The sequence below is a fragment of the Scardinius erythrophthalmus genome, assembly GCF_964197995.2.
Source record: "Scardinius erythrophthalmus genome assembly, chromosome: 11".
NCBI lineage: Eukaryota > Metazoa > Chordata > Actinopteri > Cypriniformes > Leuciscidae > Scardinius > Scardinius erythrophthalmus.
The window spans coordinates 11,099,393-11,319,083 of record NC_138231.1 but is presented as its reverse complement, the minus strand read 5'-3'; the positions used below and the strand labels follow the sequence as shown (position 1 = coordinate 11,319,083).

Sequence of the window (219,691 nt, the reverse complement as noted above, 5' to 3'; positions counted from 1 at the left end):
TTTTAGAAATTTTCAGTGCATGTCTGTGTGAGTGCAAGCTGTTGAAGCTCCGTCCCCTGTGCCGGGAGCAGCTGCTCATTTGCATTTAAAGGAACAGACACAAAACGGTGCGTTTTTGCTCACCCTCAAAAAGTGACAATATAAATATATCTGTGGGGTATTTTGAGCTAAAACTTCACATACACACTCTGGGGACATCAACGACTTATTTTATCTTGTGAAAAGGTTATTACACCACCCCTTTAACAGTTTTTGAATGGGACCACTAGATCAATATAATTATATGAAACAGTATAAAAATATTTTACTTTAGCCTATCTTTTATCGAAGTACTTTTTAAGCGGTTACTGAATCCTAGTGAGATGTGGCAATGACAGAAATCACAGAAGACAGTCAGGAAGACATTTTTATTTTTATCAAGATGAATTTTATATCACATTCTCATTACAAACAATTCATCAAGAGGAAAAAATGAGTGTTCATGGTTCAAAGTAATGCCCACTAGAGTGGCTATCGGTTCCTCTATTCTGCATTCATCTATTTAAATAAAATGATCATCGCTATAGACGCTCTGCAGGCCAATGCAACTGCCTCTTTTTCACATAAAGGAAAGTTCTCGGCGGGAACTTTCACGACCAATCAAATAAAGAGACACTAAGTGAAGGCACGCCCAAAGCAATCAAGCTGGTCAGACTCCATTGCTTATGGTTTTTTGGAATGCATATTTGGGAAAATAAAATAGGAAAACTTTCATAAAAATAAATATTCCCATAATATTTATACAAACATAAATATTACGTATTTAAATATTTATTTTGATATAAAATGTTTATTAAAAATGTCATAAAAAAACTATTCTCACAGTAGAGCTCAGTGGGGTTTTTTTTCTCCACATAGGCCCCCCAAGGTTGATTTTCTTAGGGTTACACAGTTTTAGATTGTAGGACAGCATAGCTTATAATAGTTCAGTCCCTGCCTGTGCCTTAACAATTAGTCCTGTTGTAGGCAGATTTAAAGTGTGTCTGTGGTGATTTATTCCTTATTTCATCGCTCAAAGGGGAAATGCATTCTGAATTAAGACACTCTTAGGAGAGAGAAAAAATCATCAGTGGAACAATTTAGATGCAATATTCAGTCTGTAAAATCAAGTGCTCTATACTTTTAAAGCATTTTACACACATAATTCAAGTAATTTCAGGTATGACGGATGACAACTCAACACGCAATTGATTCAGTCTTACACGTACTACATTATGACACTAGTAATGTTAAGAACAATGTCTTTTACACAATGAATATAACAGGAGAACATGAGAAATCAGTGTTTACATTTTACATTAAAGGGATAATCTCTATTAGACCTTGTGAGTGGAATGCTCAAGTTTCTAAATCCCAAATGAATTTCTTATTTCCATTCCTGAAATAAATGTCATTATTAAATCTAAAAGCTTGAACTGGATGGATTAAAAATAGTGTCAAGAATGACTGAACACTGAACACACATCGGCTCCGTAGCAGAAGTTTGAAAACTAGGCTAGGCTAAAAAATGTATGTCGTAATTCATTGCTGTGAATATATTTCTAAAGGCGGGAAGATCTTATGAAATGTAGAGTGGTCATTATAACTCAAGTAACCCTTGGGGCCGTTAATTCACACAGGACGTGTGCACTTGCATTCAAAAACAAAGGATTGCAATGGAATGTAAGGATGTGTTTAAAAAGTTAGAAATAGTATAACTTGAAATGCTGTCCTAAAAATAAGGTGTTCATCGAGCAATATGTAGAAAAGCCTTGACACAAAGTAACTTTCAAAACACAGCAAGATGGATCGTAACAGAATCAAACTGAATACAGGACAAACAAGAAGCAGTGCAGCAAAAGAGACATCCGAGACACAGCGCTACAAAATGGAAAGAACGCAGGATCTCGAGCAGTGTTGGGGTAATGCACTAAAATAACGTGTTATGCAATTGGATTACTTTTTCAAGTAATGAGTAAAATAACAAATTACTTGAAAATTTACAACAAAATATCTAAGTTACTTTTTTTGCAAATTACTTTGTTTTCCCATTTACTGAACGACAGCTCTCCTGTCTGTCCCCAAGTTGAGAGAAATCGGGAGTAAGTGCAGAGGCGTTATGTGTTAACATGATGCTTATTGTAGTTCTAGACTAAATGTGAGCAGGCATTTACTCATCTCACTTGCACAAAAACAGATTCAGTATTCCTCAATTAATAAAAATTGAATTGCAAACCTAGAATACTTTGCAAACCTGCAATAATTAAATATGTTAAATAATACAAATATACTTTGGGCCCTATCTTGCACCCAGCGCAATTGACTTTGTACACTGACGCATGTATCATTCCTATTTTGCACCCGACGCACAGCAGACTTTTCCCTCCACAGACGCACGTCGGTAAATTAGGAAATGAACATGCGCTCCCGGGGGCGGTTCAGCGCAAAGAGGAGGCGTGTTCTGGCGTAAACGTTCCCTGGTGCTATTTTGCAGGTTTAGAAAACAATTCCGCCACTGACCAGGAAAAAACTAGTCTAAAGTCAGTGGCGGGTTGCACATGTTATTCATATGCTATTTTATGCTTATCTCATCTACACACAGACGCAGCAGTTCTCATTTTTAGAAAACCATACATTATTACAAGGAAAAATATTAACACACGAGGGAAATCATTGTTGTGTCCATGAAGATGTGAAAAAATAGGCATAAATCTAGCTTTTACCCAAATTTTTATACGCCTGTTTAACCGAAGCTAATTTGGGTGGGTTTCTCCCATCCCCATACAATGTCAGTTCTCTGTCTTTTACGGCGCTGACGAGAACCTCAGTCTCCTCAGCTGTGAACCGCTGCTGGCGCGCGCCTGGCAAATCCGCCGTTATAATAGCAATCCGCCATGGAACAAAAGCGCCTGCTCTTAAAGGGAATGTGAGATGATTCACGTTACGCCCAAACACACCTATGAATAATGAAGCTACTTCAGACCAACCCATTTTAGATTTGCGTCGGGCGCAAGAGTCATCTATCCCGCCGGTATAATAGCAACAGCCGCCCAAGACCCGCCCACAAAGTTACTTGCGTTTCGCGCTTGATACTTGCGTTTCAGATCGTTAAAATAGGGCCCTTTATGTATTTAATCTCACTTTAATAGCCAAATGTCTATGCTTCTGACCTTTGATGATCTAATTCAACCATACTAATAAGCTAAAATGGTTGAAGATGAACATCACATTTGTGTTTAACATTTTAGTTTTTATTGTTTAAGTAAGAGTGCCGAACTTTCTTTTCCTGCATCCTATTCTTCTGCATTCCAGAATGGCAGCACAGCTGAAATGTTTGTTTGAGCTGCGCCCTCTACTGGTACAGGTGTGAATTTACATTCCCCTCAACCTGAGTCTTATTTATTTCATTTTTTTTTTTGTCTAATGGCACTTTTCCACTGCATGGTACGGCTCGGTTCGGCTCGGTACGGTTCGACTCGGCGCGGAACGGTTCGGCTCGCTTCGCTTTTCCACTGCGTGGTACTACTCGACTCGTTACGGCACGGTTCGGCTCGCTTTAGCTCGTTTGCTTTTCCACTGCAGTTAGTACCGCTTCAAAGTGGGTGGGACTGATCGTTATATAGTTGCCGTCTCTACTACCATGACATCATATTAAAGTCCCCGTGAACCGGAAGTTGCAAACGACTTTTCTCCAGTGTTATGACGTATTTCCCAGTGAAACGGAATATTGAACAGAGGGCAGGGTTTTACCCTAGCGCTCCTCCTCTCCATCTCTGCTCATAGCAGACTAACGGTTTGAGGGGAGTGGTTACGCGTTGCCCAAACCAATTCCTCAAACCTACGTCATCGGAGAAGGTCCTCCAATGCAGAGGGGAGGGGCATTTTCAGATTTTGATTAAAGATTACCATGGTAAGAAATTTTTTTTTTAAATATTTTCTTGCACGGATTAATTGTTCACCACAAGACTAGTAATATGCGCTAACAAAGTAAATAGGGTCAATTTTGATTTCATGGGGACTTTAAATGCGAATTTTTCATTCCGTGTTTCCCCATCCACTCCTCGGCAACCAACGAGAGGAACGTCTGCACCTCGTCCACTGACCACGATTCAGCCATTTCTTTTTTTGAAGTTTATACTCTTTTTTTGAAGCAAATACTTTTAAAACAGGTTGGCTGTTGTCTACTGGCTATTTAAATCTAGCGGGTTTAGTGTCTCGTGTTGTAAATACAATGACGCTGGTAGAGATGATTCTGTCTGACCAATCAGTTATCTGCAGAGTTTTCACGTCACATTTTAGTATCGGTACGGTACGCTTGGAACCTCAACAGAGGTGGTACCATTTAAAGCGAGCCGTACCGTACCGTACCATGCAGTGGAAATGCGCCATAAGTGAGCTGTACTGAACCGAGCCGTACCGTACCATGCAGTGGAAAAGCGCCATAAATAGAGCCTTTACGTGTGCCAAAAATAGAACTTTTTTGTTATTAAAAACAAACTTGCAAGCCCAGCCTAGGTAAGAAAAAGTAACACAAAGTAACGCGAAATTAGTGAAAACACAATGAGTTACTTTTTAGGGAGTAACACAATACTGTAATGCATTACTTTTAAATGTAAATGTCTTCAACACTGGTCTCGAGACCCTTTAAAAAAAATTATTATTATTTTTTTTATCATGGCATGCCATTTTAGCGCTCATAAGCAGGATGCTGAAAAAGCACGTTTGCTTAAGAAATTAATTTTAAAGTCACCATGAAACGATCAAGATTCCACATAGGATGATTCTTTGAAGACAAATGTAAAACTGTCACCAGACCAAGATGAGACACCCACAATAAACAAACACAAAAACTGCAAGACTTCCACAAACTGTTGACCCAGAGCGCACATAACCTGAATATATAATAGACTATAATACAATATCTGTTTGTGAGATTGTGACAGGTTCAGAGAAAGTTCTCGTTCCAGTCATAGGCACAATACAAGGACCTAGGAATCCTATAGCAACTACAAATGGTATGGCTTAGACTGAGGTTTGAATTTGGATTAGACAGCAAAGCACAGAAAATGCCACTATAACATCAAAACCGAATCAAATTACAAGAACCTAAGTGCAACCACATCAATTAATATGCTAATACTGACAATTACGGTCAGTAACCAGCACTGAGGTTTCAATTCTATGCAGTTAGTCTTCATAGTACTCTTGATACTATAACAAGCATCTTTACTACTAAATCTAAAATCAAATATGTGAATAATAGGCTATTGTAACTTTTAAAGAACATTTCTAAACATGACCGTTTCCTAAATAATCATCTATACCAAAATAATATGCAATCTAGGCAAACAATAAAATTTATTTTTGAGATGTTAAAGTATAGTTAGCCAGGCTCTCACAATGCAAAGCATCATGGGAATTCAATAAAGGGGCATCCAGATGCTTAAAAACCATCTTATCATGGTCACGGCCATGCTCCATTTGGGTTAGACTACGAAACGACAAACTAAAGAAACAATCCAGTCACAAAACTACATCATACATTCATATGAGGAGGCACTTGTCACAAACAATGGGCTTCAATGAGGTAACTACAGATTAAACATGCATTAGATTCATTGGATCGATCACAATATGGCACTTCTTCACTGCGGATGACGCGCTGAAAGTTCACTACATTTACATTTTTCAATACTAGCCATTCTTCATTTGCTGTAAACTTAACTCGGTTTAGTGAACTCATCTGTAGTGCTTTCAAAGGCAAACAGAATGGAAAGGCTAATGGTAGTGAACTTTGGACGAAACAAAATCTTTGGGAGAGAGAAACCCCGAAACTTGAATGGCAGTGACATTAAACGACTAAAGATTTGTGCAAACTGTGGTCTTTCTTGTAATAAACCATCCATCTTAAACCCGCCGTCCAGCATGGTTTCTTTGATTTGTGCGTGTGAGACGCGTATATCACGACCCAGCATTATTCAAGCAAGTAATCTTAAGATTAAATTTAGGACTTGTAAACTAAAAGATTTAGATGATCACATCAGCTCGACACATCTCAATTTGTTCAACAGGATCTCAAACACAGTACGATTTTTATGACAGACCACTGACATCATAAAGCATCACATATAAACAAGACAACCCCTCACCTCCATCGCTGGCATCTGTTGACATTCAAACAGATGTTTTTCTCCTTGAGCCTGTGGGAAACTAAGTGTCTTTTAGGTCTGTCATAGCGTAGGAGATTTCACAAGGCTGTTTCCTGCACCGTATGGGCCAGGTTACAAGTTGGCTGGGCGGTTATCTGTTCTCCCTCCTCTTCCCTGATCTTGTCTTCCTCAATAGTGCAGGCAACACCGTTGCTATTTTTCTGGGCCATCAGGTAAGGCTGGTGGTCCAGACCTTTGGGCTATAGCCCATAATGAAAGTAGGAATGTTGTAAATGAAACTGGATATTGTAAGTCATGTCAACCGAGCATTCTATTGAGTTACCTTGTCTTCCAGTGGGGTTACACAGCAGAGTTTCTCCTTGTACCGTTGGGGCAGAAAGAACAGCAAAGTGCCAAGCACAGGGTAAATAGTACCTGGGTTTAAGTCCTTCTCCTTCCATGGCCCTGAGTGGACACACACCACAATGTGTTTTACTTATTTTTTTGCAGCATAATGCACAGTGTTGTTAGTTAACTAAAACTAAACTATTAAAGATTGTGTTCAGTAACTGAAATAAAGCTGAAATAAAATAAAATATAAATATTAGATGAAAAATTCAACAACAACAAAAAACCTTAGAAATGTTGCCTTGCTAATGAACTGGGAAAAAAAGTTAAAATTCAATGAAAACTGAAACTAAAATAAATTAAAGATATATATAATATATAAAAACTAATAAAAATGACAAAAGCACATAAAATTATTTAAACAAACTAAACTAAAAACTAATTCAACATTTTTATAAATACTAAAATATTATATAAATAATACCAAAATACAACTGCTAATAATGTCATTGTAGACCCGGGGTTTTCAAACTTTTTAGCCCTAAGGACCCTCTTATATGATAATACTGTTGTGATGGACACCTTTACTAAAATATAAAGGCATCTATGTATTTTTATGTGGTCATTTATGTGTGCAAAAACAGTTCACTAAAATATTATTAAAACAACATGTTTCCAAAAATAAAATGTCGCTACTAAAGCAAATTACCAGGGTATCTACCCAATATTTACAGTGCTATGCATAAGTTTAGACACCCATGCTAAAGTTGACTAAAAAGAGGAATAAAAAAAATCATCTTTTGGAAATTGAGCCTTAATTAAAAAAATTAGGAAAAATACAACCTTTAAGGACACCAATTTTCTTTGTGAATGAATAATGTATCGTAAATAAATAAATGTTCTTCCTTAAAATACAGGGTGCGTAAGTTTGGGCACCCCTATGTTAAATTCCCATAGAGGCAGGCAGATTTTTATTTTTAAAGGCCAGTTACTTCATGGATCCAGGATACTATGCATCCTGATAAAGTTCCCTTGGCCTTTTGGAATTAAAATAGCCCCACATCATCACATAGCCTTCACCATACCTAGAGATTGGCATGAAGTACTTTACTGAAGTACAAGATCATCTCTCAATGCAAATCAAACCAGCTATTAGGCTAACTGAAATAAAACCATGCCAATCTCTAGGTATGGTGAAGGCTATGTGATGATGTGAGGCTATTTTAATTCCAAAGGCCAAGGGAACTTTATCAGGATGCATAGTATCCAGGATCCATGAAGTAACTGGCCTTTAAAAATAAAAATCTGCCTGCCTCTATGGGAATTTAACATAGGGGTGCCCAAACTTACGCACCCTGTATTTTAAGGAAGAACATTTATTTATTTACGATACATTATTCATTCACAAAGAAAATTGGTGTCCTTAAAGGTTGGATTTTTCCTAATTTTTTTAATTAAGGCATTACGTTAAATTTCCAAAAGATGATTTTTTATTCCTCTTTTTAGTCAACTTTAGCATGGGTGTCTAAACTTATGCATAGCACTGTATATAATATAAGAGTAACAATTTTAAGTTGAAGTGTTTAGAAACACACTTTACCTGTGAGAAAGCTGACCAGTAGTCCCACCACCACAACCGTGGTGGAATTATGAGCACTGTACCACATGTATGATAAAGAGTACAGAGCCTGAACTCCAGAGGGCCTGAAAAGACAAAGACACAATAAACGGGCCGGTTTAGTCTGTAATATAGCTATCATTTTTGTTTTTATGAATTGTAATCAGGGGCCAGCTGCACTATCCCATTATGATAAAGTCAGCATGAAACGGAAGTTCTGATAGTCTTTTCTTCCCTATTGTGACGTACAAGTGTAAACGGCTTCTCAAAAATGAAAGAAAATGTAGGGACTTGATTTTGTCCATCAAGAATTGACTGGATGGTTGGATCATTGTGGTTTGCTATTGCTGTGATCTCATGTGAGTGACAGGTTGTCTCGCACTAGTTTTCAGTCTCAAAATAGACCAGTCTATGTTTTAATGCAACAACAGACTTCAAAAAAAGTTACGACCAGTCTTACAGAAACAAAATGTATAACCTGTATGACCAGTTTGTGCAACTGGCCACAGAAGCTAAAATAATCAGTTTCTGATTGGTCTAAAGTAATCAAGCGTTTCAGAGCAGAAAATGGATTCTTGAGCACTATTCATTTCTTATAAATACACACCTGGGTTTAGTTGTGATGAGCGCCGTCATGACAGCTGTTGTCATGTTTCCTACATCAGGCATGATGGTGGCATTTATCCCAGGTGGAGACATACGTGAAACAAAACTGCCGATACCGATCCAGAAAGCCATGACCAGCCCTGATGCCAGTCCAACCAGAGCACCCTGAAAACACACTCAGTCCATGAAATGAAATCATACCATCAAATCATTTAATAAATTTCAGATTTTTACAAAACTGTTTTGGGTCAATAAACGCGTTTCTTGATTCTTGAACACCAAATCATTATGTAAAATGATATCTGATAGATCATGTGACACTGAAGACTGGAGTAATGCTATCACCATCACATGAATGAATTATTTTAAAATATATTACTATAGTAAAAAGCAGAGCCCGACCGATATATCGGCAGGCCGATATTATCGGCCGATATTAGGCATTTTCAAAACTATCGGTATCGGCATTTATAACGGCCGATAAATGAATATTTCAAAAATAAAATAAAAACGGACGAAACACCCTTCAACCATGTTATGAGTGTTGCCGTTGTATAGTTTGTCCACCAGAGGGCACTCTACACCGTCCCTGTTGGCAACACTCGTGTATAACGCGCCACACATTCAGCAACCTGTTGATCCAGCCAGAGTCGGGCAGAGAGAACCGCGAGTGAGATCATCGGTGAAGTGTGTTCATGGTGAGTTGGTAACGACTCACGAGACATACATTGCTTGAATAACAATTAAAAGAACATCCCTATCAGTTCTCTTAACTCAAATAAGGATGACAAAATTCGTGACTCATGTCCAGTTTTGCTGCGGTTAAATAAGCCGAGAGTGAAGCGGAACAACGCGACGTAGGCTATATTCACATAAAATGTTAACACTGCAGTTCACAAAAGTTCGTAATGTGCATGTGCTTTAATGCTTTGTCGGTTAAACACTTAATTTTAAATGCTGATGCGCTGTTCTAACGTGTGCGTTTCTCAGCGCGTACATGTGAAGCTCACATGCACTAAAAGCCTTTCTACCAGCGCCTGGATACTGGACTAAGTTATCTTTCGAGTATTATTGTGCTAATACTGTTAAATACACACAAGATTTACATAAACAATGTCGGTTGTCTAAAGTGAAGGTAAAATTGAGAGAAAATCTGCTTGTCAAATGCGTGTACATTAGACGTGTCGTGCTCAGCTCTTAAAGAGACAGTAGCAATTGTGAACACATTGCCGCTTGTCCTTAAAGGGATAGTTCACCCAATAATAAAAATGATCTCATTATTTACAGGCACTCTAATGTTGTTCCAACTGTATTAATTTCCTTCTAATATTTTTCTAATATTAATAGTTTGAAGAATGTGGGTAACCAAACAGTAGCTGGTCCCCATTGACTTCCAAAGGAGAAAAATATACTATGGAAGTCACTGGGGTACATCAACTGTTTGGTTACCCACATTCATCCAAATAACTTATTTTCAACAGAAGAAAAAAACAACTTGAGAGAGTAAATTATGACAATTTGAATGTGAAATTGTTGTTTTTGTTCAAAGGACTAAACATTTAGTCTTAAAAAAAAATCTTAAGTTTGTATTTTTATACATTTTAATTATCAGAACTTTAATATATTTTGATGTTCCTCTGTTCTGTTGTGACAATAAAAGAAACAAGTTTCTTTTTAAAATGCATTATCATATTATTTTAGTTAAAACTCATAAATAACTACAAATAACTAATGTTATGGAAATTTGTTAATGTTTTGTTTCTGAAAAAAAAAAAAAAAAAATATCGTCCGATATATCGGAATATCGGATTTTAAAACCAACAAATATTTGTACCGGTATCAGCCTTCAAAATCCTTTATCAGTCGGGCTCTAGTACCCATCAAAAGTTTGTACACAACAATTGTAAAGTGTGTCCAAACTTACTGTACTATAATACACATAAATAATATTGCTACTGTATTATAATATACACATAAATAATATCGGCCGATATATCGGTATCTGGCTTTTTTTATCGGTATCGGCATCGGCGCCCAAAAATCCATATCGGTCGGGCTCTAGTAAAAAGCTATTTTAAATTGTAATACTATTTCACAATATTACTGTTTTGCTGTATTTTTGATCAAATAAATGCAGCCATATGTATATGAAACTTATTTTAAAAATCTTATCGACCCCAAACTTTTGAACAGCTTTGTGTTTTGTTTGAATACTTTGCTTTTTGACTTACAGTGGAATTGGCACATGGAAAAAACATCCCAAGACAGAAAAGGCCAAGAAGAGGTCCTCCCACCATCCCAAATATACTGAGTGCCGCCTTAAGGATTTAGAAGGGAAAGAAGGGAAAAAACACAGAGATAGACAAAGATTGTTAACTGTATAATTACTTTTATAATTATTATATCCATGTTATGATAATCATGGACCTCACCTGCAGCACAGAGCCCATTAGGGATGCGAGGTACGCCATAGCTAGACACACAAGCCCATAGCCAATCGCTGTGGGGGAACATAATGACAAAAAAAAAATCCCATGAACCCAGGATGGGCTTTCAGTTTAGTATGGACAATATCTTGTTTAATATCACTGTACTATAACCAGGAACATAAGGGGAGGAGAAGGACCACTCATAGAAAAATATTTTAAAAAGCTCTGCTTTTAAGACAGATATTGAAAATTCACTTACCCAACATTTTCGATAACAGGGTGGCACGAGCCTCCGTCATGGCTGGGACATGTGGTTTGATCAAGTCCTCCATGGTAACTGTTGCCAGAGAGTTGAAGGCAGATGAGATTGTGCTATAAGATAAAGCAAACACATTTAAAGAAGAAAATTACAAAAATGTGCAAATTACAATAAGATTATGTAAGAAGATTTGTTATCACAAACTCTGTTTGATACCTGAGAGCTCCACTAAACAGGCAGGCAACAAACAGTCCTGGTAAACCAGGAAGATCTCTCAACACATCCATTACAAAGTACAGTACCATCTACAGAGAGAGAGAGGTGGAGAGTGACTTTCTCATGATCCCATTGATCAAATTAACATACATTACTACTCAAACGTTTGAGCTCAGTGGATTTTTTTGAAAGAAGTTCATACTATTATTCAGCAAGGATGCATTCAATTTATTAAAAGTGACAGTAAAGACATTTATAATGTTACAAAAAATTTCAGTTTCAACTAAATGCTGTACTCAAAAAGAATCCTGAAAAAATATGTATAAAAATTTATTTTTAATGCACCAAATCAGCATATTAGAATGATTTCTGAAGGATCATATAACACTGAAGACTGGAGTAATGATGCCGAAAATTTAGATTTGCCATCACAGGAATAAATTGCGTTTTAAAATATATTAAACTAGAAAACAATCATTGTAATAATAAATAAATAAATCATTAAAATATTTTTTTATAAAATGATTGCAGCCTTGGTGAGCATAAGAGACTTCTTAAAAAAAAGAAAAAAAAGAATTAAAGTTAAAATCTGACTCAAAACTTTTGTACGGTAGTGCAAATTCAAAAATGGTGTGCTGGATAACTGGAAATTATAAACTCACAGACACAAGATAATTATAAACGCTATAACACTTAAGAAAAAAAACAATAGTTGTATAAGAATTAAACTAACAAAATGAATATTTTACTCTCTTTTTTCAGACCTGGTCATTTGTTTTGACGTAGCCCTTATCCAGGGGGCTCTCCTCCCCATATCGAGCGTACATAACAAGACCCATTAAACAGCCCAACGTGAGCACGACCTGTTGGCATGGAAACACTGCATAGCAGGACCTGGAGAACAAGACACCCCAAAAACTTTTCAGAATGTACTGGTCACTTTATGAAAACAAATATTAACCACCAAAATGCACGTTATAACAAAGAATGTCACTGTGGTGCTCTGAAATCATAGAGTTTTGTTGCAGTAATTTAATATAACAAATGTGCAAATGGTACATTAAACAAGTTTACAGTTTCAAGTTCTATTGACTTAACCAGAGCGAGGTGTTTTCTTACATGATGGCCTCTTTCTCTGTGCGGGAGCTGAGGTATCTCTGGACCTGAGCCTGATTCACTCCATACAGGGCCAGCATGAGGAAAACGCCCCCCACTCCTAGAGTCCAAAACGTGTGCCTCTCTAACGGGTCAGGGTTCAGGCTGCCACAGGGGACCACAAAACAATGAATGTAGGATTCAATTGCAATTCTGGTATGTGGATCAGTGTTTGTTAGATAATCTTAAAGGAACAGTTCACCCAAAAATGAATGACATGAGGCTGAGTTAATAATGACAAAACTGTAGTTTTTGTCTAAACCGTTCCTTCAAGTCAACTCATATCTGAAACAAAACGATATAAAATCGCAACACTCACTCGAGGCCTGAGATCCGGCTGCCGTTTTGTGCTTTCCTCCATACTTCGGCGATGCCACCTGCCTGGTGGGTACCCACCACGATCACTGCCAGCTGCCCCGCAAACATCACGATTGTCTGGAACACGTCTGTCCAGATCACTGCTTTCAGACCCCCCTGGCACAGAGAAGAGAGGAACAGGTGAGTTAGAATGTAGACTACCATTCAAAGGTTTTTCAAATGTAAAAATTATTCCTGTGATGGCAAAGCTGAATTTTCAGCATCATTACTCCAGTCCAGAGAAAAACATCTTATAAATCATACTACGTGATTTTTTTTTAATGTAAAAATGCAGAATGTTTTCTGTGATGGGTAAGTTTAGAATAAATGTCACTTCTGATTAATTGCCTCTCCAACTTACCAATGCTGTATAAAGCGTGCTCACCAATCCCATGGCTAGCACTGCCCCCCAAAGGTCAAAACCTGTTACTGCGATCACAAACAAATTCAAAGAAACATTTACCAGAGAAACAAAACATGAAATAAACTACAGATCTGATATACAGTGACATGCATTTCTAGTAATGCATAAATAGTCTCATTTACCTGCATTCAGTGCAAGTGCGGGAGCATACAGAACGACTCCCATATAGATAACCTGCGGAAAAACACATAAATAGACAGATGTAACAGATGCTTTTCTGCAGGCACATAACCTTTTTCTCTGAATTTCCCCATCTAGTAACTGATAGTTTTGAGAATCATTAAACTTTAGATCCATAACACTGAGTAAAATATTGTCCATATCAATGGGGGGTGTCAGAATATTGTTGTAGGTGTAAGTTCAAGTTTTTATATTGACAACAGGGCGTCTTTGTGCCTAGCAAAACTGGACTAAAAGACAATATTACTTTAGATTATAAGATTATTACTCCTTCAGGTTTTAATAACTTGTTGCAAACACCCAGGTTCTACTCATAACTCACCATCTGAAAGATGAAGGTCGCAGTGCCACATATCCGAACACTTTTACAAAAACGAAGCTCCAGATACTATGAGGAGGAAAAAGAATGCAATTTAATACAAATAGAAACACCATAGAGCAGTGTTCAGTTTGATCACTGCAATTTACAAAAATGACAAAATTATGTTCAATCAACAATGATAATAATAAGAAATGTTTATTTAGCACTAAATCAGCATATTAGAATGATTGCTGAAAGATCATGTGACACTGAAGACTGGAGTAATGTCTGCTGGAAATTCAGCTTTGCCATTACAGAAATAAATTACATTTTACAATATAATAAAATAGAAAATATTATTAAATTGCAATTATATTTAACAACATTGCTGTTTTTATATTGTATTTTTGATCAAATAAATGAGACTTCTCCTTTGTACTACTACAAAGGTAGTGTACACCTTATTTACTGTCATAAAACAGTATATTTGATCTCTGGAATGCTTGATTTTGATTGGTCAGAAGAATCATGCTGTCAAATATATTTTTTACATTGTTGGGGTTTATTTTGCTATGATGACTGATGGCAATTATTCATTTTAAAACAGTCTGAGACCACTAGTGAGAGAATGCTTCCATTTTGCACTTTCACAAAACGCTGCAAGACAGTTTATAGGGATCTCAGCCTTTTTAATAAATATCAATAGCTTTTCCGTGAACTTTCCAGTTGTTTGATGATTACTGGATAATGATTTTTAAAAAGACTACATCACTAATGAATCATTCATTGACTGAACCGGTTTAATTGATTCAATAAAAGAAGAACCAACTTCGATTCCTAAATTGTGACTGACTCCAGTCTCTCAAACACACTAATAAAGTGAATTTCTATAGTGCTACCTCATAGGCGCTGCTGAGGCGGAGCCGATAGAAAACCGGAATGAAAATGTGTGCAGGGATGAGCAGGCCCAGGAAGTAGGAGCAGCCCAGGAACCAGTACTGCGTGCCATGTGTGTAAATCTCCGATGGGGCGCCCAGGATGGCCACCGCTGATTGAAAAGTGGCCAGCAGCGAAAGAGACACCGGAAGGCAGCGCATGCTGCGGTCGGCCAGCAGGAACTCCTGCGTGGTCCTCTGCCGACCCCCTGAGAAGGCGTAGAAAAGGCCGATTCCAGCGGATGCCACTAGCAGCAAGACGAAAATCACGTAATCCACCGTGCTGAAGTGCATTTGAACTACGTCCCCCATGGTGCCGTGAGCGATGCGGCCCCTGGATGATCAGTGAAGGGTCAGTAGATAGTTACACTTTGGGTCATCGTGAAGGATTGCAGGTGACGAGCTGTAAAAAATTAAAAGACTGTTTAGGCCAAAATACAAACAGAATATCCAAGTTATACTTTGCAGGCAAAAAGAAACATTTACACTAATGCATTACAGAACAAGTGCAAAATGGCTCAAAACACACACAATATATTTTAAATCACTATTTTGTTGCTCTCAAAAATCAATGCAAGCTTGCAGTCGTTTGTGGAGGGGTGAGATTTAAGTGAGAAGTATGTGAAATACACTGTTGCTACAGCTGCCAATTTATTTTATAGTATCAGTAGAATTAATAGAACTGCTGCTGCAAAGACAGTAATATCACTAGAGTTAAAGCTGAAGCACTGTTGGCTTGCCTCCATTTGATAAAAGCTCTACATTATGTTTTCTGAGCTGCTGGTAGGTGACCTTAGGACGCAGAATGATTTTAGCAGTCCTTTAGTATTTGACATCAAAGGTTCAATAAAAATAAAAATAAAACACCTCATCTATGCTAAAGATTAATCTGATTCTGATTGAATCTGATCCACTCAAAACTTATGCAAGTGCATAAAATCATTTAAAAGCCATGCAATATCATTATCACCATTCTATGAAGTTGAAAATTATGAAAAGTATTAATTTTCTTTTTTAAATAAAATGAAAAAGTAAAACCCCCAAAAACACCAGTTTATCAATCACACAACCTACTGGTCTTGTGAGGCACATTATGAGTTATCATGTGACTTGGAGATTTTTTCTTTTTAATTGAATAGGCTCTCGTGCCTCTAGTGCTTCTTGTCTATTCAAACCAGCTTACAACAACTAGTCTGACAAATTTTTACATTCTGTAAGGTTCAAGCTCATTCACACAAACATGTGCTGAATGCAAAAAAAATGTATTCAGTCCAGAGAAGTCACACATGAATCATGAGGAATGAAAAAAAAAAAAAAAATTGTAATAGGTGATGCTGAGAGGATGATGCGGATGACATATGAGACTTCTTTCAAAAACATTAAAAAATCTTATCAACCCCTTTTTTCTGAACAGTAGACTGATCAGAAGGGAGAACTATTCCATTTTATTGAACGTCTCCACTGTTTAAGTTCATCTGCACACATTTAGTAGCAGGCAAGTTACATAAGATCCCGTAAAATGGTTAAAGGTCAAACATGATACTAAACTTTCTTGCAAATGTGTAAGTTTGCTAACTCATTTACTGATTACAAGTGCAAAAATCTGTAAACTAGTTGCATGCAATAGAGCCACAATCCTGTCATGTCCAGTGGAACAATACGTCCTACAATGAGAAACCATGTGATTCTAGTAAGCTGCAGGCAGGGGACCGCAGCAAATATGGCATTTTTCATTTTTAGGTAGAGCTGCACGATTCTGGATAAGTTGAGAATCACGATTTCTTGTTTCAAATAGAGATCACGATTCTGAACAGACAAACTAAACAAAATAACATGTAATTTACTAGGGGTTCTGACAAAATATTACTTGCTTTGCTGCAGTCTATTTAAAAATGTTTGAATACAAAAAAACTCACTCATTAATACTTAACTTGTCTCACACACACACAAAGTAAATGAATTGGTACTCTAACAGCAGCCAGTGAGTACATTGTACAACCAGTTCTCTGGAGTCTGAGCAAATAATAATAATAAAAAAGATAACAGCAAATTTTTTATCATTTTATTGGATTTGATTGTCAGTCGTTTACAGTATATCAAGCATAAAACTCAAGCAAAAGCTCAATTCAAGATTCATTTTGTGTGATCAAAGCTGTTGCGTTGGCTAGTTTGCTAAAAGATAAGTCTCACATACGGCATGATAAGACTCTGTGGCAACTCCGATAACAACACCACACAAGAGATGTTTGGGCTAGGATGGAGGGTTGCACACCAATTTAATCTTTCTATTTTCTTATTTGAAAGAAAAGAAAGGACAAACCTGTTCTTATCTGCAGAACAGTGAAGAAAATGCAAGGACACAAAGGCCAAGATTTGTCGACCCTTCTTTCTTGTCATGGTGGAAAACCATTGCTTTTTTTGTAAAAAAAAAAAAAAAAACTAAATCTATTATGGATATGTATCCAGGGCAAAAAAAGAGACAAGCCTGAATCCTTTCTATGGTCACACGGCTTTTCATGATCAAACAGTGGGATAAATGCGCAGCAAAGTGTCTGTCTGATTTTCTTTAGCCTCTATGATCAAGCTCTGCTCCTGCTTATTAAACACAGTTTATGACTCATGAACAGCATCAGAACTCACTGTACAACACAGCATGCCATGATTAAGACGATCAGATAGTAAACATCAGCTGTTCTAACCATCCAATCAACTAACAATCCAACTGTCCCATTATTTGTGCTAGTTCACCATGGGTTCCTGTAAAATTTAGGCATAACTTTAAAAAAAATCAGTTTTATTGAGTGGGATTAACTCTAAAAATAAAACAAAAATAAATCTAGCTCTAAGTACAACGGTCAATTTGTAGCTCTAGTTACGTGGCGAGGCTGTCATTCAATAACCTTTATTATTATAATAGCAAAATCATTTTTTTAAATGTTTTAAGATTTTATATAAATTGTATATTTTTATATTTATTTTGACTTTTATAACAGGTTCTAATTTCTAATGTTCTAATATTACATATCTCAGAAATGAATTCTCAAACTGCCACCTGAAGGTACGTGTCATTCAAGTACATAAAATGACATCTACTGTAAGGACCTAATTAAACCAATTAAAACTGAAAAACTAATAAGGTCAGCTAATAATAATCAGCTAATCAGATGTATCACTGATAGACAACTTTACAATTAAGAAAAACTACATTTAAAAAAAAACCTTAAACTCAAGACAATGACTCATCAGCAAATTAGAAAACAGGAAATAAAACAGGACAGTGATTTTAATAGAACAAGTTCTGACATGAATTATAGCACTGGTGAAAAGAAGTAAATGAAAAGCTGTCACGCTACTTAAAATACCAAGCTCACAGCATGCTAGAGGTCCAACCAACAAAAGTCATTGTTTCGCCACCATCAGGATTAGCAACTTGAGAGAAACCGGCTGCATGTAAACTGCCAAAGCAATGAAAGGGAAAATTCTGTTATCATTTACTCATCCTTGAGTTGATCAAAACCCATAAGACTTTAACCCTGAAACCTAATGCTTTTCCTATATTAACTGTAGAGCATGTATGCTTTTTTTTTTTTTTTTTTACTTGATAGAACAAAAACTCTTTGAAGTCTTGACATAGTGTTCAGACAAAAAGTATCGGTTTCTGATCGCCAAACATTAGTGTATGTAATGTAATACTACATTTTCTGGACAGCTGTGTGAACTTGAGGGGAGCTTCCACTAAAATGGCCAGCTGGTTTTGGTTCAGAAATTGCAAACAATAAATAAATGATAAATTCTGATAAATTCAAGCACTTCGCTGTAATGACATTTACTGGCACATTGATTCATAATGACAAATGTTCTGGACACTTTTTAAAATTATATAAAAGGCATTGTTTTCTCATTTTATTAAAAATAAAATACAACCTGGATTCATGCTTAGTTATTTAAAATGAATCATCTTACAGATAAAGTAGCCCATTATAAATACTTAATGAAAACAGTTCTGCAAACACTGGCATGTCGCGCGTTCAGTCAGTGACACCATGACATTTTCCGTTTTAATGGCGGCATACGACAGTTTTTTTTAATTATTATAATCTAAGCAAAAACGACATTTAATGTACGTATCATCAAAGAAAATGGCGTTTATAATGAAAATCGTTCACTGTTCCCGGGCGGTCAGTGTGTCAACCATGGTCTCAACTCACGCGAGCAACAGAGCCACGAGCTCGATAAGGAATAACGTTAGATTACGCGCGTGCAGGCTAAGTTAACGTTACTGAAGAGCGGCTAGGGATATTTGATTTCATAGTTAGATAAGTTGTATGTTTAACCCGATGTTGCGTAAAGCTACGAAAAGCTGTGTTACTGGTTGCCACAACGTGCTGTGAACGACCGTCCTTCACATGCAATCGGAAAATACCACTCTGTCTAAAGGAAATGACATGCTGATGTAAAAGGATGACACCATTTCGTCACGAAAAAACGCAATGTGCGCAGCCAAGTAAAACATATACAGTGACACCGCAACGTATATAAATAGAAATCTCCAATTATAATAAACGAAGCTGCCTACGCTGCAGCGCGCAATGTACGCTTGAGTGTTTTTTTTAGCGCCCTTGTTATTCATTCTGCTCAGCTATCATGTATGATCTTACCTTGGTCAGAGTTCATGCGATGAATGATGAGTGATGAATGGAGAAAGGTTAAAACCAGTCTCGGTTCAGACCACCCCTACTCTCCTTGACATCACGCAAAGGTTGCTGCTGCTCCATTGATGCACATGTGCTTCTGACGTCACGCTGTAACGTCATGTCACCACCTCACTCACGACCAAAACATTTAACCCATAATTAATAATAAAAAAATACTTATTTTTTGAAGAGATATGACGAGATCTTTCATGTACCGTAAATACTTGTTTTACCTACATGTGTTACATTGTGCAATATGTTTGAATGTGTATATGCTTGAACATGTTCAAAATCCTCTAAAAGGTACTGTTTTCATATAGTAATTTCTCTTGCAATATTAATAATAATTTAAAAAATGAAAACATATTACAGTTTGTGGAGAAATTAATAGTCTTGAATGCAATACAACCTCAAATATTATGGATCTTGGTTTTGTATTTTTCTTGTCAGAATATTTCATTATTATTCATTTTGAAGGGAATTTTATTTTTCCATAAAATTACATTTATATTTTTACATTGAATCATTTAGCGGACGCTTTTTTTCCAAAGCGAGAAACTTGCACAATTAACTTACTTCCGCGTTTTTCTTATTACTACACTGTAATTTCCAGTAACAGCGTTCATCTCAGAGTTACTCATGATAAGAACACAGATTATTACAACGTTTTATGCCTGTCAGTTAATTAAAACATATTGAATCATGTTCTCTTCTCTGCATTAACCAAAATGATCTTGAACCTGCTGAAATGTTCCCATAAATATATTTTCTTTCCAACTGTGCATTTCTGAATAATAAAAAAACTTGTAGAACGCAAGCTTCGGAGCGAACATAGAAGTCTGAAGTACAGTGAGTTTAGGTAGGGAGTCAGTGGTGGTTCTGTAGGCAAACTTTGTGTTATGTATTCACGAGGCAACAACCAAATGCTATCAAACATGCTTTTACTGGTGTTCAGGGCTGCGTTCAGCCCCGACAAAAACGTTGCACATGTTTTTTAAACAGAAACGGTGATGCGTTGAATGACGCAAGAGTTGCAACTATGGCAGCTGAGAAGGCCATTCTTTGTGTTCTCTGTGAAGAATTTTCTGAGCCTGATGAAGTCGGTATAAATATGTGTTTAATACTACAAAATATGCCCGATGTTACAGTTACTACACTTGCTGCCCAGAACAAAAGAGAACATCCCAATCGAGTGAAGGGATTGCTGAAACTGAAATGGAAGCACACATCTTACCTAATTCAGACTAAAACACATCCATTTAGCCTCACATACTGACTTTATTTGTAGTTCATACTGTTTTAATACCCTCTTTCTTTCTCATTTTTAGGAAAAGCACTTAATTACCATTGTTTATTTCTATACCAAATGTCACACTTGCAATGAAGCTAAAAATATAAACAACTACATCATTATGTTGATATCCTATATTTTTACAAAAAAAACTTACGACAAACATGTCTTCTAATATCCTCAGTTGTTGCGTATACCGAGCTGCATCGAACACATTTGTAAATTACTTTCCTTGAACCCATTGTGCGAGTTCACTTTAATACCGCGTGCTTTATATACATGTTGCTGCTGATTGGACTGCAGTTCTGACACACCCACCGAACAAGAGAAAACGTATTTCAAACCCCGTTGCACACCGGTGCACGCCGTTTCCTGGAAACATGACGTTCAACCCGGAAACCGTAGCAAAACGTTGCGCACCGTTTTGAACTTGAACGTGCCCCTGGCAAGCGTTTGCTCGGTTTGAGCCTGCGCGTCAGGAAAGGAAATGCTAAGAAATTGCTAAAAATGGGCTTAACTTCAGAAGTCAGAAGTAACTTTATTGCCAAGTAGTGTTTTACACATACGAGGAATTTGTTTTGGTTAAAAGGTGCCACATATAGACAGAAATACAGTTGACATAAATAAATTATAAAAATATACAAATATGAAATGGACAATATAAAATGGACAAAAATATAAAGAAATAATCAACATCATTAAAAATTCATATGCAAAAAAAAAACAAACAAAAAAAAAACATTTGTATAATTTGCAAGGGGGGACGTGTCAATGAGGGACCCTGGGTTTGTTAATGAGGCAAACTGCAGATGGGAAAAAACTGTTTTTGTGGCAAGAGGTTTTGGTCCTGATGGACCGCAGCCTCCTGCCAGAGGGGAGAGACTGAAACAGTTTATATCCGGGGTGGGAGGGGTCAGCTGCAATCTTACCTACTCACCTCAGAGTCCTAGAGGCGTATAGGTCCTGAAGTGATGGAAGATTGCAGCCAATCACCTTCTCTGCCAAGCGAATGATACGCTGCAGCCTGCCCTTGTCCCTGACGGTAGCAGCATTGTACCAGATGGTAATGGAGGCGGTGATGATGGACTCAACAATGGCGATGTAAAAGTGCACCATCATTTTCTTAGGTAAGCTGAATTTCTTCAGCTGCCGCAAGAAGTACATCCTCTGCTGAGCTTTTTTGATGATGGAGGTGATGTTCAACTCCCACTTAAGGTCCTGGGAGATGATTGTACCCAGGAAACGGAAGGAATCCACCACAGTGACTTGAGAGTCACACAGAGTAATGGGGGACGGTGGGGCTGTGTTCCTTCTAAAATCCACGACCATCTCCACTGTCTTCTGAGCATTAAGCTCCAAACTGTTTTGGCTGCACCAGGTCACCAGATGGTCGATCTCACACCTGTAGGCAGCCTCATCACCACCAGAGATGAGCCCAATGAGGGTGGTGTCGTCCGCAAACTTCAGGATCTTGACGGCCTGGTGACTGGAAGTGCAGCTGTTGGTATACAATGAGAAAAGGAGGGGAGAAAGAACGCAGCCTTGAAGGGACCCGGTACTGATGGTCCTGGAGTCAGAGGAATATTTTCCTAACTTCACATGCTGCTTCCTGTCCGTTAGGAAGTCAGTGATCCACCTGCAGGTGGAATCAGGCACGTTCAGTTGAGAGAGCTTGTCCTGCAGCAGGGTTGGAATGATGATATTAAAAGCACTGCTGAAATCCACAAACAGGATCCTGACGTAGGTTCCAGGGGAATCCAAGTGCTGGAGGATGTAGTGAAGGGCCATGTTTACTACATCGTCTACAGACCTGTTGGCCCTGTAGGCGAATTGCAGGGGGTCCAGGAGTGGATCTGTAATGGATTTTATGTGGGACAGCATAAGACGTTCAAAAGACTTCATAACCACAGAGGTCAGAGCTACGGGTCTGTAGTCTTTTAGTCCTGTGGTCCTTGTTTTTTTGGGGACAGGGATGATGGTGGAGGCTTTGAAGCAAGCTGGCACATGGCATGTCTCCAGTGAGATGTTAAAAATATCTGTGAACACGGGAGACAGCTGATCAGCACAATGCTTTAAGGTGGATGGAGACACACAATCCGGTCCAGCTGCTTTGCGGGATTTCTGCCTCCTAAATAGCCGGTTGACTTCCCCCTCTGAGATGGGGAAAGGAGGAGAGGAGTCTCAATTGAGATCCAATGAGATGGCTCTGTCCACTTCTTATACTGTCTATGGCCCCTGGTCACACGCAGATTGCATCACATCAACACACGTGCAAACCACATCACGTGACTTAAATACCCTCTCCCAGGCATAGGAACCAATGAATGCACATCATGCATATATACCATTATCTCAATACACCACATTACCTCCCCCATTAAAACCAATACACCACATTTTATCAGTTCAAAAGCACCACATTAGTTCAAATTCTCAATTTCTAAAACGCTGTGGTAATTTAATAGTCCGTTTAGAGCGACACAGACCCACTGGACTTGGAACCAGAGGTTCCTTTGGTTCGAAAGGTACCTCAGAGTCAAAAGAACCTACTGACGTTCCAGCAAATCCAGAATCTTGACCATTGAGTTCAGCATATTGAGCAATCTCCTTTTCATTCTGTGGCATTGGAATCTCTGAGGACGAAGTGTGTGGTCTCAGTTGGTCACCATGCCGTCTATACACAGTATCCGATATAGGATCACGTACCTTGTACGAAACAGGTCCTGTCTGTTGTGTAATCACTCCAGATAGCCACTTCGGATCTCCTCCCACTGTACTTCGCAGGAAAACAGAATCATCCACAGCAAAGGATCTCTCTCTTGCCCGATAATCATGTTGATTTTTCTGCAAATACTGTTTTCTGCGAACAGTTTCATGAATGTTTGGTTTCAGGAAGTCCAACCTGGTGCGAATGTGTCTCTTTAAAAATAAATCAGATGGTGACTGACCTGTGGTACAATTAGGCGTTGTGCGATATCACAATAAAAATAAAGATAGTCTATCATCAATGCACATTTGTTCATTAGACAATTTCTTCATACCCATTTTAAACGTATCTTTCTGCCAATCCATTGGTTGCTGGGTGTTTTGGTGCACTCCTGGTATGCATAATACCATTCTGCTTCACAAATCTTTGGAATTCATCAGAAGTAAAAGTAGTTGCATTGTCAGTCACTATTTGTTCAGGTAATCCATATGCAGAAAACAATCTCTTCAATCTGATAATTGTAGCTTGAGAAGTAATCTGAGGCATACGAAAAGCTTCTAACCACTTAGAATGAGCATCAACAACGATCATAAACATGTTGTTCAGGAAAGGACCAGCAAAATCAACATGCAACCTTTTCCAACACTCACCCGGGAATTCCCATGGATGAAGAGGGACGTGACTTGGCATTCTTTGTTCCTGTTGACAGATTTGACACTCTTTGCAAACTCTTTCTATATCCGTATCAATTTTTGGCCACCACACATATTTACGAGTCAGAGCTTTCATTTTGACAATGCCAGGGTGTCCTGAGTGAATTTCATGCAACACTGGTTTTCGAAATTTGAATGGTACAATCACTCGTGTGCCCCATAATAGACATCCCTGTTCCATTGACAGTTCATCTCTTTTTGCATAGAATACTTTCAAATCAGCTGACACTTCAATTGGCCAGCCTTCCATGACAAAACTTTAGAAAGTTCTTGATCTGTTCTTGTCATTCTGGCTATCTGTGCTGCATTTAGAGGAGCTTCTTGAAGATGGTTTGTCAAAAGAGTGTTGATATTTGCTGAAATGGCTTCTGTTTCTACATCCGTAATTTCAGGTAATGGAATTCGTGACAAGCCATCTGCATTTCCATGACTTTCTGCCTTGCGATATATGATGTGATAATCATATGCCGACAAAATTATAGCCCACCGCTGAATGCGAGCGGTAGCCATCATTGGGAAGTGCTTATGTTCACCAAACAGAGTGACTAATGGTCTATGATCAGTTATCAAATTAAAGGATCTTCCCCAAAGATATTGATGGAATTTTTTAACTCCATAAATCACACTCAACGCTTCCTTCTCAATCTGTGAATATTTCTTTTCAGCAGGGGACAAAGTATGTGAAGCATATGCAATGGGATGTTCTTCGCCATTTGGCATGATGTACTGAAGCACTGCACCACTTCCATAAGCTGAGGCATCACATGCTAAAGTCAAAGGCAGTTGTGGATCATAATGTACTAACACTTTGTCACTGGTGAGCAGTTCTTTACACCTGTTGAAAGCACCTTGTTCTTTTTTTCCCCAGCACCAAACAACTTGTTCTTTTAACAGTCTGTACAGTGGTGCCAACACTGTGTTCTGATGTGGTACAAAACGTCCATAATAATTTGCCAGGCCTAAAAAGGCTCGCAGTTCCTTCACATTTGAAGGTGCTGGTGCATCTTGAATAGCTCTCACCTTGTCTTTTGTTGGATACACCCCTTTTTCATCGATCACATGGCCCAGGTATTCAATTCGTGTTTGTCCCCACTCACACTTACATTCCTTTACTCTTAAGCCTGAGTCTTGAAGACGCTGTAAGACTTTGCAAAGGTTTGTTAGATGTTCTTGCTCATCTTGACCTGCGATCAACAAATCATCCAAATACACAATCACTTTCAGATCTTTCATCAAATTATCCATTATACGTTGAAAAATGGAAGGGGCTGAACTGCAAGTGAATGGGAGAAAATAATTATTTTCTGGTCCCGTTTGAATTATGCCATGAATGTGAACATATGTTGTCTGTGAATGTTTTATATAATTTTTCATGTTACGAGTTTGACAGTATATGGTATGATTCTTCGGCTAGCAGTTGTGGAAAAGACATAACGAGAAAGACTACGTCGCCTATGTAGTGGCTGTTTGTCAACGAAGTAACAAAAATCTCAAGTGAAAGTTCAGATCAAACAAAATCAAAAGGCCACTGATGCACCGTGGGTTTTGGTGTACGCGGGTGGGAAAAACATCAGGTCCAAACAAGTATTAAAATTCAACAAAGCGTGGTTTATTTTTTGACTGAAGTCAAACAAACACAGAACAAAGCAAATTTCCTGTGCCTCTCCCGCTCCGGTAAAAAACCATATGCCTAACCTGGTGCATACTAGTCCCTGCCGTGCGCTTACCTAAATAACCTATAGTGCCCCCTAGCGTGCATGAAACAGACAAAACAAATAATAAACTAACAAAACACTAACAGAAATTTAATCATAATTAAATCAAAAAATGAATAAATTTATCATAATGAAATCTAAACACAACACTAAATAGCTCCAACACTCCAGCCCCTAATTGTGCATTAAATCACAATTACGTAAATCTCCCAAAGGAGCTATTCACTCAACCCTAACCTACAACTAGATATAGCATATCATACATCAGCTTCGGTTTCTGGTCTTCCTTGTGGTAAACCTAAAACAAAACCAAAGAAAGACAGAGACAAAAAGGGAGAGAAAAAGCAAGAAAGAGAGAGAGTCCATGAAGTCACACCCCTGCTTCCAGCAGCAGGCAGAACTTGGTCACTGGCCTCTCCAGAATGCTGGTTCTTGTCCGAAGGCGCACAGAACGCACCAGGCCCCTTGCATCTGCTTTCACGTCCAAAATTTTCCCCATCAGCCAAGATCCTCTTGGGGCGGTGGCATCTGCAATGAGGACGATGTCTCCAGGAGTGAGACTTCTCCTTGGTCTTATCCACTTTTGTCTCTCTTGCATCATTGGTAAGTATTCAGCAATCCATCTTTTCCAAAAAAGTTCTGCCATGTATTGTGCTTGCCTCCACCTCTTCCTGATGTACAGGTCACTGTGGTCAAATAATCCTGGTGGCATGACTGGCTTGCCTTTTAACGTCAGAATGTGACTAGGTGTGAGTGCCTCCAGGTCATCTGGGTCATCAGAGACCTTTGTAATTGGTCTGTCATTTAATATGGCCTCAGCCTCACAGAACACAGTATGGAGTCCTTCATCGTCCAGAACTTGTTGTTTGAGAACTGAAGTGAGAACACTCTTCACTGAACGAATCAGGCGCTCCCACACACCGCCGTGATGGGAAGCTGCAGCTGTATTGAAGTTCCACTTTATGCCATCCTCAACAAAAGCTCTCTGAATGTTTCCATGATTTAACCCAGCCAGACTTTCTTTCAACTCCCTATTGGCTCCGACAAAGTTTGTACCATTGTCAGACCTGATGGAGGAAACTGGGCCTCGTCTGAATCTCCGGACAGCATTTATACAGTAATCTGTATCCAGCATATGTGCCACCTCCAAATGCACAGCACGGCTGGTGAAACATGTGAATAACACTCCATACCTTTTAAGAAGACTCCTGCCTCTTTTACACTGATAGGCCCAAAATAGTCGACTCCTACGTCCGTAAAAGGGGCTCTATCAGGCAACACCCTTTCCTCAGGCAAGTCTGCCATCTTCTGTTCAAGAAGTTTTCCTCTATTGCGTCTGCAGACCACACATTCAGATATCACCTTCCTGGCAGCGGAATTTGCATTAATGATCCAATACCTCTGACGCAGCTTAGCCAGTATGTGATTTCTTCCTGCATGCCCCAGTTGATGATGAATATGGCGCAGAATCAGTATGGATACATGCAGATCTTTGGACAGAATGACAGGATGTTTGGATTCTGCTGGCATTGCTGCTCGACCCAGCCGACCACCTACTCTGAGGATTCCATCATCCATCACAGGATCTAGTCTGTACAGCGGACTCCCCTTGGAAACACTTTTGCATCCACTCTTCAATAATGCAATTTCAGCTTTAAACTTATGTTCTTGTACATACTGAATAATTGCATGTTCTGCTTTCACAAAATCTTCAGGAATCAGACTCTGTCCTTTGAGCATGGCTTTAAAGCTCTGAACTTTCCTTTCCACTGCAGGTCCTTGAGTCTCCAGCTCGTCCTTGTTGAAGTCTGCAGAGGCACACAACTCCTTCCTCTTATGTCCCAATAACACAAGAGCTCTCTTAACCCTCAGCAACCAAGCAACAGACCTTTTTATTTTTTTCCAAGATGAAAAGTATCAAAGCAGGCTATCTGTGGCACACTCAAAATCCACAACAACAGAGTTTGCTGTCAAATCCCTTTTGACCTCTGGGTCATTTACAGGAATCGCATCGAGCTCAGCATCCAACTTAGGCCAAACCTCCTCTGGCTCAAAAAGAAACTCTGGACCATTTATCCATCTCCTGCCTTTCAGGAAAGCCTCTGCCCTCATTCCTCTTGATGCATCATCTGCGGGATTCTCCTTTGATCCAACATATCTCCACTGATGAACACTTGCTGCATCTCTGATGAAGGAAACTCTGTTTGCGACAAAAGTGTGAAATCTCCTGGTTTCAAAAGTAACAAAGCAGGCGATCTGTGGCACACTCAAAATCCACAACAACAGAGTTTGCTGTCAAATCCCTTTTGACCTCTGGGTCATTTACAGGAATCGCATCGAGCTCAGCATCCAACTTAGGCCAAACCTCCTCTGGCTCAAAAAGAAACTCTGGACCATTTATCCATCTCCTGCCTTTCAGGAAAGCCTCTGCCCTCATTCCTCTTGATGCATCATCTGCGGGATTCTCCTTTGATCCAACATATCTCCACTGATGAACACTTGCTGCATCTCTGATGAAGGAAACTCTGTTTGCGACAAAAGTGTGAAATCTCCTGGTTTCATTACAGATGTATTTAAGAACAGTTGCGCTGTCGGTCCAGAAAACTGACTTCTCCAGTTTCAGTTGCAACTCCTTTTGAAGCATTTTATCAACTCAGACTGCAAGAACCGCCGCTGTGAGTTCCAGTCGAGGAATCGTTGTCTGTTTTAGTGGAGCAACTCTGGCCTTTCCCAACAGAAATGCAACCTGAACTCTGTTCCATATCCGACTTGGCTGGCGTCAGAAAAGTGGTGAAGCTGTGCTGTGTCAAATCTGTGTAAAATCTCTGGATTTAATACAGCGATCCACATTGAACTCAGCCATCTTCTGGAGATCCTCCAACCATTCAAACCACCTTTTAGAGAGGGAATGAGGAATGGCTTCATCCCACCCCAAGCCTCTTCTACAAAGCTCCTGTAACAACAGTTTGGCTGGAATAGTAAATGGGGCTAAAAATCCTAAGGGGTCATACAGTGAGCTGACCACCGACAAAATACCTCTTCTGGTCTGTGGCTGTTCCTGTAATGAGGTCCTAAACTTGAATTTGTCGGTTTCAATGCACCACTGTAGTCCCAATGCTCGCTCCATTGGAAGTTGGTCCGTGTCCAAATCCAGCTCCATCACTTCCTTTGCTCTACAGTCTTCAGCAATTGACAGCAACACTGTTCGGCTGTTGCTGATTCATTTGAAAAGATTAAATCCTCCTTTGTGACAAAGTGCAGTCAGATCCTTAACCAGTTGCACTGCTTCCTCCTCTGAGGCCACTGATTTCAAGCAGTCGTCAACATAAAAATTGCTTTTGACTGTATTTACCACTTCATGAGGGAAATGTTGGGCATTATCAACTGCAGTTCTCCTCAATGCATAATTTGCACAACTTGGTGAAGATACTGCTCCAAACAAATGTACTTTCATGCGATGTTCTTCTGGAGAATGTGAAGTATCTCCACCAGGCCACCAGAGAAAGCGGAGAAAGTTGATATGCTTTCCAGAAACATGAACTTGGTGATACATTGCTTGAATGTCGGCCATCACTGCAACAGGCTCTTGTCTGAATCGAACAAGGACCCCGATTAAAGAGTTTGTTAAATCAGGGCCCTGCAACAGCTGACAGTTCAGTGATGTCCCTCTGTATGCTGCTCCACAGTCAAAAACAACTCGCAGCTTGCCCTTTCTGGGATGATAAACCCCATGATGAGGAAGATACCAAACATTTCCATCACTCTGCTTTAGTTGATCAGAAGGCACAAGCTCAGCATATCCTTGCTTCACCATGTCATTTACAAATGTGATGTATTGTTCCTTGAACTGACCATTCTTGACAAACTTTCTTTTCAAGCTCTGGAGGCGCTGTTCTGCAACGCGACGATTGTTTGGCAGCAGGGGATTTTCCTCCTTGAAAGGTAAGTCAATGCAATAATGGTCTCCAATTAACTTTGTGGTGTTGTTCATGACGTTCATAAACTTTACATCCTCTCTGGACATTTCAAGCTGCTCATCCGATGACCTCTCATTAAAGTCGTAGTTAAACTGTTTAACCAGCATTTCCTGAAGATGTTCAACAGAGATTCTGTTTGAAGTTACAGCAGAGTAGTCACTTTTATTCCTGTTGCTCCCACCACGAAGTGGACCATTAATGACCCAACCAACTCTGGTTCTGACAGCATAAGGTCCCTCATCCTGGCTGTTGATTAGCTCCCAGGGCTCCATCACTTTTGGTGCATCCGTTCCAATGAGCAAATCAATGCCTTCATCAATGTCATGAAGCTTAACAGCCTTGAGATAAGACCACTGTTCCAAATCTTCTTGTCGCGGAATATTGAGTGTGGAAACAGGCATATGCTTTTGCGTTAAGACGCCAGGTAACTCAATAAAATCATTCATATTTATCCCAGACACTTCAAGACCAGACAGCATATGAGCATTTACAATCTTCTTTTGACCCATTGTTCTTAACAGAATACTTGTCCTTTTACCCTTTACATTCAATCTTCTTGCCAAACTATCTGTACAAAACGTTCCTGAACTCCCGGGATCCAAGAAAGCATATGTCTGCACAGTTTTGTTGCTCCTCTGGCTCTTGACTTTGACTGCAACAATAGAAAAAATTGAGGCATCTTTGTGACCAGCCCCAATATGGCCACAAGTCTGAGACACTGAAGGTGAAGCATTTGTTGAGCTCACAGACTGTTGATTGGAGGATGTTCCTTTAACCTGCCGCTCTATATGAAGGACACTTGGGTGATTTTGGTGACACGCATTGCAGTCCAAACGTTTTCTACAATCTTTACTCATGTGGCCCACTTTCAGACATCCAAAGCAGATTCCTTTTTCTTTAATAAAATTAATCTTATCCCTGTGTAATTTCATTTTGAACTGTGAACATTGATCCAATGAATGATTACCTTGTGTACAAAACAGGCAATTAAGAGTAAAGTGTCTGGCATTGTTTCCTGTATGTTGAATTATAACTCCTTCTTTGACTGCAGTGACATTGGTGGCAAAACTGCTCCCTCTTTTCCTTTGTTTGAAGTGACCGGTATTGGATGTTTTGGAGTTGGTGAGCTGTAGGTCTTGGATGTTACCAAAGACTGGATCAGAAGCAATCTTGACTTGTATTTCTATAAATCCTACCAGATCAGTGAACGTTGCTCTATCACCTCTTCGTTCTTGCAGATAACAAGCAACATTTCTCCACTTTTCCCTTAATTTGTAGGGAAGTTTCAAGATGATACTCCTCATGTTTGATGGAAAATCCAGCTCTTTCATGTGCATCAAGTGTTCTGTTAAATTTGCACATCCACATAGAGACAAAGAAAATGATTGCAACCCTTTAATATCCTCGCTTTTAACAGGTGTCCAGTTAAGTATCTTTTCCATATATGCAGCAGCAATTTTGTGTTCATTTCCAAAGTGCTCTGCAAGAAAACTTTTGGCTATGTGGTATCCCTGCTCTGATGGTAAATGCTGACAACTGTGCACCAGGTCCTTTGGCTGCCCCCTGGTGTACTGTTCAAGAAAATGTAAACGATCACTCCATTTATCTGTTTTAGCCTCCACCCCATTTTCAAAAGCTCTGATAAAAGATCTGTATTGGAGAGGGTCTCCATCAAACACAGAGATGTTCCTAGATGGGAGGACAGCACACAGATTTTGTTGGACAAGCAAAGCAGCGATGTCATTTTGTTTTTGCATAATGTTTAAAACATCATTTTGATAGTTGTCAGTCAAAGCTTGGGTCTGATGGTGAGCATGTCCCATGTGCACTCTGTTTACAGTTTGCATCACATGAACTGGAGCATCAGCCTTTAATATCATTTCATCCATTTGTTTACTTTGTCTTTGTTTAGGCTTAACAACTGGTGGTTGGAGTCCAGAAGCAGACAAACCAAGAGCATGATCATTGCCATTCATGATATCTGGGACAAAACTGTTGGCGTCGGCATTTAAATCACTCACTCCTCGTGGCTTATTCCTTTTATAATAAGAATTCATGCCGTCTAAACATTTTGAGCCACACTGTGACCTGGTTTCCAAAACATGAAGCTTTGCGTTTGTTGCTGCCAATTCCGTTTCAAGCTCAAGTTGCTCCATTTCTCTCCTTAGTTTTTCCTGTTGCACTTCTATTTGATGTTTCCTTTTCTGCGCAGCGATGCGCTCCTCGAGAGCTGCCTTGTCGGCCTCCGCTTTAATGCGCGCAGATGACGTCGAAGAAGTCCGTGATAGTTGAGAGTGTGCCTTTTCAAAGCTCGCTTTTACACTTGAAACGTTGGAGACACTATCTTCAGGATTTATTTCATCAGCATTACATTGATCATCAGGAGTATCTTTATTTTGCTCAGCACGTGAATCATGCACATCAGAGAGCCATCCTTTTACCTTCTCAGTGAAATCACGATATTCTGTCATTTTGTCCGTGAAATATTTACTTTGTCTTTCAACTTCATCTTTGGGCAAAGGTAGACTCATAAAAGATTTATGGACATCATGTGCATCTTCGCAACACCTTACAAACACAGAAAGCTCATTCTTTATTAAATCAACATTTTCCTTTGATGTCATTAACTCATTCATGTGTTTCATACATTTTTTGGCATGTTTGCATTTTTCACTCCTTTTTTCCTGGAGTGTCATCACACTATATTCTATACCTTTAGCAGACATTTTAACAGTTCTTTTTGGTAGACGTGTGACATTCAACCGATTCCTTGTGAAATACTGTCAAACTCCACTCGTTTGGCCGTTTTCCATTACGGCTCTAAACAGTTATATCACTGACTTACCGGTTTCTTTTGAGAAGGTTGAACATCTTGTGTGGTCAGGGCCAGAGTGCGTCCTGTCGCCCCCTCGGCTGAGCGAAGATATGCTTAATGCCTTTTGTCCATAAATCCACATCCAAGCGATCCGATAAGTCCAGTATTGAAGAGTTCAAAGGCGGGTTTTTTACTTGTATGTAGTGGCCGTTTGTCAATGAAGTAACAAAAATCTCAAGTCAAAGTTCAGATCAAACAAAATCAAAAGACCACTGATGCACTGTGGGTTTTGGTGTACGCGGGTGGGAAAAACATCAGGTCCAAACAAGTATTAAAATTCAACAAAGCGTGGTTTATTTTTTGACTGAAGTCGATTAAACACAGAACAAAGCAAATTTCCTGTGCCTCTCCCGCTCCGGTAAAAAACCATATGCCTTAACCTGGTGCATACTAGTCCCTGCCGTGCGCTTACCTAAATAACCTATAGTGCCCCCTAGCGTGCATGAAACAGACAAAACAAATAATAAACTAACAAAACACTAACAGAAATTTAATCATAATGAAATCAAAAAATGAATAAATTTATCATAATGAAATCTAAACACAACACTAAATAGCTCCAACAGCCTATGTGACGTCACCCCATAAAGTTGACTTACCCGTGGTTTTCGCCAACCTCAACAATTTTGTCCTCTCCCTGAAAGAAGGCGGTGAAGTGCACCAAAGACACAGCCATGTTTAGCGGGATCCGTGAGCTAGTGTCCGTGTGCTAGTGGTGTTGACGTTTTAAACGCGTCGAAAGCAGCGAAGAGTTGTAGTCCACAAAGTGCTCTCACACAAAGTCTAACCGTATCAAACTTCTACCCGCTAAATTGTAGCATTCTTTACATGAAAAATTATATATAAAATTCACAGACAACATATGTTCACATTCATGGCACAATTCAAACGGGACCAGAAAATAATTATTTTCTCCCATTCACTTGCATTGACGATTTTTCAACCTGGAGGTCCAGTGGGGTTAGCGGAAGGGGCGGGACTTACCAGCTCTATATGTTCATGTTGAAGAAACCAGTTTGAGATGATTTGAGCTTTGTGACATGGTATGTTATCCTGCTGAAAGTATCAGAAGATGGGTACACTGTGGTCATAAACAGATGGACATAATCAACAACAATCAGGGTTTGAATTTGAATGAACACCCGCCAACTCGCCAAATGCGGGTAAAAATCAACTCTGGCGGGCAACGCTGTCAAAACACTAGCGTGTTACTACTATGTTTACTTTGCTGGGGTTCGTGTAAGCCACATCTGCGCGAATTTAGCGCAAATACTCAATTCGTGACGAGTCATCATTGTGATCATCCAACGCATTCTCATCCTTGGGCGTCATATACTGACGCTTTTGACATTTCGTCGACATCGAACGCACATGGCACCCTTTAGCGTCAATATGACACGCACAGAGCTTTATTCGGTTATGGGTAGGTTTAGGTCTAGTGTAGGGTTAGGGTTAGATCGCTAGGAGGCGCCTTCTGGCCTATTTCTATCTGCGTCTCATATTGACGATAAAAGGCCTCGCCGACGTTTAACGCCTCGTGACTAAACAAAGGGAGCCAATGTGAGTGTGCACACCGACGCGAAAAACGCCACGCGTAAAAGCGTCATTTTTTTAAAAACGCCTCGGGTTCGTTTTTTTGGTTTGACGCGCCGCGTCAAAAACTATCCGATCAATGAGATTGGCGCTTTTGCTCACGTGTCTGGAGCTTCTGAAGTTACAGTAAAACACAACTTGGGGGCGCTCAAACACAAAACGGTCTTGCCGAGCACACATACGTAACAGCGAAGAAGATATATGCCGAGTAGCGTCTAAACACTGCCGGGAAGAAATAAGACAAGGAAGATGCAAGGCAAGATGAATGTAGAGCTGCTGGTCTCGTTGGTGTCGGAACATAAAGAACTATATGACAAACGCGACAGCGACTACAAAAATCTTGATAAAAGAGAACTGTTATGGAGTGGTATTAAGCGCCATCTAATGTCAGGGAATGAATTTGCATGTTCACTCGGCTCATCGTCAGCGAAAATCGCTTGGGTGTGAACACAAAAAACGCGTTGAAAAGCGCTGGCGAATAACGCGCGCCGATATTCGTCCCGGTGTGTACGGGCCTAACAGTGCGTGTCCACTGGCGCGGTGCGAGCGGAGCGGAGCGAGCGTTTTCAATTCATTCCTATGGAAGTCGAGCTTCACGCTCGCGCAGTGCATTTTGGGATTGACAGCGGACCGGAGAAAGCGTTGAGAGCGACCGAGAGCGTCAAAAGGTTGGGCAGTTCTCGACTTTCTGCAAATATCAAGCGAAAAACGCGGTCGGCAGCCAATTGCTGTGACGTTCGGGATGTGACGTCTGTTTTGAGAGTTTAAAAACGTCTCTGTCCATGCGGGGGCGCTCGCAGGCGAGTGCAGAATGAATGGAGGTCTATGGCGAAAAACCTTCAAAATCCACTTTTCTCAGGATATAATTTTTTGTCTAGTAATTTGAATGTTGTATTTGAAAGGAGATGCAAAGAAAATACACATTGCTGGGTGTTAGATTTTTTAGAGTCACTTATTTGGTTTAAAAAGTCTTTTAAAATGTCAATGACGTCAGAATGCTAGCGTGTTATGGGCAACAACAACTCAACCTGTAAGAAATCGAAAGGACACAAGTACTCGTTCATTCAACTTTCGACCTATAACCCATGTTGAACTTCCAAAACCTACAATAAAATCTGAGATTTCTCAACGGCAATCGGGTGAAAGAGAAACATTTAGCCGTCTAGCCCCATAGACTCCCATTCAGTCTGCACTCGCCCGCGATCACCTCCAGTGGAATTCTAATGGAACTGCAACCAAGATCAATACAACGGGGCTGATAGGAAGTGCCAAGGCTCTCCGTAGACGGGCTCTGGTATTACACAGAATACTGGCGAAATCAAAACGTCATCTGTGTGCGACCAGCGACGGGTCACAGCAAACAAATCTTAAACAATCTGTGATGAATTTCTAAAATATCCTTTCATATTTTTGATTTTTAGTATCCATATAATGTCACTATTTTTGTGGTACAATTATTTTTTTTCGGGTAACACGATATAAACTGAAGAATAGAGGATTAAGTAGAACATGTTTTCACATGGAGCATCTGAGCTGATAGCAGCTTACCCGAAGCTCGTTTCAGCGCGCGAATACTGAATTAAATTGTCTTTCACGTTTTGCGCTTGTACAGACAAATTCACACAAAATTATGTAAAAACGCCCGCACTCACTGCCGCATTCTGGGTCAGTTGCAGAGGTGTTATAGTAGGCCTACATGCTTCAGAGCCTGAATCACAATAGAGACAGAGCGCATTTAGGCCACGCCCACACCGGGGGGGGGGGGGCAAACCAACCCTCCACTTTTATGTCCTCAAACGCTCGTTTTTTGGGGTCGACAGCTTATGAAAACTTATTTCTGGGTTTCTTAGCTTGTTTGCTGTACACCTTGTCACACAGCAGCTTTTAGGCATTATTCTGTCTTTTCTTAGAAGCAAGAAATGACAAGGAGGCAGCCTCTCGCAATGCAAAGTCAATGGAGACAGTTGGTTTGTTTTCCACCTTGGTGGGCGTGGTCTTCAGATTATGACGCGTTGCGCTCTGTCTCTATAGTTGAAATAGAGATTTTTTAATTTTTTTTTTTACACTAGAGAAAAACTTATGGAGAAAAAAAAAGATTGTAACAGGGTGAAACAATTGCATTGTTTAATAAAAATAATGCACAATAAATTTTACAATTAGAAACAAAGATTGTTTTGAAATACTGTATGCTTTCCCATGTTATTTCAACTATTCAGAGGTCAGTATTGGCTCTGTTCTCTCCTTTTTGATGGTGCAATCTGGAGGAAGGCAACAAAACAACAGTCCATTAGCTCAGTTGAGTTTCCTGATGACTTTATTTATATCCTCAGCTCTGGGTCCCGGGTCTCCAACATCTTTCAGTAGTCCAACTTTGTCTCTAGCAGCATGTCTTGGTACTGACAAATGGAATGGCAACAGGAAGTTGTTTGCCACCCTGAAGTTCTTTCCAGCAGAATAGATCTCATGTATAAGGTCCTCCAAACAGATGATCCCATATTGTCCTTGAGAAACAAAGAAAAAACATGTTCAGACTGTTCATTTTATTTACATTTTTAATTGCTATTAAGAATATGAACACTATTAGACAATCATGCCATTACAGAATATCTAAGAATATATTTTGCCACTGTGTCTTTCAAACTTAAGTAGAGACTAAATTTACAAGCGAGTAAAAGGGATTGTTGCAGTCAAGTCCATCTTAAAAAAATAAAATAAAATTCTTTGCAAATGGTAATTACACATTTCCTATTCCTTGTTTAAGCTGCTCCTTACAGTTTTATGTTATGCAGCCCAAAATGTCTATATATCTATATACCACATCATTTACTTACCGAGATGCTTCTCTATAAGTGCATTGTCGGTCAGAGGAATCTTTCTCTTAGCAATCTTTGTCTGACCTCTTTTTAATATGAGCTCACGGACTGATTTCAAATTGGGATACCTGTTAAAGAGATCACAACAACAAATCAAACCAGTAAAAATCAAATTAAAGAAATACACCTGTTTAACCCTAAAACTGGCAATGTGATCTGGGTGTAACAGTTTTTGTTGTCTTTTTTGGGGCGCAAGAATGATTTTTTCATCAAATCCTTTTATCATTTATCACAGCCTGGTCTGTCTTGAGTATGCTGGTCACATGATTTGTTTAAAAAATTGTGATCAATTAGTCAGCCTGACCTAAATCTAACATGGCTGCCAGTGGTGCAGGACATTCAGATTTTGAGATAAGTAAATATATATTAAACTTACTTTTCTTTTGAAAAAATAATACTAACACTGCTAACATTAATTATGAACATTGTCTTAAGGTGCTGAAAAAGAAAATTTATAAAAATGTTGTTCATGTTGTTATTTGGCATGTTTTGAAATAATGTTACACCTGAGTCACATTGCCACTTTTGGGTATAAAAAAGGGATTAACAGTGTATTCATTTTTGTAACAAGCTTTGTATTCTGAGTTATTTATTTATTTTTACAACGTATAAAATTTACAGGTTAAACTGATACAGCCTGTTTGAGTATGCTGGTCACATGATTTGTTTCAAGTGATCTGTGATCAATTAGTCAGCCTGACCTAAATCCAACATTTTTTACCATTTTACCAATTTTTTTTTTTTTTTTACCATTTTTATGGTAACGCAAGGTCCGATTTCAAAATGGTTTTCACAGGCTGAATCTTGAGTTTGTAAGTTTTCCAATGATATATACTATGTCAACATTATATGAGTTGAAGTATAGGATATAATTGTTTTAATCATGAAATGGCAGTTACAGTTATAGATTTGGTCCTTTTTTTATACCCTAAACAGACAATGTGATCTGGGTGTCACAACTCATAAAATCCAAAATACATAACATTTTTCAAAATTTCTTTTGGATATGATTTACTAAGTCCAGATGATATAAAAAAAATGACATGAAATTATTTGTTGCTTATTTTCTACTCTTGCTTGTTTAAGGGTTAAATGTATTTAAGGGGTAATAATGGAACAACAGTAATAGACTGTAATTGGTCCCACTTTATCTTAAGTGGCTTTAAGTACTATGTACTTACATTGAAATTAATAATTTGATACAATGTACTTATTGTGTAACTACAATGTTTTTACATTGTACTTATATTTTAAAAATTCCTGCATGTAATTACAGCTGTAATTAATTTATGTAATTACATTTGTAATTACAGTTGACCCTTCCCTTACACCTTAACTCACCCTTAAACCTACCCAATCCACCACACCTGTCCCTAACCTTACCCGTATCACACCTCAATAGCAGCACAAGTGTTTTACAATACAACATGAACACAATAAGTACATTGTACTTATTTTTTGATGTAAGTACATAGTACTTAACGCCACTTAATATAAAGTGGGACCAAGTAATTTTTCACTAGTATTTACCACAGGATCTGCATTTTCATCAGTTTAAATAAAAAAATCTGTTACAAGAGACAATAACAACAACTCTGTGACTGTGCATCAAAACCACTCCTTTCCTGGTAAATAAATAAAGTCAACGGATTTGCAACAGCGGAATGTAACTTAAATTTAACCAAATACTTATTAAATCAATCAGAATACTAGACTGTTACCAATCAAATTTTATCATTAACAAAAGCCATCTTTACACTGAAAAGGTGGAACAAAAGCTGCATCTGAAATAGCATAAATGTTTATTTACACAGACTGTTTAATGTTACTCATAAAGCGCCGCCATAACTTCTGTTTCATGCTGTAGTGCTTTCCAGCCTTTAGTCGTTATCTGCAAAAAAGGAACATTATAATACTCACCCCCAGGCAACATAAGGTTCCACAGTCTTAAGCATTTTTACGGAAGTCTTGTTGACTTTCACAAAGGTGCCACTGAAGATCTTTCTCAGCCTCAGCATCTGAACGACCTTCATCACTTTGGGGCTCACACCTTTGATCCTACAAGCAATCATACGGGAAAATTAAACCACCAAGCAGATGTAGAACAGTACATTAATTGACCCCAAAACTAAAATTCTGTCATCATTTACTCACCCTCATGATGCTTCAAACCTGTATGTGTTTCTATCTTCTATAAAACACAAAATATATTTCTTTTTTTTTTTTACTTTTTTCTTGGTCAGGTTTGAAATGGCATGAGAATGAGTCACTGATTTAAATTTTTTATTTTTGGGTGAACTATACTTTTAATGTCAATGTGAACGATGCATAAGTAGAAATTACTCTCTGATGCGGGCAGCGAACACCAGAGCGTTCTTCGCTGGCGGCATGGCCGGCGGAGGTCTTTCTTTGAGTCTGGCGAGTCGTGTGTCATCTCGATGCTTCCTCTTGCTGTTTATCAAAAACTCCTCTAAGCGTTTAAATTTCAAGGGAATTCCTTTTTTGTCCTGTGAAAATGACAATTTCAGTTTTGTTCTGAAACCTTTATTGAACTATAAACAAAAACTGGTTACAAGGGAGGAATTCTCACTTTTCTCTTCTGCTGTAACGCAAGTTTGGCTTGAGTGGCTTTGATAGCCTGGTACGCTTTCCGTTTCTTGAGGAGATTCTCAGGAACAAGCTTGATTACTTTCTCAGTTCTGTACAAGACAAAATATGAATAAATCATTTTAAGTACACAAAGTTAAATTCGTATATTATTTTTATTGAAGTTTTCAAACATCAAAAACAAAAAAATAACAGACAAAAAGACCCTGCATAAAACAAAAATCTGTGCAATGTGTAAAATGAAACAAAGTACTATAGAAAAGGAAGACGTACACAAAGCCAACCTCTGTTACAAAGTGTAATCACAATAATTACAGAAAGTGATTATTACAGATCAGGAAAACATGTAAGCAATAAGGTACCAGAGGCTGTGCTGTATCGTGAACAAGTAACGGCTGAAGGGCGTTGTTAGCCGTTATATAAGCCGTTACTTATTCACGATACAGCACTTGCGTCGAGTATCTTACTGCTTTTATAAAACGGTTACCATACAATATTAAAGTAAAAAAAAAAAAAAAATGTATTAGTGCAACTTTCATGAAGTTAAATTAATAAAAGCATTCCTTCCGCTAGAAAAAAATAGTCCCTGACCGTGAACAACAACGTTCCAATGTGTAATAAGCATGAAAGCTCAAATAAAAACAACAAACCGTTCTCAAACTTCGTCTCATTCTTTTTATTTTTTACAACACAATATTTGTGAAATTTCCTCACACAAATAGGCATAGCTTATCTCTCAGCATGAGAAAACGTTAATTTTTTTGTTTATTCCGTTATTTTCTCTCTGCACTAAACTAAATATTTACATAGCCTAAATAAAAACACAAGGGCACATATTTTGATAGATAACAGTTAGGTCTTTAATCTATTTTATTAATGTTATTAATTAAGTTGCTAAAATGCTGCCTAACAAGAGATACTTTTTTATTGTTGTTTATTTAAATTTATTTGAGCATCTCCATTTATTGTGCACGCATTAAATATTTTTCTCATTTCAATCGGCTCCACTGTGGTGATATTTAACGCGGTTCTCTTTAGTTGGGGCACATGTTTATGTTGATACGTGTGGTTGCTAAGGGCGCAGTGATAATAAATAGAACCGTTGGGTGAAGCGGTCATAGCCGTGTTTTATCGTGAATAAAGCACAGCTATTGACCAATCATAATCAAGGATTGGAACTAACCGTTTTATAAAAATAAATAATTAGTCCTTCTGGTTTGACAAAAAAGTAAAAACTGGTTCCCACATCTTATCGAATTTTGCAGGGTTCCCAGATATGGAGTATCTAATTCTTTCAAGATGTAACGTAGAAGTGAGTCCAGTTAGCCAGTCAGAAAAGAGGGGTCTAAGTTTATGGCAAGCCGTTTTAGCTTAAATTGTACCCAGCGTTACTCGTCGTAATTGCATTTTTACTAGTAAGAGTTCAATTAGAGAGCTCTACAATTCAATTATTACTAGTAAGAATTACAATTACAGAGCTCTAATTCAGTTCTTACTAGTAACAATTCCAATTAGACAGCTCTACAAATTAATTTTTACTAGTCATATGTCTCCATTGACTTCCATTCATTTTTAATTACAGAGCTCTACAATTGAATTGTTACTAGTAAGAATTACAATTAGAGAGCTCTACAATTGAATTGTAACTAGTAAGAATTACAATTAGAGAGCTCTCTAATTAAATTCTTACTAGTAAGAATGCAATTACAGAGCTCTCTAATTTAATTTTTACTAGTAAAAATACGAATTAAATATATGTATAATTGCAGAGCACTGTAATTGAATTAAAGAGCTCTGCAATTGCATTCTTACTAGTAACAACTGAATTAGAGAGAATTGTTACTAGTAAGAATTGAATTAAAGAGCTCTGCAATTCTTACTAGTAACAATTCAATTGTACAACTCCATAATTAAAAATGAATTTAAGTCAATGGAGACATATGACTAGTAAAAATTCATTTGTAAAGCTGTCTAATTGGAATTGTTACTAGTAAGAACTGAATTAGAGACCTCTGTAATTTTAATTGCTACTAGTAAGAATTGAATTGTAGAGCTCTCTAATTGAACTCTTACTAGTTAAAATGCATTTACGACGAGTAACGCTGGGTACAATTTAAGCTAAAACGGCTTGCCATATAAGTTAGTATTTTTCTTCCACAAAAGCAAGATAACTTTCTTAGCTATAATCACACCATATTGAACTGGTAACCGTACCTTTGGCCTAAGAGCCTGCAAAGAGTCTGACCAACCAAGAATTGCTATGAATGGGTCAGAAGTAAAGCACAATTGTAGACTTTGGCAAAAAACTGAAACATTTCTATCCAAAAACTCTGAATTTGTGCACAGAACCAAAAAAAGATGTGCCAGGGTACCCTCGGCAGCTTTACACTTATCGCATATAGGAGAGACAGAAGAATAGAATTTACTAAGCTTTGTTTTAGAGTAGTGAAGTCTATGTAGTACCTTGTACTGAATAAGTTGGTGCCTTGAATTTATAGAACAAGAATAAATAGATGAAAGACATTTACAAAGTTAAATTATTATTCAAACTCCTAATTATTAAGAGTGACCTGCTGAAAAGCTGCTATCAGCTCAGATGCTCCATGTGAAAACATGTTCTACTTAATCCCATATTCTTCGGTTTATATCGTGTTAGCCGAAAAAAAATAATTGTACCACAAAAGAGGTGACATTATATGGATACTAAAAAGCAAAAATATGAAACGATATTTTAGAAATTCATCACAGATTGTTTAAGATTTTTCTGTCATCTTAAATACGTACCCAGGTTCTGCCATCGCGTTAGCTGTAGCCCGTCGCACACAGATGACGTTTTGATTTCGCCAGTATTCTGTGTAATACTGCCGCCTTTCCCTTTGGAGTGACTATTACACATTTCACTCACTAGGATCCGTTTCTCACACTCACGTTCACCACCATGTGATTACTCCACCGATATCAAATTAAAATTTGCACACATGCTGTGAATTTTAACAAAAACATTATGTTACAAAGTCATATAAAAAAAATTAGGCTATCTATTTATTTTCTTCAGCACTCTTTTAATTAAGTCACTTAAAAAGCTGTGAAAAATGTAAAAGGTACATCGTTTGAGAAAAAAAGCTATGAAATATTTGTATAATATTAATTATTAATATTTTTAATCTTTGCTTGGAGTGACTTGGCGCCTGTTTTATGTCACTTATTTAATAATAATAATAATAATAATAATAAATTCAGCAGCAATAATCTCTGTCCAAATGCTTCCACATACCGTCTGCAGACTGTTAATCAAACATTTATTTAACTAAAATACTACATTCTTACCTTTCAGCATCTATTTGTGGCTATTTTAATGTCCTCAGCGTCCTGTGGCCAAAATTAGCTAAGAAAATCTATTTATCTAAAGATCTTTTCTGCATTCTTTAGTCAATTAAATTAATTATAGCCTACACAGTCAGTATAGATTTGTTAAATAATTGCCTATTTCGGGGATTTATGTGGAATAAAATTTGAATAAAATTTGCTAAAAACAAAAATCATGCATAGCATTTTTAAGTGACTGAGGCTTTCAACAGGTGTTGAGTGAGAAATATAAAATGGGACATGCAGTAAAACTGTAATTGGTCATGTAAATTACCTATACTTGTTACTTGTTTCATCCTTAAAGTCGACATGAAACAGATGTTGCGGTAGTTTTTTCTTCCTATTGTGAAATATATCAGAGCGAAAAGGTTTCTTGAACAAGAAAAAATGACTTGATTTTGTCCATCAGGAATTGATTGGATGGTTGGATTGTTATTGCTGTGATGTCATGTGAGTGACAGGTTGTCCCGCCCTCACGCCAGTAAACATCACCAGACAAGATGTTTAATTTAAAGGGATAGTTCACCCAAAAATGAAAATGTTGTCATAATTTACTCACCCTCAAATTGTTCTAAACCTGTATGAGTTACTTTCTTCTATTGAACACAAAATAAGATATTTTAAAGAATGTTGGTAATCAAACAGTTGATGGACAGAAAAAATCCTATGGAAGTCAGCCATCAACTGGTTGGTTACTGACATTCTTTAAAATATCTTTGTTTGTGTTTAACAGAAGAAAGAAACTCATACAGGTTTGGAACAACATGAGAGTGAGTGAATGATGACAACACTTTCATTTTTGGGTAAACTATCCCTTTAAGTGGGAGGGAAAGTTATTTTGAATAAAGACTGCAAGGGTAGCTACATGAATTAAAAAATGTGCAAGGATAAATCTTAATAAATACTGCAGTATTTCATAAAAAAAAAAAAAATAAAGTGTCAATTTTGATTTAATGGTGACTTTAACTCCCTTTTCCCCCTGTGCCACTCAAATTGTCCACGTGGGAAGACAAAATAAAAACACTAACTTACCTGCCACCCTGTAAACCCAGTGTTATCAAACATAATCATATTAGTTTCAGATATAGTTTTTATACATCGGAAAAAGGAAACATGAGGAAAACTTGGAGCATGATGGGCCTCCCGTCATTGTACGTTCATGCACTACGTACGCAAGTTACGCAACTCAGCGATTCCTCAATCACACGCAAACCTGCCTAGCCTATCAGATCTCCAAGGCATGCGTCGTTATGCAACCGCCTCCAACTATGCCATAGAGATCAGCGCAGTCGCGTACCTTCTGCGTGACGTGAGCGATCCTCCTGTTTGTTTGTGTAGCTCGAGGATGAAAATGGCGGTGGGGAGAGATGAACGCGAGAATTAAACATACAAATGACCACTTGACTTGGATGACAGCAGCACTGCAGCTTCGCGACGGAATAAAGAAGTAGCTTATCGTCAACCAAGTGCATTTGCAACAACAAACATCCAGAATTCAACGAGGAAAAAACTGCGTCCTGGATTTAAAATAGCTCCTGAAATTAGCCCGCTAACCTCGTTAGCTTAGCTAGCCTTCAACTGGAAGGTTTAACGGACACCACAGCACCACATTAACGGAATTATTCTGTCAGAGTAAGATGAGCTCCGCTTTTCTCGACTTTCCTCTCAAATGCAACCTCGGTTGTAGACGCTGGGCTTGTAGAAATATTTGCATTTGACTGAATGCATAACTAATCGCTCCATCTGGCAGTGTTTGCCAGAAAACATCATCCTCCAGCCTTCTCAAAGTTCAACGAGCATCTGTAAGAGAACGGACTGAAGAGGTAACTGGAATGCATTCATGTTGTGTATTTGTTGATGTTGAGCGGAGAGATCATGTGGCAGGACTGAACCAGCTAGAGGTTACTTGCACTGAACAGCCATAATAAACAAAGTGCACAGAGATATGGTCTAGTTGACCAGACAGGTGGGAAAGATGTGGCGTTTACACGGACAGCTTGAGTGATCAGAAATGCAAATGATCATTTCTACCTTTCATGCATTGAAATATAGATCCGCGATCAAAGGCTTTGAATTAGATGCGTTTCTCATTTTTCTCAGTGCTTGAAGAGCAAGCTAATGTCATGTCAAGGGATTCTGACACTTCAGGTTTGACAGCGTTTGAAACTGAAGTGCTTTGATTTAGCCTAGTTGAGACTGCAGTTAGATCTTTCAGTAATTTGATGTTTAATAAGAGGAATTTCTGATAATATTCAGCTTCTATTATTTATTTCTATAATAATATACGAATAATTTTTGTTTTTAATAATAACAATTATATATTGTTTATTATATATAATAATTAATAATAATAATAATTATATTAATAATAATATATATATTAGTGTTAATATAAGTGTTGTTTTTATTTTTGTCAATAAAATAATCAAAATAATAATTGTTGCAATTATTTTACCTACCAATTATTGATGTTATTATTGTCTAATCAGATGCATAACATCTGCTTTTATCCTGCCATATATTATTCTGCATGCTCCAGTGCTTTTTTTAAGTGCATTGATTTAGATGCAATATAGGGAGAACTATAACTTTTAGTACTAACTATAGATCTTTCAAATATTTGAGTTTAATGAAAGTAATAAGAGTTTATAACAATATTAATATTAATAATAAAAGTAACAAAAATAGTAATATAGTTATGAAGTTTAATATTATTATTATTATTTTTTACTGAGAATAAAATTATAATTATAATAATTGGTTGTCATTATTTTACCATCCTTGATTGATCAAGTGCATATGCTTTTATTCTGCCATAAATGATTTTCCTTGCTCTAGTGCTTCTTTTTTTTGCCACTGGAAAATGCTTTAATACTTTTTGAAGACCTACAAATATGTAATGCTTGTGCATGGTCAGAATTCACAGCTCACTGTCACCCCTCTACATTCCAGCAAATATTCATTTAAGTATGTCCTTTACATGAACCTGCCAGGGGAGGGATATACGATGTGAACTTGTTTTCAAATTGCACTGCGTTTGCTTTAGTTTGACTAAACAGGAGTTCGTAGCTGCCTTATAACTTTGTTTCAGAGCGGTCGACTCACATTCTACAGTGGAGTAGCCTGGGAAAACCCAGACAACTTCCGGGAAATTTAGATTTGCTCTGCAAGTAGTCTGGCAAAGAGCTCATTCAAGCCCATTTCTAATCCGTCGGAATCGCGGCACCAATCAGAAACGTTGTGGCGGGCTTTACACAATGACTATCGCTCTGATTGGTTTTAGGTCTATCCAATTGAGCCCAGAGGCATTTGAGCGACGTCTGTCCGTTCAACTTTTAAATGCATTATTATATTCAAATTGCAAACATATGAGGACAGTCTCCATGAAAGACCCAATGGCAGATGAACGTGCTACTACATTTCTCTCCGAAACGGTAGGAAATTAAATTAGATTTAATAGAGGATTTTAACTGTGACACGATGATTGACAGGGCAGTTTAAGTGACAGGATGCACGCGACAGATCCGTCCGATAAAGATGACGAAGTAGTATGTCCCAAAGCTTGCCTACTTTTTTGCTACACATTCAAATACCTTTTCTTCACAAAAAGAGTACATACGTTCATGGTGTAGTGTAACTTAGGCGAATTGGGACGCAGCATATGGCTTTACACGATGCCGATCTCTCTGATTGGTTTTAGGTCTATCCAATTGCGCCCAGAGGCATTTGAGCGACGTCCGTTGGTGACGCCCCTTTGGAAATGATTTATTAATGAAGCTTTGCCAGACCATAACTCAGTTACTACTGAGAATGGTCTGGTTTTAACCAGGCTAGTGGAGGATATGAATGGTCTTTGATTTTAAGGAGCCATGCAAATAGTTTGGTAGCCATGTAAATATTTATAAGGAGTTGAATGCATTGCCCTGGCTTTCAGTTTTTCTTTGTGTTTTTCACTTCGGGTGTGTTTAAACTTGTAGTTGTGTTTGTTTGGACTGGACCAAAAAAAAAAAAAGTATTCCTGGTCTGCTTAGCGTTTACACCGAACCTAAAGGTACAGGTATATGTTCACAACCTGATTGGTCGGCTTTTATTATGTGTACTTCACGACGGAACTTACCGAACATCCAAACCAATGCTGTGTGCAGGGCTAAATGCGCTCGGATGAGACCCATCTTTTCAGCGGACTCGGTCCGCTTGTTTTGGTGCGCACCAGGGTTCGGATGGAAAGCGTTCACACTTATTCAAATGAACCACACAAACGGAGCAATTTCACCATGGGTCGTTTTAATCGAACCAAACATGCCAAGTGTGATGAATGTTTTATCTAAAATCTCAAGGCAGGTAATTGATGTAACTAATACAATGCAACTGTTGATGATAAGTTGCTTTATTGTCTTATAAAGCTCCCTAATGTTTTTGTTTTCATTTTCTCAACTAATCAGTAGTCAAATCCAGATTACAGCGTGACCAAAAGACGACGATATCGTGCGTCATTTCCTTCCCTGGGTGTTGGTGCGAGCGTCTCTCTGCCGCAGCGTGGAGAGGGGCGCTCAGCTGTGCCTCCCCAGATGTCAGAGAGCTGACCTACATCTCTCTCGAAAAAAAAGCTTGTGCAGCAGCCTGTGAGAATGTGTGGGGGTAGGGAGAGCTCGCCAGAGTGAACTAGCAAATGAACGAGTGAGGGACAGGAAAGCAAGCCTGCTCAAGCCAGCTATCAGAAGCCCACACTGTGAAACGTGAACGGCGAGAGGAGATGGAGACGGATACCCAGTGCTTGTTATCATGCTTAACAACGACTCGGCGGACCGTAATCGCACGGGACGGACAAACTCCGCTTCCCCTTTGCATGGAAGTTTGGTCGAGGGGCAACAGTTTGCGCAAGTGCAGCATCTGCTAACTTCTTCCCTTGCCTCAGGAGTTGTATTTACAGATAGCAGAGGTGGGAGGGACAGTCTCGCCCCTAAAGTTCAGAAGTACAGGATGTTGTAACAAGCTCAGTGTGAGTGAAACATCAGTTTCTCCACGGAGAACATGTGCCACACTCTCTGCTGTTATTAACCTTGCAAATTTTTACACCCCTTTTTCACTCTCTCACTTTGAAATTTCTCAGCTGTCACTTTTTAAAATAAAACATTTATGCAGTTTTTCTCCAGCTTAATTTAATCTCAAAAAGTTTGACATGATTATATGCAGTATTTACAACATAAAAATCATTGCATTATAATGTCCTTTGTAATAAAATAATTGTAAGGCAATTCCCCTTGATATTATTAACTATGAACAAACTTTCTTGTTTTCTCTTAAATTATAACTTTCATCTTATTACTTCAGAATCAATTATGTTTTTTTTTTATCTGTCATAGGGTTGTTGTGATTCATAATGAAACAACTTTTTGCTCAACTAGTCCAATTACTCCAAAGATGAATTTCACTAATGCATATTGCAGACAAAAATAAAACATTTTTACTCAGAAATTGTTTTCTTGTTTTCCAGTACAAAACATTCTTAAATCAAGATATATTTTTTACTTTTATTTCAGACTTAAAGGTCCATATAAAAAAACATACAATCACATAAAAACAGACATTAATTACAAAACCTTTTGTTCCAATGTTTCAAGAAACAAAAAGAATACCTTGTGTCACTTGTCACAAATGAATCGTTTAAGAACATTATAATTACTTTTTTTTTTAAATTAGTAAACGACATAGAATTATACATAGCATTTAAGGTGTGGACATTATTTGATACATTTGGCTGGCACTTATTGAATATTCACTGTGGGAGTTTTTAGCAGAATTATTAGTGCATCATTAAATGCCCCCTGAAGCCTTTTCATTTTAGCTTTACTGTACTTGCACTACAAATGCGCTGTATACAGTGGATAACAGTATATTCTGTAACATTTTATCTTCATCTGTGCTCTGCTCATGTTATGAAATCTGCGAACCAGCATATTCGCTTGTGCATACACTGATGCTGCACATCATCATTATCATTTAAATCACTCCTAATAATATGACCCAAGTATTTCACTTTATTCACCACATTTAATACTTGATCTCCCATAGAATGAACATTTTGCTAATAGTATTCCTTATTTCAATCCAGATATAGTTACTTAAAAAGCAAAATAACAATATTAAATCTTAAAATGTATCAAAACAGTGCAAAAAAAATATTTCCTTAGTATTTTGTAAGTCAACAATTCAGATAGGGTTTTTATTGTCACACTCTTCAACACTACTAATCATATGGATGCAGTAGTGCTACATGATTATTAATGTCAGGATATGCTAGTTTACATTTATGCATTTGGCTTTTATCCAAAGCGACTTACATTGCATTTCAAGGTACACATTTACATTCTTATCAGTTCTTGCTTTTCCTGGGAATCGAACCCATGACCACAGCGTTACAAGTGCTGATGCACTACTGTTTGAGCTACAGGAAAGCTTGTTTCTTTAGGGTTGAATGTGTAAACCAATCACTAACAATAATTGTCTGGAAGCCACGTGACGGTAGTATAAGACAAAAGTTGCAAGCCTTTGCAAATAATGCAGAGATTGGTTGAAAATGTATTGAGATTGCAAAATCTAGGTGGACTGACTGCTGTGGGAACTTGTCAACATTGAGCAGCTGTTTTAGGACTCTGGTTGAAAGTCAAGACCTTCTTCTAAATATTTAGCATTTTACCCTTTCCATCATTTTATTTGCAAAATACTTAGCTACCTGTGAAGCATAAGCATAAATAAGCCAACTTTTTTCACTAAATTTCCAACAGTAATTTGTTTCCTTGTAACAATTCCTGTATTATAGATGTACATAAATTTGTCTAGAAAAGATATCAAACTTGCAGTCAGAAAGAACTTACATTTGTTGAGGTCAACTTGTGTATAGAGAATAGCATTGTCTCCAACAGGCAATGGTCTTTTTATGAATGTCACACTTCACCAGTACTCACAGTTTGTGACCATATTAAGCAAATTAAAAGATTTTATCACTAAGTTTATTTTTTCAGTTTGTAAATTCAGAGGTTCTTGCTCTTATAGCAATGAGAAATGAGGAAGTAGACTATTTTCAGATTCTTATAACTACTAATCAGTTAGGGAATGATTTTGTTTTGCACGTAGTCCAGATCAATGTCTCTTTTCCTCTATCAACAGAGTTTACACATGGAAACATTTAGAGAAATCTGCTTCTATGCCCTAATTCATTGTTTCTCCGGAGGTTATTGTCATTATGCTTCTTGAAGTGTTTTGAATTTGAATGTTTCCTGAAAGTGGTTTCAGTCTATACACAGATGTTAAGTGAATGGAAATGGTGTTCAGAGTTCTCATCTACAGATGTTAGGTAGATCTATCATTGTTTGGAGATGTTAGTAATTACTAGACAAACTGTGGACGCATTAGTAGTCAGCGAACATCTGACTAGGGCTGTCAACGAATATTCTAAATTCGAATATATATTCGAATAGTTTTAAAAAACAGAAATTCGAATGTGAAAATTAATATTCGAATGTGGAAAAACGCCCGCGGTAGCAGAGGCGCGGCTGTCAGCTTTGCGAGTGGGCGCGCTGCCTGAGGGGTCAGGGACAGGTAACAGGAAGAAACGTTAACGGTAAACAGAAACATTACTAAAGAGTACTGACTAAATAGATATTGCGCAGCATGAATAAGGTAGGTTAGATACAGCAGTTTCATGCACTGCAGGCTTCCACTGGTTTGATTATTTACCGTTGGCGTTTCATGTCAAGGAAAAGTTAAATTTTTACCACAGCACAGCTCGCTCGGAGCGTTCAATGTCGGATTCGCGTCTAGTTGGACTCTTAAACATTTTGAATTTGCGCGTCAAAAGCAAAAGTTTGATGCTCGGAGAGCGTGACGCCTCATTCGCGCCACAAGACCTCCAGACGCGCGTAAACGCGTCTTTACATTGACTTAACATTGAAATCACTCGCGCCAGCAGACGCTCTATTCGCGTTTGGTGTGTGAACGCAGCGGGTGAGGGCGAGAGAGAGAAAGAGTGCTTGCGAGTGAGCGAGCAAAAGTGAGTGAGGTCTGCGGTCTTGGTCTTGGATTTACTTGTTTGTTTTTGTGTATGTAATACGTTGTCAAATATGTTTAAACTTAAATAAACTACCTATACAAGTAGTTATGTCTCTTTGTATTAATTTGTCCTGTTATTGACGTAATGTACGTCATTGACAAAATGCGCAACCAGATGTTCGAATAGTTCGAATATTCGTGTGTTTTTTAGAGGGAATATTCGAACGTAATTTTTGAGCAATTTTGACAGCCCTACATCTGACTTATTATTTTTTTTTTTTTCAAACAAAGCTTTAATGCCTTGCTTTTGAGAATGACAACACACACCCTTTCCCTTTATCCTTTTTTAAATTTCTTTTCAAATCCTCATTCATGTGCAGCACAATGTATTTCTTAGAGATGCTCTAAACAAGGTGTGCAGCGTCCTGCTTTTCCAGAGATGTAGTTTAGGCCTGAAATTTTCCTTCTCATATGTCTCTGTGTTCCAGTCAAATTTAGTTATGTTAAATACATTACATTTAACCTTTTATTAACTATTAAATAGTTGATCATTTGAAAATTAGCTCCACAAAAGTCCCTATATATCACATTGGAGTTTTTGGGTGCTTTACTGGAATATTTAAAAACCTCCTCTTTCTTCTGCTGTGTCAAGAGACAAACTATGGTATAATATTATACAAAGTAATGAAAGCTTTGTTGGAATTTGTGTGTCCTCATTTACACACTATATTTACATAGGCTAGGCTACTTTTTCTGTATCACTCCTTCGTTCGGCATTTATGCTATAGTAAACCCTTTTCTACCAGATTTTTAGGATCTTTCCAACTTTAGCATTTGCTTCTACTTAGCTATATTTTCCCTCTTATCTTTACTTTTTCATTTCTTCATCACTGTCATGTGTCTTTGAAATGCTTTATGAGTAGCAGCATAGGTCAACATAAAAAAGTTCTCAGACTATTTATGCGTTATTATTTTGCCCTCATGTCACTTGAAATGCTCAAATATAAGCATTCACGTTCAAAAGTTTAGGGTCTGTAAGATTTATTTTACAATTTCTTCATAAAAGAAGAAAATGTATTCATAAAATAAATCTTTAACGCTCACTATCTGCATTTATTTAATTGAATTACAGGAAAACGGCTATATTATGAAATATTATTACAATTTAAAATAACTGTTGCCTATTTTAAAATATTTTAAAATATAATTTATTCTTGCGATGGCTGAATTCAGTCTTCAGTGTCATCATTCTTATGCTTGGTACACATTGTACGATTTTGACTAAAGATTAGCAATCGTGGTGATTTCTGTGGTCATGGCTCCTAAACGGTGGTCCTACGTCGTACAGCGAGAGAGGTTCAAAGATGACTGTTGTGACAGTGTTGCGACCAAAGACATCCTGCAATAATTTTCTGACAGTACCATAATGTAGCATGATCATCTCACAGTGTGTTTGCTGCTACGACCTATGTCTACTGACTAGCCAATAAAAATGCAACATGAAATGGCGTATTGATCAATGCGACATGGTGCTTCAACTTAAAACTACTTTCTTCAAGTTCCATTTGCAAAATTGGCATGCCAAGTTGGCCTATTTTCCCTAGCCATATTCTCCTCTTTCACTCACTCCTCTTTTTTTCAGTGCACATAAAAAACACAATTGCCAAAGTGTGATTCATCTTGCTCTATTTGTTTACCACTAGCGCATGCTGATGATGTTTTGTTCTTCTATACTAACTTGTGTCATAGCCTACGATTCAATGGGTATTATCATCGTACAGTCTATGTCATACCCAAGTTTATTAGATCCATGTCATGCAGTGTGATTGGTAGTGATCTTAGAATTTCTGAAATCGCACAATCTGGTGCAGGCATAACATGCTGATTTGATGCTGACACATTTCTTAAAATTGATCAATGTTGAAAACGGTTGTGCTGCTTAATATTGTGAAAAGAACAGGGATTATTTGAAAGCATTTTTTTGTAACAATGTAGTCTTTACTGACACTTTTGATTAGTGATCGACCGATGTATCGGTTTACCGATATTTTTCCCGATATTTAAGCATTTTCCCATAATCGGGTATCGGTTTTGTAATATCGGATTTGCCGATAAACAACGCCTTCTTGTGGCCGTTTTGAGAATTACGCCATTGCAGCCCTCCTCTGAGGAGATCAGTCAACAACAACTCTGTGCACATGTAAAGTATATGTTCTGCTTGCTTTGCTTTAATTATTCAACTTTATTTAACATAACAAACATGCAGAAATGAGAATTGAGATATAAATGCCTGATATAGTTTATTTATGCAGCTTGGTTCTAAAACATTGAGACGAACTCATGGAGTCATGTAGCGTAATCCGACCGTCATGTCCTGCCCCAATAAAGACGTAACTTTACATGAATTAAATAAAACAGACATGAATGAGTGCATGTTGAAAATAAAAGCGCTGAATTTAATTCTCTATCTGTTGTATTTGATCACCATTAGTCTCGAAAAAAAAATTCGTTCATATTGCTGAGCACTCACTGGGTTGATGATCAGGAATGCTCAAGCACGGCCACGGAATGAAACTTTTGACAAGATTATCTCGTTTAAATACCCTAAATTATATTATCATTTACTACATAACCATTATTTCGCTAATACACATATAAATAAATACCGCTCTGTGGAAATTAATTATTTATTATCTCCACGCGGTTGAGTAGCCTAAGTTATAGTTCTGTGTAAATGCATAGATAAACAGCACTTTGTCAGAAAGCATTTCATGATCTAGACCGACAAAAAAATGCAAATATGCTGTTTTGTTTGTTACTTTCCTGACAATGTTTTGATACATTTACGAATCCTTGCTTAATTAAAATATTAATGTAAAAAAAAAAAAAAAAGGTTTGGTAGTGTACATGTTTGATTAAATTATTCTGTGATTAGCAAAAGAAGACCAAATTTGTTTGGGAACCAAACTGCATTATTTGTGGTGGTAGTCTGCATTTGCAAAATTGACGCATTTCACTCATTATCATAGCTACTTGCATGTGTTATAACCAATGTGGTTTAATATCATTTCCAAATCAAAATGTACGCTTGCATGCACTGGCTGTGCACTGATGACTTGTTTTGATTGTCTTGAATTTCTCATGATTCTGTTTTATAGGATAGCGAAGATTTTGGTGTTTTGAAAATTAACAAGACAATGCTGACATCACTGGTTCTGTCTTGATATTTTCATAAGAGAAGCATTAAGGGAAGAGACAACAGCCACATACAGTTGCATTTTGTATTCTTTAATCATGCTGACATTTTAAAGCTGAGATATTTTCTTTTCCTGCCTGATCACTTATCACATGGCTTTCTGAAAAACTTCAAATTGATTGATAATGGCATTCTGAGGTCAAATATTTTTGTATAATGATGAGTCTAATGACTACTAAATTTTTATAAATTTTATAACTGACTATTATTATCCCAGACAAACAATTTTCTGTATAGCTGTGCTAGTTACACAACTCTAATATCACTCTGCAGTCTCACATAGTACAGAAATCTGCGTCCATCTTGGTAATTTTGTATCTTGCCATGGAATAAATGCGTAATTGATACTTTTCAAGTTATAACTCTCAGCATTGACTTTCAAGACCTTCATTTTGTAGGTACTCTATTGGAAATAATGCTTAGCTTCACTATAATAGCTAAATGCAGCCCATAGATTTAGGCTTGTAGTTCTGGGGCAAGAAGACCATATCAGGTAATAGAAAGTTTTGAGGTTGCCTTGTGCTGCCCATCTTTCTCATAAAGACCATGTGATCAATATAAAGTAGGTCTAGTGAGTGGTTTAGAATAATACATTAATTTGCAATAGATTTATTTTAAAATAGGTTTTATTCATCCTAATGAGGGCTAATCAATAGTTCACAAGCATCCTAAAAGCTTTTTTTCTGCCTTGTTTCAGTTTTCTCATTGACTGTACCATTACGTTGTGGAAAACTTGTCTATATAAGCAGATTTAACTCCAGGCAGTTATTTTTGTATTAAATACCGAATGCATTTTAATCTTATTTTTGGCTTGTGTAGCTTAATATTACAGTTTTGTAGTACATATCTAAATTGTGTTTCAAAGTAATGAACAAAGCATTCAGTATTAATAAATGTAGCCTTACATATTTGTTTTAAATCTGTTGGAAGCCTTGTTCTTTCAAATATGAAAATATATGATCCGACTGGTGCTTAAATTGATAGCCTACTGCACTTCAACTACCTTAAGGGCCCCATGAGAATCAATATCGTTGGTAGAGAATACTGGTCTGGAACAAGAACAAAGGCCCATCTGAAGTCAAAAGCTTAATGGTGTCCTAGTTGCTATAATCTAGAACGTGTACACGCACTTGTCAAACCATCTGTGATCTCTGCCCTAGGTCACACATCAGTTGAGGTGAAGTAAAAGGTTTGTTAATTAATGCAGCAGGAAATGTTCTCTTTCATCTTCTCGCTGTATACAAATCGTTAGATTTGATCACAGCTCAGCGCCGATCAGCTGCTTGCCCGAAGCTGGTATGAAAATAGATAAGATCATTTTGTAACCTCTTATGTGAAACTTCATGGCAAAGCTTGAGACGGTGTTAGACTTCATCACTGTTAGATAATGTGTGCCTTAAGAGGCATTCGCAATGACGGCGATTTGCAGATGTGTTGTTAATTTTTTTTAAATGGATTTTGCTCCCTCAACCACAGTTAATTTTCTCTCTGTGATTCATCCACAGGTTGCATTGAGCACCAATTTCCTCCTGCCTCCCTTAGTGGGATGGTTCTGCATGACAGGGAGGGTATGGTTCTGTAACCCCCCTCTCTGTCCTCCAGTCCCCATCCCATAAACCCAGTGGACCACAGCCATAGTGTTCCCCTCAATGTACATCCCACTGGAGCCCTAGATCAGGTAAGTCATCCACACTGGGCTTTACAGACACAGACTCTCAGTGACCCCAAGTAGGGCTGCAATGGTTAAAATGATAATCACGATTATTTTGCTCAAAATTATAATCGCGATAATTAATCACGATTATTCTCATTTGAGAAACTACAGAGAAAGAGTCAGTTAACGGTTTTGCACGAGTATTTGCGCAAATCCGCGCAGATTTGGTTTACACGAATTTCCCCAGCAAATGAATAAACATAATAACATGCTAAATTGGCCAGTGATTTGACAGCGATACCCGCCAAAGATCATTTTTAGCCACATTTGGCGGGTGTTCATTTCAAACCATCAGACTTCATTTAACCAACTACAACTTCCTCAGACAGCAAGCCAATACAAATGGCATGATTTAACGTTAGATGAGCGCTTTGTGATGCGTCTTCACATTAGATCTTCTAAGCGACACATTTCGGTTGAAAATGAGACAAAAGTAAAGATCCAGATCGCTCAGCAAATTCGTACAACAAAGAAAATTAGTCTACTTGTTGATACACACTGAAAACGGTCAGTGGCTGCCGTTTTCAACTGATTCACATCATGAAAACTGGTAAAAACTTAAACTTAAAAAAATAGAACCGTGAAACTCATTTAGAAACAGATTAAGTCACACAAACAGTACAAGTGGCTTGTGAAGAAACAGACGGGCTGTGTAACAATTTCATGCAAACAGAATATCGGTGTGGAGATCAGTGTTTTTTCCGCAGTGTAGAGCGCGCGCGCAGGGTTGCCAGATTGCACCGATTAAGTAAAACACGGGACATAACATAGGAAAAAGCTCTGTTTGGCTAATTTGGGAGATTTAAGCTATTCAGATCTGGCAACCACAAACATCAGTGCTAGTGGGGACTTGTTTACAATGCAAGATAATGCAAATGTCTAATAAAAAAGCGTTTTCAGGATAAAAAACGAGCAGGCAAATATCGCGACGATTTTTTCAAATTAATCGAGAGAGGCAGATATCGTTATCGCGATTAAAATACGATTAATCGTGCAGCCCTAACCCCAAGTATTATCTAACACAATACTTTGCTTCTACCACAGGTTACATTGGGTGTCCATTCTCTGCTGCCTCCCCCCGGTGGGATGGTTCTGCATGACAGAGAGGGTGTGGCGCCATAGCCCCCTCTCTTTGAGATCTCTCCCACCTCATAAACCCAGTGGACCACAGCCATAGTGTTCCCCTCAATGAGCATCACTCTGGAGCCCTAGATCAAGTAAGTCAGCAGATCATGCTGAAGCTCAAAGCTGTATTGAAATAACCTGAACCGGCAACAGCTGAGACTGTGGGTCCAGCCTTTTTATGTTTCATCAGGTGTTGTGGAGTAACTCACTAGAAGTTGTGATGGCACTGGACTGCGTTCTTAGTAGCGTGACAGTAGCTCAGCTGTTTTCAAAATAGTCTAGCACTTCTTCCAGTAACAAGCTATTTTCTCCAACTAGTGGTGGCATGACTAAAAGTTACATCACCGTTGTTTATGTCACATTATATCACGTGCAGCCTCATGTGTACCAAGGCAAAAATCAAATACTTGTAACATATTATTGGGTATTAATTTTAGTTATTCGGACCTTTTGTTCATGCATTGTTTTGTAGTGAAATAATTTGTTTGTTTGATTGTTTTCAAGCTGTTGTGTGCCTAGTAACTTGTCTTGGGGCACACAATAGTTTCGCTGCCATTTGTTTTCTTCTCATTTGGATAAAGGCTTCTATTAAATAAATACATTTAAAGTTAGAAGCAGCTTCTAAAACAGTAGTTAAAATAGTCCTCTGAATGTTGAAGTCACAACTGTCAACTAATGTCATCTCTGCAAAGGTAATCAATGAAGTCCATAAGTTGTTTCTGTTCAAACAAGGTAAGGTATTCAGCACGGCACAACTGCTTTAAAGCGTTTCAAACATGACAGGTATAAAAAAATGTCAGGACCCACTGTCCTTTTTTTTTTTTTTTTTTTTTTTGCATCTGCTAAAACTAGATGTGTTGTGGTTGATCAACAGACTTTACAGTTGTCATGGTAATGTAACCTGATTGTGCCTCCACTTAATCTGTTGCTGTTTTAAATTAGTTTAATTTCCGCACTCAAACTTAGGTGATTTAATTAACAGCATAGATTTAATGTATGTATGTTTCTTGACCCTTGTTAGTTAAAAAAGTTACACATAGGTCCATAGAGGACAAAAATGTCCATGTACAAAAACTGGCAGATTTTTGTTGAAGTAAAATAAATTTAAAGAATGATTTTTTATATATATATATATATATATATATATATATAGAGAGAGAGAGAGAGAGAGAGAGAGAGAGAGAGAGAGAGAGAGAGAGAGAGAGAGAGAGAGAGAGAGAGAGAGAGAGAGAGAGAGAGAGAGAGAGAGAGAGAGAGAGAGAGAGAGAGAGAGAGAGAGAGAGAGAGAGAGAGAGAGAGAGAGAGAGAGAGAGAGAGAGAGAGAGGTTTAAATTTATGTAAATTATTTGAATAATATTTTATATATATTATGAAACATGTTGAACTCTAAAGCTGCTAGAAAATCAAAGCCTTAAATCAAAATAAGTTGTGTTCCAAATTTGAGGGTGATATCTAAAAAAAATAGATTTTAGAAAAATTAGACTTTGTTTGGGCACAGTATCAAATTTTCCTCATTCGATGCCAGCAAAGCTCCACCGGTACACACAGTGGTTGGATTTGTGATTTGCAGTACAGTAGAATTTTCTCTCTCAAATATTACACACACACACACAATTTATTTTTATTACACACATACAAACCACACTCTGACATCCATATTACCAACACACCAACACAATTATACCTGCATAATTTATCCATTTGGCTCTAAAATATGCAGAATCAGAAAACAGCAATAAAGCGAGTATTGGTTGCAATAAACCTGAGAAAATGGCACCATCTGGTAAAAAATAGTAAAAAATAATAATTTTGAAGCCTTGCCAACAGAATGAAAGCCTATTAACAAAGACTGCATTATTTTATAGTAAAATGGCCCTAGGATTAAAAATTGCATTTGACCCCAATTTCAATGGGGACATTTTTGGTCCTGAGTGTAACTTTTTTTTTGTTACTACTAAATAGATTTATAGAGGTGAAGTAGTAAAATTCCAATAAAAATGTATGCACTTGTGCCAAAATGTATGCAGTTGGCATTAACACAGGCAAAACAAAACAAAACTGAAAAAGACAAAAATATCCATAAGGACACTCAAGGGTTAAATAACCCGTTTTTGCTGTTTTCTGTATTGTTGTCTTTAGACCCCTCTTCTTGGCTTGCTTGGTTTTTTGTTTTAGTTCCACCCACACTGAAATCTAATTGGGCTAAAGTACCGATCCTCATGCATATCAATCATCAAATAAAATAGAGGTTGATTTAAGGAAGTTAGGAAACATTTACCATTTTATAGAAGAGAAAGTCATAATTACTGGAGGAAATTAGCGACCTGTCTTGCATAACTGTGTTGGAACTTTCCTAAAAACTCCTGGACCTCACCTAACAGCATTTAATGTATTAATTATGAGTGCAGATCATAATTTTTTTTGGTCTACGTCAGCTGGGAGAGCATTGTGATTGGTTTCATTTTTAATGTATTAATTCTGAAAAAATGTAATTCATTCTGTTTTCACAAACAGGCTTATATTCTCAGTATGTAGTAGTCCCGGTTAATACGATTATTTCAAGTAAATCCAACCAGCTACATTAAACAAAAGATTTACCATGCCACAGATTAGAGGAGTGAGAAAGAAATGGGTGTTTTTTTTATTCTTCCACACTTTCACTTGAATTACATTGAATTAAAGCTCCAGTATGTGATTTTTTTTTACCACAAGAGGGCGCAGTTTCCAATAACAAAGGCGAAGCTTGATGACGCTATGAAGGAGGTGACGATGGGAGATGTCGTTTTTAATGCGTTTTCACCATCTAGCGATGTATCTAAATGGAATTAATGAATCATGATCACGGATGAGGTAATTTATTCGTTTTTGTATTACCTGTATGTCTGATCGTATTATTTTATGTCATCATAATTAATGAACTGCAAGGAACGTGAAATGTTATGCTATATTATCCCGTTACAACTTACAGCTATTTGTCAAATGATTTGTTGGGTTAATGTTGTGCAGTTTTACGTTTTTATGGTTAATGCCGTGTTGTTTAACGTGTTCAAACCAATATCTAAAAGTAAATTTGAACGAACATTTGCAAGTAATGACTAAATATATTTTTTTAACAACACATATCCGATTGTATTTAATTGTACTGCCATAATCTCGGTCACCACACGTGATAAAAAGCCTTACCGAAGTACAAAGAGCAATATAACTTTGTTTATAAGTGCTATTATTGACAGTTGCATCATGTCTTACCTGTCTATCAATACACTCGCGAGAGCATAGTCTCTGTCAAGTCCAAGATAGTCGCGCAGCTCTCTCCATCTCAAAAACGCCTGGCCGATATTTATCCAGGTTTTATTCCTTCGTTTGTCACACAGTCTGCGTGTATCAGAATATGGACGCTTTCGTTTTGTTGGCACTTCAATACTCGCCAAAGAGTAATCGTGATCCATAACAGCAATAACCATCTATAACCACCACTTCCGCATTTGACCATGTGATATTCCGGTGTGGTGGGTCATATTTTTTATTTTATTTATTTTTCTTCTTTGTCAGACGTCGTTATTGTTTATTGTGATAAGAAAAAAAAAATCAAAGTTGTAAAAAAAAAAAAAAAAAAAAATCCGGTGTGGTGGAATATCCGATCACATGGTCCACACCGGAAAACAAGGATAGAGCGGACATTGCGTCACTGAGAGGCGACGTTTCTTTTCCGGGACGGCCAGTTATTTAAAATCGGAATTTCTCTGAAATAAAAAATCTTTGGAGACTTTTGAAATATTGTAAGTACACAACTGGAGGAAATATATCACACTGTGCAAGTTATTTTCGGAAATTTTATTACAAAATTCCTACATATTGGAGCTTTAAAGGAGCTAAAAATGCAATAAATTAGTAAAGCACAAAATTGCAGCAGTATTTAACTCTGTGCACATTTTAAGATGCAGAGCTTACAATATATGCACACAGATGTAGGTAAAAGCCATCAGATGGTATACACAATAGTCATCAATGCACACGAGTCGAGTCATCAATATTACACAAGCTGTAATCACATGCAAAAACCCACGACTAAAATATAATTTGCTCCCTTTCCTAATGTATGGACAAATGCTCATGCTAATCACTAAGTTGCTTGGAAACCAGCTGAATTGACAAACCGACCTCTTAATATGAGGGTAATCACTGACTTGCATGAATTAGGTGAAGACCCTAATGGCTTCTCAATTCAGTTTGGAAAAAAGGCAGTTTGTTTAGCTTATATGATGATTGCATGAGCACGGCTGTGTTTTCTTTCAAAGGGTTTGTGCTGATTGTACGGGGCTCTGACACCTGCTTTCTTAGCTGTAGTCATCAGACTTTTCTTTACTGCTTCCGCATACTTAAGCTGTACTCTCCCAGCAATTTTCCCCATAATTATCGGATTTTGTTTGACATGTGTTTCGTGTTATGGAAACTGTGATCTTTTTCTGATGTCAACAGTACAGTGTTATGCAGTAAGTTTTGTGTAATTTAATGCTGGTTAAGCTCATTAACAAAAAAACAACATCAACAACAAAAAAAACATTTATAAATTAACAAACATTGATTCTTTATTTCCCAAACTGCATAAGAATGCACTGACCTTAGTTGAAGCTAGACTTGTTTGCATGCTACCGAAGCTAACACTAGCTATGTTTTCCATCCACTTATTTTTATGCGCCTTTTGGGATATTGCATAAAAAACACTGGATGGAAACGGCAAAGTGCACATAAATTGAGTCGGATAAACTTTTTATCTGATAAGAAAACATGCGCATAAACTACGATGGAAACACATTTACCATATAAATTACTCTGCGCATAAAAAAAAAAAATCATGTGACTTTTGGAATGGGACAGCAAAGCTGGACTAACCAGCGGACCGATCTCGTTGCACAGCATCTAAATTGCTCTTTTGGTTGTTCTGAAATGCCAAAGGAAAGACTGTTGTCTAAGTGGTAGATTATAATTATCTCCCAGAACTGTCTTACACGACTGCATTCCCAAAAAGCAGGCATCCACCTCCGAAAGCAAGTTAACTTTATTGCGTTTCGTCTGTACGCTCTGAGGCACAGGTCATTTATTATAGGCTATACTAAATCATTATATACAGTGGCTTCTCCTACTGCAGAAACTTCCATTTTTCTTAGTGATATTTAGTGCCAGTTTATCAGGAACGATTAATTTTGCTCTCTTCGGCTCACTGGGTGGAATCGGTGCTTTATTCGTAAAGGTTTTATGCTATATTCCAATTTTGCGCATAAGATACATTAACAGCTTTGGATGGAAACATAGCTACTGTGATTTAGAGCTGTTCAGATTCTCTCTCTTTGTTTGTAGTTATGTTACTTAGACTTAGTGCATATTGATACTGTAGTAAAGATTTTACAGCGAAAAGATATGTCCCATGACCTAAGGTTGTTGTTTTTAGAATAATACCAAAAGGTCTATTTACTTGCTAAAAAAGTGTAAACTATCAATGAGATGAAATAATGCATGTAGTAGATTGTGTACAAGAGTTTCTCTCAGCAACATTTGGAAATGTTGATAATTGTACATGCCTTAGAAATGTATGTATCAAATATGATAGAGTAGGCTTTATGGGGTTAAAGTAAACATCCTGAATCAAGGCATAAACAATGAATGTGTCAAACAATATGCTCCCATCCCATAGGTCCTTTATATTCACCAACCTCCTGAATAATAGATTTTAAAAATGTAGTTTTGCACATTTTGAGTGTGCCTTGAATCATGTCAGATTTTTACTAATAACTTTGGTTATATTTCTGCACTGGGAAGCTCACGAATCTTTAAATAAAAAATTGGATTAATTGGCACATCTTCAAAGAATGAGTCACGACTGTTGCTTCAGCCTCACACTGTGTTCAGATTTTCAGGCAGAGCCGTATACATTTTCTCTCTCCTCTCTATTGCTATGGGGAGGTAGACAGCAACAGTGACTCCACGGCTTCTCATGGAGCAAACCATTGACAGATCGAGGGGGACGGCTGTGTGCAGTCAGGCGTGGGATTTGTCCGTTTTGAAACTTCCTCGCTCCGCCGTTGGTCTCCTCTACGAGGGCCTCTCCCCTCTACTGTTGAACTGTGCCTCATTAGCTCACTTTTATGAGAAACCTTTTCTCTTTTCGCCTGGCGTGAGTGCTGATAAGAGTGTGTAAACAATGCTTTTCATCCCCTCTCTTTCAGTGCATGGTGGTCTGTCCCTCTCCCTCAGTGACATACGTTGCTGTCCTGTCCGCGCGCGAAGTGAAGTGATTAGTGTAGCTCTCGACGAGAAGGAGCCCTGTATCCTGGGAAATGGCGAGACACGCGGCCATAGTTCGTGCTGACAGAGGGGTTAGCGCAAGTGTCGTGGACTGTTCTCTGACCGGACAGGCTGTGTTGGCCAGCTTCATAGGTGACAGCTGAGCCCTGCCTCAGGTGCGTGAGTGAGCGAGAAAAAGAGAGAGCAAAAAGGAAAATCCCTCCCACTGTTTTTTTTTCTTCCATAAGCAGGTTGTTTACCTTTAGGCATACTGTGTGTGTGTGCGTGAGCATGCGTGCGTGCACATACGCGTGGGAGAGTGTGTGTGCCGAGCATGTGAGGGGACTGCAGGCCTCCCAGAGTTTCGTAGTTTGTTTGTGTGCTCAAGGAAGTGTGAGGAGAATGTACACATTAACATGGAGAGTGAGTGACCAAAGTGAGCACAGATTAAAATGTTATTGTGGATGTTGTGAGGATGATTATGAGGATTTTTGTGTTTGTACTTGTAGAAAGGGTGAGATCCTACATTTATGTCTCTTTACTTTGAAGTGTTCTTCACATTGTGATCTTTAGGATATTTCATCAGTGTTAAATAGGATAAGATTTATGTCAAATTAGGGTTAAATAGTTAGCTTTTCTGGGTTTTTCCTGGGTCAACAATGGTCTTCAGTGGTGGCGGACGAGTGGTTTTGGTTATTTCTGGTATCACATCTGGTTATATCTGGTTTTGTGTGTGTTTTTGAGTTTTGTATGTATATGCTTCTATTGATAAATCAATAGACCTTCAAGTTTATCAAAGTATCTGGGTAAACCCTTGTGATAATGGGTCTCTTCATACTTAAGATGAAGTCTCATTATACTCATGATATTCTACTGACAGGAAATGCAAAGATGTTAGATGTGTATGAAAAGAAAGTTTATTTAGACACAGTCACATGATGGCAGTGCCTCTTGGCAAAAAAAATAGGCTACCGTGTGCTTTTATCCACTACTTTCACTGATATTTAATTATAGCTCCGTTAAATAGCCCCACAACTTATTAGCAGATATACTATGAAAGCATCAGCTTACATGCAAACTTTCTCAACCAAAGACTGATGACTCAGAGTTTATAAACAGGATCAAGCTGACCTATAGACAAGATTTATAACTGTTCCGTCAAGTTCTATAATACAGCTTTGCAGTTAAAGCATTTGGTGAGGGAATTTGAAATCTTGATTGGACTTTGCCAAATATTTCTTATCTAGCAAGAAATATGAGCTTCAGCAAACAGCAGACAGTAAGAGAAAGACTAACTTCTCAAAATATTTTTCTTCTTAAAGTACAGTGCAGAGGTGTAAAAATGATGTCAATGTGAACATACATGCATTGATATATTGAAATATCAATCCTCTGGAAGATTAGGGCACACAAACATTATCTTTACAAACTGGAAATTTTGAAAAATGTGCTGTAAACCATCCAAAACATGTTTCAGGTAATTTAAGGTAAATATCTGTGTCCCATGTTTAAGGGCTATGACTACGGTTCTGCAAATGTTTTTGCACAGGTCACGCATCTGTTTCTTTTGACGTTAGCTTCAGCTGATGTGGTTAACTCGTGCAACATGAGCAGTGCGACTGGTTATTCTCAAGTCTAAGCACAGGGATCTTCATTACCAGTGTGGGTTGGTTTTACTCGGCACTTGAGCAGGGCTGAACACTGAGCACATTGGGGCAAGCTGTTGATAATAACAGTAAGGGCCGCACATGCACGGGAGTCATTATGTCCTGGTGGATTTTCTTAAGGATCTAGCCTAATTTCTGAACAATTTTGCTCATTCACATGCATGATCATGTTTCACATTCTCCAGAGCTATGAAGTGAAAGCTTGAGTGCCTCAAAATATGGGGAAGTAAACTCAAAGGTGCCTTTACTCCCTCCAAACCTTCTTAAAGAATTCTCAAATGTGTGAATTAGGGATTTATAATGGTATTGATTGTTTTATTATTTTCAGAAGATCCTTCATCAGTGATTAACATTTTGAAATGAGAAATTTGCTAAAGCTTGTTGTGATGCAAGTAAATTGCTGTCTCTTTCTACTATAGAGGCAATTTTCAGGTTCAAGTGTTTAAATGTCTGGGATTTTTATTTTATTTTATTTTATTTTTTCAATTTAAATGGGCCTGTTTAAGGCAAATTTGCTGGAAATGGAGCTGCCAGGGATTAGGGGCCGCTGGAGGTTTTCAACAGACCCACAATAGCAGCCTGTTCAGGCCTTGCAGATCAAAGCGCACTATGCCTGAGGAGCCAGCGCTGGTCTGGGTGGCGGCCTCCCCGAGTGGAGAAACAGAACACAAGATATGGCGAATGATCCTCTTCAAACTGAAGGGATTGACAAAGTTCCAGATTACTGATAGAGCAGGAATTACTTTGGAGTTCAGTCTTAGTTTGCTGTCCGAGGTTAGCATTAAATCATGCTGTTGAGGCACCAAATTATTGGGTGGTGTTAGTGGGTAACCTAGTGGGTAAACATCTGAACTTATAACCAAAAGGGTTATAGGTTCGTTCAGCTATTGAGATACTTGAGCTAAGCCTTAAAGCTCAAGATGCTCCAGGGAAAATCTGGTGCCATCATGTGAAAATTAAAATCTATCCATCAGCTTCTTTAGCTTGCATTTCTTTTATTTGAACATCACGAGTTAACATCTGGTGTTTTATCTGGTGTGCTGTCTTAAGTGTGGTCTTGCCATTTAAGTGCTGTTAACCTGGGCTCAGATCAGCCTCAGCCAGGCATTTTCATTCTCTGTATTGCAGTTGTGATCTTGTTTTTCATCATCATTGAAGTCTTATTAGCTGGAATAACATGCTTTTTATCCTTACCCAATATACTTAATACCCAATATATCTGTATACCCAATATTAGTATCAACGGGAACTGTAGTCTTTTGTTATTAAGTTTTGTTTGTAGACAAGTAAACGGCTCTGTTGGTTCTGAATACCCTTAGTGGTATGTTGTGCAATGGTATGTATGCTTCTATGCATCACTATCACAAAATGCTGCATATGCTTTGGTATTCCTTTAAATGTAAAGCTTGAATGTGTCCTGTTTCTATGGTTACATTCTGCAACTGAGGACACCTGATTCTTTTAGGGAACATTGTGCATTTGCCTGTGGTGGATGGATGAAGTACTTAAAAGCCAAACTTGAGTAAAAGTACAGATATCTTAACAGAAAACGACTTTGGTAAAAAAAAAAAAAAAACAATGTTGCTGTTACTATTACTAATGGGCAGAAATGCACTGGTCGACTGGCCTAAATCGGAACCGGACGGTTTTTACTCCAAACACACAATCAGCAACCGTTTTTTCGTTTTATTCTGGACGATCTTTATACCGGACTTGCACACATACTGCATTGCAGTCATTTCCCAAATTGTCGTTTGTGTGGAAATATTATGAAGTCTGTAAACAGGATGTTAACACATGCAGGCCAGAAACGGGACACGCTGTAGACGGATGCAAAGAGGAGAGGCAGCAGAGAAAATGCTGTACCAAGCACAGCGAGCTCACTGTTCAAGATGTTTGAAATATAGGTGGAAAAATGTAAATATTGAATTGGGGGTGGGGGTTTATATGAATGTATATCTGAAGGGAAACTGACTGTCTTCAGAAAAGTTGACATTTTCTTTTATCTCCGTATAAAGGATTTTATAAGCTGTTCCATAAGCGCCACCTACTGTAGAGAGTGATTCTTCATTCAGACTGTCTGCTGTTTTTGTTTTGTGCAGGTGTCTTATGTGGCATACTTTACTGTTTACAATATACAGTTTGAGCAACAATTAAAAAAAAACAGCATCAAGTTTGTGTTCAGTTTTAGCTGTTTCTTCCATTTGAAAATGAAATGAAAAATGGCAAAATGTTAATGTTTTTTTTTTTTTTTTTTTTTAAGTAAACAGTAAAAAATTAAAATCAAAATAATCAAGTTTCAAATTGTTTCATACTGTTTAATGTGAAATCTTTGGAAGACTCCATGATTGTTCATTCAAAGATTTAGTCAAAATTACAATTCTGCTAAATTCTGTGTGGTAAACAACACATGCGAACAAGCACACAAATGATTTGGAAATGGTACTTTGTCTTCCAAAATATCTTGCATCTTTGCATAATGCAGTCTAGCACTTCTTGGGCTGCGATGCTGAATAGCCTTTCACAGGCCGCTGAGGCAGGTAAAGGAGTCCATGTGATCCTTCCCAAATAAGATTAATATAACATCATCACTTTCCTCCTGATTGCTCTCCTCACTATAACAATATTTGTTTACTGTAGAAATTAAATATAGGTTCACAGATAACAGCGCCTGGTCCGTATGGATCACGGATCAACTGTGATCCGTTGCACCCCTATTAACCCTCTGGGGTCTGGGCTGTTTTTGGGGCCCTTGAGATGTTCTGGCATGCCCTGACATTTGTGCTTTTTTCAGTTGCTTATAAACATTAATGGCAAAGGTGTAAATTCACTCTATAAAGCACAAACAGGGCTACCATAATATGTGAGCCACGTGTATGTACATGTTTTAATTTTTGAGAGAATAATGTTTATGCATGGTCATTAAAAAAACTAAAAACTAAAATTTCTGAAATAAGGCCACAAAACACATAGTAAATATGTGTCAATAAGACTTTTGACTAATGGATATCCTCGCCTTGAGTTTTTTCTTCAAAATTATGTGAAAATAGTCTTGCTTTATCGTTCACATAAAACCATACATTGATATAAATTGATGTAAAACAGGTTTTGCTTGGAAAGCCAATATGCGAGGGGGCGTGAACGAGGAGTGGTTTACATCTTAGAATACAACGTCCCACCCACTCTGCATAATGACTCTGCATAATGAGCCATTCATTCAGGTGTGACACTGACTGAGCCACAATGCAAGGACAAAAGATATATTTAGGAGAAGACTTATATTGACCATTTAAGATTTTGCTTGCATCTATCTTGTAAATATGTTTTGCTATTTTATTAAAAAGGTTACAATTACAACAATAATTACAATTTCAACAATATTTCAAGTGTACTCTTTCTTTGTAAAAAAAAAATGATTATAGGCCTACATTTTATCTATGTATTCATTACTTTCATATTTCGCCTGACTGTAACGTTGTTTTCATGAAATATTAGGGCATATTGTTAATTTGCAGTTTAATACGTTGCTTATACAAATAGCCTTCATTTTATTTCAACATATTTCAGTCGATTTTTACTCATCTCAGTATAGCAATACAGTTTGCTGAAACATCATCATTCATTCACACACGCGATTTAAATTTAAACTGTCTTTGCCAGCTGTGGTAAACAGCGCGCATCTCTGCCGTTCATTCATTCATAAACAGAAACCCACGTGAAGAAATTCACGTGAGAAGGAAAAAACTTACTAGTATTCCTCAGCTCGCTCCTCGATATACCCGCACTTCTGAGGGACATTTTCCATTATTATTATTATTCCTCACAGCGCTGCAAGACGGTGTAAACAAGTAATGATCTGAATAAACTTGTGTGTTTTCTCGAGCTGATATGGGGGCGTTCACAGGATTGTGCGGATTGCCTCAGCCATTTGCGTTTGAATAGCGTGCGCTCTCCGTGGGCGGAGTCACATTACATCTGAATCAGCTGTAATTAGGTCGACTGGAATCGCTCTCTTTTAATACAGATTTCACAAGATGAGAATATTTGTTTTTTATATAAATTACTTCATTTAAAAGGAGAGAATTCAAGCTTCATGCCTGTGCGTCTGTATGCCTGTTTGACTGAGTATTCGCTGAGTTATTGTTCATTTTCGGACGCGTTTCAGAATGGACTACACTGGCAGAGAGAAGGCAGAACTCGCCTCGTGTTTATTTTTCTTTATTTGGCAAAAAGCACAACACTTTGTTTTTATTGTGAGTATACACAAAAATAATACACATTTAACAGAATCGATTGATGTATGAAACTTGTTTTGTAAAATCAAAGTCAAAAGAGTATTTCGGGTCTCAATTCAACTCATAAGGAAAAAAGCGAGCAGATCACGCCGGCGTGATTGCCGACCTCAGAGGGTTAACAACTAATAATTAATGAACACACTTATCATGATTGTTATCTTACCAGAGATGGACAAAAATCCTGCTCCAGTAAGTAAACATGTCCCTGTCCCCAAAAATATTGGTACTCAATAGCACTTCCCTCCATGTTTTCGGCTGTGCATCATTTATTTTTACCAAGCATGCGCATCCCTGCTCATGTTGTCTCATACCCATTCAGATTGTGGCATCATCCTTTGTCCAAGTTTTTTGGAAGAATCGTGGCTGCGATTAACTTAAATGGGACCTATTATGCAAAATTCACTTTTGTATGGTGTTTGGACATAAATGTGAGTTGGTAGTGTGTGTAATAACCACCCTACAGTGATAAAAATCCACTCACTCCTTTTTTTTTAATCTCCATAAATCAAAAGCAGTCTCTCCAAACGACCCGTTTTCAGAATGTGGCTTTAGTGACATCACTAAAGCCACAGGCCCTGCCCACGAGTGTTGACTGACATACCGTTATAACTTAGACCCGCCCTGATCGAGTTCACTGTGAGTTGTACACATCCGCCATTAGGGTTGTAACGGTATGAGATTTTCACGGTATGATAATCGTCTCAGAAAATATCACGGTTTCATGATATACAGTAATAAACAATCATTATTATTATTTTAATCATCTGCTACAATGGCCCTTAAATGAATGAAAACAGATAGGGGTTTTTTGGTTGAACATATGGTTTATTAAAACAAACTTTTTAATAAAAAAAAACAAAAAACTTTTTTGTATGAGTCTACCTTTTGAAAAAATAAGAAAGAAAGAAAAAATAAATTCCCATTTGAACAAACACGTCTAATCAATTGATTTCATAAAACCTTAACTTATTTTTATTCTTAATTTATTAATTATTATTTAAGATAATTATAAGATAGTAGAGTCTTATGAAATGTATTTTATTTCCTCAGAAATTCTGGGTAACTTGTCTGATATAATTTGTCTGGATTCTATGATTTAATACAAATATATTATTGAAAATGCAATCAGATGAAAAGTAACAACTTTTGTTTGTCTGCATACTCTGCACAACACTGTTTACTAAATTAAAACAGATAAAACACTGTATTTCTTAATGTTTAAATAAACTTTATTATTATTGTTGTTATAACTTTAAGTTAGTTTAAGTTATTATATTGTACAATAGTAACATATTTCTTTAAGCTAAATCGAACTTTTATTTTGACAGGTTGTACTAAACACCTATGAGTTTCAGTCAGAGTGTATTTGATGATGATTCTTTTAAATAAAAGCAGAGCAGCTCTGGATATGTTCATGTGTTCACGTCCTCATATAGTGAGTGAGACGGCAAACGCTTTAAACACCATGAGCGTCACCCATACTTGAGTATGTACTAGGCGAAATGGCGCTGCTCATTCACACAGACACGCAGAACAAGCAGAATATAGTTTTACAGTATAGCAGTTTTTTTTCCGCTGTATATTAATAGACACACTCATATAGCGATTTGATTAATTGCGCAGCTATATTTTAGATGTATTCATCTATCTATCAAATCGAGCATTTTACGTGACATCTGTTATATTGTAAATTTCCTCAGCAACACGGAAATAATATGGCCTTAAGTTATAAATGGTAAATTTACCATTTATAAATTTATCTGCAGGGAGGGATGGTGTTCGCGAATAATAGGGAGAACATGTTCGACATATTTCCTCCTTTTGCAGCCACTCTTCGTCCATATTTCTGGACACGACTGGATATCCATCTTCAAGGAAAATCCCGCGTTCGTTTTTCAAACAAAAGTATTCCCACACTGCAGATTTTAACTTTGTTTTCGGCGGGGGATAGAGATTAGAATTCGCAGCCACTGTCTCAGACATTTTCTCTGCTGCACATGTATGGGTGGAGTCTAAGCAGTCAAGTGAAAAGAAGTTGCATATGCGCAGGTGAGATCTGGTTTAATTTTTTTTCCAAAACCGTGGATTAGCAAATGTTTACGATATGATAATCGTACATGCCAATATCGTGATAAATCGACATACCGGTATACCGTTACAACCCTATCCGCCATTGCTGCAGCAATGCACTCACGAGAAGCGTCAAAGCATCTCCCAAGCGTTGAAGGTGTTGTAGCTGGATGTATTCATTCACATAGCTCTCTCTATTTACTCTTGAAATCTGCCAGCCACTGAAGACGAGGTGGATTCATTTTGTTTTCAAAGAAAATGCTCCCTCAACTCTACAGAAATTTATGTGCGTTACTTATGCACTTCTTATACTGTTTACTCAGCTCTAACAGTGATTTTCTGAAGAAAAACTGATGCTTCATCTTTTGTGTGACATACAGTAAACTTTATTAAACTCATCAGTATATTTTGTGTCATCATTCAGACAATTCAGATCGTCAGACGGAGTCCTACAGCAAGGCTTGCATTAATAGTGTATACAAGCAATGCCAAATAGGTTATAATCGTAATTAAACTAAACTATACCTGTTCCAACTCCATACAGCATATATTCTCTGACTCTGTAGGCATTTTTATGGTCAAAATGAACACCATTACTGTGACTGTCTGTTTTATTATTATCATCTTCCCTGCTCAAGCTCTGATCGCGGGATTCGCGGCTGCTTAGGCTCCGCCCCCTGTGCCGTGAACCAGCAGCTCATTAGCATTTGAAGGAGAAGCACTAAAACAGTGCGTTTTTCACAGACCCAAAAAATGATGATTTAAACGTGCTGTAAATAAAATTATGTTGGGTATTTTGAGCTAAAACTTCACATACACACTCTGGGGACATCAGAGAATTATTTTACATCTTGTGAAAAGGGGCATAATAGGTCCCCTTTAAGATCAGAAGATTCTTTATTCCCACCTGTAAAGCATCCACCAGAGGCAGTACTTCAATAGTAACTTGACCTGGTCACGTTTGACGGTCAGCAGGTTGATTGTTGGAAGTAGCTACCCCATCTGGGCATTTGCTTCTGCTTGCAAGATGTTGGTTGCCTGGGCGACTGGGCTCATGGCAGCAGCATACTCTGTGAGGAATGCAAGCTCATCTGGATTAAACCTGTAAAACAACAACACTGTTTTATAAAACTATAGAAATATTTATCTTACTCAACAAAAAATTGCTGGATGAGTAATTAACTAAAATTGACCAATGATAAGTTGGGAATACAGTTAGTGCCTAAGAAAGGGTTGGAAAACACATTGACAGCAGTCTTTCCACTGCCTTGAACAAGGAGTTCCATCTAGTAGCATTCAGCACAGCAGCTGGAGGAAGCAAGCATCTTCAGGGGAGAATCTTTTTTAAGGGGATAATCACACTGGATGTGTTTTTGATCTTAAAAACACAAGGCGCATAAGTTACTAGTAAAGAGCTGCAGCGCTGATAAATGGAAAAGAAGGTGAGCATGACACGGGTCAACGGTCAGACGTCCATCTAGCACGTGTTTACATAGAAAAACAATTAAAAGCTGCAGAGCTGACTGATTGATCTGACAGAGCTTTGTAATTAATAATAATAATAATTTGTTGCATTTATATATAGTGCTTTTCTCTGTACTCAAAGCGCTTTACATATGGAAGTGGGGAATCTCCTCAACCACCACCAATATGCAGCATCCATGGCAGCCATAGTGCTCCAGAACTCCCACCACACACCAGCTTATTGGTGGAGAGGAGACAGAGTGATGAAGCTAAGCAGTATATATAAACAGTAAATATGGGGATGATTAGGAGGCCATGATGATGGACAGTGGCCAATGGGCAAATTTGGCGAGGATGCTAGTGTTACACCCCTACTCTTTTTCGAAGGACATCCTGAGATATTTTATCACCACAGAGAGTCAGGACCTCGAGTTGAACGTCTCATCCGAAGGCCGGTACTTTTTGACAGTATAGTATCCCCAGTATAGTAATCTTGTGCTTTGTTTACACATAGTATCGTAATGGTAATTTACTGATAATGTTACTACTTATACCAAAAAAATTGCCAGCTGATTTATTTGTATTTTTATCCTGTTACCAGTAAACACTGTATGTGTAAAAGGGGCTATTGTCTTCAGAAAGCTTGATTTTCATTATAATTGAATGCTTTTCTATGTTGTAATTCTTTTTATCCGAACCGACTTTCAAAAACGAGGAAAAACACAAGCCAACAATATTAGCAGTACCACTCTGAGATGTTCACAATTCTTTCATCTGGAGTCCAAGTCAAGTCTGAAGTCTTTATCACTGGAGTCTGAGTCAAGTCTGGAGTCTTTTGTCACAAGTCCGAGTCGAGTCGAGTCTTATGCCTTACACAAAAAAATTGTTCTCATACTCAAATCATATTGTTTGTATTATATAGACAAAATATATGATCTTTCTATTATCTGTTTTGTTTGTAATAAAGGTCCTAAGATTTAAGGGATAATGTAAATCCAGCTTGTTACTTTTGTTACTCCATTACAATGTATAAAACAATCGTCTTGGCAGCAAGACAAGTAGTTATTTTCAATACAATCGCTAGTGGACGCAAGATGGCGCCAGCCAGTCGCAGTTTGTTATACAGCAATGTTGTTATTGACGACAGTCATTATCTGAAAATACAAAACCTCGGAATATTTCAAGTCAATAGAAAACTGGACGCATGCTGATTGCTATACGTTAATATATTCGCTTTAAGTAGGCCTAATAAATGGATTAACATCCTTCTGTCTCCTCTCTCTCATAGACATACATTAAGAGAGAGAAAAGCTGCATAAAGCCTACTTCGAAAAGATCAATAAAAGTAAAACATAGTCCGATAGGTTTAAAGGTCCCATGGCATGAAAATTTCACTTTATGAGGTTTTTTAACATTAATATGAGTTCCCCAAGACTGCCTATGGTCCCCCTGTGGCTAGAAATGGCAATAGGTGTAAAGCAAGCCCTGGGTATCCTGCTCCGCCTTTGAGAAAATGAAAGCTCAGATGGGCCAATCTGGAATCTTACCTATATGTCGTCATACGGGGAAAGGTTACCTCCCCTTTCTCTGCTTTGCCCGCCCATGAGAAAATGAACTACGACCGTGCAAGCGCGATATAGGTTTTTCCTTGAGAGACATCATGGCTTGCAAATGAGCAAAGCATTGCAGTTGCTCAGTGTTTGGATGTACAAATGAACACAAAAGTCTTTTTTTAGTTCCTTCATATCTGTGCCTCTGAAGAATACAGCTTTAGAACAGTAGCAAGTTAGAGCAACATGGAAAGCCAACAACGTAGGCTAGTGTTAGCTACATAATAACTGTAACAGCATACATAAACAAACCAACTAAAGTACCGTATCCATATTTTAAACTAACCTTTCGGAGACGTCCTGCTGTAGCCGCTGAGTTGCAACTTCTTCAGGTGCTTCTCCATCCGGATCAGATTCTGGGTCAAACTGGAAAGCTTGAACGACTGTGTGTCTACGAGCCATTGCGATACATTCACTGTAAACATTAACGCATGGTACCGTGGCCGCAAGCTGGTCAAGGCCACACCCCCACCCTCCACCTTGCCCCGCCTCTCTCCTCCTCATTAGCATTTAAAGCTACAGACACAGAAATGGCACGTCCTAAAGAAAGCTCAGTGTGGGACTGGCTCGTAGTGGCTGTAATTCTGCACCAAGGCTGAATTTCGGGAAAGAGACTTCAGATACAGTATTAGGGGACCACTAAGGCTTATAAAAGCATCCAAAAAGCAGCATGTCATAGGACCTTTAAAGACTAGATTTTATTTGTTAATGTTTTAACAGGCTTGCAGTCCAAAGGAGCCAGGCAGATACATACACCACAGTATAATAATGTGACTTTCCTTTTGTAGATGCAAAAAATCTCATAAAATTTGATGTTGTCATTCTGGTGTCTTTAATTATTTTCACACATTCCTTGCATTTAGTCGATTTGACATGTTAATAAACCCAAATGAAAGAACATACGGCACGGTTTTCATGGAACTTGCATTATGACATTTCGGAGTTTACGCGCAATATACTAGCCTGACTTCGTCATACTCATATTCTAGGCAGAATGTGAGTCTGATACTGCTCCATAGGGCTTTGATTATGAGGCGTGTCTTAAGGGTCCCGTTATATGCCCCTTTTCACAAGATGTAAAATAAGTCTCTGATGTCCCCAGAGTGTGTATGTGAAGTTTGAGCTCAAAATACCCAACAGATCATTTTTTACAGCATGTTTAAATTGACATTTTTTGGGGCTCAGAAAAACGAGCTGTTTCAGTATGTGCCCTTTAAATACAAATGAGCTTCTGCTGGACGGCACAGGGGGCGGAGCTTCATGAGCTCGCGCTCAGTCTGTCAGGACAAATTCATCTCACGGAATGATGATAATATCAGAAACTCTCAGTAACGGCGTTCATTTCGAGTCGGACAATAATGCCTACAGAGTCAGAGTGCTGTATGGAGATGAAACAGGTATGGTTTAGCAGTTTAATTACGGTTATTATAACGTATTTGTCATCTGCTTGTATGTATCCATTATTTATTAACAGCCTACAAGTCTGCTGTTTCGGACCAGGTCCGAATGATGATCAAACATGTACTGATGAGTTTAATAAAGTTTATTGTACATCACACAAAAGATGAAGCGTCAGTTTTACTTCAGAAAATCACCGTAAGAGCTGAGTAAACACAGTAGCCTAAGTTATAAGAAGTGCGCAAGTAGCCAGTAGAGTTGAGGGAGCATTCCTGTGGGCGGAGGTTAGTCTAAACACGGTTCTGGTGATGTCACTAAAGAAGGAAGTAGAGGGGTGTAGTCCAATCGAGCCGTTTTATGTAGTCAACTTCTGTTAAATAAAATATCTCGCTTGGCATTGAACTTTGAGCTTTATAATTTTACAGATATTATTTATACTCTAACAACAACATTACACACTAACTAAAGTTTGAAACATGGGATCACGTAGAACGGGACCTTTAACCGAACCAAGAAAAAAAAACCTCTGCACTCAATTGGATAGACCTACAACCAATCAGAGCAACGCAGTAAGTGACGTATGTTGGCAACGACAAATGCCTTGATTGCGGTTCTCTGTTCGTCTTTTAAAATTAATGCGCTGTCGATTTCTTTTATAACACAGGGTTTCCGCGGGGTCTTAAAAAGTCTTAAAAAGTCTAAAATTCTGAACTTTAAATTTAAGGCCTTAAAAAGTCTTAAAAACGGCCAGATTTTCATCCTAGGTCTTAAATTTAATTTAGTCAGGTCTTAAAGTGTTTACCCTCGTTCATTTCCATAAACGCTGGCCGCAGAAAGTTATTACAAAGTAGCAAAAAAGTATGGGGTTGTATCCTACAAGCGGAGCGCTAGATCAGGGGTCTCCAACACGTCACTCGCGAGCTCCAGTCGCTCGTGGCTTGATATGAGCTAGTTCAAATGTAGGCGCACGCAAAGGCGCTCATAATTGAAGCGACGCGCTCATGTTTTTACCAGGTGCAACGAGATGAAAAAAATCTAAACTTTTCAGAATGCCGCAAACGCACCGCAGGTCATGTGACAGGAACCAACCAATCACCCCTTTCCATAACAACATTGAAAGCTCAGTCAACATGAAGGATGGGGGTGCACCCAAACACTACTAATAAATATAAGCTAATAAATAAATGTCAATAAGATAAATGTCAATAATTTATCTTTTTTGACTCATTCTTTTTATAAAAAAATATTTAAAGGCTGAAATATGAGGTTTATCTTTGCATAAAACCTTTTTTGTCAAAACTTTATTTGAACTTGTTCATGTTAGTAGATAACATGTTGCAAGACACTCTTTTAAAATCTGGCCATCACTTTTAATGGCATTTTAATGTTCACGTAAACAGAAAGTGCATATTGATGCTAATCAATTTGTTGTTTGCTGTTTTTCGACATAAAACTTGTTGAATTGACTTCATTCTGTAGTATTAGTACTTTTTGAACAGGATTCTGTGATAACCGTGATCATTTTGGTCACTTTAAACATCTCATCATTTCCTCTCTAGTTATGATCAACTATGATCAACTAAAATCAACAATAATTGTGTTTTTACAGTATAATATGCAAAAGTACAATTTTCTATAAAAAAAATCTACCTCTCCCTCTCTCTCACACACACATCAGATAATCCTAGATAGATAGAAAGATAGATAGATACTTTAATGATCCCGAGGTAACCATCTATCTAACTTGGATAATGCGTCGTGTAGGTCTTAAATTTCAATCTTTATGGTCTTAAAATGTCTTAAAAAGGTCTTAAATTCGACTTACTGAAACCTGCAGAAACCCTGTAACAGACGCGATAGCGGAATCTAAACATCTCAATTCTCCAGCTGCAGTCATTGTTGAAAACCAATTCAACCCAAGCGATCTTTGGTGACGTGGGTGATTACGTAACCGCAGATCATCTGTCCATCATCGATTAAAGCCCGCCCTGGCAATTTGATTGACTCGGCCTTCTGGGAGCCGAGCATAATTACTCCTCAACGGATCAAGTCCAGACCGAACTTCCCGACCAAAAAATGTTGTGGGCGGGGTTCGGGCTGGCACCCAGGCTAGCAATATACGGACATATGTAATAAAATTCTATGATAAGGGCCCGAACTACTGCTACACGTAGGGAAATATATGTGACGCAGATATTATAAAACTATTCAAATAAAACACAAATTCTTTTTTTACTATATCAGTAGTTAAGGATTAAAGACTTGAGTCGTTTTTAAAATATTCACGAGTCCTTTGGTCGTGTCCGAGTCAAGTCTGAAGTCTATTAAAATGCGACTCGAGTCCGAGTCTCTAACTCGAGTGGTCTCTACCACTATACCGAACAGTAGAGTAACCAGAGTAGTTACAGAAGTTAAAGCAGAAATGTAACAGCAGAAAACGTCCATGAGATGATGGGAGAAAAAACCAAAACCCAATTGAAAGGGTCTTCATTGGCAGAATGGCCATCTTTGGCTGTGGATTCTTCCCAGTGTCACATAATAGTGGTTATATGCACGCAGTATCCTCACAAATGGGATTTTCAGCGGTTCCTTCTAACAGCAAGAGTTAGATCGTAGTGCTGGGTGGACAGCGCCACAGATCAAACAAGGCTTTCAGTTAGCAAGCCCTTTCACAGCAGATTTACGATTCCCCTGCAAGGAGCCATTGATTATGTGTACTGCTTGCAGGAATGAGCTGTCACTTCAGACTGTGCCTGATATGGAGTCATCTTACTGTCACGCTCAATCCGGTTGAGATATGTTGCCTATCATGGCGTTTACAGTAAAAAGGGACCTATTTCAGAACTGGTCAGACTTGTGTTTTTGCTGGTTTTCCAGAACCAACTTCAACTTTACCAACTTTTTCTGTTGTTTATTCCATTGGATGACTTAACTTTATTGTCCTGCTTTGTGTTTAGTTAGTAGAATGGTTCCTTCAAGCTTGACTGTGGGCTGACCTGTGACTACCCTGTTTTGCAGGTGTGCAAATGCTCAAAATGAGTGCTGCAGGAGAAAATGCCCTTGACCCCAACACCCCAGAGTCACGGAAGAGGAAGGGCTCTCCATGTGATACCTCTGGTCCCAGGTGAAGTATGAGATCATATTTTAGTCTTTCTTTCAGTTCACATTACTAGTGAGTATTTTATAAGATCTTAGCAATTATGTTATTCATGTAATACGTAAGGGATAATGTATAGTGAGCCGGTTGTTATAGTGAATAACAACCCCGACAGGCTGAACGGGATCCCGACGCGAAGCGGAGGGATCTTGAATCAGCCTTTATTAACCGGCTCACTATACATTATCCCGCTTATTACATGGCTACCTACAAAATGAATAAATAATTTGACACAAATTCTTTATTTAAAAAGGAGTTTATTGATTTAAAAACGATTGTATTGCTTCCGCTAAAGAAAATAGTCCATTCCGCGTCCATAGCAACGCGCTGTTTTTCATGGCAACGGTCTGTTATACTTCGCAGCGATCTGTTATCAAGAAATAACAGACCGCATTCTACATTGGAATTCAGCCAAGCCATGTAATAAAATGCTATACATGCAGGCTGCTGACAATGGCGTCAAGGTGTGTCAGAGGAAGTGCAGGAAATGTTGAATAGGAGAAAAGGGTCTATTTTAACAATTGTGTTTGTTTAAAGTGTAAAAAAAAAAAAAAAAAATCTTTATTTATTTATTTGTATGTTCTTTTTAGTTTTCTTTTTTGTTTACAAAATCCAAAATCCAAAAACCATAAATACGATATTTAAAAAAATGTCTAAAATAAAAAATATAAAAAAAATGTTTGATATAAAAAATATTTATTCATTCATTTAATTTGTCAAATATACAGTGTGTATATATATATATATATATATATATATATATATATATACAGTGTTTCCCACAGAATTAGATTCTATTTGCGGTGGTGTGGTATTTGGGGACCGGGGGGGGGGGGGGGGGGAGGTTAACTTAAATATATCATATATATATATATATATATATATATATATATATATATAATGACAATATATATATATATAATATATATATATTATATATATATATAATGACAAGTATTTTTATTGACAAGTACACATTCCCATTGCCAACACTTAGTGTCAGATAACTTAAAGACTTTGCCATTGCTACACTTTCTATGCTATGACTGCTCCACAGACTTTTTGTTGCAAATTTTGCTCACACACAAACCTAGAACTGGACACACACACACACACACACACACACACACACACACACACACACACACACACACACACACACAAACTCACAAACTTACTGACACACTCAAACACAGGCTCACACACACTCACACATTCAAAAAGACTCACACACACAGATTCAAACACAGACACACACTCACACACACTCAGACCCACACACAGGCTCACACACACACACCAAACTGGATCTGGAGGTGGACACACACAGACTCAGACACACACGCACACCTGGAGATTGAGGTGGACAAAAACCAACACACACCAACCTGAACCTGGAGATAATAATAATATAATGTCTAGTCTGGTGGCTGTGATATGAACCTAGCAACGTCCGTTGCAATGATTTTTGGAATGACTGATCGCGAGAGGAACAAATTACTTTTTAGTCGCATAACATCGGTTAATGGAAACGCCGTCATTTCGCAATAGTTGTAACGTTAATTGATATTTAGAAAAAAAAAATCGCAAAAGTTTTGCGCGAATCTGTAATGAAACGCGACCGCGCTTAACATCTAGACAACTTCTCAGAGTTATGTTGAGCAACAGTGTTCATTATACTAACCATTCAACTCCGGATTGATTCTGGAATCTTCGCTGGGGAATAAGCATTAAGCACCGGCAACAATCCGCCCTCTACATGCTCATGTTTTGATTCAGATCGTGCGGTAAGAGAAGGAGGGGCTAGTCGTGCCTCCATTGTCAGTTTGTGAGAGAGAGGAGGAGCAAGCAGCGCGAATAAAATACAATTTTACCCATATTAAATAGTTTAAAAATCTGAATCAATCCGTGGCGGTCAGCGTTGATATGTGGCGGGCCGCCACAAATTAATGAATGTATGGGAAACCCTGTATATATATATATATATATATATATATATATATATATATATATATATATATATATATATATATATATATATATATATATATATATATATATATATATATATATAAATGAATACATTTTTTATATCATTAATATTAGAATTTTATTAAGTATCGTATTTATGGTTTTTAAATAAAAGCCCCCCGGCTTTTACCAGTGTTATAAAGGTCAGTGCGATGGGGAATGTGTGTTTGGGACATAGCCCAGACTGGATTCAAACCCCAGTCACTGTAAACACAACAGCTCTGTCATGAGCGATGCATGATAGGTCCAACAGTGGGTTGTTTTTAGGTGTAACATAGCTGGCCAGCGTGTTTTTTTGTTGCTATTGTTGAAGGTATCCTTGTGTCAGGGTTGGTTGGAGGAGAACAGGTCTTTCTGGCTGAGTGATACTCTTCCATAGGGCCTTGGTGGGGCTGATGTAACTGCCTGTTTCTACAGCAACCCCACACAGCGCCCTGACCTGTGTATGCAGCGCGCTTGCGCACTACCTTGGCAAGCCGCTGACCTACTTTCTTTGCTGTCTTCTCCCACACACACACATGGTATCATGCGCTCACACTTGGAAGTCATTTGTACGTACGTTCACTCAGAAGCAGCATAACCTCAAACAGATAAGCACTTTCCTCCATCCTTGCATACATACGCCAGCCATTGGTCATGCTGGAGCAAGGGAGAGCTGATTGTTAGTCCCTTTAAGATTTGTGTATTGAAATGAGAATTAATTAATTTCTAATTTCTACTAAGCAGATGATCCATGTTATTTAGATTTTTTTATGAACCAGGCAGATGTATGTTTGTTTGTTTATTCTTAATTATTTATTCCCCTGGCCTAGACTGAGCCAAAATGAGTGGCTTACTGCGCTTAAACGGTCAAATACACACAAAATGATGTCGAAATACCCGTATTAGTGAGTATTCAGTTAAATAAAGTCAGTTTTGGAACCTAATTATTTGAGGAAGATAACGAAAGTTGTGTAACAGTATTACACTTACACACGTATTACCTTCAGTAGTAGTCCATGCATAAACTCTTAAAGTGACAGCATTCTAGTATTCCTGCTGTTGTCTGTCATGGTAATCAAAAAACAAAAGACAAAGAAAATCACTCTAACTAATTGTAAGCATTAATCTGTATAAATTTTTTTACAATGAAGTCTATCCAGTGTTATTTTACATTTGATTACTTACATTTCTGTTGTCATTCATACTGTATATCCACTGAAAAACTTAAAGCCTTGTTTATTATTATATCTATAGTTCTTTGAAAGAAAATCGGAATTTGCAAAAATCTGTATCGGCAAAAAAAAAAAAAAACACAATTGCAATCGGTGCATCTCTAGAATTATATAAATATATAATAAAAAATAAATAAATAAATGCTTGTTACTATATGTTATTTTGATGTTATTATTCAGAGTTAAGGCCCAGATATAGTCACGCCTGTTCTTTTTCGTTCTTCGCTTTGCTTGAAATACGCGAACAGCGGTATACTGTTAGGGAACATCCCGATGACGCCTACACTACTGAGAGTGGCGTTTAAATGAATATGTAAATGTGTGCTGCGCTTTCCTCTCAGAAAGGCAGAGCCTCAGAGCACACCCACCTATTATGTAATCTCCACGGACCAATGGTAGTTTGAAGGTGTTTATCCGCCAGAGCGAGCTTTTTGGAAAGTTTGCTTTGGTGAGCTGTTTCGAACTCCTGAAACAAACACAAAATGAACTTCGTTTTAGGCAGATTTTTTTTCTAAAATGTCACCCAAGTCTGTTCTTTGAATCTGCCTAAAGCTTAACGAGTCTTTATGTATTTAAAATGTACATATACACTACCGCTCAAAAGTTTAAATGTATTTGAAAAAAAGTCTTGTATGCTTGCCAAGGCTGCATTTATTTAATCAAAAATACAGTAAAAACTAATATTGTGAAATTGTTTTACAATTTAAAACAACTGCTTTAATTTATTTTAAAATGTCATTTATTTCTTCAGTGTTGCATGATTCTACAGAAATCCTTCTAATATGCTAATTTGGTGCTCAAGAAACATTTCTTATTATCATCAATGTTGAAAACAGTTGTGCTGTCCTACACTCTGTATGCGTTAGCCAGTTTAGCAGGGATTGTTGAAGAATAAACAGTGGCCACTGAAACTCTCTAATTCTGCGTCTTTAGAATCCGTGAACTTTTGTGAAATTTATTTCAGTTGCTTTTAAAACAGTGCACGCTATTATAGGACTCTTGTTTTTGACTGGATGATAAATAGGCTCAGATCTGAAGCCGTTGCATTCCATTGATATCTAACATTACTTCCCCATAGCCCCCTGACCATCTGTCTCTCTGTCCTATTCAGCCTCTCTCTCTTTCCGTTTCTCAGCTTGATAACCCATGTGCAGCATAAGCCTTTGAGGAATGCCTTCTAGTGCAAGGACTGTATACACCCCAACCCTTATTAGCTCTACAATGATACGTCTGTGTAAAAGTGTGTGTTTTAGCCTCGCTCTGGTTCCAGGCCACCCACAGTTTGTCCTTGAGTGCACCTATAGTCTCCTCTCGCCCAGCATTCTTCCTTTTAACTGCAGAATCCTCTGCTTCTATCAGGTGGCAGAACGCTGAGACCGCTAAAGACAGGGTTCAGGGCTGTTTGTGATCATAGTGTTCTCTGAGCATCATGAATTATTCAGTCCCCAAGTCCTTGCAGAATGCCCACTTAGTCTCTGTGCCAAACTTTACCACTTCAAGGCTTTGTCTTAAAAACATCATAACATAGACCAGCAGCAGATTGGCTTTTTCTTTTGTTTATTTTTTCCCCCTTTAAGTGCTGTTGGTTGTTCATGTGCCAGCAAAGGAAGGGATATCTGATTGTTAGACTCTTTAAAGCTGCAGTCCGTAACTTTTGGCGCTGTAGTGAACTGAACTGCATGCGTCTTGAGGAAGAACATTCTGTAGCCGGAGCTACTTCTCTTTGTTTATGTCTATGACGAGTCATGTAGGTACTGGGCTACTCCGCAGCGGTACGACCCGAACCAGTCTAAAATAGCCCGAATATATATTTTATTTTTAATTTACTGTATATATGTGCCCCCCCCCCCCCCCGCCATATTAATTATATATTTAATATATAAATACATATGAATAAATTATTATAATAGTCATTTTAATTGTATAGAAAATATTATTAAAATATTGAATATTTACATTTTAAATATACTTAAACATGCCTAATTGACTCTATTGTAAAAAAAATTAGGGTTGGTAAGATTATTTTTTTTTTTTTTTAAACATTGCTCACCAAGGCAGCATTTATATATAAAAAAAGTGATATTGTTAAATATTATCATTTATTATTATTTAAAACATTAATATATTTTTTAGTAATAACGCAAGTAACTCTTAATCAATTTAATGCATCATTGCTGAATAAAAGTATAAAAAAAAATCCTACTGACCCCAAACTTAGTACTGTATTTTGTAATAGATAATATTTTATGTACATTTAATATTTTATTGGTTTCGTTTACATTGTAAGGTACAGTGCTTTAGACTTTAATCTTTCAAGTGAGTGCTAAAAAATGTACATTTCTCTTTTTTTGTTCATGTTTGTGTGCACATATGGTAGTGTGGAGAAGCGACGGCGGGAGCTGGAATGCCGCTACATTGACGAACTGGCTGAGTTACTATCGGCCAACATGAGCGATATTGCCAGCTTGAACGTGAAGCCGGACAAATGCCACATCTTAAAGAGCACCGTGGACCAGATCCAGCAGATCAAACGGCGCGAGCAGGGTGAGTAGCCAGTGTCCGTGCTTTTCCTTTGGGGCTGTGTGTGGGCTGCGTACAATTTTTTCCATTCACTTCACAGTACAGACAGGAAATTGACACTGGAGATGATTTGATAGTACAGTTGACTGCAACAATTTTCGTCAGGTTTTTTCCTGCGTTCAAAATATTTTGGCTGCCGCCAAAATGAATCTTTGTCCCGCCAAAGATTTATTTGAACATTTCATGTGCCGTTCTGCAGTACTGGTACCCGCTGATAGCCGTCTGCTTTAAAACACTCGCCTTCAGCGTTGAGCTTTGTAGCCAATCACAGACATATCTGTTGCGAGCGGGAACACAATGGCCAATCAGATGTATTTAGTCAGAGTCTGCAGTGTTTTTGTTCAGTGCGAGTTCTGCACGCTCACAAATCCTTTCATTATAACCAAGGATAAACACAATGTCAATAAGGCTATGCTTAGAATGCAGGGAAAATGTGGGCCAAATCCTTTTTTTTTTTTTTTTTTTTTTTTTTTTTGCTCACATGTGACTCAGATCCGTTTTTCTCATAACAATATGAACAGCAAAAACCACATGAAATCTGATCTTTTCAATTCCTATTTGGGCCACTTTCATATGTGGAACTAAATCTGATGCAGGTCAGATGTACAAAAAAGACCCAGGAAAAACCCTGTATAGTGCATAGAGCACTTGATGTTTGGTTTGTTGACATCCCTAATCTGATTAGAACTTGTGTTCCTTTAGTCATCTTAAAGACTAATGGGGGAAATAAACTGAAATGTGAAACACAACAAAAGGTTTTTATCTGGTTGTGGACTGGCTGTAAATTATAGTGGTGAGATATTTTTGGGGGGCCCAGAGGATGTGATTATTTGCTTGCCTTTTTGGTTTGTTTTAATCAGTAACTGGATAGAGCTCTCAGACAAAGCCATAAAATGAAGAGAACACATATTATGTCCAAGACACACTCAGTGGTAAAGTAAATTTTTGAAGTTCTGCTGGGATGTTGACTTCCTGTATACTGTTCAAAAGTTTGAGGCCAGTAATGTTTGTTTGTTTGTTTGTTTGTTTTTATTAAGAAATGATGACTTTTATTATGCAAAGATGCATAAATTGATTAAAAGTACAGTAAAACATTTATAATATTACAAAATGCTGTTCTCTTGAACTTTTTATTTCTCAAAAAATCCTAAAATCTTCGGTTTCCACAATTAAAATATTAAGCAGCACAACCGGTTTCATGTTGATAATAAGAAATGTTACTTGAGCATCAAATCAGCATATTTTTATAGCACTTTATACAATACAGATCGTTTCAATTCAGCATTACAGGGTTAAAAGGCAAAATAATGAAAAGCAGCTTTAAAAAAGAAAATAGTGTCATTGTTCAACTGAAGTCATTTCAGTGCTGATTCAATACCATTGTAAAGATAATCAATTATTAAATGAGTTAAATTCGGCTATAAAGCAGCTCTTCAGAAAACAGTGATGTCCTTGTCCAGCTCCATTCAGTTCTCATCAAATAGTGTTAGTGTAGTCAGATCAATGATATTGTTGAATATTAAGTGTAAATAAAATCATAATCATCGTCAAAGGAACTTGCATGGGCAATTTTGTAGCAATCATAGAAGATTCACAGAATAAAGAAAATGACAGGTTTGTAATTATGATAACAAATTTTGGCTTAACTTTTCCTATAAGCCAGACATTTGGGATTTTTGGCCAGTCTAGTGTTGGCCAATCATTAGGGGATGTTAGCGCTTGTCAAAGCTAGATGTCTGTGTTATGTTTAAAGTCAGATCTGCAGTGATGCATTTTAGCTTTTTAAGACTGGTTGCTTAAGATGTCCACTTGGTATGTAAATAATTCTTTCTGGAAATATGTATTTATCAATGCCACAAAGCATGCAGTCATACAGGACTAAATTAAAGATTGACAGTGTATTTCAGCACATATTTAGTTATTGTAATATGCGTTATTTTTGTTGCATCCACTCATGTTATGTTTCAATTAATTTCTTATTAATAAATTATAATAAACTATAAAAAAAATAAATCATTGTCTTTATTTTCAAAGCTAGTTGGTCTGCCTATCAATAGACACAAGTTTCAAACTAATTTACCACAACTGGCTTAGTTCTCAAAGAAAGTGTCTGGTTTGTTTAATGACAAATCCTCTCAATGGTTAAATATTTCCTAAGAACTACTGATGAGACCTTAAGTTGAGTAAAGTCCTTGTGACCCAAGCTCATTTCCTTATCATTGATCGTATTATTTGTTTGGAGATTATTAGGGCCCAAGCCCTGAAAGGGCGGAGGCCCTATTGTTTTCGTAAGGATTATTTATTTTTTTTTTCTTCATTATTTTTTTTTTTGCCTTTTTGCCACTTTTGGGGCCCTTAACATGCTCAAAAACTCTTGAAATTTTGCACACACGTCAGAACCCGCGGCCATCAGGGCCGGGCTGAAGCTGGTACCGGGGCGTGGCAGGGGGGCTCGACAGCGCCCCCTGGAATGGGGTCCGAAAACTTGGTCCATAAATCAAACACGCTTGCATGTAATAATATGAAACTCAGTACACATATAGATCTCATCGGGCCGAACAACTTTCGTGCTCTAAGTTTTACAAAAGCCCAACAGGAAGTCGGTTATTATACGTTGTTTGGAAAACGCATACAATGGAATGTGAAATACTCCTCCTAGGGATTTCATCCGATCGCCACCAAACTCGGTGAGAATAAAGTCAAGACATTGAGGATGAATTCTTGCGAACGGATTTTTGATATCTCAAACGGTTTGGCCGTGGCGAGGAAACAAATTTATGGCGAATAATGGGACACAGGAAGTGTGTTATAACTTCTGCATACATTAACTGATCTTGATGAAACTTCAGCAGTGTGTTTGTTGTAAGAGGCCGATCACATGGATGTGACTATTGTGAGTCAAAGTTATAGCGCCACCAACTGGCAGCAGGAAGTGTGTCACTTTCAAAATTCTTTGAATTCACCCTCTTAATTTTACCCGATTTGCTTCAAACTTTATGTGTATAATGTAGACACACGGCAGATGTAGACCTGTGAAAGAATTATTGATATCTTAGATACTGTTGCCGTGGCAACGCATCAAACTTTAATATTCTTTTCGGATGCGTTTGAGACTCTTAGCATGCTTGAAATTGGATGAAACTCGACAGATACATCACATTTATTAGCCAGTAGACATGTGAAAAGTTTCAGAAACGGGCGTGGCAGGGGGGCTCAACAGCGCCCCCTTGAACGGGGTCTGAAAACTTGGTCCATATATCAAACACGCTTGCATGAATTAATATGAAACTCGGTACACATATAGATCTCATCGGGCCGAACAACTTTCCCTCTGTCAAGTTTCACGCCAGCCCAACAGGAAGTCGGCTATTATGGGTTGTTTGGAAAACGCTTGCTGTGGAATGTGAACTACTCCTCCTAGAAAATTCATCCCATCCCCACCAAACTCGGTGTGCATGAAGTCAAGACATTGAGGATGCTAAATTGCGGACGGATTTTTGATATCTCAAACGGTTTGGCCGTGGCAAGGAAACGAATTTATGGCGAATAAGGGACACAGGAAGTGTGTTATAACTTCAGCATACATTATCTGATCTTGATGAAACTTCAGCAGTGTGTTCGTTGTAAGAGGCCGAACACAAGGATGTGACTATTGTGAGTCAAAGTTATAGCGCCACCAACTGGCAGCAGGAAGTGTGTCACTTTCAAAATGCTTTGAAATCACCCTCTTATTTTTACCCGATTTGCTTCAAACTTTATGTGTATAATGTAAACACACGGCAGATGTAGACCTGTGAAAGGATTTTTGATATCTTTAATACTGTTGTCGTGGCAACGCATCAAACTTTAATATTGTTTTTTGATGCTTTTGAGACTCTTAACATACTTGAAATTGAATGAAACTCGACAGACACATCACACTTATTAGCCCGTAGACTTGTGCAAAGTTTCAGAAACGGGCGTGGTGAGGGGCTCAGTAGCGCCACCTTTAGTCATAAATGGGGGGGGTTAGTTTTATCAACAGCAACAAAACTTGGTATGTGTATTGTTCTCATCAAGACGGACAACTTTCTAATTTACATTAACGATCTCTGACCAACAGGAAAAGAGATATTTTGGTTTGAATGTGGATTTTCTGAAGAATTTTCTCTCCCTCTCTCTGTGTCTCTGTGTGTGTGAGGGGAGGGGGGGATTTGACTATTGCTTTTATATTGTTAATCAAGGTTTCAGGGGCTTTTGGGGTCCTTAACGTGCTCAAAAACTCTTGAAACTTTACACACAGGTCAGAACCCACGGCCATCAGTGCCGGGCTGAAGCTGGTACCCGGGCGTGGCAGGGGGCTCAACAGCGCCCCCTTGAACACGGTCTGAAAACTTGGTCCATATGTCAAACACACTTGCATGAATTAATATGAAACTCGGTACACATATAGATCTCATCGGGCCGAACAACTTCCGCAGTCTAAGTTATTAGCTCCGCCCAACAGGAAGTCAGCTATTATGGGTTGTTTGGAAAACGCTTGCTGTGGAATGTGAACTACTCCTCCTAGAGAATTCATCCAATCGCCACCAAACTCGGTGTGCATGAAGTCAAGACATTGAGGATGCTAAATTGCGGACGGATTTTTGATATCTCGAACGGTTTGGCCGTGGCGAGGAAACAAATTTATGGCGAGAAAAGAGAAACACGAAGTGTTATAACTTCTGCATACATTAACTGATCTTGATGAAACTTCAGCAGTGTGTTCATGGTAAGAGGCCGGTCAGATGGATGTAACTATTGTGAGTCAAAGTTATAGCGCCACCAACTGGTAGCAGGAAGTGTGTCACTTTCAAAATGCTTTTATCAAAAGTGGGGGGGTTACTTTTACCCACAGTTACAAAAATCAGTACGCATATTGGTCTCATCGAGCCGGACAACTTTCTAATTTACAGTCATTAGCTCCGAGCAACAGGAAGTCAGATATTTTGGTTTGAATGTGGATTTTTTGGATATGTCAGACTCTGAGTTTTTAGTTACTCCTCCTAAGTGGTTTATTTTATTCACACCAAACTTTTTCAACATGATAAAAAATACATTCAAGATTATATATATATATATATATATAAATATAGCTGCGAGCAGCGATGAAGGGCCAAAGCCGGCGGCACCGCCACCCCGGTGCCTTTAGGTAACTAAAGGCATCGGGGTTGCGGTGCCACCGGCTTGGGCCCGTAATCGCTGCTCGCAGCTATATTTTATGGTTGACCTTAAAGCAGTATAGTATTAATTTTATTGTCTATTTTGCTTCAATAAGTGATTTGGATTGTTGTTGTTGTCGTTGTTGTTATTTCCCAATGAGAGGCACCTTGAAAACTTTAAAGTAAATTGAAATGGAACAAAGCATGTCAGCTAGCTCCAAATCACCCCGTTATCTCACACTTAATTCAGAACATGCACCCGGTCATTCTTCATTTCGACAGCGGTAAACATGTCATCTCATGATTTGCTGGCCTTAAAAAAGGATTTTGTTGGCATGGCAAACTAAGGAGCCCCTGGAATAGTGAATATCATTTATGCAAAGAGGTCACAAGAGGATGTTTATCCGAAGATCTAAAAATTAATCAATGTCAGAAGGTTGTGGGGTCTGCATATTAGGTGGCTAGCACAAACATTTTAAGCTGTCTCTGGTTTCTTTGCAGGACTGTAATGTATACACCATAATCCTTTAAAATGGCACTTGACAGATAGTTGCTGGAACCGCTCTGCTATATCTGGCGCATATGCGCTGTAGGAGGAAATGCATTATTATTATTATCATTTGAAGCAGTGGGAAATGGGTTAAATTGTGTTGCATAGGTGAGCTTAGGAAGATGTTTTGCTTGCGAGCAAGAAGTGTAATCAGTTTCTTTAATCAGCACCTTTAGGAGGGCAGGGTAATACGGCACTTTTTCACATTAGCATAATTTCAAACAGTTTTGTGCTCAGATGATGTGCACAGATGATTACAGCATGCCACGTTTCATGTATTTCAGGTCGATTTATCAATGATAAGCAATTGTAAACCTGTTGTTACAGACTCTTAAAGGCAGGGTAGGTGATTTGTTCCAGAAATATTTTTTGTTAAGCCAGTTGAAACTCATCACACGTCATCAGCGCATTTATGCTATGCACTGCACAGTTAAACGGACCTCAGTTACCGAGCACCGCAACCGAAACAGCAGCCACCTTTTACTGTTCCTCCTGAACCAAAACAATGCGCTTATGCTGCGTTCATGCCATAACTACCGTAATTTGTAAGACATGGAAACCCGTGACGTTATACTCAGAGTGGCTCGTTACTCGAATTTATGCATTTCAATGGCAACACTATCAACGGCGGAATTATCTGCAGCAGTCAGGTGATACAGGTCAGTGCTCTTTAAGTTGTTTATGTTTATTATTATAGTAATGTTGTGTGCTTTGAGACATGAGGTAGTTTAACGCCATCTCTCGTGACGCTTTAGTTTTCTCCTTTCTGTAAGCCTTCATGTGTTTTGGAGGAAGTGTGGCTTTGGAGACGCTCTGAAGGGAGGGGATCTTATGCTTTCAAAGCTAGCTAGCCTCTCCAAAAATGACCTGCCTTACCTTTAAATGTCTCCCTTATTTCAATATTCATGATATTGGTTAATTTTATATCACCCACAAAATTATATATTTGGTGAATATTCTATATAATGCATGGCCGTAACATCTGGTATTCAGTATTAATTGCTCTTTGAACCGATACTTGGGCTTTAGCATAAAATATTATTTAAAAGCTGATGAGGTTCACTTTAACAACCTAGGTTTTTTGTTCTTGTCATCCTTCAATAGGGTCAGCTCACTCATGAGCTTGCTTTAGTTCTACAGTTTGTCACCCAGAGTGCTGGCCCTCTCTGTTTTCATTCAGAGCTCTCGGCCTGAGGGAGAGGGGGGGCCGCAGGGGCGTGCGAGAGAACAGCCAATGGCGATGCTGCCCTGTCCCCTGACCTTGTGCAAGAGAGGGCCTCTCGTAGACCTCAGCTTCCCCTCTCTTCCTGCGAGAAAGAGAAACAGGAACTTGCCGCCCCTCCTATCCCTGGCTTAGGGTGTTGTTAATGTTGTCAGACAAGAACACACTTTCACCTCTTAAGCTTAACCTTTCAGATGGGTTCAATCATCAACCTTTAAAAACATGTTTACCTGGAATGTCACCTGAAGGTCTCTTGGTACACTTTTAGGGCTGGAAGGTATGACATACGATACCTCGCAATGGTAGAAGTGTGTCTGTTTATACCGTGGTAAATATATTTTTGTGACTGGACTACTTTACCTAAACTTTAAGTGGAAGGGATGATGAAAGCTGCTGCAGGGTGTGTATTGGAGGCCGTTTTTCCATTGATTTTCAAAAAAATAAGTATATCATGATTTAGTCTGTCACCATGACATAAAAATACTCGTACCAAGATTTTAATCAACCACCCACCTTTTATTCTGATCATCAAGGATCTACGCATTCAGCTTAAATTCAAAACTACATCAGTAAATTCTTCTGATCTGTCATGGAAATATTTGCGACTTCAAATTTTTTGAGACTACTTCAGATCGATCCTGTCTGTGTGTGTGTATGAAAAAGTTTGCACACTATTGAAGTGTTTTCCAGATGATATGAATGAGGACGCTAGGATCAAATGTCACTTTTAGTTGGATGAAGGGTACATCAAAGACATTTTTCACATTTCAGCCATGCTCTCATACAGCACAGCACACTTCATTAACATTCCAGCCCCTCAACAAATGCACTTGAAAAAAAAAAATCGAAATCCGATTCAATTTGAAACCTGAGAAATTAAGTCAGAGCACAATTCGCATGGCAAAGGTCATGAAAACCAGCAGCCATTAGCTTTGTTTGCTCTCTGTTTAGTTGAATGCCTGGGTGAAATTACTTGAAGTATTATTCAGCTCATTTTAAGGACTATGCATGATGAAATTGGTTCACTTTGCCATTCTTATTTAAATTGACAGGATGTATTTAGAAGGAGAAGAATCTTTACACAACTCACTTTTATCTGTGTCAATTCAGGAAGTCACGATCCGATTCTAGAATGATTCTCGATCCTTCACAATTGTGATTTTTGTTTAATTTCATTAACTCCATTTAAATATATTTCATGATGCAGAACCTTGATTGGTTGTAAGATGGTGCAAAATAAAACTTAAGCCTTTTTTGTGCTTGGCTGTTAAATGCATCTCAACTCTAAAAAATGTTTTGTTGTAATTGATCCAGAATCGTTTGAGAAGGAATTGCGGTATTCGACTAGATTATAAGTGGCGTCATGATCTTAAGGTGTTGTAGGTGGTTGTCGATTATTGATATGTAGTTGCTAAGGTGTTTTCAGTGTTTTTTAGCATGTTGCTATGTGGCATGTGCCTGCTAGGGTGTTCTAGGTGGTCGGTCGCTCATTGGTCCAGGCCAAAAGAGCACTACTCTTAAGTTTCTTTCTTCTTCAGGTTTTTAGATATGGCTCGGATCCGTCCCTCAATGTAAATGTGCGATCACATTTACTGCCGTTCTCAGTATTTTCACAGACAGAGTAGTTTCAATAGGAATCCATGCCAATTTTGCGACAGGATTTGCCATTTAAACCAACAGGAAACTGCTTGGTTCGAAAGAGACTTCAATGTCTTCAATCTTTAAACTATTGGCAATCAACAAATGATCATTTCACTGAAATTTTACTAATGTAACTGTAGGATTTTTTTCAGTTGTGTTTTATTGTCCACCATATGAGAAGTCTGATTGCTCAGAAAATCAGTAGCACACCTCTTCTTAAAAACCCGAAAGATTTGTGCATCGTTCATTTTAAGGCCAATTCACACCATGTCGACAATCACCAGATTATAGTACATCACTTCTCATTCGCAATGTATTGGCCAAACTTTTGTCTAACAACCCAAAACGCCTGTTCCTATCCCACCATACTGACTTCATTTTAAACTCTTGCGTTGCAGAGTTCAGATCGAAACAAACCAGATTGATGTCGTCGCTGAGTTGAGCGCTCTGCTGAAGTTCCTCGGCGAGAGCTACATTGCTATTATGTGTGTAAATAAGGCGCTCAAGCTCTCATCTAAATTTAGCCTTTCCTTCAAGAAATCTTCACTTAGAATGCAGCCCAAAACAAACAGTCTCGTCCTCTCTTCTCTCCAGCTGCTGGACCGAGTCGAGTTCTCAAACGGTCCTTCAGACGCTTTGATCTCGAGAGGAGAAAGAAGGTTAAGTAGTTTGGCAGTAGAATAATTATTGACACTTTCTATCAGCTCTTTGAGTCTAACTGGGATGGGAGTGACCGAATTGTGACTCTTTGGTCTCAAGCGTTTCTCAAGAGTGCTCTCTGCACTTACTGCTGCTGGCTCCCCTCCAAAAGTATCACTTTGCTCGCATTAGTCTAAGAGAAGCTTCCGCTGCTTGGCTTTCATCCACCCAGTCCAGGAGAGGAAGGAGGACAATAGTGAGATGATGCACGTTTCTTTGTGTGTGAATAAAAGGCGCTAACACACAAAATAAGCCTCTGACAGATAGGGATGCATAAGATTTGTTTGGAGGGTGTGGATTGATTATGTACACCGCAACCAATGTACACTGGAACCAAAGTTCGATGCCACAAAACTGTGTGAATGTGCATTTCACCGTACCAACAGAAAGTGCATATAAATCCAAACTACCATTCAAAAGTTTAGGGTCGGTGAGATTTTTTTTTTTATTATTATTTTTTTTTTTTAAGTCTATAATGCTGCATTTATTTGATCAAAAATACAGTAATAAAGAAATATTTTTTTGTGAATTCTTTTTTACAAATTTAAAACAACTTTTCTATTTGAACTAATTTTTATGACATTTATTCATGTTCATGACATCAAAGCGAAAATGTCAGCAGTCAGTGTCACATGATCATTCAGAAATCATTCTAATATGCTTATTTGGTGCTCAAGAAACATTTTTACTATCAATGTTGAAAACAGTTGTGCTGCTTAATATTTTTGTGGAAACTGTGATGCATATTTTTTTAAGGATTCAACAATTGTGCCTTTTTTTTTTTGGGAGACCATGATGAATTTTTGGTTGTAAAATTATAAATGTCTTTACTGCAACTTTTGATTAATTTACTGCATCCTAACTGAATAAAAGTGTTTGCGTATTTCTTTCAAAAACAAAAAACTCTTGAATGGTATGAATGTATATTCATGCTCTCAAATGTTGGTTTCACTTACCAGGGATTTGAAATTTCTTTGTGTGCCCACAGAGAAAGCAGCTCTGATGTCTCCAGATGATGAGGTGCAAAAGAGTGACATATCGTCCAGCAGTCAGGGCATGGTGGAGAAGGAAGCCCTTGGGCCACTCCTTTTGGAGGTATGTTGAACTTTTCCGACTGTCAATCTGTAGAAAAGAGTGATGTCTTGAGTATTGCCATAGACCTGTATTTGTTGTCATATAAGCCTGGCCCATTTCCTACGGTTGGGAATATGGCACTTTAGTGCAACATACATCTTATTTGTGTCCTCTATCTCTATTCTCTGTCCGCTCCACCAGGCCCTGGATGGCTTCTTTTTCGTTGCGAACCGCGAGGGACGCATTGTGTTTGTGTCTGAAAATGTCACCAGTTATCTGGGTTATAGTCAGGAAGAGCTGATGACCTCCAGCGTCTATAGCATCCTTCATGTGGGAGATCACAACGAGTTTGTGCGCAACCTGCTACCCAAAAGCCTTGGTGAGTCTCTCGGTGAGGATGGAAACAGTAAGAGCAGAATGATAGATAGACCCCAATATACTCACGGCGAAGTTCTTTTTTGTTCTTCGCATAGGTTTAAAAAGAAGCTTACAACGGCTGATTTTGCTACTGCCCAAACGTTATCATGTGACAGAAAGCTTGAGCTCCAGACTCTCTTGAACATGCACAGGACCATTTGCCTGAGGCTATGAATTGATTTGTTCATGATGTATACAAAAATAAAAGTAGGATTTCAGTAAAATAAAGATTGAGACTTTAGTTTTTCAAAGAAAGAGTTTGTTTGTTTTATATATATATCATATATTGTAGGTAACTGGTATCAATCTCAGACATTGTTAAATAGTTTGCCAGGTCTTTTTGGGTTAATGGAAAACCTGCTTAAAGAGGTTGTTCGGCATTATTAAGCAAGTCACAGTTCTCACGTAATACGGGGATGAAGAAAGATCTTTCTGAAGATGAAACACATGAAATGGTGCAAATGTTTTGTAAAAGGCCTAAAAACAACTAATATTTTGCGAAAACTGAATAGAGATTGAACTATCAAAAGATTTGTGAGTGATTTAGGCACAGAAGAACTCGGTCAAATAAAGTTTGTCAAACAAATTAACTGTATAAAAAGGGCAGCTATAAAACGCCACTGTTGAGCAGCAGACAGGTATTTGAAGCCGCTGGTGTTTCTGGAGTCCCAAGAACCTATCCATGCTGGCTGGCAGTTACTAACTTTTGGATATGGAAGATGTTGGGGGTACATTTGGATTTAACTGTATGTACAAGCTGTTTTTTGCCGGTTGTTGAAAAAAATCAAATAAAACAGTTTGTGGGGAAAAAACAAAAGGCAGTTAGAGCTCTGTGTTAATCATTCACTGTAAATACTATCACAAACGTTTGAGGTCAACCTCGTTCACTTCAGAACTCCGTTACACTCCACTGGTGGTCTTTATCTCGCACTTTACTTACCCTGCACATCTGTGTGTGTGTTTTCAGTAAACGGTGTGCCATGGCCTCAAGAGCAAGGCCGGAGGAACTGCCACACGTTTAACTGCAGGTTGCTGAAAAGGCCTCCAGATGAGGTGGACACAGAGAACCAGGAGGCCCGACAACAGTATGAGCTCATGCAGTGCTTCACGGTCTCTCAGCCCAGAGCGGTGCAGGAGGAGGGCGAGGGTGAGACCACACACACACTCATAAAGTCATACCCATATAAATATTTAGCTTAGTGCAGGGAGTCTGATGAAGCTGTCATTGACATGCCAGTGTTCAAATCTGAAATCAGTTTTTTTTTTATTATGGGGTGAAAAAGTCTGAGTCCACTAATAAAAATGCTTCTATTTAGCATTTTTCTAATTTAATCATGTTTAATTATGTTATGTGCTTATGTGTTTAAAAATGTGTTGCATATAGCTGAGGGCGGACACTTTGTTCAGACCATGATGTCTCTGTTGTCCACAGACCTGCAGAGCTGTTTGATATGTATAGCATGTCGAATGCCCCGTCCACCTCAGATCCCTGTCAGTACAGAGTCCTTCATCACCAAGCAGGACCCTACAGGTAGTGTTTCATTATACACACACACACACGTACTACACTTTACATAAAATATTGTCACAAGCTAAACCAAAGACTAAGTAGTTGAAAAAGCTGTTGTCGAAATAAAATTAATGAATAAAAATAAATACTGTAGTTAGCGAGAGATGCTAGTAAGTTTTCTGATTACAAATATGGGCACAAATATTCACACAGGAGGACAAAATCCTCATTGTTTTTGTATGCAAACATATTAGATGGATTCTTTTGGCCAGCTCATGCTTTTGCTGTATGTCTCACTGGCTGTGTACGAAATCGCCCTTATACCCTTAAATAGGGCACTATTTGAAGGGACAGCTGTTTGTAGTGGTGTCCAGTACCATCTAGTGCACTCATTTAATCGCACAATGCACCACAATAACGAGTATATAACCGTTGTACGCTCAACGGCTAGACTAGAGAATACCCATAATGCACTGTGACACCATCTAACCGGAAGACGGCGCCCGCAGCTCAATCATCCATCAATCCATTTTCCAAACTTTTAATTGATTATTAAATTGTTTAAATAAGGTTTATACATGCTAGTTTCCATTACAGAGCTCAATACAAATCTTTTTATTACAACTGGAGCTGTGTTTAAAAAGTTTCAAATGATTATTAAACGGCAAGAACAAACTATATGCAAAAGCCACTACCCTTCAGGCACAATTAGTGTCTGAATTCACTCCTTTTCATTCACTCCTTCAAGTGGACTATATTAGTGAAGGAAATTAGGGAATAGTGAATGAGGGTACAGGGGGCAATTTCGACACAGCCACTGACATCTTGTTTTTTAAATAATGATTTTGATTAAAAACACTTTTATAGGGGTCATATGATGCTATTTAAAAGTTCATTATTTTGATTTTTGGGATTAATAAAACATGCTTTAATGTTCAAAAAGCTAATTTTTCACATACTGTACGTTGTTGTAGCTCCTCTATATTGTCTGTCTGAAACATGCTAATTTATAAAAAGCTCCTCCTTCCGAAAAGCTCACAGTGCTCTGATTGGCCAGCTGATGTAATATCTTGACTTCAATCGAGGCGTTTTAGGCAGGTCTGGTTTGTTCTATCCTCTGTTAGATAGATAGAATAAATGGATCAAATCGTATACATGCACAAACAGATACATTACACACTACAGGAAAAGGAAAACATTAAAAAGCACCATAAGACCCCTTTAAAACGCATCTCCAGACTTCACCTTCGTCACCTTCGTCAAGGACGTCACCTTCGCTCTATTTATTTATTTAGTTTTTTTCAAACATGGTGACAAAAAAATGTGACCGGTACATTGAGCTTGTACATTGTTGCCTGTGATTGTCATTCCTGTGTAAATACAGATGTGGCTTTGTTCCTCAAAAGTCTTGCTTAGTTTAGTGCAGGAGAAGAAAAAGAAACATGCTGGAGAAGAATAACAAACATGCAGACTGAAACTGAAAATATGTGCTTTTTCTATTCTTGCACAAGGAAGCGCAAAACTGTTTGTTGTTAAAACTGCAATGTGAAAAGCTTCCTCTTGAACTTCTAGTCCTGTTGACAAAATCTAATGATCTTTCTCTCTCTGTGTGTGTGTGTGTGTGTGTGTGTGTGTGTGTGTGTGTGTGTGTGTGTGTGTGTGTGTGTGTGTGTGTGTGTGTGTTGTGTGTTTGTGTGTTTGTGTGTTGTGTGTGTGTGTGTGTGTGTGTGTGTGTGTGTGTGTGTGTGTGTGTGTGTGTGTGTGTGCGCGCGCGCGCGTGCAGGGAAAATCATCTCTATTGAGACGAGCGCTCTGAGGGCCACAGGCCGACCAGGTTGGGAGGATCTGGTCAGGAAGTGCATCTATGCTTTCTTCCAGCCTCAGGGCAACGAGCCCTCCCATGCCAAGAAGCTGCTTCATGAGGGTGAGCACGTTCACCTCCGTTCTAGCCATTTTGAGTAGTACTTGACATTTTAAAGCACCGATGATTAGACCTTACATACATTTTTATGATGTATTTGACAATTTACACAAGCATTTTTACTCATAGCTTAACCTTTGATCTCTTTTACTTTTTACAGTATGGCTGCTACTAACAATTATTTTGATAATTGATCAATCTGTGGATTATTTTTTCATTTAGTTGAGTTGCTAGTTTTTATTTGCCAGAAAAAACTGTTTTATTTTCTCTATTTTATTGAAAATTCAATATTTTTATTGAAACGTGTTACTTTGATTGATGCCTAATGCTTTCCTCCAATCAAAGTGCAAAAAGAAGTTTATAAAAAGAAAAAAAGATGTATGAATATAGGGTATACATAACTATGGAAGCTTGTTTCCGCCACAAAAAAAAAAAAAAAGATAATTGCAACTTTTTATCTCACAATTGCGAGTTTACATCTCGCAATTCTGACTTTATTTCTCAGAATTGCGAGATATAAAGTCAGAATTGCGTGAAATAAAGTCAGAATTCTGAGATATAAAGTCAGAATTGCGTGATATAAAGTCAGAATTCTGAGATATAAAGTCAGAATTGCGAGATATAAAGTCGCAATTGCGTCTTATAAAGTCAGAATTCTGACTTTTTTTCTCGCAATTGCGACTTTATATCACGCAATTCTGACTTTATATCTCAGAATTCTGACTTTATATCACGCAATTCTGACTTTATATCACGCAATTCTGACTTTATAACACATAATTGCGAGTTTATATCTCGCAATTCTGACATATTTTCTCAGAATTGTGAGATATAAAGTCCAATTCTAAGGGGGGGGAAAAAAGACGGACTTTTTTTTTTTTTTTACCTCAGAATAGTTTATATCTCATAATTCTGACTTTATAACACGCAATTGCGACTTTATATCATGCAATTCTGACTTTATATCTCCCAATTGCGTGATATAAAGTCAGAATTCTGAGATATAAAGTCAGAATTCTGAGATATAAAGTCAGAATTGCGTGATATAAAGTCGCAATTGCGAGAAAAAGTCAGAATTCTGACTTTATAACACGCAATTCTGACTTTATATCTCAGAATTCTGACTTTATAACACGCAATTGCGACTTTATATCATGCAATTCTGACTTTATATCTCCCAATTGCGTGATATAAAGTCAGAATTCTGAGATATAAAGTCAGAATGCTGAGATATAAAGTCAGAATTGCGTGATATAAAGTCGCAATTGCGAGAAAAAAAGTCAGAATTCTGACTTTATAACACGCAATTCTGACTTTATATCTCAGAATTCTGACTTTATAACACGCAATTGCGACTTTAAAACACGCAATTCTGACTTTATATCTCGCAATTCTGAGAAATAAAGTCAGAATTGCGAGATGTAAACTCGCAATTGTGAGATAAAAAGTCGCAATTATCTTTTAAAATGTTTTATTCAGTGGCGGAAACAAGCTTCCATACATAACTATTCATAAGTTTGGAGTCTGTTTTTTTATGTTTGTGAAAGTCTTTTATCCTCACCAGGGCTGCATTTATTTGATCAAAATAATCAGTAATCAGTAGTATAGTCTAATATAGTGGAATATTAACAATTTACAATAACTCTATTTTAAAAATGTAGATATTATGTTAAAAATGTTAATATTTTTTTAGAAACTGTGACAGATTTAATCTATGTGTGTGTTGACAGTGATGACCCACGGCACGGCCATCAGTCCTCTCTACCATTTCACACTCAGTGACGGGACGTCCCTCAGTGCGCAGACGCGCTGCAAATTCTGCTGCCCCCAAAACCCAGATGTACAGCCCTTCATCATGGGCATTCACACTATAGACAGGTATGCTCTCACAGTAACCAACACAGACAATGTCCCTTTAATTTATATAAACACGACACTCAACGACTATTGGATCTCACTTTTTTTTTTTTTTTTTTCGTATGTGTGTTTTAGGGAACACAACACTGCTAGCTCTCAGGAAAACACTACCCCCAGCCTTCCATCTCCTGCTGCCCCGCCCTCCCATTCACCTGCCCTGCAGCCCTCCAGTGACCTCAGCCTCCATCTCAACAACAGCAACGGCACTTGTGCCACTCCTGGACCCCCCACACCCACTCCACCAGGCTACCTGACGCCCAGCCGTGTTGGGCCCTCCCAGCAGGTCAGCAGCCCCTCTCCACTAGGCAGCCCGCTCACATCCACCTCTACCTCATTCATGTCGCCCCGACCTCCACGGGGCAGCCCGGGCCTGGCCAGCAGCCCACGTGTGCCCGGCCATCCTTTTTCCCCCTCGACGCCCGGCATTCACTCACCCGCTGGCGGACTGACCAGGCAGCAATCTAGCGGCGATGGTGTCGGTTTCTCTCTCCCCTCTCCCCTGCCTCCCAGACAGACTCCAACCCCCAGCAGCTCCCCGGCACGTCAGCCACCGGCCAAACCGCCGGAAGCATCCACAGATGAGCCGAAGACGGTAGGCAACCCCAAACTCAACCAGCTCTTGGACGGCAACCCCGATGCGGGTGCCTCCGAACAAGACTCTCAACCCCGTCCCTCACCCGTGTCCCAATGCCCGAGCTCTCACCGCAGCCTGACCGAGCGCCATAAGATTCTGCACGGCCTGCTCCAAGACAACAGCCCTGCAGATGCAGGCAAGGAGCTTGACATTAAGAAGGAACCCCCAACCAGTCCCAATGCGGCCTTGGTAGCACGGGGGCTCGGGAAGGAGCCCCAGGACCACCAGCTGCTACGTTTCCTGCTGGATACGGATGAAAAGGACCTGGAGGACTTGCCTCCTCCGGCCGCTCTCAGCCTCCAGACGGTCAAGGTGAAGGCAGAGAAGAAAGGGAGCAGAGAGAACGTACCCTGTGCCGCTGCTGCAGCCACCAACGTGTCTGCAATCGCTTGCTCACCTCAATCCAGTGACAAGCCCAGTCCGGTATTTACTTCCTGATTTATTCCATATTTGTGCTTACTGAAAGAATATCTAAGTACATCTATATGTTACTATGCCACAAAGACTAAAGCCTTAACATTATTGGTAAACTTCACAACTCAAGTTATGTTTGCAGTATCGTTTAAAGGTTTTGGGTCGGTAAGATTTTTTTATTTTGTTTGTGAAATAATATCACGTGTCACATGATCCTTCAGAAATCAATATAATATGCTGATTTGGTGCTTAAATAATATTTCTTATTAATCTTGAAAACCATGTGGAAAAACATAAAAAAATTAGGATTCTTTGATGAACAAAGTTTAAAAGAATAGCATTTATTTACTTAAGTAACATTATAAATATCTTTACTGTCACTTTTGATCAATTTAATGGGGCCTTGCTACTTAAAAGTAATCATTTATTTTTTCTGTTTGAAATCTATTTGACTGCAAACTTTTAAGTAGTTGTACGTTTACTCCTGCGCATAGCTTTTAAATATCTGATCACAAATGGGATGTTTGGCTGATAGAAATTTATTTTGCCAAAATAATTTTTTTGTTTCGTGAAAAATGCACATCATCACAATACATAAAACATTTTAATTAAAAAATATTGAAGAAAGCTTGAATAATTTTATTACAATTGATGTGTACTCATAATTATTTCAGAGGCTCAGAGTTTCACAGCAAGGTCAGATTTCACGTTTTTGTTGAATGTTGTTGACAATGTTTAAATATTTGAAATGTTTGAATATTTGGTTTATTTTTGCACATTCATGTCACCAAAATCAACTTCGCAACTTTGTCTTGTTGCTGGATGTGCTCTTATCCCATCATCCCTGGCACAGGAAACGGCTGTTTCTTATGAAAATAATTTGTAGCTTCAAACCTCTGTCACCATGAACTCCCCTTCAGTGTCCTACTGAATATATTAGTGATACATTTTGTAAGCCTTATTCTTGCTGGGCTCCCTCAGTTACTGTGTTCTTAAACTGTCAAACTCGTGTGTTGTTTTGAGGCGGTCACGTTTGGACTTTATCTTTCTTGTGCTCTGGTGTGCCTTTTGATGTCGATGACCTTTGCACTCATTTCCACTCCACCGCTGTGTGTGTTTACATGAGTAGCAGTTTCCCAGTACCGATCTGGACACTTTGAACCAGCTCTTGCCCTCTCCGAGAAGCTCTGTGGGAGGTAAATCTATAGAGGAGCCAGTGCTCGTCCAGCCCAGTGACGACAACCTTTCCATCGGGGTGAATGTGAAGAGAGAGTCACTAGGAACATCAAGCCAAGGTGAGGCCCGCCCCACTGGAGTGATTATAAAATTCCGAATTTTTCATTTATATTAAGTCCTTAATAACTGCTTTTCTCCTCTTCCACTTCTCTCTGTAGCATTCCCTGATGGATCAAACCTCTCGAATCAGTCCTCTTTTGAGTTCTGTGACCCCTCTACACCAAACCAGGGTCAGGTCCAAGATCTTGGGCAGACAGACCCTTTCCAGCCCTCAAAGGAGAGCAGCAGCCCCTTTGCCAGTCCAACCAGCCTCAACTCTTTCAACACTACCACAGGTACAATGTGCCAAAACATAAACTTCTAAAATGGAAAGAATTTGAATAGCAGGCCATGGGAAGAAATAAGACTTTTAACAAAATGTTATCATATATATATATTTTTTTTATTCAGGTCTGGCCAAGCTGGAGCTTCCTGATTCTCAGCAGTTCCAACCCTTGACCCTGGTTGAACCAATGACCTTCGATAGCAGTTTGGACAGCCAGACACAAGCCCCTCTGTCCTCTCCTCAAGAGTGAGTGTTTATGGATGTGATTATTGAATTCAATAGTGATTTGCACACAAATTTCACAAATTTAGTTATTTTATTTTTTACACATGGAAGAAAAATACAAATGTTTCGGCTCTCAGGCCTTCTTCAGTGTGTGAGGTACAATGATTATTGTTAATAATCTGGCTACAGAACTGGAAAAAAGATAATTGATATAGTATATTATAATAAATTATTATTCATTTATATTTTATTGCAACCTACTTCTGTCCATTTTTCATTTTTGCAGTCAGATACAAAAATAATGTGCATTCTTGTGTAAAATATTGAAAATAAATATTTTCTAATTTTAACATTTATCTGTGAGTAAGAATGAGTTGAAACTTGTTGATAAAATAAGCATATACTGTAACTGTTGTATTTAATCACACGTGTATACAGTAGCTGTTTTTCATTGGTGCTGCTAACTAATATAAAATTTCTATGTAAAATAAGGCAAATTATCTAAAAATCCCACGGTTACTTAAAATATTTGGGTGATGGAGTTGGTACTGTTTATCATGGTTTTGTCACCAGGAAATATCAGCACATTTAACTGAAATCACATTTTAGTTAAAAAATAAAATATTGAAGTATTTATTAATATTTTAAATTAGCTTTTTATTTTCATATATTCAGTTTTCATTTTAATTGTAATAATTTAAAGGTTCACCTTAAAATAAAAATAATTCTGTTATTAATTACTTAATTACTATTACATTCCAAACCCGTAAGGCTTTCGTTCATCTTCGGAACACAAATTAAGATCTTTTTGATGAAATCTGAGAGATTTCTGTCTTTCCGTTGACGCAGCTGACACTTGGACAAAAAGTTCATAAAGAGATTGTGAAACTAATCCATAGGAATAGAGCGGTTTAGTCCAAATTTTCTGAAGAGACTTGATCGTTATATATGATAAACAGATTTAATTTATGCTTTTATTCACATAAACATTGATCAGCAAAAATAGAAGCTCAACCAAACTTGCTGAAGCTCAAACGTGCTGCGTAACAGGAGAATGAACCTCATTGTTTACCACAACTAATTTGTGAGTTGATGAATGTTTATGTGAATAAAAGCCTAAATTTATTTAGGGGTTGAGTGATATGAACTTAATTTTTATCATTTTGATCAAATAAGCAGTGAATAAGGTGAATTGGCACATTTGTGTTAAGAACATTCTAGTAAATTATCTCTGATTTATGTCAATGTGTAATAGTTGCTTTTTAAAAAACTTAAGAATCAGTAGAAATATTTATATTTAGTTACAATTACTACTATAATACTCTAGTTGTTTAGTCACAGGGAAGAAAATGTGCACTTCCACCCTAATTCTTTTTTACTGCCAGATCAGTTAACCCTGCAAAGATGACATAGAAGTGTCAGCTGCGTTCCTTCCACTCTTGATCAGAGCCGTAGACCATCTTGTTTGTTCTCTGCACTACAAAGGCAGTGCGTTCCGTGTCCACTGGATGAGATGCTGTGTCCGCCCACAACTCCCGAGGGCCGCAACGATGAGAAGGCCCTGCTGGAGCAGCTGGTCATTTTCTTGAGCCGGACTGACGAGAGCGAGCTCGCCGAGCTGGACCGTGCTCTGGGCATCGACAAGATTGTTCAAGTTAGTATTATAAGAAAAAAAATTCTTCTCATACCTTTTACCATACCAAACATTGACTGGTTTACCGCCTTGCCTACAGAGTGGAGGCCTCGAACCCGGCACCCAGAACTTTCCTCAATCTCAGCCCCCAACACCTGTAACCATGGACCCCAAGCTGCCCAGCTACCCCTCTCAGTTCCCAACCTCACCCTCACAGTTCCCTGCTGAGATGGGCACAGCACAGGGCATGAGTTTCGGGGCCCCGCGGATGGCGTTTCCAGGCAACGTAAGCATTACGGTGCGGCCTAGCATGAACCGAGCTCCTGGTGTGCCCAACCAGCTGCGACTACCTCCCAACCAGCTGAGACTCCAGCTTCAGCAACGTTTGCAAAGCCCACAGCAGGTAGATCTCCAGCTTTCACTTCATTGTGCAATAATAAATGTGAACACACAATGTCTAAATCCTCCTCTTGGATTTTGTTGCACTGTGTAACAAATCCAGTGAATGCTTTTGATTTCGCCCTTTTAAATAACATGCTGTGGAACTAACCTATTCTTTTGTCGAGTGCAGCTGCTGAGCGAACATGATTAGTTGCTCTTGTTTAGTGGTGATCTATCTCCTCTCTCCATCAGCTCCAGAACAGGCTTGCGGCCATGGGCCAGTTCCCACAGGGGGGGCATGTTGCCATGGGGATGCGTCAGGGCATGCAGCAGCCTCAGATGCCCTCTCAGGTTAGTGTCGCATACACCGAGACAAATTATGTATGCCATTTATAGGAATGTAAGCATTTGCTCTGACAAGTTTGATTTGATTACGATTGTAAGACCAGATCTGAATTTTGGTCATAATTTGGTTTGGTTTGGTTTGATGATTTGTTCACAAGTTCACTCATTTTTTTTTAAATGTCCTGACGATGCAATCACTGGTATTATTTATTTATTTAAAAAGCGGAATTATACATGCATATAATATAAATTTTATTTTAAAAATACAGAATATTTAATAAATGTCTGTATGTGTGTGTGTGTGTGTGTGTGTGTGTATATATATATATATATATATATATATATATATATATATATATATATATATAGTATTGTTTATTTCTTATTTTGTTATTATGAACTATACTGTTATTCATTATTAACACATAATATTATAATTAAATATTATTTATTATTATTAATAGTAATTATTATTCTGTTTAACACAGTCATTGCTAGTATTTATTGTTTTCTATACTTAAAAAATTATAATATTAATATTATAAATAAGACCCGTATTCATTATTTATATTAGTGCTGTCAAATCGATCGCATCTAACATAAAAGTTTGTTTACATAATATATATATATATATATATATATATATATATATATATATATATATATATATATATATATATCTCACATATGTTTATGCGTGTCTATGTGTGTATATTCTGTATATACACACACATATTTATACAAATTTAGACAGGCACACACACACAGACATAAATATGATATATATAAATTTAATTACACACACATATATTATGTAAACACAAACGCGATTAATCAATTTGACAGCTCTAATTTTTATATATATATATATATATATATATATATATATGGCAAAGGCAGCAGATAAATTTTTTTTCTGTATATGTCTGTGACTGAAACTGAAAGCTAGTCTTACTCTTACTCTTTTTCTCTCTCTCTCTCTCTCTCTCTCTCTCTCTCTCTCTCTCTCTCTCTCTCTCTCTCTCTCTCTCTCTCTCTCTCTCTCTCTCTCTCTCTCTCTCTCTCTCTCTCTCTCTCTCTCTCTCTCTCTCTCTCTCTCTCTCATACAGCCTCCGCTCAACGCTCAGATGATGGCGCAGCGGCAGCGGGAGCTTTACAGTTTCCAGCACCGCCAGCGGCAGCTTCTGCAGCAGAAGGTCCTGCTGATGAGGCAGGGGATGAACACAGGGCCTCTGGGGGCTCAGCGAGTTCCTAAGGGTCCCCAGCAGCAACAGCCGCCACAACAGCAGCAGTTTGGCTTTCCTCCTGGCTACAATGCCGTGCCTGGCAACACCCCTACCTCCCCGAGCCATTTTAACCCCATGGGAGGACCTCTGGACCCCAAGCTGCCTACCAGGGGGGGTATGGGAAACCAAGGAATTATGGGAGGCATTCAAGGGCAATTTGGGGGGCCTGTGAACACTCCTGTTCAGCAGGGGCTTTTCCAGCAATTTGGGGGGCCTGGTATGTCTCATTTGTAAGCTACTAATTTATCATCAGTAGGGTTATTATAGTTAACTAAAGCTAAAACCATAAAAGAACATTTCCGATACTTCAAATAAAATAAACGTTAACTGTAATAAAATAATATTTAAAAAGTACACATTTTATTTCATTTTTTGCATTGTTTACTTACTCAAATAACTAAAACTGAAATAAAAACCGTATAGACAATTCCTAAAAATTGGGAAAAAAATACTAAAACTTTAATTAAAATTAAATAATAATAAAAGAAAACAATAAAAAAAATTCAAAATATGAATAAAACCTATAACAGTCTCTCAATGATACTAAAAAAACGCTGATTATCACATGCTTCTGTCATGATGTCTAGCAGAGCCAATGTACCACTTGTCTCTCACAGGCATGATCCAGCAAGCAGATCCATCCTTTGCTCCTGAGCTGAGTCCAACCAGCCCCTTGCTTTCACCTCAGAACTCCACCTCCCAGAGTCCTCTGCTCCAGCAAGCGCAGCCTCCACCTGGTTATCAGTCACCTGACATAAAGAACTGGCAGCAAGGGGCCATAGGAAACAACAGGTATGCTGTTTGATATTGATCACCAAAAAGGTCACAAAAATGATATGCGATTTTAGTTTTTCTTTCATTGTGTTTACGTGTCTTCATATTAATTTTAAACCATTTCATTTTGTTATGTGTCAGTATGTATAACCAGGCAGGTCAGCCTGTCTCTCAGAACTTTGGGCAGCAAGGCGTTTATAACAACATGAGCATCACCGTGTCAATGGCTGGAGGGTCAGGAGCGGTGAGCACTCTACCTCCTATTGGACCATCTGTCGCCATGGGCAACAATAACCGTGGCAACGTTACTGCAATGTGTAACGATCAGGTAAGATGGTCTCTATATAATTTATTGAGATGACTTAAAGGGATAGTTTAAAAAAAAAAAAATTACTCACCCTGCATAACCTTTTTTCTTCTGTGGTGCAATTTTCGTTTTTACAAAATTTACTAAGAATTTGTAAAGAAACATGCCATTTTGTTCTTCTTGAAGCTTGTAAGCTTTAGTCCCCATTCATTGTAATTGCACAGAAACAGAGCACCATGTTGGGGTTAATTACCCTACAAGTGTTATTTTAATATCATTGATAAACTGTTATAGTTTTTGTTAATATTTTGAATTATACTTTATTTTTATATTTTCTGTTTTCATTTTACATTTTTAAGTTTTAGTAACTGTTGTGTTTCTGTCAGTTTTATTCGGGTTTTTGTAAGTCTTTATAATTTTAGTTTTAGTTATTTTAGTGTTTCAATTTAAACTAAAGGAAAATTAGAAATTGGCAGTTAGTCTTCAGTGTCACATGATCCTTCAGAAATCATTCTCATACACTGATTTGATGCTTGAGTTACATTTCTTATTATTGTTATTATTATAGATGTTGGAAACATATTTTCTTCCGGTTACACTTTATTTTAAGGTGTCCGTGTTACAGTGTAATTATACATTTAAGTACTGCGTAATAATAATTAACTACATGTACTTACTATAGAGTAAGGGTTACGAATAGGAGTTGGTTTAGGGTTAGTTGCATGAAATGATGCATAATTTATAGTTGTTGTTATTACCTAGTTCTGGCATGAAACGCTAGATAGCGCAGGCTGGAAGGTCCTTAACTCATTTGGCGGCGATCGCGTCGTCATCTACATAGCGCAGCTGATTGTTTGGTGTTGCATCAGTGGCCAGTGAGCTGCGGCTCAACATTCAAAAAATACCGGTAGTTCTGCTGTTAGCAGTGCAGCGCCTTTCAGAAACCCTCCACCTTCCCCAGCTCCACCTGTATAGATCTGCTACGGGGGTTATTTCATGTATGTTACATATGCCTCAGCATGTCATACATGCTCACTGCAATGTCTGTGAGTTTACTGGCAGTAGCAAGTCTCGGTTCTTGCTCTGCAGCAGCGTAGCAGATCTATTCCTCCAAGACCACATACATTAACATTTCCATATCCATTACCATTACCATGCCAACCTCTCTGAGAGTTGTCATGACAGAACTACATGTAACGTGTTACCTTTCTTTCTTTTAAAAAAATCTTCTCTTTCCCATTTCTCAGGTACAGCAGGTTCAGGTGTTCGCTGATGTCCAGTGCACGGTAAACCTGGTGGGCAGTGACTCCTACCTTAACCAGTCGGGGCCCATCGGGACCCAGAAGGGCCCGAGCGGGACCCCCACAGTCCAGTCTCAGCAGAAGAGTCTCCTCCAGCAGCTCCTGACCGAGTGAGCCGCCCATTTACCATCTGCCAGAGGACTGTCTCCACATGTAGAGATTTTTATTCTTCACCTTTGGTTTCGATACAGTATATCTGCAGGGTCGGTGTCTGGGCCCAGGCTTGTGAGGTTTCATAGCCGTTCGACAAAGTGCTCATTCCTGGTCACCTTTTTAAACGCCTGTTTCCGAAAAGGAGAAAAGATCACGTTCCAGAATTTGCCAAGTCTGTAAAAAGGACCTGCTGCTACTGCCGGCTACACGTCCTGTCAGTCAGGCCAACGTTGCAGTGCTTCTTGGAGAGCGGCGCAGCAGCTGAGCTCGGATTGGAAACTGGGGCAGGCTTTTGCCATGGTGTTGCTATGTTCATGGTATATTGCTCAGTTTCAGCTGGATCTGTGACTGATAGGCTCTCCTCAGCAGTGCCTGATGATGGGAGGAACTTCCCGCCTCTTTTTATTTGTTAGTCTGTTCTGTTTGTTGTTGTTTTTTCTGTTGTTTCGTTTGTTTTTGTCTGTTGTCGTTTTCAGAACAAGTATCGCCAGGATGGGAGACTGCTGTGTAGCGCGTATGCGTCTGCCGCAGGCTTTCCTGGCAACACTGTTCTGAAACAACAGACCGTTTTTTTAAACAACGTCCTACACATTTCCCCCCCCCAGCAGCTGTGAATACGACCCACATAGGGTCAACTCAGCCTATCAGTGTTGTTTGAAGCGATGTGTTGTGCTGGCACAGATGGTCAAAGTTGGGACAAGCTCACACTTTGTAATTTCCTATTAAACGAAACATCATCAAATTTCAGGCAACTCTTGTTTAGAACGCATCAACATAACACCAGTTATTTTTTTTTAACGATTAAATCTGTAATGTCACTTTTTGTTATTTTAATAAGTAATCATCCAGTAGGGTCTCGTGGCTCTCACATATCAAGTGAGAGAGACCCGATTTTTACGATTGATATTGGTTATCGAACACCCCGGTAAATGTTACAAACCCTCTGCTGCATTGCACACAGGTGCGAAAATGTAGATTGTACATTGATTTTCATTATACAGTTGAGTGTTTCAAAGATGCTCTTGAAAACCACGGGAGGAGCGAGGTGTTGTCTCGCGCAACGTTCGCACCGTCAGCTGCGTTCTCCAGCTCTTTGACTGCTCATGAGACTACTGTTGCCCAGTCAGACACTGTTCATCAGCATTATCCTTTATTCATTTACCTACTAGTCACCCCCTCTTAAGAATCATTTAAATCTGATTCCAACCTAAACATTCGAAATGAAGCTAGTTACGTGAAAAGTACTAACAGAAATTCTTCGAAGGTGTCAAATTGGCATGCCCACGTAAAGACTTGCTGTGGTCGAAATTGATGTCTCTGTGTGAGCACGAAGTATTTCACAAAATCGTGCAACACAATCGGAGCACAACTCGGAATCGTGTTGCATGCGCAACCTTCTCCCCTCCTCACATAATTTCGTTCTCCTTCAACAGTGTTCTTTTGTTCGTGACTCACTCCGTGGAGTTTAAGTGCCGTGTCTTTGTGCGTGTGCTCTGTATACAAAGAATGGCTCCAATGCTACACCAGCTTAGATTGTCCTTAGAGGAAAAAAAATGTACAATTTCGTAAAATTGATCCCCATTCGTCTACGAAATTCAGACGGCAGTATGTGCTGTTGAGATCGAGCCACTTTTTGCTATATATAAATGTACATAGACATTACAAAAAGCAAGCTGAATTGACAAATACATAACACAAAAGTCGGTCTGTGTTTTTTCCTGTTTTTGGCTCGCCGAAAAAACACAAACTTCGTAATGATTCATTTCTGCCCTCCTCTTTGGGGAACAGGCATTCCTGTATAGATAAAATGGTTTTTATGCAGTGGATAAGATTCATTTAATGAACCCTACCTGTCATCATTACTGTGTTCATGCCAAATATACCAAACTAGCAAACAGCGCCTATTAATAATGTTTTTATTGTTTCGTTTTCTCGTTTATAACGGCTCTCACAGTCAGTACACAACACCAAGGTACAATAGAACTATTCAGAACCTGGATTATCAAAGTATTGTGTATATAACAGATAAATGTGAATATGTATCTGTTCAGAATCAACAAAATGTAATGCTCCGAGTTTGTGGTAATAACTACTTGCTTCCATTTTGTTTGTTTTTTTTTTTTTTTTTTTTTTTAGATGTGTATGGCTGTCTGAACGCGTGTATGTGTGATTAATACTGTATATCTGGTGTTTAATATGGAAAAACAGACAAATGTCCTGATTTTTTTCTTTTTATTTTTTTCTTTCTTTTTTTTTTAATACCTGCAACTTTTCCTGTGGGTGTTGAGATTGCTCTATATGTGAGAATGGTTTAGCGACTGCTGAATGTGACTTTGCTGAGGGAGAAGCAGCATGGACTGGCTTTTGTACGGGTTAATTTAAAAAAAAAAAAAGGCCATATTATTTAATTTCTCTGTTGTCAAAGTTTAAACAGCTCTGAAAAAGTGGAACCTTGGTTTGAGAACAGCGCCGGGCTATTGTAGTGGGGTTTCGTTAACTGCCTGATGTAGTTTTGCCATGTGTAAATGCTCTTAAGACAAGAACGGAATAATGACCAAAGCTTCAAGATACTAAAAGATTCATATCATATGCAAGGTTCATGCAATTGGACAAATGTAGCACTGAGTTTTTCCTGAATAGGTGTCCCGTATCCTGTCATGTTTATAACACTACCATTTTGTTCCACACTTTTAATTCAGACATTTTTTTGTTTTCCCCCCTAGCTGGTTTGATTATTTTAGAAGATGTTCAGTAGTGAATTATCTTCAGACATTCCCCCGTTGCTACAGATCTACCAAACATGCAAATGCCTCTTCGGGAGGAACTTTAGTCACCGTTTTCAGGAAGACAGATTTCTAACCGCTAGCTATGCACGTTTAGAGGTTAAATGAGAAGCATTTGGCTTTTGTTTTAAAACTGACACTACTCAGAATGGATCATTGCTTCGAATGCAGTATTCTAGCGATGCATGCTAACAATTATCTCCTGTTTTTCCTCTATTTTGTTTTTTAACTCAAGGATATACGTCATTTGTAGTTCGAAACAAGTGGTTTCGAGCTACTCGGGCTAAAAACGAGATAAAACCATACTGATGCAACTCTACTTAGATATTTGACTTTATTTAGCTGGATTCTTTATACCAAATTTGAGGTGCCTCTTGTACATATTTTCAGCATAGAGGACTGCTCCTCACCGTTTGATGGACGTTTCTTGTTTATGAGGATTTTCTTATACTGACCTTTGTAAGACTTTTGCTGTATTTTACATGAATTTTTTACTAAAAACCTAAATGTACCAGGAACTTGCAAGGAATACAATCTAGTTTTGCACTTTACATGAACTACAAGGAAAGAGGCCATGTCAAAATCCGAATATATGTTGGCGGAAAAAGAACGAATATCCCCTGAATGTATTTTCGCAAAGTGAAACGCCATTTCGCTTTCCACGGAAAATCAAAGCGCATCTCAGGTTCTTCAGGAAGAACTTGGCTTGTCAGGCCCTCGTCATTGGATCTGTTAAAAGAGCAGGGTTGCTACATGGGTGTTTTTTCTGCTGCAGAACCATAGATCTAACTATGCCTATCTTCTTCAGGTGCACCACCTCCCCTTTGCCCCGTCCTTTTAGACCTCCTGGCTTTATCTTTTGAAGACATTCCTCATCTTACTCTGCTTTCTGTTCATCGCGGTCTGTGTCGTAGTGTCGTTTCAGGCCCCGCACGCTCAGTGCCAAGTGCTAAGAACCATTTATGCAAACTCGTACAATCTGCATTTCCTCATATCATAGTTGCGAATCCTACGTATCGACCGCCACACACTCTCCTCGTCATTCAGATGTCATCTCTACATGGTATCATCTACAGTAGCTACTGTTTACCTGAGATTTTTCACATTGTAAGTGCTGCCTTATTAATATACAGACATTAGTTGTATTGGTGAAGGGAAGTCGTGCTCGTAGCTCCGCTGAAACGGCGCTTGTTCTTTCAAGGCAAGGTTCCACTTTTCACCTGTAAAATTAATATAAATAAACAAATATATATAGATATATACATTTTACTCATTTTGTCCAGTTTTGTATAATACTTGTGAACTTTTTTTTTTTTTTTTCTTAAGAGGTATCATTGCAGCTGTGTGTGGGACATTATGAATGAAGATGTATCTGGGAGACTTCTGCATGTTTTTTTTTGTTGTTGTTTTATTCTCTATATCCAGGTTTATCTGGAGAATCCTACCTTTCTTAGGACGTTGTAGACAATCAGTCACATGCTGGGTCAATCCTGCAGGCTGCAAAACTGTGTTTCGCATCTACTGAATCAGTCTTATTTTTCTTGTCCATTTCATGGAATTATGTGGCTGCTCAAACTGAGATTTGAAGTTTACACACACACACACACACACGCATACACTCAGACAAACAAAACAAGAAACGTTCACTCACACCTCGTGCATATGGCCCCTTTGTTGCTTTTCCAAGGTGAAGATACATACCTTGAAGGAAATTATGCTTTGACTAACAAATCTCTATAACATCCATGAATGTGAGAATGCAACACATTGCAATAAAGCACCATGTAAAAAAAAAAAAAAAAAGGACTGCCAGTGCCATCTTTATATCTAGGGATGTGAGTTGTAAGAAATTGAAAGTGTTTAAAATCAGTTCCATTAATGATTATTTTGCATTTGAGGGAGAAATATTTGGAAATGCAGTGCAAAAAACTGTGAACAAGGTCAGTTTTGATTCCCTACAAAGAACACCTGCTCATAAGAGTCGTTTCCTCTAGAATGAATCGTGCTATACGCCCACACTGAACATATGCAGACATCCCATCCTGCAAAAACTCGATTTAGGGAAGCAGCATCAAGATAGATATTACTTTAATGCCCTATAATATGGGCCTACTTTCTCTCTTGGATTTCCGAGTGTATATATAATTTGCAATTAGCAAAAGACTCCCGGACCTTCCGGGAGAGGCGGGATGTCTGCATAATATTAACAAACCTAAGACATACATAATTATGTCTTAAATTTAACGATTCGTTTGTTAAATTCGAAAACTCTTCCAGTGAATCATCAGTAGGGCTACTGTAGGGGCCTATGTTTTAAAAATGCTTAGGATCATTGCAGATTCCATAATAAATTCAATTTATTACCCAATATGTTGAATGAATACATTGTTTCCATTTCAAATATAAAAAATGTTTTTCAATATATTTCAATCGCCATACTGGTACAATTCCATAACTAAGTAGCATTTTGCTACACAGATATAACAGGAGGCAAAATGTGGATGAAAGTCAAAAATGTGATGGTAAACCTGTGTTCAAATGAGTTCATGCCACATGCCATTCTGACCAATGTTTGTGTTTATATTGTCCAATACATGCAGAATTCATTTGAAAAGCTTGAACTTTTTTAGAAAGGGCTGCACAGTCTCCTTAGGGTAGGGCTTCAAAGCCAAGCATGTGGGGATATTCTCTGGCTGCTCCATCCATAGCTTATGTGCTATGTCCTTTTCACGTAGAGTACTGGAAAGAGTGGAGAGAGAAGCCTCATCTGGTGCCTGTGGGAAAAAAAAGAATAGGCTATTGTCTTGGTTTAAAACAAAACAAAAAAGTACTTAAATATATATGTATATAACCTCCTCAAGTATTGTCAGTACCCTAGTGAATCTGTTAATGGCTTCAAATGCATTTCTTAACAATAATTAGAAATGAAACTACTACTATATTGTTTTCTAAAGGGTCAGAAACACATGGTGCATGTGATGTAATTGCAGTACTAACCTGCAGTACCACTTTGTGCATGCTGTCCAGTTCTGCCAAATACTCCTGTGTATCAGGGTCACTGTAGTGTAAATGAATGGCTGCAGTGGCCGCGTGACAGGCTTGAGTTATAACCGCTCCTAAAGGCCATGATAAAGCGTGTATCAGGTCTGAGCGGACGATGACATACTGGACTAAACGCTTGGACGTGCCACCACTCGGCGTTGCCATTTTATTGAATGTGAAAATTGCCAGACCGGAAATGACAGAGTCAGCGGGTTCTTGTTTACGTTCCGGGTTTATTTCCTTACCGGTAAAGTTATGGACTGGATGCCCTCTACTGGTTGTTTGAGAACCCTGAGCATTAATTTAATATTAAAATGCATTTTCTTATTTGTGCATCCTTGCTTCTTTTCCTCGCTTCTTAACTCCACCATCTTAGGATGTAAGGGAAGGATACAAGGAAGGAAAGAAAGCTCATTTGTACATTGGAATGTTCTTGATCACTTAAGTTAATAATAAAGATGTTTTTACTTTTAGGTTGGTACTTTTTAGGTTTTCTGAAATATGCTTGGTAGGCTACATGTAATAAAATATGATAATGAATTGAAAGCCTTTTGGTAGAAGAAAAACATTCCTCTATGTGTCGTTTTCAAAAATCTATTTCTTGTTGGTATAATACTCTACAATAATCCTAAATAGACGTTAAAGGTACCGTATGTAGGATTGTGGACAAAACTGGTACTGCAATCACTTTAAAAATACTGTAGAGCCGTGTATCCCCTCCCCCTCCCCCCTGACTCGAGGTTGCCAGATAAGCTGCAGGATGAAACGTAGGCTGCTTCAATGAGCTTCCAATGGCAAGTGATGACGAGACGTACACAGTAAGTTTTTTTTTTCTGTCAATTGTGTTTATGCTTTATGAGAGATATTTTGATGAGTAATTACTTATTTTAAAAAATTACTAATTGTTGAGGTGCTGGGGCCATAATAGCTGAAGAGATAAGCGTTTTTGATTTGATATTTAATTTGATTTGATTTCTTTATTTTGAACATATAAATACAATTACAATTCAAAAAAAATCTGAGAAAAAAAAAGGATAATAGTAAAAGAAAACAAAAAAACATATAGACTTAAACAACAAAATAATACTTCCTTAATTTTCAATACGAAAAAAAAAACCTTGATTTACAAGTGCTAAAGTTTTTGTCATATTATAGGCTAAAAACAGAATAAACATTTGCCACAGAAATTATAACACGGGACAAATTCAATATCACCAATGGCTATCACAGGGTTGTTTTCAGTCCCATCAGAAAATATTGTTAGAGTAACTAAATTACATTAGCAATGGTCATACAGGTCAACTTGCAGCATGTGTAACTTAGTCCACGATATACATGAAGAACGAATGACGAATATTTTTTTCTGAGGTAAAGTTAGGCTTGTCTCAATTACGTTTCAAATTGCCATAATGGTCGTGCTAATGTTTTCATCAGCGTCTCAGCATAATGACAGAGAAACGGGCTCCTATAATGCATTGCAAATGCATACGTCCATGTGAGCTAACGTTACGTTGCTTGAACACGCATAACTTTGTTCGACTGTCATGAATATATGAAATGTCCATTGACATCCAGTACAAGTTAGCCAAGCATAGATGAATCTTACCTGTCTAGGAGAAAATTAGCAACGTTGGCGTCTGTGTTCAAATTCTTCTCCGTTTTCAGCCGTCTCCATCTTTCAAAAGCATCTCCTATACAAATTCTGGTTTTATTTCGGACTTTGTCACAACGAATTTCTGAATTATAACGAGGTCTTTTTGATTTAGTAACGTTAGACATTTTTATCCGACTAGAGTTAGGGTAGGTTAGGTTAGAGCAAAGCTGGCAACCCGGATCCCGAAACACTACTGACTTCGTGATTGGTAGATAGGTGGAGGGAGGCGCTCAGGCCAAAACACAAAATGACAACATCAACATCAGTTGAGGGCTGCAAGTCCACTTTTTAAATGACAATATCCTAGCCATACTACTGTTGTCAGTGATATAAGTATTTGAAATGAACATGATTTCTTAATGTCTAGTGACACATCAGGGCAATTTTATGATTAATTGAAATAGATTTCTTACATACAGCTCCTTTAACTGAAATACAATATTTTATTTCACCTAATTGCACTTAATAAAAACTATAATAGTAGTTTGGTGAGGGTTATTATAATATAACTATAATAATCTCAATGATCACCAACCTGGCTAGACTGGGAGACTAGGTTAAACAAGCAAACCCATCTAGGCTGGTTTAAATGGACCTTTTTCTGCACGATTATGAGAGGTAATGAACTGACAACAATTAACTAACAACTCTCTAGTAATGTGGATTACAAAAGAAGAAAAAATGAACAACTTTCTGTGCCAATTTCACATTTTTATAAACAGACTTGAATGGTTGCCATGCCATAATTTTCTCCAAAACATACAGTGATCAAAACAACTTTGCAAAGTTCAGCTCAGAAACTTTAAAGGGACAAAGTAAAATACTCTCTGTCCACCTCTTAAAATCATTAAAACGAGCTGATGCCCATTGCTCGTCTCATTTGCTCAAATGTAAGCCAGAAAGTCAAAGACCAGGGAGCCTGGGAACAAAAACAGAGTTAAAATAGCAACAAAAAAGAATAAATCTTTAAACGAACATATTTGAAATCATAGTACCATTCTGAACCAAGTTGGTAGAAATCCTTTATAGAGGGAAAAAAATCCTTCACTTCTCACCGACTGAACAAGACAGTCAGTAGAAGACTTGTAGAGAAGACCCCTGCAAACAGAATGATAAAAATATGTTGTTATAACAAAGCTAATGTTCTACTACTAATCAGCTTTGATTAATATACAAAACTAACCTTCCGTTTGAATCCCGTGGCTGGTTCATTACTCTAGTTTTCACAACATCAGCTGGTGTTCCCATAATAGCTGCCACCAATCCTGAGCATATGCTATAAAAATGTGGAACATGAGTCATGACGTTATTATGTGTTAACGTTAGTAGAATAACAGAATTTCACCTTGCCAATCCATGACAAATGCTGTTATCCGGCATGGAGGTGTTTCTCAGTAGAAAATGCTTCACTGTATCATATGTCATGAGATCTAAACGTGAAATAAAACGAAAAATATCTGACGTATTACGAAAATGTAGCTGTCAACAGATTTCTAGAAGTCTTTGACTACTGTACCTCCTAAATTGACTAGGGCGGCTCTCTGAACGTTGGGAACCCATCCTGCCCAAAGGCCTCTGATTCCTCCCTCTGCTATGATCTTTGTGAAAGCATGGTAAACCCCATGTACTCTGTCAGTTTAAAAAACAACAACATACATTTAGAATGAGTACACTCATAAAATAAAGGTTCCAAAAGGATGTTTTAACAGCATTGCCATAGAAGAACCATTTTGGCTTAAGAACCCTTCACCTTTCAATGATCATCTTTTTTTTTTAGTGTGAAGAAGAACATTTTAATAATCTTAATACCCTTTTTCCACTGTAAAGAACCTTTTGTGTAAGGGATATTTCACCTAAAAATGAAAATTCTGTAATTGATTACTCACCCTGATGTCGTTCCGAACCCGCACGATTTTCGTTCATCTTTGGAACACAAATGAAGCGATCAAGTCTCTTCAGAAAATTTGGACTAAACCGCTTAATTCATATGGATTAGTTTTACGATCTCTTTATGAACTTTTTGAAGCGTTTGCAACGAACGGATCAGAAAGCTTTCAGATTTCATCAAAAAGATCTTCATTTGTGTTCCAAAGATGAATGAAAGTCTTACAGGTTTGGAACGACGTGAGGGTGGGTAATTAAAGGGTTAGTTCACCCAAAAATGAAAATTCTGTCAGTAATTACTCACCCTCATGTTGTTCCAACCGCGTAAGACCTTTGTTCATCTTCGGAACACAAATTAAGATATTTTTGATGAAATCAGAGCTATGTCTCACTCCTCCATAGGCTGCTATGTGACCGAAACTTGCTGGCCCAGAAAAGTTATTAAAGAGATCGTTAATATAGTCCAAGTGACTCCAGTGGCTCAATCTTAAGTATATCAAGCGACGAGAATACTTTTTGTGCGCAAAAACAAACAAAAATAAGGAATTTATTCCACTTTTCATTTCCTTCTCTCTGGGCCTCGTAGTGTTTTTGCGCTGCGCGTCTGTGTTGCACGTCATCACGCATCACACACATGACCGGCGTCGGCCAATAGTGAGCCTACGTGGTGACGTGTAACACAGACGCGCTGCGCAAAAAGACTACGCGAACCAACTAGTGGCCCAGAGAGAAGGAAATGAAAAGTGGAATAAAGTCGTTATTTTTGTTTGAATTTGCGCACAAAAAGTATTCTCGTCGCTTGATAAACTTAAGATTGAGCTACTGGAGTCACTTGGACTATATTAACGATCTCTTTAATGACTTTTCTGGGCCAGCAAGTTTCGGTCACATAGCAGCCTATGGAGGAGTGAGACATAGCTCAGATTTCATCAAAAATATCTTAATTTGTGTTCCGAAGATGAACGAAGGTCTTACGCGGTTGGAACAACATGAGGGTGAGTAATTACTGACAGAATTTTCATTTTTGGGGTGAACTATCCCTTTAAAGGTTATTGAAAGATTGACAATTCTTTACTAAACATTTACACACCCTTAAAGGGATAGTTCACCCAAAAATGAAAATTCTGTCATCATTTACTCTCCCTCAAGTTGTTCCAAACCTGTATGATTTCCTTTAGTCTGCTAAACACAAAAGAAGATCTTTTAAAGAAGGTTGGTAATTAAACAGTTGCTGGTCCCTTCTTCAAAATATCTTCTTTTGAGTTCAGCAGAAGAAAGAAAGTCATACAGGTTTGGAACAACTTGAGGGAGAGTAAATGATGACAGAATTTTCATTTTTGGGTGAACTATCCCTTTAAATTGTTCCAAAACTGTATGAATTTCTGTCTTGTGCTGAACACAAAAGAAGAATATGGGTAACCAAACAGTTGATGGGCCCCACTGAATTCCATAGTGGAAAAAAACACAATGGAAGTCAAATGATTGTTTAGAACAACATGAGGGTGAGTAAATGACAGAATTTCCATTTTTGGGTGAACTATCCCTTTAACAAGAATTATGACTGCGCCTCACCTTGGTGGTTTCCCTTCAAGTCGGCGCCTGCCCTCCATTTGCATTTGAACTTTCACTAGATCTGTTGGACTAGCGATGAACTGGCCCAAAGCACCTGAAATCATACTGCCGATCACTGCTTTCCTATAGACATCACAGGACACATGCTGATCCCGTCTATTTAGACTTTAATCACTGTCCTGTTTCAAATTTCACAGATGTTTCCCTCACCAAACTGGAAAAATGCCATCTTCAGATCTTCCCAAGACAGATTCCCGGAGCTGTTCATAGGCCAGCATCCTGCCGCCTGAATACACTACGGATGAAGAATTTCAAAGTTCAGAAGTTGATTCAAATACAGTTGGACATCAAATCAAGTTCATTAGAATTTCATTCTGTGCATGCATAAAATTTATAAAGGAGGCTGTGACAATTCTTATTGTTATGGAATATTGCAGTATTTATTATAAATGATTTATCTTGTACATCAATAAAATAAAAATGAATATTTTGTCATAATTTACTCACCATCAAGTTTTTAAAAACCTGTATGAATTTCTTTCTTCTGCTGAACACAAAAGAAGATATTTTGAAGAATGTCAGTAACAAGACAGTTGATGAACCCCATTGACTTCCATAGTAGGAAAAAGAAAATACTATGGAAGTCAATGGGGTTCATCAACTGTTTGATTAACCAACATTCTTCAAATATCGTCTTTTGTGTTCAGCAGAAGACAGGTAATTCATACAGGTCTGAAACAACTTGATGACAGAATTTTCATTTTGAAGCTATCTACTCCTTTAATTCATGTGCCCTCATAATGTTTAATCCAAATAACTTTCCCTCCCTCTTGCAGCGACATCTCATCTCTTCTCAGATGATGTGTTTACTGGCGGGACAACCTGTCACTCACATGACATCACAGCAATAGCAAACCACAACGATCCAATCAGCGGCGGTTTCTTCATTAGGGCGATCGGGCGACGCACCACCAAAGTGTGAAAGGGACTTTCTATCACTATCTCATTCAACCACAGAGTTATGCTAGCAGTCACTCACTGTTGTTCTGCCTCTGGATATAGTCCAATCAGCGCCGAGTCACGTTCTGTGGAGTACCGCCTCTTTTTGGGCGATTTCACTCTGGCTGAGAATCGCCCAGAGTCTTCCCATAGACTTATATTCAAAGATTTTTTTTTTTCGAACTGCAGGCACTGCAATGCATTCTCTATGGGTTCCGGGAGGGCTCGCACTAACGTGCTTTCGTCATCATACGTAACCTTAACTTGTGCAGCGATTGGTGGAAACAAATGTTCCTCTAATAGTATTTAGCCATAAGCTGAAGTGACATCCAATAATTTCCTCAGTGCATAACTTACATTTCACGGACATATTTTCCATCTGTAAATGTTAGAAAGTCCAGTTTGCTGTCATGAGTGGGCGAGCTTTCTGCAAGCTATACTTCCGTGAACGAGCGCCCCCGCGTGCATGCGCGCCGAACAGACGGAGCGCAATAGAATAGGAGCGCAATTATTCTGACTAAAATATACATTAGCACTAAATTATAAATATATTTAGCTAAAACATTTGTTGTTGAATATTTGTTGTTGTTGGTGAACATAAATGTGCTAGAGAATTTCAAACCTACATGTGTATTTTTATGATATTAGCTTTTTTTTTTTTTGGTTTAGTAAATTTAACTACTTCTTTAAAAAACATTATTTTGTTTTTAGATTGTAATGTTGCAATGTTAGAATGTAATGTGATTTGACCCCTTTTTTGGATAGACTGCAGATAGACAGCAAGGTTACACTATGTTTTTATAACCTTCAATATAAACATTGTTTGTAGGACAATATCGATCAGGATATTAAATATTTAAAAAAAAAATTAAATACAGGTTTTTTTTATTCAAATAGAAAAATAATAATTAAATACTCAGATTATACCATACATCGCTATTTAGCCCAAAAATTCAGATTTATTTGGCAATTGGCTATTTCCCAACCCTACCGGCTGAAGTTTTAGCTAAACTTTAGGCTAATGATAGCTACATTATTATCACTGTTAAATTGTTATTTAACAATAAGCCTACATTCAGTCCTGAATTAAAAATTCAGTTTGTTGTGCCCCCCCAAAATTTTTTAGCACCAGCCGCCACTGGATCCAATCCATTCCCGATGGACAAAATCAAATCCTGTCCTACATTTTTCTTGTTTGAGAAGTTGTTACACTCAGATATGTCACAATAGAGAAGAGAAGACTATCAAAACTTCTGTCTTATGCCGACTTTAACATTTTACCTATATGTCTGTAGATAGCTGGAGTGACCCCTCGCCACAATTTCAAGGCCCCCTCTTCTCGCACTATACCCATAGCTGTGCTCAGCATACCCCTGTATTTTGGAGGCTGTACACTTCCACCATGCTGTCGGGAACCACCTTCACCCTGTATCTGAAGTCTGGTTTTAGTAAGGTCCAGAGGGAATGTGACTAAAATAAAAATTGTATAAAAATCACTCAGAGAGGTGAATACATTAGGTAGCCTAGATATTATTAAATATATATAAAAATATATATTTTAAAATACAAGTATTATTTTCAAAATCTAGAAAGGATGTGTATCTACCTAGTTCTGCAACAGTTGCTGCACATGCTGACAGAGTGAACTTTGATACTCGGGGCCACCGCGAATTTTCTTGAACAGGGTGCATTGCAGGTGTCCTCTGATTCCCAGTTCCCACTAAAAAAAAAAAAGAAATCAATAAATTATAAAAGTAATTCTACATTATTTTCCCCAAAAGAACCACGAGCCTGGAGTGTATGCTCTTTAAATGTTTACATTGTTAAAGACAGGACTACGACCTTTTATAAGAGGCGAAGGCGTTTTTTACCCAAGCCGGTTGGTCGGTGTAGTTGACGACCCTCTTACGTAATACGTTCAAAACTACAAAAGAAGCGTCATGGACCTAAAACCACATTTCCCAAATCAAAGGGGCGTCGATAAACATACGTAAGAAAAGCTCCTTGCGTAAGACCGGCCGGGATTTTCGTACGCATGCGCTTTTCTGCGGCATGAATATCAATATTTAAATACCATTAAAGAAAACATCTATCTATCTATCTATCTATCTATCTATCTATCTATCTATCTATCTATCTATCTATCTATCTATCTATCTATCTATCTATCTATCTATCTATCTATCTATCTATCTATCTATCTATCTATCTATCTATCTATCTATCTATCTATCTGTCTATCTATCTATCTGTCTGTCTGTCTGTCTATCTATCTATCTAATCATATTTTTATATATTTTAATATTATATTAAAGTCGAATTGTCGAATACACAAAAATAATTTATTAAGCTCTGGCTACAAAGCCACAAACCAGCACTATCAACAATAAATTGTTTTTTACTGCCATCTGGTGTCTTGTAAATTAAATTTCATACGAAGTTCAAACATTTATGGATGGACACATTTTATGTTGCTGTAAATGTCAATTATATTAAAATAAATAAGCGAGTTCTTGTATTTTATTCTTCTGACATATCTATAAGAATAAATATTTCTTGATTTAATAAAATTAACATTTAGTTGCAAATTGTTTGCATATCAATTGTCAAAACAAGCTATGGAACAAAGACTTCGATCATTAAAATTACAGATGCCAATTACAGCAGCAGTTTAATCAACATGTCAACATGTTTTACATAAGCACATACAAATCCACTTAAATGCTTGTTAAAGCAAAAGGTATGGCATCCAAGCGGCATAGTATTATGGTTACTGCCATTCCAAATGTATCAAACAATTCATTGTAGATTAACAATCACTTACTAACTAGGTTAATCTAAAGGGGGCAGTTTAATGTGACGTCACACACAAAGCCATCTATGGTTGCGCTTTCTCGTTTCAATCAGCCTATAGTCTGCAGAGCGGCGGAGCAAAAACACCACAGAGGTAAGTAGGTCGAACATATAACTACTTTGAAATGTTTTATGATTTAAAGTAACAATTTAAACGAATACACGTTTTCCCAGTGGAGTTATGGAATCAAGCCTCTTTAATGCGGTGTGAGTGCCTTTTACGCACACAAGTGTTTTTTGTTTGTTTGTTTATTTGTGTGTATTTCAGGGAATTAAATCTGCGTGATGATTAGATTCAAATCCTGTGTGATTCACAAAATGCTTCAACACAATTTTTCACACATTTGTATCACTTTCCGTGTTAAGATTCGGCACTTCCGCATTGCTTGATCAAATGAGAATCCTCGTGCTCAGCTGTGAAAGCCGTCCAGGCGTTTATTAATTATGCTTCATTATGTCTAACCCACGCTATGGTATTAATCATGCAGACAGGCCACACGTATTCTTTCCTTAATCAAAATTTAAGATAAGTAATTCTATTCAGCATCTGCAATAAGCCGGTAGGGTGCGGCGTTGCAATTCTCATCTCGTCCAGAGAGGGCGCTAAATAAATAGTGAATAGAACGTGCATGTCTAAATCAGTTTTAAACAATTTATTCAGCATGTTTGTTGTTAATTGTCAGGACGCAATTAAATTAACGATTATGTATTATTCCAGACTCTAAGATAGATAACAGGAATATCAGTATGCCTATATCTTAATAAAGACTTTCAATGACTAATAAAAAAGGAAAGCCTTTACACTACTAACATGCATGTATAATTTCAGTGTCAAAAATGAATGTGGAACATGAAGTCACGCTGCTCATTGAAGAGATTCGTCGACTGGGCAGTAAAAGTAAGTCCTGTACTATTTTAGAGCAACACAATTGTTTGGGATAAAGTCTAAAATTGTTAGTGAAAATGCATCTTTTTGCCTTTTTTCCCATTACAAATAGTTCACTCAAAAAAGGAAATTCTGTCATCATTTACTCACTCTCAAGTTGTTCCAAACCTGTAATAGTTTCTTTCTTCTATTAAACACAAGAAAGAAATTCATACAGGTTTGGAACAACATGAGGGTGAGTAAATGATGACACTATTTTCATTTTTGGGTGATCTATCCCTTTAACAATTTAAAATGTTGAATTGAAAATTTACATTAATTTTAAAATGTCTTAGTATTTGGTGTCTCCTTTTTGCATTAATGTCAGCAGCATGATTCGAAAATGATCGTAAGTGCATCTTGTGCTTTAATGGAAGAACATCTCATATTGGTTTGGTGGCCTAAATATAATGCTTAAACTAAAACATTGAAATAGGAGCTGTACTGCTCATTCTGAAATCCCAAGTTCTTGTATGATCAGAAATTCTTTGTTGCATGATGAGTTTAGTTTCTGTTAGTCAGCATACAAATGTAGGTGTCTTTGTGGTATTTGGCTTTCCTATTCACTCAAACCAGGCTGATGATTCCTCATCCCGCTCGCTCTTCTTGAGATTTGCGAACGCTGATTCTGTGTTGTCTCAGTGCTTTAACAAGTAATAAATGTTAACGTGTGAGACTTTCAGCGTTTTTAATGAATGATTTAGAGCGAACCTTTACCACTCTTACTTGTCTCACAGACGCAGATGGAAAGATCAGTGTCAAATTTGGAGTCTTGTTTAATGATGACCAGTGCGCCAACCTCTTTGAGGCTCTGGTCGGAACGCTGAAAGCGGCCAAGCGAAAGAAGATCATCACTTTTGAAGGGGAGCTACTACTGCAAGGAGTTCACGACAACGTTGATGTCATATTACTGCAGGACTGAGTTTGACAGTCTTTTCTAAACCTGAGTGAAAAAGTACAAATCTTTTTGACATGTCATTGCTACATTTTGATATGGAAATATACTTGAATGTGACATTTTTGTATACTTCATTGGAATATTTTTATACAGCAATTTTTTTTTTCTCTCAGGGGAGTGATTTGCACACACGTTTGTTTTGAAAAGTAGCAATTTTCCCTGTTCAAACAGCCATATCATTAAAATATATCAGAACAGTTATAGTAGTGTGCATGATCATGTTACTATGTTTCTGGGACTTTGAATGAATTCATTTCATTCAATTCTGCCTACACTCTTACAAATAAAGTTTTTTTTTTTTTGCAGCGATGCTATAGAATAACTATTTTTGATTCCCCAAAGAACCTTAGTAAACAGTACTTAAAAAGAATCATTTTCTTTTCTCAGTGTGACAAACATTTTCAAAGTTTTCATGGATGTTAAAGGTTCTTCATGGAACCATCAAAAGGGCCTTTATTTTTAGGAGTGTATAACAACTGCACAATTGCTCTTTCAACAGTAATCATGAGATTGTTTGATTTGCAGTACCATTACTGTGAAATTATTCATTTCATGCATAGTCATTCAAGTTATATGTGCCAAAACATGTCAAAGGCTGATAAATATGATTAGTAAGTAACATTTATCTGCTATATGATTTTCTGGAATGAAATGAACCAAATTTGACAAATCATCTGATCTGATCCTGGGTGATATTTTATAAAGCTCTTGTGAAAACAAACATCCCCATATTGTTCTTGTGCTATTCTTGTTCTATGTCTGTACAAATGTTACATAGGACTCCTAATGGTGCAGTTTGTGCCATTTCACGCTCAGGAATAGAAACTAGAGGCTGTGTCTGAAATCACATAGGCACTCATTTTGAACAATGAATTACTTTGCAAAAGTTTTTAAAAAAAGTATGTTCTATATAGCATGAATAAGCTTGAAAAAAGTTTTTCATTTTCTTTTTTTATAGATAAATGTATGAATCTACTGCATCCATACCTCAACATTTTAATCTGACTTGAAATTTCCAATTTGTAGTATGTGGATTTCTGTGTTGCTGTCTTTGATTTCTGTCTTGTGATGTTTCATCTGCTTTCTTAATGGCTGGAGACAGTTTATTGAAAATTGCAATAAACTCTGTCATATAAATAAATGAACTGGATTTAAAACACTTTATCTTTCAAATTCATGACCAATACTGGATTATAGACCTGAATGGTGCAATTAAAAGCCTATGTTGTTTTTACCTTTGAAATAAATGAGCCAGGTTAAACTGGACTTTTAGAGATCCTGATTTTGAATTCGAAGTCAAAAACGAGTCAACGGTTCTTTGTAGAACTTTTCTAATGGCGTCTAGCTTAGGTTAGGTCCTAATTAGGACCTTGTTTAAAAAAAAATTAACCATGATCAGCAAAATTAAGATAACTGCTCAAATAGCACGTTCATCACTTTTGGTTTTCAAATAATTTTAGCAGTGTGTCGTCGATTATTTGCTCGGGACTCCCTTCAGTCTGCGCTATTAATAACCGAGCACTGGGTCTGGATCAGAGATGGAGGCGGGGCCAGAGGAACATTCTCTCTTCAGAGCAGGAATCAAAACAAGAGAGGGACACGCCTTCTTCATGGTGTACCTCTGCTGTCAAGACTGCCTGCAGAAATCTGGAGGATGATAATCGAACTGTAACATCTGCATCTACCGTGCATTAAAATTCGCAGTGGATTCGTCAAGGACCCTCGACATGATATCCGCAGAAATGCTCGATGGCGGTCGCTGACAGGCTGCATTCATACTGAGCGCTCCATTATGCCCAACCAAAAAAGCAACAAGGGGAAGAGAAATAAACGCACGAATAGTAGCGGGGACGAGCAAGAAAATGGAGCCTGTGCGTCTGCGGTTACAGGAGGAACTGCCTCGGTGTTGACTGGAGCGACAGCGGGTCCGCCGAGCGACAGCATAAGCGGTAAGAACGTCACTTCAGTGAATGTTCTATATGACGGTACGTTTCCCTGAAAGTGCGCGCGCCTTACCTTCCTTCTAACGTTCTCTCACTTGTAGCAACTTGTTTTGTGTGTGTGTCATCGCCATCAGAATAATTACAACTCCCACTTATCGTCCTGCACTGTAAGGTGGTTGTGTAGGCCTTGTTCAAGGGTGAATACACTTGGCAAAGAGTTGCATGTGATTTGGAGATAAAATGCTGTGTGTGTGTGTGTGTGTGTGTGTGTGTGTGTTGTGTTGTGTTGTGTTGTGTAGTGTAATGTAATGGCATGTCATATCTTCACCGTAATGATGAGCAGGTAGAGTGTTTAATAATGCATTGAATGGCTATGGCTCCTGAGGAAATGGAAGTGGTGTTATATCTTTTGAGTGGCAGCTATGAACAATGGAATGTCAGGGCGCAGGTAATCATACCTCTTTTCATATTTAGTAGTACTACAGCATGATATTTATTGTGTTTATTATTATTATTCAATTAGTTTGTTAATGTCTTCACCACAAACAAAAATCGTTAAAAAAAACTTTTGTGTGTCATTAATCAATGCATAGACTGAAAGCTGTATTGGAACTACTTTTATGAGAGGAGCAGAACGTTATTTAACCACCCGGATCCACTCTGTTTTAATTTTAAGTTTAACATCGCGAGAATTTTAACATTAGTGAGAAAAGCTCACTCTGAGCTAGAGAAAACACCAACATGCTTTGCTATAGAACTTTTACAGTTCTTTCACTTTATGCTTTACTAGTCTGGTTTGAAAGGTAGTGAACACTTTGAAGTGGAGTGATTCAAACAGAAAAACAGCACTGTTCAATCAAATGTGAAGACTGGAACTCTGTGTTGTATAATTGTCTTTCTCTGTCTCTCATGGGACACACATACACACTTCAACTTCATTCACAGGAGTGTTGTGTAATGTTTTTTTTCTTTTTGAGTGGGATTTGCACCCACAGAGTTATTGTGAATTGAAATGATGTATTGAATGTACTGACATTGAACATTCTGCCAATAAAGCAGCTTGAATCACACTATCCATAAATAGATGTACATATTTATTTAGTGTATTTATAAGCCATTGTAAACTGCATTACAGATATTTTCCCTTAAAGCAACAGTTTAACCAGAAATGTCAATTCTGGCATCATTTCCTCACTCTCATGTTGTTCCTGGGGCACAAAAAAAAATATGTTAGGCTCGGTCACCGTTTACTTTCGTTGCATCCTTTCTTCACCTACAATGAAAGCACAAAATTCTGACATCTCTTTTTCTGTTCCACTGAAGAAAGAAAGTCATACAGGTTTGAAACCACATGAGAGTGAGTAAATGATGAAAGAAGTGTCATTTTTATGTGATTAAGCTTAAGTTAATATAATCTTCATTGTGTTTGGCAGAGGCCACATGTGCCACCCCATTAGTGTGCAGTCTGGGCCGTCCCGTTGACCTTGAGAAGGACGACTACCAGCGTGTGGTGTGCAACAGTGAACTCTGCCCCTACGGCAATTGGATGCACCTGCAGTGCTTCTATGAGTGGGAGAGCAGCATCCTGGTGCAGTTCAACTGCATCGGCCGGGCCCGCAGCTGGAACGAGAAGCAGTGCCGACAGAACATGTGGACCAAAAAGGGCTACGATCTAGCCTTCCGCTTCTGCTCCTGTCGCTGTGGCCAGGGACACCTGAAAAAAGACACTGACTGGTACCAGGTGAAACGCATGCATGACGAGCGCAAGAAAAAGATGCCAGAGAAAGGGAGCGGGAAGCCCAGCTGTGGTGCCTCCGTAGGTGGTGCTTGCGGCGGAGTTGGGCCGGAAGTTGCCGATGAGCCCAAGAAAGGGAAATCATCTGCAAGCCATAAGCTAGCTCACCGTGGCTCCTGTCAGGAACTGTCTCGCAGACAATCGGTAGATTGGCAGAACTCTCAGGAGAGATGTCACGCCGGTCCTCCCAATGCCATCGGCGGGGTTTCCCATGGGCTCCGCTCCCCATGCGAATCCCCCGCTCAGTCCCCTCCGTCGGGCTTCGCCTCCTTTCTCCCCCCGTCCCTCGGTGGCCCGCGCAGCTCAAGGCACCTGGGCGAGTTTCTAAAGAATGCGGTTCACACTGAAGGCCACAGGAGGCATTTGCTGTCCGGAGGTCTGGTGGCACGTGGGGCTCACCTTGAGCAGGGAGCCGCCAACATGTGCCTCCCTCGACTTTCTCCCGGAGACAACCCTGTGCAGTTCCTGAGGAGGCTGGATCTTTCAGAGCTGCTCACACACATTCCCCGCCACAAGCTCAACACATATCATGTGCGAATGGAGGACGATGCCCAAGCCGGGCAGGGAGAGGATCTCAGGAAGTTCATCCTCTCTGCGCTCAGTGCGAGTCACCGCAATGTGGTGAACTGTGCCCTTTGCCATCACACCCTGCCCATCTTCGAGCAGTTCCCTTTAGTGGATGGAACGCTGTTCCTGAGCCCTTCACGCCATGATGAGATTGAGTATGATGTACCTTGCCACTTACAAGGTGAGCGAATCCACTATTCACACTCCAAAGGGTTTTCTCTTGAAAGTATTAGGGTGGGAAAGTTATTCTTCATTAGTGTCCCATAAACGTCTCAGCTCGCACAGCAAAGAATATCTGTTGAAATCTAAATGAATTCATTCATAAATTACAAAGATTTACAGAATTCATTTCAACTGTAATTCTGTTTACATTCAATAAAATTTCTCTTCATATGTTCAGAGTCTCCAAACTTTGTTGTGCAGTCACTTCAGTATCATCAATGTTTTATCAAATTTATGACATTTTATATTTATAATTAAAATATTATGAAATAATTATATATAATGTGTTTTGGATAAAAACATTTATTTCATAACGAGAATGTTTTACTTTGATGAAACGTTAGATTTTTGTGAATTTTTATATATATATTTGCTATATTTGTGTGTTTGTGTGTGTGTTTATCTATATATATATATATATATATATATATATATATATATATATATATATATATATATATATATATATATATATGAGTATCATATCAGTTACTGGATGATATTTGGAATTGTTTATTTTATTTGATCAGTATTGGCAGATATTGGATATTTAATAGTTCATGCTTATTTCTTTTACATTAATTTAGATTACCTTTGCCATCATCTAATTATCTATTATTATCTGTTAATCTTAAAAAACACTAATAATTCAGTAACACTGCTACATGTAATCTCTAGCAAATCTAATGCTTTATTTTTAACTTGAGGGGGAAAAAAAGTATAGAATTTTAAATTGACCATTTATTTATTATCAGCCATAACGTGAAAATAATTATCGGACAAATTTGTAGTATTGATGTATTTATTATGGTAATGATATTATCAGTATTCCTAAAATAAAAATGTCAGTCATTGCCTTGTTTTTGGTATTTGTCGATTGGTTTTTTATTTATGTCCCCCAGGGGGCAATTCGTTTTACGGCAAGGTATACGGACAGACAACCATTAAAAAACATGTAATGTAAAAACAATACACTGACCGTGAATATCCTGCTGATCCTACTCACCACCTCCATTGCCTAAATTTAGCAGAGAAATGGCTGTGGGAATAAATGAGTATGTATATCTATTGCTCTTAACTAAAGGAAATGGAAACCGCGAGCCGGAGGGTCTCAAACTCAGAGTAAAGGGCATGGGCTCTAATTGATTAAATACATTTGGCTTTCCGTACCACCAGTCTATTGTACAGGTCGGTGAGGCTACTTTGCTCAACGTCTAAAATGTTGCTACTTACCTTCACTATTCTGGACAGAGCATTTTTAGCCTTGATAGTAAGATTGCCAAACCAACATATTATAGAAAATATTAATACAGATTACAGACTCAATGTAAGATTTATAAAAGAGGGTCATAAGAGTCTTATCCACATGGTTTCGCATTCTTTTTGTTGAGTCTGTTTTTTTGTTTTGCCCTAGTTAGAAAGAATTGCGTTGCAGGCACACCATTCATTTCAGATAAAATAGAAAGAATAGCAAAAACCTTTCCATTTCCAGCTTCACCATTTCTATTAAATGGCGTTGAGCTGAGTCCTCTTGACAAACTCTACGTGATAATAATTTTACCAAAGCAAAAACATTTCAAGTATAGCATTTGAGAATGAAATATGACTGCTGCTGAAGACTAAAGCAAGGATTGTGAGGCAAAGTACCAAATTGATTGGGAATAAAATGAACCCTTTTTTCTAAAGAAGCAAAGCAGCTGTGACAGAAAATAATGCTTTGATCATGGCATATCATTAAATCCCTATTAGAATATATTTTCATTAATTAGAGGCTAATTGCAGTTTAAAAGGGTTTTCTGTTTATGTTCTAAAGGGAGGCTGATGCACCTTTATGCCATCTGTGTGGACTGCCTGGAAGGAGTACACAAAATCGTGTGTATAAAGTGCAAGTCTAGGTGGGATGGAAGCTGGCACCAGCTGGGCACAATGTACACATACGACATACTGGCGGCATCGCCATGCTGCCAGGTAATGAATCTGTTCATGCTCAGAAACAATATAACATATCATTTAATATTACATATTGCTATATTACTAAAATGTCACTCCTCTTTGTCTGCCTAGGCACGGCTCAACTGCAAGCATTGTGGGAAACCGGTCATAGATGTACGTGTGGGCATGCAGTATTTCTCAGAGTACAGCAATGTACAGCAGTGTCCTCACTGTGGCAATCTGGACTATCACTTTGTAAAGCCATTCTCTTCGTTCAAAGTTCTTGAAGCTTATTGACAAAAGTTGCATTTGCATGCTAGTATTTTTTCCCTGTTTTTTCTATTCATAGAATTACTTATTTTGGGCTCTTGTCGACACTTTATGTGAGCTTAGTTCTCTTTAGGAACAAAATAGAAAGAATCGAAGCATACACCGTTACGTCGGAGAGCACGTCTTTTATTAAGAGAAAGGGTGTGCTTTTGCGTATATTCTAACGCCATCCTTGAAATGTTTGAGCTTGCATTTAAAAAAACAAAGCAACAACAATACTGTGACAAGTGAATGTATCTCTGTATGCCAAATTTGCTCTTTTGTACAAAAACCAAGAAAACAATAAAATACATAAAAGGGTCCTTCCTTTTTCACAGAGTAATTATTAATTATTCCAAGGCATGGTCAGTTTTTTTTTTTACGGTTTTTTTTTTTTTTATCTCAATCTCATTCCGCCCAGAGCCTGTATACATAATTCCTGTTTTCCATATCAAATAGCAATGCTCAATGAACATCATTATTGCAGATGAAGCAGCTTCTTTGATAAAGTAATCAAGAGGTGCTCTTATGTGAACAAGCTTTGGTTTGTGAATCTTGGAAAACAAAGCCATTTATTGAGTGAGAGAAATATATAAATAATTTTTTAGATTAAAATTTAAAAGATATTTTAATATCTAATTTTAAAATTTAACATTTTTAAAAGATAACTCTTGTGGAAACAGGAACTAAGGCATGTTTGTTATTGTATAATGATAAAGCATCCATAAAAATTCATACAGCAAGCATCTATAATTGTCAGTTAATGTTTACCATACCATTGGATCTGCTGGCCTGTTGTTGGCCATATTTCTGCAAAAAAAAAAAAATTTTAAAGCCTCCTAGAGATAATATATATAAGGAGGATTATACTACCATACAGAAGCCAAAAATAAAAAGTATTTTAGACTATCGTTTGCCTTGTGAACTCAACTTAGCTATGTTCAAGTTGTGCTTACACGACAATGTGTACTAAAAATGGAAACGTGTTTCCTTTGCTTTTTTCGCATACAGACGACGACGTTGTCAAAATGATCCAACAAGGAACATTTTCAAGGATCCACGAAAACAACTAAAAACGCTGTATTATGCATGCCAGGCCAGTAGTTGGCGATGTCACTTTTTAAAGAGACATTACATGCCTATAGACCTTATGCGCCAGAGAAACAAGCACAGTCATTTGTTATGTCATAACAAATGTCAGTATGTATGGAAGATTTTAAAACGAACGGTTCATTCATAAATCCGTAAAATCTTACCTTCATGCTGTGGAAATACAAACCGGAACACAATGAGTGCAGCGCTGAAAAGGGGCGGGGCTACATCATCGTTGTACATCGACGTCATCGTTTTCACAAATTTGCGTTTTTGTTGTTTACATGGAGACAAAAATTTGCATTTTGTAACCAGATTTCAAAAGTTTGCGTTTTCAGGCCGCCAAAATGCCATTGTCGTGTAAATTAACTGCCAAAACGCTTTTCCGTTTTTATTTGAAAACAGTGTCGCGTAAACATCCCCTCGGATTCAAGAAAATGTAGTGTGAAAAGTCAATTAAAAGGTTATTTTTGTGTTGCGTATTAACTGTCTTTAGGACAGTAGGCTATACATCTTTAAAAAGGTAACCCTCTGCCACTTTTACATCATCATACTAACTAACCCTATAGCAGTGTTTTCAAAGACAACGTAATTTAAGATCAGACAATCTGAAGTTTACACTTTTGGCTACACAAAGCATAGTGAACACCATTTTTTAATGTGTGTATTTTTTTAATGCATCTATATTTTATGCTTCAGGCTAAAGGTCACGTTAAGTACAGACCCTCTGGCTTCCTCATTCCCACTCATGACCATGACTTCTGATACATTCACATTCTGTTAGAAGCTGGGATTGCCTGCAGGTATAATATTCTCTGACTTACTCTGAATCTTCTTTTTTCTTCTTCTTCTTTTTTGTACAAAATCTAGTTTATTCCAACAGAAGATATGTGTTTGTGTCTGTTAGTGCATTTATTTAGGACAAAAGTGGCTTCATTGTGCACTTATAGGGAAGCTGTAGAACCATATTTGCCCAAACGATATGGGTATCTAGTCAAATCTGCTCTACTGCTTTAGTATGTGTACAAGCTCTGTGAGGTACAGGATGTGTAACCCAGAACGGAAAATGATGTGACAGCATTTATATAAATAAACGCAGGTCAATACATCTACTTGCAGGTATAGACATGGAATCATTCTGAACAGTGTAAGCATGAAAGCGGCTTGCCTTTTTATGGCTGTTGCCATGGAAACTGCTGCTGCTTGGGGAAAAAAATCATGGTGTGCAATAAGAGTTAAATGTGGACAGAAGTTAACATTATTCATCATGAATCTAACTCTTTTCTCTAAAAGATTTTCCAGAATATAATTTAAGGTTCTTTATTATTGTTATTGCTAGGGCTGGATATCTATAAAATTACAGAAACGTCTGTCTGTCAGTCAGTCAGTATGTCTGTTATTCGCATATCTCTCGAACCGTTAGTCCGATGGATTTCAAACTTGACAGGTGTCTCGCTACGGGAACGAGTAAGTGCAGTGCCAAGTTTGATGTTGTTTGGATTAGAAATGCAAAAGATATCGGTAAATATATCGGAGACCCCAAGAAGGTTGTGGTTAAAAATAAACATTCTGACATAAACACTCTGTCAGCTACACTGTTTACTTCTGAATATTATATTTTATTCACGGTCATCATTTGTAGTAACCTATTCACAAACTGTTTGCTCAAGCGTAGCATTTTTTCGGAGTTCACTGTGTATCCTGCTCCCTGAATCGTCGCGCTTATTCATTTGTGGATGTTACCTAAATCTGTAAAGTCACTTACGCTGTTTGACAGGTGTCTCGCTACGGGCACGAGTCAGTGCAGTGCAGTGCCAAGTTTGACGTTGTTTGGATTAGAAATGCAAAAGATATTGTTAAATATATATATCGGTAAAAGAAGCACGCACTGGCTTTTGCCGCTCTAGCCGCTGGCCATTCCTCTCACACACACACAGCCCAGGACCAGAGACAGAGAGGGTCGAAGAAAGCAGCAGAGCTTATTAGCGTTTTCTCGGAGTTCACAGTGTATCCTGCTCCCTGAATCGTGTAGTTAAATTTTCCACATTTATTGTATGTCATTATGTCAGTATCAGTATTTGCTTTCTACCATGTACAAATAAAAATGTCACTGAACTTTTGCTGTGTAATTGTAACAATGAGCACTCAAATACACCAAACCAACAATTACTAAAAACACACACAAAAACTGATTTTGCACGGGCACTTTGCACTGCTCCTTGAATCGACGCGCTTATTCATTTGTGGATGTTAACTGAATCTGTAAGTCAGCTACTTCTGAATACTATATTTCATTCTGGTGCGCCTAACGTTATCGCTACTGTGTAATAGTAGCCTATGCTATTCACCAACTAAACATATCCTATTCAATGCGTTCACAGTCTCTTTACGGGCATCATTTGTAGAAGCCTATTCACAAACTGTTTGCTCAAGCATAGCGTTTTCTCGGAGTTCACTGTGTGCTTTCTACCATGTAGGCCTACAAATAAAAATGTCACTGAACTTTTGCTGTGTAATTGTAACAATGAGCACTCAAACACACCAAACCAACAATTACAAAAAACACACACAAAAACTGATTTTGCACGGGCATTTTGCACTAGTTGACATAAATTTCACGATTCAATTCCGATTCAACCGAATCGCGTACATGCAGTAGGCTACATGGCAACTTCTACCAAGAAAAGAAAATCTCCCAACTAATGCTCAACTATACAGGGAGTTAGCTGGTACATTACTATAACATAAGGTTAAGTTAACTAATATTTAGATAACTTTATTATTATTATTATAACGTTATAATATAATTACATAGTTATGTTTCTACTTCAATTCGTTTTTTTTATATATATTAACATTTAAACGGTGGTTGTAAATAAAAAAGACGGATTCAAACAAATATTGAAAAACAGTAAATATGTAGCCTAATGGTACATAAAGCAAAACACGCTTCTCTATAGTTATTTTTCTAGCTGACTATCGACTATTGGTCCTGAATGCCTTTTCTGAGGTAAATGTGACGTTCAAGCTGTTTTATTGACAGCTTTCCGCGGTTGAAACACTGATTTAGCGATTACATGAGACATGATTCATTTCATTAAGTTGTACTGTATCTTCTTCTGATGTTATTTCATGTTTATTTCGCGCTGTAAGTAATAGTGAAGCGGTAGCGATGATCTGTTCACATGAGGGGGCAACAGCTAGCCATCTGTCACGTCACATTGAAGAGCGCCAAAACGGTATTTATTGTTTGAATGCTGCCTAACAATAAATCACTCAAAAATCCCATAGTCTTCTTTTGCGTTAAAGGAATATCTCCATGGGATGAGACTATACCGGTAATGACTTATGCCAGTTAGCAACGACCCAGAATAGCATAGCATCCAACTAGCAATTCCTAGTAACCACCTTGCCATAGCAACTGCATAGTAATATTCTAAAATATCACAAAAAATATCTTTATTTCACACAATGCTTTGCATTTTATTAACTTGTATGTCTAACTACACAAGTTCTGAAATTTAAAATGTAAAATGTTTCAAGGATTTTACTGGAAAACAAGTAAATAAATAAAAAAGACAAATTAAAAATCACCCCCCCACCCCATTGTTTTCTTATTACCTGATGGATGGATGGATGGATGAATGGATGAATCAATGAATGGATGAATGGATGGATGGATGGATGGATGGATGGATGGATGGATGGATGGATGAATGGATGGATGAATCAATGAATTGATGCTTATTACCGGTAGTTGTCTGCTCCAGACTCTAAAAGTGTGCAATGCAACAAACCTTTTCCATCTCCTTTGAAAGTGACGTAAATCTCTTTCAGAAACACCCTGGCAAACTTTTTCTCCAGAAAAAAACAAACAAACAAAAAAACAGCCTTTTGCTGTTGCCTTTTTCACACATTGCTTTGTGTTTAACTTCGTCATATAACCAAAGTCTTTGTGAAAGAGAACATTATGTAGGGTTAGGAACTGTAGATGTTTATTTGAGGGTACTTAAAGTATTACAAGTTGAAAAAAGTCCATATTGCACTCGATAAGCTAGGAATTCATCCTTGAATAAAACTTTCTTAAAGGAACGTGTCTGTCATCTTCTGTATAACTTGTAACTCGTTAACGGCAAAACACTTGTCAAACAAACTGATCTAGAAATTATAAAAAGCATAAGCATTTCGGCTTAGCTTTTATTCGGCCCCTTAGCAGGACCTTTCTTTTTGGCAGAACCTTGTTTTTTAGGCTGGGCTTTGCTGGCCTTTGCTTTGGCCTCTTGGGATTTTGGGGGCTTAGGTTTGGTCTGAGGAGCTTTGGCTTCCTCAGATGCAGCTGCGGCTTTCTGACCGTGCTCCTCTTTGAGGGGCTCTTGTTTGGGCGGTTCTGGTTCAGGTAGCTCAGGTTTAACAGCTTCATCTTTGTCCTCATTCATGACAGGCTTTGGCTGAGTGGATTCCTCTTCGATCCCTTTCTGACCGTGCTCCTCTTTGAGGGGCTCTTGTTTGGGTGGTTCTGGTTCAGGTAGCTCAGGTTTAACAGCTTCATCTTTGTCCTCTTTCATGACAGGCTTTGGCTGAGTGGATTCCTCTTCGATCCCTTTCTGACCGTGCTCCTCTTTGAGGGGCTCTTGTTTGGGTGGTTCTGGTTCAGGTAGCTCAGGTTTAACAGCTTCATCTTTGTCCTCTTCTTTCATGACAGGCTTTGGCTGAGTGGATTCCTCTTCGACTGTCACCTTTTCCTGGCTTGGTTCCTCTTTGGCAGACTCTTGTTTTTCTGTCTGTTTTTCTGTGATCTCTGGTTGTAGAGGCTCTTCAGGAAGATTGGATTCCGTCTCAGGGTTGGCTGGTTCAGGATTTGTTGGTTCTAATGGCTTCTTTTCGTTTACAGTAACAATCTCGGGTTTGTTTTCTTCTGCAGTAGAGGGTTCCTCTTGTGTTGATTCCTGTTTTTCCGTTGGTTCAATGGACTCAAGTTGGGGAGTCTCAGTGATCACTGGATTCTCTTGTGCTGTCTCCTCTTGTGCTGTCTCCTCTTCCTCACTATCCGATTCTCCAGCATCATCTGTTATGGGACTTATCAAGGAGGCTGCAAAATCCTGCAGGCGGGCCTGTTCCACTCGCAGCCTCTCCATCTCTGCGGTGAACACGGGTTTGAGAGCCGGGATAGGAATTTGATCGAGCTCTGGAAGATCATCTAGTTGGGGTATGTCCACCGCAGGTGCTAAGGTCTCCTTTTCTGAATGCCGTATTTCTTTAATCTTGTTGTACAAACCTTTTCTTTCATCCTGCAGCACTCGGCACAGAGTTTCCAGACGGTCGATTTTTAAAGTGAAGAGCTCAAACTCTTTGGCCTTTTCTGATCTCTGTTGGAGTTGAGTTAACCAGTTAGTAAGTGCAAAGCTAATGCTCAAATACTGACAGGTCATGTGTGTGTGAGTTACCTCGTCAATCATTTCAACTAGAGCTTTATTGCAGCTTTCAAACCGGGTCTTCCATGTGCTTGACTCCTTTTCCTGCTTCTTCATCTTCTTTGTCATCTATTAAAATGGAAATGTGATCAGCGTTTTGTAAGAGTTATATGCCTTAAAATAGACAAAGACACTTAAAACTGTTCACAACAACAAAAAAATCCTATTCCTAACAAGCATTTTTGTCTAATTTTCCCTGTTGAAATATCTAAAAATCCCTGAAGCAAGATACATGAGCTAGACACAACACTATAAGATATTAAGACTGTTTTCAGACGATGTATCTTTAATGTGAGAGTGTATTTTGTCTTACTGCACTGGCAGATTTGTTCAGTTGTTTTAAGTATAAACAAGTGGGAAAAAACTGACAGTACAAAGAGACAAAATACACTTTTAAAAAAACATTATGTGGAAAAAAGTCTTAATATCTTATGCAGTGTTGCTTCTCAAGTAATATTCTCAAGTATGATTAAATATTTGTACTGGAAGAAAAATTACCAATTAAAACTAAGATGTCGTTTATTGCTTGGTTTTCCTATTAATTGTCGGCTTCAGACTGTAAATGTGTGCAACACAACAAACCTTATCCATCTCCTGTTTGAAAGTGGCGTATATATCATTGCTTTTTGCTAATGTGTTCTGGAACTCATCAAACTTCTGCGAGTACAACACAATCTGTAAAAAAAGAATTAGACTTAGCCTCCTTCTGAAAATCTTTGGAAAATAATGCCTAAATCCATGTACAGTAAGAGAAACATGCATGATCAAGAATGTTAACATTTATACTGCATCAGCTTGGCCTTCCTTATCATTCAATATATTGATCTTATTATTTACACACTGGGAAAAGACGTCAAGTTTTTCACAGGTCTAGAATCCAACAGTCCAAATCAGTTCCAAATTTGTTCTTTGCTTTGTAAAATTCATTCATTCATTCATTCATTCATTCATTCATTCATTCATTCATTCAGGTCTAATGTAAAGATAATAATCGTAATTAATCACTGATGTTGCAACTGCACTGTTAACCGAACAGTTTAAATTAATTAAATGAAATGAGTTCATTTCACTCAAATATTACTGAAAATTCATTCTACTTAATAGAAAAAAGTTACATGAACTCAAAATCTGATTGTATTAAGCTGAACTTAAACTGAGTTGCAGCATATTTCTAGTTCCTCTGCATGCTTTGCATCAGACTGTATAAGGAGAAAAAATGTTGAAATAAAGTGGGGGGTTTTGCACAATATTAATATAGGGAGAGATGTGTTAGAGTTTAATGTTCAGTTATGTTGCAGGGTTTTCTGTTATGTTGAAGGTTTGAAGGGTTACCATTGTGGTGAAGAGTAGAGCCTGTGGTGAGGTCATGGATGGGCTGCAAGCTATATACACTGCATGTTGATGAACTATGTACAGTACATGCAAGTATGTACATTAGCACATGCAAGTGTGTTGTTGCTTACTAGTTAAATATGATATTAATGTAAACAAACTGAATATAGTTTATCCAATATTTCAATTAAATTGTAATTAACATGTTTGTGTAGTACAAAATAAAATGGTAAAGTTCTACTAACTTAATCTTTAAGTTAATTAGTTTACTTAAATGTTTTGAATTAATCGATTTCCATGAATGTTTTGAGTATTCCGAACTTATCGGGTTTCGCAGTGTGCACTTTATATGCACTCCATCTTTAATTAGTCAAGGCAAATGTTCCATTCAAAAAACACAAAGCTTTAATAAATGAGCACTTCTGCAATGACTCTGTGTTTAATGTGTAAAGCATTACTTACATGTACATATTCACAACAGCAGTGGTGAATCAATTAATCCAGGTCTAATTTAGTGTTTAGGCACTTGTGAACTATAATAATTTACTGACATAATGTATTTCTGTTTGTGTTGTTACTGTAGAGCGATGAGATGGAGGAAGTCTTCATATAGTCATCACCATAATTAGCTCATTATGTGGTAATTCAGAGACATTACAAAATGCATCAGTATCTGCATGATTTATCTGTTATAAAATATGTTAAAAAATAAAAAAATTCATTGCAACACTTTTATGATACTTTTGTAGCTGTAGACAACCTCATTCCTGTTCATTATCATTGCATAAAAAAAAGCAATCAATATATTCTTCAAAATTTCTCTTTTTGATTTCCACCGAAGAAAGGAATTCATACCTGTTTGGAACGACATGAGAGTGAGTAAATAATGAATCCAAATTTTCATTTTTGGGTACATTTTTTCTTTAAGCACTTAAAAGTTTATTTTAAGCTCTTCTGCTTTTTTCTGTAATTTATCTATCCATCTCAACTGAAATGTACTCAACTGAAGTGTATTTAATGCATTTGTACCTAATGGATATGCATGAGCACTGTAAATGGCCTTTTAAATATAAATTTGTTTGTGGTTTGTCACACAGCTCAACGAGAGAAACGCCACAGCTAGAGAAGAGAGAGAGCGGGATTGTGGGTAATGCCACAGCGGTAGATATTCACCTGAGCCTGCATGATTGTGTGCTGCTCTTTCAGCTCTTTAGTCTGTAGTTTCCACTCTGCAGCCTGAGTGAGTAACTGGTTAAACACAAGACACACACAAACAGGTGAGACCAAGAACTCGCCATTACCTGTTTCTTCATCTGTAACTCCTGCTCCCTCATTGTGTAGCATTTCTTTGTTTTTTCAATTGCATCTCTAAGCAACTAACAAAATAAATGGTGAGATGTTAACATGTGGCACTTTCCAGTTTCATTAAAACATTGAACAGTTAGGATCCAAAATGAACTTATTGACACACTTGAGAAAATTAAGACACAATATTGTCAACATTGTCTGTTTTTGCTCAAAACCCACAGCAGTGTTTCATTACTGAATCAATCCGCGGCTTTTAATGAACCGAGTGAGCCAATGATTCAGTAACCCATTCATCAGGGACGTCACTAGGATTGGAAGACGGGTGGGCTTAGCCTCCAGGGTATTTGTAACTTGAGTCTATAGAAAATCTTACAGTGAATTTGAGTAAAAAACAAGTATGTATATATTTAGCTGTATTTTTCTCTTCAACCCCGTTACCATCTTCAACCCTGTTACCCTAGTCTCAACCCCGTCACACCTACATTTTTATTAATTATTTTTTTAAGTTTATGAGTAAGTAATTTAATGTTTGTTGAACTTAGTCAGAAATGTTCAGCGCAATCATAAGAATACTGATTTTAGTTCAAATACTGAAGTTAAGCCACACCTTTGATCAAAAATGATCGGGTTGCTGTCACAAAAAGTGCCCATTTCAGGCTTTAGTATAGCATAAGTGTAAAATTATATGTAAATTTTATGGTGCATGGTACAATTTCTGGTAAGCTACGCTTTTTTATCATTTCAATTAAATTAAATTATTGTAATTTGATTTAATATTGACTCATCTGGATAAATATTAGGTACTCAAGCAAGCCCGTAGGCAAGGGGGGTTCGGGTGGTTCGAACGAACCCCCCCTCACGGCCAAAGGTCCAGAATTTAAGTTTTTTTTTTTTTGTTTTTTTTTATGTGATTATTGTCATCATTGTTTTAATCAATGCTTAGTGACAAATATTCTGGGTTGACGTTTCAAATTAATATGATTATTGTAGCTGGACTTGTGTGTGTGTGCCGCGGATACCTGTCAACACTCCCGTTTTTCCCGGGTTTCTCCCGTTTTTAGCCCTATCTCCCGGACCCCTCCCGGTTTGTTATTTCTCCCGGGAAACTCCCGTAATTTGCATGGCCCAAACACCTTTAATGTATAATCGGACCAATATGTTTGTCTAATGTTGACCAGTTGCCAGATCTTGTATTAAATGCATTATATTCACACAATCCACACACCATATACAATTTCAACCCATTTGTCACCTCAACCTGGCAACCTAACCCAGTTGCGCAGTCGCGGAAAGTAGGCTATAACCATAGACTGTAAAAAATAATAATAGTAGGCTATAACCCTAAAGCGAGCCTATAGACATGGCAGGTGAGGGCCGGATTAACCATTAGGGCAACTGGTCACTTGCTCAGGGCAAGGGCGCCGTAAAGGGGTGGAAGGTTAGGACGATTCTAAGGGCCCAGGCTGATTTAGGGCCCAGAAGAGCAGACCCCCTTTTTCTTTTCTTATTGCTTTTCTCTTTTTTATACATACATTAAATGTGCTAGGGCCCCTCATGCAACTAAATGTGTATTTTGTCCGTTTTGACCATAGATTTAATATTTAAAAAACAAATAATGTATTTACTGTTTCAGTCACACCCCTCCCCCTTACAATGGTTCATTCCACCTGCTCTGTCCGAGCTACGATCGCTAGTGTAACGTCTCTTGCTTATTGCACTTGCTATGATGCAGCGCAGACACACGCAGGCATGTCACATCAAAAGTTAGGGCATCAAAAAAGGAAAGGAAAGAGAAGACAGAGAACGCCGAAGTCGACAGTATGTCACACAGTTTTTCAAAAAGAAAGGTATCTTGCCCTATTCCTGTATTCCAAAACTTTTGTTGCTACATGACCTGCTTTTATCTAGCTAGCTTAGTAAAATAATTACTGAATTATGATTTACATCCAACAATAATAACATCTCTGGGTTATCATGTCTCTACACCATAGACTGTAAAAAATAGCTAACGTTACACATAGTCAGGTCCCAAAATAGATAAATAGCCCTGGATAAGATGCAGTAGGCATTTTTGAGGAAAAGTACTTCAAGTGTTGTTTCTATATGATTTTTAGGTGCTGAATCCATTTCTGCCGTATAACAAGTTGTAAACATCACTGTTTTGGCATAAACAATAAAAACAAAATGGCTGCCAAAAAAAAAAAGTTTTAATGCATTTGTTGCAGTTTAAACATTAAACATTAGAACTAAAACTATGCATTCTCAGAATATTTAAACATGTAAACAATGAAAAAACAACATTAACATGAAAGGGATAGTTTTTAATGGCTGCTGGAATTATGCCAAGGTACACTGGGAAGCATATATCAGTGGAAATATGCAATTATGCCCAGCCCGAAGGGGGGGACTTGGAATACACATGACCCCAGGGGGCTGCATATTGAGAATCACTGGGGTGTCCAGCTGCAGGTGGAATATTTCAAACCCAGGGGTGGCAAGGTAGCTTGCCGAGGGAAAGACACATGCTCAGAGAGGCTTACAGTGGACTACACACGTGGGGGTTGCCCAGAGGCCGTGTTAGGTGTCGCCCAGCCTGCAGATCTACATATGTCTGTTGGCGAGGCGCCATGCGCTAGAGCCCAAGAGGATGCCACACTCCGGGTGGAGCAGGCCGTCACATCAAGGGGGCATGGTCGACCTTGCTGCTGGTAAGCCAAAGCAATGGTGTCCACTATCCAGTGAGACAACCTTTGCTTGGAGAGAGCCTTTCCCTTCAGCTTCCCACCATGACAGACAAAGAGCTGGTCTGAAGTCCTGAAACAATGCATCCTGTCTATGTAAGTATGGAGGGTGCGTACTGGACAGAGCTGTGCCAAGGCTGGGTCTGCGTCCTCCAAGGGCAGCGCTTGCAGGTTCACCACCTGGTCTCGAAAGGGTGTGGTGGGAACCTTGGGCACATATCCAGGCCGGGGTCTCAGGATCACGTAAGAGTTAGCCGGTCCAAATTCCAGGCACGCTTCGTCACCCGAAAATGCCTGCAGGTCCCCTACCCTCTTGATGGAGGCCAATGCAACCAGGAGCACTGTTTTCATTGACAGGAACTTAAGCTCCACTGATTGCAGAGGCTCAAAGGGAGCACTCTGCAGGGCAGTTAAAACCACAGAGAGGTCCAAAGAGGGAACGAGAGGAGGGCGAGGAGGATTCAGTCTCCTCGCTCCTCTCAGGAAACTGATGATCAGGTCGTGCTTTCCAATGCACTTACCATCAACTGCATCATGATGTGTGGCAATGGCGGCACCATACACTTTCAGGGTGGAGGGAGACAACCTTCGCTCCAACCCTTCTTGCAAGAAGGAAAGCACGACACTGATCGGGCCTTTCGTGGGTTCTTTAAGTTTAGAAGAACACCAGTTGACAAAGAGGTTCCACTTCAACGCATAGGCATGTCTCGTGGACGATGCTCTAGTCTAGCGGAAGTGATGGTAGCCACCACCGCTGGTGGTAGGGTACTCAAACCTGCCTCGTCCCATCCAGGAACCACACATGGAGGTTTCAAAGATCGGGACGAGGGTGCCATAGGGTGCCCCGTCCCTGAGAAAGCAGGTTCTTTCTCAGAGGAATTGGCCAGGGAGGTGCTGTCGCGAAGAGTACTAGTTCTTGGAACCAGGTGCGGTTGAGCCAATACGGGGCAACCAAAATTACCTGCTCCTCGTCCTCCCTGATCTTGCGCAAAGTCTACGTAAGAAGGCTCACTGGGGGAAAACGCATACTTGCAGAGGCCCCGCGGCCAGCTGTGCGCCAGTGCATCCGTGCCGAGCGTGCCCTCGGTCAGGGAATAAAACAGGTCACAGTGGCAAGAGTCGTGGGAGGCAAACAGATCTACCTGTGCGTCCCCGAACTGATCCCAAATCAGATGAACCGACTGGGGATGGAGTCCCCATTCTCCAGCGAGAGGCCGAAACCGAGACATATCAGCGGCACGGTTCAGGTCTCCCGGGATATAAATGGCTCGAAGCGACCTCAGATGCTTCTGACTCAATATGAGGAGGTGGCAGGCGAGTTGCGACATACGGCGGGAGCGCAGACCACCTTGTCGGTTGATGTACGCTACTGTGGCGGTATTGTCTGATCGGACTAATACGTGCTGACCCCTGAGCAACGCACAGAAGCAGTGCAGGGTGAGACGTACAGCCAGCAACTCGAGGCAATTGACATGCCAAAGGCGCTGGGGTCTTGTCCAGGAGCCTGCGGCAGCATGTCCATTGCACATGGCGCCCTAGCCCATTATGGAGGCATCTGTTGATACAACAACATGCCAGGAAACTCGTTCTATGGGCACTCCAGCCCATAGAAAACTGAGGTTCGTCCACGGGGTGAAGGTCTGAAGGCAGTCACTGGGACTCGGAGCGTGCCTTGTTGCCATGCCCACCTCGGGACTTGATCGCGAAGCCAAAGCTGAAGCGGTCTCATATGAAGCAAGACGAGCGACGTTACTGCGGCTGCGGATGCCATATGCCCCAGGAGCCTCTGAAATAGTTTCAGTGGAAACGCACTCTTGCCCTCGAACTGACGAAGGCAAATTAGCAGTGACTGCGCGCGCACGCACATGGCGACCGAGTCGATTTCCATACCGAGAAAAGAGATCCTCTGCACGGAGCAGAGTTTGCTCTTCTCCCAGTTGACTCGAAGGCCCAGACAAGCTAGGTGCCGCAGCACTAGGTCCCTGTGTTCGCAAACCTTGTCTCGAGAGTGAGCTAGGATCAGCCAGTCGTCGAGAGGAACAAGGGCTGCCTCGACAACCTTTGTGAAGACGCGAAGAGACAGGGCTAGCCCGAAAGGGGGAACCGCGCACTGGTATGCCTGCCCCTCGAATTATATATATATATATATATATATACTGGTATGCCTCATTTGCATATGTAAACATGACATTTCAGAAAACTTGTAATACAAAAAATGTCTGTCTCTATGTAAGTGAAAAACTGGAAAGGTTTTATGGTGATATCTATAACTTAAAATTTTTACCCTATCCACCTGTAGTGTTTTGGCTTTGAATAATGCACCTATTGTTTCAATGACAATTACAAGAAAATGGGACCCTTATTTCAATGTTATACGATGGATCCTTATTCAGGAGACATTGAACTTTCTAAAAATGTGGTATAACAACTTTTCCTCAAAAATGCCTACAGGGTTACACAATCTTGAAGATTCGGACCTGACTAACAGATTCAGCGGCTGCTGCACACCCACGTCCTCCTTCCTCCGTGCGAAATTCGCGTCCGATATTTTAGCACGTTAAAAAATAAATACAACCTCACGTTAGGTCAATCACACTACCACACTGCCTCCGAAACTTTCGTGCGTCAAAAAAAAATATAATAAATAATAATAATTCGGATCGGGTTCGATTTTCTGCGTTTTTCGCATCCAAGGGTTTGAATGGTGTTTTGACAGAGCCACAGAATGACGGATACGAAAAAACGCATCGATTATGTCAAACTTGACGTTCTTAATATGAATAAAATGCCCCAGAAAAAAATAATATAAAAAACCGAATAAAACATGTGTCTGTAGTAACCATTGGCTATAAGGAGTTTACAAAATAGATATTTTAATATTTTATATTATGAAAACCAAATAGGCCAATATAAATAATATGGTTATTACGTGTGTGTTTGACTTATAAGTCAAATTTGTATAAATAATTTTTTTTTTCTTGTTTTTGTAGGCTTTGTACTCATCTTTAGACATTTTAACTACGCAATGTGCTAAGTATCTTTTTTAAAGTATACAGGGCATGTTTATTGGGTTAAATTTTATCTGTAAAAAATGTAGGGGGCCCAGAAATTTTGGTTTCCATAGGGCCCAGAATTTCTGGCGGCACCCCTGGCTCAGGGGCACATGATGACATCTAAGGGGCACTGACAAGTAGGAGGAAATACACAGAAATTTAATAAAGTTATCAAACACTTTACAGTCTTCACTGCATACAGTGCATCTACGCGGGTTCACGCGGGTTTGACGCGTTTCCACAGCGCACGATGCACGTAGTATATAATGTGCATTATTTAAAATTACTTTTAACATTTAAAAACAGACGTTTTCAAATTCCAAAGCTTGCAGAAGGTTCCTAATGTCAATACTGACTTAGGCTACAGCTTTAGCCTTGAGTAGCCTAAATTAACTTTTCTAAGAAAATTATTCATAAAACGTATATCAGTTGAGCCTACTTTCGTCACTGACACAGAGGAAAATGAAAAGACAAAGTTCACCTTTAGGAGGAGAAGAAATAGGCCAGGATAAGAAGACTGAGAGAAAAAGAAATATGAAGATGAGGAGAGGTATTGACAAATAATCTAATGATAAGGTTTTAAAGCTAGCCTATTTTTTTTATAATTTTTTGGCCTTCAAAAGTCCTAAATTGCACATATGTAGATCAGAGAAATCCAAATTTTCTCGTGGGAGCATGCCCCCGAACCACCCTAACTACGCCGGGGCCTTGACTCTTGATGCCCAGGGCACAGGAAATTTTACACAATTTAAATACAAAAACAAAATACAAAAGTACGAGAAAAACTGCAAAAAGGTCCACTTTTTGAAAAAAAGGACCCCCCCTTTCAATAGTCTGGCTACGGACCTGTCAAGATAGGCGTTAATTTTTCTCAAGAAAAAAAACAACTCACCTAATGCTGTAGACATACAGACAGCCCTATCAGCTGGTAGTATTATTTAAGGTTAAAAATAACTCAAATAAATATAATGCGTTTTTTTATATTATAATATAACAACAACTTTATATAGCCTAATGATATAAGTAGAAATATAATAAATATGTAATATAGAACACATATTTAGCAAAATACTCTCTATAGCTCTTTTTTTTCTTGCCAACTACGTGCTATAGCCTATATTATGTTCATTAAATGGCTTTCCTGAGGTAAATGTGACATAATTGTTCTCCAGCTATGTTATTGACCTCTTCACGCTGATAAAAAACACTGATTTATTGAAATTATGTATGAGGAATATACATTTAGGTAAGTTGTAGCCTACTACTCTATCTTTCAACAGTGTTCGTGTTTATTTAATATTAGCTAGTAGAAATGATCGGTTCACGTGCGGTAGGGATTTGACACGTAACATTTACAAGCGCCAAAACGGTATTTATTGTTTGAATTTAGTAATAAAATTGACAGAATCTGAGTGTACTCTTTGCTTCGCGATTTTTCTGTGCGTGAGAAAATGGATGTGTGGCGTGAGAGCGTGTGAAAAGTGTCAATCGCGTGAGTCTCACGATGAATGCGTGAGAGTTGGCAGCTGTTAGGACTCTGTAGCCTACTTCTGTCCAACTTCCGACTTTTCGGCTATTTTTTGTAGCTGGATATATATAATTTGTTGCGTCTAAATATGAACGAGAATACGGTTATTGATAAATCGAATTGTTATTGTTATTGTTGTTATTATTACCATTTAGGGGGGCTTAGGAACATTTTGGGGTAGCTTCAGCAGCCCCCCTAAAATAGGCCTAACGACGTCCCTGCCATTCATAACGACGTCACTGATTCATTCCTGAATGAATCGGCCGTTTGAATGAATCAGTTGAATGAAAGACTGAATGACTCACTCATTAAGACAGTGACTTGCCGCCACCTGGTGGTTTTAGTTTCATATTTAGAGTATCATTTAATCTTTCATTCATATTCACACCACCTCAGAGCTTCATTAAATAAACAGTCTGTGTAAATATATGTAAATGCCACTTCAGATGAAGCTTCAGAAAAACAAAATGCCATGGCCACATTGTAGCCTTAAAGGTTTATGTATAATAAATTATGTTGAATAAAAAAAAAAAAAACTTTCTAAAGCTTTTTGTAATGTCTATTTAATGCTTTTCTCATCTAACACAATAATGAATTTAAAATACTTTTTTATATAGCTGACAGCTCAATTTGAATAACACAATCATCATGTCAGTTATCAGCAAAGGTCAGACTATCATTCGTATAGATTGACTTAATATGTTATGCAGTTCCTTATAAAATTACCCCCCATACTTGCATTTGGCACTTGATGATTGTTAATTTTAGACCCTGCTTGTAAAGGAATTCATTGTAAGCACATGCAAATGAATCTGTCTGCTCTTCATTTTACTCGAGGCAAACCTGAAGAGCCAGAGCAGGAGATCTGTGTCTGTGTGTCTTACATATTCCTTCTCTCTCTTGTGCTTCTCTTCAGCTTGTCTGAGTAGTATGTTGGCTTCTTCCAGCTTGGCATCAGACACTTTCTGCTGTAGATCTCTGTGTTTGAAGATCTTCTCTAAAGTCTGCATAAAAAACACAAGGACGAGTATTTATTTAGACTTAAAGGAAACATGTCATATATGCTTAAATGATTTTATTGATTATAAATATTTTATTTTACCCCTAAAATGTTTCGTAAAATTTTATATATTTTTTTATTCTAAAACTAACAACTATTTTCAAAAGAAAGATGGGTGACTCATTTTAACGTCTTTTTGTATAAAACCACATGCATGTGGAACCTTTTAAATAGATATCTGGAATTGAAAACAGGGCATCTATGGAATTGTATCGTTGTGTGTTTGTTTTTCCAGCTTTGGTCGGTAGACAGTTCTTCTTAGAAATAAACCTTTATCTGCCTCAGTCAACAGTAGCTTACAACATTTTAACAATGACATTTTTTTGTCTCTATATCATAATGATACACCTCACAACCAGAACATTTTCCAGGATCAACATCCTTTGTTGTTCTTGGAACAGCTTTGGTTGTCAATCATTCTTTTACAGATAAAATGGCAGTTGGTGGATGTTGTTCCATGTTCTTCTTCTTGTGTAAATCACATTGAGTTTGATTCATGTCTCTACTTCAGCCAGGCGAGGGCAGTAGAGACACACAGCACAATTTGATCTTGAGTCATTTAAATGATTGCCCGACAGACAGGGTCTGATTTAGCCCAACACACAGCTGCGTGTGAGCAGTCTCTGTGGTACCCATCAGGATGACAGATTGATCTTAACTTCCCCTCACATCAGGCTTGTCATTCCACAGGCCGATCCTCATGTGATTAGATACAGAATACAAGAGTGTTCTACAAGGTGCAATATTCACTGTCAAACCGGGCGTAAATCACTAAGTCATAGTCAAAAAAATCAAGTATTGGCTGTGAATATAGCAGGTTTAGAAAGTGTTAGGGTGTAGATTCCTCTGGCTCATGTTGTGAAATTACAGCTCTGGCAGTTTCAAACTCTAAATGACGCATCCCTAAAAATGCCCATGTACGAACACTACCCATCAAAAGTTCAGAATTATTATGATTAATTTTTTTTTTTTAATAGAAGTTTCTTAAGCTTACCAAGAATGCATTTATTTGATCAAAAATCCAGTAAAATTGTTAAATAGTATTAGTTTAAAAAAAATCATATTGTAAAATGTAATTTATTCCTGTAAAGCTGAATTTTCAGAAGTCATTAGTTCAGTCTTCAGTGTCACATGATCCTTCAGAAATCATTCTAATATACTGATTTGGTGCTCAAGAAACATTTCTCATTATTATCAATGTTGAAAACAGTTGTGCTGCTTCATATTTTTTATGAAAACTGTGACAAGCTACCATCCAAATGTTTGGAATAAGATTCTTTAAAAAAAGAACAATAATTTAAAACTTTTAATCAGCAAGGATGCATTAAATTGATCATTGACAGCATTAATGTAACAAAAGATTTATATTTTAAATAAATGCTGAACTTTATTAATCAAAATATCCAGATATTTTTTTTATCACAGTTTAAACATGGTTCACCATTATTAATAATTAAGTAACAATTATAATTGATGTTAATTCAACAACAAATCAAAATTATTTTTGAAGGATCATGTGACACTGAAAACTGGAGTAATGATGCTGAAAATTCAGCTTTGGAATAATCCATCACAGGAATAAATAATTTAAAAAATATATATATATTAAAATAGAAAACAGTTATTTGAATTTGTAATAATATTTCACAATATTACTGTTTTTTACTGTATTTTTGCCTTGGAGAGCATAAGAGACTTTAATGACTACAAAATATTAATTATTCCACACTTTTAACCAGTAGTGTATTGGCTAAGTTTGGTAAATTTTTGGGTAGACCAGAACAAAATCCAACCCGATGCATTTTCAAATGTATTACAATCACTTTTGGTGCACACATACTTGTACCAAATCTAATCTTGGCCATACCTTGGGGGTGCAGCTTTAAATGGATTTGTGGCTGAATCGCTTTGACAGATGTGTTAGATATTGGGGTGTTTGAAATGGTCAATTCATTTTGCTGGCTTTCGCTGTATACACTGGCTGCACAGGTTTTCGGTCTGCTTCACACCACAAGCACATATTTATTTATGGGCCCATATTAACAGGTTACAGTATTCACACTGCCTGTGTAAACGGCACAATGATGTGTGGCAGGAGCTTCTGTTATGCAGATGAAAGGTGAACCTGTTGTGGATTTAATAGATTTCCAGACTGGATTTTATGAGTCCAGATTTGTATAGTCTTGTGTGTTTAATATAATGCGTGTGGATACCTCCTCTCGCCGCTCATATTGCTCTATGATGGTCTTGAGTTTGCTGGCCAGCTCGCTGTTCTCTTGGCACAGCTTGTTGTTGCGGTTACTGTGCTGCTCGATCTGAGACTGAATGTCCACCAGCGTGCTCTGGAAATGAGTGCTGATCTCCTTCCGCTTCATTTCATCCTCCCGCATCCTTTGCAGACTCTCCTCCTGCGGGGAGAAAGAGAGAAGGAAACGTGTGGGAAACATGTAGCCTTAAGATATGAAAGCAATAGATCTAGTGTGAGATGGGCAAATTATGTATTGTCTTTGATAGCATTCTGTGGTGGATATTACATTATAAACATTTGTGGAATAAAATGCTTGACTCCTATTAAGGCTTATTTCATAGTTGGCATTTTATGTAGCTTCAGCACATATAATTAAGTAATATTTTGTATTATCTGAAATCATGATTAGAAATGACAAGAGCAATATTTAACTTGACTTTATTTGTTTTTGTTTGTTTTCTTGCCTCATAAAACTGAAACTAAAATATTAGTACACTAAATATTTTAGTTAATTGAAATAAAGCTGAAATAATATAAAATATAAATATTAAATGAAAAACTTCAACTTAAAAAACAAACTTAAAGTTAAATTTGAATTACTATAATTACTGAAATAATATTTCATTAAAGCTAAATGGAACTAATTAAAAAACTAATACAAATGACATGACTAAAATGAAAATGAAAACTAAATAGAAAAATAAAAGCTTATTAAAATAATAATAAAAACATAATAGTGTATAAATAATACTAAAATAACACTAAACATGACACATTTTTTAATAAAACTTTATAAGAGACAAAATTATTGGTTGTTATGGAAATTACACTACAACTAATGGACATATGTGTAAAGTTTTTTTTTTAAATAAATTTACATTTTCATTATTTATTCATTTATTTATTGTTTGTTTGTCAAAATTATTGATATTGAGATTTCAGTAATTGAAAAACATAATTATAATGTTCTAATATTTCCATGATGAAATTTTCATATTAGCCTAGATTAAAAATCTTTGTCTGGGATTGTTTTAACAGTAAAGCAATAATATATATATAAAAGGCATTTGAGAAAAAGCAAACAAGTAAGCATGGTTAAAAAAAATGTAAGGCAGTTGCCATGTGACCTTCATATAAAAAAAAAAATCTGTGATTTAAATGTATTATTTTTTTGTTATATGTGATTAAGGAACAACCTTTTGGAAGTGGCTTTCACAACATTATTTGATATAGTGGAGAATGACTGTAAATTGAAGTGATAGAGGGAATGGCTGGACTTGAACCTGAGTGGTCCACATGAGTACCATAGCTCAACATGTCCAAAGCAGGTGCACTAACCGTTACTCCACAGCACCTACAAAAAGGTCATCTTTGAACTGCACTATACCTTACAAGGGCTGAGTGTGAAGGGCGAGCATATTAATAATCAAATGGTGTTAATGTCATATCATGCTCTAAAAATCTAGATTTGCGGAACGAGATAAACAACATCATCTTTTTTTAGTATCTCGGATTGGACGTCTGCCATCCCATGTGTGCGCTCGGTAAACATGAGCTCCTGTTTCAGAGACGCCGGCTTCCTGACTCAGCTAATCGTAAGGAATCCAAGCATGCAGCGTTCCTCTCAAGGGCTGAAGCTGTTTGCTTGCCTGTGTTTACACATGGCATGAGTCTCAAGCTCCCATCTGGGAAAGGTGAAGCTGTTCTACCAATACGCAAGCTCATTAGGGAGGTGAATCGTGAGCACAAGGGAAATGACCCCAGATTAAATGTAATTTACTGTCATCATAGCCGAGAGTCGCACCTACACACAGGGCTTAGATGTTCTTTTCTGACCTGCTCACTAATGGCTTCTATAATGTTTGAATAAAATTGATTGGGGAGAGAACAAGGTCAAAGCCAGCCTCTAGAGAGGGATAGCATCAACTTCCAAAGACATGCAGTCTAGAGTTCATATTAGTGCAAGAGTTTAATATCTTCAGTGCCTGGAGGAGGACAAAAAAACGAAAACAAAAAAACAAACATGATTAGAAAGCTCCTCTCTGAGTCACGTTACTATGGAAGCCGGTTTCCGCCATGGAGTACAACCCCCCCCCCCATAAAAATAAAAATATAAACTCAGAATTGAGGAAACAAGTCAGAATTGAGAGACATAAACTCTCAATTGTGAGAGAAAAAATTGCACGTTATATCTATGTGAGATAAAAACTCTTACAAAAAAGAAGTTTATTCAAGTGTGCTATAAGTATACTTCTTTTCAACTAAAAATAATAAAGTATCATTTCAGTCTACTTTTTATGTACTTCTCAGAAATATACTTAAAATTAATATTAAAGTTAAGTTCAATTAAATATGTGCTACCCTGGTCTAAGATGTAGGCTACACGCAATTATGAGTTTGTAATTTACAATTGCGTTTCGTAATCTCACAATTGTGAGAAAAAAAGTCTGATTTGTGAGATATAATCTCATAATTGAGAGACAAAAAAGGCAAAACTGTATGATTAAAAAGTTGCGATTGCCAAAACAGAAAAAAAGTTGTCTGTATGAATGCTGGGACGGAAACCGCTCCCTTTTCTTTCAACTTCCACCAGCACCTGTTCATTGAATAGTACAAATAGACTGAAATCAGTTGCTGAACTGCAGAGAAAATTGCTCCAGGTGCTTTCACAAGATTCATAACATCTTTCATATTACGTAAACATTCACCGAACGGAGGTGAAATTGTCTCTTGGAAGGCAACATAATTGTTTGGCAGAGTGAAAAGGCATGAGTGGACCACTATAGCCGACAACTGGGAGCATTTCATGTGCTGAATAGTTTTTGTAAAATAACAAATATGGAAACTGAGCTGAGAGAGGCCTTCTCAAATTAGGTTGCAGCTCTTAATATTCTGGACCGTTTACATCGGACATAACCTCAGCTCCTGGAGGGCCTGCAGACTGCAGAGTTTAGCTCCAACCAGCTCTAACGCACCTTCCTGGAAGTTTCTAGTAATCCGAAATTCCACCCCACAGCCGATTCTAAAGATTTCATTGGTCATGTCACAGTGCTGATTGCCTACACTAAACACTAAACCCTAACCCTACCTTTCACCCTAACCTTAACCAATGAAATTAGCTGAGGGTGGGAAATCACGCATCCTGAAGACCTTGACTAGCTGGATCAGATGTGTTTAATTAGGGTTGGAGCTAAACTCTGCAGTGCAGAGAGTTTGAGGTGCCGTTTTTCATGACATCGTTGTCAACTAAAACGTGTAGACTACAAAAACGCAAATTTGTGAAAACGGTGACATCATGCATTACGAGTTCAGTCTATAGGCACAAAGTTTTCCACCAACTACTGGCCTGGCATAGCCTGGCAAGCCAGACCTACATCAACTCACCATAGACATGGCTCAATCCGAGGGGCGGGATAAACGGCTGTCTTTCAAATTCCCTCTGCACGCAATAGGACAGCGCTTCAACCAACCAGAGCGTTTTCCCAACAGCGGAGCTAACGTTAGTTGATAGATTCAACTTTTGAATCTGGCCGGCAAAACTACGAACACATCTTCCTTTTTTAAGAATGACTTAAGTGCCGTTCTTTGCTCTTTTCTCAAAGAAAAACGTAACTCCAAGTCCTCCAGAGTCGCGGACAAAGCTGTTTTGAAAGACTGTTCGCCAGAAGCAGCAACTCTTCTTTGTTTTCAAGTAGCAGGGAACCGTCGCAACTCTGTCGTCATTATGTTAAGCCCGCCCCGCCTATTCTATACACGATGTGATTGGCCTGACCCAATTTAGGTTTTTACAGCTCCGAAAGTCAACGGAGAGTTGCTAGACTACCCTGGCTGCAAAATACATTTTGCTGCCGCTAGGGTGAGTCTAGATTTCTAGGCTAGGCCTGGCATGTTTAATACAGCATTTTTAACCGTTCTTGCTGATCCGTGTGAGCGGGGATATTTTTGACAACATTGTCGTCTGTACACTTAAAACGAAAAGGAAGACTTCGCTGTCATGTAAACGTACCCTCAGATTACTACATGCATAAACAAGCAAATTATTTTGAAAGTGCTCCCTGTATTCGGCGACCAGTGAAGTGTGATTCTCATGTGAATGACTTATAAACCTTTTCTTATAGTGAATTAAAAACATACAGCGCTAACAGTGAAGCCTGATTCCTTTGTTAACACTTGGTTAAAGCTGTTTCTTTTGACTCCAAACACATAAAGCGCAAGCGATACAGTTCGAATCGAAAACGAAAGACTCTTCTGGGTCAGTTCTTTTTAATAAGTCAAAAGCATACAGTGCTACCATTGAAGTCCAAGCGAATGATTTTTTTGAACAAGCTATTTTTAGTGAATCAAAAAATACAACATGACCAGTAAAGTTTGATACCCTTGTTAACAACTGTTATGAGATGGTTCATTTTAGTGAATCAAAAGTCTGATTCCCTGAGCTAATCATTTGATTTCAAAATGTGATCTCAAATGTAAGCTTTTATTTGCCTACTAATATTAATGGAGTCTTCATCTCACAGGTGCATATTATTTTTATTTATTTTTTAGTAAAAGCTCTAATTTAAATAAATATGGAAAATCATTTGCAAATCAAACTGCATTAAATCTTTTATTCCGAATACAGCAGATTTCACCCCCCAAAAAATCTGGGATTGGGATGTATATAGTCTCTAGCAGCACCAACAGAACAGCAGAACAGGAGGCCATGGCCTCTGCAGTGATTTGAGCCAGTGACACATTCTCTTTGACTTTTGATTTATAAAAGAAGGGCAAATGCCATTGAAGCTCGGTAACACTATCCCTCTTGTCATAGTGACCTGTCAGCAGCGCTTTGAGTCTGAGAAGTCAGTGTCTGATCGAGGCAGAGACACAGTAATGTCCCACTGGGCTCAAAGACACAGTTTTCTCAGAAGGAAGTTGAGTCGACTCAATCTCAGCAATCAAAAAACTGAGTAACAAGATAACAGGACAACAAGTCAAGCTCAACAATCTCCAACATGGCAAACAAGAAGTTGCTATAAGGTCTATTTCTGCGGTGTTATCTAATTCAGATGAAAACACCCCTGAATGCACATAAAAACAAAACGCTTTACATACCAGTCAGATGGCTTTTCTTTTCTAAGTGAATGGTTCTTATCTCATATCTTATATCATGTTCAAGTAAGTATTTGACTTGTAATTATATATTTTTTTAGTTTAGGAATGGAAAAATTCAACAGTGGGCTTTTTGCTCATTGTCTTTATTCATTCTGATTTGGTCCTCAAGAAACATTATTACTATCAATGCTGAAGTTGTGCTGCTTAATATTTAATGAAAACAGTGATGCATTTTTGTATACATTTTAGAAATCTTTTGTAAGATTATAAATGTCTTTACTGTTACTTTTGATCAATTGAACGCATCCTTGCTTTAAAACTAGTTTTTCCCCCAAAAAATTATTGACCCCGAAACTTTTAAATGGATTATGGTAATATGCATGTTTATTTTTTTCTAAAAGAAATAATGTACGTTTCTTATCATATATAGTTTGTTTCATTTGTTTCTTTTCATCTAAATGCAATAACGTAACCTAACTTTCTATCACAACTTGATTTCTTGTAGAGAGCTGTCAGTAGAGAGTGTTCTCACCTTCAGTGTCCTGTTATGTCTCTGAAGCTCCCTGCAGAGCATCTCCAGCTTGCTGCGGGCCAGGATGGCACGACTGTGCTCGAACTGAAGCTGATCTCTGTGCTTGACCAGAAGACCCTGTTTCTGCTGAAGCTGCTCCAGCTGTTTCTTCTCAGTCCTGTGTTCCTCCACCTGCCCAACATGCACAAAACACAAAGGTGTGATCCATACATCATCTTATGCACCGCATTAACACCTCTGGCTGGTCTAAAGGTGCTTTAAATAATGTCTGTTTGTTTTTTCGGATGTCCTCAAGAGGATTTTGGAATGACAGGATACAGACTTTTCAGTTTTCCCACATAAACTTCTGTCATACTTTCAGCTTTATGTGTCCCTGCCGTTATCTCTGTGTTCTGAAATTGAAGAGAGTGTTGTGGCTTTCTTGTGTGGCTTATGGCCTTGTGTTCAGACTCGCTTATTCAGCCCGGGGCGCCGTATATTTAGGTCATCGCAGTATCAGTGAAACCACTCTTAACATCACACCAGGAGTTCTTTTATTTTCTCTCTGTGTCAATCCGGTTTGTGTTCTGTTTGTTTCCTCTTAACTGTCCTCTATGCATTGTTGTTGTCGGTAGTGAAAACTGTCTCTCTCAGGTCTGGATACTCACCAGCTCAGTGTATTTCCTCAACACCATCTCCACTTTCTCTTCTGGTGAGCCGAGCTTGTTCAGACTTTGCAATAAGGATGCAGCCTCTTTACCTACGAGACAAGCGTTTTATGTTCAGATCAGAAAATGGAAAGATGAGCAGAAGCCCACAAGTTCTGCACGCAAGCTTCAAAATAAATCAATGGCAGAAGTGGTGAAATCACAGCGTGATCATTTTTACTACATGATAAAATGGTTGAGAAAAGCAAACAAGGCTCTGGAGCCTTAAAGGTATAGTTTATTCAAAAATGAAAATTCTGTCATTATTTGTTCTTTCTCATGCTGTTCCAAACCTTTATAATTTTCTTTGTTTCTATAGAAAGCTTCCAAATGACAAAAAAAAACATCATTAAAGCACCGTTAACCTATAGACCTTATGCGCCAGAGAAACGAGGGTGCCGCCATCTTCAGAATATTGTCTTTTAACTTCGGTTTTTGCGGTCGCTCTGTATTATGTCTACGGCATTGCTGTCCAGGAGTAATTAGCTTTTAAAGTGGATTTACTTAATGTAAAGTTAACGAAAGTTATCATGAGGAATGTAATGTTTAAAGCAGATGACTTTACAAATGTCAGTCGACCGGGAAGATTTTAAAACGAGCCGTTTATTAATAAACACGCGAAATGTCTGTGAAAATATAGACCGGAAGTCAAAAGACAACGAGCGCTGCGCTGAAAAGGGGCGGGGCTACATAAGGTCTATAGACCTTATGCACCAGAGAAACAAGGGTGCCGCCATCTTTAGAATATTGTCTTTGAACTTCCGTTTTTGCAGTCGCTCTGTATATTCCTATGGCATTGCTGTTCAGGAGTAATTATGACCGCCGCTAGCGTAGCTAGCGAAAGCGGTCATATAGGGATTGTCAAAGTTTTTTTTTTTTTTTTTTTTCGTCAATCTACTGAATTTTCTGTCAACAATACCAGGGACACCGAAAATACCCGGGGAACATGAAATTTGGTGGGCATGTAGCCCCACTAGACTTTTACGGAAAAATTTCGTTTGGTCCCTGGGGGCCACTCCCCCCCCCCCCGCCCTGGGCCCCCCCAAACCCAAAAAATGCAGTTTTTCCTAAATAACTACCTGAACCGTGGCACCGAGGATGAAGAAATTTGCAAAGTATGTTGGTCTTAAGGGCCCACATCAACCTAGCCCATAATCGATTGTCAAAGTTTTTTAGTTTTTTTTTCCCGTCAATCTACTGAATTTTCCGTCAACAATACCAGGGACACCGAAACACCGGGGAACATGAAATTTGGTGGGCATTTAGCCCCACTAGACTTTTACGGAAAAATTTCGTTTGGTCCCCGGGGGCCACTCCCCCCCCTGCGCTGGGCCCCCCCAAACCCAAAAAATGCAGTTTTTCCTAAATAACTACTTTGAACCGTGGCACCGAGGATGAAGAAATTTTTATGGTATGTTGGTCTTAAGGGCCCACATCAACCTAGCCCATAATCACTCATTTGTGATTTGCGCCCCTCCCATAAAAAATGAAAATGCAATATTATTCTGCTTTAATCGCCCCTATCTTCAGTGGAGATGTTCAGAACTGCACCATATTTCATGTGTATGATTAACTTGACATCCTCTGGGGGTATGCTAAGTTTCGTAGAATTTCATTCATGGGGGGGTATAAAATAAATTCATTTATGTGCACATTTAGTGACTGTACACTCATCGGCCTGTAGATGGTGCTGTTGAGCGAAGGGTTGCTGGTTTAGGATGATACTGTCACACACACACATGCAGGAATACAAACAAACGCAAGCATGCACACACACTGACATCCACACGCACAGACACACACCCATACACACACATACAAATCCACATGCACAGACACACACACACACAAACACACATGCGCACACACAAACACACACACATACACACACACACAGACAGACATGCACATACTACTACTTTTTTTAGGTATATACATAAACACGCAATACAGCCAAATTGCTCCACGTCATTTATTTTTGTGGAAAGCCAGTGCAGGCCTGAGCGGCGGTCATATTTTGTACCGCCATGCGGTACATCTAGTTAGCTTTTGAAGTGGATTTACTTAATATAAAGTTAACGAAAGTTATCATGAGGATTGTAATGTTTAAAGCAGATGTCTTAACAAATGTCAGTAGACCGGGAAGATTTTAAAACGAGCCGTTCATTCATAAATACGCAAGATCGCTGTGAAAATAAAACCGGAAGTCAAAAGACAACGAGCGCAGCGCTGAAAAGGGGCGGGGCTACATAAGGTCTATAGCTAACAAAAATATGTTCTAAGAACATTTAATAACATTCTCTGAACGGTCAAAACGTATGGTTTATTAAATGTTAAAGGGGTGGTAAAACACCTTTTTTCGAAGGCTTGATTGTGTTTGTGGGGTGCACTGTAATATGTGTTCATGCTTCGTTTTTAAAATATCACATTATTTTTCACATATTTAACCATTATTCTACACTGCTCTGTCCCTCCTTGTAAAAACGGTCGGATGATTTCCTGGTTCTATGAAGCCCCGCCCTCAAAAATACGCAATGGGCTCAGATTGGTTAGCTGGCCCAGTGTGTTGTGATTCGCTACTACCACAACAACTCTTTTTCAAAGCAACATAAAATGGCCCTGCCCCCGTTATGTATTGTGTTCCCAGAGGAGGGGTTTATGTAAATATTGGGCTTAGTGATGTCAGCAAGCCCACAGGAATGTCGTGTAGTCCCTATCAGCCGTTTCTGTAGTTCTTAGAAATTGATTTCTTTAAAAGCAAATATCTCCCTTTGCTTTAAACTTTGAACGTTGTAACTTTGCAGATGTTGTTTATGCTCAAACAGCAACATTACACACTAACTAAAGTTAGAAAAGTGAAATCGTGTTTTACCACCCCTTTAAAAAAATTTTTTTTATCCGAACATTAAGGGAACATTCAATTTGATCATTTTTCAAATATTATGGGAATGTTAAATGTGAATGTTCTCTGAACATTCTGAAACAAGTAGTAACATTTAAAAAAAAAAAAACATTAAACGAGCATCCAAAACGCTTCAGGAAAAAACGTTCCATGGACATATAAATAACGTTTTGAGAACATAAGACAAGACAACTTTGAATGAACATTCTATTAACATTATCAGAAGAACGTGTGTTTATAACTTTCAAAGAAAGTTCTGAGAACATTCCCTGTTTGCTAACATTAACAAGTAACAAATTTAATTCACTGATCATTGAATGAATTGTTGATCCAGTTCACAAAACCAGTCTGAATGATTTATTCTTAAATCTGGCTCGTCCAGTTCTCAAGTTCAGTACACTGACTGACTCACTGAATGATTCAGTTGCAATGGCTACCAACTCAATTTATCTTTGAATATTCTCACACCAAACTATGAATTATGACTTCAGAAAACTTGAAATATAGAGCATGGGTCATAAGGACCACTTTATGATAAGTTATGATACATTTTCTGGTACTTTTGTGTTCTTTTTTAATCTTGAAAGCTAATGCACCTGTTCATTGTAATTGAATTGAAATGAGTGACCAGTACAATACTGTACTTTATTCAAATTTTCTCTTTTTGTGTTCCATAGAGGAAAGTCATACAGGTTGGAACAACATGAGAATGAATAAATGATGACAGAAATGACATTCTTGTGTAAACTTTTCCTTTAAGCCCAAGAGTGTGGCAGAAAGTGTGGCATTTTGATGGTGAAGTGGTCTTTAGTATTGACGTGAGGACCCTTTTCTTGAGAATGGAAATTTTCCAAACAGTTGATTACTACACTCATAGCACTCAACCATCCTGCTGAAAAACCCAATCACTGTTTATGGCTCCATCTGTGTGATTGAGAGGTGCTGCATACGATGTTGTTTTTCAAACATAAAACAGTAATCAGTATTCTAACTGAAATCTCTTCTATGTGGGTCATTCTACAAAATGGATGCCATCAGTGTCACTCGTTCATACAGTTCAAATGTTTGGAGTCAGTACAATTTTTTTTTAAAGAAATTAATTTACTTTAATTTAGCAAGGATGCATTAAACTGATCAAAGTTGACAGTAAAGACGTTATTTCTATGTCAAATAAATGTTGTGCTTTTGATTTCTTTATTCATTAAAGAATCCTGAAGAAATTGTATCGTAGTTTACACGAAAATTTTAAACAGAACAACTGTTTTTAACATTGATAATTATAGTAAGAAGTGTTTCTTGAGCACCAAATCAGCATATTAGAATGAATTCTGAAGGATCATTACAAAATGATCGTAAAATGAATGTAAAAATATTTCATAATATTACTGTTTTAACTATATTTATGATCAAATAACATAAGGATGCCATTTTTTTATGCTGACCAAATGTGAATTCTCTTTGAGAGGTTTAGTCTTTTAGTTTGTCTTTTTAATCTCAAGATGTTTGTCAAACTAACAGAGGAGAAGTGCAGATTCCTCACCCAGGACCTTGAGGAGTTTCTTATCAGCTTTCTGCTCCTTCTCAGCAGCTTCTTTGGGCTCTGCCTCTTCATCAGCCTTCTTCTCGTCAGACTCCAGGATGGAGATCTGCTCCTGCATCAGACTGGATGCTGCTCCATACGTGTTGATTATATCCTCTAGCTGCCTCCCGAAGTCCTCCATGGGGTCCTCTGGCTGCTCCTCGTTGCCATTGACTTGTTCATTGGCGCTCTCAGGGGTTTGGTCACTGCCCTCCATCATCTTCTGCAAAAATCAAGTTAAATATATCATAAAAGTGCTTCATAAGAAAGCAGATTGATTAGCAGAGGTAGAACAGCCAATTCCTTGATTACACTCTTGGCTTGATGCTGAAATGAGAATGTTGAAATTAATGAGAAGTGATTATGCATTTCTTGTAGAGAGGTTTGATATGACTCCCTGAAATCACCAGCCACTTAACTGAAGACGGATGGCTTTTGGCCAGTCTGTGGTACGTTTGCATTAATAGAAGGAATTTATGTTTGAAATGCATGAGGTTGTTTGTAAGAAATGTGAATTCTACATGTAGATTAATATATAAATATAAAACATCACCATACAACAGTATCGTTACATAGTACACACACACACACACACACACACACACACACACACACACACGCACACACGCACAAAAAGTCGGTAAGAGTCTCTCTCATGCTCACCAAGGCTGAATTTATTTGATCAATCTACAATTAAAACAGTAATATTGATATTACCATTTAAAATATCTATTTTCTCTTATTATGTAACAAAATGTAATTTATTCCTATAATGTCAAAGCTGAATTTTCAGCAGCCATTACTCCAGTCTTAAGTATAACATGACCTTTTAAAATCATTCTGATTTTGTGCTCAAGAAATATTTATTATTATTATCATCATCAATGTTGAAAACAGTCGCGCTCCTTAATATTTTTGTGTAAACTGATCCTTTTTTTAGGATTATAAATGTCTTTAATGTCACTATTGATCAATTTGATGCATCCTTTCTGAATAAGACTGACCCAAAAGTTTTGAATGGTTGTGTGTGTGTGTATATACAGTATATATAGAGAGATTTTTATTATCATCAATGGATATTTTAAAAAGTCTGTCTCTTAATATAGTTTGTGATCTAGTCAGTGATAGTTTTTAATGCAAGCAACACTAAAAAGAGTCACATCTGATCTATAAGTTGCCTCCATGCCCAGTGGACATCTGAAGAGAAGCAATGAGGCGCATGTGACACACAAGGCTATGGGAGGGGGGCGCAGAGAAAATAGCACAAACCACAGTGGCAGAGTATCACTGAGCCTCTAAATCTGATGTGTCACAGATAGCGCCAGACCTGAAGCCCTTCAGCTCAACACGGCTGACTTCATGTGGAATGAACTCTGAGATTCCAGAGGTTGTTTATGTCGAAGCTCTGTTGCTTATCAGGTTAAAATTATAGCCCTCTTTCCACCCCATGTGCATGTATCCACTTCTCCTCCTATCCCATCACCCCTCCTCATTCAGCAACACGGCACCTGTTGTGAAGCCACAAGCTATTTTTGGACCCTCTAAATATGGACAAGCTATTTCTTATTCTTGCCACGTACCTTCTGATGTCAATGATGGCAGTTTTACGCAAAGTGGAAAAAACAATGACTATTCTAAACATCAGTATACCTTTAAAACAAGAGGCTAAGAGTGAAACACACAGTTTAGTTTAACTTTGGGAAATGCAAAAGACATGATTACTTTGCTCATACGTTAAATTGAAAATGACAGAATTATTGCATTGGAGACTTTGTCTTCATATTGTCCTTACAAAAATCACAATAACGGAACCACACTATAAGGACTGAAACAAAATGTACAGCCAAGTAAAAACTAACTCAAATGTTTCTCAAAAACACGCTTGTGACATTCAGCTCAACATTAAATAAAATAGTGAAGCTCAAGACTTACCCTACACGTGTCTGTTCAGGTTCGAATAGAAAAGGAGGACAATGAACCAGCCAGTCCACAGTTTTAGGAGAGTGACAGAGAGACGTGAGGAGGGTCCGCCAGGACTCAAGACAACAGCTGACAACACGAGCCCCTCAAAATAACCTCCACTGGAACACCAATGGAAACGTTGTCCAAACACTCTGAATGAATCGGCCTGTCAAGATCCTTCTACTCAGGCTTTTCAAGAAGACAGCTGAGGAGCTAATTTTGTAGTATCCTTTGAAGGTTTTCAAATCAGACCTTTTCATGAGCTATCATAGATCTACTAATCCAATTCTCATTCTGTTTTGGCAGTTGGTTACAAGTTCAAATGTCAGTTACTGTATAGGTTTTTAACCTGGTGAAGCCTGACATAAAATAATAATCATTCTGATATTTATAAATGGCCAAAAGTAAGATGAAATTCTAATAGCTTTGTGATGTAAATCAACGAGATCTTTATAGCAGTACTGTACTTACATAAAATGCTTATAAGTGTCAGTTGTCACTCTATCTCTCAATATTATATCTTATTAAGATGAAATTTAAATGCTTAGTTTTATTATCAAAGCTCTGTAATTTATAAATAAATTATGCATGGATAATCAATTAAAGTTGCTTCAGTCCAAGTAAGTTTAAGAAATATGACTACAATATAAAAGTTATTTTTGCATTTACTATATTGGGAATTATACTAAGAGGTCTTTTACTTACTAAAAAAGTATGAACGATCAATCAGACGGGAGAAGGCATGTAGTAGATTGTGTATAACAGTTTTTTCAGCAAAGTTTTGATCATGTTAATCATTTAGAGAAATTTGTGTAGGCTTTATAGGGTTAACATGCAAATCTGGGTGGCCTTCACAGTTATTGACTTGTGTACTGAATGCCTGAGGACCAATTTCTTGTAACAATCTGCTTAGTATTGGGTGTTAATGGCTCCTATTAGCATTTATATCACATTTGTCCACCATAATTCCAGTCAATTGCGCTCTAATCACTCCAAATCATGCAAATGGAGAACTGTGAAGTGATTAGCATCTCCAATGCAACTCACTCCATAAGTGTTTCTGTCTGCACATTGCTAAATATTTGAACATATTTGGAATGCAACTGCAAAACACCCACCCATTCATCAAACAGTATCATGGTCTTTAATGAATGACCTATGTAGTGCACTGGCATTATCAATTTTGGGCATCAGAATCATTATTTTGCTATTTGCAATGGCACTTAGTAAAAGCCCAAATGAGTCTAAATTGTTGCAGGTCATGTTAAGGATTTGTAAAGAGTTGTGGGCGATAGTCTTTCTCTCTTATAATCCTCACCCGTGGCTTTTATTAGTGAATCTTTTAATCACCAGATAGAAATTATCCTGACTTTGGCTCCAGGCTTCATTATTTCTCTCAGCCCCTGCATCTCAATTAATGATTGTAACGTCCTTATTCTTTGAGAGGAGACACTGAATAGAATTGCGTTTGGTTCTCTTGGTTTTTTTGATAAACCTTGTCTCTTTAACCTTGTATCACATTTTGCCGCAACAGTCAGCATGTTACAGAGGTGGTGAGGCAAGGACTTGGACTAATGTTTCTGGCCTTGTAGGTTTTGTGGTTATATGCACAGATGGACTGGTATGAATGAGTGATACCGCTCAGAACTGCTCACTTCCTGGTTTTCATGACACAGGTCTCCTCTGACAAAGTCACAACAGAATCTTGGGGTTTTTTTTTTTTTTTTTGCTTGAGGGCTCCTCTAAATGAGCTGCTGACTCATGCAGTCAAATTAAGTCCGATTTGTCCACTTCTCCTGCTTCGCTCTCCTATCTCTCAAGGTGCTGTCAAAAGCACTGATCCTTGGACTGTGTTGCAGAGACAGGAACGTCCATATATATCCTGCATATAATTTGCCTCTGTGAGAGGTTGTATTTAATGGTTGATAATGAGGTTTGCTATTCTCTAAGAATTCTGCCGTTTGTCATTTTTAAATCACAGACTGTGTTGTTAAAGTTATGGCAGATGCTGGAAAATCAGATGGTTGTTTATATCTGTTACAGATCAACCAGGCTCTCACACCAGCCAATCACAGCGCACTCCCTCACCTGAATTCTAATCACACACACCTGCACCTCATCATTACCATCATCACTACCACTATAAAGACACACTCCTCACCACTGTTCACTGCCCGGTCTTGTTCACATGAAGAGAACTACTTACCTTGTTATCGCAAACCTTAAATCTTCCGAATTCTTAACCGACCAGTCTCCACTAGCGTCTTCTTCAGCATCTCGTCTCCAGTTCTCCATCGTCTCGTCTCTCCTCTCTTCTCCTCTGTGTCTCTCCAGTGTCTTCAGTGTTCCTCGTTCCTGTCGTTCCCACCATCAGTCTTCATACCTGTAAGAAGAACCATTCCACTCATTGCCTGCACACCGCTCTCCAAATTATCATTGTTCATCTCAATTACCTGCATTCTGTTCCCACTCTGTGTTGTCAAGCTCCTGTTAACTTCATATCCATCTCTTGAGTCTGCTTCTGTAACAATATCATATTTAAATGTACACTATGTAATTTTTTTTTGTTTAGAATTAATATACATTATCGTCATATCCGTAATTTGAGAGAAGTTGCTCTAGGTACTTTGATGGTGTGGGACTGAGATAGGTTAGTTGTCACAATGAGTGAGAAAGGTTGACATGGAGCACGCTAAATATCAAACCTCCAGGGAATCACTTGTTAAAAAAAAAGCAAAACAGAGGAGAGTCTGCTGGCAGAAAGAAAATCCAACAGAGCTCGTAATAAAACGAGAATCAACATTGGCTTGGCTTTTTGGAAATGGCGAGAAATTAGGGATTTGAAATGTTGTAAAAGCGACGTGGAAATGGGAATAGCTACAATAACATCTTCAGCTAGTCATCTTGAGATCCTTGCCATCTAAACTGGTTGGATCTCTTATGCCTAGAGGTGAATGTTTTATAAGCAGTAGGATAACCATATTCATCCGCACAGTCACGCAGAGCTGAAGCACAACCAAAACAATGTTCTTCCGCAAAATGAAGCAGTTTTGTTTTTTATCCACTAGAGGGCCAAAAGTTACATAGTGTGCCTTTAACTTTCTAAACTATGTCACAAAATAATTTTCTTATTTTTTCTCTCTACTAAAAATATTATAATTTCCTTTAAAGGGATAGTTCACTTTGAAATTAAATTTTGGTATGTTTTAGCTTACCTCAAGGGCATCCAAGATGTAGGTGTCTTTTTTTCCGCAGTAGTTTCAATTTTGATATTTTTAGGTCAAACCGTTCTTGTCTGTCAGTCATATAATGCAGGTCTATGGTCACCCCTTCAAAGAGCATGCGTCCAAATTAAACAATTCCCCATCGTAAGTACACATTGATGGCCTAAGACACGAAACGAGCGGTTTGTATGAGAAAACGAACAGTATTTATATTGTTTTTACCTCTTATACACAGCCACGTCCAAGTGATCTGAGGGCGCGCGCGCATCCTGGTGTGTGACGTGTGCGCAGATTGGTGCATAGAGATATACACTAGATGTCGCCTTGTCTACGGCAGTTCATTGGAACGAATGTCTTTAAGGCGACATCTAGTGTATATATATCTATGACAAGAATGGTTTGACCTAAAAATATCAAAATTGAAACTACCGCGGAAAAAAAGACACCTACATCTTGGATGCCCTTGAGGTAAGCTAAAACATACCAAAATTTTATTTCAAAGTGAACTATCCCTTTAAACTAGTGGAATACTTGAAGAGAAAAACGTTTTCTATAGGCAACATTTTGTGAGGTTATGTTATTAATAAAACAGCAGCAACATTTTGCCAGTGGAAGAAACTTGAACTCTTTCCTGTAAAAAACAATAAATCTTTCTGTAAAAATATTTTTTACAGGAAAACAAGAAATGGATACTCATTGATACTCATAATACCATAATAATACTGATTTGAGCTGAAATTGTTTTATATTTTTACCTGTACATGTCCATCTCATGTTAGTGAATCAAATAATACCGTATGAAAAATGGGAGAGGAATACAGATCTCTCTGAGGAATGTGAAAATCTTATTTCAGCTTGTGTTTTATTCACAGGGGAGGATGCATCAGCATTTAATAGGAAGATGTGTCACACATGTGCATGTAGCATAAGCTAACAGAGAGGATTTCTCCTCACGCTCTCAATAAGACATATTCCAGCAGCTATCCTGACATTGAATGTCACTGACTTGTTTGTAGGCTACAGTATCTCCTTGCAATGCAGGCTGGAGGTGTCTGGGTTCACAGTAGCAGAGGGGGGCTCAGAGCTAACTGTTAGGTATGAGCACAACCAACATTCCCACAGTGAAGGCAATTATTATAGTCAACATCCCTCTGCATTGACTTTAATGCAATTTGCACCCATAGAGCAAAGGAATGCGGCACTGTACAGAAGTCAATTCTGACCAGGACAAGACCGCATTCCCAGCTTGCAAGTCATGAACATTTTATTAGACTTGGAGTTTCAGTTATATATAGACTGTGTTAGAAAGGATAGCAAGAGCGTTTAGTAGTTCAGCTGCATTAGACATTTCCATGGAAGCTTGTTTCCACCATGGATTAAAAAAATAAAATTGCCATTTTTTTTTATTTAGTGGAAGAAACAAGCTTCCATATTTTTCACTGTTTGTATCGCTCGCTCCAGAAAGACCAAGATGTCCTCGCTGCTTCCTGTATTGTGATGACGTACTGGATTAAATCCAATACGCACTGGACGTGTGATTTTTATTTGTATTTTTTCGCAAAAAGGTCAAGGTGAGGGTGTATGGTAGGTTTTACGGGTTCGTATTTGTTGTAGTGTTGTGTGGGCAATCGGCAGTGTGATTGACACCAGTAATGAAATCCTTTGAATCACCTATGGGGCGGAGTTTGCAGAACTGTTTTGGCGAAAAAATCACGCGTATCATACAAGTATAAATTCCTTTTTAATTGATTATTTAATTGTTTGATTAAGGTTTAGCCTATACATGCTAGTTTCCATGACAGTTCAAGATAAATATTTTCATCTTACTATTGGAGCTGCCAGTTTGCTAAGATTCAAATGATTTGTATTGATTATTCTTCCGAAAGCACAAACTATGCAAAAGCAGCAGCACTTCCCGTGCACTCAGTGTCCGAATTCAAGTCAAGTCAAGTCAAGTTTATTTATATAGCGCTTTTCACAATACAGATTGTATCAAAGCAGCTTCACAGTATTAAATTATAATACATCAATGTTTGTTTCTAGTGGAAAACGTCCACGTTTGGTAATGCTGATCAATAGTATTGTTGATTGATTAATTAAATTAAATATCCCCAACTGAGCAAGCCAAAGGCAACAGTGGCAAGGGACCGAAAAACTCCATCAGGTGACCTAATGAAGAAGAAAAAAAACCTTGGGAGACCCCAGGCTCAGTCGGGGGCCAGTTCTCCTCTGGCGTTTATGAACTAGAGACCGGATTTAACTGTAAGAGTAAAAATATTATGTGAATGCCTGGCTGAAGAGATGTGTCTTTAATCTAGTTTTAAACTGGGAGAGCGAGTCTGAGCAACGAACAGTATCAGGAAGGCTATTCCAGAGTTTTGGAGCTAAATGTGAAAATGCTCTCCCTCCTTTGGTGGATCTGGATATCCTAGGTATGACCAAAAGCCTCGAATTTAGTGATCTTAAAGAGCGCGATGGATTAAAGGGCGATAGAAGATCCATTAAATAGACTAGAGCTAAGCTGTTTAGGGCTTTATAAGTCAGTAGCAATACCTTGTAATTAATACGGAACTTTACTGTAACCAATGTAGTGATGATAAAATTGGTGTTATATGATCATATTTTCTTGATCTAGTAAGAACTCTAGCGGCGGGATTTTGGACTAACTGTAGCTTGTTTATTGAGGATGCAGGACAACCAGCTAATAAAGCATTACAGTAATCTAGTCTCGAGGTCATGAATGCATGAACTAACTTTTCTGCATCAGAAACTGATAGCATGTTACGTAGATTAGCAATGTTTCTAATGTGGAAAAAGGCTGTTTTTGTAACATATGAAATATGATTTTCGAAAGACAGGTTGCAGTCTAATATAACACCCAGGTCTTTTACTGTAGAGGATAAAGTAACAGTCACTCAGAATTCAATCACTCGTTTTATATTAGTGGACTAGGAATGTAGGGAATAGTGAATGAGGGTATGGGGGTGATTTCGAACACAGCCATGGTGAAGGGTAGGGTTAGGGTTTAGTGTTTGGTGTTGGCAGGGTTAGGGTTAGGTTAGGTCACTGATTGACATGACCAACGGAATCTTTCAAATCGGCTGTTCAGTTTCCACTAAACTTGAGGGGAAAAATGTAATATAATACAAATTTAACTCAATTTATGCCAGTATGTCATCAAGCAATAGGCTGCAGGGAGTCACAGCCTTTAGTAGTTTTTAGTTCAGCCAATAGGTGGCGACAAGAGACCTTTTTTATGAATAATTTTAAATCATTCATTCAAAGACGATGATTCGTTCAGGAACGCCAATGCCACCTGTTTGTTCGGAGACGAAACCGCAATTCTACCGTGGCTTTCCAAACAAATCTGTGCAAAGACAAAGTAGGCCTAATTGTCAAACTAACAAATATTGTGTCTACAGTATGTCTCTATGTATGTAACTCTATTTAAATTTTTGGTTTGTTGAATTGTTGTGTGAAAGAAAAATAACACTCGCGATCGTGCTCGTTAAAAACGTCGATTCATTCAAGATCGAAAAATGAGTCTTTAGCTGTGTCTCAAATGTCTTATTTCAGAACAGTAACCTTTATAAAATTGACCATTATTTCAAGTGAAGTGTAAATTGTTGTAATTTCCTAATGAATTTGTAATGTAGTGGTCAGTTTACTGAAATGAAGCAGCCTCAATGACGTATGCGGCTGACAAATGCAGCCTTCGAAATGAGATCCAGCTTTTATGAATCAGTCATCAGAATCATTTGCACTTTACTCGTCTGTTTCCCCACCTTTTTGGAGAAAAACTAAATTGGAAAATTAGAACAATTGTTGACACAAGATCATCTTGAGAGAATTTTAATGAGAAATGTTCTCTTACTTTCAACTTATCATAAACTTTGAGCAAATTCAATTGTGAGTGTTCAACTCTAGATGGAGACACATGTGAGATGATTGGTGTTAATCCAGTCTCTCCAAGCTCTTCATTTAATCTCATTGCTGACCAGAAGGAAGAAATTACATATAAAAGAGACAATTTTCCCAATTGTCTGTCTTCTTCTTTTTTTGATTGTTTCATTTGCTGCCTTGCAAGCACTAGTAGACCTATTTCCTTTAGGAAAAGCAAATGGGGAAAAAAAACTCTCCAACATGAGTGCTTATTTAAGCAAGCAAAAAGGTACAATTACATCTCAGAGGAAGGCATCAACAGCAGCAATGCTATGAAGCCTTATTAAACGAAAACTTCCCCTTTAGCCCCTAGAATGGCATTATCACAGACTGACTCATAGCTATGTTAATGGATATGTTGATAGGTCCCATGTAAGTGTCCAATGCTCTTTCATGCAGTGCAGTGACAGCATCTGCGGTGTATTAAGCTGTAAAAACATGCTGTGGTGAAACTCACCTCTGAGCAGCAGGGCAGAACCTCCATTGACAGACCGCTATAATGGATCTCACTTAGTATATTAAACAACAACGTCACAATCCAGATCAGTGTCATCCGGCCTTTGCCTGTTTACAGAATGTTCTGCACACCGATTTAGTGTCATGACTGTTTTAGCAGGATGACTGATATCAAAAGAAGGACATTAGTGATTATTTGACACTAGAAATGATATTTTAGAACATGATCAAGACCAAAAGGGGCAGTTTTACAGTTTAGCACCTGCTGTTAGATGTGGTTTGATTTTGAAAAACATCGGTCTCTATTAACAGCCATTTAAAAGCAGCCGTGCATTCTACACTGTAAAAAAAAAATCCCGTTGTTTTTACGGAAAAACACTGGCAGCTGTGGTTACCAGAACAATACTGTAAAAATCACATCAAACCGTACACATACTTACGGAGTAACATGTAAATTTAACATTTTAAACTTGTGAATTTAACATTCTATTTATCTGTTTTGTACCATAGTATTACACTGACAAACTAACAATCACAGCAGTAATGAGAGTCACATGATTTATCAAAGCTCATCACAAGCAGTTCTTCCACAGGAAAGTTATTATGAATGTATAGAAGGTTCACAGTTTCATTCACACAAACATTAAACACCATCTTGGTAACACACATGAAATTTTAAAAATACAATAAACATTAATTTAACAACATTAAATGTAACATAAAACCCTAATGTACATAACTGATTATAAAAAAACTAAGAAAACTATGACGAAACATAGTTATTTCAACAAAAATACATCAAATGTGAAGTGTCACACAGGGAATTGTGGGAATGTCACTTTACGTTTTTTCACTGTAAATTATACAATGACTGTAAATTTAACGGTGTTTTACAGTAAAATGACATTAAATGTACTGTTAGATCTATCACAGTTATTTACCGTATACGGAAACTTTCTTTTAACAGAATAACAATAATTGTATATGCCACCTTTAAAAAATTTGGGGTCAGTAAGATATAAATGTTTTGGGAAAAAGCCTTTTATGCTCACCAAGGCATTTATTTGATCAAAAATACAGTAAAAACAGTAATATCATGAAATATTATTGCAATATAAGTTGACTTAATTATGCAACTATGACATTTTTGATGAAAATCCACTGTAGCAGTTTAGCGTTTATTAACATACACTACTATTGAAAAGTTTAAGGCTGGTAAGAATTTTTTTTTTTATTATTATTTTTTGATAGAAGGCTCACAACGGCTGTATTTATTTGTTAAAACATACAGTAAAAACAGTCATATAGTGTAATATTATTACAATTTGCATTATGTTGTAATATAATTTAGAATTTAATTTATTCCTGTGATGGCAAAGCATGTTTTTCAGCAGCGTCATTCTAGAATTAATTAAATAATAATTCATCCTTGCTGAATAAAAGTATTAATTTCTAGCAATATATATATATATATATATATATATATATATATATATACATATACATATACATTTTTTTCTTACTTACTTACCCAAAACTTTTAACCATGTAGTAGTATTCATTAAATATTTTTATTATAGATGATTACCGATTCTTTTTTTTAAAGAAAAGTAAATTTTTCATATTTTGATGTCACTGTTTGCTCCCATGTTCCAGAGTGATTAAGTGACATCTACTGCTCAGAAAGTTATGCGGTCCCATGTGTAAAGATTTACTTGAGCAAGGCAGCCACTGAAGTATGTTACTCTTTAAGGATATAGCATCTTTATCAATGTGAAATATGTATGTAATAGTTTTAATTTATATGCTATGGATCATTGATTAAATGCAATCATTCATTACAAATGTGAGCAGAGTATATCTGACACAGACAAATTATTTCCCCAAAAATGGATTTCCTATTGAAGACAGATATTCACCGGAGCGTTTAGCATTCCTCTTCCCTTCCTCGTTTCTCAGTAACGATGCCTATGTGTTTCCGTAATTACCGTTCTTACTTATCTCTGCCCTGCTCTGTAAATGTAATTTCCCTTGTCGCAAATAAGATGGTTTTAATTCTCCTCCACTTCCACGAGTCATTCTCTTTTTTATTTCATTCTGAATGAAGTGGCAGAATTTGAAGCTCTGCCAAAAATCTGAAGGACGGCAGACCTTGAGAAAGAGCGTGTGCCCGCATATTCTCTGCAATATTCATTGGGGAGTCTTATGACATTTCCTTTTTATTAGTCTCAATTATTGATATAAGCTGTGTTTAAAATTCTTTTCAAATTAACTTGCTGTAATGGATACATAATGGTGCTCTGAATAATTGCCTGTGCAAGAACTAATGAAGGAAGGAACTTGAGAACTTAGCCATCAAACACACAGTTTAACTCCACAGGCTCTTTACATGAGGATCTCCTTCACATTTAGCATGGGAGCAGGAGGTTGTAGATATCCTGTTGGTTTCTGCTATTAAAAATGGCATTACTGAAACATCCATTATAAGTCAATATCACCACAGGGAAGCCATGAAACTACAATTAAAGTAGCGTCATTTGAACAAAATATGTAGCAAAATAATAAGGAACACGTGTTGAATTTAGTGTATAATTATATCCTAGGACCTAAGTGATTCATTTGTACTTTATATTGAGAAGTTTTTTTTTTTTTTTTTAGTTTTTGAATTGTACTTTAAAGATGTTTAAATCTTGAGTCTGAACTCATTTTTATTTAATTTAACTTTTTTAGACAGTAGAAAACGTATGTACTTTTAATGAAAGGTCTCTTGTTCTTAAAGAGATAAAAAATAAAATTTACTCACCCTCATGTTCAAAACTCATAAGACTTTGGTTAATCTTCCAAACACTTTAAGATATTTTTAATAATACTTGAAACCTCAATCCATTGAAAGTCCAGGTAATAAAAATTTAGAAGATCCAAAAAGCTCATAAAGGCAAAATCAATCCATATGAATCAAGTGGTTTTTAGGGTAAAGATGTACATAAAAGCCTAAATTAAAACTCTTCATCATATAAAGTGGTTGTATCGCTACACAAGACATGGATTAAACAGCTTGATTCATATGGATTAGTTTTTACGATTACGATTTTTTTTGAGTGTTAAGACAGAAACCTCTCAGGATTCATTAAAAAATATCTTCATTTGTGTTTGGAAGATTAAACAAAGTCGTACGGGTTTGGAACGACATGAGGGTGAATAAATGATGAATAATTTTTGAGCGAACTATCCCTTAAAATACTATGATTCCTAAGACACATTACATTAGCGTTATTTTTTTTTTTTTCATCATTTACATAATCATATTTGCATTACAAATAACTCTGGAAGAACATTGGATATCATTAAATACAGTTCTTGTCTTGAAGGAATGAGGATGAGCTATGATTTCCAAAATTATGCTAATGCTCAGTCATATAACAGAGTCTATCAACCCTTGATGGTTTTTAGACTGTGCTTGGCACTAGTAAGCTGACAACTCTGAGAAGCTTCAATTTCACTGCAGGACAAAGTCTGCTGAATGCTACCTATTTGCATGATAATTATTCATGCAGTGAAACTGGATGCTTTACCCAACACTTTGTCTTGCATTTAAATGCACATCTACAGTAAGCTTTTTTAATTGTTCATTTCTTGTTCTGCATGGTAAAAATGCCTGTAGTGTCAGATTACAACTCTTGTTGCATGTTATTTGCAGATTCATGATGTTACAACAAACATATAGTAATATGTTGATTAGAACAGAACTTTAATTGAAAAACTGACATGAAAAGAACATCATAACCAAAAATGTGGAATCATAAATGATGCTGACACCCAAAAAGAACAGGGCATTGACTTCAGTAATGAGCCTCTGCTGCTTTATTCATGTTTGCAAATTAAAATATAATAAATTAACATTTGTTTTTCTAAAAATATACAAAAATACTGTAAAACTTTCCTAGAAAGCCTCAGCACAGTAGTATTGCCATGTACCGCATACTATAATAAGCACAGTGGTCTATCTATTTTGAAAACCGATGAAGATGAAACTCTTCTGCGTTGGGATATTTCCACATTCCCTTCCTTTACAACATTCCAGACTATGACATTCGGGATCGGAATGTCTTTTCGATACGCTGTACTCAATTAAGCATATAGAGTAACTGGTAAATGCACACTCTCGCTCACATTCATATCACTTCAATAGATGTTTTTAGGCTCTTATATACACACACAAGCATCATGGAGGCAACATAGGCCTGAGAAGATGTGGAAAGGGTGGAGAGAAGAACAACTTGAAGCATCTGCTCACAGTTCAGTGAATCTCTGAGCAGCACAGGGTTCTGGTAAATATGGCCAATAAAGTTTATAGTACATTGCTGATTGAGACAATTACACACTATTATCTACAATCATGTCACATAACCACCAACATTATTTAGAATATGCATTCACTGACATCTGATATCACTGGAGGTCTGAAAGAACAAAACATGATTTTTTTTTTTTTTTTTTTTGCCTGCTACATTAATACTAAACAGACTTTCTGGGCTTTTTTTTTTGCTTTTCTCACTCTCCAGCCCCTGCATATGTGATGCACAGCATGACTCTTGGGTGTCCAAACCATCTTCATGCAAAACAAATCCATTTCTGTTACATAATGGCATGAACCAGCTGATAAAAGTTTGCTCTTGAATGATTCACTTCCACGGCTGTTGTGTTTTCTGGGTTTGTCGGTTTGGATTTCAGGGTTCCCACACTTTTTGACCACCGAATTTATATGATTTTTCTCATGACTTGCAATTTGAAGGATTGTTTTTTTAAAGGTACAGAGATCACATTCATTTTTAACCTAAGATTTACTTGAGCATAACCAGAGAAAAAAAATGATATTGACTACACAAATTCCCATGACTTTTTCAGGCTTTTGAAATTCCCTGATACATCCAGGACTGTGGGAACACTGTGGTTTACGGATCCAAGAAAACACACACCAGTAATATCAGTCTCATTAAAAAAAGGACAAAGCCAGAGAATGAACAAAAACGGGGAAAAGTCGTTGAGATTAACAGCTCACTCGGCTGGGCTGTTGCTTACAAACAAAGTCTGTCATGAAATCGAACTCGTTCTGTCCCAGCCACAGCTCTGGCAGCTCCTTTATTCGGTCCAAGCCCATTTCTATCACCAGTGACATCAAGACCTCCTCGTCAATAAAATCCGTGTCGATAACGTTGGGGGGCAGCATTGCTGCAGGCATGTGGTGGCCAGGCAGAGGAACCCCAGACGCGTTCTGCTTAGCGTTACTGTCTCGGAACTGCTGTCCTGTCCCGTTTAACTGGTGGCTGGCGGGGTGCAGTTCGTGCATGTAATGGTGATGATGGGAAGGATGCGTGAGGTGACCGTAGTAAGGCGTGTTGAGCTTCTGCAACTGCATGCTGGCAGCGAGCTGCTGCCCTTGTCCGACAAACTGGGAGTTAAAGCGGGCAGGCAAGTTGCCATTGGGGATCCCTCCGTTTATATTATTCCCAGAGGCCATGGAATGCCGGATCCCGTGGTTTGCGTTTACATTCCCTCCCGCGTAATGCATGTGATCTCCCATGATAACGTTATAGTGTTGTTGCTGTGGAAGCGCGTTGGAAAACTGTCCCATTCCCATCCTGCGCGCGGAGTGCTGATGCCCATTCACAGCATCTGGGAAGCGTCCATGGTTCATTGCCATCATTCGGTCTACCATTCCCCTGGAAAACAGTTTTGAAAAGTTCATTTAAAAGTTAACAGCCTAAAATTCGCGTAGCTAAAAATATAGTGCCGGTAAATCCGCAAACTCGCAAAGGGCATCATGATTTGCTTTGAAAACATTCAACCGAAGCTTATTTGCAACATGCATGCGTAAACACACACGCGTCTGACCGTGTCATAAGCAGGCTAAACTTTGTAACCTTTACCTCTCTGCTTGAATCTGCTGAGTGCGTCGCACCACCGCAGTCGGCAACAGCAAAAAGTAACTGACAATCCCAGAGACGAAAGAGTTTACAATCCCTCCTAATCCAAGTCAATAAAAAGCGTATGCTCTCCAAATACAGACCGCATTCAGCGCCAGCCGCCGCATCAAAAACATTACGAAAAAAACTGCTGCATGCTTCTCGGTCAGCACTCATATACAATCAAGCCATGGGCGGAGCAAAGCCAACCTTCAATCTGACTACACTCCAGCCTGTGGCAAGCCGGATTATCATGGAGGCTATTCCTCCAGACTACTTTAAATATACACGTTTTACTGTTCGCGGGTAGTACTTAAAATGTAATTTTTTTTCCTGAATCTGTTGAATAATAAGATACTATTCCAGTATTCCTAGTAGCAATTAAATATACACTAGTGGCATTTTATTATAGACATGTAGTGTTTAATATAATTTTTATTTGAAATAAAATTAGCCACTCTGACATTTCACTAAATGTGACAAGTAAAAAGCAACTGAAAGTAGTGAAAGTAAAGTCTTACCCAGCAAACACGGAACATCCCCCATTTTTTTTTTTAGTATTTTAATTTAGCTTTTATTTTTTATAACCTAAAGAGAACCTTCCCATATAACATTTCCTCTATAGGTTCTTTTCGTTTATTTTTATTTTATTTTCATAACCATTAAAACGTTGAAGAAATTTTTGTGTGATGACCAAGAGATTATTCTAATGATGAAATTGATTCATAAACATAAACTATATTTTGCAGAATTACATGTCTGAAGTTTAATGAAGCTTTTATTAATTAGATCAGTCAAAACTCATTATAATTTTCATACAGCTAAAGATATTAAACCAGTGTTAAGCGTAGTGTGACAAGAATACGTGGGTTTGTGTTTGTTAGGCTATCTTTCTTTACAGCGTGCCTCGGATCTGCAAGCGCTTCTCCAGCATGCTGTCTTCCACAGAAAGCCACGCATTAGTGTAATTTAAAAATGAACAGTCATTGCGTTTTACTGACTGACTAACATTTGTTTATTGATCTCTTCATTGAATAATTAGTTATAATTAAGAGTAAATAGTGTGATTTCAGAGAGATTTGACAGGTCTAGCCTAATTGAAGAGAACATGATGAAGAAGTTTTGGTTTAGGCCTACTGACCAAAAGAGAGAACCATGTCTCTCTAATTCCGAGCAAGAAATGAATGTAATGCTATCCCAGTTAAAGTCACATAATTGTTAAATGTCTGTGAATAAAATTCATATTTTAAAAACCCTATATTGTGTTGAAGTCATTATTATTTGGCGAAACATAAAATCTGGGTTATTTTGGTAGGGTCAGTGATACAAGTTACGAAATCTTACATATTAATGCATACATTCAATCTTATTTAATCAAAACAAGACATGGTTTGTGTAGTAGGCCTACTGATTATTGATTGTTGTAGTAGGCTACTGACGATTACCGATTATACCATGAGACGTGGGAGCGCTGGATGATTACTGACCTACAGCGTGGGTAAATGATATTGGAGCAAAGACGTTCCAGGAGCGTACTGGGAACTTTCTTGGAAGGTTAGGGGAACGTTCTCCTAAACAACAGGGAACATTCTATTTACGTAAAGAATTGTTTGTTCTGGGAACCAGAAACAAAAAATTGGTATCCTATGTCTAATAATTTATCTAGACAAGTGCAGCAGAAGTTCTGAAACTGGAATAAATTGAATAGATACGTAATATCTGATAAATAAGTAGCCTACTATATATAGTATCTAATGAGTTAATAGCAAAATTAGGCTACTATTTTTAGGCTAATTTTTTTAGGCTAATATCACTTAGCAGTAGGCCTAATTAAAGGGATACTTCAGGATTTAGCATTAAGCTTTGTATCAGAAAACCCGTAGTATTTTCGAATTACTGTGCTTTCCACCCTCATATCCCCCTGAGACGAGAGATTTATGTATTTTTTGTCTGGGAAAAAATCCTCAGATGACGCAAAAATCGTCATTTTGCGTCATCTGAGGATTTTTTGGCCGGAGGCTGAAGACTACAGCCAGTAGTAGGGGCTGTCCCGCATGTTTTCAATCCGCCCATAGAGGGTGGGATCTCACTCACAGAATGTACACATAGTGTCAGCCGTCTTTCTTTGGAAGCTAAGCTAGCAGGCTCTTGTTCTGTGGAGAAATCTGAGTAGTAGGAGAAAGCTGAGGTTACCATCCTCTTTTTCCCGGACATGTCCGGCCGTCGAGATCGTCCAAAATGTCCAGGATTCGGCTTTTGCTTTCTGCAGTCGCCATTCATTGTTTACATGCACACCTTTTGTTTCAATCTAACTGAATTCATTCTGATTGGTGAATCTGAATGTAGTGTTTACATGAACGCTAAACAAGTGATCGGTTGATGTGCGTTTTAACATTGATTAACAAGAAAATTCCCGCTCCTCCGTGAGAGATACGAGACTGGTGCGTCTCAGTAATCACGCCACCGGCCTCTCATCGTTCTCCCACGGCCCTCAGCCTCGTCCTGCTCGCCACAGTAAACATAATGAATGGCGACTGTAGAACGCAAAAGCCGAATCCCGGACATTTTGGGCAATCACGAAATCCCGTGTAGCCTAGCGCTCTCTTACCGGTAGGCGTGGCTTGGGAGTGGCCTCCTAGGGCAACGAAGCAAGTGCATTCTGGGAGTTGTTGTCTTTCATCCACATAAGCCAAAAATACATTTTCTGGCTTTTCTCAGTCTAGAAAGCTCCAAATTCAAAAATAATTTCACATTTCTTCTACATAAATGACCCATTTAAAATACACATTCATCTTTCCAGAGGTGAAGTATCCCTTTAAAAACATTGACTAGTAACTAAAAATACACTAGTACACTGTAAAAATGTTTATCAGCAAGTTAATAAGCAATTTCGGAGTGAAAATGGTTTCTACAACAAAAAAATGTTTCAGAGTACTTTTGTACTGGAATAGGCTAAATATTAAAACGGCTTGCCGCAAAAGTATGGATCTGGGCTCGTGCAAAACGTGGACCTGAAGCGCGCGACCAATCCCCTTCCGCGCGCATGGAGCAACACCGCTGCACACATTACCTCATTGCGGCTATTTCTGTTCACGGCAAGAGTGAGCAAAACATGGAATCACGTTTCACAGGTTTTAAAGGCAGTTGTGTGTGCTCGAACCTCCATTAACACGATCAACTGATTGAGATAAACAGGGTTGTGGCACTTTATACTCCCCGTGTTACACATAACATGAGTTTACCAATTACGAAGTTTAATAATGTAAGTGAAATGACAATCAAATGAACATCATCCTCCTGAGGTGACAGGAAGTTGAAATCCTCTCAAATAAAAAGGATACCTGACAAAATGTATAAATCATTATAGCTAGGCTAATTTGATTGCAATCGTGTTAGTAAGCTATTTGTTCATTTTGTTGTGTGATCACACTTTAACTTGAACACTAATGCGAACTGTCAGTTTTGTACACAGTCAAACTTAAGTGCATAAAACAAGACAGATAAAAAATGAGCAGCAATTAAATCCCAGGAGTGCTGATAAGACGAGTCTGTCTGCAGTGCTGCCAACTAATCTTCACGTTCTGCACGTCCAAACCAATTCTCCTGCTGAGAGACAGTTGACAGTGGGTTTGATCTTAAGAAATCATGTAAACAAACCAAAGCTTAAAGATGTGTAAAAGTTATCATCCAACATAAATGCATAACAGTCTTAAAATCAATAATTGAAACAATGACATTTTTTGAGCTGTTAAGTTATCCGACCAGGAAGGCATATTTTCTTATCACTATGAGTTTGTAAGTTATTATTTGAGGAAATTAAGAATGATCTCATTGTGAGTCTTGATAGACCAGGTAGATGGAGAAGTAGATAAGAGAGTAAAGACATGTTCTGGAAGATAAAAATAAAAAGAACACCTGCTTTAAATTCAACAGCCTGGTAACAATGGCAAAATTAATTGCAATCTTGTTTAGAGCTTCGTGCATTTTAAACATCTCATCTCTAAATATAAGCCATTCCAGTTCAATTATAATGTATATGTGTTTACAAGAAAGCTGCACCATTGGTTGCCATGATCATTTGTTTAATGGACCCATTAACAGTCATTAATTAATCCTATTGTGTCCATAATTGCATGCATGTGTGTTTGAAAAGTTTTTTTTTCTGAGCAAAGCATCCAGCATGTGATGTGTGAACATGAGCGTTGTGCTACTTAGAAAGGCAGATATTCCTTGCATTTGGATAAATTGTGCCTGAGAAAACCAGAAGGATGAAATGAAATATCTATATATATAGACAAGCATAATCGAGTATCAGATTAATGGCTTATACTTCATTAGTTTTGAGACACTCTCCTTATTCTGTCAAACGAGATCAAGTTATCCATATGTTTGTATGCATAGAAAGACCTGGACACATCCAAGTTTTCCTTCAGTTTTAGAGGCTGCTTAGACAATAGCATTCCAGAAGCCGTTTAATCCCAAAGTCATGCCTGAATCAGCCTCACTAGGGAAACTAACTAATGAGCTTTACACTCTCTAAGCCTTGTGTTCGAAACCTATTGCACATTTGTGTCGCAAGAAGACACTCATTTATTTGAGAGCTTTTGTTTTGAACGCAAATGCAACATGCTCTGTTAATATTTCAATAAACGTTTTTTCTGTTTGGTTTATTGGATCTAATTTACTGCCTTAGCCTTTTAACTGTCTTTATTAGATGTGGTGTAGATTTTTTTTATTTTTTAATCTCTCTGCATTGTTACCAATAAAACGTCAGGGACCATATGATTTTATTTTAGAGAACTGGGTTTATTATGGACAATAAATTGCAGGTAAATTGTTGTCCGTGCTATACTCCAAGTTTAATTTGAGGATCATGAGGATATTGATTTCATAATAAAAATAAAAATGTTTAATGTATTTTCCACCCTTCAGTGGAGGGAGAATGTGATTTCAACAAGTGCAATATATTCCAGGATCCTGGAACAACATTCCAATCGACTAGAGGCAAGTTTACTGTTATGTTAGGCTTACAAGGTGTTAGGTGCTTCTACATCAGTGTTATTCGCTTATCATTTCGGAAATGATAAGTTCTGATAAGGAAATGATAAGTTATGGGTATAGGGTTAGGTTTAGGGATAGGGTTAAGACAAAATTTTCAGATAAGAATGTTGTTCCAGGATCAACAAAATATAGCCTCACGTGAGACTATAAGCTAAGGGGAGTTTTACAGCACAAATAAAGAAGCTGGTAACCTCAAATACTTTCTCACCCAAGAGAAGGTTTGGACCTGGTGCAGTGCAGTGGTGCATGATACCTTACCCTTTTAAATTCTGGAACTGTCAATAACAGTCATGCTGGTGTGTGAACGATAATGACAAGTTAAATAACAACTGAAAACATAACAGCAGCACATGTAACAGCCGTGTGTTCCTTATCTCAGGATCACTCTGAATCACTTTCTCTCTCTGTTGCTTTCAGTTCTTTGTGCATGTGAACAGCATGTCCAGTACAAGCATTTAACATCGGTTAATCTTATGTTAAGTTTAAGTAGCAGCGCCAAACCTAAAATCTTTAACCTGACTTTCTTTTCATTTTTGACCAATTTTAATAAATTTCCTTTTTACTCTTTTACATAATCTTTTTTATAAACACATTTAAATAAATAAAATGTGCAACATATGTCTTGATTAAATTCAACATTCAGTCTATATTAAACTCAAAAAAGACTTTTGAGCAGATTGCTAAATTGACTAAATTAAACTAACGCAGGATTCTTGAACATTTTGTGGTTTAATTAATTGATTTCAGTGAGTACATACGACCCATTTAAATGCATTCAACACATTTAAATTTGTAAAATAGAAGTTTACTTCATCCATTTGGTTTGGACGATACATCTGTTTGTGTTAATATAACTTGCGCAAAGAGTGTCAACCTTCATATAAACATATCCATTTTAGATATGGAGAAAAAAAAGCTATGGTTTTATTTACCTCTTTTTTTTAGCAGTAATTGAACTGTGAACTTAAGAACTCTGTGGACTACTGTCCCTTTAGCATAGTTTCATAAGACAGAGCATTATAGTAAAAGTACAGTAAACCCCTCTTCTGTTTACCCAAAGGGAAAAAGTTGTTGAGATTTTATAGATTTGGCACAGGGTCAGCTGGAGGACTGGGTGCCATATTTACTCATTCATGCGTGATTCTGAACCAATCATGAACATTTTATTTATGATAAAGGTGAATAAAAGATCAATTAAAATTTGCATTATAGGCTACGACCCATAGTTAGTGTGCCTAGTTGATGTCTCCTTCAGAGTGTGCAGGGTGGGATTTGAGCGTCTCATCGTTCACTTTTGGGCAGCATAACCTTAACTAACATGGCAACTAAAGTTAAAAGAAAAAGAATGCAAGTCAGAGAAACTGTAAAAATATAGCCTAAATAAAATAAATATTCTAGATGTAAAGTTTGTGCGCTTTAGCTCAGCGCTCATTAAAAATGTAAATGAATCACTCTTTTGACTCGGTTCTTCAATGAATCGGTCGAACGGTCTGAATCGCTTCGTGATTTTTAATCTGAATCACTTGGATCGCTCAGCCACGCGCTGCAATCGGTCGTTTGGGGCATCTTCTACTTCTACTTATCTTCTACTTCACAATACGGGGAACAGTCAGAAAGAGCGCGGCAAAATTTGGATAATTACAGAAACATCGTTGTTTAACACCTGCCTAACACCTAACACCTGCCAGTGCACTCTCAAGGTAAACACTCTTTCCTAAACAAGTGCTTTAAAACAACAGTAAGACAAACAAGTACCAAGTAACAAACCATTGTAAGTATCGTGACATTACCATGGTTTGACATGTGGTATTCTTTGAAGTAGGCCTATTGGCGTTACAGGGAAAAATATGAATTTAGTAGGCTAATATGTTAGGGTATAGGCCTATGCTATATCAAAGTACCATTATATTACTGTGTGGCACCATAACTGTATACCATGGTACTTCCTCGACACCATAATTATTATCATATGTACATAATTTAAATATGTATTTTATTTTTCTTATTAGTCGCAGTTTACGACGTCACATACCTGGCCACGGCCAATATGGTAAAACACTGCTCATAACCAAGGGCCACATTTGTTTAATTTGACCATTAACATTGTTAAATTAATATTGGCAAAATATTATATACATAAATGTAGATTCCTTAAATCCCCTCTGTTTATTATAGGCTATTCCAAAATTAAATAATACATTTTTTCAGAAGCCCTAAAGCCTTTAAAATTTAAAGTCAAAAAGCCTTGTAATGCCTTGTAAGCCTTTGCTTGTTGTATATAGAATTTGCTGTATAATAGTGGTTGTCAGATGTGAAATAAGTGCATGTTATAGCAATGATGTGTGTGTGTGTGTATATATATATATATATATATATATAGCCATGCTCAGAATGAATCATACCCCTGGTAAATATGATCAAAAATGGCTGTAAAAAATAAATCTGCATCGTTTATCCTTTTGATCTTTCATTCAAAATATTGGCACAATTCTAACCTTTCATTGAAGTAAAAGAATTGAAAGTGTGTGTGTGGGGGGGGGGGGGGAATCACATTATGAAATAAATGTTTTTCTCCAAAACACGTTGGCCACAATTATTGATACCCTTTTATTAAATACCTTTTTGCAATCTCCTTTTGCCAAGATAACAGCTCTGAGTCTTCTCCTGTAATGCCTGATAAGTTTGGAGAACAACTGACAAGAGATCAGAGACCATTCCTCCATACAGAATCTCTCCAGATCCTTCAGATTCCCAGATCCATGTTGGTGCTTCTTCTCTTCAGTTCACTCCGCTCATCAGGTCAGGGAACTGGGACGGTCATGGCAGAAGCTTCATTTTGTGCTCCCTAACACATTTTTGTGTTGATTTTGATGGTTGTTTTGGACCGTTGTCCTGATGGAAGATCCAACCACAACCCATTATAAGAATTCTAGCAGAGGCCGTCAGGTTTTTATTTTTTATCTGTGGATATTTGATAGAATCCACAATGCCATGTATCTGAACAAGAAGTCCAGGACCTCCAGCAGAAAAATAGGCCCACAACATTAAAGATCCAATGGTATATTAAATTGTACACATGGGGAACTTTTTATCCTTGTGTGCACCAAACCCATCTAGTGTGTTTGCTGCCAAAAAGCTCTTTTTTTGTTTCATCAGACCACAGAACCCTGTGCCGTTTGAAGATCCAGTCGTGTCTGACAACTGAATATGCTGGAGTTTGTTCTTGGATGAGCGAGGAGCATTTTTCTTGAAAACCTCCCAAACAACATGTGATGATGTAGGGGTTGTTTGATATATTTTTGTTAGGCTTTCTGACCCCCAAGACTCAACTAATCTCTGCAATTCTCCATCTGTGATTCTTGGAGAGTCTTTGGCCACTCAAACTTTCATCCTCACCGTCCATTAAGACAATATAGACACACGTCCTCTTCCTGGCAGATTCGTAACATCTTTAGTTGATTATAACTTCTTAATTATTGCCCTGATGGTCAAAATTGGGATTTTCAATTCTTTAGCTATTTTCTCACAGCCACTTTCTATTTTGTGAAGCTCAACAATATTTTGCTGCACATCAGAACTATATTCTTTGGTTTTACACATTGTGATGGATGATTAAGGGAATTTGGCCTTTGTGTTTCCTCATATTTAAACTCCCGTGAAACAAGAAGTCATAGCTGGACAATTTCATGTTACTAGTCACCCTGGTGTGCTAAAAAAAGGTAAATATTAATAGGAATATACTTCAGAGATATTTTATTCATAAAAAAATCTAGGAGTATCAATAATTGTGGCCAATGTGTTTTGGAGAAAAACATTTATTTCATAATGCGATTTTCCCCCCACTTTCAATTCTTTAACTTCAATGAAAGGTTAGATTTTTGCCAATTTTTTGAATGAAAGATCAAAAGGATAAACGATGCAGATTTATTTTTTACAGCCATTTTTGATCATATTTACCAGGGGTATGATTAATTCTGAGCACGACTGTATATATAGATAGATAGATAGATAGGTAGATAGATCAGCAAACTGCAGATTTTTGTTATTCAGTATATATTCTACAAATTAAAATATATAAATATTATATAGATTGTGTATTATGTAGTTTAGCATATAAGCGGGTCAAATGAAGGTGATTTTTTTTGGGTCAGTCAGCTCTTTTGCATTAAGCATGTATCAGCCTGCCTTTCCACACGTAATGTCTGACATTTATTTTATGGTATGAAGTCTGTCTGTCTGTGAAACAGACATTGACCTATTTATTTCCTCTCCACTCTCATATTTTAGCTCTGACAGTGTGTTCTTTCTTTCTTTCTTTCTTTCTTTCTTTCTTTCTTTCTTTCTTTCTTTCTTTCTTTCTTTCTTTCTTTCTTTCTTTCTTTCTTTCTTTCTTTCTTTCTTTCTTTCTTTCTTTCTTTCTTTCTTTCTTTCTTTCTTTCTTTTCTTTCTTTCTTTCTTTCTTTCTTTCTTTCTTTCTTTCTTTCTTTCTTTCTTTCTTTCTTTCTTTCTTTCTTTCTTTCTTTCTTTCTTTCTTTCTTTCTTTCTTTCTTTCTTTCTTTCTTTCTTTCTTTCTTTCTTTCTTTCTTTCTTTCTTTCTTTCTTTCTTTCTTTCTTTCTTTCTTTCTTTCTTTCTTTCTTTCTTTCTTTCTTTCTTTCTTTCTTTCTTTCTTTCTTTCTTTCTTTCTTTCTTTCTTTCTTTCTTTCTTTCTTTCTTTTTCACTTGCCTATTAGCTATATTGGATGTAGTGCTATATTGGATGTAGTGCATGTCTCTCAAAGCCAGCCATTGCCAATTATGCTTATTGCTTATAGGGAAAACAGCACTACATAATGAACTGTGATGTTTGCATGCTTTAGAAGATTCTAATACACACCTTCATTTCTCAAACATGACAAAACATGTTGGCTAAGTGGTCTGCTTTTAAGGTTTCACTCTTTACCTTTTGTTAGTTTTATTAGCCAAAGTTATATAGCAAATATAATATATATATATATTTTTTTATTTTTTGTGTGGACCTAACTAGTTAAATTCCATTGATCTGTGAAGTCATTTGATTGTACTTTTCCACTAGATTTGCTGTGGTGGGATAAGGGCCACTTCAAGAGGGTGTATTTATGCATATTATGTATATTATGTATATTATGCATATCATATGTAAGTAAGCATATGTAATTTTCCATTGGTTGTTGTTAATGAACTATGAGTCATGTGTATGTGTATTAAAGGTAGAAGTGTTCATTTGAGATTCTTGGCATCACATTAGAGAGGGGACGCCGTGCATTGCTTTGCCATTGCTTGACAGGTCTGTCAATATTTTCAAATGATTCATCTACAGTGTCATCCAAGTGTATTGATTCATACTGATGTGCGAAACAATTTATCAGCACAGTTTTTCTAGAACAAAATACACTTGACAATGACACATTTAATTTGGTCAGTGGTCATACTTTTTTTTTTTTCTCTCTCTCTTTTTTAAAGTCATTCCCATATATTAAGTGACAGTTTTGTTTTTTGTATAACTGTGAGTCATGGAGAATTAGTTTAATTTGTGCAATTTCCTTTTATGCCAGTCTGGTTTTCATGATTGCACATTCAGAAGGTGTTTCTTTTTTGGGAGTCGAACAAGCTGCTCCAAGGCGGTCTGGAAGATGATTCCGATGGACTGCAGAAGGAATGTGTGTGTGTGATCGCCATATTCCAGCTATCCCAAACTGGGAAGGCAGACTGGGCTCTCAAGCCTTCATTTGTTCATTTTGCAAAGACAGGATGTTTACAGACAAAGTCGCCATAAATCAATTTATTTAGCCTTTTAAGTGGTGTGTGTATGCATGGTAGATGTGTGGATAAGTTCAGTCAATTAGAAAGTGCTGAGGCATGAGGCAACTTTTGCAACAATTACGCCTCCACAGTTCATCAAGGTTTCCATTGATTTATGGAGTTGCAAGTGTTGTTGTTGTTGTTGTTGTTTCCAGCTTGTCTGTGAGGTCAGAGCAGGCCTGCTTTAGCAGTTTAGATACCCATGTCTGATGTTGAATATAGATCTAATCTGGCTTTGTTTGCATGAACTGCTTATTTGAGCCTCTAGTTACATTCCCTTCAGCGCAGATTCCTCAGGCAGAGCTGTAAAACTGTTTTCTGCCATCTCAATTAACTGTCAGCTATTTTTGAAATCTGAAACATGAGCAGCCTCATGGTGTGTGTCTAACCATGTAACTTCCTTTTATTACAATCGAATTAACTGGATGTAAAACAAAGTCTACATCTTTGTGCACAATGCTAATAAATATAGTAGACATGTCTAAAATGTTTTGTGATGAGATCACTTGACAAACAGCATTATTATCATTATTAGAATAATAATAAGTGTTGGGGAAAGTTACTTTTAAAAGTAATGCATTACTCCCTAAAAAAAGTAACAAATTGCATTAATGTGTCACATCACTTTCTGTCCTCTGGGCTGGGCTTGTTTGTTCGTTTTTAATAACATTAAAAACTAAAGTTCTATTTTTGGCAAATGTAAAGGCCTTTTTTTACACCAAAAGTGAAATGAATAAGCCTCAGGCTGAAGGAAATGCAAATTCAAGCTTGTACTGTAGAGGGCACAGCTCAAACAAACCTTTCAGCTTTGCTGCTATTCTGGGTTGCAGAAGAATCTTAATTCATTTGTCAGAATTGTTTATCTTAAAGGGTTAGTTCACCCAAAAATGAAAATTCTGTCAGTAATTACTCACCCTCATGTTGTTCCAACCGCGTAAGACCTTCGTTCATCTTCGGAACACAAATTAAGATATTTTTGATTAAATCTGAGTGCTGGATCACTCCTCCATAGGCTGCTAGGTGACCGAAACTTGCTGGCCCAGAAAAGTTATTAAAGAGATCGTTAATATAGTCCAAGTGACTACAGTGGCTTAATCTTAAGTATATCAAGCGACGAGAATACTTTTTGTGCGCAAAAACAAACAAAAATAACGACTTTATTCCACTATTCATTTCCTTCTCTCTGGGCCTCGTAGTGTTTTTGCGCTGCGCGTCTGTGTTGCACGTCAACACGCATCACACACATGACCAGCTTCGGCCAATTGTGAGCCTACGTGGTGACGTGTAACACAGACGCGCAGCGCAAAAACACTACGAGGCCCAGAGAGAAGGAAATGAATAGTGCAAAAAAAGTCGTTATTTTTGTTTGTTTTTGCGCACAAAAAGTATTCTCGTCGCTTGATAAACTTAAGATTGAGCCACTGTAGTCACTTGGACTATATTAACGATCTCTTTAATAACTTTTCTGGGCCAGCAAGTTTCGGTCACCTAGCAGCCTATGAAGGAGTGATCCAGCACTCAGATTTCATCAAAAATATCTTAATTTATGTTCCGAAGATGAACGAAGGTCTTACATGGTTGGAACAACATGAGGGTGAGTAATTACTGACAGAATTTTCATTTTTGGGTGAACTAACCCTTTAAGTCATTTTTGTTTATCAGTATGGTTGAATTTGATCTTCTCAAGGTTAGCAACAAAGAAGTTGCTTAATAAAGTGAGATTAAATACATAAAGTATATTTGTGTAATTTAACATTTAATTATTGCAGGTTTGCGTAATATCTTGAGTTTGCATTTTCACTGTTTTATTCAATTTGGGGAATAAGAAAGATAAGTTAATCACACAACACCTCTGCACTTACTCCCAATTTCTCTCAACATAGGGACAGGAGAGCTGTTGGTCGATAAATGGGAAAACAAAGTAACTTGCGTTGCTTGTTTAAAAAGTAACTGATATTTTGTCGGAAATGTAAAAGTAATGCACTACTTTACTAGTTAGCCTACTTGAAAAAAGTAATTTGATTAGCTACGTATCTCACGTTACTTGTAATGTTACCCTAACACTGATAATAAACACTGTTAAATGAGTAAATCTCAAAATTCATATGTTTTTATACTGTACAATGCTGTGATGGATTTAACATCAAATCAGCTATATAGGCCTACACATGTAAAAGTAGACACTAGTGCACATCATCACAAGTGGTTATAAGAATTACACAAATCAACACAATATAACATTTTATCATCATGAAACATTAAATGTTCCTTACAACTGACTCAAGGATGATACATGTTTTCGAAGCCTCTGTGTTCAATGGTTTTGACATTTTGTTAAAGGAAGTAAAACGGGACTTTATATCAGAGGAGAACATTCTAAATTTGGGATTTCAGTGAATGTTTCTGGCTTTGTGAAGATGAAATTTACCCAGAAGACAAAGTAATAATACAGTATTATCAAGATTAACATCCAATCGGACAATTTTTTCTTTTATAAATTATGTAATTTGTGTCTATAGGCATGTGTGTTTGGCTCGGGTGCAATGTAGAAAAAGAATGCGTACTGTATGTGCGCAGGCGCATAGTCTTTCTTTACAAAGTGACATCGCCAACTGCTTGTCTGGCATGCATAATACAGCATTATTAGTCGTTTTCACGGCTCCGTGTGAACTGGGATCGTTTTGATAACGTTGACATCTATACTATGAAAAAACCTTTCCGTTTTTAGCACAGCGTTGTTGTGTAAACATACCCTTAAATGATTTTATAAATGTATTGCTCATCTTTGCTACAAGTATTCGCTAATTTTTGGTTCCTTTTTGTGGCATGCTCCTGAAAGATGTTCACGGAGACTGAGACGGAGGCAGAAAGCGCTTCCTGTTTGTTTTCTTTATTTTACAAAAGCAAAACATTTTGTTAGGCTATATTTTGGCTATGTTTACACGGAAACGATCTGAAGAGAAAACGCAAAAGTGGCGTTGCGTTATCGCTTTTTATTCTGCGTTTAGACGAGCGTTATGGGGGGGAAATCTGCGTGCATATGGTGACGCAAAAGTGTGTGAAATTCGATGTAGTGTGCACTCCAGGCGGCTAGGTGGCAATGTGAAGCACTGCCACACAACAACACCAAGTCCGCGCGCCTGCGTACAACCAGAGAATGTCTAATAAGGCGATAAGTTTCACTCTCAGTACACTTCCGGCTTCTGAACTGGTTGCAGTTCCACTCTGATTCCATATGAGGGCGCTCACAGGACGACTGCAGAATGAATGGAGGTCTATGGCACTATAGAGCTGGTAAGTCCCGCCCCTTCCGTAAAACCCCGCTGGACCTCAAAGTTGAAAAACCGTCAATGCAAGTGAATGGGAGAAAATAATTATTTTCTGATCCCGTTTGAATTGTGCCATGAATTGAACATATGTTGTCTGTGAATTTTTTATATAATTTTTCATGTTACGAGTTTGACAGTATATGGTATGATTCTTCGGCTAGCAGTTGAGGAAAAGACATAACGAGAAAGACTACATGTTGCCTATGTGACGTCACCCCATAAAGTTGACTTACCCGTGGTTTTCGCCAACCTCAACGATTTTGTCCTCTCCCTGAAAGAAGGCGGTGAAGTGCACCAAAGACACAGCCATGTTTAGCGGGATCCGTGAGCTAGTCCGTGTGCTAGTGGTGTTGACGTTTCAAACGCGTCGAGAGTTGTAGTCCACAAAGTGCTCTCACACAAAGTCTAACCGTATCAAACTTCTACCCGCTAAATTGTATCATTCTTTACACGAAAAGTTATATAAAAAATTCACAGACAACATATGTTCACATTCATGGCACAATTCAAACGGGACCAGAAAATAATTATTTTCTCCCATTCACTTGCATTGACGGTTTTTCAACTTTGAGGTCCAGCGGGGTTAGCGGAAGGGGCGGGACTTACCAGCTCTATATCCATCAAAATCCACTTTTCTTAGGATATAATTTTTTTGTCTAGTAATTTGAATGTTGTATTTGAAAGGAGATACAAAGGGTGGGTGTTAGATTTTTTAGAGTCACTTATTTGCTTTAAAAAGTCTTTTAAAGTGTCAATGACGTCATACACATCGTACGACCAGAGATACTGCTTTACGGCAATCCCTCAGTCACTTTGGTGCGTTCGCGCTCTGCACTTTCTTTTCTCTCGAGGCATCGACAACACAGCTGACACAGGTAAACACACGTGCTAGAAGAGCTTTTGTTTTGTTTGTTTCTGGTCCCGCTTCGGATGCCACGATGCCATCAAGCGGTATCTCTGGTCGTAATCAGTCCTTCACTGACCAATCAGCGTTCATTAGCAGAATGCTAGCGTCTGAGATTTCTCAACGGCAATCGGGTGAAAGAGACACATTTAGCCGTCTAGCCCCATAGACTCCCATTCATTTTGCACTCATGGGTGATCGCCCCCAGTGGAACTCTGGTGGAACTACAACCAAAATTCGGAACAATAGGACTTAATAGGGAGTGGGCAGGCTCTCTGTAGACGGGCTCTGGTACAACCTTCACTGTCTAGCAGACTTTTGCGTTTTTACCATTTAGACGGGAACGCGACGGTGGAGCGTTTTTAAGATTTCCACTCTGGAGGGTGGTTTCACTTTTTTGCGTTTTTAAGCCCCCAAAAAAACACCATCGCTGTCTAAACAAAAGGCACATCTTCACCCGCGAGCGTTCTCATGTAAACAAGGCCTTAATGTCTACACAAAAATAGACCCTTTAGCCTACAGTTTTGAATGATTTTACAGTTTTGAATGACGACCATAAATTAGGTTTTTGCGCATATGAAGGATGCTGTATAACGTGGATACTGGGGAACGAGTGAAGTACAAAACATTGTTAACATAATAAATAATAGTTTAGTATCCAAGTAAATGAGAGAGGAGCCCAACACCAGTTTCAGTTTCGCTTTAAATAAATTTGTTTAGGCTTCAAAATAAATATTGTTTGTAATGAATGCCACTATAATTTATTTTATATTTTTACTTTCATTCTTGTTTTGAATTGAATACTGTTAAATCTGAAGGATTTGTTGAGGAAATAGCCTAAAGTACATGTTTATAATGTTTGTACATATTTTGTTTTTACTGGTATTTTACATTATTTATGAAATGTAGGCCTGTAACAAAGGCACTGATCTAGGCTATATCAATTTTCTATCATAGATCAGTGGATAAAGGCATATTTTGTACACGTCATGTACAAAACATGTTGTTTTAATGACATAACATCTCGTTATTACGAGAAAATAATTCGTTTTAATGAGAAAAATGCGACATATCTTGTTATTTCGAGAAAATATGTTGTTTTAACAACATATCTCGTTATTTTGACAGAATTGAGTGGAAAAAACAATATGTGGCAGCAATGCACCACCGTACAATCCAATACTTCCTGCAGCTTTCTCTGGGTCTGGGACTGTCATTAATTGACAGGAGTGATAATGGCATTTTAACAACAAACCTTTGTTGCGAAGAAGCTGGCGAAGCAAATGCCACACTAACGCAGTATTAGCCATTGACTCTTGAAAACTTGCTCAATATTATGACATTGTCTTGCTCTCTGCTATGTAGTTGCCATCCTGTCTGGTGAGCTTCTGCTCAGCGTGGCAAAATGATTGTGGAATTCCGCCGTCCTGGCGCATGCACTCTTCTGCTTCATTTCACACTGCTGTAACAGAAATGCAGGGTCAACAACAGAATTCCAGTGAGCCTAACAAATTAGATTGCAGGGCTAGAAACTAAGTGTAATGTGTTAGTAAAAATGGTTCTGAATTAACATTTATTGTGTGTTGTTATATATCAGCCTTTCTGCTTCCCCAACATTTATTGATTTCTCTAAGTTAAAGGAATGTTCTGGGTTCAATAGAAGTGAAGTTTCATGAACAGCATCTGTGGCATATTGATTACCACACAGAACTCACCCTTTAGTTTTTTTCAAGTTAACTTGTTAAACTTGATGTTAATATCAACATTTTCAATTGTGACTTTTCTCTAGCAAAATGGACCATTTTCACATTTTTAATTCATTCCAGTACATGAATTACATTACATTTGTATTTATTGTAGTGAAGATCATAGATCAAAATTGAGACAGCTGTGATGATTTGTACTTTTTTGGCTTCTTTTTTTTTTGCATTCACGTCATCCTTGCAGTAATCTGGAAATGCCACAGTACAGACTGTTTGTTCACTTCGCTGAAATGAGGACATTATTCCTATCTTAAGTATGTCTAGCATTATTCCCCTCCACTAGCTGAAAGCACACTGATAAATAAACATTGAAGCAATCCAACTTTATGCTGGTCTCCAAGCAACAAGAGTCATTGGAAATTAATACTCAACCCAACAGGATGAAATTGACAGTGTCCTGCTTGCTCCCCTGAATGTAATTGGCAGCCTGAAGCTATTAAATTAAGCAGTCTGAGCTTGAACTGAGCTGTTTGAAGAAAAGCTAAATTTTTTTTTGTTATTTCCATATTTCTTTCCTGGATGATGGTTAGTGGACATGCAGCAAAAATGACTAAAGGAAGATTAACAGATCTTACCTAAATGATACTAACATAGGATAGAAACACACTCATTTTAGCTCTCTCTCTGTCTTATACACATTCTCCCACAACACACACACACACACACACACACACTTTCCTTTTGACCTCTATTGATAATATATTAGATTTTTTTTTCTTTTCACCAACCACCAATCATTTTGTTTTTCCTCAACAGGACTGTTTGTTTGGTCCCCAATGTTGCTGATTTCCGTTTTTTTATCCACGTGGAGATATTTGGTCCCCATTATTTATATAGGCAAAACCTGACCGACTACCACTAAACACACTTCCATGATTAGCGTGTTTCCAAATGGTCTCCGTTATTTTGCCAAATAAGACATGTTACTGGATCAACATCTTTTGTTGATCCTGGAACAACATCCCTGTCCAAATACAGCCTGAACCTTATCCCTACCCCTTTAACCTAACCCTAACAATAACCTATCACTAAAATCAGTGGAAAAGGATAGGTGAGCATTAAGCATGGTGTAGACCCTAACCCTTGTTTTAAGCTTAAAGTTGACATTAACTGTAAACCTATCCCTCAAATTTGATTGGTTGATTGGCATGTTTTTCCTAAACATTGATCCAGGAACATGTTCTACTTGGTGAAATCACGTTCACTGTTTCCAAACACTCATTGATCTGCACATGAGTTAAATGGATCCTAAAAAGCCATTACACAGAAATGATTTTCTTTGCTTTCAGATTTTTTTGGGGGATGCACTGTTTTGGATGATCCAAAATGACTATCTATGTAGTATTGGCAAAGTCTATAAATCTGTTCAATGATACTTCAGTTTTGAAGTGCCCGAATTCAATATTTGTGAAAAATTTGTGAAACTGTTCAGACTAATATTGAACTAGCGTTCATTTGTGCCAGCCTTTAAGCACTGCTGCAAATGAACCCATTCCACATTGTTAAAACTTAAATACCCAACTGTTTCTCACAATATATCACCATACCCTGAAATATCACTCAGAAATGGGATTTCCGTTGGCTTGCTAGAGAGAAGATTAGGGCTTTGTCTTTGTCCTTAAATTTCACCAGAGCAATAATTAGCTTCATCTCAGCAACTTGATTAGAGCAGTGTGGGCTGCCCTGCCATACTTATCTTTCTCATCTCGCAAAGGTTGCCAGGCAACTGCAGCAGAACATCATGACAAATGTTTACTGCAACAAAACTTACCAGATGAGTCATTTATCGCCCTCATCAAATAGTAGGTGAAAGACAGTACTTTCAGACAATTTAGCTTTAAGCCAGAGCTCACGAAAGTAATCTCTTTGCGAAATTGTTAGCATTAGGTATGACAACCTTCATTCGAGAGAAATGGATGCTAACCACCGACGATAACCATTTGACTTTCAAATTCTATATTGCTCTGTGTAATTAGGCTTTTTATGGCTTCCACATAAAATCGAGGGGGTTTGTGTATAAAATGACATGCCGATTAGAAAAGGCAGATTTTCAGATTTATAAAACTGTATAGAAATGGCAGAATACTTAGAGATTGTGTGTACATGCATGAGCTCTATTTCTTTCCATCTACTCCTCCACAATACGTGGAGCTTTCAACATTTTTTTAAATGCATGACCTTATCTGCATATATTTTACATATGCATATTTGCCATCTTATACAGGTCTTATCTTATGTAGCCTACTAGAAACTATGTAAATAGATGTTAGAGACTGTAAATGTCACCTGTGTCAATGAGATATTACACCGCATGTTCATAATCGGTACATTAAATGAGTTTTCATTGAAAGTATCATGAAAATTACTATTATTATTTTCACCACATTGGCTAATAGTTTGATTTAAGTATAAACCTTGTGTAATTTTGTGGAATCTTGTAATGCTCAACAGCAATTTTTCTTGTTCAGCCATAAGACAAAACTGCATGCTTTTGCATCTCTGCAGGAAAGAGAAACAACCAAACGAGGTTGAAATGAACTCCTCCAGGCCACTGCCGGACCCAGCAGGGGGGTCGAGACCTTGTAAGCACTAAGGTCACACAAGCAAAACAATCCCTAATCAACCACCCTTCTTTTTAAGTTGGCATTGCTCCGTTTATGAAGGGCTTTATTCATTTCAACACAGACCTCCCACCCCCCCACCCCTTTCTCAGGCTCCAGAATTCCTGGCTGACATTCCCTCAATCTTCCAGCTCTAACAGGCCTCAAAAGGAACTATTTTTCCTCCCTCTTCGAGTCTGCCCCAAGGGCATCACCGTCCCTTATGGCCTGGAGTTCCTGCACCCTTTTTCCTTAAGATGCTGTGTCTTTAAAAGAAGGACTCTAACAGCTGTCTGTATCTGGAGTGGGGAATGAGGGTGAAAAAGAGAGAGGGAGGGTGTACTGCTGATGCTGCTGACTTTGTTTTTCCCCTTCCCTTGCCTTTCCAGCCTGGAATGCCCTTGTGACAACTGCGTGTCAGTATCCAAAGCGCTGCAGCACCGCAGTGTTTTCACAGCCTTCCAAATCCATTCCAGGGGTGTTTTTTGTGAACCTAGCTCTTGTTATAAAATCCACATTCCTTCGCTACGACGGCACTCCCCTGTGCCATTGCTCCTGTGTTGCCATGGCTTGGAATTAGGACGGAAAGCATGGTGTAAACAAACACAGGCTGGCAGGCCATGTGATGTCGACAACCTTTGGACCTAATGGAGACTGGCTGTCTTATGATGAGGGGGCAAAGGTCTCTCCCACGCCACATACCCTGCAAACTAGTTGAGCTCCAGACTAATTTTTCTATAATACAGTACTACTGGCCCCAGTCTAGTGGGTATTGATCTGCATTTCTGCTAATGTTAATCAATGTGTAGAGCTGGAATCGGCACCCAGTGTGAGTGCATAAAATATGCATTTCCCCCCTAAAAAGTTCCTACCTCTCAGCATGGGTGCAAGGACGACTGACAGTTAAAGCGATAGTTCACCCAAAAAAGAAAATTGTTTACTCAACCGTATGTTGTTCCAAACCTGTATGACTATTCCTTCTGGGGAACACAAAACAAGATATTTATAAATGTGTCTGTGTTATTTTGTCCAGACAATGAATGGGGTCAGAATTTGACAATTAAAATTTTTGCATGAACTATTGAAAAACCTTGAAATTTTACGCATCCTGGAGCCTTGTAATTTTACAGTCGCTAAATAGATATGAGTGGATTAACCAAAACATGATATGCTAACATGTAGGGAGATAATGTACAAGTCTGAATAACCGAATAGAATGAAGATGTCCCAGTTTAAACTGTATAGCTGTTTAATAAAACATGGACTGCTGATAGACTGCTGGCACTTTTTTAAAGATTCATTTGGGGACTTAAGATATGCAAAATATGTCCTACTGTTACATCCTGTCTGTTCAGAATAGCAGAGTAGGAGAGGTGTTAACATCTCTATATAGCAACTTAATGCTGAGTCTCTAAGCTGGCAGAGTAATGGAGAGAGATTGCCAGCTGTACTGTTGTGTTGCTTAAGCATTTTATTTGCTCTTCATTGCAGGATTAGATTTAACTACACAATTTAAGCACTGAAATGGAGGATTTAACAAGTCAGAATGCATTTGGTTATCCATACGCCTTCATTTAGCTGTTTTCACTGACAGAGCTGAAATACTAATAGCTCACAAACCACAATCCAATATATAATAATGTATGTTTAAATGTGTCTATATATGGTTCTTTGTAATCTCAGCTTAATTTCTGTGTGGAGAAAAAAAAGTCAGCCTCAAACTATTTAATCGCCATCAAGTTAAACATGCTAACCATGCAGACATTTTAGTCCCTCCAGTTGGTTGGCACTGAAATTGACCTCATGTTCAGAGTCACAAGTTGTATACTCCTCCCTCAGTGTCGGACACTGATTTTGAAGTGGTCTAACAGACATAGTGCTGTTTCAGCTTCAGTGAGTCTCTGATTAAAGTACAAATGGATTCACTCCTCCATGCTGTAGCAGTATATGTGTGCCTCACTTTTGCCTCCAGACTAGGGATGTGTGACACAACTAATTTCATTAACCTTTAAACAGAAATTTTGTAATCAAATTGTCGACTAGTCTAACAACTCCTCCCCCAGAGGGAAAAGTATGGATATGTGATCCATTTGGAATAGCTTACTTATTCTATCATTCAAACAGTCAAATCCCATACTGAGAGCTGCTGGATAAAATATATATATATATATATATATGTGTAGTAGCCTTGCATTATGATCATTATACATTAAACTTGAGCGTTTAGCAAGTGCCCACAAGCTGCTTTTATATGTGCTTATAGAAGATCTCTCAATCTCTTTCCCTCTCACTCTTGCACATTCTCTCTCTCTCTCTCTCTCTCCCCCTCTCAATGGGAAAGTAATATATTCCAAATAATCTAGGCTAAGTAAGAATAAGCTTTATTAGCTTTCATTAAGCCTCCTTGCCCACCGAAGAGCCCTATAAATAGTTATTTCCTTTTCCTCATAACATTGACTTATGACTCAATCTGAAGCAAGGACACACTGCATGCTCTCGTTGACACAAGACTTCTCATAATGGTTCACAAATTTAACAGAAAAGAATTAATTTAAAAAGGGCAGGTTTTGTGAAGAAAGGGGTCAGTTAGTTGGTTCACAATTGGTTGGTTGCCAAAAAAATGCATAAATATTTAAATAAATAGGCTCATTAAAATATATATATATATATATAAATATGGCAGAAGTGGAGAGAGAAGCCATGGCTGACAAACTAAGTACACCCTTACTGCTTCCATAGGAATTAGGGACGGTAGACGCTGGTCAATGAAATGAAAAAAGTGCAAGGTCTAGAGATGAGAACTTCTTTTAACTTGAGCGCTGTGTTTTTAGAATGCTGTGTCATGCTCGAAACGCTTGTTTACAATGGAAAAGTAGCACAGTAGAATGGAAAAACACGTTCTGTGTGAATGGCCCTTAAGAGGGTAAATGCCTTTTATTAACTGATCATCAGCAAGCATGACCATCTCTATAAAACCAGAAGTTTTGGCAGTTTGCAGGTACACACAATGCCAAGGAGGAAAGATGTCAGCAATAATCTTAGAGGAGCAATTGTTACTCATCAATCTGAGAAGGGTTATACGGCCATTTCCAAACAATTAAAGACCATCATTCCACAGTGAGGAAGATTATTCACAAGTGGAAAACATTTAAAACAGTTGCCAATCTTCCCAGGAGTGGACGTCGCACCAAATTCATCCCAAGGTCAGACTGCGCAGTGCTCAGAGAAATTGCAAAAAAAAAACACAAGAACTAGACCTCAGACTCTACAGGCCTCAGTTAACATGTTAAATATTAAAGTTCATGACAGTACGATTTGAAAAAGACTGAACAATTATGGCATGTTTGGAAGGGTTAACAAGAGAAATCTTCTTATCTCTAAAAAGAACATGGCAGCACGGCTTAGATTTGCAAAGTTGCATCTGAACGACCACAAGACTGGAACAATGTCCTTTAGACAGACAAAACCAAAGTGGAGATTTGGTGAACACAGCATATCAGCACAAGCACCTCATACCAACTGTCAAGCACTGTGGTGAGGAGTGATGATTTGGGCTTGTTTGCAGCCACAGGACCTGGGCACCTTGCAGTCATTGAGTCGACCATGAACTCCTCTGTATACCGAAGTATTCTAGAGTCAAATGGGAATCCATCTATCTGACAGCTAAAGCTTGGCCCTTAAATTGTGCCATGCAACAAGACAATGATGCCAAGAACACCAGCAAATCTACCAGCAAATGGCTGAAAAAGAAAAGAATCAAGGTGTTGCCAGTCAAAATCCAGTCAAAGGACCAGTCAAGGTCCAGACCTCAACCAGACTGAAATTCTGTGGCGGGACCTTAAGGGAGCTGTGCATTAACAAATGCCCACAAACCTCAAAGTAATGAAGCAACATTGTGCATAAGAGAGGCAAAAATTCCTTCAGAATAATGTGAGAGACAGAAAATTCATACAGAAAATGATTCCATCAAGTTAATACTGCTAAAGGTGGTTCTGCAAACAGTCGAATCAAGGTGTACTTGGTTTATTACACGTGGCTTCATTTTGGCTTTATTTTTGTTCAATAATAAATAATGACACAGTGCATGTCATGTGTTGTTCACCCGAGGTTGTATTTACCTAATTTTAAGACTAATTTTTTTTTAATGTCCTGATACTTATGGCATTCAAAACGCTGTCTTTTATTTTAACCTGGTCTCATGAGAAGTCATTATAAATTGAATGAGATAGCAAAATCGATTTGAGTCCTGCAAAAACCTAAACCCAACATTATTGTATTGGTAATGTTTGTCATTGGTCCACGTACAAGTCTCATACAACAAATTGTTACAAGCTGTTATGAGCATGGAAAGGTTGCACAAACACACAGGTTTCTATTTTCTCTTATGGTTTGTGCTGATCGCAATGTGTTTTGTATGCTGGTCAAATTTAGTCAATATTCCTATTCCTATTCCAATATTCCTATTAAGTTAAGTTCATAATTTTTGCCAGGTGTTCTTAAATGCCTTTCATGGTAATATTAATAAATGTAAATATTAATTTAGCATTTTTGGTGCTGTTTTGGGTAGCAAGAGAGGAGCATTTATGATTGGTAAACAGGATGCAGAGGAAAGCAGGATGACTGACAATATCTAACACAGAAGAGCTTGCCAACCTTTTTCTGACCTCTCTGCCTGGCAGATGGTATTCATTCTTAAAAATGGATTTGCAGTACAACCTCCCCCTCCTCCCTAAGGGTACATGACTGGACAAAAAACAACAAATCTTATTGAATTCAGGGAGTTGCACAATGGGGATTATTATAAAGTGAAAGTATGTTGTTTGTGTGACTTGTCAATGATACATAAACAGACAGTCTGTTCTATTGCACTATGATTAGAGGATAGGTGGTCATGTAAAGGAGTCATTTAACAACATCCAGTTTGCCTGTAATGCTTTAAATGACTAATATATGACTGGAGTACAAAAAAACCCATCCGTTTGTTCATCTAAGACTTTGTTAGAAGAAAGTGTGACTGAGCTCAGAATTGTAGTGGTAACTCAAGGTTTCTCAAGATCTCTTTCTTTCTTGTCACACCTGCCTTTAACTGTAGATTTGATTGCGTAAGCCTGAATGTTTTAATTAATCGTTCTTGTATAAGCGGCAAAGCAACTCATGACTCAATGCATCTTTCCCCATAAACCAATTAACTAAAAGCTCAATTAATTAAGTTTCACAATATTGAAATGAGACATGAATACATGATGCACAGTAAGTGGCTTTGTTAATTGGACATTGTTCTGACATTCTTTTGTTTGGCTAATTTCTTGCTTCTTTTACTGCTAAATGAATTTATTTGCTTCCCAGGACCGTATGGTTCCTTTTGATTTGATTGTTAGATTGTAAGACTTGTTTAATGCTGTGGACTCAATAATTAAGACCATATTTTCTGCTTCCAAATATTGTATGGGTCTGTTGTCCCTGTTCTTGGAATAATACAGAACTACGGCTTTGGAAGAGTACTGTCCCACTTCTGGCAAAAACAATATGATGTATACTGTTTGTGAATAAGTAGTGGGCTACAATTTATTACAAGAATGTGAGGTATTTTTTTTTTTTATATCCTTTTTTTGTTACCCAGTTGAATGTGCTGAGACAACTATAAATCGAAACAGAGAAACATTCTGTGGTGCTAATAAATCATTGCTTGAGTTTGAGCATCCCAATCATTCTGTCATAGCAACAATGGCTATAAAAGTACGTTTGGGGTGGGATAATATGTTTGTTTGATCAATGAAAGAGGCCGCATTCGAAGTCACATACTTCCCTATTATTTAGTAAGGTAAGGTAAGGTAAGGTAAGGTAAGGTAATTTATTTATAAAGCACAATTTAAAAACAACGGGTAGTTGACCAATGTGCTGTACAATTTGTAGAAACATGCAAAGAGCTAATGTACAAAACATTTATACAGTGTAATACATATATCTAACTACTCTCACAAAGCAAACAAGCTACTAACATATCAGCAATTAGAGAGCAATTAGACAGAAAAGCCAGAGAAAAAAGATGAGTTTTTAAAAGAGATTTAAAAGATACCACTGCAAAGGCAAACTATTCCAGAGTTTCGGAGCCAACACTGAAAATGAACGATCACCCCGCAAAATTTGCGTCTAGACCTTGGGACAATTAAGAGTTTCTGGTCAGAAGACCTGATCTTGACCTAAGTGAAAAACAGTATGTGACAGAAGAAGTATGTCCTAATTCACAGCATTCATAAAAGAGTAGGCAAAAAGTATTTTGAATTTTGAAGTGTGCATTTATGATGGACACTTAATTATCCCATGAGGGCACGGGAGAGAATTGTGAATGGCAGTGAAGTGACACAAATGACGCTTGTAGGCGACATGATAATGGCCACATGATAATGGCAACATGGCAGAAATGTATTACGTCCGGATTACATTCATATTACATAGAACATACTTAGCAGTAAAAAAGGAAATTCTTATTCAAAATAAGTACCTACTCCAGAGTATGCGATTTCAGATGATGCCAGAAACTCTAGTCCAGGGTTTCTCAAACTCGGTCCTGGAGGGCCGCTGTCCTGCACAGTTTAGCTCCAACCCTGATCAAACACACCTAGCTGTGAGTTTCTAGTGATCCTGAAGAAATTGATTAGCTTGCTCAGGTGTGTTTGATCAGGGTTGGAGCTAAACTGTGCAGGACAGTGGCCCTCCAGGACCGAGTTTGAGAAACCGCGCCCATCTGAAGCCCAAAGCAGCCTATACTTGTCTGTGTTTTGATCCGTCTCAGATCGCACACTTAGAAAGCCGGGAACAGTGTTTCTTTCGCAGCTCAATATGCTTTTAACTTTTTTATTGTTTTATTTTTTTTATCGGCAGAAGTCTGTAGGGGAGAGCGGGGCACAAAGTAACGCTTTTTGACTTTCTCAGTTTGTATAAATCTACTTACAGTTCAGAGTATTTATTTTTTCCCACATTAATTTCCCACATGTCTAGTACAATTATGTGTTTTTGTTTTATTAATACAGTATATACTTTTTTCTTGATATACCCCGAAAGAATGGAAGTGAAATGTGACAACATGCCCCATAGGTGGGGTACATTGTAACATGTGTGGGGCACATTGTAACATAACATATGACAGCTTAAAATGTTATCTGATCTAATAAAAAAAATATACAAACAAACTAAAATATTTTCTAAATAAAATACAATTAAAATACTTTTTCATATAAAATAATGCCAATTTTTAATAATTAAATATAAACTCATTTTTGAGTTTTGACTACAAACACAGGAAAACACAGCTATACAACATAGTTCAAAACAAATAAATAATTAGTAATTTCTGAACATTGACTCTCAGTCTTTATTCACCTTTTTCCTCACGTTTTCTCAATAGAATTAATAAAAGTATAGAATATAATAGCATATTTCTAAAAGGGGCACATTGTAACGCAGTGTTACAACATGCCCCACCTGCACAACTGGGATTTAAACCCTGCTAGTGTCTTCTGCTAGTTAGCTAAGCATTAAATAACTATCTCAACTGTTAAATAACATCTTGGAGATTAAAATAATATCAGATTTGTCTTATTTTAAATAAACACAAAAAATAGAGATGAAAAATTAACTTAAGTAAGAAATTTACTTTTGCTATGGTTTAATAAATGTTTATGGATATCTTCCAAAAAAATAATAATTTTGGCGGAATTTTTTTTTCTATATAGTGTTGATATGGCAACTAGTAAATACACAAAGTTTCGTCATCCAAGCATGTGCGGAAGTATTTAAAACAAGCGTGTTACAACTAACCCCGTGTTACGTTGTGCCCCGCGCTCCCCTATATCACAACAGTCATGTTACATGATTTTACTGATTTGGATGTTTACTGACAAAGGAGTGGTGACAGCGTTTCATAATCGTTGGAAGCCAAAATCAAAACCGAAAATAAATTTCTATTGATTGCATCCCTAGTCATTAAATCATCTTTGAGAGCAAGGTGCCCAATGCAACTTGCATACTTTGCGTTTAGGAAGGACCAGCTCTGTCCCCGGGACAGGTTTGAGAAACACTGGTTTAGGAAACCAGTTTGGAAATGGTCATTATTTGTGCAGTTCCATTTGATGATGCTAGAGTCACACGTGTCTATTAAGAATCTCAGAATTTCTTGTAAGGTGCAAGTTAATATTTTCATAAATGGCAAAATTTTTCAATGTGTGTTTAGATGTACAACAAAACTCTGATTAGTTGCCTAGTTGGCTCATTTCCATATGTTTTTCCGTTTAATTTTACCACTGCTGTCATCTAATGCTTGCTTGAAGCTTGCTTTTACACATACTAATAATTTAATTATTTTTAAAGTAATCTTCAGCTTATCTCATTCTTTCAATTATTATGAGAATTATCATTTTGTGATGCCTGAATTCACTTGTAGCATTTGTCAGGCTAATAGTCAGTGTAAGATTGTGCATGCAAAAGCACTCAATAATATAGAAAAAATGTGCAACTACAGTCAACTATAGTTTGGTTAGTTCTGGACTAATTATAGTTAAAACAAACATCTGGAAAAAAACATAAGTCTGGAAATAAATTAATCTGGAAAAGTGTAAATAAACATATTTCTTTATAAATGGAGAATTAGACATAGCTAATGATTTCATCATTGACAAAGAAACCATAGTGTTGGCATCTTGCACTTAGTATTAGTATAGTATTCTATCGGTAAATTCCAAACACTGCATAACCAAGGGGTCAAGGTTGGACGGGTTAGCATGGTCCTCTTATGACCTGCATGTTGATATGGTAAGTACAATGTTTTTTTAGTTCTGGGGCAAAATCCACCTTTCTCAATGGGCAGTCATTCAAAAGCTAACAAAATAAATATTTTTAGCAAGCAACTGGTATATATCGCAAAAAATGTATTTTATTACACAAGATGCTTTAAAAGCATGAAATTATGGAAGCTTGTTTCTATGGAAGCTTGTTTCCGCCACAAAATAAAAAAAATAAAAGATAATTGCGACTTTTTATCTCACAATTGCGAGTTTATATCTCGCAATTCTGACTTTATTTCTCAGAATTGCGAGATATAAAGTCAGAATTGCGTGTTTTAAAGTCGCAATTGCGTGTTATAAAGTCAGAATTCTGAGATATAAAGTCAGAATTGCGTGTTATAAAGTCAGAATTCTGACTTTTTCTCGCAATTGCGACTTTATATCACGCAATTCTGACTTTATATCTCAGAATTCTGACTTTATATCTCAGAATTCTGACTTTATATCACGCAATTGGGAGATATAAAGTCAGAATTGCATGATATAAAGTCGCAATTGCGTGTTATAAAGTCAGAATTGTGAGATATAAACTATTCTGAGGTAAAAAAAAAAAAAAAGTCCGTCTTTTTCCCCCCTTAGAATTGGACTTTATATCTCACAATTCTGAGAAAAGATGTCAGAATTGCGAGATATAAACTCGCAATTATGTGTTATAAAGTCAGAATTGCGTGATATAAAGTCAGAATTCTGAGATATAAAGTCAGAATTGCGTGATATAAAGTCGCAATTGCGAGAAAAAAAGTCAGAATTCTGACTTTATAAGACGCAATTGCGACTTTATATCTCGCAATTCTGACTTTATATCTCAGAATTCTGACTTTATATCACGCAATTCTGACTTTATATCTCAGAATTCTGACTTTATTTCACGCAATTCTGACTTTATATCTCGCAATTCTGAGAAATAAAGTCAGAATTGCGAGATGTAAACTCGCAATTGTGAGATAAAAAGTCGCAATTATCTTTTATTTTTTTTATTTTGTGGCGGAAACAAGCTTCCATATGTTTCCGCCACAAAATAAAAAAAAATAAAAGATAATTGCGACTTTTTATCTCACAATTGCGAGTTTACATCTCGCAATTCTGACTTTATTTCTCAGAATTGCGAGATATAAAGTCAGAATTGCGTGTTTTAAAGTCGCAATTGCGTGTTATAAAGTCAGAATTCTGAGATATAAAGTCAGAATTGCGTGTTATAAAGTCAGAATTCTGACTTTTTTTCTCGCAATTGCGACTTTATATCACGCAATTCTGACTTTATATCTCAGAATTCTGACTTTATATCACGCAATTGGGAGATATAAAGTCAGAATTGCATGATATAAAGTCGCAATTGCGTGTTATAAAGTCAGAATTCTGAGATATAAAGTCAGAATTGCGTGTTATAAAGTCAGAATTCTGACTTTTTCTCGCAATTGCGACTTTATATCACGCAATTCTGACTTTATATCTCAGAATTTTGACTTTATATCTCAGAATTCTGACTTTATATCACGCAATTGGGAGATATAAAGTCAGAATTGCATGATATAAAGTCACAATTGCGTGTTATAAAGTCAGTATTGTGAGATATAAACTATTCTGAGGTAAAAAAAAAAAAAAGTCTGTCTTTTTTTGCCCCTTAGAATTGGACTTTATATCTCACAATTCTGAGAAAAGATGTCAGAATTGCGAGATATAAACTCGCAATTATGTGTTATAAAGTCAGAATTGCGTGATATAAAGTCAGAATTCTGAGATATAAAGTCAGAATTGCGTGATATAAAGTCGCAATTGCGAGAAAAAAAGTCAGAGTTCTGACTTTATAAGATGCAATTGCGACTTTATATCTCGCAATTCTGACTTCATATCTCAGAATTCTGACTTTATATCACGCAATTCTGACTTTATATCTCAGAATTCTGACTTTATTTCACGCAATTCTGACTTTATATCTCGCAATTCTGAGAAATAAAGTCAGGATTGCAAGATGTAAACTCGCAATTGTGAGATAAAAAGTCGCAATTATCTTTTATTTTTTTTATTTTGTGGCAGAAACAAGCTTCCATATGAAATTGACTAACATAATATCAAAAAATTAATATTTTTATTTTTTAATAATAAAGACATTTTAATGTTTTTTTCCTCTCAGCTGCCTTGACCCCACAGCTTAGGATAGGCCTAGTTGCTATTGAAGAGTTTTGGAGTGTACTTGTCCCATTAGTTACAGGGCATTTACATTTAAGGAAAGCCAAGGTGGCATAATTCAAATTGCCTACTTCTAGTGAGCCCTGCACCAGCTGAGCAACTGCATTGTAGAGAAATGTCAATGATAACATATTTTAGACCTCCTTGTGCACGACAACCAATATCTACCTTCAATTTCCAAGTATCGCCAGCGGGGCATTTTTTAAACCTTCATTTAAAAATACACCCATTTCCGACTTTGTACCTTTAGTCATTGCCTGCAGAAAGAACATGTAAAAGGTGCATAAAATTGGCACAATCAGATACCGAAGTCATCTCTGCTCTTTTGAAAGATCTTTGTAAAAGGATCTTCATAAACTTCTTGTGTAAGAGGCTAAAGGGATATTCAATCTCAAGGGTTATCCTTATCCCTGGGAGAATCGTGTTTTGCCAGAAAGATAGCGCTTGTCTTATCCACTGCACCTTATAACCTCCCCTCCAACTAACATATTCATCTGCTACCGCTGTTTCCACAGTCAGTCACACATCTACATCTCATTGTTTATGGGCTTATTTTGCTTTGTCTCGCTCTGTTGTGTTTGGATCCCTCCCGTAAAAAGAATGCTTTGGAAAATAGCCCTCTAACTTTCTTTTTTATGAGGCTAGAGAAAAAGTGAGAGGAAAAACACAAGTGCCTGGAGCATCTTAATGCTTTTGAAAGGAGGGGATGCAGAGGAATGGGGGTTGGGAGGGAAATGGCACATTTGCAGCTTTCATCTACCTGGAAGGAAAGGAACAGGCTTGTGTAAAGTGTGGAAGACAGTTGAAAGAGGCTTAGAGGAGTGTGATACTCTGCCTTAACATATGGCTGTAAAAACAGTGCAAACTCATAAAGGGTAAACCACATGGTTAGAATAAAGATTGTAAATGAAAATCCACAGTAAGCCATTTTATTCCCATATACACAGAAGTATGCAATTCATCAGTATGATCAGTTTCAGAGGATCCTTTTCACACACTGTGATGATGCATTATTAACATCGTAATTCTAGCAATTCTTTCTATTTTTTAACACCATTCTAATTCAATGCCGGAAGTAACGCAATTAATTTCTCAATATTTTTTCCCCTTTTTGTAAAGTCATAGAAGCTTTTTCCTTTTGCTATATTGGGGATGCAAAAATTATATTTGTTGTAGTTTTCACCTGTATAGAAGTTTACCCAACTATGATGACTTCCACTTCTGAGAACTTTGGGAATGTGAAAAGGGTCCTTTGTGAGGATATTCTTGCAAATTACAATTCAAAGCACATTACTAGATTAAAGTAAACATGAGGATGTACAACTGTAGGGTTGTAATATCACATAAACCGCGTACAAGTGGGGAAAAAAATCATTGGAATTGCTTATGTTAATGTTTGGAAAGAGTGTCGCATAAAGCTTTGAAGAGACTGAAAAAGTCGGATTAGTCATCCATAAATGCTGTGCATCTTTTATCGTGGCAATACAAGCCTACTCCCCCTCTTTTTGCAGGTGGCTACTTCAAAACTTCTGTTAAATGCGTGTAGTTGAAGTAGCATATTCACTGCACTCTTGTTCTTAACCAAATCCAGTTGCATTGTGAGATTAGGAAGGGAAGCTAGAAGGTGGCTCGTCACAATATGTTTTGCAAATTTTCAAACCTGGCATTTAGCTCTGTCAGCTGGAAGACGCTGGATCAGGTTACAACCTTTGAAATGCAAGGAGGGAAAAAAGCGCTCCCCTCCCCCCATTCTGCAGACTGGGCTATTTGTAGCAGGAGCTTCCAAACAATGTCAGCGCAATCACACCATGCAGCAAAAGACACTGACGAATTTCATGCCTGGTTAGACTCCCCTTATTTGTTACTATCCCCCTCATCCTCCCCTTGTTTGTTGTAGGTGTTGTTGCCATTTCTGATGTCATTCCCTAAGATGGCATCTAAGATGCTGGTGCTACAGAACCAGTGGTGTAGGTTCCATTTGAATGTTTGGTGGGACAATATTGGGTGTCTTTTCTTCACATGCACAATCCAAAATAAGCTTATGCCACGTTTTGAGACAAATGTTGTGGGTATAAACCGGTATGTTTTAGACAACCTTGAACACCCAAGTTGTTTTGAATTCCTCAAGAACAGCACAGTCATCATTTATTCATGTTGATTTGATTTCAAACCTATATAACTTCTTTCTTCTGTAGACCAAAGGCAGGATATTTACAATGAAATTGAATGTTGACTAGGGGCTGTCAGGCTCCAAAATTTTGATTATATTATATTAAGTCTTCTAATGCCGTACAGTGGCGTTGTGCCCCATTTGTGTCGTTTGAGTTGAGTTGTATTATTTCAGAAATTGCACTTGTTCAGTGTAAATTTAGCAGTCATTCAAAGTTCAGCAACACCTTTATGTCTCATGAGTTCTCAGAAACCCCTGTAGCAGGGAATGATTCATTTATGAGCATCTCATAAATAATTTTCACTATTGATTAGGAAAAGAAGTGTATTATTTGGGCCTGATTTTCAACATTATTGATGTATTGGTCAAAACCCAAGCAACATTACTCTAATTACAAACCAAATTTGTTTTCCATGGTGACAATACAGTATAAAACAAGACGGTATAGTCTCGTCCTTCTTAAACTGCAAACAATGACCGAAGAGTTTGAGAGAAACCCAGGAGCAACGTGACGGTCAGCCATCTGTCTTTGAAATTTTAGAGGCAGCCGTCACCTCAGTCCAGAGTATCACTGCAGTCTGCAGTCTGAGCAATGGCTATGGCAGCGAAGGATGAAGCCCTTGGCAATTAGAGTCTGGGTGAAATATTTGCTCACTGTCAGGAAGGGAGAGAGAGAGAGACTCCCCGAAAGGGGGAGAAGGAGGGGAGGTGATGCACCCCAGGGATTCGCACTCAGGAGCACAGAAGCTGCTCGTGAGCTTCATTCGATATGGAAGGTTGTGCAAGGCTCTTTATCTCAGCTCTTTTTTTTCTGTAAGCACAGAGGATGGCAGGGGGGCACTGCTTTAGAGAGTTTGCTCTTTACACTGCCGAGGAATTAACCTTCAAAACACCACTGTTATATCCTGGAGAGGTTAGCGTTCTGCCTTCAAAGCGCCACTGTAAAGTATAGACAAAAATATTTGCACCACAGAGATGCGGTTTTGAAATAACTTTCTGAAGTCCTTAATCTTGCACTTTGTTTTTTGTGAAGGTATTTCATCTCTAGATGTAATTTGTACAGTTCGACTGTTGTTCCATTTGTTGTTGCTGTGCTTCTTGTGTTATAATTCGTGTCTTCCACTGCCCTCTGGACTTTTCCTGGTGGAGTTATGACATTAAATTTTTCATCTCATGTCAGGCTCGTGTGAAGGAGTAATAGGAACAGCAATAGAGTCTGAAGTTTCTGTTATGAAGTTGACAGCTTGGTTGTACAGGCTTCTGCTGACACACCAAACGCTGACAAGTGCAGCAACTGCATTTCTTGATATTTAGTATTTTATTGCCCGTGCAGGAAAACTGTTGTTACATAGTTTGTATAATTTGTATACACTAATTATGCATATATTCTCCAGCTGTGGCTTAATGATTGAGTGTGTGTGTGTTATGAGCATTTTAAAGAATAAACAAGAATGATTAATTTTGGCCAAACCTTTACACTCTCAAAGATAAAGCTTCTTTATTGGCATTGATGGTTCCATGAAGAACCTTTAGCCATGGAACCAAATTTCACAAAAGGTACTTTATGATGAAAAAGTTTCTGTAGGTTATTAAAATGATCTTTGCACTAAGAAGACATTGGTTCTTTTAAGAACTGATCACTGAAAGGCTCTTTGGGGAACTATAAATGTGACCATAACCATACCATGAAAATAATCATCTTGTTGTTGTTGGTATCTGTCAGAATATCTGTGCATCTATTCCTAATTGAAACTGCAAAATTAGCTTGTTCTGTATTTTTGCAACTTTCTGACATCAGACAGACCAGTGTTGTTATTGTTAACTAAAACTTAAAGGGCACCTATTATGACTCTTTTCACAAGATGTAAAATAAGTATCTGATGTTCCCAGAGTGTGTATGTGAAGTTTTAGCTCAAAATACCCAACAGATAATTTTTTTACAGCATGTTTAAATTGTAATTTTTTGGGGCTCAGAAAAACGCGCTGTTTTAGTGTGTGCCCTTTAAATGCAAATTAACTGCTGCTGCACGGCCCAGGGGGCGGAGCCTCACGAGCTGGACAATCTCATCTGATAATATCAGAACAGAAACTCTCAGTTGCGGTGTTCATTTCGACTCGGAGTCGGACAATAATGCCCACAGAGCCAGAGAATATATGCTGTATGGACATAGAACAGGTATAGTTTAGTTTAATTATGGTTATAATTTACTAGTCATCTGCTTTTATCCACTATTAATACAAGCCTGCTGTAGCAGACCCTGTCCGAATGATGACCAAAATATACTGATGAGTTCAGTGAAGTTTATTGTACATCACACAAAAGATGAGTGTTAGTTTTACTCCAGAGAATCACAGTAAGAGCTGAATAAACACAGTATAAGAAGTGAGCATTAAAATCTTATCCATAAACTCTCTCTCTCTCCCTTTCATTACATACAACATACACAGCGAAGTTCACAAAACACTCTTACAACTAACAGTAAACAAATATATACACACCTTTTCAGTGGGTGCTAAATAAACTGGTAAACCTTATATCCGTAAAATGACTCGATGAGCTGTCATAAAGAGCGCGCTCGCACTTTCATTTCTGCCGTGGTCAGTAACGTTAGGACTGTCGCTCTGAAGATGTAAGCTGGATCACAAACAGTACAGATCCATCCTCGAGTAACAACGGGAGTACATGAAGACTGCTATGTTCATTCTTACATCCAACAACAACACACCTCAATCGCTTAGGAGACATTCTTGTCTACAGCTGCTCCAGCGTCGAAACAATGGCAGACTCTGTGTCCAGCTCACTCAGGACGGGTCTATGCTCAAACTGCAGTGTCAATCAACAGTCGTGGGAGGGGCCTGTGCAATTCTACGTCACATTGCATAGAATCTTAGAACATCTCATTCTGAGACAGTTCTTATGATTTATTGAGATTGTAAAAAAAACACTGGGTGGATATTTATCATTCTAGGGTGGTTTTGCTCACACACTGCCAACACACATTTATGTTCAAACACCATATAAAAGTGAATTTTGCATAATAGGTGCCCTTTAAACTATTAATAAAACAGAATATAAATTTTAGATGAAAAACTTAACATTTTCCTTGGCAACTACCTGCAGTAAGTTTAAGATGAGCTACTAAAATGAGTAAAACTTAAAAAAGAAAATAATAATAGTAATTTAAAGCTAAACAGAAATATAAACAAAAGCACATTACAAAGTTTACTAAAACTTAAACTAAAATTCAAAGAAATCTGACCATCTAAAAATAAAAGCTAACTGAAAATATGAAAAACTAATATAATAATTAAAATAACATTGAGACAGCTGTAAAATTACTATGATCTGAGGGAGTGATAGATTGCGGCAAGGGAAAATGTCTAGTTATTTGCAGCCTTAATCCTTAAAACAATGGAAAAAATGTAAATTGATCTTGTTTTCCAGATTATTTTTCTCCCATGGTGTAACCAAATGGCAAACACCTTGATTAAGGGAGGGAATATTTCAAGTGCATTACTAATTACGGATAAATCACTTAACTGCAAAGGCATAAAATGAAGGACAAACCTGATTGTTTTAGTACAACATTTGCAGGCTCACACCGGGAGCATAAACAGCATGTCGATTTGATTTAATATAATTTTCAGTTATCGACTGTATAAGCATAATGACAGCGCTAATGAATTGTATAATGCTTAAAATAAAGCCTTTGAATGTAATCATCTTTAATGACTCAAAAGTCTTATGCTGTTAAGATTACTTTTTAATAGCTTTTTCTGTGATTCACTGTGTAATGGACCAAACCTCAATCCATGTTGTCAAAAGGCAACATGCAAAGTAATGGACAAAGAAAGATCAAATTATGATCCTCTTAAACTGAAATGGAAGACAAAAACTTGATTCTTCTTGACAAACACAACTGGCCACAAATGTAGGTCAATCCACATCACTGCAGCTCATCTCAGCAGAGGCTGCTCATGCTGTATTACTGGGAAAAGCAAACACTAAAAGAGAATGTGATCCTCTGAAGTCAAGGTATTTATTTTCTGTTGAAGTACGTGATGCAGTACCAAAGGAAATGCATTTTATGATTGTTTTCTTTAAATGAAAACATTAGCACTTTGGCAGGATGGATGTTGTATGGAATATCACCAGCCAAATCATATCCATGTTGATATTCAGCACAACAGCGCAATTGCTAGTGTAATACTTTAAATACTTTTTAAGTCTTTAAACAAAGTTAATAAATAAATACATTTTTGTCTTGTACAATGTACATTGGGGGTAACGCTTTACAAGTAATGTGAGTTATGTAATCAGATTACTTTTTTCAGGTAACTTGTTCCTGTAATGCATTACTTTTCAATTTAAATTTGAGTTACTTTTTCAAATAATTAATGCAAATTACTTTGTTTTCCCATTTATTGACTGGCAGCTCTCCTGTCTGTCCCCATGTTGAGAGAAATCGTGAGTAAGTGCAGAGGTGTTGTGTGCGCTAGGTTATTGTTGTTCTAGACTAATGTGAACATGCATTTACTCATCTCAGTTGCACAGAAACAAATTCAGTATTCCTCAAAATGATTAAAACGCAAATGGTTAAATGCAAACTCAGAATATTATGCAAACGTTCAATAATCAAATGTTAAATAATACAAATATACTTTATGTATTTAATCTCACTTTATTAACCAGTGTGTTTGCTGCTGAGCTTCTATGATCCAATCGAACCATAATAATAAACAAAAATGTCTGAAATAAGAGCGTTGAACTTTCTTCTCGTGCATCCTATTGTTCTGCAATCCAGAATGGCTGCACAACTGAAAGGTTTGTTTGAGCTGCACCCTCTAAGGTACAGGTGTGCATTTGCATTTCTTTCAGACTGAGGCTTATTCAATTTTAGTGTGAAAGGGCCTTAACATTTGCCAGAACAGTTTTTTTGTTATTAAAAAAACATACAAGCAAGCAAGCCCAGGTCAGAAAAAGCAACGCAAAAGTAATGTAACACAATATTGTGTAACATTACTTTGAAAAATAACTTTCCCTAACACTGTGTGTGTATATGTCTATACACTGCTGCGTTTATTTGATCAAAAAACTGTAATATTGTGAAATATTATTACAATTTAAATAACTATTTTCTATTGTAATATATTTTAAATGTGATTTATTCCTGTGATGGCAAAGCTACCTTTTCAGCCTCATTACTCCAGTCTTTAGTGTCACATGATCCCTAAGAAATCATTCTAATATGCTGATTTGATCAAGAAACATTTCTTGTTTTTATCAATGTTAAAAACATTTGTGCTGCTTAATTTCTTTGGAAACCAATAGTGTATTTATATTCATAAAACATAAGTTGTGTTTCAGACCAAATTTGGCCTGTTTTCTCAACCAATGAATATAGTTCCAATAGTCAATGATCAAGCTTTCCATTTTATCTGACAGCAAAATCAAACTCTGCTTTGCTTCCACAAAGTAATGCTATGGAATAATTTGACTAACTTTTAAATAACTTTACTTATCTATTGATCACTGTCTGCTATTATATAGTTCCTTCACTTGGTTTGTGAGTTCATTTGTTAGCATCTTCTTGCATGGAATAAGTGAGTATGAGTATGAGCTGCTATCCAGGTCAGTAGCAGGCACAGGGAGACTGGGAAGATGCCTTTAACACCACGCTTCGCTGGGCCCTACCAAAATAGTCCAGACTAAAGTTAGCTCAGCATAACATAGTGCAGTGCTAGATGGCCCTCCACTTTGAATTCATTAACACTTGAATCTCACACTTCAGTCTTTTAGTAGCTTGAATGAGGACAGTTTTGCCCGCTCTCTCTCTGCAGATGAATTATTCATGAAACATATTTTCATGTAGAGCATTATCACCCTTAAACAGTTTGGCTATAATACTTCTTTACCCAAACACAGAACCTTTCTAGGTTCAGGGTCTAATTTCTAATTTACGGTGAAATATGCTGTGTGGTTGGCCTTTTTGTGGACATGGTGGAAGAAATCCAGGAACTGTTTTTTTTTACCCTGGAAAGTAATAAAACCTTGAGTCTAAGCTCTGTTTATGCATGTTTACATGTTACTCATTCTGCTGTCCTAATTCCAGCTCATTTATAAACTAAAATATCTTGGAAAAGAAAGCCTAAAATGAGTGAGGATGGGCAGCTGTGGTTATTCCCATGTTATCTGCTTCAGCCCTTGTGAACTTGTTTCTGGAGCCAGTGCTCAAATTGATTCATGTCTAATGGGGGGGGTCTCCTTATATAAGGCGAAACCATACATGATGCATAAAAAAAAAAAAAATATCCAGATGGTTTAGTGGCACTGCTCCCACTTTCAGAGTAAGACATGTGTTTGTGTTCAAAGATCAGTTTTTTTCTCTCTGTCTTTGCTAGCATCTGTTTAGAACAGTAGTGTTATTATAATGATTGCACTATTCAAATGCAATTTAGTTTTTTTTTTTTTTTTTGCAGACAAGTGTGCATAATTCAATAACCACAAAGGTTATATTAAGTTATAGTCACCAAATATTGTCACGTTATAATATCAAATATATGCTCAGCAATGCTCCTTGCATGCTTTCCATTGCTTTCAGTATCAAAGAATAAGATTTGGAATGTTTCTGAAAGAAGTCTCTTTTTGCTTACCAAGGTTGCATTTATTTGACCAAAAATACAGTAAAAAGAAAAATTCTTTCATGATTCAGTCATTTGAAAAAGTCTTTACTGTCACTTTTGATCAATTTGAATTGGCCTTGCTGAATAATAGTATTAATTTATTTTTTTTAAAAATCACTGTGCATGTGTGTACATGTAAATTCTGGCTGCTCAAAAGATAAGATGCATCCTGTTCTCAAGATCATAGTTTGTGAAAGCTCAATGTGTATAAAGAAGCATCAAGGGATAAGAGACAATGAAACAAAAAAAAAGGTTCAATGT

The 219,691-nt window shown here is 37.8% G+C and overlaps 8 protein-coding genes across 16 annotated transcripts; 3 read left to right on the top strand and 5 right to left on the bottom strand.

Annotated features, from left to right (window-relative positions):
• Nucleotides 1-3,436: 3,436 nt before the first annotated feature.
• Nucleotides 3,437-19,788, bottom strand: slc5a6a (solute carrier family 5 member 6a). The gene is made up of 16 exons (XM_081379455.1): nucleotides 19,654-19,788; nucleotides 14,960-15,398; nucleotides 14,082-14,147; nucleotides 13,702-13,753; nucleotides 13,517-13,584; nucleotides 13,118-13,272; nucleotides 12,763-12,903; nucleotides 12,408-12,537; nucleotides 11,644-11,732; nucleotides 11,428-11,540; nucleotides 11,172-11,239; nucleotides 10,971-11,057; nucleotides 8,741-8,904; nucleotides 8,116-8,219; nucleotides 6,511-6,632; nucleotides 3,437-6,427 (listed from the first exon to the last, which is right to left on the bottom strand). Exons 2-16 carry the CDS (start codon nucleotides 15,305-15,307, stop codon nucleotides 6,266-6,268), a joined length of 1,869 nt encoding a protein of 622 aa, XP_081235581.1. The 5' UTR covers nucleotides 15,308-15,398; nucleotides 19,654-19,788; the 3' UTR covers nucleotides 3,437-6,265.
• A 16,874-nt stretch (nucleotides 19,789-36,662) lies between these two features.
• Nucleotides 36,663-44,589, bottom strand: rpl7l1 (ribosomal protein L7-like 1). 3 transcript variants are annotated; one of them, XM_081378822.1, is made up of 8 exons: nucleotides 44,439-44,589; nucleotides 43,681-43,746; nucleotides 42,825-43,021; nucleotides 40,024-40,132; nucleotides 39,777-39,940; nucleotides 39,354-39,491; nucleotides 37,392-37,501; nucleotides 36,663-37,061 (listed from the first exon to the last, which is right to left on the bottom strand). In XM_081378822.1, the coding sequence occupies exons 3-8, from the start codon at nucleotides 42,836-42,838 to the stop codon at nucleotides 36,853-36,855; spliced, it is 744 nt and encodes a 247-aa protein (XP_081234948.1). In that variant the 5' UTR covers nucleotides 42,839-43,021; nucleotides 43,681-43,746; nucleotides 44,439-44,589; the 3' UTR covers nucleotides 36,663-36,852. The 3 variants fall into 3 exon arrangements, with proteins under 3 accessions (XP_081234948.1, XP_081234947.1, XP_081234949.1); XM_081378821.1 differs by lacking the exon at nucleotides 43,681-43,746 and having other exon boundaries at nucleotides 44,439-44,580; XM_081378823.1 differs by lacking the exons at nucleotides 43,681-43,746; nucleotides 44,439-44,589 and adding an exon at nucleotides 43,368-43,627.
• A 151-nt stretch (nucleotides 44,590-44,740) lies between these two features.
• On the top strand, nucleotides 44,741-115,197 carry ncoa1 (nuclear receptor coactivator 1). Of its 3 annotated transcripts, none has more exons than XM_081377861.1 (22): nucleotides 44,741-45,229; nucleotides 56,217-56,389; nucleotides 57,470-57,642; nucleotides 79,355-79,460; nucleotides 85,116-85,282; nucleotides 95,599-95,705; nucleotides 95,886-96,063; nucleotides 97,069-97,248; nucleotides 97,534-97,632; nucleotides 99,395-99,535; nucleotides 101,263-101,410; nucleotides 101,525-102,506; nucleotides 103,627-103,792; nucleotides 103,892-104,068; nucleotides 104,184-104,304; nucleotides 105,769-105,937; nucleotides 106,017-106,319; nucleotides 106,550-106,648; nucleotides 107,752-108,145; nucleotides 108,546-108,720; nucleotides 108,844-109,030; nucleotides 110,257-115,197. In XM_081377861.1, the coding sequence occupies exons 4-22, from the start codon at nucleotides 79,363-79,365 to the stop codon at nucleotides 110,422-110,424; spliced, it is 4,059 nt and encodes a 1,352-aa protein (XP_081233987.1). In that variant the 5' UTR covers nucleotides 44,741-45,229; nucleotides 56,217-56,389; nucleotides 57,470-57,642; nucleotides 79,355-79,362; the 3' UTR covers nucleotides 110,425-115,197. The 3 variants fall into 3 exon arrangements, with proteins under 3 accessions (XP_081233987.1, XP_081233985.1, XP_081233986.1); XM_081377859.1 differs by having other exon boundaries at nucleotides 95,886-96,075; XM_081377860.1 differs by lacking the exon at nucleotides 56,217-56,389 and having other exon boundaries at nucleotides 44,751-45,229; nucleotides 95,886-96,075.
• A 3,438-nt stretch (nucleotides 115,198-118,635) lies between these two features.
• slc25a27 (solute carrier family 25 member 27) lies at nucleotides 118,636-124,321 on the bottom strand. The gene is made up of 10 exons (XM_081378569.1): nucleotides 124,240-124,321; nucleotides 124,004-124,117; nucleotides 123,679-123,867; nucleotides 121,609-121,693; nucleotides 121,399-121,521; nucleotides 119,459-119,571; nucleotides 119,288-119,372; nucleotides 119,126-119,218; nucleotides 118,938-119,040; nucleotides 118,636-118,861 (listed from the first exon to the last, which is right to left on the bottom strand). The coding sequence occupies exons 2-10, from the start codon at nucleotides 124,086-124,088 to the stop codon at nucleotides 118,790-118,792; spliced, it is 948 nt and encodes a 315-aa protein (XP_081234695.1). The 5' UTR covers nucleotides 124,089-124,117; nucleotides 124,240-124,321; the 3' UTR covers nucleotides 118,636-118,789.
• An 803-nt stretch (nucleotides 124,322-125,124) lies between these two features.
• On the top strand, nucleotides 125,125-128,420 carry abracl (ABRA C-terminal like). Of its 2 annotated transcripts, none has more exons than XM_081377709.1 (3): nucleotides 125,125-125,344; nucleotides 126,080-126,148; nucleotides 126,913-128,420. In XM_081377709.1, exons 1-3 carry the CDS (start codon nucleotides 125,278-125,280, stop codon nucleotides 127,095-127,097), a joined length of 321 nt encoding a protein of 106 aa, XP_081233835.1. In that variant the 5' UTR covers nucleotides 125,125-125,277; the 3' UTR covers nucleotides 127,098-128,420. The 2 variants fall into 2 exon arrangements, with proteins under 2 accessions (XP_081233835.1, XP_081233836.1); XM_081377710.1 differs by having other exon boundaries at nucleotides 125,336-125,457; nucleotides 126,913-128,391.
• Nucleotides 128,421-128,670: 250 nt separating this feature from the next.
• Nucleotides 128,671-134,239, top strand: heca (hdc homolog, cell cycle regulator). Of its 3 annotated transcripts, none has more exons than XM_081377809.1 (4): nucleotides 128,671-129,082; nucleotides 130,510-131,619; nucleotides 133,474-133,628; nucleotides 133,725-134,239. In XM_081377809.1, the coding sequence occupies exons 1-4, from the start codon at nucleotides 128,926-128,928 to the stop codon at nucleotides 133,887-133,889; spliced, it is 1,587 nt and encodes a 528-aa protein (XP_081233935.1). In that variant the 5' UTR covers nucleotides 128,671-128,925; the 3' UTR covers nucleotides 133,890-134,239. The 3 variants fall into 3 exon arrangements, with proteins under 3 accessions (XP_081233935.1, XP_081233934.1, XP_081233936.1); XM_081377808.1 differs by having other exon boundaries at nucleotides 128,671-129,118; nucleotides 133,725-134,224; XM_081377810.1 differs by lacking the exon at nucleotides 128,671-129,082 and adding an exon at nucleotides 129,241-129,524 and having other exon boundaries at nucleotides 133,725-134,224.
• Nucleotides 134,240-138,435: 4,196 nt separating this feature from the next.
• txlnba (taxilin beta a) lies at nucleotides 138,436-166,634 on the bottom strand. Of its 2 annotated transcripts, none has more exons than XM_081377805.1 (10): nucleotides 166,460-166,634; nucleotides 164,489-164,750; nucleotides 160,008-160,099; nucleotides 159,361-159,531; nucleotides 153,700-153,894; nucleotides 151,311-151,430; nucleotides 143,098-143,172; nucleotides 141,047-141,139; nucleotides 140,438-140,533; nucleotides 138,436-140,359 (listed from the first exon to the last, which is right to left on the bottom strand). In XM_081377805.1, exons 2-10 carry the CDS (start codon nucleotides 164,745-164,747, stop codon nucleotides 139,184-139,186), a joined length of 2,277 nt encoding a protein of 758 aa, XP_081233931.1. In that variant the 5' UTR covers nucleotides 164,748-164,750; nucleotides 166,460-166,634; the 3' UTR covers nucleotides 138,436-139,183. The 2 variants fall into 2 exon arrangements, with proteins under 2 accessions (XP_081233931.1, XP_081233930.1); XM_081377804.1 differs by lacking the exon at nucleotides 143,098-143,172 and adding an exon at nucleotides 142,970-143,044 and having other exon boundaries at nucleotides 166,460-166,600.
• An 11,197-nt stretch (nucleotides 166,635-177,831) lies between these two features.
• cited2 (Cbp/p300-interacting transactivator, with Glu/Asp-rich carboxy-terminal domain, 2) lies at nucleotides 177,832-180,297 on the bottom strand. Its single transcript, XM_081377942.1, has 2 exons — nucleotides 180,039-180,297; nucleotides 177,832-179,831 (listed from the first exon to the last, which is right to left on the bottom strand). Exon 2 carries the CDS (start codon nucleotides 179,825-179,827, stop codon nucleotides 179,159-179,161), a length of 669 nt encoding a protein of 222 aa, XP_081234068.1. The 5' UTR covers nucleotides 179,828-179,831; nucleotides 180,039-180,297; the 3' UTR covers nucleotides 177,832-179,158.
• Between the last annotated feature and the right edge of the window lie 39,394 nt (nucleotides 180,298-219,691).

What these genes read in the sequence shown, in the direction of transcription:
- abracl (XM_081377709.1), top strand. Translation starts at nt 125,278, where the DNA reads ATGGTTGCGCTTTCTCGTTTCAATCAGCCTATAGTCTGCAGAGCGGCG. An exon ending in GGAGCAAAAACACCACAGAG is followed by an intron (nt 125,345 to 126,079) that starts GTAAGTAGGTCG and finishes GTATAATTTCAG; the next exon opens with TGTCAAAAATGAATGTGGAA. An exon ending in TCGTCGACTGGGCAGTAAAA is followed by an intron (nt 126,149 to 126,912) that starts GTAAGTCCTGTA and finishes CTTGTCTCACAG; the next exon opens with ACGCAGATGGAAAGATCAGT.
- txlnba (XM_081377805.1), bottom strand. Translation starts at nt 164,747, where the DNA reads ATGATGGAGGGCAGTGACCAAACCCCTGAGAGCGCCAATGAACAAGTC. An exon ending in GACATAACAGGACACTGAAG is followed by an intron (nt 153,895 to 159,360) that starts GTGAGAACACTC and finishes TTCTCCCCGCAG; the next exon opens with GAGGAGAGTCTGCAAAGGAT. An exon ending in ACAAGAGAGAGAAGGAATAT is followed by an intron (nt 143,173 to 151,310) that starts GTAAGACACACA and finishes TTATTTTGTTAG; the next exon opens with TTGCTTAGAGATGCAATTGA.
- slc5a6a (XM_081379455.1), bottom strand. Translation starts at nt 15,307, where the DNA reads ATGGGGGACGTAGTTCAAATGCACTTCAGCACGGTGGATTACGTGATT. An exon ending in CGACCTTCATCTTTCAGATG is followed by an intron (nt 13,754 to 14,081) that starts GTGAGTTATGAG and finishes GTTTTTCCGCAG; the next exon opens with GTTATCTATATGGGAGTCGT. An exon ending in CTGTTTAGTGGAGCTCTCAG is followed by an intron (nt 11,541 to 11,643) that starts GTATCAAACAGA and finishes TTTATCTTATAG; the next exon opens with CACAATCTCATCTGCCTTCA.
- slc25a27 (XM_081378569.1), bottom strand. Translation starts at nt 124,088, where the DNA reads ATGCACCCTGTTCAAGAAAATTCGCGGTGGCCCCGAGTATCAAAGTTC. An exon ending in AGCTATCTACAGACATATAG is followed by an intron (nt 121,694 to 123,678) that starts GTAAAATGTTAA and finishes CTTCATCCGTAG; the next exon opens with TGTATTCAGGCGGCAGGATG. An exon ending in ATTTGTCATGGATTGGCAAG is followed by an intron (nt 119,219 to 119,287) that starts GTGAAATTCTGT and finishes ACATTTTTATAG; the next exon opens with CATATGCTCAGGATTGGTGG.
- ncoa1 (XM_081377859.1), top strand. Translation starts at nt 79,363, where the DNA reads ATGCTCAAAATGAGTGCTGCAGGAGAAAATGCCCTTGACCCCAACACC. An exon ending in CACCAAGCAGGACCCTACAG is followed by an intron (nt 97,633 to 99,394) that starts GTAGTGTTTCAT and finishes GCGCGCGTGCAG; the next exon opens with GGAAAATCATCTCTATTGAG. An exon ending in GTTTGCAAAGCCCACAGCAG is followed by an intron (nt 106,320 to 106,549) that starts GTAGATCTCCAG and finishes TCTCTCCATCAG; the next exon opens with CTCCAGAACAGGCTTGCGGC.
- rpl7l1 (XM_081378822.1), bottom strand. An exon ending in TTCGCTGCCCGCATCAGAGA is followed by an intron (nt 39,492 to 39,776) that starts GTAATTTCTACT and finishes GATTGCTTGTAG; the next exon opens with GATCAAAGGTGTGAGCCCCA. An exon ending in GAACCTTATGTTGCCTGGGG is followed by an intron (nt 37,502 to 39,353) that starts GTGAGTATTATA and finishes TCTCTTTAACAG; the next exon opens with GTATCCCAATTTGAAATCAG.
- cited2 (XM_081377942.1), bottom strand. Translation starts at nt 179,827, where the DNA reads ATGGTAGACCGAATGATGGCAATGAACCATGGACGCTTCCCAGATGCT.
- heca (XM_081377808.1), top strand. Translation starts at nt 128,926, where the DNA reads ATGCCCAACCAAAAAAGCAACAAGGGGAAGAGAAATAAACGCACGAAT. An exon ending in TGTACCTTGCCACTTACAAG is followed by an intron (nt 131,620 to 133,473) that starts GTGAGCGAATCC and finishes TATGTTCTAAAG; the next exon opens with GGAGGCTGATGCACCTTTAT. An exon ending in CGGCATCGCCATGCTGCCAG is followed by an intron (nt 133,629 to 133,724) that starts GTAATGAATCTG and finishes TTGTCTGCCTAG; the next exon opens with GCACGGCTCAACTGCAAGCA.